This window comes from Cavia porcellus, unplaced genomic scaffold, assembly GCF_034190915.1.
Source record: "Cavia porcellus strain 051 isolate PalLab524CR breed Dunkin Hartley unplaced genomic scaffold, mCavPor4.1 scaffold_15, whole genome shotgun sequence".
In the NCBI taxonomy this organism is placed as follows: domain Eukaryota; kingdom Metazoa; phylum Chordata; class Mammalia; order Rodentia; family Caviidae; genus Cavia; species Cavia porcellus.
The window spans coordinates 46,649,052-46,937,409 of record NW_026947498.1 but is presented as its reverse complement, the minus strand read 5'-3'; the positions used below and the strand labels follow the sequence as shown (position 1 = coordinate 46,937,409).

Below are 288,358 nucleotides of genomic sequence, written 5' to 3'. Positions count from 1 at the left end.
ACATAATAAAGACCATCTATGACAAAACAACAGCCAGTATCATACTAAATGGCCAAAAATTGGAGGCCTTTACTTTAAAATCACACACAAGACAAGGATGTCCCCTGTCACTGCTCCTATTTAATATAGTACTGGAAATACTAGCCAGAGCAATTAGACATGAAAGAAAAATAAAAGGCGTAAAGATAGGAAAAGAAGAAGTTAAATTATCACTATTTGCAGATGATATGATACTCTACATAGAAGACCCCCAACACTCCATTGAAAGACTCCTAGATATAATAAATAAATTCAGCAATGTGGCTGGATACAAAATCAATACTCAACAATCAATAGCATTCTTATATACTAACAACAAAATCACAGAGAGAGAAATAAGAGAAGCCACACCCTTCACACTAGCAACCAAGAAAATGAAATATTTAGGAATTACTCTCATGAAAGAAGTGAAATATCTATACAGGGAAAATTATAATACATTGAAAAATTAAATTGAAGATGATCTCAGAAAATGGAAAGACATCCCTTGCTCATGGATCTGAAGAATAAATATTGTGAAAATGGCCATTCTCCCAAAACTGTTATACAGATTCAATGCAATCTCGATAAATATACCATCAACATACCTCATAGATCTCAAGAAATCAATCCTAAAATTCATCTGGAACCAGAAGAGACCTCGAATAGCAAGGACAGTCCTAAGCAGCAAAGGCAAGGCCGGGGGCATCACAATCCCTGACTTCAAGTTATAGTACAAAGCAACTGTAGTAAAATCAACATGGTACTGGAATCAAAACAGAGCCGAAGATCAATGGAATAGATTAGAAGATACAACCACAACTACAAACACACTCAACCACCTCATCTTTGATAAAGGGGACAAACAGGTTCACTGGAAGAATGACAGTCTCTTTAATAAATGGGGTTGGAAAAACTGGCTCTCCATATGCCCAAAACTAAAACTAGACCCATGCCTGTCACCATATACTAAAATAAAATCTAAATGGATCAAAGATCTAAATATTAAAACAGAAACAGTTAATCTATTGGAAGACAAATTGGGTAAAAGCCTTGAAGACATAGGGGTAGGTAGAGAATTCATGAACAAGACTCAAATCGCATGGGAAATACTTCCCAAAGTCAATAACTGGGATCACATCTTATTAAAAAGTTTCTGCACATCGAAAAAAATCTCTAACATAGTGAAAAGAAAACCCACAAAGTGGGAAAAAATCCTAGTGTCCGTCAGACAAAGGACTTCTGTCTAAAACATACAAAGAATTAAAAAAAATCAGACCCCCAAAATTCAAAGACCCCAATCCAAAAATGGGCATTGGAGATGAATAAACAATTTTCAGATGAAGAAATACAAACGGCAAATAAATATATGAAAAAATGTTCAGCATCACTAGTCATTAGAGAAATGCAAATAAAACCACATTGAGATACCATCTCACTCCTGAAAGAATGGCCAAGATCCAGAAAATCAACAACAACAGATGCTGGAGAGGCTATGGGGAAAAAGAAACTCTCCTGCACAGTTGTTTGAGAGTGTAGACTGGTGCAACCATTGTGCAGGTCAGTCTGGAGATTTCTCAGAAAGCTGGGACTGGAAGCACCATTTGACCCAGCTATTCCACTCCTAGGCATATTCCCAGAAGAACTAAAAGCATCATACCACAGTGATATACGTGCACCCATGTTTATAGCAGCACAATTTGTAGTAGCCAGATCTTGGAAACAACCTAAGTGTCCATCAACTGAGGAATGGATAAAAAAGTTGTGGTATTTTTATACAATGGAGTACTACTCAGCTATAAAAAATGATCACATTGAGACATTTATAAATAAATGGACGCAGCTCGAGACCATACTCGTAAGTGAAATAAATCAAACTCACCTGTATAAATACCGAATAGTTTCCCTAGTATAAGAAATGATAAGAATACATGAAAGTACGTGGTAATCATGATTCCCAGTCACACTGGTTTGAAGCCATATAATGTTTTCACTCATTAATTGGAATGGTTTTAATTTGAGTGATTTTATTTTATTGTCTGTAATACTACAAATAACTATTTTGAAGAAAATAGCGTAATAGCTAGCGCTGACTTAATATCATCCTGTTTTGAAGCCCCATCAAGTTGTTGTTCATTTGTTTCCATTGGTTCTAACATGTGGTACCTTATTATATCTTAATGTATGCAATAGTACAAGCAAATATTTTATAGACAAAGAGATAATATAGAAATTGATATTTGGTTTCTGCTAGCTGGTTCTAAATACCCTGCAATAATTTCATTCTCTTGAATGGTCTCACACTGTCTTGATAAATTTCATGCTATAGTATACAAAGTTAGACTCAAATATTTCAAGGAAAGAGTCACTATGGTAACTACTATTAATGTCAAGCTATCTTGACATTCATGATGAAACACAATGATGACAATGTGAAACACAATGATGGTTAAATTTTTTTATTCTGACTGGTGTTGTTCTATTGATATGTTCTTTTTTATCTCAGTCTCCCCCCCCTTTTCTTTCCTTTTTTTAAAAAATTAATTTATTTCTTATTATCTTTTAACTAAGGGAAAACTAAATTAAAAATAGTGTCATAGATTATAGTAATTTTTTTGTTTCCCTATTAACCTGATTTGAACCCCTGTAGTGTTCTCCACATCTTGTCCTGACTGATTTTATTATATTCTGTTTCGCTTAATAGTATCAAGTTTGAGGGTATAGGCAACCATTTGGAACGCAACCAGATATTCTATGATGCCCATTATTATTTGACTATTATCTTCTTTGGAATCCTGTAAGCTCTCCAATGTGGTTTTATTGGTCTTATGTACAGTTTTGTTCAATTCTTTTATACTAGCTGATATAGGCTACTCTTTTTAGGATAATAAGAGACATAATGGTAACCATTGTTGATCACCTAGTAATCCCCCCACTTTTTTTTTCATTTTATGCTATGTCCATCCTCCTGATCTAACTGACTCTGTTTTGCTTTGTCACATTGCGTTTTTCTTTGGTCCATCTTGTTTTGTTTTTTGTTTTTTGGCCTTTTTTTAAATCTTTTTTCTTTTCCTCTTCAAAGAAAAAGTTAAAAAAAAAACTGTGGAAGTAATGGAAACTAAAATGGTGATCGTTAGTATAAAAAAGAGAGGAAGGAAAGTGATCTAAAGGATATAACTGCAAGTTTATTTAAATGTGTAGGATAGAGAACCATATTGCTGAGTTTCTCTTGGATCATTGAACAGAACTGACTGCAATCTCACTGTATTAATCTCCACTTTGTATGCTTTAATTTTGTAATCTGGACAGCTGTTTGTAAGATGACAGTGTGTGATCTATTAACTGGTGAACTCTTACTGTATGTTTTTTCTCTTGAAATTCTGTGTTGCTTCTAGCCTTTTACTATCTTGCTTCGTTTAGTTTTGTTTTTCTCTTTAAATAAAAAAAAGAGCCAGTATTATGGAGCTGTGCCTTCAAAGTCAACAAGGACCCAGGAAATGAGGGAACCTTTCTACAAAATCTTATAGCTTTGATGAGTCACCAACCTCCTGAGCAAGACTGTTGGACCTCAGAGCACAGTGGTCAAACAGTGTGCATTGCCAAAGGATGGTCACTAAAGAGGAATGTTCCCATGCTTCCAAAGACATCCATGTGGTCCAGTACAGACTGTGACTCATCTGACAGATGACACATCTGACAGAGGAAACACTAAAAGAATTAAGAGAGATTGTTCATGACCCCAAAAGTAATGCCTGGGGGTCCTGAACTGGTCTTGATATACCAAAGAAATTAAGATTAATTTTGATTAACACAGATCTCCATTTGATTTGGTCTTTACCTCTCAAAAGAAAAGTATAGACAAAATTATAAATAGTATTAAATCAAAAGATTGGCTAAATACAAGATGGAGGAAAACCCACCAACTAGCATCCCTTTGTTGGGAACAAATAAACTATACTTAATGATATGTAGAGCAATTCCATCTGAGTTTTTTGAGATAGTGTTTTGCTGTGCATTTCAGGCTGGCCTGGAACTCACTTTGTAGCCCTGGCTGGCCTCAAACTTGCACCAATCCTCCCATATTAGCCTCCCAAGTGTTGGGATTACAGGCATGCCCCACCGTGCCCAGCACCATTATTGTGTTAAGAGATATTGACTTCTTTGTTACTGACTGGAGAACAAGAACTGAAATAAGATGATCAATCCCATATGGCACCCAGTTGCTCTGTGGTAGAAACCTATGGCTTTGGTCTATCTTCAAGGTAAATAAGAAGATTCCTATTAGGATATTCATGAGTCCAACTGTTATAGGACTGTATCAGACCTCCCAATGACATAGGGAAAATATTATAACACCAAACCTGCTAGATGTCTAAAACAATAAGTTCATGTTCCCCAAAATCAAAGAATAATTTCTGAGGAACTATGGAGGTTAAGTGTAAGAAATTTTATTAAAGGAAAGATAGTCTCTGCCTAAGAGAGACAAGAAGGAACACATAAAGTAGGTTGCCATGGACTCTACTTACAGGGAAGCTTTATAGTGCAAAATCATGGGGTGTATATAAAATTCAGTGGTAACAGGTGGTGAGTTTCTGCATTGCAAACATCCCAGGACATAACTCCACAGTGAAGGTGCAGGCTGGGAAGACATTGTGAGAAATGTTTGGAGTTTTAATTTGAATCCCAGAGCATCCCATGGCAGTTACATACTGCCAAGATCCCAGAGTTGCCGCGGGAAAGATAGTCACTAGGGACTGTCAGCAGTTAGAGAGCACACTGGTGTTATTCCTGCTGAAAGGCAGGGATTGGTGGTCATAGACCCAGGAACTGTGGTCAAACACCAGATTCAACCTGAATTACCTTGATTGGAGGCTTACATTTGCACTGTATTCTCATTGCTAAAAGGATACTCAAAACGAGAACTTGTGGTATGTTATTTCTCAACTAACCCTGATAAACACCATTGAAATGGATTGATTTTGTTGAATTGATTACGTAGGAATAATCCTGACTCCTTGGATAATTTGAGGTCAGCAGACTCATCTGCTGAATTCATCATCATGCTTAGGGAGAAAGACAGCAAGAGTTCCTAATCTAGCCAGCTAGTTTGGGACCCTCACAGCTTACAGGAGCACCGGAACAGCTTGGTGGGTCTGGGGCACCTGCATCTGTCTCCCCGTTCCTGGCTGTGCTTGGAGGACTGTGGAGTTCTGAGCAAGCAAGCTAGTGCCACCAGTTCCAGAGGTCCTGTGGCCTGGGGTAAGTGCCCCGCACACTATCCCCTGAATCCAGCTTGTTTGAGACCCTCCTGCCTTCCAAGTGCACTGGAACAGCTTGGAGGGGTCTGGAGCACCTGCATCCACCTCCCTGTTTCCAGCTGTGCTTGAAGGACTGTGGAGTTCTAAGCAAGTGGGCGGGCACACACTTTCCCTTGAATCCAGCTTGTATGGGACCCTGTATGGGACCCTTGCACCTTCCAGGTGCACTTGGCGAGTCTGGGGTGCCTGCATCCACCTCCCCATCCCCAGCTGTGCTTGGAGGACTGTGGAGTTCTAAGCAAGCAGGCGGGCACCACCAGTTGCAGAGGCCTGGCGGCCTGGTGTAAGTGCCCTGCACACTTTTCCCCAAGCCCAGCTAGTTTGGGAACCTCTCTCAGTCAGACCAGGGAACCTCGCAGATTCCACGTGCACTGGAGCAGGTCCCGGGAGCAGGCATAAGCCTTCCTGTTGGGAGCCGCAGCCCCGAGCCCGGTCGCCTCACTTGGCGGACGTGAGGCCTGTAGTAAAGAGTAAAGCCTGAGGTAGATTACCCCTCCCATCGAGCACGTTAGTTTCCTGCTTACCGCGTAAGCAACCCGCTCAACAATATAGTCTGCCTGGCAACTGATGATGTTAGCCAATCAGCTTGCCTTGCTTACTTTAACATGATTGGACACTGTATCCGTATATATACTGGTGCCACCCCTGGGGGGGAAGAAGAAGCCCGGAAGTAGAAGCCTAGAAGGAGCCGCGGGGAGCGGACCAAAGGAGGCTTCGGCTGGGAGCGATCCCAGGGCAGGCTGTACGGAGAAGGAAAATAAAAGAAAAGGTTGTCCACTGCCAGACTTTGTCGTGTGTCCTTCCTGCCGGCCGGGAGCGACATCGACACCTTCCCTCTCCGGGTTGAGCTTGGCGAACTGTGGAGTGCTAAGCAAGCAGGTGGGTGCCATCCATTCAAGAGGCTGGGCTTCAGCCAGCCTGCTCCACCCCCAGTGACCCTCTATCAAATGAGGCAACTGGATACCAGAGTCCCAGGAGCTGAGGGCATAGAAGAGGATTTCCAACAGACCCTGAGGAAGTCTTAGAATAACACTCGAAATACTTGAAACACAGAAATATAGGAAAATGACGAAATGAAAAACCAAATTACAATCTCAAGCCTCCTGCCTATCCAAAGAAACCTTAGGAGTGATGTATATAGAAAAAAATATATGCCACATACCTCAAATATCAGACATACTAGCAACTGAAATAAACAAGCGACTCCGGGAAGCTTTAAAGGAATTCAAACTAGAGATAATCTCCCAGGTTAAAAAAAAATGATAAAAGAAATGAAAGAGATGCTGAATATATTTCAAGAAAACACAGTTTAAAAATTGGAGGACCTAAACAAAAAGATAGAATTCCTAAATGAGCAATATAAGGAACAAACAGAATATATAACATGTACTACAATACATAATACATACAAACAGAATACAGAATACATTTCCTGTATATCTCTGTGCATTTGAAAATTTGAAAATGCACAGAGATATACAGGAAATAAAAATTCCACTGAAAGCTCTAAAAACTGCATCAATTAAAGTGAAGCCAGAATTTCAGGCCTTGAAGACAAGATTGCAGCTAGTGAACAGAAAAGGAAAGATCTTTTAAAAAGAACAAAGAATTGCAACTTCTGGAATAACATGGAGGGTGGATAGCAGGAGCTATGGAGGTCTCTCTGAGATATCCCACTTAGAATCCAGGAATGGTGTACTACGAGGAGTCCTAAGCAAGAGGAGATACACCCTGCTGACCTAGGAATGAACTAAGATAAGAGAAACCAACTGTAAATCCAATCCTGGTGCTATAACAGGAACAGATAAAATCTCAGCGTGGAAGCTAGAACCCGTGGCACTGGAAGCCATGATTTAAATTTTTTGCTGCCGCTGCTGCATCCAAATCTGCAGGGCAGGGAGAGAGACGCACAAAAGCTCTGAGTGGGAATCTCTGAACGGAGCAGAGAGTGGGACTAGCAGGAAGCCCTACATTGACTTGCGGTGAGTGAGCAGAATGGGGACCCTTTCACAGAGTAGGAGGCTCCAGCAAAGGACATACTGGAACCAGGCAGACTTGCTGGAACAGGGCACTTCAGTGACATGAGTGGTATATTCCCCTCGCAAGCGGCATTGGTGGGGAATGCCTGGCCTGCATGATGCCACCAACTAAGACCCAGTAGGCTAGCCCAAACCAGGTCCCAGTGCTTGGAGGTGCACCCTAGCAGTGAAGCTTTTGGTAGGTTGACCTGGAGGGGCGGGCCCAGCAGAGGCTGCACAGGTCTGTGTCTCTCCAGTACACTGCAGTGGGCGGGAACACCTAGCTGGTGCAATTCAAACAAACTATAACGGAAAAAGAGAAAAAAATTGGGCCTCCTACATTCACTTGTATGGAAAGAACAAAAAGTATGGGAAGAGGAAGCAACAAGAAAGGGTCCTCAGTCCCCAATCCTGAGAAAACTAATCCAGGAAAGGGACAGACAGAAAACAATGGAAGACAGAAAACATGCAATATAAAACACGGCACCCATAGACATAAAGCGATATCTCCAGAGGTTCATAGACAAGTTTAAAAATGAAGTATTTAATGAAATAAAGCAAGATATAAGTAGAATAGTTAGAGAAATGCTAAGCACCACCCAAGAAAAAACAGATGGTGGAATGGAAGAACACAAAAAAAGTGGAGAAATGTTTGATGGAGAAAATAGTGAAAAATAGAATATGTGAAGCAGGTTCAAAGAGATTACCAGGAAACTAAAAACTTTATTTAAAGCTGGCATGACAGCTTGAAAGAAACTAAGGATAGATTATCTGAATTGGAGGGCAGATTTGTAATATGGGAGCATGAAACGAAAAACTTTTTAAAAATAACAAGAAAACAAACAGCAATAATACAAAGGCTTGAAGATAATAAGAGGATCTATAACTTAAGAATTAAGAACATAAAAGAAGAAGTAGGGATACAAACAAATGGACTACAAAAGCTATTCACAGAAATGGACTACAAAAGCTATTCACAGAAATAATCCAGGAGAATTTCCCTAATTTAGAAAAAGGTAAAGATACTCAGGTGTATGAGGCATACAGGACCCGAGCCACCTACAACCCAAACAGAGCTACATCCAGGCATATAATAATCAAAATTCCAGAAATCTAATATAGGAAGAGAATACTAAAAGCCATCAGAGACAAGAAACAGATCACTTACAAGGAAACACCCATCAGAATTACAGCAGACTTCTTGGTACAAACCATCAAATCACAAAGAGCATGGGGGGAAATAATTCAAGCTTTGAAAGATAACAACCTCCAGCCAAGATTGATATATCCTGCACAACTTTCCCTAAAAATTGATGGAAAAACAAGATGCTTCCAGGATAAAGAGAAATTAGGGGAATTTGCAACCACCAATTCAACTCTACAGAGAATACTGCAGGATATTCTAAAAAAGGAAAATAACAAGACATCAGAAACAGTGGCAGAGAGGCTACAATGAATGGAGCAGAAAGCCAAATAAAGAAGACAAACTGACAACTAATGACAGAAAAAAAGCTCAACAGAAATGAGGCAGAAAAGGTTGGATGGTAGGAACAGCTATTTGGAGAAAACAAGACATCATAATAGCTAGTGCTGATTTAGTATCATCTTACTTTGAAGTCCTATCAAGCTTTTATTATTCTGTCTCCATTGGTCTTAACAGGTTGTATCTTATTGGATTTTATTATATGTGATAATATAAGCAAAAACTTTTATAGACAAGGAGATTATACAGAAACCATTGTTCATTTTCTGATAGTTCTAAATACCCTGTAATACTATCATTCTCTTGAATGGTTTTACATTGTCTTGATATGTTTGGTGCTACAGTATACAAAGTTGTACTCAAAGATTCAAGGAAAGAGACACTATGGTAACTACTTTTATGTCAGGATATCTTGTGGTGAAAACTATTTTGCTTAAAAGGTTATACTTTGACCTGCGCTGTTTTGTTGTTATGCACTCTTTTATCTCAGTCTCCTTTAATTATTTACTTTTTTATTTTTATCTTTTTAATTAAGGGAAAGTTTTTAAAAATAGCAGGATACATCATAGTAACCCACTTTGATTTCCTATTAACTTGATTTGAAACCCTGTATAGCCCTCACCATCTTGCTTTGACTGATTTTCCTCTATTCTGCTTTGCTTGATAGTACCAAGTTTGAAAGTATAGGCAAAACTGTAAAGACAATAAGATTCATTATGATGCCCATTCTGGTTGACTATTATCCTCTTTTAAAGTCCTGTAATGTCTCCAATGTTTTGGTTTTATTCTTTATTGTTTTGTTTAATTTTATCATAACTGATGATATAGGCAATTCTTTTTAAGATAGCAAGAGGCAGTATGGTAACCATTGTTGATCACCTTATATTTTGTTTTTACATTATCTATTATGTCCGTCCTTTTGATTTGACTGACTGTGCTCTGTTATGTCACATTTGACTTTACTCTCTTCAAAAAAAACGTAATAAGAACTGTGGGAGTAACAAAACCCAAAATGTGTAATTGTCATTGTAGAAAAGAAAGGTAAAGAAAGTGCTCTAAAGAATATAACTGCATATATATTTAAGTGTATAAGATAGATAACCATATTACTGAGCTTTGTTGGATCATTGAACAAAACTGTTTCCTGCCTCACTGTTTGAAAGTCCACTTTATATACTTTAATTTTGTAACTTGAACAACAATTTCTAAGATAACAATATGTAATCTGTTAACTAGTGATTTTGTACTGTTTATTTTTTCTGAAATTCTGTACAACGTACTCTTTTTCTGTTTTTTTTTTCTTTTTATCCTTTAATAGAAAAAAATTACAAAGAATCAGGAAATAACAATTCAACCACTGCAAGATGACACACAAAAAACATAAGATTCATAGGGATTAATGAAAAAGAAGGGGACAACATAAAGGATGTCAAGAGGATATTTAGAGAAGTAATAGCTGAAAATTTCCCAAACAGGAGATTGGAAACTGACTTCAGGATCAGTAAAGTATATAGAACTCCAAATAGTCATAAACAAAATAAAACTACACCCAGACATATAATAATCACCATCCCAGAAATCCAACACAAAAATAGATTATTAAAAATGTCAGAGAGAAAAGACAGATCATTTATAAAAGAAAACCTATCAGAATCACAGCAGACTTCTCAGCACAAACAATAAAGTCAAGAAGAGAATAGAGCAAAGTATTTCAGATCCTAAAGTAAAATGATTTCCAACCTAGACTGATGTGCCCTCAAAAACTATCCTTCAAAATTGATGGTGAAATAAAATACTTCCATGACAAAGAACAGCTAAACAACTTCATGGGCACCAAGCCAACACACAAAAAATATTGAAAGACAGTTTAGATGCACTTAGGAAAAAACCACTAAGCAAAGCAGATAATTAAACTGAACAGAAAGATAAAGATGCAACAGCAGAAAGATAACATGTCAACAATAAACCAACATATAACAGTTATAACCATTAATGTAAATGGTCTCAATGCACCAGTTAAAACAAACATAATGGCAGAATGGATCAAGAAACAAAATCCAACCATATGCTGTCTACAAGAAACCCATCTAACCCAAAAGGATACTAACAGACTTAAAGTCAAAGGATAGAAAACAATCTTCATGCAACAGGAACCCAGAAAAAAGGAGTACCCATCCTGTTTGCAGACAATGTGAACTTTAAACCAATAATGACCAGAAGAGACAAAGAAGGTCACTACATACTTATTAGGGGAAAACTTCAAGAGGAAGAGATAACTATCTTAAATATATATGCACCAAATTCCAGAGCACCCAGTTATATAAAACAAGCGTTAACAGAAAAGAAAAATCAAATTATCAGTAACACAATTGTAATAGGAGACCTTAACGCACCATTGACACCAAGGGACAGATCAACCACATGGAAAATCAGCAAAGAAATAATAGAAGTGAATCACACCTGTGAACAAATGAACTTGTATACAGAGTGTTCCATCCAACAACATCAGAATACACATTCTTCCCAGCAGTACATGGGTCATTCTCTAAAATAGACCATATATAAGTTCAGAGAACATATTTAAATAAATGCAAAAGAGTTGAAATTATCCATTGCATGTTATCAGATCATAGCACTTTGAAATTAGAAATTAATAAAAAAAAAGATATTGCAAAAATCCCACAAACACATGGAAACTGAATAACACACTCTTGAGTAATCACTGGGTCATAGGGGAAGTTAAAGAAGAAATTAAACAATACCTAAAAGAAAATGAAAATACAAACACAACTTACCGGAATCTGTGGGATGCAATGAAAGCCGTCCTCAGAGAAAAATTTATTGCACTGAGTTCCCACATCAGGAAAACAGAATGAATGCAAATAAGTAACCTGATGTTACACCTCAAACATCTAGAAAAAGAAGAACAAGTCAAGCCCAAAGCCAAAAGAATAGAGGAAGTTATAAAAATCAGAGCAGAAATTAATGCAATAGAGACGAAGAAAACAATCCAAAAACCAATGAATCAAAGAGTTGGTTCTTGGAAAAAATAAATAAAATTGATAAGCCTCTAGCCAACCTTCTTTTAAAAGGGATGAAAAAGCTCAAGTTCACGCAATAAGAAATAATAAAGGTGAAATCACTACAGACACTATAGAAATACAGAAGATCATCAACACCTATTTTGAAAACCTCTACTCTCATAGTTTCCATAACACAGAAGAAATATACAGATTCCTAGAAACATATGAAGTACCAAAGCTAGGTCAAGAGGATGTAAAACTGCTGAATAACCCAATTTTTATTAATGAAATTGAAAATGTAATTAAGTCCTTACCTACAAAATAGAGCCAGGCCCAGACGGATACACTGCAGAATTCTACAAGAAATACAAAGAAGACCTAATACCGACACTCCTCAAACTCTTCAATGAAATTGAAAGGGAAGCAATCCTTCCTAAGTCATTCCTGGATGCAAATATTACTCTAGTACCAAACCCTGAGAAAGCCCCAGCTAAAAAAGAGAACTATAGACCAATACCCCTAATTAACACAGATGCAAAATCCTCAATAATATATTGGCAAATACGATGCAGCAAATCATCAAGAAGATTATACACCATGACCAAGTAGAATTCATCCCAGGCATGCAGGGATGGTTCAACATACATAAATCAAGAAATGTAATCCACCATATCAATAAAGCCAAAAGCAATAATCACAAGATTACTTCTATAGATGCAGAAAAAGCTTTTGATAAGTTCCAACATTCATTCATGATAAGAATTTTACAGAAAATTGGAATAGATGGTCTTTACCTCAATGTAATAAAGGCCATCTATGACAAAAAAACAGCCAGTATCATATGAAATGGCCAAAAAGGCATTTACTTTAAAATCAGACACAAGACAAGGATGTCCTTTATCATCACTCCTATTTAGTATGGTACTGGAGTACTAGCCAGAGCAATTAGACAAGGGAGAGAAATAAAAGGGGTAAAGATAGGAAAAGAAGAAGTTATATTATCATTGTTTGTAGATGACATGATACTCTACATAGAAGATCCCCTAAACTCCATTGAAAGACTCTTACATATAATAAATAAATTCAGTAATGTAGCTGGGTACAAAATCAATAGCCAAAAATCAATAGCATTCCTATACACTAACAACAAAATCACAGAGAGAGAAATAAGAGAAGCCACTCTCTTCACATTAGCAGTCAAAAAAAAGAAATATTTAGGAATTACTCTTATGAAAGAAGTGAAAAACCTACACAGGGAAAATTATAATACAGTGAAAAAAGAAATTGAAGATGATCTCAGAAAATGGAAAGATATCCCTTGCTCATGGATAGGAAGAATAAGTATTGTGAAAATGGCCATTCTCCCAAAACTGTTATACAGATTCAATGCAATCCCAATAAAAATACCATCAATATACCTCATAGATCTAGAGAAATCACTCCTAAAATTCATCTGGATCAAGAAGAAACCTAGAATAGCAAAGACAGTTCTAAGCAACAAAGGCAAGGTAGGAGGCATCACAATCCCTGACTTCAAGTTATACTACAAAGCAATTGTAATAAAATCAACAGAGTACTGGAATTGAAACAGAGCCAAAGATCAATGGAATAGATTAGAAAACACAACCACAACTGCAAACACACTCAACCACGTTATTTTTGATAAAGGAGCCAAGCAGGTTCACTGGAAAAACAACAGTCTTTTTAATAAATTTTGTTGGGAAAACTGGTTCTCAATATGCCAAAAACTAAAACTAGACCCATGCCTATTACCATGTACTAAATTAAAATCTAAATGGATCAAAGATCTGAATATTAAAACAGTAACACTAAATCTACTGGGAGACAAATTGAGTAGAAACCTCGAAGACATAGGGTTAGGTAGAGAATTCATGAACAGGACTCAAACCGCACAGAAAATACTTCCCAGAATCAAAAACTGGGACCACCTCTTATTAAAAAGTTTCTGCATGTCAAAAGAAATCTCCAGCATAGTGAAAAGAAAACTCACAAACTGGGAAAAAATCTTAGTGAACTCTCCTTCAGACAAAGGACTTCTGCCTAAAACATATAAAGAATTTTTTAAAAATCAGACCCCCAAAATTCAAAATCCAATCCAAAAATGGGCATCTGTGATGAATACACACTTCTCAGATGAAGAAATACAAATGACAAATAAATACATGAAAAAATGTTCATCATCATTAGTCATTAGAGAAATACAAATTAAAACCACACTGAGATTCCATCTCACTCCTGAAAGAATGGCCAGGATTAAGAAAACTATCAACAACAAATGCTGGAGAGGCTGTGGAAAAAAGAAACTCTCCTGCACTCTTGGTGGAAGTGTAGACTGGTGTAACCATTATGGAAGTCAGTCTGGAGATTTCTCAGAAAGCTGGGATTGGAAGTCCCATTTGTTCCAGCTATCCCACTTCTAGGCATATTCCCAAAAGAACTGAAAGCATCATACCACAGTGATATATGTGCACCCCTGTTTATAGCAGCATAATTTGGTTTTTTTTGTTTTTTTTTTAATTTTATTTAAGGAGAAAAGAATAAAAAAAAGCAGGGAAAGGGTACAAGTTATACAGATTTACAGAAAAAAAATGAACAGTAGGAAATCACTAGTTAATGGATTACATATTGTCATCTTAGAAATAATTGTTCAAGTCACAAAATTAAAGCTTGTAGAGTGGACATTCCATCAATGATACTGCAAACAGTTCTGTTCATTGATCCAATAAAACTCTGTGATATCATTTTCTATCTTATACACTTAAATATACATGCAGTTATATAGTTTGGAGCACTTTCTTTTCCTCTCTTTTGTACCATGACTATTACACATTTTGGGTTTCATTGCTCCCACGGTTCTTATTACTTTTTTGGAAGAGAGTAAAACCAAATGTGACATAACAGAACAGAATCGGTCAAGTCAAAAGGGTGGACATAATAGATAATGTAAAAACATAATACAAGGTGATCAACAATGGTTACCATAATGTCTCCCGCTATCTCTAATAGAATTGCCTATATCGTTAGTTATAATACAATTGAACATAACAGTAAAGAATAAAACCGACAAAACCAAAACATTGGAGACATTGTAGGTCTTCAAAAGTAGATAAAAGTCAACAAGAATGGGCGTCATAATGAGTCTCATTATCTTCACAGCTGATGCCTAAACTTTCGAACCTGACACTATCCAGCAAAACAGAATAGGGGAACATCAGTTAAAAACCAGATGGTGAGAGTAATACAGGGCTTTAAATCAAGGTAATGAAAAGTCAAAGTGGGTTACTATAATATATCCTGCTATTTTTTTCCTTTAATTAAAAGGATAAAGATAAAAAAGTAAATAATGGAGTGGAGATTGAGATAAAAGAGGGCATAACAACGAAACAGCGCAGATCAAAACATAACCATTTAAGCAGAATAGTGTTTCACCACCAGATAATCCTAACCTAAAAGTAGTTACCATATTGTCTCTTTCTTTGAAATCCTTGAGTACAACTTCGTATACTGTAGCATTAAGTATATCAAAACAATGTAAAACCATTCAAGAGGATGACAGCATTACAGAGTATTTAGAATCGACTAACAGAAAATGAACAATGGTTTCTGTATAATCTCCTTGTCTTTAAAAGGTTTTTGCTTATACTATCGTACATAATAAAATCCAATAAGATACAGCCTATTTAGACCATTGGAGACAGAAGGACAAAAGCTAGATGAGACTTCAAAACAAGATGATATACTAAATCAGTATTACCTATTAAGATGTCATTTTCTCCAAAATAGCTGTTCCTATCATCCAATCTTCTCTGCCTCATTTCTGTTGAGCTCTTTTTCTGTCAGTAGCTGTCAGTTTGTCTTCTTCATTTTGTTCTCTGCTCCATTCATTGTGGCCTCTCTGCCATTATTTCTGGATTCTTTGTATTTTTCTTTTTTTAGAATATCCTGCAATACTCTCTGTAGAGTTGAATTGGTGGTTGCAAATTCCCCCAGTTCCTCTTTATCCTGGAAGCACCTTGTTTTTCCATCAATTTCCAGGGACAGTTGTGCAGGATATCTCAATCTTGGCTGGAGATTATTATCTTTCAAAGCTTGAATTATTTCCCCCCACGCTCTTCGTGATTTGATGGTTTGTACAGAGAAATCTGCTGTAATTCTGATGGGCGTTCCCTTGTAAGTGGTCTGTTTCTTGTCTCTTACAGCTTTTAATATTCTGTTCTTGTATTGAATTTCTGGAATTTTTATTATTATATGCCTGGGTGTTGCTCTGTTTGGGTTGTAGGTAGCTGGGGTCCTGTATGCCTCATACATCTGAGTATCTTTACCTTTTGCTAAATTAGGAAAATTCTCCTGGATTATTTCTGTGAGTAGCTTTTGTTGTTCACTTGTTGGTGTCCCTACTTCTTCTTTTATGTTCTTAATCCTTAAGTTATGGATCCTCTTATCATCTTCTTGTCTTTGTATTATTGCTGTTTGTTTCTTTGTTATTTTTAAGAAGTTTTTCATTTCATTCTCCCATATTACAAGTCTGCCCTCCAGTTCAGATAGTCTGTCCTTAGTTTCTTTCAAGCTGTTATGCCAGTCTTCTATAGACTTCTTAGTATCTCGGTAGTCCCTTTGAACCTGCTTCACGTATTCTATGCTTTCTCTGTTTTCTCCATCACACAATTCTCCCCTTTTTTTCTGTTCTTCCATTCCACCACCTGTTTTTTCTTGGGTGGTACTTAGCATTTCTCTAACTATTCTGCATACTTCTAGCTTCAGGTCGTTGATAACTTCATTCCTGAATTGGTCTATGAGGCTCTCTATATGGCGCCTTATGTGTATTGGTGCGGTGTCTGCTATTGCCTGTTTCTCAGAATTGGGGGCCGAGGAGCCTTTCTTGTTGCTGCCTCTTCCCATGCTGCCTCTTCTTCTCTGTTCCTTATATATGCAAGCTTATATAAGAGGCCCAGCTTCTCTCCCAGTCAGCCACAGCCTGATTGAATTGCGCCAGTTAGGTGTTCCCGCTCACGGCTGCGCACCAGGCAGTTATGGACCAGGCAGCCTATGCGTCTCCCCTCCCGGCCACCGTCAGGCTCTGGGATCTGGGTTGGGACAGCCTACCAGGTCCGCCGGCAGCGTCACGCAGGCCAGGCACTTTTCACCAATCCCGCCCGAGAGGGGGATGTGTGGCTGGAGTCACCACCGCGCCCTGCTCCCGCAGGACTGCTCGGGCCCAGAAAGTCCTCTGCTGGAGTCAAACTGTGGTAGAGTGTCAGTTTCTCTCACTCACCTCACTACAAGTCAGTGCACGCCTCCCTGCCATTCGCAGATTGCCGTTCTCAAAGCTTCTGCGCGTCTCTCTCCTTGCCGAGCCACTGTAAAGGCAGTGAGCCACTGTAGAGGCAGCCAGTTGCCGCGCGGCGGGAAACCCAAATCTCGGCTTACAATAGCGCGGGGTCTAGCCTCCACACCGAGGCTTTTCTGTTCCTGTTTTAGCACCAGGACTGCATTCCAAGTTGGTTTCTCTCAGCCCAGTTCGTTCCTGAGTCAGCAGAGCATATCTCCACCTGCTTATGTCTCCTTAGTCCGCACCATTCCTGGCTTCTGAGCCGAGTCTTTCAGAGAGCCTCCGGTAGTTGCTGTTATCTGTCCGCCATGTTCTCCCGGAACTTATAGCAGCATAATTTGTAATAGCCAGATCTTGGAAACAACCCAAGTATCCATCAACTGAGGAATGGATAAAAAAGTTGTGGTATTTTTAGGACTGAATGAAAATGGCGGCTTGCTAGCGGATCGGGCGGAGAGTCTCTCCAGAGAAGTCATATTAGAAGCTAGACTATGACAACATGGAGAGGGCCAGACAAATGGATAACATTCTTATTAACCAAGACAGTGCAGCTGGAGGATTTAAAGTCGTGCTGAGACTATGAAGGCTGATAACAGGAGGCTGCAAATCCCGTGCCTTTAAGTCAACAAACTGACCCATGGACCCAACAGGAAAAGCTGTGTTGGCTTTTGGTGACTGCTGAAAACTGAGACCTGAGATCCCAAGAAGCAGCCAGGACTGCCCTGCTGCACCAGAGGAGATCGTGAAAGGCTCTGGAGCTCCAAAGCCGAACCCGGAGCACATTTCTGACCATTCCACACTGTGCTGGGAGTGCACGCTGCAGGGTTTTCTGACCATTCCATGCTGTGCCGGGAGTGCACGCTGCGCAGATTTCTGACCATTCCGTGCTGTGCCGGGAGCATGGGAAAGATGGGCGGCATGGACCCTGGTGAGTACTGGGGACCCCGCAGCTGCTGGGGTTGGCCAGAGAACATCTTGGAACTGGGCAGTGCCCGCCACCACGGGCATATCAATAACACAGAGTCTGGTTGGGCAGAACCTACAGCTTGGTGGCATCACTGAGTCCCCCTGTAGGGAGGGCTGGTGGAAGGCATCTTGAAATTGGCAGAGCCTGAGTACATGTTGGCTTCGGCGTCATACAGAGAACTAGTGGGAGACATCTTGGATTTGGGCAGATCTGCTGTTCTGGTGCTCCTGTCACAGAGAGGTCTGGAAGAGAACAGCTGGGAACAGTTGGGCAGGACCTTGTGCCATAGTGACATTAGTCAGCTGCTTCTGGTACAAAGAGAACTGGCAGGAGCTACTGAGGCTAAACCAAGTCTCTGCTTGGGGCCCAATAAGCAGATACAAAATTGTCACAACTCAGTGACATCCAGAAAGTACAGCCTAATTTACGGATTGACTGGCGCAGAGGCTGGAGACTAGCCTGTACCGCCCCTGCATCCCAGCCTACCCCAGATAACAGCAAATTGGGGAGGACAGCAAAAACTCAAGTCAGCACGCTTCTGAAAGACCCTAAGCAATTTGGAGAGGACCAGAGAACCCCAGGACAGTCTGAAAGAAACCAGAAACATGACAAGAGATAAAAATTTTAAAAAATCTCCAGCTGCCCAACATGAGAAAATAAGCCCAGGAGAAGTAAACACCGAAGAGAACAAGCACAGTAACCATCCATTGCTCGACACAGCATCAGCCGAAATTAAAAAGTACCTTCATGATCTCATAGAAGAATTTAAAGCTGTACTCCTGATCCAAGTGAGGCAAGATATAAAGGGATTAATTAAAGAAATGACAAGCCCCGCCCAAGAGAACACAGAGGGAAGAACTGAGGAAATCAGAAAAGAAAGAGAAACTTCTGAAGAAGAATTTAAACTTAGAATGCATGAAACAGATCCAAAGAGAATACCAAGAAACTAAAAACTCCATTGAACACTGGCAAAATGCCTTGACAGAAACTAAAGACAGCCTTCTGAAACTTGAAGAGAGATTTATGCCATATGATCATGAAAGAAAAAGCCTCTTAAAAATAACAAGGAACCAGAAAGAAGCAATTCAAAAACTAGAAGATGACAAAAAGATACATAACTTAAGAATAAAGAATGTGAGTGAGGAAGCAGGAATATCCAAAAATGAAATACAAAAAATATTCACAGATATATTAAAGCAAAATTTTCCATATATAGCAAAAAGAAATGATATCAAGATAAAAGAGGCATACAGAACACCAGTTACCTATAACCAAAACAGATCTATGACTAGACTTATAATAAGATTCCAGACATCCACCAAAAGAACAGAATATTAAAAGCAGCCAGAGAAAAGATGCAGATTACCTACAACGGGAAAACTATCAAAATAACAGCAGACTTATCAACACAAACTCTTAAGTCAAGAAGGGAGTGGGGAGAAATATTCCAAGTCCTGAAAGAAAATAATATGCAACCAAAGCTCATATACCCGTCAAAACTCTCTCTCAAAATCAATGGAGAAATAAGATATTTTCAAGACAAGGAGGAACTGTGGGAGTTCATGGCCACCAATCTAACCCTGCAGAGAGTGCTGAAGGACATTACAGAGAAAGAGAGGAAGAGATACCAGGATTCCAGCAACAGTGGCAGAGAGGCCTCAGTGAACGGGGCAGACAGTGGAATGAGGGAATAAGGTGGACAAATTATAGCAGAAAAGTGGAGTAGCAGACATGAGGCAGAGACGGTAAGCTATAGTCTTTAGTATAGATAGCTCTGAAACTCTATAAAAAAAAGAAAAAGGCAGAGGTCATTGTTAATGGTGTATAAGGATTTAAAAGACATAGTAGTCTTATTGACATATTTAGTTTGAATTTAATTTATACTGGTCTGTCCACTCATGTCAGATTTGAGAGCACAGACATCTTGACCCAAAAATAGCGGGTTATACCATGGTAACTATCCTTACTTTCCTATTAACTTAAACTGAAATCCTACAATATTTACATTGTCTTACTATGACTGATCTTAACTGAATCTGAATCATAAGACTATGGGTTGGCCTTGGCTGATTTTATTTGAAATTGGTATGCTTGTTAGTATCAACCCTAAAAGTAGAGGCAACTACTCTGAGGATGACAAGATGTAAAGGATATACATACTGGTATTAATTAGTAACAGCTCTCAAATCCTACAATGCTGTCAAAGTTAAGTTTTTATAAAAATAGGTGATACTATATTTAACTATAAAAAGCCAGTGTTGTGGTCAAATCTATTGAAAATAACAAGAGAAAACATAGTAACTACGGAAGATCATCTATATTGTGGTCTTATATGTCTTATCCATTACATGTTTTTCTAGGAAATTGTTTTGCTGTCTTGCTATGACTTGGTATTCCCTATAATACAGAGAGGATAGATATATATGTAGAAATTCACACATGAGTTTTTTTTCTTTTTAATTATTTACAGGAACAGATTATATAATGCAAGATGAAATGAACAAATACTCTGAGGAAGAGACGCTAAGAAACCCAAGGCTAATTTTGTAGCATTATGATAGAAATTCTAGCAATACTATTGTTCGCTGATTAGAATGACACTGGACTGGTTTCCTGAGTCCAATTTCAGCATATGTAGAGATGGGGACAGCTATCACAAAGAGAATGAGAGATGCAATGGTAGTTACTATTGTCTTCCCTAATTTGGAACTTGAGGACCTAAAAAGCCTCCAATGATTTGATTAGTTCTACAATGTGCAATAAGTATATAAAGTGGGTGAAGATGGGGACAACTATTTGTAAGAAACTAGAGACAATTAGATAGACAGTGAAGATCTCCAGTGGGCTTGCTGCGAAATCTGTATTTCTTTAAATTGTTTTTTTAACTGCTTTGTTCTGTTTTGATACGTTTAATCTTACCCTCTTTGAGATGTAAAACAAATGTGTAGGACTGATAACCATATTACTGAGCTTTTGTTTGATCATAGAGCAGAACAGTTTGTAGTGTCACTTTATGAATGTCATTCTAAATACTTTAATTCTATTACATGAACAGCTATTTCTAAGATGACAATGTGTAACTTATCAACCAGCAATTTCTTACTGTTTGTTTTTCTATAATTTTGTATTATTTCTACCCTTTTTTTATCTCCATGTATTCTTTTGTTTCCTTTTCTTTAAATAAAAAAAAATTTTTTTAAAGTTGTGGTATTTTTATACAATGGAGTACAACTATAAAGCAGCATCACATTGAGATATTTATAAATAAATGGGTGCAGTTTGAGACCATACTCATAAGTGAAATAAATCAAACTCACATGTATGAATACCTAATAGTTTCTCTATTGTAAAAATGATTCAAATATATAAAGGTATGTGGTACTCATGATCCCCCACTATGTGGCTTTGAAGCCTTATAAAGGGTTCACTCATTAATTGGGATGGCTTTATTCTAGGTTGTTTGATATTATTGCCTGTGATGATATGAACAGCTATGTTGAAGAAAACAAGACATCATAATAGCTAGTGCTGATTTAATACCATCTTGTTTTGATGTCCCACCAAACTGTTGTTCTTCTGTCTCCATTGCTTTTATCATGTTGTATTTCACTGTGTTTTATTATATGTGATAATAAAAACAAAAATTTTTATAGGCAAAGAGATAATATAGAAACCATTGTTCATTTTTCTGTTAGCTGGTTCTAAATACCCTGTAATACTTTCATCCACTTGAATGGTTTCACAGTGCCTTGATATGTTTGAAGCCATAGTATACAAAGTTATATTCAAATATTTCAAGAAAAAAGACCTTATGGTAACTACTATTAAGTCAGGTTATCTCGTGATGAAACACTAGGCTGCTGAAATTGTTATGCTTTGACCTGTATTGTTATGTCGTTATGTCCTCTTTTATCTCAATCTCCCCCTTTTTAAAAAAATATTTATTTATTTTGTATTAATATTTTAAGGGAAAAATCAAAAAAATAGCAGGATATATTTTAGTAACTTTTTTGATTTCTTATTAACTTGATTTGAAGCCCTGTATTGCTCCCACTATGTTGTTTTGACTGATTTTACTCTGTTCTGTTCTGTTTGATAGTATCAAGTTTGAGGGTATAGGCAACTATTTTGAAGGCAATAAGATTCACTATGATAACCATTCTGATTTGACTATTACCTTCTTTTGAAGTCCTATAATGTTTCCAATGTTTAGGTTTTATTGGTCTTGTTTTGTACTGTTTTAAAAAAACAGTACAATTTTATTTTATTAATTTTATTATACCTTTTATTTTATCAATTTTATTATACCTAATGATATAGGCAATTCTTTTTAAAGTAGTAAAAGGCATTACGGTAACCATTGTTGATTACTTTGTATTCTGTTTTTACATCATGTGCTATATCTATCCTTTGTTTTGACTGCTTTGTTTTGTCATATTTGGTTTTATTCTCTTCCAAAAAAAAGTAATAAGAACTATGGGAGTCATAAAACCCAAAATGTGTAAATTTTGTTGTAAAAAGGAGAGGAAAAAAAGCACTCTAAAGGATACAACTGCAAGTGTGTTTAGGTGTGTTAAGATAGATGAACATATTACTAAGTTTTTGTTGGATCATTGAACACAACTGTTTGCAGTCTCACTGTTTGAATGTCCACTTTGTATTCTTTAATCCTGTAACTTGAACAACTATTTCTAAGATGACAATATGTAATCTATTAACTAGTGATTTCTTACTGTTTTTTTTTTTTAATTCTGTATTACTTGTACCCCTTATATGGTTTTGGGTTTTTTTTTTTTCCTTTAAATAAAAAAGAGTTCCTAACCTAAGAACTTGGGCTGAGTCAAACTCCAAAAATGCCTTCAAATTGGCAAAAAGAGGTCCTGAATCTGAATTTATTGCAGTTTTGCAGTGAAAGGATCATAGCAGTAATTGGACTGGGAACACTCAGACTATACAGCAAAGAAGCTACTTGAGAATCACTAATGCATTGTTTCATTGGACTAACTAATCTGTGTTTCCATCAGAAATCTTATTGATTTATGTTGTCATGTTTCTGGAATTATGTAGTAATGTGGCATTATGTTCTTTTATGATTTAATGTGTATGTTAGGTGGTTACTCTGGTATATTTGTGCTTTCATGGTCTCTGATTTAATAGGTGTCTCACTGAGAGGATAGACAAACAGGAGGAGAAAAGAAAATATAAGAGACTATAAGAAAATATAAATATAGAAAACACCCATATAATTATATAGATATGTTGTAAGATTGTGGATGCAGTTACTAATTGAACCCATCCTAGTGACAAAACACAGGGACAGAATCAAAACCAATTAAAGTAAATAATAGAAGGATTAAATACTGAAGCTGATCATACAAAAGGTGAAAATTATTTTAGCCAACTGTACCTTGGACAAAGGACTTATATCTAGAACATATAAAGAATTGAAGAACTCAATACCTTACTATCTCAAATTGACAAATCAAGTGGACAAAAAAATCAGCAAAGAAATATCAGAGTTGAACTAAATTTTCAAGCAATAAATGTAATATACCATATTAACAAAACAAATCACGAAAATCATATGATCATCTCGATGAAGAAAAAGCTGTTTACAAAGTCCAGCAGCCATTTATGATTTTTTAAAAACTCTACAGAAAATTGAAATAGACAGTCTTTATCTTAACCTGATAAAAGCCATCTGTGATAAACCAACAACAAGCATCATATGGACATCAAATGGACAAAAACTAAACACTTTCCCTCTAAAATCAGGAATAAGGCAATGATGTCCATTGTTGCTATTAATATTCAGTACAGTTCTGAAAACTTTAGCCAGAGCAATTAGAGAAGAAAAATTTTTAAAAAGTAATAATAGGAAAGGAAGAAGTTGAATTATCATTATCTATGGATTATATGATACTATACGTAAGAAGGCACAAAAACGCCACCAAAAGACTTCTAGACTTAATAAGCAAATTAAGAAGCATAGCTGGATACAAAGTCAATGCTTAAAAATAAACACTGTTCCTGTACATGAATAACAAACTTACTGAAAAGGAAATCAGAGAAGCAACACCTTTCACAATAGTGCCCAAAAAGTGAAATGCCTAGGAATCAATCCAAAATGGAAGTATAATTTCTATATGCTGAAAACGACAGAACTCTGAAAAAGAGATTAAATAGGATATCAGAAAATGGAAAAGTATCCTTCACTCTTTAATAGAAATTCCACTATATTGGAAATGGCCATACTTCCAAAATTGTTATACAGATTTCATACAAGACTCATCAAAAATCCAATAGCATACAGAACTAAACAAAACAATTCTAAAATACATCTGGAACCAGAAGACCCCCATAATAGCAAAGGCAATTCTGGGAAATGAAGGTAAAGCAACATAGACTTGAAAATACTACAAAGCTCCTGCAATTTTCAAAAAAAAAAAGGCATGGTACTAGCAAAAAAAACCTCATACAATGATCAATAGAACAAATTAGATGTTGCAGAAAAAGCCCCAGGTACTCAGCCACCTTATCTTTAGCAAAGGTGCCAAACATTTTAACTGGGGAAAAAAGCCCTCTTTACTAAACGGTGCTAGAAAAACTGACTTTACACATGCCAAATATTAAAACTGAACTCATATCTTTCACCATGCACTAAAGTTCAAATGAATCAAAGATCTAAATACTAAACAGAAATCTTAAATCTCCTGAAAGATATAATAGGTCAAACTCTTGATAATGAGGTAGGTGGAGACTTCATGAACAAATCCTGATTGCACAAGAACTATCACAAAGAATCAACAACTAGGATTTCATCTTATTAAAAAATTTTTGTACAACAAAAGAAATAATCAACAGAGTTAAGAAACAATGTTTGCAGTCATTCCTCAGACAAAAGACTACAACTGAGAATATATTATTAACAAAAACTCAGACCCCCCAAATTTAAAGACTCAATCAAAAAATGGGCATCTGAAATGAATGCACATCTTAAATGAAGAAATGCAAACATCATATAAATATATGAAAAATATTCAACATCACTGATCATTTGAGAGATGCAAATTAAAAGGACACTGAGATTCCAGCTCACTCTCAGTTATTATTAAGAAAACAAACAATAACAAATGCTGGTGGGGCTGTGAGGAAAAAGGAACACTTCTCCACTGCTACTGAGAATGTAGACTGGTGCAACTATGCTGGAAATCAATGTGGAGATTCCTCAAAAACTAGGATTAAAGAGGATCATGAGAATATGTCAGATTGATGGCTAGGTAAAGAGCCTTTCTGAGAGAAACAGCTCAGATGCTAGAATTTAACATCATGGAGAAGACCAAACAAAAGGAGAGGGATTCTCATGACCCAGGAAGAAATAGGAAAAAGAAAAAGAAAAAAGAAATATGGACAGAAGTCTGTAGCCAGACACACTTTCACTAGAGCCATCCCATGGTGTTCTAGGCATCCTGAAGTCCGAAGACTTGCAGTTGGTGAACTTGAAGACCTCAGTGAGAGGATATATCACAATGGAGAATGGAGCTGGTGTGGAGATCTTCACTGGCCTACAGTGAGTGCTCAGAATTTGGTCTTTTCATTGGAGGGGGTGACCAGCTGGATGACATTTTGGAATCGGGCAGGATGGGCCTGAACCTGGAACTGTAGCAACTTCAGTTGACTGATCCTGGTGCACAGCAGATTGGTGGGAACATCTTGGACTGGGTTCCACACCTGTGCAGGACCCAAGAGCCAGGAGTAAAGTTGCCCCTGAAGCTGTCCTGAACCAGTTCTACTCACATGGCACACACTAACATGGTGAAAATCCCCAGTGGTTAACAGGCTCAGAGGGGAGGAAGCAGCATGCACCACCCCCGCTTGTACCTCAGTGAACAACAGCAAACTGGAGAGGGCAGCAATTCTTAGCCAGCATGCTCCAGAGTAATCATAACCAATACAGAAAGGGACTGGGACCTCCACTATACACTTGTCTGGAAGAAACCAGAAACATGACAAGAGAAAGAAACAAAAAAGTCTTCAGCTTCCGACCCAAACAATATCAGTCCAGGAGAGGTAAACACAGAAGAGACTGGGGGCAGCATACCTCCAGGATCAAAAGCAGCATCAGCTGACATAAAGAAATATCTTCATGACATTACAGAAAAACTCAAACAGAAATACTAATATAACTAAAGCAAGATATAAGAAGATTAATAAAAGAAATGTTAAGCACCTCTCAAGAAGACACAGATGGAAGAATGGAGGAACATAGAAAAAGAAGGAAAAATCTCTGATGAAGAATATTTTAAAAATCTAGAACACATGGAACAAATTCAAAGAGATTAACATGAAATTAAACACTCCACTGAAATCTGGAAAAACTGCTTGAAAGAAACTAAAAATAGACTATCAAACCTTGAAGACAGGTTTGCAATGTGTGATCATGAAAGATCTCTTTAAAGTAACAAGGAACCAGGCAGTAACAATACAAAGGCTAGAAGATGACAAGAGGATCTATAACTTAAGAATAAAAAATGTGAGTGAAGAAGCAGGCATAAACACAAATGAAATACAAAGGCAATATTCACAGAAATAATCAAGGAAAACTTCCCAAGCATAAGAAAAGGAAATGATATTGAGATATATGAGGCATACATAACTCCAGCCAGCTACAACCAAAATAGATCTACACCCAGAAATTCAACACAAGAACAGAATACTAGAAGCTGTCTGAGAAAAGAAATAGATCATTTATAAAGGAAAAATCCCTCAAAATCACAACAGACTTCTCGACATAAACCATCAAATCAAGAAGATCTTGGAGAGAATAATTCCAAGCTCTGAAAGAAAATAACCTCCAACCCAGATTGATGTACCCTGAAAAACAATCTCTCAAAATTAATGGATAACAAGATGCTTCTATGACAAAGAGGAACTGGGGGAGTTCATGACCATTAATCCAAACCTACAAAAAATACTGAAGGACATTCTAGAGAGAGAGAGAGAGAGAAAGCACCATGGTTTCAGGAACAGTGGCAAAGAGGCCTCAGTGAACAGGGCAGACAGTGGAATGAAGGGGAAAAGTAGACAACCAATGACAGAGATAACATAGCAGAGATGAGGCAGAGAAGGTTGGCTGTAATCTCTAATATAGATGGCCTTGATAAACTAACAAAAAGAAACACAGCAGAGTAGATCAGGAGATAGAGTCCATTGAGATGCTCTGTGTAGGAAATATAATCAACCTAAAAGAAGGTTTATGGACTGAAAGTCAAAAATGAGAAAATAATGCTCTGTGTGACAAGGAACCAGCAAGAAATAGGGGTAGCTCATCCAGCAGCTGCAGATAGATTTGAAAGACATGACACTTTTGTGCAGTGGAGAACTACTCAGCTATAAGGAAGGAAAACCTTGAGGCTTTTGTAGGTAAAGGAATACAACTTAAGATCAAACTCGGGGCTAAAAAGGTTCAGAACCACTTAGGTAAATAGTGGGTTGCCTCCCTAATCTAAAAACTAAAGGAGTTACTGGGATCCAAAATGTACAATGCACCCTCTGAAAGTGAAAGGGGAAGAATTTTCTTTAAAAAAAGGAAGGCAGAGGGCATTGTTAATAGTGTATCATGATTTAAAACCTACACTGTTCTGTTTAGTTGGAATATATTCTGTTCCAGTCTGTCTACTTGTACTAGATTTGAGGGCATAGACAGCTATTTTTAAAATAGCAGTATATACTATAGCAACCATCTTTAATTTCCTATTTACTTAATCTGAAGCTCTATATTACTTATATTGTCTTATTATGACTGATCTTATTTGAATCTGGTTTGTTAGATCACTGTCTTATCTTGACTGATTTTATTCAAATATCTTATGTTTGATAGTATCAAGTCTGAGAGTATAGGCAACTACTCTGAAAATGACAAGCTTCACTAGGATACTCATTCTAGTTTAACTATTACCTACTTTTGAAGTCCTATAATGTCTCCAGTGTTTTGGGTTTTTTTATATTGTTCTGTACCTCTATGTTCAATTTTACTATGCTTGATGATATAGACAATTCTGTTGAAAATAATGAAGCATCATAGTAGCAAATGTAGATCACCTTGTATTGTGGTTTTAATCACTTGCCATGTCCATCCTTCTGTTTCAAATGACCCTATTTTGTTTTTTTCTCACTTGGTTTTGTTCTTTTCAAAAATTAAAAAAAACTAGGACTAGAGGTCCCCATTTGACCCAGCCTTCCCCCTCTGTGATCTTGCCAAAAGAATTAAAAGCATCCTGCCACAGTGAAACATGCACAGTTTGTAATAGCCAAATCTTGGATCAGGCCAGATACACATCAATTAGTATTTTTGTACAATGGAGCACTACTTTGCCGTAAAGAAAAATAAACTTGAAACATTTGTAGGCAAATAGTTGCACCTTGAGACTATGCTCTTAAGTGAAATAAATTGGACACATATGTTCAAGTATCACATGAATGATCATGAAAGATCTCTTAAACGTAACAAGGAACCAGGCAGTAACAAACCAGGCAGGTGTGAGAAACCAAATGTGTAAATAAGAACCAAAGTGTATATTAGGTATTGTGAAATAAGAAGAAAATTTTCAGATGGACAGAGCATTAAGGAAGAGTGAGGGGAAACAAGGAGATTTTTTAAAAAGTGATAAAAGAAGAAAAAATGGAAACAAAGGTTTTGTAAATGGGGAGGAGACGGGGTTGAAGAGAGTGTAAGAGAATGAGAACAAAAGAATCAAGTTATATTGTGTACAAATTCTCTATGTAATCATTATGTGTATCTAAAATGTACCATTGAAATCTGATTGAATAAAAGATCATTAAAACATTCTACATATGAATAAAAAGTATTTTGTGACCTTAGGTTAGAGAAACATTTCTGAAATACATCAAAATTATATCCATAAAGTGATCACAATAAAAAACAAAATTATTAACCAGACAGTATGAAATATACCACTAATACCTTAATAAACTGTTTTTGCTGTGATCTTTTAAAATAAATAACTATTTCAAACAAAGTTGCTACATAAAAATTTATGAGCTCACAATTACTAGTGCTTATGGGCAGACTCCTTTAAGGAAACGTAGTGGGTGAAATCATAAAAGTATTTTTAATGTTTTTTGAGACACAAATGGGTTTCAAGAAGGTTGAATGAATGTGTACTCTCTATATTTCACATCACCCTTCTGAGCTGACAATTATTTTTTAAGTACTCACCAATTAAATTGTCCTAAATGGGCTCTCTCTCTCTTTTTTACATATATATTACTGTTGATGTCATATTTTTTAAGAGAAAACTGATAAGAGAACCAAGTGAAGTCATTTAGGATGATGTAACTATTGAATACAAGTTTTGTGAGGACTGATGGATGACACAGAAACATTCACCTAAGACCTATAGGACGGGTGAAGCAGAGAATGACATGAACCATCTCCTGAAGACAGTATAGCACATTATTTGGGAGAGAAACTAGATCTTTGATTTGGGGTGTCAAGAAAAAAAAGGAATGGGTGGAATTCTTAAATGAGACAGATTTAAACTTAGGATGAAAAAGAAACTCTTTCTTAGAATGTGACTATCTTCCCTAGGATAGTAACAATGTCAGCTACTAGAATTTTAATACAAGCAATCCAAAAACAAAAAAACGAAAGCACACCTAATAGACACATTGCAAAGGATATACCTAACTTGATTAGTATCTTTAATAGACAGTCTTGAGTCAGTTACTTTCAAATGTCTTTTGACTATCTTATTCATGCTCCTTCCTCCACATTACTTTTTCTAGTTTCTTTCTCTGGGAATAGAGACTTATCACTCTACCTCATTTATAAATCAAGGGATGAGAAGAAAAGACATTTGTTTTAGTAACACACTGAGCAGTAAATTATACATGAGAGAAGCATTTCAGAGATGATGAGAGGCTTCTGGAATAGTACTTGGCCATCTTGTACATCATATTAAAAGTTTCAGGACCAGAATGCAATTATTATAAACTGTTTTAGAAATAACTATTCAGTGACAATCCTAACTGAAAAGTCTAAACACATAGATGCACCTGTCATGTTGGGGACTTCATTTGTTTGTATCTATACCTCCACTAAAGTACCTGAAGTCAGTTTATACAATAGCAATGAAAACATGTCTATGAAGACATACTGTACACTGCAAAGAAAACTGATAAGGGAAGAAAGGGTGGAGAGGAAATGAGCTGTTTGAAACAATCTATGCATGCAATACTTTAAGTACTTTAATACAGGTTTAAAAGCCACTTAGGTGGGGTTTTGATGCTATGATAAAAGATGTTTGTTTAATTTGTAATAAGAAGCATGTCAAGGTCTCCAAACTTGTCAGTGACATAATTGGTGGGGGGATGAGTTTTCTTTGGAGACGTGATGTCTAAAGTAGAACAGAGCATAAAAAACCTAATGATTGCTAGATGAATGAAAAGACTTTTGCAATAATTAAAATAATAATAATAACTCATATGCTTGCAACACTCACCAGAATTCTGTGAAATAGCAAGCTTAAACCATTTCACAATTGTTCTTGTAGGTTCTTGAAATCTGTCCCTCCCACATCACTTAGTCAATTCTCCTCCTTTCTCAATTAATGTTTGTATTCAAAAACAGAATAAGTTTCATTTCAAAATTTCTATCATGGAATAAAATCTGTTGGACTAGAAAAATGTTTTAGTAAAGTACTGATGCAAAGAATAAGATCTCAAAGGATGTAAGAACTAATTTTTCTGTTCTAGTCCTCATTCCATACCTAAAGACTTGTTGACAGCTAACTGCCAGACATTGGGAACATATCTTTGTTAATTCATAATTTAAGTTAACAAAATTTAATAGACTTCTGAGGAGAATTTTATGTGGTCATCAAAAACAAAACAGTCAAATGACCTTAACAGTCCTATTTCTGGGTACATATCTGAAGGGAATTAAATCAGTATGGTGCAAAAATCCATACTTCCCCATGTTCGTTGCAATGTATTTTGCAATAGGTAAGAAGTTCATGAACTGATACTTTTTAAAAATGGACACATCTGATTCCAGCAAAGATGGTGGATAGATAACAGCTGGCTACAGAGGCTCCCTGAGAGATTCAACTTAGAATTCAACATAACACAGCATGGGGAGTGCCAAACAGAGGGAGATAAATTCTCTCATCCCCAGAAGAGACTAAGGTAAGAAGAACCAATCAAACATACAGTCCTGGTGCTATTATTGGAACAGCTAAAGGATCAGTGCTACGGCCACAGTGGGCGACTTGCTGAGCTGTCCAAGATCCCGCTGCTTCGACTCACTGGAGGTGCACTCACATTGAGGTCAGTGGTCGGCCAGCCAAACGGACAGCAGAGCTGGCAGGGAGCCTGCATTGACCTGTGGTGAGTGATGGGAGTATAGCCATTCCACAGAAAGGAGGGCTCTAGCAGACGACATTCTAATACCAAGAAGGACTGGCAAGTACAAGGGGCAGCAGTGACTTCAGTCAATTGTTCCCTTCCCAAACGGGATTGGTGGAGTGAGCTAGGCCTGGATCATGCAACCTGGCTAAGACCCAGTAAGTTATCTGAGCTCAATTCCCTGCAGCAGTGGTGCATACTAGCATGCCTCAAAAGTTTGACTGACTCAGAGGGGAGACAGGGCATACTAATACAGTGAAGGCCTAAGAGCTTGACTGATCCAGAGGATAAGGGCCAGCATATGCTGCCCCTGTTTGTGACTCACTAGCACACTGCAGTGGGAAGGATCACCTAGCCAGCATGCTTCAGAAGAATTGTAATCAACAAAGAAAGAAACTGGGGCTTCCTGGAAGAAACAAAACAGATGGGAAGAGGAAGCAACAACAAAAAGTTCCTAGATCCCAACCCTGAGAACATTGACCCAGGACAGGTAAATACAAAGGAGAATGAGGACAGCAAACATGCAATATCAGGCACAGAACCAGTGGACAAAAGAGATATTTTTGGGACCATATAGATGAGTTCAAAAGTGAAATATTTAGCCAAGTAAAACAACATATAAGAAGATTAATAAAAGAGATGCTAAGTACCCCTCAAGAAGACACAGATGGAAGAAGGGAGGAACTCAAATAAAGGAGAGAACCATTTGATGAAGAATATAAATAAAATTTAGAATACATGAAGCAGATTCAAAGAGATTACCAGGAAATTAAAAACTCTATGGAAAGATGGCAAATCTGCATGAAAAAAATTAAGGATAGATTATCCAAACTGGAGGATAGTTTTGCAATGTGGGATTATGAAAGCAAGCAGTAACAATACAAAGGCTAGAAGATGACAAGAGGATCTATAACTTGAGAATAAAGAATGTGAATGAAGAAGCTGGGATACAAACAAAGGAGCCACAAAGGCTATTCACAAAAATAATTAAGGAAAACTTCCCAAACATAGGAAAAGGAAATGATATTCAGATGTATGAGGCATACAAAACTACAGCCATCTACAACCAAAACAGAGCTACACACAGGCATATAATAATCAAGATCTCAGAAATTCAATATAAGAGCAGAATATTAAAAGCTATTAGAGACAAGATCACCTATAAAGGAAGGCCCATCAGAATAATGGCAGACTTCTTGACAGAAGCCATCAAGTCAAGAAGAGCCTGGAGCAAAATGTTTCAAGCCCTCAAAGAAAATAACCTCCAGCCTAGATTGATATACCCCACTAAACTTTCTCTAGAAATTAATGGAGAATCAAGATGCTTCCAAGACAAAGAATAACTTGGGAAATTCACAACCACCAATTCAACTCTAAAGAGAATACTGCAGGGCATTCTAGAGAGAGAGAAAAGTACTAGCATCTAGGAACAGTGGCAGAGAGGCCTCAATGAAAAGAGCAGAAAACAGAATGAAGAAGATAAGTAGACAACTGGTGGCAAAAAAAAGAGCATAAATGATGTGAGACAGAGAAGATTTTATTCAAAACTGATGTGATGGATAGCATCAAATCGGAGAGTATAGGCAACTACACTGAAGATGATAAGACTCTATGATACACAGTCTGGTTTGATAACTGCTTTTGGAGTTTTATACTATATGCAAAGCTGTGTTTTTATTAATAATGTTATGTACTGATATATTCAATTATACTATGTCTGATGATATGGCCAATTCTATTGAAGATAACAAGAGACAACACAGGAATTGTGGCAGAACTCCTTGTGCAGTGGTCTTTTATGTCTTTTTCACTTCACGTGTTTATAGGAATATGTTTTGTTTTGTCTTGCTTTGTTTTGTTTCTCCCTCTAATATAGAAAGGATAGAAATACATGTTAAGACTCATGCATGAGTAGAATCTATAAACAGTTTATGAGAACTGATCTTATCACATGTGATGAACAAATATTTTGAAGAAAAAGGGACACTAAAGTACCCAATAATGATCCTGGAGTGTCATAATGTGAAACCTAGCAATACTATTATTCTTTGTTCAGAGTGATATTAGCCTGCTTGGGTTTATTCAATCTCAACATAATTGAGGATATGGATAACTGCATGTATGGTTAAGTGCATAGGATTGATAACCATATTTCTAAGTTTTTGTTGGATAGTTGAACAGAACTGGTTGCAGTCTTACTATTTGAATCTCTACTTTATATGTTCCACTTTAGTATCTTGAAAAACTATTTATAAGAGGACAGTATGTAATCATCAACTAGTGATTTCTTACTGTTTATTTTTTCTTTGAAATTATGTATTATTTCTACCCATTTTCTGTTTTGTTTAATTTTTCTTTAATTAAAATTTTTTTTGTCTTTTTCCTTTTTATCAGTACCGGGGATCGAACTCACGACTGCCTGCTTGCAAGGCAGGCACTTATGCCTCTGAGCTAAATCCTCAGCCCCTAAATAAAATTTTTTAAAAAGACACTACAGTACCAAGTGCTGATCCTGGAGTGTCATGATGTGAAATCCAGCAATACTATTATTCTTTGTTCAGAATGATTTTAGCCCACTTTAGTTTGTTTAATCCCAACATAAATGAAGATATGGATAACTGCATGTATGTTTAAGTCTATAGGATTAACAACCATATTACTAAGTTTTTGTTGAGTAGTTGAACAGAACTGTTTGCAGTCTCACTGTTTGAATTCCCACTTTATATGTTCCACTTTTGTATCTTGAACAACTATTTGTAAGAGGACAGTATGTAAACACCAACTAGTGATTTCTTACTGTTTATTTTTTTCTTTGAACATATGTATTATTTCTACCCATTTTCTGGTTTGTTTAATCTTTCTTTAAATAAATTTTTTTTAAATGGACACATCTACACCATGGAAATGCTATTCAGACACACAAATTTTGTCATTTTCAACCAAATGGGTGAAAGTAGAAATCATTAAGAAATAAACCAGGAAAAGAAAGACAAATTTCACATGATCTCCTTTGTATGTGAAATTTTTGAAAGTTGAATTCATAGAAGCAGAAAGCAAAATGGTAGTTACCATGGACTGAGGGTAGAGTGGGGAGGATGCATAATGATAGAAACAATAATTTCAAGAGATCGATTTTTATGGTAAAGATAGTTAATAATGTATTGCCTTCTTGAAAATTATTGAAAGTAGATTTTGTTTTCTCACCACATAAAAATGATAAGCACCTGAGGTAATGCATATGATAATTAACTTGTTAGCCACTCCTCACTGTATACAAATTGTGTAATGTCAGATTGTGTGTGATAAACACATCATTTTATTAGCCTATTGTCTTCAAAAAATGTAATATAAAGTTCCTGTTGACCTGAAGCATATACTACAATCTTTTTAGCTTCAGAATCTTTTGTTTTATTGAGTACTAACTTCAATGGAGCTGGCAAGAGTAAAGATTCATAAAAATTGCTTTAAACAATATAGGAAGGGGCTGGGGTTTTAGCTCAGTGGCATAAGTGCCTGTCTTGCAAGCAGGCAGTGATGAGTTCGATCCCCAGTACCGATAAAAAGGAAAAAGACAAAAAAAAAAAAAAAAAAAAAAAAAAATATATATATATATATATATATATATATATATATGAAAAGAAATTCAAAGTGGTAGGTTATTACATTAAGAAAGACTTTTCCAAAGGGTATCTGGTGAATTGGGAACCTAATGACTATGTTGGAAAATAGACTTGAAAGGAACCCTTAACCTGTAAAGAAAAGAGACTTATTCAAGTTACAGTTTTGAAGGCTGAGAGTCCAAACAGTATGACATTGGCTCTGGTAAGAGACTCATTACAAATGTCATGAGCACAAGTGAAGGAAGAGATCATATAACCAAGCAAGAAACCAGAGAGAATTTCAGGACTTGCTCATTTGTCTTTTATTAAAGGGATAAAACAGAATAAAGCCAATCAAAGCAAATCAGTGTGATACAGGACTTCAGATCATTACAGAATCAACAATAGTTACCATAATGCCTTTTGATGTCTTCAAAATAGCTGCAGATAACTTGAGACATAGTAAAAATCAAGCATAACAGAATAGAAGCAATAAAACAAGACAATGAATGTAATAGAAAACCTTAAAATAAGTCTGTAGTAAGTGTAAAATTGCTACCATAATATATCGTGCTATCTTTGAAATAGCTGCTTCTGCCATCAGATTTAACATAAACAAACAAAAAAAAGAGAGTAAAACCAAACCCAGCAAAACAATGAAATGATATAGGACCTCAAAACAAGACCATAGGGAATCAACAATGGCTACAACCCTCAGACGGAGATTCCCCTTAGATGCCACACAGTGTACTGCTATCCTCTGAAACTATGATCAAGACCACTGGCCCTACACCTGCAGCGTTAGTGAAACACCAAAGCACCTCAGACATCCAAAAGCTATCATCACAACCTGTATTTCTCTGGATAATCCAATAGCTTACAGGGCGGGGATGGAGGGTTGGTACTTCTTGTTTGCCAGCCCACATGAAAGGGTATTCACAGTCCAGTGATGGCCTACAATTAGATGGTGCTATTCCTAGGTGGGGCTTGCTTCCTGGTGTGGCCTTTTCTCTCCCCACAGTCCACAAATGGCCTCATTTGTCTTTTTTAAGCTGTTTTCCTTAACATAGTGTTTACATTTCTTTCTTTGTGGCATGTTGGTACACACATAAAATTCACTTTAATTCTTTTTTATCCTATTCCCTCAGGTAGAGTTGGTACATATAGATCACATACCTTAAGTTTTTTACTCCCCCTTTCCTCCCCTCTCTACCCCTTTTTTCAATCTCATAACTGTTTTCCCCTTTGAAAAAGATCTATCCCCCTACATCCTATTATCTATCTTTTCCTTTGCTCTCTATTTATAGTTATGATTTCTCATATAAGAGAAACCAGGCAATATTTAAACTGGTATATCTGACTTATTTCACTTAACATATGGTCTCAAGACACAAACATCATCAGGCATTTAGCTCAGTGGTATAAGTGCCTGCCTGGCAAACACAAGGTCATGAATTTGATTCCCTGATACCAAAAAAAAGGACAAAAACATTTTTCTAGAAATGACTCAAGTTTGTCTTTATTTATTGCAAAGTAATACTCTATGTATATAAATACTATCTTTCCCTTATTAATTCATACATTTGTGAACATATAGGCTGCTTCAAAGATTTAGCTATTATGAAATGTGCTACTATAAAACACGGGCATGCATACATACAGTTACATGATGTCTTTAATTCCTTCGGAAAATACCTAGAAAATGAATATCTGAATCAAATAGAATTTCTATTTTCTATTTTTGAGGATATTCCCTACTGATTTCTACACTGATTGTACTTGTTGACATTCTCACAAACAATGGAGACATATTTCTTTTTCCACTCTGCCTCACCGGTATTTGTTATTATTTGATTACGTGACAATCACCATTCTTTTTGACCTAAAAAGGAATCTCAGTTTTGTTTTAATTTGCATTTTCTTATAGCCAGAAACATTGAATGTTTCTTCATTTCACTATTCACCATTTATACTTCTTCTGTAAAGTGTTTATCCATTTCACTTGTATATCTTTTTATTGGACTTATATTTTCAAAGGACAATTTTTTGAGTTTGTTATACATTCTAGATATTAGTCCTTTATCTGAGGAATAACTGGAAATTTTTTTCATAGTCTATAATTTATCTCTCATTCTATGGGTTTGTTTCTTTTGCTGTAAAGAAACCTTTTTAAAATTATGTGATCCCTCTTGTTGATTCTCAGTACTATTTCCTGTGCAACCAGGGTTATAGTTAGAAAAACCTCATGTGCACATGAATTCAAGAATTTTAGATTTTTGTTTTCCAGTAGGTTAAATGTTTCTGTTCATATTCATGGAAATATTGCCATGTCATTTCAGACAAATTAGTGCACTGCTTCTCCAAAATCTCATTATTAGCTACTAGTAGCCCTCTCTCCCTGTGGACTATGGAAAAGTTTCTTGAAGAGTGAAAAAAAGATGGGAGAGATAGAGAGAACATGGCGGACAGACAACAGCAACTACTGAACGCTCTCTAAAGGCTCGGCTCAGAGGCCAGGAATGATGCGGACTAAGGAGATACGAACCAGTAGAGATATGCTCTGCTGACTCAGGAACGAACTGGGCTGAGAGAATCCAACTTGGAATACAGTACTGGCGCTAAAATAGGAACAGAAAAATCTCGGTGTGGAGGCTCGACTCCGCGCCATTGGAAACCGCGGTTTGGATTTCCCGCCGCCCGGCGGCCGGCGGCTCGGCAAGGAGAGACGCGACCGCCGAGCTCTGGGAACGGGAGTAGTTCCCGCGCCATCGGAAACCACGGTTTGGATCTCCCGCCGCCCGGCGGCCGGCGCCTCCACAGCGGCTCGGCAAGGAGAGACGCGACCGCCGAGCTCTGGGAACGGGAGACTGGGAACGGAGTCGGAAACGCGACGGACAGGGAGGAAGGCTGACTGGTGGCCAGGTGAGCGAGGAACTAACTCCCTACCGCAGTTTGACTCCAGCGGAGGTTTTTTCTGGGCACGGGCAGTCCTGTAAGAGCAGGGCGCAGTGGCAACTGCAGCCGCACGTTTCCCTCTCGGACGGGATTGGTGAAAGGTGCCTGGCCGGAGGGACGCTGCTGGCGGACTCCCTAGGCTGGCCTAACCCAGATCCCAGGGCCTGACGGTGGCCCGGAGGAGCGACCGACTCCCGCGTAGGCTGCCTCCTCCGCAACTCCCTGGGGCGCAGCAGTGAGCGGGAACAACTAACCAGTGCAATTTGATCAAGCTGTGGCTGACAGGCAGGGAAGCCGGGCCTCCTGTGTAAGATTACATTTTATAAGGAACAGAAAATATGGGGAAGGGAAGCAACAAAAAAGGCTCCTTGACCCCCAATCCTGAGAATCAGGCAATAGTGGACACTGAACCAATATACATTAAGTGCCATTTAGAGAGCCTCATAGACCAATTCAGGAATGAAGTTATCAATGACCTGAAGCTAGAAGTATGCAGAATAGTTAGAGAAATGCTAAGCACCACCCAGGAAAAAGCAGATGGTGGAATGGAAGAACAGAAAAAGAGGGGAGAATTGCTTGATGGAGAAAACAGAGAAATCATTGAGTATGTGAAGCAGGTGCAAAGGGACTATCAAGAAATCAAGAAGTCTACCCAAGACTGGCATAACAGCTTGAAAGAAACTAAGGACAGACTATCTGAATTGGAGGGCAGACTTGAAACATGGGAGAATGAAATGAAAAACTTCTTAAAAATAACAAAGAAACACACAGCAATAATACAAAGACAAGAAGATGATAAGAGGAGCCATAACTTAAGGATTAAGAACATAAAAGAAGAAGTAGGGACACAAACAAGTGAACTACAAAAGCTACTCACAGAAATAATCCAGGAGAATTTTCCTAATTTAGCAAAAGGTAAAGATACTCAAATGTATGAGGCATACAGGACCCCAGCTACCTACAACCCTAACAGAGAAACACCCAGGCATATAATAATAAAAATTCCAGAAATTCAATACAAGAACAGAATATTAAAAGCTGTAAGAGACAAGAAACAGATCACTTACAAGGGAAGACCCATCAGAATTACAGCAGATTTCTCTTCACAAACCATCAAATCACGAAGAGCATGGGGAGAAATAATTCAAGCTTTGAAAGATAATAATCTACAGCCAAGATTGAGATATCCTGCACAACTGTCCCTGGAAATTGATGGAAAAACGAGGTGCTTCCAAGATAAAGAGGAACTGGGGGAATTTGCAACCACCAATTCAACCCTACAGAAAGTATTGCAGGATATTCTAAAAAAAAGAAAAATACAAAGAACCCAGAAATAGGGGCGGGGAGGCCACAACGAATGGAGCAGAGAACAAAATGAAGAAGACAAACTGACAGCTACTGACAGAAAAAGAGCTCAACAGAAATGAGACAGAGAAGATTGGATGATAGGAACAGCTTTTTTTGGAGAAAATGACATCTTAATAGGTAATGCTGATTTAGTACCATCTTGTTTTGAAGTCTCATCTAGCTTTTGTTCTTCTGTCTCCAATGGTCTAAACAGGTTGTATCTTATTGGATTTTGCTATGTACGATAGTATAAGAAAAAACCTTTTAAAGGCAAGGAGATTATACAGAGACCATTGTTCATTTTCTGTTAGTCGATTCTAAATACTCTATAATGCTGTCATTCTCTTAAATGGATTTGCATTGTTTTGATATACTTAATGCTACAGTATATGAAGTTGTACTCAAGGACTTCAGGGAGGGAGTCAATATGGTAACTATTTTTGGGTCAGGATTAGCTGGTGGGGAAACACTATTCTGCTTAAATGGTTATGTTTTGATCTGCCCTGTTTCGCTGTTATGCCCTCTTTTTTCTCAATCTCCACTCCATTATTTACTTTTTTATTTTTATCCATTTAATTAAAGGGAAAAATATAGCAGGATATAATATAGTAACCCACTTTGACTTTCTATTATCTCGATTTGAAGCCCTGTATTACTCTCACCATCTTGTTTTTGACTGAGGTTCCTCTATTCTGTTTTGCTGGATAGTATCAGGTTCGAAAGTTTAGGCATCAGCTGAGAAGATAATGAGATTCATTATAACGCCCATTCTCGTTGACTTTTATCTACTTTTGAAGACCTACAATGTCTCCAATGTTTTGGTTTTGTCGGTTTTATTCTTTACGGTTTTGTTCAATTGTATTACAACTAATGATATAGGCAATTCTATTAGAAATAGCGGGAGGCATTATGGTAACCATTGTTGATCACCTTGTATTATGTTTTTATATTATCTATTATGTCCACCCTTTTGACTTGACCGATTCTGTTCTGTTATGTCACATTTGGTTTTACTCTCTTCCAAAAAAGCAACAAGAACCGTGGGAGCAATGAAACCCAAAATGTGTAATAGTCACTGTACAAAAGAGAGGAAAAGAAAGTGCTCTAAACTATATAACTGCATGTATATTTAAATGTATAAGATAGAAAATGATATCACAGAGTTTTATTGGATCATTGAACAGAACTGTTTGCAGTATCATTGTTGGAATGTCCACTCTACAAGCTTTAATTTTGTGACTTGAACAATTATTTCTAAGATGGCAATATGTAATCCATTAACTAGTGATTTCCTACTGCGCATTTTTTATTCTGTAAATCTGTATAACTTGTACCCCTTCACTGTTTTTTTTTTCTTTCTTTTCTTTTCTCCTTAAATAAAAATTTAAAAAAAAAAAAAAGATGGTTGTTATCTTCCTTCATGTGTATCTTTAAATGCATTAAACACATGAAAAAACATTTAATTTGCTTAATTAAACCTCAGATGGCTTGGTCATGTTGGAACTTAGGACCCTGGGAAACCAAGAAAGCAGCTCCCCTCCCTGGTAAGTGGCGGTGGTGTAGCTGGCTGCGGCCCTTCCAGTTGCAGAATCACCAGTGTCTCCTGAGATCCACGCCATGTTGGAACTTAGGACACTGGGAAGCCAAGCAACCAGCCTGCCTGTCTGCTAAGCAATAGTGAACCTACTGGTGCACGGCCTAGAGTCATACATCCCACTTCCCTTACCCCCTTCTCCTGTCCCCCCCCCCATTAGCAAATGGGAACCAGAAATCTGAGCATCTCTTGGGGCATTGACCATAGCAAGTAAGGGTGCTTTCCTTCTACCATCTCTTTGAAGGCAAATATTTTTATTACTGTTTTGCTTTACTCAGATTAATAGTACTGCTCTATTCAGTATTCTGTTTTGATAAGTTCTATGACAGAACAGCTATTGTAAAGATAATGAAGTATACTGTGATACCTATTACTGTTATCCCAGTAACCTGCTGTGAAGTTCTGTACCAATTTCACTCAGTTGGCTTTATTATGCCTTGTTCTGTTGTATTTTTCTACCTTCAAAATAAAAAATAAAAAAATAAAATAAACCTCAAAGGGCTTTAATAGAAATGATACAATTCCTTCTTTTTTATTTTAAAGAGAAAAAAATAAAGCAGAATTTCAAAATTTGATAAAAAGAGGGTAATAATGGTTCACACATTGTGCACTGTTATCTTTAAATTAGTTACTAGGGTATAAGATATCAGCATTTAACTGTACTGTCTCCCTAGTGTAAGACATTGAAAAATTATATATGTTCCAAAATTTATAATAAATACTGTGTAAAAGTAAGAAACAGTTCAAAGAGGAAAAGTAACTGAAATAAGGGGAATGAGGAAAGAAGAAAGAGAAAAGGAAAAAGAAATAAATTTGTGTGTGTGTGTGATAGCTAAAATGACTATACTACTAATTATGTTAGTTATTGGAAAAGAACAATTAATACTCATATATTTAGATCAGTTCTCCATTCCTATATCTGTAATCTCAGCAATTCTCTTGAAGGCAACAATATGAAATATTAAAATCATTGTCAAATTCCTATCATCTTGTTTTATAAACCCATACTGTTATTGTATTTGTTTTCTTGTTGTTGTCTGTGTTGCTTTTTGTTTTTCTTTTCTGTGTCTTTTTAATCCTAAATTTTAAAAAGATATTAGCATTTAATTGTCCAAATAATATTAGCACAAACTGTTCATTTCAATGAACTAAAATAAATTAGTAGTATTATTATCTTAACTGTCATGTATGGGTGTCTGAGTGTGTGTGTGTGTGTGTGTGTGTGTGTGTGTGTGTGCACGCATGCGCCCTTTTCCCTTTCTTTTCTCCTGGTTTCTCTTTCCTTTTGCACATTTTGGACTTTATTTTCTTTTTTTAGCTTCTCATACTAGGGAGGCAACATGATGTTTACACGTATTCATCTGGCTTATTTCACTTACAAGTATGGTCTTTGAGTGGCATCCATTTACCATTTACCTATAAAAGTCCTCAGTTTATCCTTCTTTATAGTTAAGTAGTACTCCATTGTATAAAAATACCACATCTTTTTTATCCATTCCTTGGTTGATGGACATTTGGGTTGTTTCCAAGATTTAGTTATTATAATTTGTGCTATTATAAACATAGTGAACATATATCCCTGTGGTACAATGTTTTCAGTTCTTCTGGGAAGATACACAGTGAGTCAAATAGGCTTCCAATCCTAGTTTTTTGAGAAATCTCCACACTGATTTCCAGAGTGATTGCACCAATCTCCACTCCCACCAACAACAGAGAAGAGTTCCTTTTTCATGCTTAACATCCCCTCCAGCATTTGTTATTGTTTGATTTCTTGAAAAAAGTCATTCTTAAATACAAAAAAAAAAAAATACAGAAAGAAAAAAAAAAAGAAAACAGTAAGTCTTTGCAGGGTGAGCTGAAATCTCAGTGTTGTTTTAATTTGCATTTCTTGAATAACCAGGGAAGTCAAACATTTTTTCATATATTTATTTGCTGTTTGTAACTTCATCTGAGAAGTGTGTATTCGTCTCAGATGTCCATTTTTGGATTGGGTCCTTAAATTGGGGGGCCTGATTTTTTTTTCTTTTAGTTCTTCATACCTTCTCTATTGTAACCCTTTGTCTGTGGAACAGCTGGAAATTTTTTTCCTACATAGTAGGTTTTCTCTTCACTCTGTTGATGGTTTCTCTTGCTATGTGCAACAGCTTTTTAATAAGACCTCAGTTATTGATTCTTTGTGATAGTTCCTATGCAACTGGGGTTTTATTCATAAAGTCTTTGCCTACAATGTCTCAATGGTTTATTCCAGCAGATTTAAGGTTTCTTTTTCAACATTAAATCTTTGATCCATTTTGCAATTCTCTTCTATTTGAAAATGATAATGATTTTGTCACTGACTAAACTGAGGTTCCTGCACTTAAAGGCCAGCTCAAGCCTGCCCTCTAGTGTATCTGAAGTGCCTTGATAGCAATGCTAAATTACAAAGTTCATAATTCTAATGCTCAACTTTTCCAAGAGGCTCTGAATTTTACATGCTTCTGCATTATTTTAAAGTACAAAAAAATTTCTAAAATGTGAAAAATAATAATATGTGTCAAATGAGTCTTCAAAAAAGTAAAATAGATTTTGTCATAAGAGGAAGTATTAGCTAGTAAAACAATTTCTCATTCTTAGAGACTAATATATACATATGATGCTGTCTTGCCTAAAATTGGCAAAATTAATTCAAGTTTTAAGACTCTGGTTACTAGGTCACACCCTGTGAGCAAATACATTAAGCCACTACTATCACCTAGGCAACTCTTGGCTTTGGGGAATGCAAACATGATTATGATTTCATTCTTTAAAGAATAACAAAGAAAGAATGAAAAAGAAAAAACATTTCATTCTTGCCACTTAGGGTTCACAGTCTAGATGAAATGTCAGACTAAGAAAATCCTGACATTTGATGATAAAACTTAGATGATCTATATTGTAGCACAGGAAAGAAGGTGAACATCAAGACTATTTATTTGGAGATAAGATTGGAAAAAGGAAGGAAGAAAAGAAAGGGAGAATGAAGGAAGAAAAGGGAGAGGGAAAGAGGATACGTTAAAGTATAATAAACCTTGCTAAATCAATAGCATTCCTATACACTAACAACAAAACCACTGAGAGAGAAATAACCCTTTACAACAGCATCCAACAAAATGAAATACTTAAGGATTAATCTAACAAAAGAAGCAAAAGATCTATTCAGGGAAAATTATAAATACTCTGAAAAAAAGAAATCAAAGAGGATCTCAGAAAATGGAAAGGCGTCCTTTGTTCATGGATAGGAAGAACATTGTGAAACAATGTGAAACATTGTGAAAATGGCCATTCTCCCAAAATTGTTATACATATTTAATGCAATTCCAATCAAAATTCCACTAGCATACCTCACAGACCTAGAGAAATCACTTCTAAAATTCATCTGGAAACAGAAGAGACCTAGGATAGCAAGGCAATTCCGAGCAGCAAAGGCAAGGCAGGAGGCATCACAATCATTGACTTGAAGTTAGACTACAAAGATACTGTAATAAACTCAACATGGTACTGGAATGAAAACAGACCTGAAGACCAATGGAACAGATTAGAAGATACAACTACAACTACAAACACGCTCAGCCACCTTATCTTTGATAAAGGGGCCAAACACATCCACTGGAAGAAAGATAGTCTCCTCAATAAATGGTGCTGGAAAAATTGGCTCTCCATATGCCAAAAACTAAAACTAGACCCATGCCTATCACCATGTACTAAACTAAAGTCTAAATGCATTAAAGATCTGAATATTAAAACAGATTCACTAAATCTGTTGGAAGACAAAGTCTGTAGAAATCTTGAAGACATAGGGGTAGGTAGAGAATTCATGAACAAGAATCAAACCACACTCAAAATACTTCACAGAATCAATAACTGGCATTGTGCCCTATTAAAGAGTTTTTGCAAGTCAAAAGAAATCTCCAGTACAGTGAAAAGAAAACTCACAAACTGGGAAAAAAAATCTTAGTGACTATTTCCTCAGACAAAGGACTTCTGTACAGAACATATAAAGAATTTAAAAAATCAGATCAACAAAATTCAAAGACCCATTCCAAAAATGGGCATCTGAGATGAATATACAGTTCTCAGATGAAGAAATACAAATAGCAAGTAAATACATGAAAAATGTTCAGCATAATTGGTTAATAGATAAATGCAAAATTAAAACAACACTGAAATTCCATCTCACTCCACAAAGAATGGCTAGGATAAAGAAAACTACCAACAACAAATGCAGGAGAGGCAACAGAGGAAAAGAAACTCTTCTGCACCATTGGTGAGAGTATGTTAGGCCAATTAAATAAAAAACACCTAGGATTAATTAAATTCCAACACATTTAAGCTCAATAAAATTTTAAAATAAATTTCTTTATTTTTTATTTTAAAGAGATTAAGACCAAAGAGGACATAACAAAGCAGATCAGATCAGAACAATGCAAGCAACACAGCATTTTACCACAAGACAACTCATAATTAACAGTGACTACCATAATGTCTCTTTCTCTGAAATAGTTGAGCATAACTTCATATATGATAGTATCAAACATAACAGAACAGTATAAAACCATTCAAAAGAATGAAAGCATTACAGGGTTTTCAGAACCAAATAACAGAACACGAACAATGACAACTATATTATCTCATTTTCCATAAAAAATTTATTTATACTATCACACATAATAATATCCAATAAGATGTAATATGATAGAACCAAAGGAAATAGAAGAACAAAAGTATAGTAGGACTTCAGAGGAAGATGATATTAAATCAGCACTGGCTATTCTAATGTTTTGTTTTCTTCAAAATAGCTTTTCGGGGCTGGGGATTTAGCTCAGCGGCATAAGCACCTGCCTTGCAAGCAGGCAGTCGTGAGTTCGATCCCTGGTACCGATAAAAAACAAAAAAGGCAAAAAAAAAAAAAAAATAGCTTTTCATACTATCACAGATAATAAAATCAAACAAACCAGGGCAAAACCATTCCAACTAATGAATGTAAACATTATAAGTCTTCAAAGTAGTGTAAAGGGGAATCATGATTATCATAAACTCTTATGTACTCTTACCATTTCTTACACTAGGGAAACTATATGGTACACATGCATGTGAGTTTGATTTATTTCACTTATGAGTATAGTCTCAAGTTGCATCCATTTATTTATAAATATATCAATGTGATCATTCTTTATAGCTGAGTAGTACTGCACTGTATAAAAATACCACAATTTTTTATGCTTTTTTTCTTTTTTTATTTTGAAAGAAATAAAATACAAAGACAGAATAAAGCCAACTGAGACTATGTAGTGAAAGTGGTACAGAACTTCACAGTAGGTTACCGGAATAACAGTAATAGGTATCACAGTATATTTCATTGTCTTTACAATAATTGTTCTATTGAAATAGTTCATATATTGAAATAAAATGAAATACAGAACATTATAGAAATTATCAAAACAGAATATTGGATAGAGCAGTACAATTAATGAGAACAGGAGCAAAACAGTAATACAAATATTTGCCTTCAAAGAGATGGTAGAAGGAAAACCCCCTTATTTGCTATGGTCAATGTCCCAGGAGATGCTCAGATATCTGGTTCCCATTTGTTAACAGGGGAACAGGGGAAGGGGGGAGGGGAAGTGGGATGTATGACTCTAGGCCGTGCACCAGTAGGTTCACTATTCCTTAGCAGGGAGGCAGGCTAGTTGCTTGGTTTCCCAGCGTCCTAAGTTCCACCAGGGTGTGGATCACAGAAGATGGTGGCTCTCCCCCTAGAGGGGCCGTAGTCTGCCACACCACAGCCACATAGCAGGGAGGGGAGTTGCTTGTTTGGTTGCCCACTATCCTAAGTTCCAACATGGCATGGATCTCAGGAGACACTGGTGGTTCTCCCCTGGAAGGTCACAGTCTGCCACACTACAGCTGCTTACCAGGGAGGGGAGCTACTTGCTTGGTTTCCAGGTGTCCTAAGTTCCAACATGGCGGGGATCTCAGAAGACACTGGTAACCCTAACCCACACTGCAGGCACTTACCTGGGAAGTGAGCTGCTTGCTTGGTTTCCCCAATACCACAACATTTTTAACCATTCCTCAGTTGATGGACACTTAGGTTGTTTCCAAGATCTGGCTATTATAAATTGTGCTGCTATATACATGGGTGCACATATATCACTGTGGTATGATGCTTTCAGTTCTTCTGGGAATATACCTAGAAGTGTAATAGCTGGGTAGAATGGGACTTCAAAGCCTAGCTTTTTGAGGTGTTTCTAGACTGATCCACAGTGGTTACATCAGCCTATACTCCTACCAATAGTGCAGGAGTGTTCCTTTTTCCCCACAGCCTCTCCAGCATTTGTTGTTGATAGTTTTCTTGATCCTGGCCACTCTTTCTGGAGTGAGATGGAATCTCAGTGTTGCTTTAATTTGCATTTCTATAATGACCAAGGATGATGAACATTTTGTTCATGTATTTATTTGCCATTTATATTTCTTCATCTGAGAACTGTGTATTCATCTTAGATGCCCATTTTTGAATAGGGTCTTTGAATTTGGGGGGTCTAATTTCTTTTAATTCTTTATAGGCTTTAGACAGAAGTCCTTTATCTGAGGGACAGCTAACTAAGATGTTTTGCCAGTTTGTAGGTTTTCTTTTCACTATGCTGGAGATATCTTTTGACATGCAGAAACATTTTAATATGATGTGATCCCAGCTATTGATTCTGAGAAGTATTTCCCATGTGCTTTGATTCCTGTTCATGAATTCTCTACCTTCCCCTATGTCTTCAAAATTTTTACCTGTCTTCCAACATATTTAGTGTTTCTGTTTTAATACTCATATCTTTGATCCACTTAGATTTTAGTTTAGTGTATGGTGATAGGCAAGAGTCTAGCTTTAGTTTTCGGCATGTGGAGAGCCAGTTTTTCCAGCACCATTTGTTAAAGAGACTGTCATTCTTCCAGTGAACCTGTTTGGCCCCTTTATCAAAGAAGAGTTGGTTGAGTGTGTTGCTAGTTGTGGTTGTATCTTCTAATCTATTCCATTGATCTTCAGGCCTGTTTTTATTCCATGTTGATTTTGTTACAATTGCTTCGTAGTATAAGTTCACGTCAGGGATTGTGATGCCTCCTGCCTTGCCTTTCCTGCTTAGAATTGCCTTGCTATTCTAGGTCTCTTCTGGTTCCAGATGAATTTTAGGAGTGATTTCTGTAGATCTATGAGGTATGTTGATGATATTGTCATTGGGATTGCATTGAATCTGTATAACAGTTTTTGGGAGAATGGCCATTTTTACACTATTTATTCTTCCTATCCATGAACAAGAGATGTCTTTCCATTTTCTGAGATCTTCAATTTCTTTTCTTAAGGTACCATAATTTTCCCTGTATAGATTTTTACTTCTTTTGTGAGATTAATTCCTAAATATTTCACTTTTTTTAGATGTCCGTGTGAAGGGTGTGGCTTCTGCTGAATTTGTTATATCTAGGAGTCTTTCAATGGTGTTTTGGGGATCTTCTATGTAGAGTATCATGTCATCTGCAAATAATGATAATTTAACTTCCTCTTTTCCTATCTTTGCCACTTTTATTTCTCTCTCTTGTATTATTGCTCCGGCTAGTATTTCCAGTACTATATTAAACAGGAGTGGTGTTAAGGGACATTCTTGTCTTGTGTCTGATTTTAAGGTAAAGGCCTTCAGTTTTGGCCATTTAATATGATGCTGGCTGCTGGTTTGTAATAGATCGCCTTTATCATATTGAGGTAAGGACCATCTATTCCAGTTTTCTGTAAGGTTCTTATCATGAATGAGTGTTGGGCCTTATCAAAAGCTTTTTCTGCATCTATAGGAATGATTATGTGATTCTTACTTTTGGCTTTTTTGATATGGTGGATTACATTTATTGATTTATATATGTTGAATCATCCCTGCATGCTGGGATGAATTCCACTTGGTCACAGGGTATAATCTTCTTGATGATTTGCTGCATCCTGTGTGCCAATATTTTATTGAGGATTTTTGCATCTGTGTTCATTAGGGAGATTGGTCTATAGTTCTGTTTTTTAGTTGGGGCTTCCTCAGGCTTTGGTACTAGAGTAATATTTGCTTCCGGGAATGACTTAGGAAGAATTGCTTCCCTTTCAATTTCATTGAAGAGTTTGACGAGTGTTGGCATTAAGTCTTCTTTGTATTTCTAGTAGAATTCCACAGTGAACCAATCTGGGCTTGGGCTCTTCGTTGTAGGTAGGGACTTAGTTACATTTTCAATTTCATTAATAGAAATTGGGTCATTTGGCAGCTTACATAGTTGACCCAGCTTTGGTAGTTCATATGTTTCTAGGAATCTGTCCATTTCTTCTGTGTTATGGAACCTATGAGAGTAGAGGTTTTTGAAATAAGTGTTGATGATCTTCTGTATTTCCACAGAGTCTGTAGTGATTTCACCTTTTTCATTCCCTATTGCATGAATTTGAACTTCCTTTCCTTTTTTTAACAAGGTTGGCTAGTAGTTTATCAATTTTATTTATTCTTTCAAAGAAACAACTCTTTGATTCATTGATTTTTTTGGATTGTTTTCTTAGTCTCTATTGTATTAATTTCTGCTCTGATTTTTATAATTTCCTCCCTTCTTTTAGCTTTGAGCTTGACTTGCTTTTCTTCTTCTAGATGTTTGCAGTGTAGCATCAGGTTGTTTATTTGTATTCATCCTGTTTTCCTGATGTGGGAACTCAGTGCAATAAATTTTCCTCTGAGGACAGCTTTCATTGCATCCCACAGATTCCAGTAAGTTATATTTGTATTTTCATTTGCTTGTAGGTATTGTTTAATTTCTTCTTTAATTTCCCCTGTGACCCACTGATTGCTCAAGAGTGTATTATTCAATTTCCATGTGTTTGTGGGGGTTTTACAGTTTCTTTTACCATTAATTTCTAATTTCGTGGAACTATGATCTGATAACATGCATTGGATAATTTCAATTATTTTGCATTTATTTCAATATGTTCTGTGAACTAGTATATGGTTTATTTTAGAGAATGTCCCATGTGCTGCTGAGGTGAATGTATATTCTCATGTCGTTGGATGGAACACTCTGTATATGTCTATCAAGTCCATTTGTTCACAGATGTGATTCAGTTCTGTTATTTCTTTGCTGATTTTCTGTCTGGTTGATCTGTCCCTCAGTGTCAATGGTGTGTTAAGGTCTCCTGAAATAATTATATTATTGACAATTTGATTTTTCATTTCTATTAATACTTGCTTTGTATAACTGTTTGCTCTGGAATTTGGTGCATATATGTTTGAGATAGTTATCTCTTCCTCTCGAATTTTTCCCCTAACCAGTGTGTAGTGACCTTCTTTATCTCTTAGAATCATTCTTGGTGTGAAGTTCAGATTATCTGAATAGCTACCCCTACTTTATTTTTCGGTTCCTGTTGCATGAAGTATTGTTTTCCATCCTTTGACTTTCAGTCTGTGAGTATCCTTTTGGGTTAGATGGGTTTCTTGCAGATAGCATGTGGTTGGGTGTTGTTTCTTGATCCATTCTGCCAGTCTGTTTTGTTTAATTGGTGAATTGAGACCATTTACATTAATGGTTATGACTGTTATATATTAATTTATTGTTGACATGTTATCTTTCTGCTGTTGCATTTTTATCTTTCCATTCTATTTAATTGTCTGCCTTGCTTAGTGGTTTTTTCCTATGTGTATCTAGATTGTCTTTCAGTATTCTTTGCAGGGTTGGCTTGGTGTTCATGAAGTCCTTTAGCTGTTCTTTGTCATGGAAGTATCTTATTTCTCCATCAGTTTTGAAGGACAGTTTTTCAGGGTACATCAGTCTAGGTAGGAAATAATTTTCCTTAGGATCTGAAATACTTCACTCCATGCTCTTCTTGACTTCATTGTTTGTGTTGAGAAGTCTGGTGTGATTCTGATAGGCTTTCCTTTATAGGCGATCTGTCTTTTCTCTCTGACAGCTTTTAGTATTCTATTCTTATGTTGGATTTCTGGGATGGTGATTATTATATGTCTGGGGGTAGTTTTATTTTCATTATGGCTAGTTGGAATTCTATATGCTTCACTAATCCTAAAATCAGTTTTAATTCTCATGTTTGGGAAATTTTCAGCTATTATTTCTCTAAATAGCTTCTTGATATCATTTGTGTTGTCCCCTTCTTTTTCATGTATTCCTATCAATCTTATGTTGTTTTTCTTTGCATCATCTTGCAGCTGTTGAATTGTTATTTCCCAATTCCTTGTTATTTTTAGAAGATCTTTCCTTTCCTTTTTATTAGCTGCAATCTTGTCTTCGAGGTCTGAAATTCTATCTTCACTCTCATTGAGTTAGTTTTGACAACTTTAATGGAATTTTTGATTTCCTGCATATCTCCTTGAATCTGCTTCATGTATTCTGTTTGTTTCTTAAATTGTTCATCCAGGGATTCTATCTTTCTGTTTAGTTCCACTAATTTTTAACTGTGTCTTCTTTAGATGTGTTCAGCATGTCTTTCATTACTTTTATCATTAATTCTTTTACCTGGGAGATTATTTCTAGTTTGAATTCCTTTACAGCTTCCTGGAGTTGCTTCTTTATTTCAGTTGCTATCATTACAGGTATTTCAGGTGTATGGCATATATTTTCTTCTATGTGCATGGCTCCTAGGCTTTCTTGGGTTGGGCTGGAGGTTTGAGATTGCATTTTGGTCTTTCATTTTGTCATTTTTCTATATTTCTGTGTTTCAAATGTTGTTCTAAGGCATCCCCTGGGTGTATTGAAAATTGTCTCCTATGCCCTGGCTCCTGGACTGAGTGAATGTTGCTGAGCATGGTCCATTCAGGCCCTAAGACCCTCCTGTGCCACCTTCAGTGTTCTAGGTAGCTGGGCAGGTACCTACCCACTGTGGATGATGGGCTAAAGCTCTCCCTGGGCAAAGACCAATGCCCTGGAACTCACTTCACCTGCTCTCAACTCTCCTAATTGAAGAAGGTCACTGGGCATAATGTAGTCAGTCCACAAAACCTCCAAAGGCTAGTCTAGGGTGGCTGGGAGCTTGGCGGGTCCTTGAACACTGGGAGTGATGATCTTAAACACTCCAGGGGATCAGGATCACCTGCAGGACTCACCCCAGTTGCCAGTTGAGTTTTCTGGTTTGAAAGAAGGTCACTGGGTATGGCCTGGGCAGGCCTGAAACCTGCTGAGTGCAGCCTAGTGTGGCTGGGATCTACGTAGGTCCTTGAGCACTGGTAGCAATGATCTTAAAGTCTCCCAGGGCTTGGGATGGTGCAGAACTCACCCCAGTTGCCAGCTAAGTTTCCTGGTTTGAAAGAAGATTGCTGGGTGTGGCCCTGGCAGGCCTAAAATCTGCTGAGTGCAGCCTGGTGTGGCTGGGATCTGGGCAGAGCCTTGAGCACTGGGAGTGATGATCTTAAAGTATCCCAGGGCTCAGGATGGCTTGCAGGACTCACCCAAGCCACTAGCTGAGTTTCCCTAAAAATAAATTTCAAGTAATATATAAAGAGATTTAAGACAAAGCCATGGTATAAGTCAGTGCTGTCTAATAGAAATATAATGAAAGATACATATGTAATTGTTAATTTTAGCAAGTTGTGGTGGCATAATCTTGTAATCTGTACTCTGGAGGCTGAACAGCAGGATTCCAAGTTCCATGTTAGCCTGACAACAAGACTCTTCAGTGCTTCCTGGGATCAGTCCTCATTACAATCAGCACAGTAACACACATACTTTTTTCTTTATAAAAAGAAAAAAGATGAGGGCCAGGGATTTAGGTCAGTGGCATAACCACCTGCCTGGCAAGCACAAAGTCATGAGTTCATGAGTTCAATCCCTGGTACAAAAAAAAGAAAGGGCTGGGGATTTAGCTCAGCGGCATAAGCATCTGCCTTGCAAGCAGGCAGTCATGAGTTCAATTCCCGGTACAGGCAGGCAGTCGTGAGTTCGATTCCCGGTACCGATAAAAAAGAAAAAGACAAAACAAAAAAAAAGAAAGAAAAGGAATGAAATTAATTTTAATAATATATTTTATTTAACCAAATTCATCTGAAATAAATATCATTGTTTCTTTCATAAGTATGTCTCTTAAGATACACTAGATTGTATATAGTGACTATGAAAGATTGAATATAGTGGCTATGAAAATGAAAGGAACTAGGCAAATTCAAGTGATCTTTAGAGACAAAATAGGCAGACTGTTTAAGGATGACATTTGTACATGTGCTTCTAAACTCAGACAGGTGCTTCCTTGGGCAACTGGTATATGATGCTTCCTACCCACTGAGACAAAGGACACAGCATGTAAGAGTAAATAGAGATTCCAGGAACAATATTTTGCCCTTGAAAGATGTCATGAAACATGCAGCTAATTATATCTCCAAGAGATATTTAAGTATGAGTCTGATATGCAGGAGTCTGTACCATAGGGATACATTGGAAGCCATCAGCACATATGTCATGCAAATGTTTGAGATTACCCATAGAGAATAAAGAGAGTGAAATTAGCACTGAGGCAGAAACCAGAGGGAAAACTCCTCATCAAAAAATCTGCCAGGAGTGATCAGGAAGGCACAAGTAACCCCACGAGAATATATGATTTAACAGCAAAGAAAAAGAGCTTCAAAAGGGATAGAGTGGTTAACTACATCAGAAGCTTCCAGAAAGTCATACAAAGTGCAGCAATATCTTCACAGTATTTGACAGTAAGGAATTCATGAGTGACTTTGACAATAACAGTTTCTACAGAGGATAAGAGAGAAGTCATATTACTACTGGCTGAAAATCAAAGGGGTAATATAAATAATTCCTCAAGAAGTTTTCTGCAGACTTCCAGAAGAACATGGCAGACAAATAACAGGAGCCATGGAGGCTCTCTGAGATTACCAGTTTAGAATCCAGGAGCAGTGCCCTGTGAGGAGTCCTACACAAGGGGAGATGTACCCTACTGACCCAGGAATGAACTAAGCTGAGAGAAACCAACTGGAAATGCAGTCCTGATGCTATAACAGGAACAGATAAAATCTCAGTGAGGAAGCTGGATCCCGCGCCATTGGAAGCCCTGATTTGAATTTCCTGCTGCCACTACTGCGTCCCAATCCACACAGCAGGGAGAGAGACACACAAAAGCTCTGAGAGCTGGAATAGGCAAACCAAACGGCATTGAGAGCAGGACTGGCAGGGAGCCCTGCATCGACCTGCGGTGAGTGAGAGAAATGGGGACCCTTTCATAGACTAAGCGGCTCCAACAGAGGACATTCTGGGAACGAGCAGACTAGCCAGAAAAGGACCCTGCAGTGACTTTAGTCGCATATTCCCCTCTCAAGCGGGAATGGTGGGGAGCACTTGGCCTGGTGATGCTACAGACTAAGATCCAGTAGGCTAGCCCAAATCAGGTCCCTGCACTTGGCAGTGCACCCTAGCAGTGAAGCATTCAGCAGGCTGACCTGGAAGAGTGGGCCTAGCAGAGGCTGCCCAGGTCTGTGTCTCCCTCCCTAGTACACTGCAGTGGGCGGGAACACCTAGCCAGCACAATTCAAACAAACTATAACAGACAAAGAGAAAAAAAAAAACTGGGCCTCCTACATACACTTGTATGGAAGGAACAAAAAGTATGGGAAAAGGGAGCAACAAGAAAAGGTCCTCAGTCCCCAATCCTGAGAACACCGATCCAGGAAAGGTAAATGCAAAAGAGAATGAAGACAGAAAACATGCAATATCTGACACAGCACCTATAGACATAAAGTGGTATCTCTGGAGCATCATAAATGACTTCAAACATGAAGTATTTAATGAAATAAAACAAGAAATAAGTAGAATAGTTAGAGAAATGCTAAGCACCGCCCAAGAAAAAACAGATGGTGGAATGGAAGAACAGAAAAAAAAGGGAGAATTGTTTGATGGAGAAAATAGAGAAAACATAGAATACATGAAGCAGGTTCAAAGAGATTACCAGGAAACTAACAACTCTATTGAAAACTGGCATAACAGCTTGAAAGAAACTAAGGATAGATTATCTGAACTGGAGGGCAGCTTTGTAATATGGGAGCATGAAATGAAAAACTTCTTAAAAATAACAAGAAAACAAACAGCAATAATACAAAGGCTAGAAGATGATAAGAGGATCTATAACTTAGAATTAAGAACATAAAAGAAGAAGTAGGGACTCAAACAAATGAACTACAAAAGCTATTCACAGAAATAATCCAGGAGAATTTCCCTAATTTAGCAAAAGGTAAAGATACTCAGATGTATGAGGCATACAGGACCCCAGCCACCTACAACCCAAACAGAGCTACACCCAGGCATATAGTAATCAAATTTCCAGAAATCCAATATAAGAACAGAATATCAAAAGCCGTCAGAGACAAGAAACAGATCACTTACAAGGGAACACCCATCAGAATTACAGCAGACTTCTCGGCACAAACCATCAAATCACGAAGAGCATGGGGGGAAATAATTCAAGCTTTGAAAGATAATAACCTCCAGCCAACATTGATATATCCTGCACAACTGTCCCTAGAAATTGATGGAAAAACAAGGTGCTTCCAGGATAAAGAGGAACTAGGGGAATTTGCAACCACCAATTCAACTCTACAGAGATTACTGCAGGATATTCTTAAAATGAAAAATACCAAGATTCCAGAAACAGTGGCAGAGCGGCCACAATGAATGGAGCAGAAAGTGAAATGAAGAGGACAAACTGACAACTAATGACAGAAAAAGAGCTTAACAGAAATGAGGCAGAGAAGGTTGGATGGTAGGAACAGCCATTTTGGAGAAAACAAGACACCATAATAGGTAGTGCTGATTTAATATCCTCTTGTTTTGAAGTACCATCAAGCTTTTGTTCTTGTCTCCATTGGTTTTAACGTGCTGTATCTTATTGAATTTTATTATATGTGATAATATAAACAAAAACTTTTATAGACAAGGAGATTATACAGAAACCATTGTTCATTTCCTGTTAGTTGATTCTAAATACCCTGTAATACTGTCATTCTCTTGAACGGTTTTACATTGTCTTGATATATTTGATACTACAGTATACGAAGTTATACCCAAAGATTTTAAGGGAAGAGACACTATGGTAACTACTTTTATGTTGAGATTATCTTGTGGTGAAACACTATTTTGCTTAAATGCCTATGTTTTGACCTGTGCTATTTTGTTTTTATGCCCCCTTTTTTATCTCAATCTCCTTTTTTATTATCTACTTCTTCATTTTTATCCTTTTAATTAAGGGAAAAATAAATAAAAATAGCAGGATATATTACAGTAACCTACTTTGATTTCCTATTAACTTGATTTGAAACCCTCTATTGCTTTCACCATCTTGTTTTGACTGATTTTCCTCTATTCTGTTATGCTTGATAGTAACAAGTTTGAAAGTATAGGCAACAACTATGAAGACAATAAGATTCATTGTGGCACTCATTATGATTGACTATTATCTTCTTTTGAAGTCCTCTAATGTCTCCAATGTTTGGTTTTATTGGTCTTATTCTTTACTGTTTTGTTCAATTTTATTATAACTGATGATATAGGCAATTCTTTTTAAGATAACAAGAGACATTATGGCAACCATTGTTGATCACCTTGTATTTTGTTTTTACATTATGTATTATGTCCATCCTTTTGATTTGACTGACTCTGTCCTGGTATGTCACATTTGGTTTTACTTTTTTGGAAAAAAAAAGTAGTAAGAACTGTGGGAGTAATAAAAATCTAAAATGTGTAATTGTCATTGTACAAAAGAAAGGAAAAGAAAGTTCTCTAAAAGATATAACTGCATATATATTTAAGTGTATAAGATAGATAACCATATTACTGAGTTTTGTTGGATCATTGAACAAAACTGTTTGCAGTCTCACTGTTTGAAAGTCCCCTCTATATGCTTTAATTTTGTAACTTCAACAGCTATTTCTAAGATGACAATATAGTGATTTCCTATTGTTTATTTTTTCTGAAATTCTGTATAACTTGTACCCTTTTTCTGTTTTTTTTTTCTTTTTTCTCCTTAAATAAAATTAAGAAAAAAATTTTTCTGCAAAAGGGAAGATAGCTTATACAGTATCTACTGAATATCAAGAATGGGTATGTATTGTTATATCATTAGGAGAGGTTTTTATGATTATAGAGACTTAATCCATTGAAAGACTACTGGGAAAAAAATCACCAAAATTATGATTTTAAAAAATGCTGGTCATATATTGTTAACTGACAAAAGATTATGTTTTTTAAAATTAGTTTTTGTGTATGTAAATGCATATATATATAGGTAACATTCTACAAGGACATACACCAGCTTATTAACAATGTATATCTCTGAGTGGATAGACTAACAGAATTTTAATGTTTATTCTTTTCCTTAATTTATATTTTTATCCTAAAAAGTTTTATAAGGAAATCAAAACCTAGGGATTTCATTTTCAGGGAATACTATATCCCACATACTATGGTTCTAAAATTACATTAAAAATTACTTCATTCCACTTTAATGGAATGTATTATAAAACTTTTTAATCATGGTTATTCCATATACTGCCATCATGAGTCTACAAATGGAAAAAATTCACAGATATACTGGCTGGAGGAGGGAGCTACTTATTTGCCAACTGAGACAAGAACAGTCCATCTATATTTCCCCTTTCCCTAATGATAAACCACTTTTAACAGCAAATGAACAAACAGTGCCCAAATCTGAAACATTATGGCAAAACTAAAAAGTAGTCAAATCCAAACTTAACCATGCCTGCAGCACAAAGCAAATTGATGACAGGTCAGACCTCATCCTCCACGTCAGTGGTGACAATGAATAATCAAAAGCCACCAAATGATAGGTTAGTATTATTTTTCCTTATATGCATGACAAAGCATAATACTGTAAAAGGCCACATGAAAGTATCAAGCCAGAATGGATCAAACTACTTTATGAAAATTAAAATAATAGCAATCAAGATAATAATTTACATTTCTTACACTTCTATTTTTTGTAGTTTCCTTTTACTTTTTGTTTTATGGAAAAAATAAAATAAAATTTCAAAACAAAATAATAGAATAATTACAATAGTTAATAAACTGTGTTATCTATAAAATATTTACTCAGAGTACAAGATATAGACATAAAAATTCTCCAAATGATAATACCACAAACATTTCCCTTCAATGAAGAGAAATTAGTAGTATAACTGTCTTGTATTTTTTCCTTTTCCCTTCTTTCTTTCCCTCTCCCCCTACTCCAGTTCCTTTATCCTTTGAAAATTTCTTCCCATTTCCCAATATATATTGTACATTCTGATTCATATTTACTCTTTAAGTTTTTCATGCCAGGGAGATAATGTAATGTTTATACATGTGCACCTGATTTATTTCACTTGTGAGTATGGTCTTGAATTGCATCCATTTACCTATAAAGGCCTCAAATTTATCCTTATTTATGACTGTGTATAAAGACTGTGTATAAAAAGATCCATTGTATAAAAAGATCATATCTTTTTGTTCATTTCTATGTTGATGGGCATTTGGGTTGCTACCAGAATTTAACAATTACAAATTGTGCTGCTATAAACATGGGTGCACACATATCACTGTTGTATGATATTTTTCATTCTTCCAGGTACATACTAATGAGGACAATAACTAAGTCAAATGAGACATCTAATCCTCATTATCTGAGGATTTTCTGCACTGATTTCCACAGTGGTTGTATCTGTCTGCACTCCCACTAACAGTGAAAAACAGTTTCTCTTTCCCCAAAGCCCCACAAATGTTTAATATTGGTTGATTTCTTGATGATTGTCATTCTTTCTGGAATGAGATGATATCTCAATGCTGTATTAATTTGCATATCTCAAATGACCAGTGATGTTAAACTTTTTTAATATATTTATTTGCCATTTGTATTTCATCTGAGAAGTGAGTATTCATATCAGATGCCCATTTTAGATTGGGCCTTTGAATTTGGGGAGTCTGATGTGTCTTATTTTAAAATAGAAAAAAAGCACAGAAAAATCAAAAAGCAATCAAACAAACAAAAAAACAACAAAACCATATGACAACAATAACACAAAGAAAATAATATAGGATTTTGAACAATGATTGTTACATTGCATAGTTATCTTCAAAATTGTTACTCAGGTTACAAGATAATGTATACAAAACTGATCAAAAAAATTGATTTCACTTTGAGCAATTTCTTTTCCTTTCACTATATCTATTGTAACTTTTGGATCTTATTTACTTTTGGTTTCTTAACCCAATAAAACTATACGTTGTTTACACATGTGAGTCTGATTTATTTTATTTAGGACTATGGTCTCTAGTTGCATCAATTTACCTATAAAAGCCTCTAGTTTATCTTTCTTTATAGCTGTGTAGTACTCTGTTGCATAAAAATACTGCATCTTTTTTTATCCATTCCTCAGTTGATGGGCATTTGGGCTGTTTCTAAGATCTGGCTATTACAAACATGCTGCTATAAAGATGGGTGCACATATATCACAGTGGTATGATGATTTTAATTCTTCTGGGGAAATACCCAGAAGATAAATAACTGGATCAAATGGAACCTCTAATCCTAGCTTTTTGAGGAATCTCCACATTGATTTTCCCAGTGGTTGCCCCAGTCTACACTCGCACCAACAGTAAAGAAAAGTTCTTTTTCCCCCACAGCCCCTCCAGCATTTGTTATTCGTTGATTTCTTGATGACAGCCATTCTTCTAGAATGACATGGTATCTCAGTGATGTTTTGATTGGCATTTCTTGAATGACCAGTGATGTCAAACTTTTTTCATATATTTATTTTCCATTTGTATTTCTTCACCTGAAAACTGTATTCATGTCAGATCCCCAATTTTTGGATTGAGTCTTTGAATTTGGGGGGCCTCATTTTTTCAATTCTTTCTATATTCTAGATAGAAGTCTTTTGTCAGAGTGGCAGTTGGCAAAAATCTTTTCCCAGTCTGTGGGTGTTCTTTTTACTCTGTTGGTGATTTCTTTGGATGTGCAAAAACTTTTTAATAAGATGAGATACCAGTTGGTGATTCTTTTTAGTACTTCCTGGGAAGTTGGTTTTTGTTTATGAATTTTTTGTCTACCCCTATGTTCTCGACGTTTCTACCTACTGTATCTTGCAGTAAATTTAGTGCTTCTGTCTTAATATTTACATCTTTGATCCATTTTAGACTTTAGATTAGTTCGTGGTGATGGTCATTGGCATGTGGAAAGCCAATTTTTCCAGCACCACTTATTAAAGAGTCTGTCTTTCTTCCAGTAAACATGTTTTGCACCTTTGTCAAAGATAAGGTGGCTGGGTGCATTTGTAGTTGTACCCATATCCTGTATTCGTTTGCACTGAACCTCAGGTTTGTTTATTTACCAGTACCATGCCAATTTTATTATAGCTGCTTTGTAGTATAATTTAAGATCAGGGATTGTGAAGACTCCTCTTGCCTTTGTTACCCAGGATTGTCTTTGCTATTCTAGATACCTTCTACTTCCAGATGAATTTTTGAAATGTTTTTGTAGATCTTTAAAGTCTGTTAATGGTATTTTGATGAAGATTGCATTAAATTGGGAATATGGCCATCCTTCACAGTGCTGGTTCTTCCTATCCATAAATGTTTTGGTTGCTTTTCTGTCATTGCTGGAACAAAATACCCAACACTCAAAATGGAGGAAAGTTTGTGAAGCTGGCTACAGTGCAGGGTGGCATGGCACAGGAACGGCCATTCATGGTTGCAGCAGGTGCCAAAGGTGACAAGACCAAAAGGGCAAAACAGGAGGAAGCTGCTGTCTCTCCCTTATATTGTATTCCAGTCAGCCACCCCCAGGTGGGTGCAGTACTCGCACCACCAATCCGAGTGCTACACAACAAACCAATCACAAACACTAAATTCAGCTACCTTCAAAAGGCTTGCCCCCCAAGCACAAGAGGCTTTAGGGGGACATTTAAATACTAACCATACAAATGAACAAGGATGTCTTTCCAAATTCTGAATTCATCTTCAATTTCTTTCTTCAGAGTACTTTAATTTTCAATGTATAGATAGTTTTACTGTCTTTGTTAGATTGATTCCCAAGTATTTCAGGTTTTTTAATCTTATTGTGAATGGTGGTTTTCCTAATTTCTCTCTCAGTGAGTTTGTTGTTTGTGTAAAGAAATGCTAATGACTTTTGAGTGTTGATTTTGTTCTGAGCTATGTTGGTTCATTTGCTTAAGTCTAAAAGTCTGTTGGAGTTTTTGGGATCTTCTATGTAAAACATCATGTCATCTGAAAATGATGGATAATTTAACTTCTTCCCTTCCTATCTTTGTTTTATTTCTCTCTCTTGTCTACTGCACTGAATAATGTTTCCAGAACCATACTGAATATGAGTGGTGATAGTGGACATCTTTGTTTCTGATTTTACAGTAAAAGCTTTCCAGGTTTTTTTTTTTTAATTTTTAAAATTTTTAAAATTTTATTTAAAAAAAGACTAAACAAAACAGAAAATAGGCAGACATAATACATAAATTCAGAGAAAAAAATGAACAATAAGAAATCACTAGTTGATGTTTATATATTGTTGTTTTACAAATAGTTGTTCAAGATACAAAAATGGGACATGTAAAGTGGGAATTCAAACAACGAGACCACAAACAGTTCTGTTCAACTGTCCAACAAAAACTTAGTAACATGGTTGTCAATCCTATACACTTAAACATACATGCAGTTATCCATATCTTCATTTATGTTGAGATTAAACAAACTAAAGCTGGCTAAAATCATTCTGAACAAAGAATAATAGTATTGCTGAATTATACATCATGACACCCTGGGATCAGCACTGGGCACTGTAGTGTCTTTTTCTTAAAATTTTATTTAAAGAAAGACTAAACAAAACAGAAAACAGGTAGAAACAATACATAATTTCAAAGAAAAATTAAACAGTAAGAAATCACTAGTTGATGATTACAGATTGTCTTCTTACAAATAGTTTTTCTAAAGTGGAGCTTATAAAGTAGGTATTCAAACAGTGAGATTGCAACCAGTTCTGTTCAACTGTCGATGTCCGCTCCCGGCCGGCAGGAAGGACACACGACAAAGTCTGGCAGTGGACAACCTTTTTTTTTATTTTTCTTCTCCGTACAGCCTGCCCTGGGATCGCTCCCAGCCGAAGCCTCCTCTGGTCCGCTCCCCGCGGCTCCTTCCGGGCTTCGCTCCGAAGCCTCTACCGGTCCGCTCTCCGCGGCTCCTTCTGGGCTTCTACTTCCGGGCTTCTTCTTCCCCCCCAGGGGTGGCACCAGTATATATACGGATACAGTGTCCAATCATGTTAAAGTGAGCAAGGCAAGCTGATTGGCTAACATCATCAGTTGCCAGGCAGACTATATTGTTGAGCGGGTTGCTTACGCGGTAAGCAGGAAACTAACGTGCTCGATGGGAGGGGTAATCTACCTCAGGCTTTACTCTTTACTACAGGCCTCACGTCCGCCAAGTGAGGCGACTGGGCTCGGGGCTGCGGCTCCCAACATTCAACTATCCAACAAAAACTTAGAAATATGGTTATCAATCCTATACACTTAGTTATCCATCTTTTCAATTATGTTGAGATTGAATAAACACAAGCAGGCTAATAGCATTCTTAAAGAATAATACTACTGCTGGGTTTCACATTATGACACTCCAGGATCAGCACTGAGTATTTTAGTATCTCTTTTCTTCAGAGTATCTGTTCATTTCATCATGTGTCATATGATCAGTTCTTATAAACTGTTTATAAATTCTACACATGCATGAGTCTTAACATGTATTTTTATCCTTTCTATATTAGAGGGAGAAACAAAACAAAGTAAGGCAAAACAAAACATGTTCCTATAAACACATGAAAAGAAATAAACATATAAGACTGTTGTACAAATCATTCTACCATAGTTCCTGTGTTGTCTCTTGTTATCCCCAATAGAATTTTCTATATCATCAGACATAGTATAATTGAATGTCAGTACATAACAGTATTAATAAAGACACAACTTTGTATATAGTATAGAACTTCAAAAACCAGCAGTTATCAAGCCAGAATGTGTATCTTTGACTCGTGTCATCTTCAATGTAGTTGCCTATTGTCTTACTTTACGCTCATCGCTGAAACAAAATACCTAAAGCCCAAAGTTGGGAAAGGAAATGTTTTTGAAGGTGTCAGTCCACACTCAGTTGGCTCCAAGACAGGCGGGCATGGCTGGGCTGCCGTTCATGGCAGCTGCAAACAGCAAGCCGGAACCAGCAAAGAGCAAGACACCCTTCTTTCTGCCATTACATCACATCCTGGCTCCACCCCTATGTAGGTGGAGCAATGACACCATCAATCCAAGCACTAGACAATGAACGAACAACAAATGCACAATGCAAACTCATGAGGCCTGGGGGACACAGACACAAACCATGACACCTATACTCTCAGACTTGATACTATCAATCATATCAGTTTGAATAAAACCTTCTCTGCCTCATTTCTGTTATGCTCTTTTTTTGCCATCAGTTGTCTGCTTATCTTCTTCATGCTGTTTTCTGCTCCATTCATTGAGGTCTCTCTGCCACTGTTCCTGGAATCCTAGTACTTTTCTCTCTCTCCTGAATGCCCTGGAGTATTCTCTGTAGAGTTGGATTAGTGGTTGCAAATTTCCCAAGTTCCTTTTTGTCTTGGAAGCATCTTGATTCTCCATTAATTTCTAGAGACAGTTTATCAGGGTATATCAATCTGGGATGGAGGTTATTTTCTTTCAGGGCTTGGAATATTTCACTCCAGGCTCTTCTTGACTTGATGGTTTGTGTCGAGAAGTCTGCCATTATTCTGATGGGCCTTCCTCTATAGGTTATCTGTTTCTTGTCTCTAATGGCTTTTAATATTCTGTTCCTATATTGAATTTCTGGAATCTTGGTTATTATATGCCTGTATGTAGCTCTTTTTTGGTTGTAGGTGGCTGGAGTTCTGTATGCCTCATATATTGGAATATCATTTCCTTTTCCTATGTTTGGGAAGTTTTCCTTAATTATTTCTATGAATTATTATTAATTATACCTTAACTATTAATTATTTCTATGAATTATTATTAATTATTCCTTTGTAGTTCCTTTGTTTGTATCCCCGGTTCTTCATTTACATTCTTTATTCTCAAGTTATAGATCCTTTTGTCATCTTCTAGCCTTTGTATTGTTACTGCTTGTCTCTTTGTTTTTAAAAAGTTTTCCCTTTCATACTCTCACAAAATTGTCCTCCAGTTTGGATAATCTATCCTTAGTTTCTTTCAAGCTGATTTGCCATCTTTCTATAGAGTTTTTAATTTCCTGGTGATCTCTTTGAATCTGCCTCATATATTCTATATTTTTTTATATTCTTCACCAAATGGTTCTCTCTTGTGTTTGAGTTCCTCCCTTCTTCCGTCTGTGTCTGCTTGAGGGGTGCTTAGTATCTTTTATTAATCTTCTTATATCTTACTTTATTTGTTTTAATATCTCACTTTTGAACTCATCTATGAGGCCCCAAATATATCTCTCTACGTCCCCTGCCACTGTGCCTGATATTGCATGTTTGCTGTCCCCATTCTCCTTTGTATTTACCTGTCCTGGGTCAATGTTCTCAGGGTTGGGGCCTGGGGACTTTTTGTTGCTGCTTCCTCCTCCCATCTTTTTTTGCTTCTTCCAAAAGGCCCCAGTTTCTTTCTTTGTTGGTTACAATTCTTCTGAAGCATGCTGGTTAGATGACCCTTCACACCGAACTGTGTTAGTGAGTTTCAGACAGGGACAGTATATGCTGGCCCCTCTCCTCCAGATTAGTCAAGCTGCTGTGGCCTGCACTGCTGTATTACTTTGTGCTGCCTCCTTCCGGACCAGCCAAACCTCCGAGGCCCCACTGGGCCAATGTGGTTAGTGTGTGACACCACTGCAGGGACTTGACCTGGGATAACCTATTGGGTTTCAGCCAGGTCACATGACCCAGGTCTAGCTCACTCCACCAATCCCATTTAGGAAGGGAACAACTGACTGAAGTCACTGCTGCCCCTTGTACTTGCCAGTTCTGCCTGATCCCAGAATGTTGTCTTTTGGGGCCCCCGATTTATGGAATAGCTCCACTCCCATCACTCACCACAGGTCAATGTAGGCTCCCCACCAACTCAGCTCTCCATTTAGCTTGCTGACCCCTGAACTCAATGTAACTGCTTCTCCAGTGAGTCTAAGCAGCGAGACCTCCGACAGCTTGGCAAGTCACGGCAGGACTCTGGCAAGTCATGACAGTACCCTGACCAGTCGTGGCGGGACCCCCGGCAAGTTGCAGCAAGACCCTGACCAGTCATGGTGGGACCCCTGGCAAGTTGCAGCAGGACCCCAGCCAGTCACGGTGGAACCTCTCGGCAAGTCGTGGCAGGATCCCAGCAAGTCACAGCATCAACCAGTCACAGCGGGACCTCTGATGGTCAGCAAGTTGCCTTAATTTCTTCTCGGGATGAGAGAATTCATCTCCCTTTGTTTGGAGCTCCCCATTCTGTATTATGTTGAATTCTAAGTTGACTATCTCAGGGAGCTTCTGTAGCCAGTTGTTATCTATCTGCCATCTTTGCCTCAGAGCCAAGCTTTCCAGTTTTATCCTTTTAGTAACATGTTGGCTTTTGATTTGTCATAATGGCTTTTATGAGATTGAGATAAATACCATGTATTCTGATTTTCTCTGGGGTTTTTACCACGAATGAATGTTGCACTTTATCAAAAGCTTTCTCTGCATCTATTGAGATGATGATGTGATTTTTGTCTTTGGTTCTGTTAAGATGGTGGCTTCATTTATTGATTTGTGTATGTTAAACCATTCCTGCATTCCTGGGATGAATCCCACTTGGTCAAAGTGTGTAGTCCTCTTTATTTACTGCATTTTGTTTGCCAGTATTTTATTGAAGAGTTTTGCATCTATGTTCATTAGGGAGATTTGCCTGTAGTTCTCTTTTGTGTGTGATATTTCTCTAGTTTTGATATCAATATAATGCTTGCCTTCAGGAATATGTTAGAATTGCTTTGCTTTCAATTTCATTGAAGAGTTTGAGGTGTCTTGATGTTAAATATTCTCTAAATTTCTTATGGAATTCAGCTATAAATTCATTGGGATCTGGACTTTTCTTTGTTGATGTTTTTCATTATGTTATTAATTTCAGTAATTGATAAGTGGGTATTCAAAAGTTTTGTACCTTCTTGATTCATTTTTGATAATTCCTACATTTCTAGGAATATGCCCATTTCTTCTGTGTTTTCCAGACTTTCTGAATAAATATTTTCAACATAGGTATTGATGATCTTCTGAATTTCCAGAGTATCTGTAGTAATTTCATCCTTTTTATTCCTCATTGTATGAGTTTTTTTCTTTTCTTGATAAGGTTGACTAGAGATTTATTGATTTTATTTATTCTTTCAAAGAACCAACTCTTTGATTCATCAATTCTTTGCACTGTTTTCTTAGTCTCAATTGCATTAATTTCTGCTCTAATCTTTACAACTTTCTGCCTTCTTTGGGTTTTAGGTTTGACTTGCTCTTCTTTTTCTAAAATTTTGGGATGTAGCATTAGGTTGTTTATTTTTGTTCCTTTCATTTTCCTGATATAAGAATTCATCACCAAATTTGCCTCTGATGACTGATTTTGCTGTGTCCCACATGTTCTGGTAAGTTACATTTGCATTTTATTCAGTTGTAGATATTGTATAATTTCTTAATTTCTTCTGTGACCTATTGGTTGTTTAGGAGAGTGTTATTTAATTCCCAAATGTTTATGGAGTTTTTCTGTTTTCTTTTGTCATTAATTCCCAATTTTATTTCACTATAATCAGATAATATGCATGGGATAATTTTGATCACTTTGCATTTACTTAAGCATATTCTGTGGGCTAGTATATGGCCCATTTACAGAATTACCCATGTGCAGCTATGAAAGCTGTGTATTCTGATGTTACTGGTTGGAACACTGTACACATCTGTTAAGTCCATTTTTTCACAAGTTTGATTCACTTCTGTTATTTCTTTATTTTTTGTCTCATTGATCTATCTCTTTTTGACAATGGAGTATTGAGATCCCTGTTATAGTTATGTTATTGCTTATTTTATTTTTCATGTCCAATATTTGTCTCATATAATTAGGTGCTCCTCTATTTGGTCTATACATATTTATGATTGTTATCTTTTCCTCTTGAAGTTTCTCTCTGAATGTTGTGACTTTATCTCTTTTGGTCATTCTTGGTTTGAAGCTCACATCATCTACAAATAGAATAACTATCCCTGCTTTTTACTGGATTTCCATCATACAGAGTCTTCTTTTCCATCCTTTGACTTTTGTTCTATAAATTTTCTTTTTGAGTGAAATGTGTTTCTTGTGTATAGCATATTGTTGGAAGGGTTTTGTTCTATAAATTTTCTTTTGAGTTAAATGTGTTTCTTGTGTATAGCATATTGTGGGAAGGGGTTTCTTAATCCACCCTGCTAGTTGTTTCTTTTGATCAGTGAATAGTGACCATTTACATTGATGGTTCTGATACATATTGACTTATTTTTGTCATGTTATCTTCCTGATGTTTGTTTTCTACTTTTTCTCTCTAAGTACTTGCTATGCTTGGTGGTTTTCTACTTTTGCTGTTCTTGGAATTGTGGTCATTTTTACCTCTTTCTAGACTATTGTTTAGTACTCTTTGTAGTGTTGGTTTGGTAGTCATAAAATTTTTCAGTTGTTCTTTGTCATGGAAGTGTCATTTCTCCATAAATTTTGAAAGATAGCTTTTCAGGGTACATCAATCTGGGTTGCAAATTGTTTCCTTTCAGGACTTGAGATACTTCATTCCAAGCTCTTCTTGACTTCATGGTTTGTGTTGAGAAGTCTGCCATGATTCTGATGGGCTTTCTTTGTAGGTGATCTATTTCTTTTCTCTGACAGCTTTTAGTATTCTGTTCTTATGCTGAATTTCTGAGATATTTCTTATATGCCTGGGTGTAGATTTCTTTTGGTTATGACTAATTGGAGTTCTATATGCTTCACTTATCTGCATATTGGATTCTTTTCCAATGCTTAGAAAATTTTCTACTGTTACTTCTGCAAATAGTCTTCTTACATCATTTTTGTTGACTCCTGCTTTTTCATTGGCATCTTTTGACACTTTTTTTTTTGTCTTTTTCCTTTTTATCAGTACTGGGGATCGAACTCATGACTGCTTGTTTGCAAGGCAGGCACTTATGCCATTGAGCTAAATCCCCAGCCCCTCATTGGCATCTTTCAAACATACTGTTTTTCTTTGCATCATCTTGTGGCTGTTGAATTGTTTTGTGATTACTTGCTATTTTTAAGAGATCTTGTCTTTCATGATCATTAGCTTCCATCCTGTCTTCAAGGTCTGAGAGTCTATCTTCAGCTTCATTCAAGTGGTTCTGCCAACTTTCAATGGAATTTTTAATTTTCTGAGTATCTCTTTGAATGTTTCATGTATTCTAATTCTTTTCTATATTGTTCATTTAATGTTTCCATCATTTTCTCATGTTCTATTTTTATCTACATCTTCTTTAGATATGCTCAACATTTCTTTCATAATGTTTGTCATTTCTTTTTCTTACCTGAGAGATTATTTCTGATCTGATTTCCTCCATTGCTACATGGGAGTTGTTTACCTTTGTTACTATCATTTCAGATGTTCAATCTATAGGTTCACAGGCTGAACATCATTACATCATTTGCTTCTAAAGAGAAATGGAGCCAGGCATGGCAGCACACTTCTCTAATCCCATCACTTGGGATGCTGAGGCAGGAGGATCACTGTTAGTTTGAGGACAATCTGGGCTACACAGTAAGTTCTAGGCAGAAGGAACACTGTTATTTTGAGGCCAGTGTTGGCAACACAGTAAATTTTAGGCCACCCTGAATTGTGAAACCCTGTCTAAATAAATAAAGGCAGACGTGACCACATGAGAAAAATGAGCACTAGGATCAGAATGGGTAGGTTCTAGTCCCTAACTCTGCCACCATACTGAAAAGTTACAGATCTTTTCTAGACTTGTTTCTTCAACCAGAATGTAGAGAAGAACAAAACTGTGACACCTAGTATTTGTGGTCAACTTTGTTAGATTAAAGGATACCCAAATGTCTCAGTTCCTTTTTTCATTGCTGAGACAAAATATCCAACACCCAAAGTTAAAGGAGGAAAAGTTTATTTTAGTCCAGAGTTTGTAGAGGTTTCAGTCCATAGTCACCTGGCTCAAAGGTAGGGCAACATGACAAAGGGACATGACAGAGGAGAACTAGTTCACAGTACTGCCATCATAGAACATCAAACATTCTCTTCTCTTGTACCACATTCAGACTACAAGCTTATTGGATGGTGCCACCCACACTCAGGGTAAACCTTCCAATTATCAACACCAAGAACTGTGGTAAAATATTCAGTGGACTAACTTAATCATCATATCCTTAATTCATATTTACACACCCTTAATCAACATACATACTCTACATCTAGCCACCTCCAAAAAGCCTTACCTACAAGTTCATGAGGCTTTGGGTGGACATCTAGATACAACACTGAATAACAGGTAAAGCAATACTGAATAACACTGAATAACAGGTAACGCAATATTACTGAGTATACTTATGCAGATGTTTCAGGAAAAGATTGACATTTGAGTCACTGGGTTAAGTAGAGAAGATCTGTCCCAGTCAATCAATGTGAGTGATTACCATTCAACTGACTGAAGCCCAGGTAGAACAAAAAGCAAAAGAAAAGAAAACCTAATTCTCTCTCTCTTCTCTCTCTCTTTTCTCTCTCTCTCTCTCTCTCTCTCTCTCTCTCTCTCTCTCTCTCTCTCTCTCTCTCTCTCTCCTACGTACCTTGCTTCTGTCTCTCTGGAGAACCCTGAGTAACACAGAATCCCACATCCAAGTAATAAGAATTTCCTTAGGTAATGCTTAAAGCATTCAGTCTACTATTTGGCTTGTGAATTACCAGTTCCCACTAAAGGATGGCCATTAGACATACTTACATAGTTGTTTCTAATAAGGAAGTAACAAAAAGTCACACCAAAGACTTTTATTTAAGATTTGTAAAGTTCATATGGAAGAAGAGTTGGTAAAGACATGAAGGTAGCTCTTTAAAAAGAATCATTCTACATTTTCAGAAATTACTTTATTTTATAAAAATGCTTTTTATTCTTCTTATCCCCATAAAAAGGTCATAAAGCAGATTACACTCTCAAACAAGATGCCAAAAGTAGCTGGACTATCACACAAATTGTCTCAAAAAGCAATCATTCCTACCTCCCACTTGAGTCAGTCAGTATCTGTAAATGCCCTTATACAGCTGTCACCCTGACATCCTGAAATGATGAACTGGAATGCAAATGAATAAGTCAAATGTGTCATCATTATATAGAAACAAAGTACAATTCAGGTCCTTTTCTTAGCCACAGGAGCAATGTATGTTTCTCAGTGGTTTTCATTCATAGAGCTCCTTCCTTCCCTCAATTTCTTGTTTGATCTTATCTCCATACTCAGGCATTCTCTCTCATTTTTGTCCTTTTTGCTTTTAGGTCCCTGAAAGAGACAAGACACAAAAAGATAAAAATGAACCAGCTTCAAGTTTCTCTGAACAATGCTACACAAGGAAAGCCCTGATCATGTAGCACACTTCCACATCTTAGTCTCCAGTAATAATTAGCACGAACCCAATTTCTAAGTTACTTTTCCCATTGTTAAGAAAAAATATTCATCTTGTAAAGTTAAATTAGGAAAGGTTCATTTTTGTTCACAGTTTGTAGAAGTTTCAGTCCATAATTGGCTGACTCCAAGGCACTGTGGCATGGCAGAGGAGCATTACAGAGAAGAAAAACAGTTCATGGCAATGAAAGCAGGGGGCAGGAGGCAGCAAAAACAGCAAGCAGCAAGTGATGGCAGCAGCCCTCTTCTCTCTTACATTCTACCCAGACTGCACACCCTTAAGGCAGGTGTCACTCACACCTCTGGTGCAAATTTCTATTCACACCTAGCACAATGCCACACCAATCAATGGACTAATTTAGTAATTACACATTCTTAATCCTAGTATCACACACTAAACCTTAGACTCACACACTCTAAATCCAACCACCTCTAAAAATCCCCATCTATGACTTCAAGAGGCTTTGGGGGAACATCTAGACACAAGCCATAATACCCAATATATTATACTACTAAATGTTTTACTCATAGGAGAGAGACAGAGACAGAGAGAGAAAGAGAACCTTAACATCACAATGGATCCAAGAAGGTTGTTCAGTCTGTATACAACTGTGACTGTTGCCCTCTGATGTACTTACAGATGTGACTTCACAGTAATATCTCCTGGAGTTTTTTGACAATGAAAATGGAATCATACACAGAATGAATTCTAACCTACCCATATTCATTCCATTAAATTACATTAAGATGAGGGTTTGCACTAAAGTTTAATGTAAATACTAGAAAAGGAAATGTTAAGAAATAATATCCAACCAAATTTGCATTACCTAATAGTTTGCCCAGGATACTGAACAGAGTGTTATTCTAGGATTAGGAGATATAGCACTAAATACAGATTCTACCTGCCAGCTAGTCTTAGAAGGAGGGAGATGAACCATCAGTAAGTACAGGTGCTGATTAAAATATACAATGAATGTTCAAGTTTTTGAAAATTTATTACAGTGGAAGACATATTGCTATAATCCCCCCTCAAAATACTTCCTTCACTTTGAACACATTCATCTCATCATGTTAGCCACTTTCTGAAACAGTTCTGAAGGTCACCTTTCATATCTTTTCCAGGAATGATTAAAAATATGGTACATTCTACTGCCAAATGCCCAACAGAAAAGCAAGCTCATAAAACCCATTACAAAGTTTTCTCAACTGCCTTATACACCAGATATGGTACTGTGAGACTTCTCCTCCCCAAAGTCAGAATGACCACAAAAGATAAATGTTTTGAACTGATTTAGGGCATTGATGTAGCCACAACAATACAACTAAATGGACTGGGGATTCATCTCAGTAGTAGAATACCTTCCTAGCATGCACAAGGCCCTGACTTCAATCCCAGTACCACAAAAAAAGTACAACGAAAGACTTACAAAAAATTTCCCAAAATTGCTTCAGAAAACAATGATGGAATACGTATGCTCACAATGAGGGAGACCATTACATGATAGATTAATAGTAGTGAGACTTTTACTGTAATAACTTATTTACCTTGAACATTCATCATAGTTTTGAATCATACCTTGTAAGTCTAAAAGTAAATAAGAAAATAATTGGTGGTGGTAAGTGCAATGGTAACTACAACAAGGTGACATGATGGGAAACTACTGGGGGCAGGAAGCCCTCTTATATTTGATGACCAGGGAATGCCTTTTCATAGAAATCACTGAGCAAAAAGTGGCATTGATAAGTTTGGGGACAATATTTATATATATTTCCATGTTTCAAAAATAAACAGGGGATGGGAATTTAGCTCAGCAGCATAAGTACCTGCCTTGCAAGCAGGAGGTCGTGAGTTAGATCCCTGGTACCGATAAAAATGAAAAAGACAAAAAAATAAAAATTAAAAAATAAACAGATAAAGTTCTTACTCCTCCCCCTCATTTGAATTGGAAATGTTGAAGAGCTTTGGGAAGCCTATGTAAACACATGTAGTAGTGAGTGGAATTCATAGAATATGACACAGCCTTGGAAATTGAGAATTGTAAAGATGTCTGGTTACTATGATGGTGTTGCTACAGTGTAAAGATATACCTGTTTTTATACCCAGACTATTTGTATACAGAATGGTTAACTGATTGCAATCAGAAAACCAAATAAACAATGAAGCTTAGATACAAATTAACAGAAACTTTAAAATTGTCATGTTTAGTGGTGTATGTTAACAATCCCAGCATTCTGGGAGGCTGGAGCAGAAAGATCTAAAGTTTGAGCCCAACCTGGGTAATTCAGCAACTTAGAGAGAAAATTAAAAATTAACATTTTCAGGTAAACATGTTGCATGATGATTTCCTTAGATATATCACTATATTCATCTGATCAAAAATCATATATTGCAATCATAATATCTCCAACACATTAGACTCTGTATAAAAATACAGTGATTATTATTTCCAATTTTGTTTTTCCTTTATTGATGAAAATATACAAGAATTATCAACAAATAATGATCTGAAATATGTTTTCTTATTTTATCAGTTGGAAACAAAATATGAAAATCATCAACATAAGCCAGCTGAGTTTTTCAGTAACAAAATGAAAATTTTAATATTGCCAATAATGACCAAGCCACAAAAAGAGCTTCTTACTCTTGTTTATGCTCAAAGGAGAGAAATTGATGGTCCCAAAGCAAAAATAATATAGTCAACCCTTCCTCCATGGGTTTGCATCTGTGGATTCAGCCAACAGAAAATCAAAATATTCAAAAGAACATTAATGTTTGTACTGGAAATACACAGACTTCTTCCTTTTATTACCTAAGTATATAGTGTAGTGATTATTTACATTGTATTTATATTGTATTAAGTATTAACAGTATCCACAGATTATGTAAATCATATAGGAGAATATATAAATATATCTTATATGCAAATTTTATAATATTTTACATAAGAGATTTGAGCATCCTAGGATTTGGGTATTCAAAGATGGGGGTGTTGGAATCAATACCTCAGGAATATGGTATATACATTTTTAACTTTCCTGTCAGATTGCAATTTTCAATATAATTAGTTTTAGAAAGTTGTATAGATTATTAAATAGGAAAAGGTGTAAAAGAATCTGTATATGTTCTAAATTTTTAATTTTGGAGTAAGATAAATTTCATAGTGTACATTTTAAAATTAATTTAATACATATAATTTTAAATTTATCATAATAAATTGAGTGTCACTTTCAAAGATCTCATTACCAAGCAATAAATGAAATTAAATTTGCACTTCTCAAGCTTAAAGAAGAAAAGCTTTTTAATTTCTCTCAGAAAGTGGCTCAATTATTCAATAGCTCTGTTACATACCAAAGAGTCAGAACTTTTGGTTTTAATGCACAGTTGCTGTTCAAAGGACTCTGAAAATTCCTGAATTTTATGGTGATATTGTCCTTTTGGTTCCACTGGCTCCTTGAATGACCCATTCACTGAGCATTTTCTGTAGTACAGCATGTGAGTTTGGCGTTGGAACTGTTGGTCCTGAGAATGCCTTCTGGGTTGGCAATCAGGTAATGTAGATCTGGAAAGCACAGGAAACTAAAATATAAAATTAAAAATTAACAATATAAAGAGACTGTACAATATTAGCACAGAGACAGAATGGCTACAAACTATCAACTAAACAAATCATCCTCTTGAAGGTAAGAACATTCTTCTACAATTAGGAAGCATAATCAATTAGTCAAAGTAAAAGTAGATCATTCCAGCTTACCTTTATTGCTAGCTATTTCATCAGTAGCAGGATAAATTCCAAAAATTTTTTTAATTTTAATGAAACCACAACTTTAATGAAATCACAATTTTTTTTAAATATTATAAAATTTAAATATTACTTTAATATTCTATATCTAAACCTCTCGGCATGCACTAAACTAAAATCAAAATGGATCAAGAACCAAATGTTAAACAGAAACACTTAACCTACGCCAAGTCAAAATAGGTAAAACTCTTGAAGTCACAGACATAAGAAAGGACTTTCTGAACAGAATCCCAGATGCACAGTAAATAGTTCTGAGAATGAACAAATGGGATTATATTAAATTAAAAACTTTCTACAGAGAAAAAAGAAACAGCCAACAGAGTGAAAAGAGAACCTATAGAATGGGAAAAAATGTCCAGTGATTCTTCTGACAGAGAACTAATATCTAGAATATGTGAAGAACTCCAAAAAAAAATCAGACTCCCAAATGCAAGACCCAATTAAAAATGGACAAGCAAAATGAACAAACACTTTAAAGAAGTACAAATGGTCAATAAACACATGAAGAAATGCTCAACATCACTGGCCATTAGAGAAATACAAATTAAAACAACACTGAGATTCCATCTGACCTCAGAAAAAATGGCCATCATCAAGAAATGAAGTAATAGACTTCCGGGAGAACATGGCGGACAGATAACAGCAACTACCGGAGGCTCTCTGAAAAACTAGGCTCAGAAGCCAGGTATGGTGCGGACTAAAGAGACATAAGCAGGTGGAGTTATGCTCTGCTGACTCAGGAACAAACTCGGCTGAGAGAAACCAACTTGGAATGCAGTCCTGGTGCTAAAACAGGAACAGAAAAGTCTCGCTGCTGAGGCTGGACCCTGCGCCATTGGAAGCCGCGATTTGGGTTTCCCGCCGCGCGGTAGCTGGCTGCCTCTACATCGGCTCGGCAAGGAGAGAGACGCGCGGAAACTCTGAGAACGGGAGTCTGCGAACGGAGTCGAAAACAGGACGGGCAGGGAGGCATGTTCTGACTTGTGGCGAGGTGAGTGAGAGAAACTGACACTCCACCACAGTTTGACTCCAGCGGACTTTCTGGGCCGGAGCAGTCCTGCGGGAGCAGGGCGCGGTGGCGACTCCAGCCACACATTCTCCTCTCGGGCGGGATTGGTGAAAAGTGCCTGGCCTGCGTGACGCTGCCGGCGGACCCCGTAGGCTGGCCCAACCCAGATCCCAGAGCCTGACGGAGGCCGGGAGGGGTGGGCCCCCGAGTAGGCTGCCTGGTGCGCATCAGTGAGTGGGAACACCTAACCTGCACAATTCGATCAGGCTGTGGCTGACAGGGAGAGAAGCTGGGCCTCTCATATAAGCTTGCATATATAAGGAACAGAGAATATGGGAAGAGGCAGCAACAAGAAAGGCTCCTCAGCCCCCAATTCTGAGAAACAGGCAATAGCGGACACCGCACCAATACACATAAAGCACCATATAGAGAGCCTCATAGACCAATTCAGGAATGAAGTTATCAACGACCTGAAGCTAGAAGTATGCAAAATAGTTAGAGAAATGCTAAGCCCCACCCAAGAAAAAACAGATGGTGGAATGGAAGAACAGAAAAAGAGGGGAGAATTGTTTGATGGAGAAAACAGGGAAAGCATAGAATACGTGAAGCAGGTTCAAAGGGACTACCAAGAAACTAAGAAGTCTATCGAAGACTGGCATAACAGCTTGAAAGAAACTAAGGACAGACTATCTGAACTGGAGGGCAGAATTGTAATATGGGAGAAGGAAATGAAAATCTTCTTAAAAATAACAAAGAAACAAACAGCAATAATACAAAGACAAGAAGATGATAAGAGGATCCATAACTTAAGGATTAAGAACATAAAAGAAGAAGTAGGGACACAAACAAATGAACTACAAAAGCTACTCACAGAAATAATCCAGGAGAATTTTCCTAATTTAGCAAAAGGTAAAGATACTCAGATGTATGAGGCATACAGGACCCCAGCCACCTACAACCCAAACAGAGCAACACCCAGGCATATAATAATAAAAATTCCAGAAATTCAATACAAGAACAGAATATTAAAAGCTGTCAGAGACAAGAAGCAGACCACTTACAAGGGAGCACCCATCAGAATTACAGCAGATTTCTCTGCACAAACCATCAAATCACGAAGAGCATGGGGGGAAATAATTCAAGCTTTGAAAGATAATAATCTCCAGCCAAGATTGAGATATCCTGCACAACTGTCCCTGGAAATTGATGGAAAAACAAGGTGCTTCCAGGATAAAGAGGAACTGGGGGAATTTGCAACCACCAATTCAACTCTACAGAGAGTATTGCAGGATATTCTAAAAAAAGAAAAATACAAAGAATCCAGAAATAGTGGAGGCCACAACTAATGGAGCAGAGAACAAAGTGAAGAAGACAAACTGACAGCTACTGACAGAATAAGAGCTCAACAGAAATGAGGCAGAGAAGATTGGATGATAGGAACAACTATTTTAGAGAAAATGACATCTTAATAGGTAATACTGATTTAGTATCATCTTGTTTTGAAGTCTCATCTAGCTTTTGTCCTTCTGTCTCCAATGGTCTAAATAGGTTGTATCTTACTGGATTTTATTATGTATGATAGTATAAGCAAAAACCTTTTAAAGACAAGGAGATTATACAGAAACCATTATTCATTTTCTGTTAGTCGATTCTAAATACTCTGTAATGCTGTCATTCTCTTGAATGGTTTTACATTGTTTTGATATACTTAATGCTACAGTATACGAAGTTGTACTCAAGGATTTCAAGGAAAGAGACAATATGGTAACTACTTTTAGGTCAGGATTATCTGGTGGTGAAACACTATTCTGCTTAAATGGTTATGTTTTGATCTGTGCTGTTTCATTGTTATGCCCTCTTTTATCTCAATCTCCACTCCATTATTTACTTTTTTAATACTTTTTTTTAAAATTTTTATCCTTTTAATTAAAGGAAAAATAATAGCAGGATATATTATAGTAACCCACTTTGACTTTCCATTACCTCGATTTAAAGCCCTGTATTACTCTCACCATCTGGTTTTTAACTGATGTTCCCCTATTCTGTTTTGCTGGATAGTATCAGGTTCAAAAATTTAGGCATCAGCTGTGAAGATAATGAGATTCATTATAACACCCATTCTCGTTGACTTTTATCTACTTTTGAAGACCTACAATGTCTCCAATGGTTTGGCTTTGTCGGTTTTGTTCTTTACTGTTTTGTTCAATTGTATTATAACTAATGGTATAGGCAATTCTATTAGAGATAGCGGGAGGCATTATGGTAACCATTGTTGATCACCTTGTATTATGTTTTCACATTATCTATTATGTCCACCCTTTTGCCTTGACCGATTCTGTTCTGTTATGTCTCATTTGGTTTTACTCTCTTCCAAAAAAGCAATAAGAACCGTGGGAGCAATGAAACCCAAAATGTGTAATAGTCATTGTACAAAGGAGAGGAAAAGAAAGTGCTCTAAACTATATAACTGCATGTATATTTAAGTGTATAAGATAGAATATGATATCACAGAGTTTTATTGGATCATTGAACAGAACTGTTTGCAGTATCATTGATGGAATGTCCACTTTACAAGCTTTAATTTTGTGACTTGAACAATTATTTCTAAGATGACAGTATGTAATCCATTAACTAGTGATTTCCTACTGTTCATTTTTTTTCTGCAAATCTGTATAACTTGTACCCTTTCTCTGCTTTTTTTTTCTTTTCTCCTTAAATAAAAAAAAAAAAGAAATGAAGTAATAACAAATGATATAGAGGTTGTAGAGGAAAAGGAACCCTCTTACATTGTTTGTAGGAACATGAAGTAGTACAACCACTATGGAAATCAACACAAGGATTTCTCAAAAACTTAAATCTAGAAATTCAGATAGCCCCAGGTATCTTTCCAAAAGAGTTAAAGGCACCATGTTACCGTGATACATGAACACTCATGCTTACAGATAATAGGAACATAGATAGATAATAGGAAGTAGGGAGATACATTGTTCTCATAGGGGAAAGAAATCAAAAAATGGAGCCAAAAAAGGGAGAGAAGGTACAAGGAATAAAAGAAAGGAATTGGGATGTATTATGCACAGGTACCAACCCCATGCAAGTAATATAAATATATGTACTACAAACATCTACCAAAAAAAGTAGGAAGGGTAAAGTTCAGGGTTGAAGGTGAAAGAAGGAGAAAGAGTATAAAAACAGGAATTGAAATGTGCTATGTACATGTATCAATTTTCCACAAAAAATGAACATTATATACCACACATATATACTAATAAACTAAAAATAAATAAGTCACTAGGGTGAGTCATAATCCAATCTCACTGTCAAATAATCCATATCCAATAATCCATAATCCAATCACTGAAGAGGAAATCTCGATGCATTGAAAGACACTAGGTGCTTTCTCACAAAGGAAAAATATATGAAGACCCAGCCAGAAGGAAACCATCTGCAAGCAAACTAAAGGGGCCTCAGAAGAAACCTTGGTTTTCTACTTATAAGACTCCAGAATATTAAAAACAAATTAGTATCTGTTGTTTCAGCCACCCATTCTACAGTACTTGGTTACATCTTGCTAATTCACATAATAAGAATCTTATGCTCAAACAATTAGAAATATGGTTAAGATTTACAAATATGCTAAATGCATGAGGTGAATCACCACATATCTATCCATTTGCTGTCAGTTACGGCAGTAAGTGCTGTGGATAGTGTTGGAGCAAAACAGGGTTGTGATCTTCTTCTTGAAGCTGGCATTCACATGGAAGATAGTAAATAAAAAAGCATGTGCCTATGTCCTTGGTTAATTTCTCTAAAGTGGAGACTTCCAGGAAGATGGTGGAGTAGTAAGCAGCAGAGAAAACAGCCTCTCTGAACACACCATCTAGATGGGTGAATGTACCACTGTGAGGAAGACAAGAAGGAAGGAAGTGAGTCTCCTGGATTCAGGAAGAGTCTAAAGTCTGAATTGAAGCCCATGGAGAGTAAAACAGAAAAATTTCAATGAAGAGGAAGGTGGTAACTGTCGGCATCTTCACCCAGAGCCAGACTCTCTGCATAAGGGTGCTACAGGCAGCTGAGTTAGTTAGAAATATTATAGGCAGTCAGACAGAGATAGACCTTTGAAGAAGCTGGCACAGAGGAACAAATGTCTTGTAACCTTGGAGGAGACATAAACTCTTGCGGTGGGCCAGTTCTCAAAACAGAAGGCAAAACAAATGCAACCACACCCTAAGTATAAACATTAAAGATTAGATATGGATCACCTTGAGGAGCCAGGAGTCACCATCCCAGCCCCCTACAGGAAGAGTCACTGACCTTTAAGAATGGTTGTTTGATACATGACTTCACTCCCTATTTTTCCCTGATTTGGTCACTTTTAACTAAACAAACTTATTGGTTGATCATAGTTCTGTCCTGAAAGAGTTTTGCCCTAGAATAAATTACAGGACATTATGGCAATGGTATAACATGGTGGAAGGCCAAATTGGGAATGCTTGTCCTGACAGTCACTTCCTCCTTCTTCTCTGATTACAACTTCCTCCTCCCTTTCTCCATGTGTGTGAAGAAAATTCCAGTCAGTCATCAATGTCTGCCCCATGTGCCACTTCCTATCAGAGGCCATCTAACCTTCCATCTCTCTATATCTGGTTGAAGGAGAGAGCCCAAATGCCGTGGGTTGTATGTTCCTTTTCAGGTCCTCAATAAACCTGTTCTTTTCTTTTTCTACTTTTTGCTTCTCTATTGTGCCAGGAAACTCTAATATTTTGGTGCCTTGTGATTCAGATTGGCAGAGTGCATTGGGTCCTGGAAATGAGTCCCAGTCTTAGCTCCCCTGCCTATGAAAAACTTTTCCTTCCTCCAGGACCTGTTTATTTGCCACTGCTAGCTTGCATCCAACACTGACCCTCCTCATTCATCATAGGTGAGCTGCTGTACAAAGGTTTCTGTTTCAGTTTCTCAGTGGATAACAGCTTTCACGTTCTTTGCCAAGGCAAAGCTGTTTTCAACCTTAGAAATTTGCAAGCTTGCATCAGAGAACCTATCCATTGCCATTCTTGGACAAAGAGCAGTTTTCATGTTCCTTAGGCAGGACAGTCCAAGGCAAAACTGTTAGCATCTTGTTCTCTGGGATCCCACCCTGCACTCTCAGTAATGGCTAATAAAAATGAGTATTGGGGTGCCCACTCTTCAGATCCCACACCTCCACCTCGGAGGTTAGGCTGCTTCCATGCCCAACTTGCCACCTTTCAGACCCCAGACCCCCACTTCAGAGGGCAGACCACTCCTGCACCTGCCCTCCCACCCTTTGGATCCCAAACCTTCAACTCAAAGGACAGGCTGCTTCCACACCCACCCACCCCTACCTTTCAGAAGACCCACACACACACCTCCTGGACCTAGTATTGCTGTTGATCTTTGGTTGTACCTTCTCCTCCCAGAACATTGAACTGCAGTGGATTAACCTTGCTGGGTTGATGGGAGATTCAATAACCCCTCATCCAAACAGAGGACCTCAGCAGGTTTCTGTCAGTGTGGTGAGTTTGTCCCTAAAACAAAGGTCTTCAGCAGGCAAACAGGAGCAGTAGCAAAGTTCCCTCTAGCTGTAGGACTTTGGCAAGCTTGGCAAGAATGTGGGTGAGTCCTCCCTCCATACAGAGAACATCAAGTGGGTTTAGGAGTGCCAATCAGGCCTCCCCAACCTGAAGAAAATTAAATGCTTATGGGACACCAGTGACACAATAGGGTCCCAGCCAAGATAAACACTATAGTCAGGGAAATCTGGAACAACCTGAAGACATAGTAACAGCAGGAACAAGGGGTTGACTTACATCAATACTCCTAGGCTAGTCAGCCTGGAAGAATATAGGACTCACACAACAGGCCCTGCAGGAGGAATGCAGAGGGTGACTGACCCTCTCTTCATTATGGTACCCACCAATTGAACAAACATCAACCACACAGTAGGACCCTAAGATACACGCTACCAACAGTTGAGACTAATGGGAGTGAAAGACCAAATATTAGCCCAAAGGTGAAAATGACAAAACATAAAACAAAATGCAATCTCAAACATCGAGTCCACAAGGAGCAAGTACAGGAGACATTGAAATAGAGGACTTTAAAAGTCATACACCTGAAATCTCTGAAATGATAACAAGTGAAATAAAGAAACAAATCCATGAGGCTACAGAGGAAATCAAATTAGAAATAGTTTCTCATGTACAGACAGAAATGACAACCTTAGTAAAGGAGTAGCTCAGCATAGCTAGAGAAGAAATAGATTTTTTTAAAAATACAGAAGCATGGGAAACTGATTGAAACCTTGAATGAACAATATAGAAAACAAACAGAATGCATGAAACAAATTCAAAGAGATATTCAAGAAATAAAAAATTCTATGGAAACCTGGCAAAACAAAGCTGAGGATAGAATTTTGGATCTTGAGAACAGGATCACATCTAGCAATCATGAAAGCCCTGAAGGAAAACAACTTTCAACCCAGATTCATGTATCCTGCAAAATGCTCTTTGAAATTTAATGGAGAAATAAGATACTTCTATGACAAAGAACAACTAAAGAAATTCACATCCACCACGCCAACCCTAGAAAGAATACTGAAAGACATATTACATAGAGATAAAAATGACTACAATTTCCAGAACAGAAAGAAATCACCAGATAGGGCAGGCAATTATATAAGGAGAAAAACAGAAAACTAACAGCAGGAAAATAACATGATAATGTTGAATCAGTATGCATCAGTTATACCCATCAATGTAAGTAGCCTTAATTCACCTATTAAAAGAAATAGTTTGACAGAAGGGATCAAGAAACAGTATCCCACAATATGCTGTATACAAGAGACAAAGCTGACTCAAAAGGAAACTCATAGACTCAAAGTCAAAGAATGGAAAACAAGATTACATGTGACAGGAACCCAGAAAAAAGTAGGGGTAGCTATTCTATTTGCAGGCAATGTGAACTTCAAACCAAGAATGATCAAAAGAGATAAAGACTGTCACTACATACTTGTCAAGGGAATAATTCAAGAAGAACAACTAACCATCATAAACACATATGCACCAAATACAGGAGCACCCAACTATATAAGACAAATACTAATAAATATGAAAAACCAAATAAGCAACCACACAATTGTAATAGGGGACCTGAATACCCCACTGTCACAAAGAGACAGATCAACTAGACAAAAAGGCAGCAAACAAATTATAGAACTGAATCAAACCTGTGAGCAAATGGACTTAGTAGATGTTTACAGAGTGTTTCACGCAACCACATCTGAATACATATTCTTTTCAGCTGCACATGGAATATTCTCCAAAACAGACCATATATTAGCCCATAAAACGTTCTTAAGTAAATATAAAGGGATTGAAATTGTCCCATGCATGTTATCAGACCATAGTGCACTTAAATTTGAAATTAATGGCAAAAGAGATTGCAAAACCTGCATAAGTACATGGAAATTAATAACAGCCTCCTGAATAATCTAATTAAAGAAGAAATTAAGCAATACCTACAATTCAATGAAAATTGATACAACATACTGCAATCTGTGGGATGTGATGAAAGCAGCCCTAAGTGGAAAATATATAGCAATAAATTATCATATCAAGAAAACAGAATGAGCACAAATAAACAACCTAATGTTACATCTCAAGCTTTTAGAAAAAGAAGAGCAAGTTAAACCCAAAGCTCATAGAATAAAGTATAAAGATCAGAGCAGAAATTAATGCAATTGAGACTAAAAAATATAAAGAATTAATGAATCAAAGAACTGATTTTTTTGAGAGAATAAACAAATTTGATAAACCTCCAGCCAACCTTATCAAGTAAAAAAAAAAAAAAAAACTCAAAGTCATGCAATATGGACTGAAAAGAGAAATTACTACAGATGAAAATTCAAAAGATCATGAATACCTACTTTGAGGATCTCTACTCACATAGGGTGTAAAACACAGAGGAAATGAACAGATTTCTATAAATGTATGAACTATCAAAGCTCAATCAACAAGATACAACAACAATTTTTTTGGTACCAGGGATCAAACTCATGATCTTCTGCTCACCAGGCAGGTGTCTATACCACTGAACAATCCCCAGCCCTTTTTTTGATATAACCATTTGAATAACCCAATATCAACTATTGAAACCAAAAACATGATTAAAAACTTACTAACAAAAAAAGCCCATGTCCTGATGGATTCATAGCTGAATTCTACAAGAAATTTAGAGAAGATTTAATGCCAATACTCCTCAAACTCTTCAATGAAATTGAAAGGGAAGCAATCCTTCCTAACTCATACTTGTGAAAGGGTTTTGGCCCAGACAGCACACTGTAGCCAGGAAAGCCTCAACGGGAAAAGGGAAGCCCCTATCTCCCCCGCCCCTAGGAATTTACCTGTGACGCCATCTTCCTACCCCTGGGAATTTACCTATGGTGCGAAATCTAGGACCAATGGGCTACCTGTGCATCCCTAATGCCTGCCTTAGGTTCCACCCCAAACTGAGGCTACTTACATACCCCTACGCCACATGTCTGCTGGAGAGATCGCCCAGACGCCAGCGGTGGGGGGTGCCAGTCATCTCTCTCTGTGTTCTCAGAATAAAGGCCACTTTTTGTTTTATACTTCTCATCTTTTGGAAATAGTTTTCATCTTTTGGAAATAATCCTATCACTTGAAGCCAAGTATTACTCTGATACCAAAAACAAGGAAAGACCCAACCAAAATGGAGAACTATAGGCCAATCTCACAAATAAACATTGATGCAGATTCTCAATAAAATACTGACAAATAGAATGCAGCAATTCATAAAGACCAAGTGGAATTTATCCCAGGAATGGAAGGGTGCTTTAACATATGCAAATCAATAAATGTAATACACCACATAAACAAAGTGAAAAACATCACATGATCATCTCAATAGACACAGAAAAAACTTTTAATAAAGTCCAACACTTATTCATGATAAAAGACACCCATTTTTAGAGAGGGTCTTTGAATTTGGGAGGCTTGATGTTTTTCAATTCTTTATATGTTCTGGATATAAGTCCAGAATTGAAAAACATCAAGCCTCCCAAATTCAAAGACCCTATCTAAAAATAGGTGTCTTAGTTACTTTTTACTCATCGCTGAGACAGAATTTGGTACTGAGGAGGGCAGTCGTTTGCTGTGACTACACTTGACCATGTTTTTCGAGAGGGTTTGGAAATGGCTTGTGGGCAGAGTTTGGAAAGGTTAGGACATGTTGCCTGGTTGCAATGAGCTACAGCAGCCTAGTGTGTTCTGTAGTGGAGATTCTGGTCAGAGCTCAGGAGACCAGGACACTGATAGAAAGCCTCATGGTAAAGACCAGGCTTGGAAGGTTTTTGCAGGGAAGAAGGATGGCAATGGTTGTTGGACTCCCCATGATGTATGTATGGCTTGGAAGAAAGTTTGTCTGCATTTTGCTCATGCCCAGAGACTTTGCCTAAGACTGAAACAAAGGGCAATGGACTGATTAATCTAGAAAAGGAAATTTCAAAGCAATCGAATATTGAGGTTGTGGCATGGCTATTGTTGGGAGCTTTTAGCCAGCTTTATGTTGCAAATCAAGAGCAAAGAGCCCAGCAGGATAATTTGTAATACTGTAAGTTTGGCCAGAAGGAAAATTCCAGGAGTGCTGTGGATTGTAAAGACAGAGTTGAGACTTTGATTGCTGAGGAGAAACAGAGAGATAAAAGAATTTGCTCAGAGGAGAAAGCTGCAGAGCACTATGCTCCAGAATGGCGACGGAGGCCTCATGAGGTTCCAGAATGGTGGCAACATAGAGAAACTTTTCCTCACAATCAGGTAAACAAAGCCCTGTGATCCTGGCAACTGACTCCTACACCCAAGAGAGAGAAAAGCTTGGCTACTGCTTCAGCTGGCAGCAGATCTTGGTGGGATCCACAAGGTGCTGATTTTAGGTGCAAGGAAAATGCAAGACTTCTGAGGATAAGATGGCTTCCACCTTGATTGCAAATGGCCTGGGAGGCCAAGCAGTGTGCCCCTGAGAGGGCAATTTGTGAAGTTGTAAAGGTGAAGTCGAAGGTGCAGTGGAGACCCCAGAAGTTTGGAAAAGCCAGGAATGTGGATGATCCAAGGAAAGCTGCAAAAAGTGAGCAGAGAGGATTTAAGAGAAAAGCTGTGGGAGCTTAAATCCCTGGAAGTGCCATGCAGGTGGAATCACCCAAGCCTTTTGGAGCTTGTAACCAGATTGCTTCAGATGCTGAGCATGAAACTCTAGGACTTAATGCTCATCCTGCTGGATACTGGACTTGCTTTGCTTCCAATGCTGTTTGTAACTTTTGGAATGGTAATGTTTATCTTGTGCCTTTGCATTTCAGAAATGTTTAACCTTGTTTCATTTGTACAGAGAGTTATAGTTAAGAGTTTGCCATCAATCTTGGAAGAGACTTGGGACTTGGACTGTTCAGCAATGCTGAAATTATTAGACTTTGGTAACTCTTGGAGGTGGACTAAATGTCTTTCGTATAAAGGATGTACATGAGTCCTGGGGGCCAAGGATGGAATGCCATGGTTTATGTCTGTGGCCCCCAGGCCTCATGTATTTGCATTATGCATTTGTGATTGGTTCACTGTATAGTGCTTGGATCAATGGGGTCAGTGCTACACCCACATAGGGGTGGAGCCAGGACGTAATGTAATGGCAGGAAGAAGGTGTGTCTTGCTCTTTTGCTGGTTTCAGCCTTGCTGTTTGCAGCTACCATGAACTGCGGCCCCACCATGCCAACATGCCTTGAAGCCAACTGAGTATGGACTAAAACCTCCAAAAACTGTAAGAAATAAACCTTTCCTTTCCCAACTCTGGGCTTCAGGTATTTTGTCTCAGCAATGAGTAAAAAGTAACTAAGACAATGGGCATGAGATGAACACACACTTTTCAGATGAAGATATACAAATTGCAAGAAAATACATGAAGAAATGTTCACTATCACTGGTCATTCAAGAAATGCAAATTAAAACAGCATTGAGATTTCATCTCACTTCAAAGAGAATGGCTGCCATCAAGAAATCAGACAATAACAAATGTTGGCAAGGCTGTGGGGAAAAAGGAACACTTCTACACTGTTGGTGTGAGTGCAGACTTGTGCAGCCACTGTGGAAATCAGTAGGGAGATTCCTTACAAAGCTAGGATTGGAAGTTCCATTCAATCCAGCTACTCCACTCCCAGGTATTTTCCCAAAAAACTGAAAAGATAATGTCACAATGATAAATGCACACCCATGTTCATAGCAGGACAATTTGTAATAGCTAAATCTTGGAAACAACCAAAATGCCCATCAACCACAGAAGGGATGAAAACAATGTGGTATTTTTATACAATAGAATATTACTCAGCTATAATAAAGCATGATCTTGAGGTCTTTATAGAAAAATGGAGGCAATTTGAAACTATCCCCACAAGTGAAATAAATCAGACTCACACTTATAAATATTGTAGTCTCTCTAGTATTAAAAACAATAATAAAAAACTGAAAAGTAAGATCCAAAATGTATAATGATACTGTGATAATGAAAGAGAAAGAATGTGCTCTAAAGAATGTAACTGTATATGTGTTTAAGTGTGCAAGACAGATAACCGTACTACTAAGTTTTTTTAATTCATCAAATAAAATTGTTTGTACTGTCACTGATTGTCCAATTTTTAATGCTTTGATTTTGTGACTTGAGCAACTACTTCTAAGATAACAATATGTAATTTTTTAACTAGTGATTTCTTACCAGGTTTTTTTTTAATTCTGTATTACTTTTACCCTTTTTTATATTTTGCCTTTTTTCTCTAAGTAAAAAAATGGGTGTTGGGACCTTCCTTGTCACACTCTCAAAACAGATGACAACTTCTTTTGATAAGTGTGACCCAGGACAGTTTTACATCCTTGGAGGGTAGCTAAAGCTCTTATGTTCCAAGGCAAAGTTGTTCTCTTGGCTCACCCTCTAATTCAGTCATGAGGAATACCATTTACTGTCCCTCAAAAAACACACCTCTGGAGTAACTTGTTCATAACCCTGGTGCTCTTGGCCTAAAGAAGTCTATAAAAACAAACAAAAAAAAAACCCTGATCTTTCATTGCCAGATGGTTGGCTGACCTACCAGCTTAACAGCAGCCCATGACCTAAGGGAAGAACATGTGACTCTTCTATCCTTCAAAATTTATATAACTTTTGTCCCAACAGCAAAAAGTTGGCAAAAATCCCTCACATACAGGCCTTTCTCACTTTGAAGATATGTTCTTCTCTCATTCATTCTCCCCTTTCCTCACCCAGATCAGTTTCTAACTCTTCCTTTACTTCTTCTCTCCAATCTCAGGCTCTTTAACCAGCCCATTTATCGCATCAGAAAGTCTCTCTTCTTTCTCTTCTACTCCTCCACTCAGTCTCATGTGTTTCAGACACCTAGAAGGCCACATGGTACTCCAAAGCCATCTTGCAGTTCCATACCATGTTGTCCTCAGCATTCAACTTGCTTCAGTTCACATGGAGGACAATTGCCATCTTGTGAAAGGTCACAGGGTAGACTTCTGGGAGAACATGGTGGACAAATAACAGCAGCCACGAAGGCTCTTTGAGATTACCAGTTTAGAATCCAGGCGCGGTGCTGTGTGAGGAGTCCTATGCCAGGGGAGATGTACCCTGCCGACCCAGGAACAAACTAAGCTGAGAGAAACCAACTGGAAATGCAATCCTGATGCTATAACAGGAACAGATAAAATTTCAGTGTGGAAGCTGGATCCTGCACCATTGGAAGCGTTGTGAATTTCCTGCTGCCGCTACTGCATACCAATCTGCACGGCAGGGAGAGATATGTGTGAAAGCTCTGAGAGCTGGAATCGGCGAACCAAATGGTGTTGAGAGCAGGACTGGCAGGGAGCCCGGCATCGACCTGAGGTGAGTGAAATGGGGACCCTTTCATAGACTGGGAGGCTCCAACAGAGGACATTCTGGGAACGAGCAGACTAGCCAGAACAGGGCCCTGCAGTGAATTTAGTCGCATATTCCCCTTTCAAGTGGGAGTGGTGGGGAGCACTTGGCCTGGTGACGCTGCAGACTAAGATCCAGTAGGCTAGCCCAAATCAGGTCCCTGCACCTGGTGGTGCACCCTAGCAGTGAAGCATTCAGTAGGTTGACCTGGAGGGGCAGGCCCAGCAGAGGCTGCCCAGGTCTGTGTCTCCCTAGTACACTGCAGTGGGTGGGAACACCTAGCTGGTGTGATTCAAACAAACTGTAACAGACAAAGAGAAAAAAAAACTGGGCCTCCTATATACGCTTGTATAGAAGGAACAAAAAGTATGGGAAAAGGGAGCAACAAGAAAGGGTCCTCAGTCCTCAATCCTGAGAACCCTGATCCAGGAAAGGTAAATACAAAAGAGAATGAAGACAGAAAACATGCAATATCAAACATGGCACCTATAGACATAAAGCGGTATCTCCAGAGCCTCATAGACGAGTTCAAAAATGAAGTATTTAATGAAATAAAGCAAGAAATAAGTAGAATAGTTAGAGAAATGCTAAGCACCGCCCAAGAAAAACAGATGGTGGAATGGAAGAACACAAAAAAAGGGGAGAATTGTTTGATGGAGAAAATGAAGAAAACATAGAATACGTGAAGCAAAAAACTCTATTGAAAGCTGGCATAACAGCTTGAAAGAAACTAAGGATAGATTATCAGAACTGGAGGACAGATTTGTAAGGTGGGAGCATGAAATGAAAAACTTCTTAAAAATAACAAGAAAACAAACAGCAATAATACAAAGACTAGAAGATGATAAGAGGATCCATAACTTAAGAATTAAGAATGTAAAAGAAGAAGTAGGGACTCAAACAAATGAACTACAAAAGCTATTCACAGAAATAATCCAGGAGAATTTCCCTAATTTAGCAAAAGGTAAAGATACTCAGATGTATGAGGCATACAGGACCCCAGCCACCTACAACCCAAACAGAGCTACACCCAGGCATATAATAATCAAAATTCCTGACATCCAATATAAGAACAGAATATTAAAAGCCGTCAAAGACAAGAAACAGATCACTTACAAGGGAACACCCATCAGAATTACAGCAGACTTCTCGGCACAAACCATCAAATCACGAAGAGCATGGGGGGAAATAATTCAAGCTTTGAAAGATAATAACCTCCAGCCAAGATTGATATATCCTGCACAACTGTCCCTAGAAATTGATGGAAAAACAAGGTGCTTCCAGGATAAAGAGGAACTAGGAGAATTTGCAACCACCAATTCAACTCTACAGAGATTACTGCAGGATATTCTAAAAATGAAAAATACCAAGATTCCAGAAACAGTGGCAGAGTGGCCACAATGAATGCAGCAGAAAGCGAAATGAAGAGGACAAACTGACAACTAATGACAGAAAAAGAGCTCAACAGAAATGAGGCAGAGAAGGTTGGATGGTAGGAACAGCCATTTTGGAGAAAACAAGACATCATAATAGGTAGTGCTGATTTAATATCTTCTTGTTTTGAAGTCCCATCAAGCTTTTGTTCTTCTGTCTCCATTGGTTTTAACGTGTTTTATCTTATTGGATTTTATTATATGTGATAATATAAACAAAAACTTTTACAGACAAGGAGATTATACAGAAACCATTGTTCATTTTCTGTTAGTTGATTCTAAATACCCTGTAATACTGTCATTCTCTTGAATGGTTTTACATTGTCTTGATATGTTTGATGCTACAGTATACAAAGTTAAACCCAAAGACTTTAAGGGAAGAGATGCTATGGTAACTACTATTATGTTGAGATTATCTTGTGGTAAAACACTATTTTGCTTAAATGGCTATGTTTTGACCTGCACTGTTTTGTTGTTATGCCCTCTTTTTTATCTCAATCTCCTTTTTATTATCTACTTTTTCATTTTTATCCTTTTAATTAAGGGAAAAATAAATAAAAAATAGCAGGATATATTATAGTAACCCACTTTGATTTCCTATTAACTTGATTTGAAACTCTGTATTGCTCTCACCATCTTGTTTTGACTGATTTTTCTCTATTCTGTTATGCTTGATAGTACCAAGTTTGAAAGTATAGGCAACAACTATGAAGACAATAAGATTCATTGTGATGCCCATTCTGATTGACTATTATCTTTTTTTGAAGTCCTCTAATGTCTCCAATGTTTTGGTTTTATTGATCCTATTCTTTACTGTTTTGTTCAATTTTATTATAACTGATGATATAGGCAATTCTTTTTAAGATAACAAGAGGCATTATGGTAACCATTGTTGATCACCTTGTATTTTGTTTTTACATTATGTATTATGTCCATCCTTTTGATTTGACTGACTCTGTCCTGGTATGTCACATTTGGTTTTACTTTATTCAAAAAAAAAAAGTAATAAGAACTGTGGGATCAATAAAACCCAAAATGTATAATTGTCATTGTACAAAAGAAAGGAAAAGAAAGTTCTCTAAAAGATATAACTGCATATATATTTAAGTGTATAAGATAGATAACCATATTACTGAGTTTTGTTGGATCATTGAACAAAACTGTTTGCAGTCTCACTGTTTGAAAGTCCCCTCTATATGCTTTAATTTTGTAACTTCAACAACTATTTCTAAGATGACAATATGTAATTAACTAGTGATTTCCTGTTTATTTTTTCTGAAATTCTGTATAACTTGTACCCTTTTTCTGTTTTTTTTTCTTTTTTCTCCTTAAATAAAATAAAAAATAAAAAATATAAAAAAGAAAGGTCACAGGGTAAATGGCCACCATCTTGCAGTCCCTCATCATGGGATCAGCAGCAGCCATCTTGTTGCAGGTCACATGATGACCAGTTGCCATCTTGTGCTCCCTCACCATGTAACCGGCAGCAGTCATCTTGTTGTGGCTCTTATGGTAACCAGTCACCATCCTGTGCTTTCCTGTCACATGGTGATGAGTGGCCATTTTGTGGTTGATTACCCTGTAAGTGCCCACAGATGCCTGCTGGGTGATTGGCTGCTGGGTGGCCATCTACACCTCCCACTCCATAGCCTTCTGAGCCTCAATCCCTATTCCCCCTTAGGGAACAGGCTTGTCCCAAGGGATTAGTTTATATTCATATTTCTTTCTCTCTTATTAACCTATCTCAGATTAAATATAAATGAGATTCCTTTCTGCTATTCTTATTTCAAGAGAGCTCTGCTAATTGATCTACAAAAAGGATCACACCAGTCTATCTATTATAGTTCAAATTGGCCAAATATATTTGAGTGCATTCTGATTTTATGCTTGTCAGTCTGTCTGTGTAACTGTTGCCTGTTTGTTTAGTCTGTTTGTACTGTATAGATCATCTGTCCATGTTTGTCCATTTGTCTGCTCTGTTAACAGCTGTTCCTTTTTATTTGAGCTCAACAATATTTCCTCTTTCTTTTTTTTTTATTTTTTTACATTTTCAGATCATTTAATTAAGGTTTACTTGGGTTGCAGATTTAAAAAGCATGCTTCACCTGGCTTGCCAGCTGGTCAAAATGATGATAAAATTCGTTTTTAAAAAGTCCCTTGGGGTGAAGAGATTAGAAAAGATTTCAATTGATAAATAAGAAAGTGGCCACCTGGTAAACTGAACCAATTCTTATTCATTAATTGGAGGCCCTAATCACCTCCATAGCCATAAGGGAGACATCCAGCTAAAGTTATAAAAATATTAAGGTTCTTATTGCTAATATAAAGGTTTCATATGGCTAGGGCAATTTATTATTGCTGATCTTATAGTATCTTATGGTACATTCATGCCTTCAAGTATAAAATTGGAATTGGTTATGAAGATAAGCATCTTCTTTCAGATCCAGACATCTGCCTTTTCCTTGTACTCCAGCCAAAAAATTCAAGCCAAACCGACATAAGGTCACCAGTCAAATGATAATTTTTAAACACAAGTTTATGTAATATCCATCAAAAAAAAGGACGTAAGAGCCAATGGGTTATAATTGCTATAACCTAAAAACAGTTTCTGAACTTAACTGTCATCCCTACTGTTCATGCTTTGATTATATGTGCTTTCATTATTTGTTCTTGCCTAGAAGGTGCCAAACTCCAAGGCATCCTATGGATAAAAACAATAATAAATATGCTAAATTCCTTTTACTGAGATCCACCAGATCTTTTTAAAAAAGACTGTATGACACATATTGAAGCCATAATTAACTATACCCAACAGGCCTTAAATTACACCATAGCTGACCTCTCTCCTAAACAAAAAAAGGTATAAAACAGGCCATCCTCCAAAATCAGATGTCATTAGACATGCTAACATCACAGAAGGTATTATGTAATTGTAAAAACTAAATGTGTATATGACAAATCAATGTCAGTTTCTAAAATTCCCTGGATCTTATCCTTTCCTTCTCATGGGAAGCCATTACTGAAACTGTACTCATAATTATCCTGTTGATTCTATTATTTGGCCCATGCATACTTAATTGATTCTTTGCCTTTTTCTCCTCTAGAATTAAACCTTTACACCTACCCAACATGAAAATGCCTGCTATCTTCCGAAGCACTAGTTAAAAACTGCAGAGTATCCTTAATGGCCATTTGACAACTTCAACCCCCCTCAGCCTGAAGAAGCCAGATTGGTCATTGCCCATTACCCCTCATGGAAATTTGTGTTACTTCTTCAAAGGGGTAAAAGTTATAGGCAGCTGAGTCAGTTAAAAATATTATAGGCAGTCAGACAGGGTTAGGGCCTCATAGGAGCCAGCACAGAGGACCAAATGTCTTGTGACCTTGGATGAGACAGATACTTCCTGCTGTGGGCCAGATCCCAAAACAAAAGGATAAACTTGGCCCTCAAACTACACAGCTGAGACCTTCTTGATATGGCTTTTCATGTTTTCAATAGAGATAAAACTCAAAAGAAAAAAAATAAAAATCTGATCATTTAGCAGTGGCACATGGAACTCCTAAGACAGGTAAACAAAAACAAGGTGGAGCTGCCCAAGCCCCTCCTGGATCATGAGTCAAGTGCAACAAGAAAGGACACTGAGCAAGAGAATGCCCCTGTCTATAAGTTCCTTTGGGACCCTGTCCCCTCTATAATCTCAAGGCCCATAGGAAGAGTGACTATCCTAGCCACCAGAGAAGGGATAAAGCATCTTCACAGATCTCATCACCACTGGATTTGTAACTAGCTGATCTACTTGGACATGCTGCTGACAATTTATGGGGTTTGGGGCCCACAGCCCCCATTAAAGTATCCATCTCAAAGCCTCAATTCTTTTTTTTTTTTTTTTTTTTTTTTTTTGTACCAGGGATTGAACTCATGACTTTGTACTTACCAGGCAAGCACTTACACTACTGAGCTACATTTCTGCTGAGCCCCTAAGACTTACTAGAGGTCTCAGGTAAGACACTCTCTGCACTTGTAGACACAGAGGCCACATATAGTGTTCTTCCTGAGTTTCCAGGCCTTTATACTAAATCTTCAGTCTCTGTAGTAGATGCTGATGGCAAGCCAACACAGCCTTTTCAAACAGGGCCCATTCTATGCAGATTCAAAATCTCTTCTTCACCCATAGCTTTCTGGTAATACCAACATCTCCCACATCACTTTTAGGTAAAAATCCCCTCCAAAAGTTTACTTCATAGACCAGGTTACACATAAAACACTCAGGGATATATTTTCCAGTGATCAAAACTTGTTCCCTCAGATTAGCAGGCCTTAGACATCATCACTGACTTACACAATTGTTTCCATGTGGGATAACAGGCCCTATACAGACTCTTAGCCCTAATAGTTACACATCCTTCTCTGAAGGCTCTCATCCTTCAGGTTCCTCAGGTTACTACCCACCTATCATCTCTGTGTTAAAAATCTCTCCTTAAGGACACATTCCACCCTTTCCTTTTCTACTCATCAATTTCATGAACATACCTCTAGTCAGGACTGACAGGTGAAATTTACACACATGCCCTACCACAAAACACTTCTTAGTTTTATCTGTAATTTTTCAGGATAGATAAAAGCCTTTCCCACAATCAGGGAAACTATTGGCATAGTTACTAAATTCCTGTCACAAGGTTTGGCCTACCTCAGAGTATTCAGTTAGATAATGGGCCAGCCTTTATTTCTCAACTCATTCAACAGGACTGCAACCAATGCGGAGTGGCCCCTACCTGGTCTTTCTTGCAACTCCAATGGCAGTCAAGGTCACTACACTGCCATCCTGGTTTCATGTCACTCAAACTAAGTGATTCCCTCCTACCCCTAACTGTCCTCACTCTAAACACCCTGAATGGTCATCACACCACCCATTTCCCATTCATCTCCATCTCACCAAGGGCCCACAGCCACAACTTTCAGATTAAGTCATATTTCATTATCCTATTTAGTTCCTGATCCCTTGCATTCTATTAGGTTTTTTTTTTTTTCACTATAGGATTCTGGTCAGTCTTTTCTAAAGACTCCCACATTATATATAAGATCGTTGTCACACTGTTCTACCTAACAACAATCTTAGTTCTCTCCACCTTCAGCTGTCTAGTTAAACATGAGATGCCTGTGGGTCTGAGTTCTTATCTCACTTATAATAACACAGCCACAGCCCTCCCCACCCCTATCCTATAATTTCCCAAACATGATTCAGCTGTCAGGCCTTACATTTCTCTTGTTTCCCATTCTCTCCAGCTCCAGCCCTGTACCAAGGACAAGTGCTACCTACACTTTTTACTTTTACTCTTTCACAGGGGGGGCATACTGCCTCCTGTAACTTCCCACTTCCCAATGCCATGCTTATTTTTCAGATTCTTCCTCATCATGGCCTTAGTGAAATATCACACTTGGATCTAGGGCACCTTTCCTTCTACCTCTCCTGGGTCCTTTAATTATGATAGTGACCTGCCTCATCATAGCATCTTGTCTTTTTATTTCTCCAATCTAGGATGTAAAGTTCACCAATGATACACCCCTTGTCCTGGCTGAAATACCTGGTAGCCACTTCTACATGGGCATCCACTGTCATCCTGTCAACTCTCCTATACCCCAACACAATGCCCCCATCCAGCAGGAGGTAGTAAAAAAGAGTCTTCACCCTTCTCCAAACAATAGAAAGATGGGAATGAAAGAGTTTTGCCCTAGAATAAATTACAGGACATTGTGGCAGTGGTCTAACATGGTGGAAGGCCAAATCAGAAATGCCTACCCTGATGGCCACTTCCTCCTTCTTCCCTGATTACAACTTCCTCCTTCTTTTCCCCATATGTGCAAATAAAATTCCAATAAGCTCCTCACACATCTTCAGTGACTGCTCCATGCACCACTTCTGATCAAAGGTCATATAACCCTCTGCCTCTCTATCTCTGGTCAAAGGTAATAGCCAAGCCACCATGGGTTGGGCTCCTTTCCACCTATTCTTTTCTTTTTTTACTTTTTGCTTCTCTATTGCACCAGAAAACTCTAACATATTCCCACCTCATACCCATCTGCCTTGCAAATTCCCATTTTTTCCCAACTTAGAACCACCTCACCCCATGGTTTTACTCTATAAAAATCCCTAGAAAAGACAGAATCTTTGGCAACACGCTTGAGACCCTTTTTTCTCTCTCTCTCTCTCTCTCTCTCAAGTAGAAGCTTTTTTCTCTCAATAAATATTTCTGCTCTTAACCTTTGTGGTTCCTAAAATTCATTCACAGATTTTAGAGAATAACAATTCATACCAGACATAGTAAGTCAGGAATTTCATTCCCCTATATCAAAGGAAGCTGTTGGAATCTGGAGATACGTGATCACAGTGGCAATGGTGGCTAGCATTCCTGGAGACTCCGTGGAAAGACTCAGTGTTGAGGAGTGGAGCAGCAGACATGGAACACTGTGCTGGGTGATGATGAGTGCAAGACTCGATCTTCCCGCAAGAGGGAGCACTTGGCCAGCAGCCATTTTGGAGTCTGGACAGATAAGCCTGGAAGCATAAGCCTGAAGTATGTTGCCAGTTTCCTCCAGCAGATCCTAGCTGGGCTTAGAACTATGGAAATTGCTTGGACTGCGGTGAGCCCAATGAATCTGGTCTCAGGGCAGGCATGCTAAGGTTGTCCAGTACTCCATCATAAAGAAACTCCTGGCTTGCAGAGGGTTACAGTGGCATGATTGGGGACACTGTCTCCACAGGCTGTCTACTAGTGAACCAAAAGAGAATCCTGGAAGTGGACTGTTTTGTTTTGTTATTGTTTTTCTTTTCTTCATTTCTTCTTTGTTTGTTTTATTTAGTTTTTATCTCTCTTTCTCTTTTTTGTTTTGGTTTTTTGTTTGTTTGTTTTTTCTAGTGTGAGAAAGATTCCTAACCTCCTTGTGGGTGTGGTTTTGCACTGTTCTGTATCACTTCCAGCACTCTCTCTTCAGTCTTCTCATCAGTTTTCCCAAGTTGGATCCATCTTTGGCCTCCAACCTACTTGTAATCTCTTTCTTTTCCCACTTTTCTGTTTCCTCTTTAATCTACTTTGACTCTTAACCCTTGGGGACACAACTGATACATTATAGACTTATATATTGTATATAGTTGTTTGGCATTCTGTTGAAAGTATATGAGAAGACACTTAAACAAAACACACCCTCAGACTTCCAGGGCACCAAAGGCAAAGCTACAGGGCAATGAGGCTGAAAACTTTTCTTGTAGAGAAAAAGAATTGCATATACAAATAAGTGAGGCATACAGAACTCCAATTAGCAATGATCAAAAAATAGCTACATCCCAGGCATATCATAGTCAAGATTCCCGAAATTCAACACAAGAATAAAATCTTAAAAGCTGTTAAGGAAAAGAAACAAATCATTTATAAAGGGAAGCCCATCAGAATTACAGCTGACTTCTCAGCACAAACTCTCAAATCATGGAGAGCTTGGAAAAACAACTTTCAACCAAAATTGAAGTATCCTGCAAAACTATTTTTCAAAATTGATGGGTAAATAAGACACTTCCATGGTAAAGAATATCTGGGGAAATTTATGACCACCAAACCAGCACTCCAAAATGTTCTGAAGGATACTCTAGAAAAAGATAATAATAACTGCAATTCCATGGATTCCAACATAAGGGATCTACCAGGAGAGGCAAATAATTAGAAGGAAGGGGGGAAAAAAAGGAGGAGCCAGCATTATATGACAAGATAAGTCAATACATATCAGTTTTAATCATTAATGTTAATGGTCTCATTTCGCCAGTCAAAAGACACAGACTGGCACAACATATCAAGAAGCAAGATCCAATAATATGCTGTATGCAAGAAACCCATTTAATTCAAAAAGAAATTCATAGACTGAAAGTCTAAGGATGAAAAACAATATTCCATGCAATAGGAATTCAGAAAAAAGGAGGGGTTGTTTTTCTATTTGCAGATAAAGTGAATTTCAAGCCAAGACTGATTTAGAGAGATAAAGAAGGTCACAAATCCCAGGAAAGGTAACAATACAAGAGGAATGACTAACAATCATAAATATACATTAGGGCACCCAGTTATATAAAAAAATTATTAATTGGCATGAAAAAATCAAATAAGCCTTAACACAATTGTATTGGAAGATCTTAATACCCTACTGTCACAAAAAGACAGATAACTTAGACAAAAAAATCAATAATGAAATATTGGAACTAAATCAAACTTTTGATCAAATGGACTTAGTAGATGTCTATATAATGTTCCACCCCACAACATCAGAATACACATTCTTCTCAGCTGCACATGGAACATTCTCTAAAATAGACCATGTACTGGCTCATAGAGCGTGCTTAAGTAAATGTAAAGGGATTGAAATTATCCCACAGATATTATCGGACCACAATGCAATGAAATTGGAAATACTGCCACAGGAAACCAAAGAACTCCATCAATACACGGAACCCTACTAAAGAATCAGTGAGTGACAGATAAAGTTAAAGAAAAAATTAGACAGTTTTTACAGTTGAATGACAATGACAATACAACATACAGGAACTTGTGGGATGGAATGAAAGCAGTCATAGAGGGAAAGTAAATAGTAAATAACCCACATCAGGAAAACAAAGCAAGCATATATAAACAACTTAACGCTGAATCTCAAACTTCTAGAAAAAGAAGAGTAGGTTAAACCAAAAGCTGTACAAGGAAAGAAATTATAAGGATCAAAGCAGAAACTAACACACTGAAGACCACAAAAAATCAATGAATTGAAGAGTTGGTTCTTTGAAAGATTAAATAAGATTGACAAATCCTTGGCCAACATTTTCCAAAAAAAAGGAAAGAAAAGACTCAAATCCATGCAATTAGGAATGAAAAAGGTGAAATCACAACAGACCCTGTAAAAATTCAGAAAATCATCTATACCTACTTTAAAAACATGTATTCTAATAAGATAGAAAATACAGAAGAAATGGACAGATTCCTAGATACATGTGAATTACCAAAGCCGATCAAGAAGATATATATCCAAGTACTATATATATCTTCTTGATCGGCTTTGGTAATTCATATATACCAAATGGTAAATCCTAAATAACCCAATATCAATAAATGAAATTAAAGATGTAATTAAAAACATATCAACAAAGAAAGGCCCAGGTCCTGATGGATTCACTGCTGAATTCTACAAGAAATTTAGTGGAGATCTAACACCACTACTTCTCAAACTCTTTAATGAAATTCAAAGGGAAGCAATACCCCCAAATTCGTTCCAGGAAGCAAGCATTACTCTGATTCCAAAGCCAAAGAAGGACCCAACTAGGAAAGAGAATTACAGACCAATCTACCTAATGAACATTGATGCAAAATTCCTCAATAAGATACTGACAAACAGAATGTAGCAAATCATCAAGAAGATTATACACCATGACCAGATTGTATTGATCCCATAGATGAAGGGATGGTTCACTATATGTCACTATATGTTACTTTTTACTTGTTGCTGAGACAAAACATCTGATGCCCAAAGTGGGAAAGGAAAGTTTTGTTTCTTACAGCTTTTGGAGGTTTCATTCCATACTCAGTTGGTTCCAAGGCAGGGTAGCACGGTGGGGCCGCAGTTTATTGTGGCTGAAAACAGCAAAGCAGAAACCAGCAAGACAGCAAGACACACCTTCTTCCTGCCATTACATCACATCCTGGCTCCACCCCTATGTGAGTGTAGCACTGACACTATCAATCTAAGTACTATAAAACCAATCACAGATGCATAATGTAAATGCATGAGGCCTGGGGACCATCGACATAAACCATGACTCTATACATAAATCCATAAATATAATATACCATATTAACAGAGCCAAGAACAAAAATCACATGATCATCTCAACAGATGCAGAAAAAGCTTTTGACAAAGTGCAGGATCCACTCATGATAAAAAAAATGATATAGAAAATTGGTCTTTATCTCAATCTGATAAAAAACATCTATACTAATTAATAGCCAACATCACATTAAATGGACAAAAACTGAAAGCTTTCACTCTAAAATCAGGAACAAGACAGGGACATCCATTGTGTCCACACTTATTCAACATAGTCTTGGAAACTTTAGCCAGAGCAATTAGACAAGAGAAAGAAATAAAAGTAATAAAGGTAGAGAAGGAAGAAGTTAAGCTATCATTATCTGCAGATGACATGATACTGTACTTAGAAGACCTCAAAAACTCCACCAAAATCTTCTAGACTTAATAAGCAAATTCAGTAATGTAGCTGGTTACAAAGTCAACACTCAATAGCCTTCTGGTACACTCGTAACAAATTCACTGAGAGAGAAATCATGGAAACAATACCCTTTATGATAGCATCCAAAAAAATGAAATACCTAGGAATCAATCTAATGGAAAGCATAAAAGACTTCTACATTAAAAACTATAGTACTCTAATGAAGGAGATTCAAGAGGATATTTTAAAATGCAGAGTTATCCCGTGCTCTGGGGTAGAAAGAATAAATACAGTGAAAATGGCCATACTTTCAAAACTGTCATACAGATTCAATGCAATCCCAATCAAAATTCCAAGAGCATATCTTATAGAATTAGAGAAAACAATCCTAAAATTCATCTGCAATCAGAAGAGATCTAGAATAGCAAAGGTGATACTGAGCAACAAAGTAAGCAGAGAGCATCACAATCCCTGACTTGAAATAATACTATAAAGCTACTTTTATTTAAAAAAAAATAGTATGTTACTGACAAAAAAAACAGACCAGAAGATCAATGGAATACATTAGAAGATGTAGAAATAACTGCAGACATACTAAGCTACATTATCTTTGACATAGGTGCCAAACACATTCACTGGAAGAAAGATAGCCTCCTCTATAAATGGCATTGCAACAACTAGCTTTCCATATGCCAAAAATTAAAACTGGACCTATGTCTTTACCATGTACTAAGCTAAAATCAAAATGGATTAAAGATCTTAATATTAAAACAGAAACATTAAAGCTTCTGAAAAATAGAGTAGGTAAAACTCTTGAAGACATTGGTGTAGGCAAAGACTTTATAAATAAAACCCAAATTGAATAGAACTTATTGCAAAGAATCAACAAAGTGGATCTCATCCTACTGAAAAGCTTTTGCATAGCAAGTGAAACCCCCAACAGAGTGAAGAGACAACCCACAATGTGAGAGCCAATGTTTGCCAGCTGATCCTCAGATAAAGGTTTACTATGGAGAACATAAAAAGAACTAAAAAACAAAATCAGTCACCCTAGATTTAAAGACTCAATCCAAAAATTGGCAGCTGAGATGAACACACACTTCTCAGATGACGAGGTACAAACAGCAAATACATGAAAAAATATCCAACAGCATTCATCATTTGAGCAATGCAAATTAAAACAACACTGAGATTCCACCTCACTCCAGAAAGAATGATTAGTATTAAGAAATCAACCAATAACAAATGCTGGAGGGCCTGTGGAGGAAAAGGAACCCTTCTCCACTGTTGGTGGGAATGCAGACTGGTGCAACCACCATAGAAATCAATGTGGAGACTCCTCAAAAAAACAGGATTGGAGATCCATTCGACCCAGCTATTCCCCTTCTGGGTATCTTCCCAAAACAATTCAAAACAGCATGCCATAACAATATATGTGCACCTGTGTTTATAGAAGCACAGTTTATAGTATCTGTATCATGGAAACAACCTAAATGCCCATTGACTGAGGAATGAATAAAAAAGATGTGATGTTTCTGTACAGTGGAATACTACCAGCCATTAAGAATGATAAACTGGACACTTTAATAGGTAAATGGATGCACCTTCAGAATACACTTATTAGTGAAATAAATAAGACATGCATGTTTAAACACTGTATGCTTTCATTAGTGTGACAAGATGAAAGAAAAAACATGTATATGTGTATGGATATATATGTATATCTTAAAAGTTAAGATAGTTTTGAAAAAAAGAAGCAGTGACCTCTTTTGTCATCAATATGGCCTGTTCAGAAGCAAATTCAATGCCTCCCTTCACTGAACACCTCTGTAGGTTCTGCCTTCCCTTCTGTACCTTGTCCCAGTCTTTTCATACCTAAGGGAATGACCTCAGCCAAAGCAACAACTCAGGTCATACCTCCCTCTACTTGAGGTAACCCACTGTGAACCATTTTGAGTTGACTTTTTGATGTCTTAAGAAATTTTTGATGTGCTATAAGGTTTGAGTTTTTTGCATGTGGATATGCAGTTGTTCCAGTATATTTATTGAAGGTCCAATCCTTTTTCCATGCAATTGCTTTTGCATCTTTGCCAGAAATTAATCATAATTAATCAGTATGTAGGTATCTATTTTGGGACTTCATATTGGTACCTTGGTGGTTTGTGTATCTTGATATCAATGCCATTTTGTCATGATCAATGTAACTTTGTGATAAGTCATGGGACTGGGGGAGGTTTGAGCTCTAATTTTGTTCCTTTATCAACATTGTTTAGAGTTAAAAAAATAATAAATTAATGCTATCAATGCAAAGTTCAAGATGTAAGATGAGAGTACAAATGCATTGGGAAAGTGTTGGGGATTGGGAGACAAGGAAGATTTCTGTGAATGTGTGATGACTGATTATAGTCTGAAGGACAATGGAGGACTGCTTTTCTACCTGAAGGTGAGTACCATGTGGGCACAGGCACTGTTGCAAAAGGAGCTTGCTGGTATGGAGAAAGCCCTGATGAAGCCACGGAGGGCAGAGCATCACGAGGCAGAGACAGGGCTGTAATGGGGAGACATTGAGTGATTTCAAGTGGGCAATAACACAATATTGGAAACATTAAAGGAGACCAAACCATTTGTGATCTCCTCTGTGATATGAGTAGCTTTCTTCTTTCTCCGTATTAATATTTTCCTAGTTTTCTACATTGGTCTCCCATTTGGTTATCAGAAAAAATAATAAAACCTCAATTCTTTAAGACTGGGCATGAAAACCATTAAGGAGCCTCCAAAATATGGAGTTTTGATTATAGTATCAAGCATACATTTAATATATTCTTACAGAAGAAAGACTCTTCAATCTGTCTCCTAGCTTTGATGTGTGACTTTATGAGAAAAGTGAGCTTCAAAGAGAACTCTAGGTGACAGGGAAAAGCTTTCCCTTAAAAATATGTTTACTTCTATGCAACCAATATCTTCAGAACTTTTTATGTCTTTCAAACATAATTTCCCTCAAAAAGACATGAACAGTATCCTAAATAGTTTCAAATAGGTTTATCTGGGTCTGTATATTTATAATTCAAGTGGTAGAATGCTTAATTAGCATGCACCAGGCCCTGGGTTCAATCTCCAGTAACACACACACACACACACACACACATACATGTTACCCATCTTTCTTGGATCAAGACATTGCCACACTCTGAGCTTGCCCTGATCTCCCAGGCTGTGGTAATGCCTGTAGGTACTCTGAATAGCAGCCTGCTATTCTCACCTGGCTCGCAGAACAATGGTCTCTTGTCAAAAAAGGAAAAAAAAACAAACCACCCTATAGCCTCTCTCACTCTGGGTCACTGGTTCTCATTTAAACAGAAATTGGTTTTAATTGCAAAGAAACTGTTCTGTATCCTACTATAAGGTTGGATATATGTCACTATTTGTCCAAGCCCATAAACCATAAACGCAACAATGAAGCCTAATGTAAAATATCAATTCTGAGTGCTAATGACATTTAGATATCAGTTCATCAGTGGTAACACATTGTTCCCCTCTGATAGGCACTGTCAATAATGGGGAATGCTTGTAGGGGTGGTGAGTAAAATGGGAAGTTTCTGTATTGCCTGCTCAGTATTTTGATGAAACTAAAACTGCTTTTTAAAAGTCATTTTTAAAAGGCTAGAGGGAAGTTTGGTTATATAATATCTTTAGCTCAAGAATCTAATTTCATGATGCACTTTATTTTAGCTTTAATTGCAGTCGTCCTTCAGTTGCATCCCTCCTGACCTAGATGGAACACTTAACAGCAGCATGAGACACAATGAAGGAAAGAGCCAATGCTGAGATCCTGAACAATAAGAGCTCGGCTGAGTCTGGGTGTACAGTGCATACAGACATTCTGGGGATAATGTCCTTGACCTCTACCCTCAGAACAAATTCTACAAGGGAGTCATTCTTCCCATTTAAAGATGAAAAAAATGAGTCTTAGGGAGGCTGAGGAACTTACGTGACTAATGACTTTATCAAAGAGATAAAGTGACAGGCCTAAGCATTTTCCTAGATTAGCAATTCTAAATCTTTTATCTTCCAACAGAAGCAACAATTTTGTTCTATATTTAGGTAGAACTGCCTTGAATGTGGTTTAACAAGGTGCTAATTTTACCAGAATCTTATTATGAAAGTAAAATAATTTTAGATGTTTAGGAATTAGTCTAAACTTATATGAGAAATATTTTATAAAATAATTTAATGCTACTGTCAGAGGCAGGAATATAAATGAGTTAACTAGCTATATTTAGAAACATCAAGAAAAATACATTTAGTGTTCAAATAATGAATTGATAATTACACATTTTATACATGTATTAAAATGTCATGCTGCACTCCATAAATATATATATTTTTTTGCATGTCTGTGGTGCTAATGATTGAACCCAGGACCTCATAGAGCAAAGCTTTTTCACTAACACTGAGCTACCCTCCCAATCTGTACAATTGTTATATCAAATAAAAACAATAGCTAGATCGTAGAAGTAGCCTATATGTCCATCAACAGATGAACAGACAAAGGAAGTGTGGTACTTATATACAATACAGTACTACTTTGCCAAAATGAAAGATAAATTTGAATCATTTGTAGGAAAATGAATGCACATTGCAACTATATTAATAAAATATACCAGAAACACAGACTTAAATATTGTCTGGTTTCTCTTATAAGAGAAACCCAAAATATAAACAAATTAAAAAAGGAGATATAAGACATGTAACAGGAAAGAGAGAGAGAAAGAGAGATGATTTGCAAAAGAAAAGGGGACCAAGAGTTAGTGGAGAGAGGAAGACAAGGACAACAAAACAATTAAGTGATGTTGTGTACACATACCAACTCTTCACAAAGAATGTGATCATCATGTACTGCAAACATGTACTATATTAATAAAAAGGTGGGGGTTTTAACTAAAAATATGCTTCCCAATCAGCAAAACAAACCACATGGAAACTTATTTACTTCAGGTTTATAGTCATGTGATGATGGAGAGGGAAAGCAGACATATTCAATAACAAGAAAGACAACATATGACTTCACTTTTTTCACTAAGGTCAACACAACAATAAAATTAGAATTTTTTATTCAGTTTAAACAGAAATTTTGGTTAAACTGAGCCATGTCAAAAAGCAGTGCTTAACAAGAAAGATTAAGCTTTACCCTTGTCACACCCCATTCTTTCTGTCAATTTGTGTTTGCCACTTGACTCCACTCGGGGATCCTGTATGTCTCTTGTAACTCCACTGTGTGCTGCATAAGGTCTGGCATGTAGTAGGGGTCCATCACTTTAGTTTTTTACGAATCATGAGATTGATAAAGCCATACTAGAAAGCACATTCAAAATGGGAAAAGGGGAAGCTCTTGTCTTCTTAGGCATGTAATATTAAGGGTGTGCATTATTAGTAAGTTGAGAGAAGGAAACATTGAAGCAGTTGAGAAAGAAAAATGACAAAAGGAATTTCCTTTTATTTTGGTTAAGTCCTAAGCAAAACACAGAAAATGTAAACCAAATTGTCCCCAGATCTCTAAAGTCAGAAAAATTTGAGCTCATGTCAGAGATAGAAGTGTCCAAATACAGATTCACTATATAAATATATAGCATCATGTAAAAAGACAGGGAATAAGGGTCCCTGTTTTCCAAGACTGCCCATATTGCCTCTGAGTCCTCTGATTTGTACGCTATGCTTCTACTTGCTCTTCTCTATTCAGTCAGATTGCAATTTTTATTCCATATTTTGCTTTCCTAAATAAGCATATACATATCAGTCTGATCAAATTCAATATTGATTCAGTGAATCTAAACAGGTTAACTCAAGCAAATGCCCAAAGAAAGTATAAGCAGAAAAAGATGTTATATTGAAACATCTAAACACATTATAAAGTCTGCTGTTCCCCAAGAGCACACGGAAAACTATAGTGCAAGCTGAAAAAGAATTTCTAATAGGGAATATCATCTGAGTTTTAAAAGTCTGATAGAACCTAAACTTCATTCCAGAAGTTATAGTTTGCAAATTATGTTTCTTCATTTTCATATGCCCTGTGGCTCCAAAGGCTTATTTCGATTAACAATAAAACACAGATTTTTCCTTTTGCTTCTAATTGGTTCTCACATCTAGAATCTGGAAAGTGATCACTGTTCTGGTTTGTACATGATGGATACTGTACTAGGAGTGAAACATTTAATTATATGGAGCTTGAACAGGAATGCCATACGCAACAGAATCATGGAAAGTTAGAGCCAGAAAGTGTTTCAGAGATCATCCAGTCTGACCTTCCTTTTTTCATTTATGGAAATAGAAGAAGTGTTGACACTTGCTGCTTGTCCTAGAGTGTGCATTTTATAAAAGGCCTATGTTTCAGAGACATCTCATTACTCAAGCTTGCTGACTGGTTCTAGTAAGAGGTTTCTTTGCATACTTTACCTCACAGGCATTTCCATTCCTTTGGAAACTCTGGAGCTAAAAGTCAGATCAATTTATCCCTAGAGTTAGTTGGCTCTGGAAATGGCAGAAACAAGGATTGGGGAAGCAGTCTCTAAATATGAAGTAACTTGTGAAAACCAAAGTCACATCACTGCCACATAACTGTGAAGCAGAGGACATAGATGTCTACAGTGAGGCTTTCCAGCACCTCAGTTAAGCACCATGATCTGGCCCCTGCTTTTGGTGCTGACTCCACACCTGGTCAGATAACCTATTACCCTCTCAAGAATTGTCCTGTCAAAATCTTATTCTCCACCTGGTGCTCAGCCTGGTCATGGGCAAATGGTGCTGAAAACAGAATTTTGGCTCCTTTTCTCCTCAGAAAACCATATTAGAAAAAAAAGAAAAAGCATATCAGTTTATCAAAGGGTGTAATTTGCTTTGCAGAATCCCTAATTTCTTAGCAGTCCACCAACCAATAGAGCTATTTTTTGTATTTCAAAAAGACAGGGGAGCCAGCATGGTGGCTTACACCTGCAATCCCAGCACTCAGGAGGCTGAGGAAGGAGAATCTTTACAAGTTTGAGACCAGCCTAGGCTACAAAGTATGCTCAAGGCCAGCCTGAACTGCATAGTGAGACTCTGTCTCAAAAAGACAAAACAAACACAGAAAAAAGACAAGAGAAATGATATATTGATCTACTGGGTCACATGGACTATAACACCAATTCTCTTTCCTTTAATTTAAATTCTGTCATTCAGTAGGATTATTCCAGGCTTATCAAAAAAAACCCTAAATAGTAAAAATATCTGATTACTAAAAATGAAGAAATTGTTATCTAACAGATTAAAAATCAGACCCCTTAAAGCACGAGATATAAAGATAAAATGAGTTATTGTGGGTATGAAAAGAGGTTTAGAAGTACTATTTTCAAACCAAAAGACTTCAAAAACATTCTAAGAGAAACCCCCTCCCTTAGTCTAGCTCTCTCATAGTTCTCTGATAATGACTCACTGAGCAGGGCAGAGAGGTTTTCCTGTAATTGGCATCTTGTGGTCGGTGTCGTCCCCGAAGTCCTCTCTCATCCTCCTCTCGCCAGCTGTGGCCCCAGAAGCTGCTCATCCATTTGGCAAAAGATACATCATCATCATCATCATCTTTGTGCTCCATGTAAAGGTAATTCAAAATACTGACAGCCTGTCCCTAAACCTGACAGAAATATCAACCAACAAGCCTGATTTGATTAAGCCCAGAATGCTCCCAAAAGACAAAATGAAACTGACACTTTTAAATAGTCTCTGTCAATGGCATCCTTGGAGAAGGATTTACTAAACAACAGCTTCATCATTAGGCAGCCTTGGGCACTGTCTATTTATAAACTGTGCAGCCCACACTCCCCTCCCCCTTGTCTTTTTAAATCAAGAGGCTTTTTAATCTTCCCATTGCTAGGGCTTATGCCTCACAGACCAAACACAGGAAGCACAGTCCATTGCCTGCATTTTCCTGAGCTGTGCTGCCAGTGGCATGTGATGGCATCTCCAGCTGTCAACCATGATGGAGCATGACCCTCATAAATATGCCTGTCAGCTAGCTCCAGGCTGGCAGTAAGATGGAAGCCACCTACAAAGGAAAGACTGCAACTTTCAAGGTGCCAGCAGTTGAAATGTCATATTAAACACTTTCCTAAAAAATAAAATTGATATTGACAGAAAACCCAGCTCTAGGTCAAAGTGAATAGTTTTTATCAAAGTATTACTTATACACATACAAATACAAATTATACACTTGTAAATGTAGAATGCACAAAACTTAAGAAACAGCTTGATGAATTTGTACATACGTGTACTCCTCTATCACCCTCCACTGTGTAGATGAAGACATAGGACACTTCCAGCATGCCAACAAGTTCATTCTATCCCCCTTTCAATCTGTACTCCCTTCAAAAGACGACTGTTTCTTACCTGTCCCATTAGATCGATTTTACTTTACTTGAATTATCTTTCAATATACCTATAGTCTTGTTTGTATAGCACCAATCTCATTGTATCTATGAGATTTATGCAGATTTATGTACTAATACTAGTTCATTTATATATATATATATATATATATATATATATATGCACACAGAGAGAGAATCCATCCTAATATACATATATAACTTTTAAAATCCTGTACATGGTCATATTGGGATATTATTTGGGGTTGTTTGCAGTTGGAGCTATTATTATTATTTGAGGGGGTGGTACTGGGGATTGAACTCACGACCTTATACTTACCAGGCAAGTGCTTAAGCCACTGAACTAAATCCCCAGCCTGGGGCTATTATTTTTTTAAAATCCTCTGTGAATTTACAGTCCCTATCTTTTTTCATTGTTTTCAAAGTAAAGAACATATAACTTTTGTAAAGCTTGTACTTTGTATCAACTAGGGAAGCAAGTATTTTATGCTATTTTTATTATAACAGCCCTGTGATTAGGAGATTTGTATAACATTTTATGGATGAGGAAATTGAGATTTGAACACATCATCACTTGCCCAAAATGAAATTACTGAGTATCACAGACAGTTTTGAAGCAAAACTCTTTAAACCTTTCTGCCAATATTCTGAAACACTTTTGGTACATCTTGTGTTTTCAAACAGGAAGATTTTTCATTATTTGAATATGAAAACCCTTCCTTAAAGATAAAAACAATGATAGACCTGATGGCCATGCTAATATTCCTACAGCATGAGTAACATCCATTTGTCAAATCTGTTTAGGTCTCAATTCTCAGTGATTAGCCCCCTCTGGAGGGCCAGTGCCCCCTCCACTCCTCCATCTGGAATAAGGAACTCTTTTTTAACATTTTGGTGCAAAAGTTCATGAGAGAGACAAAGCTTCATCAAAAGCAGAAAATATAACCAACACATCAGCTGCTTCATACCCTTTAGAAATGGGTCCAGGGAGTCCAGAATAAGAATGGAGATGGGCTTCCGGGAGAACATGGCGGACAGATAACAGCAACTACCAGAGGCTCTCTGAAAAACTAGGCTCAGAAGCCAGGTATGGTGCGGACTAAAGAGACATAAGCAGGTGGAGTTATGCTCTGCTGACTCAGGAACGAACTCGGCTGAGAAAAACCAACTTGAATGCAGTCCTGGTGCTAAAGCAGGAACAGAAAAGTCTCGCTGCTGAGGCTGGACCCTGCGCCATTGGAAGCCGCGATTTGGGTTTCCCGCCGCGCGGTGGCTGGCTGCCTCTACATCGGCTCGGCAAGGAGAGAGACGCGTGGAAACTCTGAGAACGGGAGTCTGCGAACGGAGTCAAAAACAGGACGGGCAGGGAGGCATGTTCTGACTTGTGGCGAGGTGAGTGAGAGAAACTGACACTCCACCACAGTTTGACTCCAGCGGACTTTCTGGGCCCGAGCAGTCCTGCAGGAGCAGGGCGCGGTGGCGACTCCAGCGACACATTCCCCTCTCGGGTGGGATTGGTGAAAAGTGCCTGGCCTGCGTGACGCTGCCGGCGGACCCTGTAGGCTGGCCCAACCCAGATCCCAGAGCCTGACGGAGACCGGGAGGGGCGGGCCCCCGCATAGGCTGCCTGGTGCGCAGCGGTGAGTGGGAACACCTAACCGGCGCAATTCGATCAGGCTGTGGCTGACAGGGAGAGAAGCTGGGCCTCTCATATAAGCTTGCATATATAAGGAACAGAGAATATGGGAAGAGGCAGCAACAAGAAAGGCTCCTCGGCCCCCAATTCTGAGAAACAGGCAATAGCGGACACCGCACCAATACACATAAAGCACCATATAGAGAGCCTCATAGACCAATTCAGGAATGAAGTTATCAACGACCTGAAGCTAGAAGTATGCAAAATAGTTAGAGAAATGCTAAGCCCCACCCAAGAAAAAACAGATGGTGGAATGGAAGAACAGAAAAAGAGGGGAGAATTGTTTGATGGAGAAAACAGGGAAAGCATAGAATACGTGAAGCAGGTTCAAAGAGACTACCAGGAAACTAAGAAGTCTATCGAAGACTGGCATAACAGCTTGAAAGAAACTAAGGACAGACTATCTGAACTGGAGGGCAGAATTGTAATATGGGAGAATGAAATGAAAAACTTCTTAAAAATAACAAAGAAACAAACAGCAATAATACAAAGACAAGAAGATGATAAGAGGATCCATAACTTAAGGATTAAGAACATAAAAGAAGAAGTAGGGACACAAACAAATGAACTACAAAAGCTACTCACAGAAATAATCCAGGAGAATTTTCCTAATTTAGCAAAAGGTAAAGATACTCAGATGTATGAGGCATACAGGACCCCAGCTACCTACAACCCAAACAGAGCAACACCCAGGCATATAATAATAAAAATTCCAGAAATTCAATACAAGAACAGAATATTAAAAGCTGTCAGAGACAAGAAACAGACCACTTACAAGGGAGCACCCATCAGAATTACAGCAGATTTCTCTGCACAAACCATCAAATCACGAAGAGCGTGGGGGGAAATAATTCAAGCTTTGAAAGATAATAATCTCCAGCCAAGATTGAGATATCCTGCACAACTGTCCCTGGAAATTGATGGAAAAACAAGATGCTTCCAGGATAAAGAGGAACTGGGGGAATTTGCAACCACCAATTCAACTCTACAGAGAGTATTGCAGGATATTCTAAAAAAAGAAAAATACAAAGAATCCAGAAATAGTGGAGGCCACAACTAATGGAGCAGAGAACAAAGTGAAGAAGACAAACTGACAGCTACTGACAGAATAAGAGCTCAACAGAAATGAGACAGAGAAGATTGGATGATAGGAAAAGCTATTTTGGAGAAAATGACATCTTAATAGGTAATACTGATTTAGTATCATCTTGTTGTGAAGTCTCATCTAGCTTTTGTCCTTCTGTCTCCAATGGTCTAAATAGGTGGTATCTTACTGGATTTTATTATGTACGATAGTATAAGCAAAAACCTTTTAAAGATAAGGAGATTATACAGAAACCATTATTCATTTTCTGTTAGTCGATTCTAAATACTCTGTAATGCTGTCATTCTCTTAAATGGTTTTACATTGTTTTGATATACTTAATGCTACAGTATACGAAGTTGTACTCAAGGATTTCAAGGAAAGAGACAATATGGCAACTACTTTTAGGTCAGGATTATCTGGTGGTGAAACACTATTCTGCTTAAATGGTTATGTTTTGATCTGTGCTGTTTCGTTGTTATGCCCTCTTTTATCTCAATCTCCACTCCATTATTTACTTTTTTAATACTTTTTAAAAAATTTTTATCCTTTTAATTAAAGGAAAAAAATAGCAGGATATATTATAGTAACCCACTTTGACTTTCTATTACCTCAATTTAAAGCCCTGTATTACTCTCACCATCTGGTTTTTAACTGATGTTCCCCTATTCTGTTTTGCTGGATAGTATCAGGTTTGAAAATTTAGGCATCAGCTTAGAAGATAATGAGATTCATTATAACGCCCATTCTCGTTGACTTTTATCTACTTTTGAAGACCTACAATGTCTCCAATGGTTTGGTTTTGTCGGTTTTGTTCTTTACAGTTTTGTTCAATTGTATTATAACTAAGGATATAGGCAATTCTATTAGAGATAGCAGGAGGCATTATGGTAACCATTGTTGATCACCTTGTATTATGTTTTTACATTATCTATTATGTCCACCCTTTTGACTTGACCGATTCTGTTCTGTTATGTCTCATTTGGTTTTACTCTCTTCCAAAAAAGCAATAAGAACCGTGGGAGCAATGAAACCCAAAATGTATAATAGTCATTGTACAAAAGAGAGGAAAAGAAAGTGCTCTAAACTATATAACTGCATGTATATTTAAGTGTATAAGATAGAATATCATATCACAGAGTTTTATTGGATCATTGAACAGAACTGTTTGCAGTATCATTGATAGAATGTCCACTTTACAAGCTTTAATTTTGTGACTTGAACAATTATTTCTAAGATGACAATATGTAATCCATTAACTAGTGATTTCCTACTGTTCATTTTTTTTCTGCAAATCTGTATAACTTGTACCCTTTCTCTGCTTTTTTTTCTTTTCTCCTTAAATAAAATTTAAAAAAAAAAAAAAAAAAAGAATGGAGATGGGTAATTCAATAAGGATGAAAGTATGTCTGTACTAACTTCTGTAACTGTATAAAAAGAACTGACACAATAGAGGTTTAGACCTGGGCAGGCTCAACATTTTGTACATAATACACAGCATACTGAGAATCAGAGACTAGATTTAAAGGTTCCTGAGGGAAAGCTTGTAAAGCAAGTATGATAGCACCTAATTTTCTCTCCTGGATGAAATTTGCCCCTAGTTAATTTTAGAGAACCAGATACTATACATGCCTTCTTAGTGTGACTGAAACCATTGGTGAATACAGCGCATGCCTATGGAATGGGTTCAAAATGGACAACCTTAGAAAGGATGAAAGGAGTAGCACTTAAAAAGTGTAAGAGCTTATCAGCAGGTCAGGATCCAAGGATTTCACCTGCAAAATCAGTGCTGCACACTGTAGCAACAGATTGTTGAAGTAAGTTTCAAATTCCCCATGAGGAATGGGAGCCTGAATAACCTGAGGATCATAGCCAGATAATTAACCCTTTCTGCCCATGACAATGAGAAGCTATAAGATTGCATGAGTTTATGATCTTCATGACTCAAAAGGAATCATTCTAAACTTTTAAATATGGGGATCTATTGTCTAGTAAATCTAGTAGGTAAATAGGGAGTGGGGAAAATAGTTGAATAGGAAATTGTGGATCTATTCAATCCAGTTGACACTATTGAATAGCTTGTTCCACTAGCTATAACTCCATTTCGGTTTCTGGGGTTACAAGGGAAGGAAAGATCAGGATCACCATGAAGAATATTAAAAAGATGTGACAATCAATGAATTCCCAAACTGAGACAGAGCCAATTAGTATCACCTAGCATTTTGAAAATTATTTAAAGTAGTTAATTGATTCTTCTTAATAGAGGGCTTTGGGGGCTTGATAGTATGCTTTGTTAACATGTAACTCAAGTAATTCCAGGGGGAAGTTTTTTGTAGCTTATTAGCTGTTACAACCAGCCCAAAACTTTGGACTTGTTCTAACAATTGATTTAGCTTTAAAGCTCCAGGGGGTCTGCAATACTTAATAAATATAACCCACAAAATGAAAAATAATTACTTGAAGCCACTGTTGTCTGATTGGTGTTAGTGCCTGAGCTACAAAAGTGTGACCTGTAGTAGGACCATTAAGCATACTCTGGGGCAGCACTTTTCAGTGAAAGCTCTACGCGGGAGCTGAGTTGTTGATAGAAAATTGAAAGCAAACCTTTCACAATCTTGAGGGACCAAAGGATCTTTTAGATCTATCACTATCTGTGGACAATCTTGAGTAATCATAAATGGGGAAAGAAGCCCAGGTTGCAAAGCCCCCTTAGGTCAAATCATGGCATTGATCATAAGGAGGTCACAGAATAGTCTCCATTTGCCTGGTTCTGTTATGGCAAAAATAGGGGAATCCCAAGGACTTCAGAAAGGTTCTACATGTCCCTGTTGTAACTGCTCATGCACTAAGAGGTTAGCTGGTTATAATATTTCCCCTTTTAGTGGTAACTTCTCAAGCCAGATCAGCTTCAGTGTGAGCCAAATGAGAGTAAAGGGAATGACAACAGTGGTACCTATGAAAATGGTTGCTTATTTAATGAAAACCCCAAAGATTAATAGGTATATCAGTAATATAGGATTGAATGAGTGCTGTCTTCCCTCTGAGCCAGTCATAGAAAGAGCAGCTCTACTCTGGAGCACAAAAGACTGGGTACTAATGCCTACCATTTCCAGAGGGTGTTCTTCGGCAAGGCCAAATTTGAGGCTATTGTTTTCTTGCAGTAACAATAACATCTGGTCCTGTGTCCAGCAGTCCTAGCAAGGTTCTATTTTTTTTATCTGAACAGTCAGTGTATGTCAAGAGGCTGTGACGGACTAGGCCCAATGCATCACCTGATCTCTGGGGCTACCCCCCACTACTCCTCCTCCTTCTTGTTCTTTCTCTTTTTCTCCTTCTTCTTCTTCCTCTTCCTCCTCCTCTTCATCATTGTCATCTTCTTCTTTTCTTCTTCTCCTTGTAAGACAAAAGAGCACAATATGGAAAGCAGAAGAGTTGTATGATTTTCATCCCAGGAGTAAAAATTTGGATTCCCTTTCCCAGTATTAATACTTAATTTGCCCTTGATAACCTGCATCTACAATGCCTGGAATCATTGTTGTCCCTCTCAAGCATTTAATACAGATCTTCTCAAAATGAGTCCTATAGTCTTTGTTGGATCTGAAAACTCCTATGGGATCCTTTTGAGGGGTCTCTTCTTCTAACAGCTTAACTTCTCTTCTAGTAAGCACATCCAATTCTGCACTTCCCTGAGTGTCAGCGCAGAAGGAAAGATGGTTGTTTTCCCATCTGATTCAAGGCTAACACTCCTATTATTTTGCGGGCCTGGGGAGGGTTCCAGTGCGAGTTTTCAAGAGACAAGGTTGCCATCCTTATAACATTGAGAACAGCACTGATTAGCCCAATGGTTCCCCTTTTTACATTGAGGACAAAGTCCTGGGCCTGAGAAGTATTAATTAGCCCAACAGGGGATTCCCCTCAGTTTTGTCCACAATCCCTTTTTTAAGGTGGCCAGGTTTTCTACACTGAAAGCAAGTACCATTTTCTCCTCTATTAGAATGAGGCCAACTGGCAGCAGCAAAAATTCTAGCTTTATATGTTTCTGTGTTCACTAACTGACATACCTTTATGAGATCGCCCACAGCCTAAGCTTGGGCATTAATAGCTTTTATAACATCCTGGCAGTCATTCGTATTTTCACAGGCAATTTTAAGCAAAAAAAAATTAAAAAAATAAAAAGGTCTGTGTCCTGTAGATGGCTAATCTGCCTCCTGATAGTCTGCTGTAGTGGGTCAATGAATTGTACAAACGGCTCCCCTGGGCCCTGCCCAACCAGCACAAATAATCCTGAGGGAGGAGGCAAAAGTACATGCTGTGACATGAGCGTATTGTTTAAAAAATAAATATAAATAAATAAATCAATGTGCATTGTTTAAGAACCTGTTGTAGAAAGAGAGCTGGGCCTTAGCCCTCCTGGAGGCAAAGGAGCCAGACCTTCGGTGTATACTACACCAGCACCCCAGATTCACCCCCATAAGGGTCTCCTTGAGAGGACATCTCTGTGGGGGTGTGCCAGGGCATCTGGGGACATGACCACTCTTCCATTCCCACCACTCCTCCAAGCAGCAAAGAGGCAGGGAGTGAAGGCAATCATTAGATTTGTTTTGTTTTGAGCTCAGGGCTTGGGGAATCAGAGGACTCACAAAAGGCTTATTAACTTTCTGTTTAAACATTCCCAGTTAAGAGGGACCAGGGTAGTGCAAACCAGTCACCAAGCTGGCAAATGAAAACATCTTTTCATATTCCTGAGCTCTCCTCAAATTGTCTTTAACTCTATCCCATATTTCTAGGTTAAGGTATTGAGGTCAGAAAACCACAGCTGATGTTGAAGCACAAACTCTAACAGGTTAACAAGCTGCTCTTCTGTGACTGAAGGATAAGGCAGCAGCCTTCAACAGTGATGCAAAACCTTGATGTAACACCTCTGCTCTGTTATTAATGACTGCCCCACTGCTACCCTGACTGAAAGACTTCCAAAGGTGTGGAAAGCCCCTAATCAATGATCTGCTTATGATCACTGCTTCCAGTTTCACATTCCTTTGGCTTTGTCACCACTGCAGCAGATTCAGGTCCTCATTTAGGAGCCATTTGCTGGTTTGGGCCAACAAACCTTGTTAGAGAGACTAAGATGCAAAAGCCAGAGAATCTCTTTGTTGGGGCCAGACGACTTCATCAGAATGGAGTAAAACTTCACACTGACTCAAACTCCCAGATTTATTGAGGAACAACAAAGGCACAATTTTACTGGGCACAGATGTTTGTTTTAGGTAGCAAGACAGTCAAAAAAGGATGATGATACTTTGGTTGAAGAATTAACTTTTGTCTGATTATCCCCTAAGGAGCTTCCTGTTTTCCGCTTAAGGCCCATTTCTGCTCAGATTGGCAAACATTCCATCTTCAAGACATTTCAGCTCCTCAGGGTGAGCAGTCTGCCCATTACCACCACCACCACTCACTAACCCAGCGGACATTACCCACTGGATGTCACAAGGAACTCTACCTAGGCTCGACTGGATTTTTTAAAAGGTAAAACAACAGGGGGCTGGGGATTTAGCTCAGCGGCATAAACGCCTGCCTTGCAAGCAGGCAGTCGTGAGTTCGATCCCTGGTACCGATAAAAACGAAAAAGCCAAAAAAAAAAAAAAAAAAAAAGGTAAAACAACAGTCAATGGAAGAAAATGTTTTCAATAAATGGTTCTGGAGCAACTGGACATTCAGCGTTTAAAAATGAAATTTGGCCTATATGTCATTCTTTATATAAAAAATTAACTGAGGGGGCTGGGGATATAGCTCAGCAGCATAAGTGCCTGCCTGGAAAGTGCAAGGTCCTGAATTACTGGTACAAAAATAAAAAATAAAAAAAGTAAAATGCTAAAAAATTTTTAACTGAAATGGATTATAGACTTCCATGTAAATTATAAAACTTTGAGGGGGTAAACGCAGAGGAAAAATCGCTGGGATTAAAAAAATATATATTAGGCAGAGTTCTTAGGCTTCACACCAAAGCAAAATCCAAAATAGGAAAAAAATGATAAATTAACTCTTACTGAAATAAAAACCTTTGCTCTGTAAAATTAAATCACAAGATAAAATATTGGGAAAATACTTCTAAACTATATATCCAACAAAGGACTATTGTCTTGAATACATAAAGAATGTTCAAATTTGACATTATAAGAAAAAATACAATTAGAAAATGAGGAAAAGATATGAAAAACATTTCACTAAAAATGATATATAGATAGAAATAAGTACATGAAAAGATCATTAGCTATAAGGAAAAGGCAAATCAAAACCATAATGTATTATCACTTACAAAGCTGTCAATAAGCTAAGATGAAAGAAACTTTTTGCAAGTGTTAATATCTTATGGCCAGCCCTCTCCTGGGTTCTTGTACTGAGGGCTATGAAGAAAAAAAATGTGACAGGACAGCAAGCAGGAGTGAACAATACCAGGTATGGATTCTTTTAGAAAGAACAAAGAAAAGCTGTTGCTGGAAGAGGGGTGCAAGGTAGCACCTAAATCTGGAAACTTACATACAACTTTTGAATGTGGAGGGCAGATAAAGGGGCACGGGACTTGTGAAAACACAAGTTTGCTGTGCTTTTCTGGGCTTCTTGTCTTCAGAAGATTTTATTAGCCCTTTGTCTTCTGCACTCTAATTTCCCTGAAAGATTATCACACTTTACATATAGTTTACTTGTCCCTTTATCTACTGTCTCAATGGGAATAGGAAGCAAGTAAGCTGGAACACACATACTTTTTTAAAAAATGAAAAGTAGTAACAGTAACTTTGGGAAATGGTTTGCCAATTTCTTCTACAACTAAAAATGTATCTGTCGTATGTAGCAATTGAACAATTAGGTATTTGAGCAACTGAACAATTAGGCATTTATCTCAGATAGATAAATACTTATATTCATGAAAAACATCTTTACATAAATGTATAGACTTGATACATTCAATCAACCTGAGTTGATTACAAGAAATTAAACAAATTGAGAAGGGTCTCAAAAGTAACTTTATAATAATATAAATGAAAATACAATTCTATAATTATGTAAGTAAAATACTGTATAACCTTCTTTATCACAATACTAGAGATTTAAGATCATATTAGTGGTTCCCATATGTTAAGGATCAGAGAAAAGGGATTATGACAATTTACAATTTAACTTGAGAGAAATTTTAGTTATATATCAGCTCTGTACTTTAATTATGGCAGTAGATACTGCAAGGAACTACACACACAAAAAGGGTAACTAATTTAATTTTACATAACTAGTGAAATCTGAAAAAGTTTTATGGACTAAATAGATATCAAATTCCTAATTTTGATATAGAACATAGTTGTGCAAGTCACCAACACTGGGACAGGTGTGTTAAAAGGTGCATGAAAATTTCACATACATTTATGTGCAACTTCTCGTTGATTGATCATTTAATAATAGAAATGAAAAAATAAGCTAGATGACAAAAACAATAACATTAATTGCAATTAGTGAAAAATCAGAAAATAACACAAATGGCATACAAACCTATTTACAGAATTAATCACACAAAACTATGTAAATCTAGGAAAAGAATTAACCAAGCAGATATAACACTCCAAATAGCCATAATCAGAAAAGAACTTCACAACACATCACAATCAAAATTCCAAAAGGCCAACACAAGGAAGGAATCTTAAATGCTGTTGGAAAAAAGAAAACCAACAAACCTCTTATACAGGTAAATCTATTATAAGTATAGTAGACTTCTCTACACAAACCCAAAGACTAGAAAAGCTCACAGTAAGGTGTTCCAATGCCCCCTCCAAAAATTTTCCAACCCAAACAGGCACAGCCTACAAAATTCTCAAAACTGATGAAGAAGTTCTTCCTATAACAAACAGCAAAGTAGGAAATTCATGACCACCCAACAGCACTCAAAAAAATTCATAATTAGCCAGGCATGGTAGGCATGTCTATAATCCCAGCACTAGAGAGGCTGAGATAGGAGAATCACCACATGTCTGAGGCCAGCCTGGGCTACACAGTGAGTTCAAGGCCAGCCTAGGCAACATAACAAGACTCTGCCTCAAAATAAAAAATTGACAAAGATATCCTAGAGACAATGAAACCACAATGCCATACAGTCTAATAGAATGAATATATCAGCACAGTGAACAGTTAAGCAGAAGGGAAATCAAAAGGAAGTCAGCAACAAGAAAATAATACAAAGACAGAAATAAGTCAGTATCTTTCTGTAATAACTTTCAATGTGAATGAAAAGACACAGATTTGCGGAATGGACTAAGAAACAAAAATATTATGCTGTATAGAAGAAATATATTTAATCCAAAAATATCTCACAGACTAAAAATCAAAGGATGGAAACCAATCACAATATTTCATGTAACAAGAACCCCAAAGTAAGCAGGCGCAGATATCCTATCTTCAGACAATGTGGACTTCAAGCCAAAACTGATCAGAAGAGGCAAAGAAGGTCACTATATATTGGTTAAAGGAACTGAACAAGAGAAAACATTTATAAACACACATGCGACAAGTATCAGCACACTTGACCTTATAAATCAAACACTAATGCATAAGAGATCAGATATACAATGGTAACATCATCAGAGAAAGAGCCTCTCTGAGACGTGCTATCCAGACATTGGAATATAGCAACATGAGGAAGACAAGAAGGAGGGAAATGGGTTCCTTAGACCAAGGAAGGATCTGAAGTGAGAACTGAAGTGTAAAAGGAGAGTGAAGAGAGGACCTTCAGTGAAGGAGGCAGCAGGCAGCACTTTCTCTGAGTCAGGACTCACTTCATGGGAGTAGTTCACACCGCTAGACACACAGTGAACACTCGCAATGCTAGATGTCTCCACAGAGAGATGCAATAGTGCAACAGAGGAGTGGATGCCATGGGCTGCACTGGCTGGTGAGACCAGATTTGGCTGTCCCATGGGAAACGGTGACTGGCCAGGAACCATCTTGGAGGGTGAAAATTAAGCTCAGACTTTAGAACAAATGATGGGCCCAATTAGCAGCACAAATCTGAGGTCAACGCTGCAGAAGGTATGCTGACTGCTACAGGACAAATAGGTCTGGTGCCAACCTAACAGCCAAAAACCAGCCTGAACTTCAGGGGAAATAAAGGTGCAGCTTCTGAGATTATCCACTACCCAGCTATAAAACTACTGCTGGGGGGCTGGGATAAATCAACATGGATCAGGATTCTGTCTACACACACTGTCCACCAGTGACAATAGAAACAAACCTTGAAATGGACATTTCTCTCTCTCTCTCTCTCTCTCTCTCTCTCTCTCTCTCTCTCTCTGTGTGTGTGTGTGTGTGTGTGTGTGTGTGTCTGTCTCTCTCTCTTGCTTTCTTGTTTGATCTTGTTTTTATATGAGTGTTATAGTGGTTTCCAGGGGTTTGTTGTGATTATTCTGTTCTGTTCCTCCCATGATTTCTTCCTTCTGTTTTTCCCTCCTGTCTTTTGTGCCAGTTTCCCAAAGTTTGTGGGGTACTTTCTCTTCCAGCCTTACTTCTAATTCCTTCCTCTTTTCATATTTTCTCTATTTTCTTCCCCTAACTCCCACTGAATTTTCTCCCCACAGGATAAAATTGGCACAATGAGAACTTATTTACTGCATGCAACTTACAAGCCTAGTTCTTATGGTTAAAGGTGGCAAATTAATTGTTGTGTCAGTTTGTCATTTTTGAAGCTGTGTTTGATGCTATTTTCATTGCTCATTGTACCACTTTACCCAAAGTGACATAATTATTCTAACCAGCTGTTCTTCCTGGTATGGTAAGACTGAGATTGCCTAAGGGTCAAAGAAAATACTGTGGGCTAGTTCCAAACAACCAGTGGCTAGGCCAAGAAGGCAGCAACTTCTCATCCCAGACAAAGTGAAGAGGTAGGATCTGGCAGCAGAGTCAATGAAAAACCCAAAATCCAGCTACACCTGGAAGACACCTCAGAGAAGTAGTCATTTCCTAAGGATTCTAATTACCAGCAAGAAAGCAACTCATTATAAGCAATTTACAAGCACCAACCCAGAAAACAGACTTTAAAAAAACCTAAAATTCAATAGAAAATAAGAAGAAACTTTAACAAGATGCAAACCCAGACATCTAGTTCACCAAAGGCACACCCAGAAGACAGTGAGAGGGGACAACATGAAAACAAATCAGCTGGCCTCTCTGAAATGGTAACAGCAAAGCAAATTAATGAGGCTTTAGGAAAAAAATCTCATCTGAATAATTTGTGAAATAACTACAGCAATGTTGACCACAACAACAACAACAAAAAATCCTCAGTAACCCTAGTGCAGACACAGATTTTTAAAAATTCCTATTTTTAAAAAAAATTCCATCATTTTCCTAAATGATGGAAACCATGAATGCCTAACAAAGGAAAGAAATGGAGTCCATAAAACACATTCAAGCAGATTTATCTAAACACCTAAAAATTCCACTGAAAGTATCTAGAGCAGAATAAACCAATGAAGGAACAGCATCTCAGACATAGAAGACACACTTGTAATTAGCGACCATGAAAAGAAAGATTTCTAAAAATAGTAAAGGACCATAAGAAATAAATCCAGGAGGTCCTAGATGATGGAAAGAAGAATAACATAGGATTGGGTGGAGTCAATGAAAAAGCAGATGATAGTGCAAATGAGATTTTAAAAAGAAACCTATACACAGATGCATGGCAAAAAACTTCCCTGGCATAAAAAAGATTTGACATTCAGATAAGTGAGGCAACAGAACTCCAATTAGCAATCAAATATATAATCAGGCATATCACAGTCAAGTTTTAAGAAATTCAACTCAAGCATACAATATTAAAAACTGTTAGAGAAAAGAAACAAATCACTTATAAAGGAAAGCCAAATCAGAATTACAGCTCACTTCTCAATACAAACCGTCAAGTCAATGAGACTTGACCACAGAAAGAAAACAACCTCCAACTTAGATTGAAGTGCCTTGCAAAGCTATCTTTCAATTGGTGGAGAAATAAGATAGTTCTATGCAAAAAGTCCATGAGGAAATTCATGAACATTAAACCAGCACTTCAAAATGTTTTGAAGACCATTCTAGAAAGAAGTAACAAGGACTACAGCTCCATAAACCCAAACAAAAGGAATCCATAAGGCAAGGCAAACACAGGGATAAAAAATAGGAAGCCAACAACAAGAAAATAATAAGACAAGAATAACTCAATACATATTAGCTATAACTATCAAAGTTAGTGGTCTCAATTTACAATCAAAATAAACAGACTGGCATTGTGGATGAACAAGGAGATCCAACAATAAGCTGCAACAAGAAACATACTTAATTCAAAAAGAAATTTATAGACTGAAAGTCAAAAGATGGAAAACAATATTCCATGGGACAGGAATCCAGAAAAAGTAGCTATTCTATTTGCAGACAAAGTGAATTTCAAGCCAAGACTGATTAAGGGAGATAAAGAAGGTCACTACATCATTGTAAAGGGAACAATCCAAGAGGAAGAGATAACAATCATAAATATATATGCAATAAATACCAGTGAACCCAACTAATATAAAACATATTAACAGGTATGAAAAATCAAATAAGCACTAATACGATTGTGTTGGGGGATCTCAATACCCCACTGTCACAAAAAGACAGATGAACTAGACAAAAAATCAATCATTTATTGCTGGCTGCTGGCTAGGTCCGTTCTCAGTTCCTAGAGTTCCTTTCCCTGTGTAGTTTGCTACTGCACAAACAGTATAAAAAATCTTTTTTAACCTCTTTTTAAGCATTCACTTGATTAGTTCAAGTATACTCAGGATAATGTTTTGATCCTGAATGCTATACAAATCCATTCACAAGCTGAATGCTACTAAGTAACCTCTGTTGGTATGAGCAGAGAATACCCTGTCAAGCACAGACAACAGCAGCTAGCTATAAAATCTTCTTTGGCAACAAAATATCAGATAGATAGGCAGAGATTTGTCATCTGTATCTATATCATATATATATAAACTTTTAACTTACCATATTTTGGAGTGTTTGTGAAGCAGAAATAAACAACCAGAACACAGAGACAGACACTTTTTTGGCTTTATGGTTTTTTGTAATTTAACAAAATTGGGTCTCCATCTCTTTGTTGTAATTGGAGCTATTTTCCATTTCTTGGGGGGAAAAAACAGCAAAAAGCAAAGATAGAAAAGCAAATCCTAGAAGTTCTCATGGTCAAATCTAGACTAACCTACAGACCAGGAGTATATAACTAGGACTACCAGCCAGAGATGGAAAATGGTGTCCTTTTTGGACAGATGCTTGGCCCATCACTTAGTGATGGAATAGCAAGTATTTTTATGCAAGAAAAGAAAAAGAAGTACGTTTTTTTCCAGGCAGACACCATTAGACTATAATGAGCAAAGTGCAGATTGGATCTTAGTCCACACTTTTCCCAACATTCTTGTGCAGAGCACAATAAGCATATATCTTTATGCATGTAATATCTTCAGAAATTAAAATGCAAGGTGACATTTCTACATTTGAAAATGACACAAATCTTGTGGGTAGCAAGTTGATGAGAATGGAAAAAGCTTATAAATTTATGTGAGTGGGCAGAAAGGTAGCAAAAGGGTGCATAAAATATATGTATGAGCTATCAATCACAGTGAAAAAATGAACTAGAGTTATTATATATTGTTCCCTGAAGATAAATGCAGAAGCTTCTTGTGACAGCAAAAAGAATAGTCATTAGATTGAATCATGACATGACATTCCCCCAAGGAGCAAAGCAATAGCACCCACTCAACCGATGCTTTAAGAGAAGTTGAATAAGAAAGCATCAGAATTGGGGGAAAAATTAACAGCATGAAGGCTCAGAGAATAACAGAGCTTCCATATTAAAAAAAAAAAAAGGTGAGATACAAAGCATAAACAAGGTAGATCCATTAGAAGCAAATGCAATTGTACATGTAAGGAGCAGTGATTACAGCATACTAGCGACTGGACATTGTACAAATAAAATACTTCTATCACAAGAAGTCCTATTGGATAGCACCAATCTAGAGACATGTTAGGCATAAATGAATCAAGACAGTCTAACCTCCTGAAAGTCAGGAAAACAAGATTTTTAGGAAAATAGTATCACATAAAAGTATATGGAAGGGTCTTCCCATGAGCCAGGCTCCTCTATGGAGATCAGGAAGAGACTCAGCAAGAAGACTGAACCACACCTTCCTGTGAGCCAGCCAGTGCTCAGGCTGGGATACCAGAAGAGCATATACTTCCTTCCCCCATAAGCAACTGGCTGATTTAGAGGACTCAGGTTGAGATCATAGCAATTGAGGTGAAAGGAATAGCTTGAAACTTGTATTGTTTGATTGACTTTGCAGAGCTGGGGCTGATGGTCTTGGCATCTATTTGGAAGATGGCAGTGTATACCGTGGCACCTGTGGGGGACTTCTTTTGCCTTATTTCTGAAATCCAATGTTTTGTTCCATTTTACAGTTTTGGTTTATTCCGGTATCTGGTAGCCAGAACAACAATTTTGAGGATAACAATATTCAGGATAACAACCATTATTAATTTTCTATCACTTTGTTTCGAAAACCTATACAACTATTGTTGTTTTCTGTTATTGTTTTCTGTTTTGTTTTGTTGTTGTCTTTTTAGGTTTGCTGCTTGATTTTTTTCCTTAAAATAAAATAAAAAGGGTATGAAAGAACAAAACAACAAAGAATTTAGTGCCTGCTCGGACAATTTCAAACTAATTATAATAGGTTACAATAGATTATAGATGTAAATGCATGATGCATTAGTAGAGGTAACAGATATAGATAATTCATCCCAGTAATTTTTCAAGTACAAGAAACAGAATGAAAACCTAAAACAGAATTGACCTAAAGCTGTGTATGTAAGTCCTTCATAACAGCATGTTTGTAGATTGGAAAGTCTAGACAGTAGAAATGAACTATCTAACAACTCTATCAATCTGAAAGCCTCATGCAGCAATCGGGATTAAGGAGGTACAATCATACAATTTAAAAGTCAGAAAACAGAGTTGCCCTCAGTGACATCGCAGCTCAGTGATTAAAATCTAGAATAAGAACTCAAGTCTTCTTAATCTCAGTCCAAAGACTTTTTAGCTTACTGAAATGCCTCCTTAAATACACAGCAAACAAGAGGTGAAGTTGCTTCTTTTGATTTCCATTAATCTATTTTAAAAAAATTCATATTACCATATTTTACCTTCCTCCTTTAATATTTAGAAAAATAAAGAACTAAGTATTGTCTATTATCTTGTAACAAACAACAAAGAACTTTGAGTATTATCTCATTAAATCTTTACTACAACATGAGAGATGTGTGTTTTCACCACTTCATAAGTATGCATCAAGTCAGTAAAATCATAAAACTGGGAAATGACTTTCTTATTTCTGCGCTACAATACAATAAAAATTGGCAAATGAAAAAGAGAATAGAAGAAAAGAGACAAACAAACTAAGAAATGGCATTTTAGGGTCTGGGGATTTAGCTCAGCGGCATAAGCAAGTACCGTTAAAAAAAAAGAGAAAGAAATGGCATTTTAAAAAAATACAAAAGTAACAAAATTGATTTTTTTTTTTTTTTGTTTTTTCATTTTTATCGGTACCAGGGATCGAACTCACGACTGCCTGCTTTCAAGGCAGGTGCTTATGCCGCTGAGCTAAACCTCCAGCCCCAACAAAATTGATTTATAAATATAAATCCTAAAAAAAACCAAACAAAATAAAACCTTTAAATAAATATTTGTTAGTATAACAAATGTTTCAAGAAACTAACAAACTTCCATTGTCATTGGAGAGGGGAACCATGCGACTGGAAGAAAACATTTCACAGAAAAAATCCTGTTACTTTTAGATTTGAACCATAACAATCTATTGGCTATTTCCAATAAATAAGCAATACTTCTTTTTAAACGTTTTAGATCCTTCCAGTAGTTTAGAATTACCACCATATGGTCCTCCATAATGCCACAGATAAAATGAAATTTCAGGAAAGAAAAATCCTAATTTCCTATTCTGAAAAGGGAAAGTCAAGATTATAAGGAACAGGAGAATTATTTAGGGTTTAAGGTACAGAGGAAAGTGACTGGCTGCAACAATCACTATTTCATCAGTTCAATTTCACAGCTATTATCCATTTTTCTTACTTTGTTACTAAGCAATCCTATTGCTTGAAAGCAATTTACTAGTAGAAACCTGTGTAAAGTAAGAGAAAATCGTGAAACTTGTTCAAATTACCCCATTCTGTTTTAATCAGTCCATTTTGTTGCAACGTAATAAATTAACTTCTTTCTACGTCCATGCAGTGTTACTATGATTTTGAAAATCCTCATTGAATTTAAAAGACAAACTTCTATAGAATTGTAATGAGTCTGCAAACCAATATATGTGAAATAAGGAGTTACATTTTGTATTCTCACTTATTATTTCTTGTCCTTTCGTGAACATATTGTGAATTCCAAATATTTCACAAGGGTAATTTTCATATTTTAAGCGACCTGATACAGGCACAGAGATTTAGCTCAGCGGCACAAGCGCCTGCTTGGCAAGCGTGAGATGATGAGTTCAATCCCCAGAATCCGCCCCCTAAAAAGATATCTGGTACAAAGCATGGGGCAAAGACTTGATTGACAAGCTATTAGAAATATAAAACCTATAAATTGAAATTATATAGTTTCAGATTACAATGAAACCAGCTGAAGACAAATGCTACAAAGCAAGCATTGTGTTGGCATAGCAGGACGCTGAAACAAGAATTCTGACAGGGTCGGATAGGCTGGAGTATCAGGTGGAATCCAGCTCCACTTACAAATACGTAAAGGAAAGTTGGAAGCAGGCAGGAACGCTGAAGCTTCATATTTCGGACCACTAAGTTCCAAAACATCCTAATGACACATACTTTCAAAACTGATGCAGATGGAGACTGCACATATCCGGGTTCATCTCTTTCCTCCGAAATCAATACAGCTTCACACTTTTCCACTGAGTCAACACTCTCCTCCTGCCCTCCTAACCTCAAATCCGTCCAGAGTAAATTCTGACTACGGGCCAGACAGGAAGATAATTGATAAAGCAGGCTATATTCAATATTCAGTTCTTTTTCTGACATATAAAACGCAGAAAGATAAGGGCACCGAGGTCCAAGCTGAACAACGTAACGGGAACTGGAAAATGTAGTCTCCAATCTACCTAGGCGGGTCACCATCCCCGCCAGCCAACAACCTACGCAGTTCCTCTGCCACTCCCGCCGATTCTCAGCGCGCGTTTTCCCTCTATTCTGATCCACTGCGCAAACATGCTGCATACGCGCCTATCCTGCTTCCCCCGAATGGCAATACAGCCACCTGTCCGTTCCTCCTAAAAGGGAAACGACGACAACTGGTACCGTGGGAAGCGCAAGACCCCGCAAGCGATTATCACAAACAGCCCCAAGAAAAAAGCCAAGGGAAAGGGGTTGCCACCAAGCCACTGTCACCAGGTCCCTTAACCCGGAAGTGACTCTCCCTACAGTTGAGAGGGGAGGAGTCTGACGTCCAGATCTGTCCCGTCATGCCCTGGGCTTCCGGTGACCTCTGGCCTTTTTCTGCAGTCCTCTTCCTTTGCCTAACGTGCTCTCTCCTTGCTTGCTTTCCTTCTTTCCGTACGGTGTGTGTCTTTACACGCTACCTGCTGACTGTGGCGCCTGTGACTGGTAAAGAGGAGGTAGCAGAGGACATTCGTCATGGCCGCCTCTAAGCCAGTGGAGGCGGCCGCGGTCGTAGCGGCTGCGCCCAGCTCCGGGAGTGGAGTGGGCGGAGGCGGCGGGACTGCGGGACCCGGGACTGGGGGCCTACCGCGATGGCAGCTGGCGCTGGCTGTCGGGGCGCCCCTGCTGCTGGGCGCGGGAGCGGTGTACCTGTGGAGCCGCCAGCGGCGGCGCCGGGAGGCCGGAGGCAGGGGCGACGCCACCGGTTTGAAGCGCAACAGCGAGCGGAAGACCCCGGAGGGCAGGGCCAGCCCAGCCCTGGGCAGCGGACATCCAGAAGGCTCCGGCGCCCACCTGGAAATGGTGAGAAGTGGCCCCGGGCCAAAGAAGTGAAACTGAGTGGATGCAGCTTTTCCTTGATGGGTTGTGCTGGTGAGGGGTCTTCCCATCTGTCCATAACTGCCAAATGGCCGCGCACAAGTTTAAGGAGACTAATTTCTGTGTGCCTCAGTAGGAGATGGAGTAGCTGGCGGGGACGGGTTAGCAGTGTTGTTTGACAGTTTCTTCTAGGTTTTAGGAAAACCTTTTGCTTCTCTTTTAAGTGACACAGCATTTATATCTAGAGTAACAAGTACAGGAACGTTTGCACATGTAATGGTCATTTAATTAGCAAGCGAAGAATCTATGGGAGTAAATTTTGAAAATTTTTGGCCAAAACCAGGAAATATGGCTAACAAAAGTTGTCTGATGTTAGACAAGATTGGAGTCTGGTGAACTGTTTTGTATGATTTTGTCGAACTATTAAATCCTTTTGATATCTGACAGCTGTACAGGTAATTGTTTTAGCTGGTTAACACTACTGCGATTGAGGTGGAGTATTTTATTGAGTCTATAATTATAGTGATAGTATCCGAATAAAGTTTGGAAAAAACTTGATTCCCGGTCGCGTATACATGTAATTAGTATTAGTACATATGCAAGCTTACATACACACATTCATTTCTACACGTTTTTGCAAAGTTTAGTGTTAGAGGTTAGTGCCCACCAGTGTGTGAGGCATGTGCTCGACCATTGTAAAGCAGTATGACTTTATCTGTGGGAAAGTAAAACATGGCCTGTTTTCAATCAGAAAAGATGTATGTATCACAATAACGTAAAGAACCCATGGGCCATGAAAACTAGGGAGGTGTCATTTTATATTGGACTCTCCAACTTTGTTACTTTGGGAACGTGATTATTACTCCGCGCTTTACTGCCATCCCTGTTGAATAAGAGGATTAAAATGTTAGACCTCTTCTATTTCATTCAGGACTAAAAACTGATGACTCTGAGTGCTGTTAGTGAAGGTGGTTATCAGGAGAGTTACCACAAGTCTTTCATATATGAAATTCACTACTCAATTCCTATGTTACTTTTAATTTTACTCATAAAATGAAAAGTACATAAAAGTATTCAGTTCTGCAACAATCATTAAAAACAGATTGTGTGTATAAAAATATTTTTAACATTTCATTGATGTTTCAACCATTCTAACTTATCCTAGAAGATCTGTACCATTAGTATTTGATAGAATTTAGCAAATTGCTTTTATTCACTTGATTGCTAAAACTCAGACCTTTAAGAGTGAATTCTTTGGGCTGGGGATTTAGCTCCGAGGCATAAGCAACTGCCTGGCGAGCTCGAGGTCATGAGTACCTCTATATTCTTACAAAAAAAAAAAAAAAGAGTGAATCCTTTGTGTAACTGCAGTGCCTCTAAAGTGATGTTTATATAATCTGAAATAAAACTGAGCAAAGCATATTCTTATCGCATTGTTCACCCTGTGGAATCCTTGGGTTTGCACTGAAAACTTTCTAGATTATTTTTTAATGAAATGTCTTGGTTATTTTTAATGGAAATACTTTAACTTTGATATCCAGTATATATATTTAAATGCCTATTTTTGTATTTTAAAGTCTAGTGCTTAGAGTTATTAGACTGTCTAAATATAACTGCCACTAATTGTAATTTAGTATCCGTGGTTAGAAAACTTGCTTTGTGTTTGAGCAGTAGCCTTTAAATTGGCAACTTTGTTGGGCTTCTGCTAAATAACAAAGCATTTGTTTCAACTGATGGAAAACTGGCTGAATTCTATTGCCCTAACAGTTATTTCTCCGCCTGAGCAATAGCTGTAATTTTTAAGTAAATGAAAGAGTAGACTAATATTATCAGTAAGTGTCCAGTAGGAGCAAGAGAAAATTTGTGGATTTTGTGTGCTGGCTTATGTTTGCATCTAATATGTTTGCATCATCTAGTCTAATATGAACTAGTGAAATTTCTGGACTCTTGTCTAATGGATTTGAAATTTTCATGACCAATATAAAATTTATTCAGTTACCTTTTTTCTGGAATAGCAAAAACTTACAAAGCAAATATAAAGACTATTAATATATTTTAATTAACAGGAATGTCAGCTTATTAAAGAAAAGCATCTAATTACAGTTAGTAGTGTATGACACTGAAGTATTAAATCATGTTTCATTTTAGGTCATTGACATATGGTGTGCAATTTTTCTTCAGTAATTTTTTAACTTGAATAATAGTTTTTCAAAATTATAAGTTATTTGAAGATAATTTTATATGTAGTAATTCTTAATCTGTGGATTTCAGTTGTATAATAAGGGGTTACCAAATATTCCAGCTATGTATCCTAGTTCTGCAGATGTCTTAAATATTTTCCCCCAATAATTTGTGATTTTGAGTGTTATCAAATTTTTTTTTTGAACAGCCTTGGTATTCGAGAGTGTTATCAAATTTATGATAACTTTTATTCAGTTTTTTTTCATGTGGTGATAAAAAATATAATGATTTTTATGTTTGGGGTTTTTACCATTACATAAGTGTTGTCACACATAAAACGGTTAAGAACCACCAATCTAAGCCAGTTCTCTAGACTAGGAAAGATGTACCTAAACATTTTATAAAGGGATCAAGAAATGAGTAACTTGCTGTTTGTCTTTTTCCTGGAAATAAACCCATTCTCTTTCCCCCACATAAATGTTTCTAGTTAGTCTGGGTCACCAGGGACATTTTTATGTAATTAAATTTAGTGAATACTTTTTAATCTTTATCCTATGCCATTATTTCACATTTTCCTGCTAATATTTTAAGTTCTCCTCTTCCTAAGATGGGTATGTTTTCCTTATTTAAACATAGACACACACACACACACACACACACACACACAAACACACACACACAGTCGATTGATCAATCGATCGATAGATAGATCCTGAATCCTCCCTCATTGATGTGTAGTTTTCTTTCTAATGTGTTTCTCTGCTTTTTCCTTTTAGTGACTATCACAGTTCTATCAAAAGTTTTTTCTTTTTCCTTTTTCTTCTTGATACTGGAGTTTGAACCCAAGGAGTAACTGAGCTATATCTTTCATTTGTTTGGTTGTTTTTGTTTTGTCCTGTTTTACTGGCACAGGATCTTACTAAGTTGCCCAGGCAAGCCTCAAACTTCTGATCCTCCTGCCTCAGCCTTGAAAGTAGCTGGGATTACATGAACCACCAGACCCAAATATATGTAAGCATTCTTTTATGTTGCATACATTTCCTGGATATTGTTTCCCCACTAGCAACTTCATTTACATATATAAATTGATGGCACCCTAATTTTGTATCTCTAGCCTAGACCTCTCATGAGGCCTAGGAAATTAAAGGGAGTTTAAAGGAAATTTTCATTACTTCATAAATATTTCAGTTTCTTCTTTTTTCCTAAAAACACCTTTTGTTAATTAATAGACTCATTAACTTTTAAGGCCAACACCTTTGGTGTTATCCCTATGTCTTTGTTATTTCATGTTTTCTTCCATCCAATCTAGATTATCTGTGTCTAGATTATATAACGAACATGTTAAATAGCTAACTGTTTCATTTCCAGTGCTATCATTTGTCAACTGAATAACAGCAGTTGTCTTTTTTGCAGTCTAGCCATGGGTTCTCCATCTATAGATTCAATCAGAACTAAAAATATTCAGAAAAACATTGCAGATGTAATGAACATAAGCAGATTTTTTCCTGTCATTGTTTCCTAAACAATACAGTAAAACAGTGATTAATATAGCACTTTCATTGTATTAAGTATTATAAGTAATCATGTAGAGATGATTTAAAATACACTGGAGGAGCATAGTGGCATATACCTGTAGTTCCAGCTACTTGGTAGGCCAAGGCAGTAGAATCTCTTCAGCACATTAATTTGAGCATCATAGACCCTGTTTCAAATATCTCTCTCTTTTTTTTTTTTTTTTTTTTTTTTTTTAGTGCCAGGGATCAAATTCAGGACCTCATGTTTGCCAAGCAGACACTTACACCGCTGAGATAAACCCCTGACTTGTTTCAAATATCTTACATATCTATGTATGAATACGCCTACATTATGTGCAAATATTATATCATTTTAATAAAGGTCTGGAGCATCCCATATTTGGATATGGAAGGAGAAAGTCCTGAAACTAGTGAATACTTAACTGTTTTCTTTCAATTTAGATTGTTACTACTAGAGTAAATTCCATCAGTCCTATGCTTAAAATAAGTAATTTTCCTACCAAGATAAACTTCTAATTCCTTATGATTTATGACCTTCCTTGATGTTGATTCTGTATACCTTTCCAACTTTATTTCTTGATACTCCATTTTGGCCTTTGGGTATTCTAGGAACACTGTCCTAAAGTTCTCATTCTTTAGGTTACAAGATTGAGGTCATTTCACCTTTTCTAAAATCCCTCTGTAAGCTTACTAGTGTGATTTCTTAACACTTTGGACTTTTCCTTTCCATAGTGCTTGTTACTTGATGGTAGATTTGCTTATTCCTGTCTTTACTGCTATTCTCTTGACTCTTTGAAGAGTTGAACTGGCTCTGTCTTGTTTTTCTCAGAACCTGTTGTATTTCTCAGAACCTAAGTATGATGCCTGACACAAAGCAGTTGTTAAATGAATAAATAAAACTTAATTCATTGACTAGTAATTAGGAGCTTTTTGACACCTGTAAGTTTATAGTATATGCACACACGTATCCATATAAAAAGGTTTCCTAACTTATGATGAATCACTTAGAATTTTTTGACTTCACAATGTTATAAAGTCAATAAACATTTAATGAGAATCATATTTTGAATTTTAATTTATTTTCCTCAGGCTGATGATGTGCTCTTTGGTCCTCATGATGCTGGGTGAGGTAGCCAGCAGCAGCTCCCAGGGGCCACAGGATTGAGAAGGGTGAGCATCCAGTACACATTTGTACTGTGTTGCTAAACAGTGATATTTTGTAGGTGAGGTTTATTGAATACATCTCCAATTTAATAATAGTTTCAGTTTATTATGGGTTTATTAATCACCTTTATTGAATCTACAACTATAATCCTGCAGAAGAAGCATTGTTTAGTACTTTCCAAATAATAGTGCTATGTATTATGATTTAGTAGGTGGGTTTGATTATAGATTGTCTAAATTTCAAAACATGAATGGGAAAGGAATTGATTAAATTAGGATTAATTCCTTCTTAGCCATTTTGTTATGACCCAAAGTTGATTATATAAAAGTGTAAGGATTGGTTGCCTGGCAGGTTTTATGCCATTGAGCTGTATCCCCAGCCCTCAAAGTCTTACAAGTTAAACATTTTTCAAAAGCATAAATAAGACTTGAAGCAAACTGTGAGCTGTAAACCTATATAAATATAAAAACAAATTACCTCATAGTACAGTGGCACAGGGTAAACATTTCCATTCTCAAAGGAATAAATGGAGATAGAAATGCACTGAGCTGAAACAAGACTGAGACCCATCAGGGCAGCCATTAAGTCCTATAGTTATATTTCCAGTATCTGGGGCACACAGTGGTAAAGCGTGTTAGGAGGTGTGGAGAGCCCCACTTTTTGACTGTGCCCGATGCAACCCACATAGCCTCTTTCTTGAGGGGGCTCCACTCCAACTTTCCTTAGCAGACATTCCACGTACCTGGCATCTCCAAATTCCTAGTGTGTTGTGGCATCCTTGGCTTAGTCCCGTAGCTTCATACACAGCTTTTCTAAGGCTCCTTGGAAACTTCCATGACTCCATTCTTACATTCTGCATGGTGATAAACCCAGCATCACACAGATGACACCCAAGCCAGCTGTCAGCCAGCGCACTAGCCTAACCTTCTTGGATCATGGCAGCAGCAGCCTCTGAGTGCCTGGATGACTGATTACAGTGAAGCAAACTTTTGAAGAACCAGTTCCCTAAGGGGCCTTTCTGGAGCACAGGACCCAGGGACTCTCTTCTCAGATGAAAGGCTGATACTTTTGCCTCCTTGTTCCTGTGGTGAATGGGGTCTTGCTGGCTTCTGAGATGCCCTCAAGGCTTTTTTTTTTTTTTTTTTTTTTGGGACAGGGTCTTGCCATACATTTCAAGCTAGGTTTGAACACACAATCTTCATGCCTCAGCCTCCCAAGTGTTGGGATTAAAGTTATGTGCCACCATGCCCAGCTATCAAGGCATTTTCTTATACCTGTACAAAGTACTATACTTAGCTTATTTTTAATAGTGCCAATCTCTTCAGCAGCCACACTTTGGCTTCAATTTTACACGATTCTTGTGGCCCAAAATTTAAGTTTTTCAAAATGTTTTGCTCTGCCTTCTGCTCCAGTTTTCACTATAGATCTGATTAAAAGCACTCAACAGTACTTATGCCACAGACTGAATTTTGGGCTGCCTTTGAATTTCCTCTGATCAGTTAGTCTACTGCCTTTAATCTTGGGCTACTACACAGTCTTAAAGACATGTGCAAAATGTTTACATATTTTCTGTCATAGCATAACATTTGGCCTCTAGTCCAACTACCAGTAAAGTCCTCATTTCCAACTGATACCTCCTGATTCTGGCCTTTACTGTCCACATTCCTATCAGCATTCTTATAAACTTTCACTAGAATCACCCAGTGAGCTCTGTACTCTAAGATTTTTGTAGCTCTCATCTCTGTTTCTTTCAAACTCCTCACACAAACCGGTTCCAAAAGCTTTTACACATGGTCAGGTACAGTCACAGCTGTCTCCACTGGCAGTACTAATTTGTTTTTGTATTCATCAGTTTTTTTGTTGCTGAGACACAATACCCAACATGCCCAACTTAAAGAAGGAAAGGTTTAATTTAGCTCACAGTTTTAGGAGATGTGATTAGCAGGCTCCAAAACAGGAATATTGTGGTAGAAGAACATGGCAAGGGAAATCTGCTCTTGTTTATGGCAGCTGGGAAGCAGAGCAGGGAATAGCATCAGAGAGGAAAACCAAATGACTCCATATAGTACCCGAGGTCATGCCTCTATGACCCGCTTAGACATATGCCCCAAAGAATGTTCTACCTTTCCCTTAGGTAACTCCCAACAAATCAGGTTGACACAGTATTTACCATCACAGTATTCCAAAGCTGCTTGCTATTTTTCTAACGCTAGGATTTAAAAATAATACGCGTTATGAATTTAGGAAATTTAAGGAAATAAAACCATTTATAGCACATACATATTTTAATAATACAAACATACCATAGTAACAAGTTCGTATCTATTTTATGTTTCAACACTTGGATTGATGTACTGAATTCTAGATCACTTTCACAGTGACTATATGTTGTCATTAAGATAACATTTTATAAACATTTGCTAAGAATTAATAATAGTTCCATAATTACCAAATGTACATCATTGAAAGCTTTGTGTGATACAGTTATATCTCAGAATTTCTTTTTTAGAGTAGTCCTTTTCTGATCTCCTGACCTTTCATAAGTAAGTAGATCCTTTTAGGCTTGTTTTTCCTACCTGGAGTACAGTACTCCTGTTTTTGTTGAACATTTTAACTTCAGTGCCAATTCTTGTGACTCACTGATTTCGATTGCTTTTTATTCCACTATATTTATGTGAGTTACACCTTAGTAACTGTTGCTTTCATTTCTAAATGTAATTTGTTTTCCAGAGATTTTCCTCTTCAAAAAGTATGGTCAGAGTTTGTCCTTTGTTTAACAAATTTTGACACATAAATGTTTGCTGACGAGAGGAAAGGCATATTTAATGTTTTTCGGTGTTTCCTTAGATATATGTTTTAACTCACTTTCATGTGTTTTACTCAGGTAACTTTGTATTTATGTGCATGTACTTGGCTATATGTCATTGGACCAATAATTTTATGCTTGTCACCTATACAATTTACTTATTACCTAGTATATATTTTCTTGATGTGGATTGGGATTTCAGCATTTTGATCAGTGATAGTTCATTTGAGAGGCTGCCAGTCTAGACTACTTGATTGTTTCTGTGCTGATGTCTAGCATGTTCAGGATAAAGGCTACCCACTTGGTTGTCCTGTAGTTGTGCCTCCATATCTGCAAGTGATTGACTCTAGTACTCTGGGGATAACAAACTATGGTGATTCTCAATGCTTTATTGTAGTATTTTGCATATAACCAATAGAAATCCAATCATATACTTGAAGTCATCTGTTGATTAATATCTAATACTATGTAATAGTTGTTACACAGTATTATTTAGGAAATAATGATCAGAAGAAAGAAATCTGGGCATATTATAGTACCAACTCAGCAACCACCCGTCTTGTGTCTAAGTACATAGTATCCATTAGCAACAATTTTAACTTTTTTTTTCCTAAGTATTTTCAGTCCACAATTGGTTTAATCCTTAGATATGGAGGGCCAACCCTATAGTAGAGTCACATCAAACAAAAATGAGTTTTGTGTAAAAGAATACACAGAACTTTAAAATATTTTGGTAGTCTTGAAAAGACTACCAAAATCAAGTTCTTTCTAGTCAGATTAAATGGGATTATTGTCTGTAATATCCCCTTCGTAGCTTTTGGATAGAAAGATAGATCCCATGAAAAGGTACTAGCATTTCAGGATGATTTTTTTGAGATCTTTGTATCTTCATTTTTAGGGAAGCAATTGAAGGAAGTAAAGAGGATGAGGGCAAGCAGAAGATGACAGTTAATGTTAGTGCTTATCTGCAACTGTTATTTGGTAAACTTTCTGGAGGAAGAGTAGAGGAAAATGTGCAGTGTAGTGATTTGCATATGTGATTTGGTCCTCTTCCAACTCAGTGACTTTCAGAACACTGATTCTCAATAGTACAATAAAGAAGTTAAGCCGTCTCTGAATTTGACCTTTGAAATAAAAGAATTTGTAATGTTAGAAAGGAAGTAGTTGTAAAAACTAATTAGAGCTGGGCATGGCGGTACACACCTGTAATCCGAGCACTCAGGAGCCTGAGATAGGAGGATCCCTGCAAGTTCAAGGCAATCTCGGTTATAAAGTGAACCTAAGGTCAGCCTGCACTGCACAGGGAAACCTTGTCTCAAAAAAAAATCCAACCCTAATTGTAGGTAAATAGCTAACTGAAAGAATCAGTTAGATGGTTTCATATTTAGACTTTACTAAATAAAAATATGTGGTATCTGTCTTTTTAGGGAAGAGATATCCTTCTCTCTAGATTTTTCTCCATTCCTTCCATTTGTCTGCCTTTCCTTCTATTCTTACAATAATCTTTTACACTTAGACTTCAGTAGACAAGGAAGAGCCTGTTTGTGCTAATAAAATGAGGTTATTTATTCCTTCAGAGAGTATTTTTACTTAATTTACATATTCTTGTTAAAATATTGATTAACTCTGAAGTTATATTCAAAGCTGTTCTTCACAGGGCAACTCACCTGGGACCCCTTCTGTGTCTCTCCCAGACAGCTTTCTTTCTCTCAATAAATCCATTCTGCTTTTAACCTCCATTGTTCCTAAAATTCATTCTTTGATTTTAGAGAACGTGAATTTGTACCAGACATCTAGTAGGTTGGGAGTTTCTTTCCCTATATCACTTGGAGGTGTTCCACAGAGATCACTGGATGGAGACTTAAAGCTGTACACCTGCCCAAGATAAAAGGCCTTTAGATAGACCCTCTGTAGCATATCTCTGCTGATCAACAACTATGACCCCCTTCAGTATGAAGAAGCCAGATTGATCATTTCTCCCTCACAGCAGTTTGGGGTACTTCTTCAGAGGAGAGAATGTTACAAACAACTGAGTTAGATAGAAATTCAGGCAGTCAGACAGGGCTAGGTCCTTAAAGGAGCCAGTGCCGAAAACCAGGTATCTTGCAACCTTTGAGGAAACAGACACCTCTGCTGCTGAGGAGATATCAAGACAAAAGGCAAAATAAATGCAACCACACCCTAAGTATAAACATTAGCGCTTGATATTCTCAATAGGTCACCTCAGTGGGTCACCTTGAGGAAAAGAGATAGCCATTAACCCAACCCTTTACCAGCAAAGACCCTATTTCGTATTCTTGCCCACTTGCTATGTGACTCAACTCTCCATTTGATCCCAGTTTAATCAATTTTACCTGAGCAATTACATTCATAATCTTACTGGTTGACCATAGTTCTATCCCACTTCATGCCTTCCTCTCTTGCCCTTCCCATTTTTTCCTACCTTGGACCCGCCTTACTTCATGGTTTTGCTCTATAAAAACCCTTATAAAAGAAAGTCTTTGGCAATCCACTCAGAACCCCTTCTATCTCTCTCTCAGATAGAAACTTTCTTTCTCTCAATGTATTCTGCTCTTAAAAGAAATACTCCTCACATGCATTTAATACGTCGTATTATTTTCTTCATAAACAGTGCTTAGACAATGTTTTAGGGTATATATTAGAAAAGTTTTGGGTGACTAAGATGCACTGAAAATATACTGTAAGGTATTTTTTTTCTAACTAGTCAATTTATTTTTTATTTTTTTATTTTCAAGAGGGTAAAATTAAACAGAACAAAACAGATTCAAAGCAAGACCACTGGAGATCTTCACTGTTTATCATATTTTCTCTTGTTTTCTTCCAAATAGTTGTCCACATCTTCACACATAGTGAATACATACTGAACATTATACTACTAAACTAATCAGAACAGGATGATGACATTTTAGATCTTCAAGACCAGACATTAGGGAAGTCAACAATGGCTGCCATAATGAGTCTCATTCTCTTCGAAGTAACTGTCCATATCTTTACGTATAATGAAATTAAACATAAGAGACTAGACTAATGTCACTGTGAACAATGAATAGGGCGGCTGGGGATTTAGCTCAGCGGCATAAGCGCCTGCCTTGCAAGCAGGCAGTTGTGAGTTAGATCCCTGGTACCTAAAAAACAAAACAAAACAAAACAAAAAACAGTGAATAATAGTATTGCTAGATTTTATATCATAATGCTACATAATTAGCACTGGGTATCTTAGTGTCTCTTCAGAGTATCTGTTCATTACATTGTGCATTATGTAATCTATTCCCATAAACTGTTTAGAAATTCTTCACACATGTGAATCTCTACATGTATACCTATCCTTTCTGTACTATAGGGAAAAACAGATCAAAACAAGACAACAAAACATTCCTAGAAAAACATGAAATGAAAAAGACATATAAAACCACAATATTAGGTGATCTACAATGGTTACTATGCTGTCTCTTGTTATTTCAATAGAATTGTCTACATCATCAGACATAATATAATTGAAGATAGCATTATATAGCAATTTTAATAAAAACACAATATTGGAGACATTGTAGGACTTCAAAAGCAGTTAATAATCAAACCGGAATGGGTATCTTATTATATCTTATCATTTTCAGTGTAGTTGCCTCTATTCTTAGACATGATGCTATCAAGCATACTAAATTCAAATAAAATCAGTCAAGACAAAACAGCAGTGTAACAAACCAGATTCAAATAAGATCAGTCATAGTAAGACAATGTAAGTACCGTAGGGCTTCAGTTTAAGTTAATAGAGAATTAAGGATATTTACCCTAGTATATCCTGCTATTTTTGAGATAGCTGTCTGTGACCTCAAATCTAGTATGAGTAGACAGACTGGAACAAAATAAAATCAAACTAAACAGAGCAATAAGACTAATGTGGCTTTTAAATCTGATACACTATTAGCAATGTCCTCTGCCTTCCTTTTTTAGACAATTCCTCCCCTTTCCCTTTCTCAGGGTGCTTTGTATATTAGGGATTGATATTCTCCCACTAGCTCCTTTAGTTTTTACATTAGGGGGGCAACCCACTATCTGTCTAAGTGGTGGTGAACCTTTTTACCCCTGAGCTTGCTCTTGAGCTGTATTCCTTTTATTTACTAAAGCCTCAAGGCTTTCCTTCCTTAAAGCTGAGTAGTTCTCCACTGCACAAAAGTGTCATGACTTTCTAACCTGTCTGCAGCTGCTGGACAAGTTGTCCTTATTTCTCTCTGGTTCCCTGTCACATAGAGCATTGTTTTCTTATCTTTGACTTTCAGGTTATTAACCCTCTTTCAGGTTAAGTGTATTTCCTATTCAGAGCATGTCAATGGATCGTGCCTCCTGATCTACTCTGCCTGTGTTTCTTTTTGTTAGTGTATCAAGGCTATCTATATTAGAGATTATAGCCCACCTTCTCTGCCTCATCTCTGCTAGTCTATTTTTCTGCTATTATTTGTCCAGTCTTCTCCTTCATTCCACTGTCTGCCCCGTTCATTGAGGCCTCTCTGCTACTGTTGCTGGAATCCTGGTATTTTTTTTTTTTTTTCTATCTCTCTCCAGAATGTCTTTCAGTATTTTTTGTAGGGTTGGATTGGTGGCCACGAACTCCCACAGTTCTCCACATCTTGTTTCTCCATTAATTTTGAGAGAGAGTTTTTCAGGGTACATCAATCTGGGTTGGAGGTTATTTTCTTTCAGGGCTTGGACTGCTTCACTCCAGGCTCTTCTTGATTTGATAGTTTGTGTTGAGAAGTCTGTCGTTATTGATGGATTTTCCTTTATAGGTAATTTGCTTCTTTTCTCTGACCAGTTTTAATATTCTGTTCTTGTGGTGAATTTCTTGATTATTATATGTCTGGATGTAGCTTTGTTTTGGTTGGAGTTGGTTGGAGTTCTGTATGCCTCATTTATCTGGATTTCATTTCTTTTTCCTGTACTTGAGAAGTTTTCCTTAATTATTTCTATGAATAGCCTTTGTAATTCATTTGTGGTTACTCCTGCTCCTTCACTCACATTTTTTATTCTTAAATTATAGATCCTCTTGTCATCTTCTAGCCTTTGTATTGTTACTTTCTGATTCCTTGTTACTTTTAAGAGGTCTTTCACGATCCCACATTGCACGTCTGTCTTCAAATTTTGAAAGGCTAACTAGTTTCTGTCAGGGCATTTTGCCAGCTTTCAATGGAGCTTTTAATTTCCTGGTAATCTCTTTGGATCTGTTTCATGTATTCTAGATTTTGTTTATATTCTTCACCAAAGGTTTCTCTTCTTTTTCTGGGTTCCTCCATTCTTCCATCTGTCTTCTTGAGAGGGGCTTAGCATTTCTTTTATTAATCTTTTTATATCTTGCCTCACTTGAATTAGAATTTCAGTTTTAAGTTCGTCTATGAGGTCATGAAGGTATTTATTTATGTCTGCTGATGTTGTGGCCAATATTGCATGATTGCTGCCCTGGACCCCTTCTGTATTTATCTCTCCTGGACTTATTTTTCCAGGATCAGCGGCTAGAGGCTTTTTCTTATTTTTTCTCTTGTCATGTTTCTGGTTTCTTTCAGACAAGTATATGGTGGAGGTCTCAGGCCCTCTCTGTATTGCTTACAGTTTTTCTAAAGTGTGCTGGCTGGGGGCTTCCTGCTTTCTCCAGTTTGCTGTTACCTGAGGTACATGCAGGGATGATGCAGGCTAGCCCCACTTCTCTGAGCCAGTCAACCCAGAGTGCCTTCAGTACCTTAGTCTGTGCTGTGCGGAGGTCACAGGTTCAGGACAGTTTTGTCCCTGACTATTGGGTCCCAACCAGGGGCATGACTCAGCCCAAGAAGGTCCCGCCAATCCTCTTTGGGCCAGGGGCAGCTGACTGACACCACTGCAGTTCTGGGTTCAGGCCTATCCTGCCCAAATCCAATATGTCCACCAGCTGACCCCACCCGCTGTGGGACCCAATTTCCAGCACTCACTGCGATTTAATGCAGTTCTCCACCTTGGCTCCACTCTATGCTGTGCCGCATCCTCCCACCAAAGGCCCCGGACTCACCAACTCCCAGTTTCAGAGGTTGTGGCTTCAGTGCAACCGTAAATCGTCAGACTCCATGGCACACCCAGCATGACACGCCCAGCACAGCGCGGGATAGGTCCCAGTGAGCGTGTGTGGTTCCAGTCTTTCATCCAGGTTTTTCCTTCCTTTCTTTCTTTTCCTTTTTCCTCAGTTTCTTCCTGGGTCGTGAGAATCCCTCTCCTTTCACCTGATCTTCTCCACATTGTTAAATTTTAGCATCTGAGTTGTTTTTCTCAGAGAGGCTCTCTACCCAGTTATCAAGCCACCGTCTTCCTTTCTAGCCCCACTGTAAGGTATTTAAATGATGCAGTTTTTTTCATTTTCATTCAGTATCAAAGACGGTTGGATATATTTTAAAGCTTTATTGAGGTTTCACGATTATATAATTTTGTCAGGTCGGGCCTTTTATCAGTAAAATTTTGCTTTTTATATGATGCTTTTGGATGCTGTCTTGACTGATACTTTGTTGTTAGTATTTGTCTTCTGTAACTTTTTCCTTAATTGTTTTATATTAATTTGTCTTGTCATACTTTCTGGCAGTACTTAGTAAGTTTTGGTTTTAAACAATTTGAAAATCTGCCTTTTTGATTTTTTTGAGACAGAGTCTCCTTATGTAATTCAAACTGACTTCAAACTCATGGTGGTTCTCCTGCCTGAACCTTCCAAGTGCTGGGATTACAGGCATGTACCACCATGTTTGGCAAAATTGTTCTTAATATGAAGATCTAATTTATTTTATTGTTGTTACTGACATGGTTGATTACTGCCTACCCAAGTTTTGCTTTCTATTGAAATAAGAGGATTGTTGAGATTGTCTCAAATGCAAGTTTTCCAACTGTCATCTTGATAGTTTCACCCACAAGGCCTACTCTACATAAAGGATTCTCAGCTGTATTATCTCTATTAGTTTAGTTCTGGCATACTTTCATAGTCCTAAAATATCTTGAAATATGTTTCAGAGTTGCTATTTAAGTTGTATTTCAAAGCTTTTAGCACCTGATTAAGTCTTTTTGACAAATGGACGATTTTGCATTCATTTATTCATTTGTGCTTATTTTGGTTCCTTTATCTTCCCTCGTGTTAGTTTTAAAGTACATATATTTCTTGTTGATACTAGTTTAAGTTGTCTGTATAATTCACTGAATTTGCATTCTTTGTTTCCTGCAAATCCTTATTTACACTATACTTTTTAAAAAGAAGTATAACTATAGTGATACTATAACAGAAAAGCAAAAGGTAAGTGTAATGGGAAAACCAAAAAAGAAAAATGAATTAAGTGGAGAAAAGAGTAGGTATAAGAAGATATCTTACTTGGCATCTCATCTTCTCTTTATAAGTAAGAGATACCTCGAGCATCGAACAACTTGGCCTTTCACAGATTATTTAAATTATCTTAGAGCCAGAGTTATAGTTCTGGGCACAGCACCTGCCTGGCAAACACAATGTCCTGGTACCAAAAATAAATAAATAAACTAACTATAATGGTAACTGCTTTTGCTTTTATTTTGTCAGTATTTACCTGTTCGAGGTATATGGAGTCTTGTTTACTACTACATTTTTAAAGTTGGGTGGTATTGGCAGAGAATAACCAAGTTTTATTTGAGGATGTACCACAAAGCTCAAGGAGCTGGTGGCTGGAAGCTGGGTAAGAGGCTTCATTCATTTACAGAGATGCTTCTCAAACATTTTCACAGCTTTCCTCAGTAGTTAATTCTTCAGGTATTAACTACTACCTGTTAAATACTATCCACGTGAATCTGTATGTGTGTGTGCATGTGTGTGTATATGTGTATTGAGTCTTCCAGAAAGCAGACTCTGGGGACAAAGATAGGAGTGTATACAAGAGATCTGTTGATGGGCAAATAACACATTTGGAATAACAATCATAATGAAGATGTTGAAGTGTTTATGCTGTATTTGGGATCTTTGTTGTGGTGGACTGGCCATTGCATTATAGAAAGTTACTAGTAACATCCTTAGTCTTTTTACCTGATGCTCATAACATCTTCTTTCTCCCATTCTATGACAGTCAAAACTTTTCAGGGGTAGGGATCCAGGTAATGGTAAAGTGTTTAGCATGTGTGAGGCCCTAGATTCTGTCACCAAACAGGAGGCGACATATTTCCAATGGCTTGGTATAACCACAGCCATCTTGGTCCCAACCACCATTTTGCCTGCCACATGACCCTGAAACACATCACAATCCCTTTAAAACAAAAGTATAGTGTTAGATGACCAGCCAAGAGTATTGTGCCAGCCATTACAGGCTTTTTCTTAACTGATGTTGGACATATTAACAGTGTGTGCTCGTGTGTGGGTCTAGGGAAGAAAAACAAGACATGAAAGTAGAAAGGGGACTGTTAGAGGAAGGTGAGAGGGCAGCTAAATACCATCAGAAAGTACATTATATGTGTGTAAAAAATGTTACAGTGAAACCCCATTATTTTGCAGAGTTAAGAAAAGGAAAGGATAAAAGTTTGGGAAAGGATAGGTACATTCCGGTTGCCTATAGCCAATCTTTATCTAGCTTAGCATATAATTCTCTTCCTCTTCCCTTTGGGTGTCGGGATCCTCTTGACTTGCTGCTCACCCAAGACCCCCTTCTGTTTGTAAGCCCCTAATACATTGTGTTATGTAGAGTCCCGGGTCTGCTTGCCTCTTTCTTTAGTCTCACAGCATCTTCCACCTTTGGCAGCCAGTTCTTATATGCTAGGACTGGGTATTTCTACAACCAGTAAAATTATTTTTGGCTGAGAACCATTTGGCTTATACCCATTACACTAGTTTTATCAATTTAGCATTTAATTAGGGTACCCTGAGTCTACTGTCAAATGTTGATTATGGTTGGTACTTGTTTTTCTCTTGTTTCAGAACTCTCTTGATAGAGCCCAGGCAGCCAAAAACAAAGGCAATAAGTATTTTAAAGCAGGAAAGTATGAACAAGCTATTCAGTGCTATACAGAAGCTATCAGTTTGTGCCCTACAGAGAAGAACGTTGACCTTTCCACATTTTATCAGAATAGAGCTGCTGCCTTTGAACAGTTGGTATGTACACTAGATTGTTTTATCTTTTCCGTTTTGTTTCTGTTTTCTTAAAGTTTCGGTTAATGCTGCTTAAATATAATGTGCTTTTATTTTGTTGTTGTTGTTTGTTTTTTTGAGACAAGGTCTTGCTGTGCAGTTCAGGCTGGCTTTGAGCTCACTCTGTAGCCCAGGCTGGTCTCAAATTGCAGTGATCCTCCTGCCTCAGCCTCCCAAGTGCTGGGATTACAGTCCTGTGCCACCCACGCCTGGCTCTAATTTATTTTCGACAGTGTTTTGAAATTAGTAAGATTTTTGTTTTTCTTTCCTTGAAAAACATTTTAAGAACAAATATTACTTTTACTGGTTACAAATAATAGCCCATTTATAAATATTTTAGCTTTTATAAAGTTAGGTAGTATAGAAAATTAAAGTTCTCTAGTAGCTCTTCAACCAGTTAAGGCTATTCTCCAACTTTTTTCTTTCCATTTTTGTAATAGTTACATATGGGGTAGAGGGGAAAAAAAGATGATTTCCTTTTAAATCTTGTTGGTGATACATTTTTTCAGGTCATCATATGCCAGTCAGTTTCACTTTTTAAAGACCATCTATAGAACCATTGTATGTTTATATAGTGGAGTAATGGACAGAACAGCAGAGAAGAGAATCCTATAGAAGAAATAGTATGTATTAAACTTCTGACTGAAAGAAAGAGTTTGGCATGTTCAAACAGTAGAAGAAAGATGAAATTGGATTTGATTCTGAGTATACTAGAAATCCTGGAGAGTTTTAAGCAGGGCAAGAACATCATTTAAGATGATCAAATGGTTTTGTTGAAAATATATTGGCAAGGGCGAGAGTAGGGACAGAACAAATAAGGATTTTGGGGTAACTTAAGTAAGACACAAAGAAAAACTGAAAATCAGCAGAACTTGCTGTTGCATGGATGTGAAAACAGAAGTGATGAAAGATTTTACTACCAGAAGGTAGAAACTGAAGTAGGCAGTTATAATGAGAAATGTCTATTTTAGGAGAGTGGTCTTGTGCTTCAGATAAATGTCAAAATCATCTATAATTTTAGCTGATATATGAAAATCAGTGTATGTAATTACCTAGGGAGAGACAAGAGATGAGATCTTAAGGATTTCATGATGTAGAAATCAAGGAAAGGAAGAGAATTCAGCAAAGAAAATTGAGAAAGATAGTAAAGTACATGGAAATGAGATAAAGCTGCAAATCTAGAGAATTAGTAATAAAGAGGTGCTGACATGTGGGGTAGTTCTAGGAAGTTACAGAATTAAAGGAGAGTTTTAAAACATGGAATATACAAGAGCAAGTGTTTTTATATTTGTGAGAATGGCTCAAAACAGAAACAGATTATTGCCAAGAAGGAAGAGCTGAAAGAATGCAGTCCATGGGCAGAGAGGACACAAAATTAAGATCACCAGTAGAAGGTTGACATTTGATGAAGATGGATGCAGCCTTAGTTTTAACAGGAGCAAAGAAAGAAATGGTATGAGCACAAATTACAGGTAGGTTTGGAGGCAGAAAAATGTCCAGAGTATGTTCATTGCCTGTTTTTAAAAATCTGGTTTTGTCTTCCTTAAACTTACTTATGTGATGTTTTATATACATATATTATAAATAGTAACTCATTGTATTTGGAATACTTTTTCTATTGTGGGGCTCTTAATACTTGGTCTGTCAAGTTTGGAAATCTGTTTTCTGTTGAGCAGTACTTTTATTATTGTGACTCTTAAAATTTTTCATTTACAGCAAAAATGGAAGGAGGTGGTACAAGATTGTACAAAGGCTGTTGAACTTAATCCCAAATATGTGAAAGCTCTCTTTAGACGTGCAAAAGCCCACGAGAAGCTAGACAATAAGAAGGAGTGTTTAGAAGGTGAGGGTATTTTTGTGTTTGTAGATAAAAATACATAAAGGTTTTCTGGTCATTATAAATTTATATGAAATTCTCTGCCTTATGAGTACAGAAATCATATGTCTTTAAAAGTTGTACTTTTTTCTAGCTGAGATTGTTTGCTAGTTTCAAATGAAACTTGATTTTAAAGATTTGGAATTTATATATCACACATTTTAAACATGGCTATAACACCATGAATAAGGGAATCAGAAAAACAGGCTTAGCAAGTGATAGTGTTTCTACTTACAGCCAATATATATTTTAAGAAATAAAATAACTTTGAGAGGAATCATTTTTAAAAAGTTGCTTTTTGCCCTTAATATATTCGAAATTCATTTTTATACACGATTGTAAATTATGCAGTTGGTACAAAACATCAAAGTGAATTTGTCATTCTCAGTAGATGCTATAAATATTTGTTTGGCATACTCTAATGACTGTGTCTGTCTCCAAAACTGCAATTAGAGTATAACCCATGGGCTTTTAAAGTACATTTTTCTAGAAGACGTGAAGCTACAATCAGTGTGGCATTTCTGCAAGCTAAAACTGCTTTTCACTACATTTGTAAGTAACTTTTTCGGTACGAGAGATCACACTCCAGAGTCTTGTGAATGCAAGCTCACCTCTTTCATTGAATTACATCCCTAGCACAATATACCATTTTTTAAAAGGCAAAAGCTCTAATAAGGCCCTGGGTCCAATCTCCAGCACTGTTTCCCTCAAAAAAATTTGTTTTTCATTTCAAAGCCCCTTTTGAGAAAAAAAAAATCTTGGATTATCAAATGATAAGATTCAGAGAACATTTTAGCAAAATTTGAAGTTTTGTGGTGTCACACAGAGAATCCTAAGTTTGGACGAGACCTTGAAGTACTAACAGATAGTAATTGGCAGGAAGGAAGTTGATTGGGGTTTCAGAGAAAAATGGGACGAGAAAAAGGCATTGACATTGGTACTAGCTAAAGTTACCAGCCCTGGACATACGAGTTTGGAGGTGCAAGATGTGAAGGGGGAAATTGAGTTCAAAAAGAGAAGGAACAGTGATTAAATACTTATTTGAAGAAAAGTTAAGAAATTAAGGAAGCATATCTTTTAAATTTCAAATCACTAAACTATGCGTGGTGGTGCGCGCCTCAGAAGGCTGAGGCAGGAGGATACTTGCAAGTTCTAGACCAGTCTGAGCTACAAAGTGAGCTCAGGGCCAGCCTGAACTACACAGTGAGACCCTGTCTCAAAAAGAAAATTAATTAATTAATTGATTAATTAATTTTAAGTCACTGTTTCTTGAGCTGTGGCAAAACTAAATGGAAATGGTTACTGATCAGAAGAGTATTTCAATATGCCTTGTTTTATTTGCTATTTATAAAATGTGAGAGCAATGTCAGAAATTACATAGCACCAACCTTTTCATAGGTGAAGGAAATTAATCTCAGAAAGGGAGAGACTTGAAGTATTGATAATCAGTTTTATTCAAAATGAAATAGCACCACCAGGCTATGAATTTAGTGACTTTCTGTATTACCTTGTACCTGTTTGTTACTTCTAATCATCTCTGCACTAATTTCATCCTTATTTTTCCATCATTTCTAGATGTCACTGCTGTGTGTATATTAGAAGGGTTCCAAAATCAACAAAGCATGCTGTTAGCTGATAAAGTTCTTAAACTTCTTGGGAAAGAGAAAGCCAAAGAAAAATACAAGGTAAATTAATTAGGATTGTGAAATAGTGTATATATTTGAATTTGAGAATAATGGCTGTGGTAACAACTGAAATTGAATGGAGGCATACTTTTGTGGCATATTCTTTTTCAGTAAGGGTGTAGGCTGTGTCCATTACTGTACTTGGGGAGATTAGAATTCATCCATGTTAAGGGTGGCCTCACTGTGACTTATAAGCCATCTGTTTTTGCAAACAATATTCAGCCACGCATATATTATTTTTGGCTGCATTTGACTAAATAAAGCTACATGGTTGTTACAGCAGACAGAGACTTTATCACTGGGAAAGCCTAAATTATTTATTACCTGACCTTTTATAGGAAAATATTTGCTAACCCCTGTTGTGTATTACTAGTTTTTAAATTTATATTGTGTAAGTGGACATTTGTTTTAAGGTATTAGTAGTGGGTAGTTTAATTCAACAGACTATTATTAAAGCTCCATGCAGAAAGGAATGGGTACAAAAACATGTTCCCTTCATATAAAATTAAAATTTAGCGAAAGAGGCTATTACTCTGTATAAAAGACCTAATATGGCCAATGTCCAGTGAGAGATGTAAATACAGAGAATCACTGTCTTCATCACTGAAGATTCACTGCTGAATGTCAGTAATATCAAGGCTGTTCTTTTTTCTTTCTAATGACTTTTCTCTTAAATGGATTTTAAGTTCCTATCTATGACTGTTAACACAGTTAAACTGTTAAAACAGGCTTCTTCACTGTGGAAATTTAATGTGCTGGTTGGGTTGTGAATCTCCAAGAGCAGTGATGACAAACCTTTTCAAGACCAAGTGCCCAAACTGTAGCCAAAATCCTATTTATCACAGAGTGCCAACAGAGTGCATCACTGCCCAAATTAGAAAAGCAACTCATACATTAACATCTTTTGTCTTAAATGGGAGACACAATAGCACACGTACTATAGGTTTGCCACCACTGTTGAAGAGAAATATCACCCTAGTAGCTCAGAGGGCCAGGGATTCAGCTCAGTGACTGGTAAGTGCCTGCCTGACAAGTGCAAGGTTGTGAGTTCGATCCCCTGTACCAAAAAACAAAACAAAACAAAAAAGTAGTAGCTCAGAGTCTCTGTAACTGTGGATGGGATGCTGGGAGCGCTGAGATTAGAGGTTTAATAACATTTCACATGCAAGGGATAATCAAAAGATGCCGTGAATGTTTAAAAATTTTTTTCAAAACTTACAGTAGACAGTACCAATAGGAATGACAAGTTGTGTTCTGAGTGAAGAGTATTTTGAGTATTGTGAGGAGCATCAATGGCAGTGTGCCTTTCACTATAATCAGTTTTTAAATTTAAACATTCATCTTATTTTGTGACCACACAGCCCTTTGATCAAATGTTTATGGTAGTTTCTGTCAAGTAAAAATGTACAGCTTGTCTTCATCCACCTTATTCAACAGATCTGGCACCATGTGACTCATGGCTGTTTTTCCCCAAAAGTCAAATGATCATGAAAGGTAAATGTTTTGAATTAGTTCAGGTATTGAAACAGCTACAAGAACGCAGTTAGACACTCATGAAGATGAACTTCCCCAGTTGCTTCAGAAAATGGCAGGACTATCAAGGTCCTGAGTTTGATTACTGATACCATTTAAAAAAAAAAAGGAAAAGAAAAAAAAGTGGTAGGAACAGTTAGGTAAATGTGTTCAAAGTGAAGAAAGTAATTCAAACATTAGTGTCACTAAAGTTGGTATACCACAACCCCCCCCCCACTGCTAAATTTGACTGGCTTTAAAAAAAAAAAGTAATTCAAGGGGGATGAATTGCAACTGTTTTTTGTCATACCTCACTGAATAAGTGTCACAACTAGAAAGTAACCTTTTCATTTGTTACATAAGTCCATTACCGGAAACATCATTTTAAACTATAAATTTATAACCCCGTGTGGAAGATAGAGAGGCAATAGCTTTGTTTCTAAGCTAAAATAAGTAACTAAAAGACTTCCATGATTTACTCACTTTCAAGTAAATACTGTTTAAATTTCTATGTAAGCTTTTCCCATTAAATGATATAAAGGAATGAAATTTTTTCTTACAGTTCTGGACATGAAAAGTCCAATATCAAGTTAGTAACACCTGGGGATGGCCCTCCTGCTGTACTATCCCATGACAGAAAGGCAAGAGATCATAAGAGCAAGAGTTTATTTTTATAATGAATCTATTGTCTTGATTTGATAACTAAACCACTCCTGGGTATTGATACTAATCCATTCATGTAAAGAGAGCCCTCATGACTTCATCCTACACATACAAGACATTACATCTCTGCCAAATAGTAATGCTATTTGTTATATATAATATTTTAAATATCCTGTTTTCAGCCAGAGATGGTAAAATTCCAGCACTCTAGGAGACTGAGGTGGAAGAACTGTAAATTCACTCCCAGCATGAGCAACTTAGTAAAACTCTTGTTTTGAATAAAAAATTGTAAAAAGGTAGCTATGTAGCTCAGTGCAAAGGTCCTGGGTTCAATCCTTGATGCTGTGTAGTATTTTATTTTTTATTTTAAGCTCTTTATGTATTGAATTTTGTAAATTAAAGACCCAAAGATGACTATTATTCCCTCTTTGTTTAAAACTTTTTAAAAATGCTACTTTACAAACAGGAAAACACTCTTGTAATCATGAGTGACGTAGCCATGTCAAAAAGAGGAAATTAAAACAGGAAGTATGATTAAGGTATGACTTGTAATGGCACTTCCCTATAATGCTGATCTTCACATGCAAGCCTAGAGCAAATGGATGTAACATTTTTTTTAGCATCTGTTTAAGAGCTGTTTTGAACTGTTGAAACTAGCCATTTCTACTGTCTTTGTCCTGTGGGGTAGAGTTTAACATTCTTCAGTTATTTGAAAATGAAATTTCAGTTTTTACAGTAGCTATTCTTACTGTTCTTTAGCATACCTACTTCTGAGATTGTTTTTCATTTTGATAAATATAAATATTAAATTTCAGAATCGTGAACCTTTGATGCCATCTCCACAGTTTATCAAATCTTACTTCAGTTCCTTCACTGATGATATCATTTCTCAGCCCATGCTGAAAGGAGAGAAATCTGATGAAGATAAGGACAAGGAAGGAGAAGCTCTGGAAGTAAAAGAAAAGTAAGTATCCAGGCATGTTATCTCCTGAATGTTTTTGTTTTTTATTTTGTTGTTGTTTGTTTCTTTTGTTTTTGTTTTTTGCTGCTGCCATGAATCTCCCCTAAGGTTCAGAGTCACCAAAAAAAAAAACAAAAAACCTCATCTCCAGGTAGATATAAATATAATAAATTATATAATAATAACTAATTATTGCTAGGCATGGTGGGACACACCTGTAGTCCCATCAGTTTTGAAGCTGAGGCAGGAGGATTGCTGTGAGTTTGAGGCCAGCCTGCACCTCATAAGAGAGTTTAAGGCTAGCCTGCAATACATAGTGAAACCCTGTCTCAAAAAATAAATAATAGTTATAATACTTTAATTGTTTTAATTATGTAATAAAATAAAAATACTTTCAAGCATATGTCTGTTATTCAGTGGGTGTTCAAAAATCTACCCTGCTTTCGCAGTCCTGCATTGTGATTCTCAAGAGAGTCAGTTGCTTAACTATTTGAATAAAGGCAATAACTTAAAAATTAATTATGTAGCTTAACATTTAAACGTTTTAGTGCACGGAAGATTTTAACAATTATGAGACACTTAGAAGTACTTAAAGTTTAAATTTCTTCATGGTTCTGCTTCCCTACCAAAATGCCATTCTTGAACTTCTTCTGTTTAATATGTGGAAATGTTTTTGTTTGTTTGTTTTGTTTTTTGTCTTTTTCATTTTTATCAGTACCGGGGATCGAACTCACAACCGCCTGCTTGCAAGGCAGGTGCTTATGCCGTTGAGCTAAGTCCCAAGCCCGAGATGTGGAAATGTTTTTAATACCTACCATTTGTGTTCTAAGTAGGAACTTTTTACTTCCAGTTTGATTTGATAGCTGTTTCTATTTTCTTAGCTTGGTAACCTAAAGAACAAATAAGGAATATTATAATGTAATTACAGGAACACTTAGTGCATAGTTGTAAGATTTTGGTTGACAGAACTTTTCTTTTAAGCCCTTTACTAGCCAGTTTCTTTACACAGAATATAACAACTAAAATGAGAATTTGTACTTTAATTTCATGTCTTCTTCCTTAACTTATATCCTGATATATCACTGAGAATACATAGGTTAAAAATATATTTATTCTGACCCACGCATCAAAATACTTGCTACTTGAGCATCTAAATTTAGCAACATATAGAGTACACTGTGATTGTTCACCTCCTTCTCGCGTGGCTGACTAGGAGCCATGACTTGCTGCCACTGCCCAGTATCACACAAGGGCATCATACCACATATTGCCAGCCCAGGGCAAAATCAAAATTCAAAGTATAGTTTCTACTGAAACATACCATTTTCATGCCATTTTGAAATCCAGCCATTACAATTAGGAACTATATATATTAGAAGATGGCTCAAAGATCATCTAGTATAAGTTTTTGTTTTGTTTTTATTTTCAGTTAAAAATTCCTTCTATGAGCATCTCCAGTGAGTTACTATCTTAAAAGAATAAAATTGTACTCATATTTTAAAAATAGAGTTGTTTTTTAAAGATCTATTTAATACAAGAGTTTTGTTTTAAATTTACTTTTTTGATTCACATATGTATGAATTCTAGGTCTATTTAGGCAAAACAGTAAATCTGTGAGAACTCTTCTGTATTTCCCTGTCTCCAGTCATACTCTTTATTCCATTCTCTACAAAAGAATCTTTACAAAGCACAGTTCTGATTACACCTCATTTGGCTTATATTGCACTAAGCTCATTTATTTCGTATTCTTCTGTTCTTGTGTTATTAAGTGCTATTATTAATGTGCCACAGATGGGGAGATGAATGAGACAGGATCCTTTATCCATGATGTCTCTCTTTCACTAGCTTACTTTTTCACATATTTGTCTAAGCCAAGGTGTTAAGCCAGGTTTTGGCCATGGGTTCTGTTTCATTTTAAAACTTTCCCTACACTGCATCAAAAACTTCCCAACCAGCTTCAGAAATCCTGATAGTTTTTTTAACCTTTCTCCCAACTAGTTCCACACTGGCTGATTAGCTTTATTAAAGGAAAATGGACAATTGCCTAACTTGGGCATGCTAAATGTGACAAGTTTTAACATTTGATTTTTTTCTTAGTAAATAATTTCCTGTTGTTTTCATTTTCAGTTCTGGATATTTAAAAGCCAAACAGTACATGGAAGAAGAAAACTATGATAAAATCATAAGTGAATGCTCAAAAGAAATAGATGCTCAAGGAAAATACATGGCAGAAGCATTATTACTCCGAGCTACCTTCTACTTACTTATTGGCAATGCCAATGCTGCCAAACCTGATTTAGATAAGGTCATAAGTTTGAAAGAAGCTAATGTGAAGGTACATTTTGAAATGTTCGCGCATGTGAAAAAAATCAATAAGTAGATCTTTTGCCAGATATGTTAGCATTTCATGTGCCATTTTCCAAAATTTTGTTTTGGAAGAAACCTAAAGATGAATGTGTTGGTGCTATGAATCTGAAATATAAATGTTAATATTTATCTTCAGCCAAGAAAGTAAAATATTTTTCCAGAAGTTTCAGCTTCCCCTTGTAGCCACTACCTACTGCACTGGACTGTTTGGATTATACTAAGGGCAATAATGCTATAAGTAGTATATAAAAAGTAGTTCCAGATTTTAAAATATACTTACAAAGAATAAATACATTGGCAGTATATTCAGAAAGATCTTACTACATGAAGAAAGAAACAGGCTCTAAAAATATGCTATGTAAAAATACTAAAGTTTTTGCAGTTGTGTGGTTGAAATAGCTTTTCATTTTTCAAGTGTTTTTAATGTGTATGTAATGATTTCCATAATGAAGATTCAGTGGGATCTATTGAGTTCTGTGATTTATCTTCACAAGTTTGTCAGCATTTCTGTAGCCTGCTGCCTTCTTAAGTGAACTCTAGCTTTTTTCTCTTTTAAGATGAGCCATCTATGTGTTTGGGGCCTAATCTTTGTTAAAAGTTCATCTCAAAATTATATTTTCAAATTGAAAATGCCTCATAATATTAATTTTGTTTCTTCTGATTTTCCTGATGACTATAATTACTGTATTTTGTTGTGGGTTTTTGTTATAATTGTGGAAACCACTGCCATATGTGTTGACATGTATAATCAATGTTGATATATGTATACACACAGTCTGCCAAAAATATGTGTCCATACTTCTGGAAAATAAAACTTTTGTAACTATTTTAATACTAAATTTATTGAGACATCATGAAATTAGGACAAGCTCCCTTTTGCCCCTTCATTTACCACAGGTGCTCAGAGTGATGGCCATTAGCTTCCAGGTGTTTATTAGCACAGCAACTGCTGCTTGGGTAACCTTGATCACTGAGGCTGCTGTACGTGCATTTGAAATTTCTTCCCTAGAGACCAGCAGTATCGTGGGTTTTTTGTGATACACGAAATCCTTTAGGCTCCCTGTATGAGAATATTTATTGAAAAACATCATACAAATTTTCTTTTCCTGAAGTAGTATATATACATTTTTGGTGGAATGTATGTATGTATGTGTGGTACTGCTCTGAACAAAATTTACAAGTAGTAATGATGTCTCTGATGTGTAAAAGTTAACACAAAATGGATTGAAAACCTAAATGTAAGAGCTAAAAATGTATAAAACTCACAGAAGACAACAGAGTACATATTTATTACTTTGTATTAGGCAAGGGGTTCTGAGATAAGATAACCAAAAGCATAATTGCTCCTCCCAAAAGTTCAAAATAAAATTGAACTTTGTCAGAATTTAAACTGTTTATGATTGAAAGGACACCATAAAGAAAAAACACCTTTCACAGAATAGGAGAAAATATTCATAAATCACTTATCTGATAAGGAGATTATAATACAGAATTCAGCAATAAAAAGGCCTTAATTTTAAGTAGGCAAAGGGTCTGAATAGGTGTCTTCTCATAATATATACAAATGACCAATAATAACATGAAATGATGCTTAGCATCATTAGCCATTAGAAAGTTATAAATGAAACCACTGCAAGATACAACTTTAAAAAGAACAATTCCAAGTGAGGACATGAAAAAGAAAAACATCCTGCACATACCCTATTACTGGTGGAAGTGTAAAATGTTAAAACCTCTTTAAAAATTATATGAACGGTTTCTCAAAAAGTTAAATATACATTGTAACCCAGCAGTTCTTCTCCTAGGTATATACCCAAGAGTATTGAATATGTATGTAAAGGCAAAAATTTGTACATTTATGTTCATAGCAGCATTATTCACAATAGCTAAAAGGTAGAAGAAACCTAAATGTCCATCACTAATAAATGTATAAAACATGGTATATTTATAAAATGGAATATTCAGATTTAAAGAATTTAGTACTGGGTTGGGGATTTAGCTCAGTGGCGTAAGCACCTGCCTTGCAAGCAGGCCGTCGTGAGTTCGATCCCTGGTACCGATAAAAAGGAAAAAGACCAAAAAAAAAAAAAAAAAAAAAGAATTTAGTACTAATACACATGCCATAACATGGGTGAACTTTGGGGAAATAATGAAAGAAGCCAGATAAAAAGGCTATATCCTATATGTAACGTTCAAAATGTTAAAATCTATAGAAACGGAAAGAAGATTGGTTGTTTCTGTGGTCAAGGGAATGAGGAGATTTCTTTTGGGGATAATGAAAATATTCTGGAATTAGTGGTTATTGTAGTCAGAGTTTGTAAGGAAAACAATTTAATACAGGACACATAATTTATAGAATTATTTTATAATAGTCACCCAAAGAGTCAAATACCAAAAAGTACAGGAAACTTGCCCATACACTGAGACCCAAAGAATCCAACTGAAGGCCTAGATGCTGTGGAAGTATCCTGCATGACTCCAGCTGAAGACCGAGAGCCCATGATAATGCCTCATGAAAGTCTGTGCCAGCGGGATAAAGGATCTGTGCCAGTAGGCAGAGCAATCTGTACTACAGCCAGGAGGCCATGCTCAAAATAAGGACCAGAGCTCCCTGAAATACCATAGCCATCCTCAGTGGAGAGGTCCTGAGCTCCGATGATGAGAACAGCCAAGATTGCATCAGGAAGCCAGTGTGACAAGCTTCTCCAGCAGACTGAAGAGCACACTATCTTCCCTCCAGAGCCAGGAATCCGTGCTCCAAGTGACGACCAATGTGCCCCCAAAGTGAACTGCAGCCATTCACGGCAACAACAAGGTCCTGAGCTCCTCTGTCAGTGAAAACAGCCAAGTTCATATCAGGAAAAAAGCTTAACCAGCTCCTCCAGGAAAACTTAACAGCAACAGAAGAACCAACACTACCACTTCCTCCAGTTCTTTTTAGTTGGCAACAATCCTCAGGTGGGCCATCCACAGCCAGCACCATGCTGATTCAGTTCAGCTGGGTGGTACAAGTTGACCACCTGTTGTCATTCCACCATCATGGTGATCACGTGGAAAAATCAGGACCAAGTCAGGTGGAAGACACACAGGCACCAAGGAGTTGGAAGGCAACTTTGCATGATAGGAGCAGGCTGGGGGAAACTGAGTTCCAAATCATTAGCCCCGCCTGGAGATTAAACAGACACACTTACGTTTTAGGCAAGAAGTACAGAAAGCTGATAGCAGGTTATTTTATAATTAGTTACATAGGCTGGGTCACATGTTTTTAGGCAGACTTGTTCTGGGCTGAAGGGGATTTCTTAAGGTCCGGGGCTTGCATGAACAGGAAGAATCATAGTCTTTAATTGATCCAGTTTGTCCTTGAAGCAAGTTAGCACAACAAGATGTACCTTCTGGTGGAGCTCTGTCTTATCTTGCAAGTTACAGCTGGCATGGGAGATTCCCAGGCTGAGTCTAAACAGTCTGGGCCTGCCTTTCCTGCTCTTAATATACTATCAGGTTATAAGCTTTAAAATTTCCTTTACAACTGCTTTTAGCATATTGACCTTACTAAACATACTAAAGGCAGTTAGCATGTACATTTTAAAAGATGAACTTTATAGTATGCAAATTATATCAGTTTATTCAAAAAACTAAATATTCAACAAAAGTAATGCTGACTCCTTTCTCATTTGGGGCTCTAGCTTCGAGCAAATGCTCTCATCAAAAGAGGCAGTATGTACATGCAGCAGCAGCAGCCTTTACTGTCTACTCAGGACTTCAACATGGCAGCAGACATCGATCCTCAGAACGCTGATGTGTATCACCACCGAGGGCAGGTCAGTCGGTTTTTAGACCTAACGTTCTGATATCGGGTTCAAGCTGTTTAATGGCATTTTCTTGTTATTTCACATATTGTAGTTTATAGTGCTTATTAGCCTTTATTTCTGCCTTAAATATTTGTCTGCATAATTTTGTTACCTGTGGAAAAAAGAAGCAAAACATTGATTGCCAGTATTTTGGATTTATGCCAAAATCAAAAGGATGATGATACTTCTGCGCTTTTTTATTTTGAGCACGATCTTCTATATAGCCTGTCTTGGCCTCAGACTGGTGATAATCCTCTGCGCTCAGCCTCCTAAGTACTAGGATTAGTCACATATCATATTACCTGGCTGGATTTTTTACTGTAAGAAAATACTAGCCTAGACTCAAAGTAGTACCAAAGGGGGAAAAAAACCCTCTGAATGGAGTTTTATCAGACATAGTATCTTTTTGTAGGAAAAATATATAATGAAGAAGACATTTCCCAATTATAGCATTACATGGAAAAAATGTGACTATAATTTGCTTAACCTGGTTTCTTAGAATGCCGTATAAGGGAAAGTATGGGCTATCTGTATAACAGTAAAGCTTAAGTTCTAGTAGAATTTTATCTACTGTTACTTCCTAGAGGGGGTAAAGGGCCGAGATAACCTCTCAAAATTCTTGACATTTTCATCTTTACTGGTAATGTCTTAAAATTAATTTGATTCAGGCATGATAGCACAGAGCTATAATCCCAGCTCTCAGGAGGCTGAGGCAGGTGGATCACTTCAAGTTCAAGGCCAACGTGAACTATATAACTAGACTCTGTCTCAAAAAAGATTAATTTGTAAAGCAATTATTTTTATCTGATCTACTTTGAAATTAAGTAGGATAGAAATGTTTAACTTCCTTAATAAAAAATCAATAATAATGATCAAAATTACAGAGACAAAGTGTCAAGTTTACATTGCCCTTTTTAAAGAAATGGATACCAGTTTCATACTTGAGACTATTTCCTTTAAAATTAAAAAATTTTTAAAAAGGAAAAAAATGCTGGCCGTGGTGGTGCACTCCTGTAATTCCAGCAATTGGGAGGCAAAAGAATTATTGTAACTTTGAGACCAGCCTGGGCTACAAAGTGACTCAAGGCCAGCCTGAACTGCATAGTGAGACCCTGTCTCAAAAAAACAAAAACATTTTTAAAAAATAAATAAAAGTATCCACCCCTAATGTTCTAGTTCCTTGTTTCAAAACTATATTGAATAATTATTACATACTGATCATTAGCTGTAGCAAAAGAAATACAGAATATACTTAACTAGTGAATTTATTTTCAGTTACATTTACTTACATGGTTTGTTGTTTTCTTTTGTCTTTTCTTAGCTGAAAATACTTCTTGATCAAGTTGAAGAAGCAGTGACAGATTTTGATGAATGTATTAGGTTGAGGCCTGAGTCTGCCCTGGCACAAGCTCAGAAATGTTTTGCATTGGTAGGTATTTCTTTTGTAATTTCTAAACATCATTTTTATTTCCCAGTATCAGCAACGATGAGTATTACGATCATCTGTTTTTCACCCAAAACAGAACTACAGGGAGGAAAACATGTTAGCCTATATGTTAATCGATGCTAGTTCTTGTATTTCTCTCGATATTTGAGTTTGTCCTAATAAATGTTTGTCCTGACATTTATACTGAACAGAGCTAGTCTCCCTGCTTCTCTATAGTAAATCTGAACAAAAAGTCAAATAGTGTATAATCATGACACCAATATAACTGCTCTTTTATCCCTCCTTTATAAGTTGTTTCTTAGTACTCAAAAACACAAAGCTAAGAAAGTAAAGTAAGTCCATTTCAAATAAAATTAAATATTTCCAGTTTCCCTATACCCAGATTCCTAAAAAAAAAAGAGTTTCCTGTTTTTCTTTTCTACTTAGGAGACTGAGGCAGGAGAATCACAAGTTAACAAAACCCTGCCTCAAAATTAAAAAATAAAAAAGACTGATGATACAGCTCAGTGATAGAGCATCCCTGGGTTTGATTCCCATTACTGCCCAAAAGTCAATGTTTAATTTCCCATCTTGTTTTTTTGGCTTTTTGAGACAGGGTCTTACTGTGCTGATGAGGGTGGCCTTGAGCTCACTTTATGGCCCAGGCTGGTCTTGAGCTTGCAACAGTTCCCCTGCCTCAGTCTCATACTGAGATTACAGGTGTGCTCTACCACACCCTGCTCAAAAAAAATATTCTTTTAAAGAAACTGTGACATAAACATTATAGTTGGAAAAAATTATAAAAGTTTTTTATTGTAGAAGTTCCCTTTTTATTTGTAAAGTTAACTTACTAGAAGGATGTATTCATGGTTTTCTCATATTTTGGCTCGCCTAAGCCACACTGAGTGAAGAGGAAGTCTTAGACCACATATAAAATACATAACATAGTTAATATATGTAAGTAGCAAAATTTTCTTTTTTGATGTTTTTCATTACAACATTTCTAATATTAGTAATGCTATATATAGTGATATCATAAGCAAAAAAGTATACTTTTTTGTACTTTCTACACCATAGCTGATCAAAAACTGTTTCAACTTGTGTATATACATGTATTTTTTTTAGTACATAGTTGCCATGCATAATGATTATATTCGTTGTGGAGAATTACTATCTATATATAACACCTCTTAATTTTTTTTCATCATTTCTCCCTCTTATTTTAACTGGATATTTTACAAAGTAGCACAAGCCCAAGTCTAATAAATAAGGAAACTTCTATGTCTGCTTAGTAACAATAAGCACCTATCTTCACAGGTACACATACTTTTAGGTAGGTTGAAATTCTGTGAAGTTTTACTCGCCAGTTTTCAGTAGCATGTCTAACGTCTGACACACCAGCCGTGTGGCAAGTGCAGAGACAGTAAGGACTGCACTGCTTTCAGTGATTACCAGTGCATTCCACACTAGAGAGCAGCAGCACATCAAATCATGAAAAATACTGCCAAGAAAGTCACATAATAATGTTAAAGTTACAGTGTTTTGGGTCACTACTAACCATCCCAGGCTGCATGTACCTTGCAGGTTGGACACATTTATAGATTATTGAGCACCTTAAAATTATGTAGTGGTTGAGGTTCTAGTTTAACAGGCTTTGGGTCCCTGCTCCTGAAGTCTTTTTCCTAGAATTCTTTTGGATGCACTCCATATAAGATTTATGTAATTTTGTATGTCTTTTACAATGTGTTAATACTCTAGAAGTTTTAAATTCTTGATTTGACAGGCCTATTTTAATTTTTTAAATAGTATCGCCAGGCATATACAGGAAACAATTCTTCACAAATCCAAGCAGCAATGAAAGGTTTTGAAGAGGTCATAAAGAAATTTCCAAGATGCGCTGAAGGCTATGCACTGTATGCCCAGGTATCTGTGACTTTTTAAATTGTTTGAAGAGATACATTGTATGCTGAAGCTCAGTATGGAAAGCAGGAAACAGTGCTCTCCTGGCTCGAACTAATGTGGAAGCAATTGGCTTTCTCCTTGCTTTGCTGATCTTGGCCCCCTGGACGATCCTAAATCTCACATCACGTTAGGAGAACCTCCCGTGTTATATAACTTGGAAACCATGACCTTAATCTCTTAAGGATTGGAAGATTAAGGCAAGCATTTGTCTTGTTTTGATTTGGATTGGATTTGTGAAAAACATAATTACTTTAGAAAAAATGTACTGTGTATAGTTGGTAGCAAACATATCTATCCATGAAAAGGTTTACTTCTGTTGGATCATCATCCTTTTAATGGTAAACTAGACTATAACTGCTTCTCTAAAGTTTTTAGAGTTTTCTTCATTTAGGATTGAAATTATGAAAAGTAGAATTTAAATTATAAACTTTTATTGTGGTCTGAAATTCTTAAAGACTTACTTCTAAATTTAAAATCTTCTGTTTCATTGAAAACGATTTATGTCTTACTTTGTTCCCTCAAATAAATGATCTCTAAATGAGCGTTTTCTTCATTTTTAAGTTGGAAATTGTTTTGGTACCTGTATAAACCCAGCCATCTCAATATTTTTTAGCTTGTTCCTTTTATTCCAAAAGAAATGTTGGAGCTTTTCCCCGTCAAACATCACAGAAATAAGAAACATTGAACAGTTTTCCTAGTAAACTTCTAAGCCATTCTTTGCTTTTTAATTTGCTTCATGCTATCTTTAGGCAAGTTCTAAGAAAAATTTATGGAGGAGGTTGAGGATTTATTGAGGGAGACTGCATTGCATCTAATCATCATGGAATTCAGACAAATTTTGGTGTCGATTTCTATGAGGATATAAGACAACAAAGGGCACTGAATAGCTTTTTAAAAAGTAAATGCTAGTAAGTGTGAGGTCACGAGTTTGATCCCTGGTACCAAAAAAACAAACAAACACTACAAAACTTTTCTGTAGGATGTTCCTCAGTTGTACATTTTCCTGTTTTACTCTGAAATGTTGACTTTTGTGAGCAGCTTACCTCATCAGCACTTGCATTATTGTAGCCATTTACACTTTCTATTTTAGCCATGAAATTAGTCTTAAAAGTAGTTGATTGTTGCTTTTATTTTGCTGCTTTTATTTTTAATCAATCGTTTTTAAGGAATGATTCTGATGATAGTTAACACATACATCTTAAGTTACCCTTTCAAATGAATATTGCCCTTAAAATAATTGCCTTAAAATATATAAGGCATATATATAAATGAGTTTATTTAAACATGAGTATACTTGTGTGAATGTGATACTGAAGTGAGATTTTCTGTCACTAAGTGGGATTTTCTATATTCTGCCGCTTTATTAGATTATCTGATTCCATATAACTGCTTGGAGAAAAAAGATTTTATGTTTGCAAGAATGCCTTCATAGACCCAATAAAAAGCAGTTTAAATAATTATTTTAAACCTCATAATTTGGTAACAAATGAAGTCAACTTTAATAATTAAAAGCAGTGTACTTTTGATTGTTTAGGTTAACACTTACCTTAATTAAAATATCTCCTCACAGGCCTTAACAGATCAACAACAATTTGGTAAAGCTGATGAAATGTATGATAAATGCATTGATTTAGAGCCAGATAATGCCACAACATATGTTCATAAAGGGTATGTATTTTGTGGTTCTGTTTGTTCCAATAATATACTAAATTCCCTACGGTGATAATAAAATGACTTTCTTTTGACCTTTGAGGAAACAGGATTGTAATAGAGAAATATCACTACTTAAGTGACCAGTGTCTTGTTTCTTTCTTTCTTTCTTTCTTTCTTTCTTTTTTTTCTTTTTTTTTTTTTTTTTTTAATTTTGAGACAGGATCTCACTATACAGTTCAGGCTGGTCTTGAACTCACTTTGTAGCCCAGGCTGGCCTCCAGCTCACAATGATCCTCCTGCCTCAGCCTCCTGGGTGCTGGAATTACACTTGCACAATTTCTTAATACTTGTGGATGTTATTTTATTCTTATATAGAAATTAGTAGATGTAGTATTTTCACTCTAGAGTAAGGATTTTTGGTTCTGAACATCCTGTCAAATGTTGCTTGTATCAAAATAGAAAATATAGATGTTTTTCCTGTTCATGTACTGGAATATAAGAATTCTCACTTTATAGAAAGGAAAAATGAGGGATATGAGCTGTCAATAGAAGAATAGTGCTGGGGATTTAGCTCAGTGGCATAAGCACCTGCCTAGCAAGTGCAAGGTCTTGAGTTCAATCCCCGGTACGACAAAAAAATAGTAGAACCTAGCCAGTGGTGCATAAGCTGCAGCAGGCACAAGAGCCCTCTCTGTTGGCAGAAGAAGAACCAAGTCACCTCAGCATGGCCCTGCAGCCGAGCACCAGATAAATAGCAATCACAGGGCAGTGATGGCACTTCATGATAAATGAGAGGGTTTGGGGCTGCAGTTTGGGCACTGAGTCTCTAAAAAATTTTCCATCACTGACTTAGCCATATATATATATATATATATATATATATATATATATATATTTTCCCCTTTCTTTGTTTCGGTGGTGATCAAACCCAAGGCCTTGAACATACTAATCCTCCACACTACTGCAAGTTCCATCCCCAGCTCAACTGCTTTTCATAATAAGGAACTTCTTACATGTTTACTGAGGATATAAAATGAAATCATAGGCATTTATTTTCCTTTTGATACTGTACCATGATCATATCTGACTATTTCTTTGCATTTGCAGCTTGCTTCAGCTTCAGTGGAAGCAAGATTTGGATAGAGGTTTGGAGCTTATCAGCAAAGCTATTGAAATCGATAATAAATGTGATTTTGCATATGAAACCATGGGAACTATTGAAGTGCAAAGGTAACTTCTAGAATCTGTCCCTACACATTATGCCAGCTCCATGTATGTCATTCTTATTAACGTATGTTATTGTCAGTATCCATTAAATTTTTAAAGTTTGTTCTACCTTTGGATATAAGATTCCCTCAAAACCATGCAACTTGGCAGGGATTTAGCTCAGCAGCATAGGTGTTCACCTGGCAAGTGCGAGGTTGTGAGTTGGGTTCCCGGTACAAAAAAAAACAAAAAACTATGCAACTGATTTGCCTTATTGTGTTATTCTTCTGAACTAAAAGTTACACTTACAAAAGCTGTTTTAAGTCAGACTTACACATAGGAAGAGAAACTGGATATTTCTCTAATATATGTGTGTTCTTTCTTTTTCACCTAAATTATTCCTATTGGAAGGGGAAAAAAATCTTGTAATGTGTTTTCTAGGCAGAACAGAATTAACAGCATTGGCAGCTAGGGTACCTCAGGTTTGAATCTGTCTATAAAGAAGCAGCCAGCCTAGTGACTGGGCAAGTTCAACATTTTCTCTGAGCCTCTGAGTTTTCTTTAAAATTTGGTGTAGGCCAGGCATAGAAGCACATGCCTATAATTCCAGCACTTGGGAGGCTGACGTAAGAGGATCACTGCCAAGTCAAGGCCAGCCTAAACTACATGGCAAGACCCTCTCTCAAAAATAAAGAAAAAAATTGGGTTTGGCCAAGTACTGAACTTCAGGTGTCCTCCAGATGTTCAGTTGATCTATCCCCTCACCTTTGTAATGGTGGAGATCATATGATCCCTAGTTTACTTGACAAATGCAGACATAATGCCCAGATGGACAGGACTGCATAGTAAGCCAGCAGTCAAGACAAGATTTGATTCATATTTCATCGATACCAGTCTCTCTGATCTTGCCATCTTATCTTGTCAGGAACCAGCATGAATTATTTTATTTTTTATCATTCTTTCTTTCCTGAATTCTTCTCTCCTGTAGAGTAACCAGAAAAGATAGGTGGGTGCATGGGTGAAAGGAAAAGATGGTGTGGTTCTTTGAGAGGAAGAGGGTTGTTTTGGGGTTTTTTGAGACAGGGTCTCACTACGTAGTCCAGACTGGCCTTGAACTCATATATAGTTCAGGCTGACCTCGAATTCACAGTGATCGTCTTACCTCAGCCTCCTGAGTACTGGGATTACAGGCATGCGCCATCATGCCTATGTGGTTCTTTTGACAATTCTATACTGACAGTTGCATGTAAATACCAAATTATTTCTTAATTGCCTTGTGCAAATATATAAAAATATTCTCTTAACAGAGTAGGATAGGACAGTGTTTCCAAACCTTTGAGCCAAACTCATTTCCTAGAATAGTGTACATATAAAAACAATTTGCATTAGTGGGACATGGTGGCACACACCTGTAATCCCAGAATTTGGCAGGCTGAGGCAGGAGGATCATTGCAAATTTAAGAACAGCCTGGACCACACAGTGAGTTCAAGGCCATCCTGAACTGCATAAGACCCTGTGTCAAAAAGACAAAAAAATATTTTTTGCATTTAATTTGAAGCATTTATAGAACCTGGATTAAAGACCTGATTTACAGCGTATGATTGAATTTTGTGTTGTTTTAAGAAGTCTGTTGTAAATCTTACCTTACAATTAAATAAATGGGAATGAAGGAGAAAGTAGCTGTGAATTGCTTAATCTGAGAATGTTTGAAATTTTGTTCTTTCAGAGGAAACATGGAGAAAGCCATTGACATGTTCAACAAAGCCATTAATCTGGCCAAATCAGAAATGGAGATGGCACACCTGTATTCCCTTTGTGATGCTGCCCATGCCCAGACAGAAGTTGCAAAGAAATACGGGTTAAAACCGCCAACATTATAAAACAAGGGGAAAGGAGACTGACCGACCTTCTTTTTAAAAGAAGTTTACTCCCTCTTCAACTGAACCATAAACACAGTCATGAACATGTTGAATGGTGGAATTGAGTATTCCCCTTTGTGGTGTCAATCATTACATCTGTTTCATGTTTAAGTGTTGTGGGCGTGGCTGTCAAAGGAAGTTTTTGGTCTTGCAGCTTTTATTCCCTGTGCAACAAAAGCTTAGAACCTGTTAAAGGGATATTAAAATACAGTTGCAGAGTTCAAAAAATAATTGGCCATGCAAATAAAAACTTTGATTTATTGATTTGTTTTTGGTTTTATTTAATGGGATTGGGGATTGTTATATTCTGGATGATTTTGACTTTATGTGTACAATATATGAGTATTTACATAATGTTTTTAAATTAACACAGTAAGTGTTGTAAAATAGATTCCTATATTCAAATAATCCTTTTTAGTTGATTTTTTTTAAGGATGCAGAACTTAAATATAGATTACAGTAAAACTGAGACCCTTTAAATCATTGTCAGCATGGAGAATGCCTCTGATCCTGCAGAACTTTAAAAACTGAAAATCTGTAGCAGTTGGTTTCCATACAGTAAATTATTCAGAAATAAAATATTCTGATTGCTATATACAAATATATGAAGACTCCTAGTGAGAAATGGACCAGAAAAAGAGGTAAGAGGAAAGCAAGTGTGTTTGTAATTATCCATAGCTATTTTGTGTAATGAGTACTGCTACTTAATGTATGTTTAAATAAAGTATGAATTGTTTATGTGTACAGTCGGAACAAAGATGAAATAAGTGGGATATGTGGGAGTATTTATCATAAATTTTCTAGTGAACAAAAGGTGGCTAAAGGTTCAAAAAGAATATAAATCTTGTACCCAAAGCAGAGTATTTTTTGAAAATGACAGATTTAATGCGTTAAACTACCTGTGCTTAAATAAAATTTTGAGCCAGTATTTTTAAGCATGCTAATAAGTACATGTAAAGTGTGTTCTGTTGAACCTTAACCTAGGACTAATGGCCGCAGCCCAGGTCTTCACTGCAGATAGTGACAGCAGATTTTTGTTTCATGGAGTTCTGCTCCTTATTTCGGGAACCACTTTAAGGTGTATTTCTAGTTGTCACTTTTATAGACCATCCTTTTACTCATATGCTGGATTTTTCTGATGAGGAAGTGACTGTTTTCATAAAAAGTATTTTGAGGTGTCTGGGACATGGAGAGATTTAAGATGTGAGTATAATAAAAGAGCAAGCTTTCTGTTACACTTGTCAAGAAATGAAGTCTAGTTGTTGACAATAAAGAAGCATTTTGCCCTCTTTAACAGGGTGCTTTATTCTATTAAAAATGATTTTGTTTACAAATGCTGTCATGGTAGAAATTATTCACCTTTCAAGATCAGGCTTTGAAAAGATTGAGGAGGCCTCTGGCTGATTTCAGTAGGGGCAAATGAGTTGACTGAGACAATGGGAAGTTGGAAAGCTCTGTATTTTGTTTCTAAATTATGGCAGTCCTTAAATGCAGACATGTTCTACATCTCTGATCTGACTTTAAAAAAAGTTTTTATTTGCATGGCTGTAATTACATTAATACTGATGTGTCCTTCCCATCTTCCTTTTTTCCCCTTGGGGTTGGATAGGAAAAAAACCCTGAAGCATGTGCCATTCTTTACAGTCATTCCAGATTCTCACAGACCGTTGCCTGTTGTGAAAATATTTGAAACTGCACTGAAAGCTGCATCTGTCTGTATCTTTTCTTTTGTAAATGACCTCACATGTAAATTCACCAAATAAATATTACCTTCAAGCTTTCTATCTATTCTTTGAACAGAAAGATAGGTAGTTTGTTCATTTATGATAGTATTGGGTAAACTCGGTCACTCTCTTGTGGCTTCAGATTTAAACGGTAGTTTCCTTGGAGAACCAGCTGACTTAACTCATTACCTGCATCTGCACTGTACTTGCACAGCAGCATAGAAGGTTGCAGATCAGACCTGGGATTTAGGCTAGCTAAGTTCTCCTTCAGGTCCCATTGGTGAGATCATAGTCCTCCATCACCTGGAGTCTTTGTTTTTTTTTTTTTTTTTTTTTACCATAAAAAATTTAAGCCTTTTTATTTATTTTTTTGATTTTTTTTTAAATTTTATTTAAGGAGAAAAGAAAAAAAAAGCAGAGAAAGGGTACAAGTTATACAGATTTGCAGAAAAAAAATGAACAGTAGGAAATTACTAGTTAATGGATTACATATTGTCATCTTAGAAATAATTGTTCAAGTCACAAAATTAAAGCTTGTAAAGTGGACATTCCATCAATGATACTGCAAACAGTTCTGTTCAATGATCCAATAAAACTGTGATATCATATTCTATCTTATACACTTAAATATACATGCAGTTATATAGTTTAGAGTACTTTCTTTTCCTCTCCTTTGTACAATGACTATTACACATTTTGGGTTTCATTGCTCCCACGGTTCTTATTGCTTTTTTGGAAGAGAGTAAAACCAAATGAGACATAACAGAACAGAATCGGTCAAGTCAAAAGGGTGGACATAATAGATAATGTGAAAACATAATACAAGGTGATCAACAATGGTTACCATAATGCCTCCCGCTATCTCTAATAGAATTGCCTATACCATTAGTTATAATACAATTGAACAAAACAGTAAAGAACAAAACCCACAAAGCCAAACCGTTGGAGACATTGTAGGTCTTCAAAAGTAGATAAAAGTCAACGAGAATGGGCGTTATAATGAATCTCATTATCTTCACAGCTGATGCCTAAATTTTCGAACCTGATACTATCCAGCAAAACAGAATAGAGGAACCTCAGTCAAAAACAAGATGGTGAGAGTAATACAGGGCTTTAAATCGAGGTAATGGAAAGTCAAAGTGGGTTACTATAATATATCCTGCTATTTTTTTTCCTTTAATTAAAAGGATAAAAATTTTTTAAAAAAGTATTAAAAAAGTAAATAATGGAGTGGAGATTGAGATAAAAGAGGGCATAACAACGAAACAGCACAGATCAAAACATAACCATTTAAGCAGAATAGTGTTTCACCACCAGATAATCCTGACCTAAAAGTAGTTACCATATTGTCTCTTTCCTTGAAATCCTTGAGTACAACTTCGTATACTGTAGCATTAAGTATATCAAAACAATGTAAAACCATTTAAGAGAATGACAGCATTACAGAGTATTTAGAATCGACTAACAGAAAATGAATAATGGTTTCTGTATAATCTCCTTGTCTTTAAAAGGTTTTTGCTTATACTATCATACATAATAAAATCCAGTAAGATACAACCTATTTAGACCATTGGAGACAGAAGGACAAAAGCTAGATGAGACTTCAAAACTAGATGATCTAAATCAGTATTACCTATTAAGATGTCATTTTCTCCAAAATAGCTGTTCCTATCATCCAATCTTCTCTGCCTCATTTCTGTTGAGCTCTTATTCTGTCAATAGCTGTCAGTTTGTCTTCACTTTGTTCTCTGCTCCATTAGTTGTGGCCTCCACTATTTCTGGATTCTTTGTATTTTTCTTTTTTTAAAATATCCTGCAATACTCTCTGTAGAGTTGAACTGGTGGTTGCAAATTCCCCCAGTTCCTCTTTATCCTGGAAGCACCTTGTTTTTCCATCAATTTCCAGGGACAGTTGTGCAGGATATCTCAATCTTGGCTGGAGATTATTATCTTTCAAAGCTTGAATTATTTCCCCCCATGCTCTTCGTGATTTGATGGTTTGTGCAGAGAAATCTGCTGTAATTCTGATGGGTGTTCCCTTGTAAGTGATCTGTTTCTTGTCTCTGACAGCTTTTAATATTCTGTTCTTGTATTGAATTTCTGGAATTTTTATTATGATATGCCTGGGTGTTGCTCTGTTAGGGTTGTAGGTAGCTGGGGTCCTGTATGCCTCATACATCTGAGTATCTTTACCTTTTGCTAAATTAGGAAAATTCTCCTGGATTATTTCTGTGAGTAGCTTTTGTAGTTCATTTGTTTGTGTCCCTACTTCTTCTTTTATGTTCTTAATCCTTAAGTTATGGATCCTCTTATCATCTTCTTGTCTTTGTATTATTGCTGTTTGTTTCTTTGTTATTTTTAAGAAGTTTTTCATTTCATTCTCCCATATTACGAATCTGCCCTCCAGTTCAGATAGTCTGTCATTAGTTTCTTTCAAGCTGTTATGCCAGTCTTCGATAGACTTCTTAGTTTCTTGGTAGTCCCTTTGAACCTGCTTCACGTATTCTATGCTTTCCCTGTTTTCTCCATCAAACAATTCTCCCCTCTTTTTCTGTTCTTCCATTCCACCATCTGTTTTTTCTTGGGTGGGGCTTAGCATTTCTCTAACTATTTTGCATACTTCTAGCTTCAGGTCGTTGATAACTTCATTCCTGAATTGGTCTATGAGGCTCTCTATATGGCGCCTTATGTGTAATGGTGCGGTGTCTGCTATTGCCTGTTTCTCAGAATTAGGGGCCGAGGAGCCTTTCTTGTTGCTGCCTCTTCCCATATTCTCTGTTCCTTATATATGCAAGCTTATATGAGAGGCCCAGCTTCTCTCCCTGTCAGCCACAGCCTGATCGAATTGCCCCGGTTAGGTGTTCCCACTCACCGCTGTGCACCAGGCAGCCTACGCGGGGGCCTGCCCCTCCCGGCCTCCGTCAGTCTCTGGGATCTGGTTTGGGCCAGCCTACTGGGTCTGCCGGCAGCGTCACGCAGGCCAGGCACTTTTCACCAATCCCGCCCGAGAGGGGGATGTGTGGCTGGAGTCTCCACTGCACCCTGCTCCTGCAGGACTGCTCGGGCCCAGAAAGTCCGCTGGAGTCAAACTGTGGTGGAGTGTCAGTTTCTCTCACTCACCTTGCCACAAGTCAGAACATGCCTCCCTGCCCGTCCTGTTTTCGACTCCGTTCACAGACTCCCGTTCTCAGAGTTTCCGCGCGTCTCTCTCCTTGCCGAGCCGATGTAGAGGCAGCCAGCCACTGCGTGGCGGGAAACCCAAATCGCGGCTTCCAATGGCGCAGGGTCCAGCCTCAGCAGCGAGACTTTTCTGTTCCTGTTTTAGCACCAGGACTGCATTCCAAGTTGGTTTCTCTCAGCCCATTTCGTTCCTGAGTCAGCAGAGCATAACTCCACCTGCTTATGTCTCTTTAGTCTGCACCATATCTGGCTTCTGAGCCTAGTTTTTCAGAGAGCCTCCGGTAGTTGCTGTTATCTGTCCGCCATGTTCTCCCGGAAGTCCACCTGGAGTCTTTGGAAAGCATACTTCCCTACCCTTGATGATGTGATAAAATCTTAAGAAGCTTTCATTTTAAAATACAATTTAAGCAGAAGATCCGTAGAACAAATTGAAGTCTATTTAAATTGCAGTTTAAATAGTACTTTGTATCTATAGAAGTCAACAGATTATAATCTTAATGTTATTTGTACTCAAGAAGACTGTATAATTCAAACCAGAAAATAGTGTAAAAGTAATAATTAGCCAGGATACAGCACAGCAGCACAGTACCCATCTGGCAAGTGCAAGATTCTGCGTTCAACTTCCGGTACCCCACCTCCTCCAAAAGAGTGATTAAGTCCAAATTGGGCATAGTGATTCACACCTATAATCCCATCTACTCAGGAGGCTGAAGCAGAAATAATCACAAATTCAATATCCACTTGGGCAGTAAATCAAAATAGGGTACCAGTAGATGGGTTTGTTTGCTTGCTTGCTTTTTTTTTTTTTTTTTTTTTTTTTTAAGAAAAGAACTCACGATGACTATGTATTTCATACTGGCAATCCTCCTGCTTCAGCCTCCCAAGTGCAGGATTACAAGCATGTACCACCATGCCCCACAAATGGGTTTTTATGGTTTTTGTATTTGTTGTTCTTTGAGTCAGAGTTTTCACTGTGTAGTGCAAGCTTGTCTCCAACTCATTACATAACCTGAACTGGCCTCAAATTACAGCAGTCCTACCTCAGCCTCCAAAGTGCTAGGATTATAGGTATGCACCACCATGCCTGGCTTTGGTCTTAACTTACAAGTGTTTGGGGAAAGAAATGGATAGCAATTCTACCTCTAGTTCTCTGCTAAATTGATTTTTTTTTTTTTTTTTTGCTAAATCAACAATAAGATGACAATTTTAGTATGTTTGTAAGCTTTAACACACTAATTGAATGAATAATGGTCCTCCAAAAGAACTACATCCTTATCTTTGGAACTTGAGAATATTACTTTATAGGACACAAAGTGAATTTACCTCTTTCACAACACAGAAACTAATACTTTGGCTATTTTATATAAGGTTTATAGTCTTAAAAAGTCTTGCTGGAAATGATGGCATCTACCTGTAATCTCAGCACTTGGAATGAGGCTACCATGAGTTTAAGACCGCCATGGGTTACACAGTTCAAGACAAGTATGCGAGAGCCTGTCTCAAATAAATCTGAGTATCCCAAAGTAGAGTCCATATGGACTTAAATTTTGGCCAAAGGTGGTTTAGGCAGTGAGTTCACACAAGAGTTTTAGTCAAGAGTCAGGATATTTGTGATGTAAAATAAGTTTGATCATGGTATAATCATCAGGCCAAAAGGCTGCCTTTCATGTGTGAAATAAAAGTTAAGATCAGTATCTCTGAAGATACTATATTCAAGTGTTTTAAAATTTAGAATTAGGCATGAAAATAGAGTGATTTAAGGTGAGGTAACACAAATTATACTTGGTATTTTAATCTGTTATCTCAGACCCTTTTAGATGGTTTTCTTGCCTAGGAACCTGTTGAGTGTTAGGACGAGAGTAGCTGTGGTACTGACCCATCCAAAGGAGAAGAAGGAAGTTAAAACAGGAGGTAGGCAGAGGACCAGCAAGAACACCCAGAGCCCAGAGACACCTGACTTGAGTTCTCCAGTTCTTTATGTATTGTATTTTTGGTGTTGAGAATTGAAAGCAGGCCCTTTCCGTTGAGCTATGTTCCTGGCCCTTTTTAGTTGTGAGATGGGGTCTTACTAAATCACTAAATTGCCCCGGTAGGCTCAAACTTGGAATCCTGCCTCAGCCTCCCAAAGAGGTGGAGATTGCAGGCATACCCCACTACATGTGGCTTCTCCAGTTCTTTTGTTTGTGAATATGACTTCAAGTGTTTCCTAAAAGCTGCCAGAAGGTTTACCTAGAGGGGTGGTGGATTTCCTTTGAAGACAAAAGATATTAACATATGGTGAGTTTAGACCAAACCTCAGTGTTCTAGTTTAATTGCAGTGTTGGCACTTTGTGATAAATAAGTGCTTTTTGGTTACAGTTTGACACTTAAGTCTCCAAAAGATTTGCCTCACTGACTTAGAACAAGATAAAGTTTCTTGTTTTCCAAAGCTGTTCATTATACATAAATTCTCAAAGTTTATCTCAAAACTGTCAATGCTTTCTGCTCACAAGATGTACAAAAAAAATCATAGCATATTGACACTCACCCCTAGTCTCCACGGTTCTTACCTTTTATTTATCTCAAGCTTCATCTTTAACCAGTTTAAAGGATTACATTTCTAGCTTGGATAAAAGCACACAACAGGAAAAGGTATGATTGCCCTGAGCAGCAGGTGACCTTAGTTCTAACTAAACACTGCTTCCCACCAGCTTGATTCTACATAAATGAAGGTTCTGTCCAGTTATAGGAATATAAAGTTACATTGTATCACAGAATCTTCCTAGATCAGATTCTCTTAGGGTAAAAGTCTTCCTAGAATTATTTAGCCAGAAAATTTGCAGGTGAACAAGTGTAACCTGCAGAAATAAATACCTCCAACTCTGCACTTTTCAAGGAGGACTGGCCATAGAAAGATGAACACAAAGGTTTCAAATGTAGCCAGACCAGGAAGCATTCATAGGCTGAGGCAGCAGGTTTATGAGCTTGAGGCCATCCTGAGCTGTAACCCAGATCCTGTCCCCAAACAGACGAACAAAAAGAACTAAAAGGAACTCAGCACTACATGACAAGTTTGGTGCCATAATCAAAGTTAGGTACAATATCACATGGACAGACAAAAGGAATAAATTCTGGTAGGCTTTAAGGAATAAATGAGTTAGGCGAGGACCTTTCTAAAAGGGGAAACAATCACAGCTAAAAGCTTAAGTGAAGGGACATTATGAATATGGACTGAAAATGATGTTTTTAAAGCAGTGAAAATCAACAGTGGAGCTACATGTATGAAAATTAGCTACATGTATGAAAAAAATATTTAGGACCATGTGTGTATATGGGATTATTTTGGGACTAAAGGTAAAATACATAAAGAGGCTAAAATTTGGAAACATCAGTGGTGCTAGGTTCCAGACAGGCTAAACAGACTGTCATTCATAACTTCTGCCAAAGAAGTGTCTTTGGAAGGGTCAGGGCAGTATGTGGCTGCAGGGGCCTGAATAGCAACTGAAAGACAAATATTTAGTAAGCAGAAGGGACTTTTTAAAGAAATTAAAGGAAAAAAGTTTCCAGGATGGTAGGGTTTTTATTTTGTTTTGAGGGAGAAGTTCAGAGTTGAAGGACAAGCACAAAGGGTTATACGTTTGGAACGCTTGACTATCTCGGGAAGAGCTAGCTGTTGCGGTGCTTATGCCCCATGTTGCCCACCAGTTCTCGGAGATTCTTGTTAACTTAGAGGAACATGAATCAGCTAAGTTATGGATCAAGAAGTGGCATCATTGTACGTGTGTGTTTGTTACTTGTACATTAGCAACTTCACTTTTTAATTTCTGAGGATTTTCGTTTTGGTTTTTGAGGCAGACTCTCACCAGCCCGGGCTGGCCTCCAACTCACAGTGATCCCCATGCCTCCAGCTCCTGAGTGCAGGTATGTGCCACATCAGGTAGTAATTTCTGACTTTGACAAGACTAGATTATCCTAAATTACATTCTCTTCCAATAGCTTCCTTTTTCTTATTCTCTCATCTTCATTCAAGGAGAAACGAAATCTGACAAGGAAAATGAAACCATAACATAAAAGTGGTTAGGGGGCCATAAGTCAGAGAGGAGCCCATGTTGACTCTTGAACTGTACCGGCAATATGTAGGTTTTTGAAGATGCCACAGAACCCATCCTTTCTGTTTCCATCATCTATCATACCTACTCACCACCCATGTTAACTTTTTGTCAGTATGATAAAATATGAGAGAGAGGACTGCCACCTTGGGCTACACAGTGAGTTTGAGACCAGCCTGAACTGCAAAGCAAAATCTTATCTCAAAAAAAAAAAAATAAAGTATACACGGTAGTTTTTTTTTTAATTAGAATTTTTTTAAAAAATTGAAAAATGGGGCTGGAGATGTAGCTCAGTGGCATAAGCGCCTGCCTTGCAAGCAGGCAGTCATGAGTTCGATCCCCGGTACCGATAAAAAGGAAAAAGACAAAAAAAAAAAAAAATTGAAAAATTTCCAATTATTTAGGAACACTGTAACCCTTGGATCAGATTAAATAAACAGAAAGTCAACATTTTGAACTGAAAATGAAAACATACCAAAGGTTAAGTACACAGAGCAATAACCAATAATATTAAATTACTAAATACCTATGTTCTAAATGAGAAAAGGTGTCCAATTACTAACCTGTTTCCAAACCCAGGCCTTTTCACAGGCTAATTAAATGATCTGCCACTGAACTATACCCATGTCCCTCAGTATCCACTTTATAAACTAGAAAACAGATACCCAGTAAAACCCAGAATAAGAGGGAAATAAATTAGATCTGTAAGACCAAAAATATTTTTTAAAATTTCAATGGAACCAAAACTTGGTTTCATGAAAAAAAATCAGTCATACTGGTAAACCTTAGCCAGAGTAACTAACAGTGATGAGATACAAGTTACCATGCAATTTTTTTTAGATTACTGAGGAGTAAACAGTTCTCAAGTCATTTCAAAAGGCCAGTAGATCCAAATTAGTCAGATAGTAAAAAATACAGACTAATCCTTCTTAAACATGGATGCAAAAATATTCTTTCAATGTTAACAAACCAAATCAAACAATGTGCGTGTGCATATATGTATATTTTTTGTTGTTGCTTGAGGCAGGGTCACATTCTATATAGTTCAGGCTGGCCTTGAACTCAACTGATCCTGCCTCAGCCTCCCAAGTGCTGGGGTTACATGTGTGCACCAACACACCTGGGTCTCCAACAGTGTATTTTTAAAGGACCTTGTTATATTACTGTCTAGTGAATAGAAGGTTGATTTGCACTAAACAATTTACAATAGTGTCCCAACTTGAGTTTTAAAAATTTAGTACTTAACAGTTACACAAAAATCAAAGATTTGTGGTTTTCTTTTTTCTTTCTTTCTTTTTATTTTTTATACCGGGATTGAACTCACGACCTTAAGTTTGCCAAGCAGACACTTACACTGCTGAGCTAAAGCCCCAGCTCATTGTGGTATTTTCATATACACATATAACATACTTTGCTCATAGATCATATCTACCCATTGTCTCCCCTTCCTTTCTCCAGTAATTTCTATTCTGCCATGTTTTTTTTTTTTTTTCTGCTAGATTATACCACACACACACACACACACACACACACACACACACACACACACACGATATGTGTTTTCCTGAACCTGGCTTGTTTTGCTTAACATATTGATCTTCAGCTCCATTTTCTTGTAAATCACATTTCATTCTTCATGGCCAGTGTATTGTATACATGTTCATTTCCTTACCCATTCACCCATAGTCAGGCACTCAGGTTGATTCTTCGACTTGGTAATTGTGCCTTGGTAAAGATGGTGATGCAAGTATCTCTACAGTATGCCAACTTTTAATTTCAACTATATACTGAGGAAGTGTATAGCTGGATCATATGGTAATCCAATTACTTGTTTTGTTTCTGGAGGATCTACTATACTGTTTTCCACAGCAACTGTACTAGTGAACATTCCCACCAATGGTGTATGAAAATTCCTTTTCCCCTACATGCTTAGCAGCATTTATTGTTTTTTGTATTCTTAATGATAATAGCCACTTTGACTGTGATGAGATGGACTCCCAATGTAGTTTTTTTTAATTTCCCTGATGGCTAAAAAAGAAATGTTTTCATGTAATTATTAACAATTTGTACTTGAGAAGTGCCGGTTCAGTGTGCTCACTTCTTGACTGGATTGCTTTTTGTTGTTTTTTATGAGTTTATGTAGACTGGATATTAATCCTGTCAGAATAACTGGCAAAGACATTCTCCCTTCAGTCTGTTTGTTATCTTCTTTTCACTCTATTCTTCCCCTTGCTGTAAACTTTTAAATTTGATATCTCATTTGTTGACGGGGTGGATGGGTAATGGGGATTGAAATCAGGGCTTTTGTTCTGAGTTACATTCTAACCCTATTTTTGCAGACTAGGTCTCACTAAATTGCTACGTAGCCCAGGTCAAACTCAAACTTGCAACCCTCCTGGATCAGGCTGCCAGAGTACTGGTATTACACACATATATCACCATCCCAGCTTATTCGTTGAGTCTTACTATTATTTTGGAGCTATTGGTTTTGATATTATGATGGTATAAAATATGCACTCATTAGAAGCTAAATTTCAGATTCTGAATTTTGGTCTATTCCTGCACTAAGGTGTTTGGTACAGCACTCTTGTGATTCTGGGAGCCACAGTTCTCAGTCAGATATATGACCACAAGGATAAACGATCAATATTTTACACTGTACTGTGTTAAGCTATGATGTTCAGTGATGTATTAAATGTATTTTTGCAATGATTTTTCAACTTAACATGGTTTATCAGAAAATAACAGAAAAGAAAAAAATCGTCTCAATAAAGGCAGGAAAGTCATCTGTAAAAATTTAGCTCAGCAGTTCAAGTGCCTGCCTGATAAGCTTAACATCCCGAGTCTGATCCCCAGTATCAAAAAAAAAAAAAAAAAAAAGCATTATCTGTTTTTTATAAAAATTCTCAACAACCTAGCAATACAAGGAAATTCCCCTAACCTGATAAGAGGGCCTCTATGAAAGACTAAACAGTAAATCACAGAATGCTTTCCCTTAGAACAGGACCAACACAAACACATTTACTCATTACTTTTACTTAGCATTATAGTGAGGATTCTAGTCAATGCCATAGTAAGGAAAAAATGAGATAAAAGGAAACCAGGCTGGAAAAGGAAATTGTATTTTATAAATTATCTTTATTTGTGGGCATGATTATCTATATAAAAATTGCATGGACTCTATCAAAAAAGAAAAAAACCTGAGTATATGAATTTAGGAAAGTTGTAGAATATAGTTCAAAATACATAAAATACATTAGCAATTTTTAGTGTATAAATATAGCATATGAACGTAAGTGTAGTTCTAAGGAGTATGATGGATTTACTTTCCTTTATACCAAGCACTGCTAAGCTAATTAAAGAAGACCTAAATAGCAGAAGATACGTATCACTCCTGGATCAGAGGTTCACAGTAAAATGTCAATTTTCTGCCAAACTGCTGTATAGATTCCATACAATCCCAAAGCTCCAATGAACCAGTAGTGTACGCGTTCTTGCAAAAATGTATAACCGGATTCTGAAATTTATATGGAAATACAAAGGCCTCAGTCAAAACAATTTTGAAAGAAAGTTGGAGGACACTGACTCCAAGGAACTTATAGTTGCACTAAACACAGCAAGATACATATTGATCAATGCAATATACAAAGAACCAGAATAGAGCCCAGAGACTGATTTTTTATATACATACATACATACATACATATATATGTTGGATGTATATATATATATATATATATATATATATATATCTCCAATTCTTTTTTGGGGGATGGTACCAGGAATCAAATGCACGATCTCACACTTGCCAAGAGGCTTGTGCCACTGACCTAAATCCCCAGCCAATTCATTTTTTATAACGTGTCAGGGTAATTTAACCAGGACAGCATATACTCTTCGATAACGCTAGAACTGGGTCGCAATATCAAAGTAACATCATCATCATCTTGCTTTTACCTATACAAAGTTATACAAAACTTAATTCCAAATGGATTACAAACGTAAATGTGGGCTAAAACTATAAACCTCCTAAAAGAAAATATAAAGTCTCAGTAACCTTGATTTTGGCAATTTTCTTAAATACAATATAAAAAGTATGAACTTTTCTTTGAAAAGGAGTAAGTCCTCCTTTGTGAAAAGTAAAAACTTGCTCTTTCAAACACTGCTTTTGAAAAATGAAGGGCCAGGAATGTAGCCCAATGGTAACAGTTTTTAACTAGCACACATGATGTCTGATGTTCAATGCCAACCACAAAAAGTCAGTGTGGTCTGGAGGGAGCAGCTAAGTGGCAGAGCACATACAAGGCCCTGGACTCAATGTCCAGCACCAAAAACACCTAAAACAAAATGGCTTTTATCTCTCAGATTGGAAAAGTATGTTTGCAAAACATATTTCTTGACAAAGAACTTTTATCTAGAGAATATAAAGAATCCTTATTACTCAAAATAAAAATCTATTTAAAATGTAGGCAAGATAACACTATACCAAGAAAGATAAAGCAGCACATAAAATGTTCAGTATCATTAGTCTTTAAAGAAATACAAACATGCTTGTTAAAATGGCCAAATTGGAAAATTAACCAACCGTTCTGAATGTTGGCAATGATGTGAAACAACAGGGACTCTACTGGAAGCAATATATAAAACCGCAAAATCATTTTGGAAAAGTTTCGTAGTGAGATGTGAGTATGAACCCACCATAGGAAATGAAGAATTTGTAAAAATATTTCCAGCTTCTTCATTTGTAATGGCCAAAAAACAGAAATAATCCAAATCTCTAACAAGTAAACAAATGTGATATATATGCATATGTGGTCCACATACGGTGGACTTGTACTCCTCCAGATAAATCTCCAAATAATACATCAAAGAAGATAACACCAAAAAGCACACACAGAAGGATTCCATTTTTATATAATTCTAGAAAACACCAACTAATCTACAGTGACAGTACTGGTGACTGCCTTGGAAAAGAGTAGGCAGAAAGGTAAATGAGCACAAGGAAAATCTGGAAAGTGGCAGACATGTTCACTATCTCGATCAGAGTTGTTTTATGGTTATACATATGTGTCACAGTGTGCCAAACCATACTCCTACTTTTTAACAAGTCACTTGTTTTTCATTCTGTTCTGAGGATAAAGGTTAAATGATGTCTTCATTCTATGCAGTATTAATAGAATGTATGCACATGTATCTTTCTTTTAAAAATTTTATGACTATGGCGTCTACCTACTGTATTTAAACAGTGGTGTGCCAGGTCCATCATTACAATGGGTCACCAGAGCTGACTGTGCATCTATTCCCAACTCTGTTAGAGGTGTCATGTTGATACTTTCAACACTGTGAAAATTGGCAAATATTACTACAAAATCAGGACTTTTTCTCAGAAAGCTGGCTGCTAAACAATTACTAGCTCACCACTAGCTATAAGACACATAAGCAAAAACACATTCAAGTTCTTAATTTTTATTTGTGCAAAAACATTTTAAAACCAGGGGGCTAGGGATTTAGCTCAGTGGCATAAGCACCTGCCTTGCAAGTGTTTGGTTGTGAGTTCGATCCCTGGTACCGATAAAAACAAAAAAGACAAAAAAAAAACAAAAAACATTTTAAGACCAAAAAGTCTGAGAACCATTAGGCTCTGCAGTTATTTACAGAATAATAAAGTGTTAAAAAGCAGAAAGACCTGAAATCTTCAGACACAACCCTACCAGAAAAAATCTTTTGTGGGTTCATACTGAGTTGCTTTCACCAATACCATCCACAGGAGCTCGTTGCTGACCCAGCTTGTCTTCTAAAGCCAAGAAGGCCTGGGTTTCAATCACTGGCTCCTTCTTGAGTGTGAAGAGCCGAAAGGGTGCTAGAAGGGGAGAGGCTGCCACTTCATCTGGCAAACAAAAAGAATCACTGTGCTCCCCGTGCTCCCCACAGCTATAGATTCCAAAACATTAACTTTAAGGCACTTCTTGGAAAAGACTAGGACCAGACCAAATTATCCAGATAATGGATTCCAAATCCAGCAAGTGGGATAAGAGGTTCATTACATAAACATATTTGCATTAGGTCAGTCAAACACCAGGGTACTAATACCCGTCACTTCTACCAGCTGCTCTGAGGTGACTTAAGAATGGCAGACACTGCAGAGCCAGCCCCCCATTTTTCTGCTCTTTAACACTGGCCTGTGTCCTATTTAATATGACGTGAAGAACGACAGCATGCTGAGGCTCTGTCATCTCCAGAGTTCTCTGGGTAGGAAAAGGCTAAAATTTAGCCAGGCATGGTGGGGTACACTTATAACCCCAACATTTGGGAGGCTGAGGCAGGATGAGTGCTGCAAGTTCAAAGCCAAAGTACACTATATAGCTAGACCCCACCTCAGAAAAAAAAAAGAAAAAAAAGTTAAAATTTGAAGAAAAATAAAAAGTATACATTTAATGGAGAATAGGGGCATAATTCAGAGATAGAAGCACGTGCTCAGCAGGTATGAGGTCTGGATTCACAACCCTCCTACTCCCAAAAAGGACTCAATAGGGAGTTTATTATTCTTTGTAGCTTCCTGTTTCATGAATGTTGGAAACATAATCATTGGGGCTTTTTTAGCTCCACTGCATAGAGATCTGATCGCTTTTGTCTTAAAACTGGGATTTGCTGACGTATTTCAGCCAACTTCTTCAGATCTGTAAAAACAGGAAAGTGGATGATGAATAATTTGCAACTTCTTCCTAGCCAAGAAAATTGCTCCTCCAAACTATAAAAACAACCAGAATATCAGCAAATGACTCAACAACATTGCCTATTAACATACAAATGACCAGGCACAGGTCCCGAGAACTTTTAAAACAACCAAGAAAGTGCAAGCTGAGTTACACCTTGAATATCCTCAAGATAAATAAGGAGTGGCAGAAAGGAGCCCTTCCAAGCAACCACAGCTCTACAGCTATGAAATCTGGCCTCAGAAAGTGGAGATACCAGGGACCTAAACTGTACCAGGGCAAATCTTACCTATATCTGAATACAGGACCATTTCTTCAGTGCCAGCTCTGGCTATGACTTCGCCCCTAAAATAGATTCAGAGCAGAATGAGCAGAGTCACTGATGTCTGGTGATACTCAAGATCTCTACATTTTCCCCCTACCATCTCATAAGACAAAACCAAAATGATTCTGAGATCTAAAACAAAAAGATAACAGGGTATAGTGTTGCACTCCTATAATCCTAGTGACACAGCAGGTTGAGGGAGAAGGGTTACAAGTTCAAGGCTATTTTGGACAAAAATCAAGAAGGAAAGTATATAAATTTGTGTTTTGTTTAGCTATATATATATAACTGTGGCAAGTCATCAAGAATCTCCATTTCCTACTCTATCCAGTGAAATTAAGACCTCCATGTGGCTTAATGAGGATAATCATGGAGTATGTTTTATAAACTGCAAATTGCTAGGAAGTGGTAACTATTCCACAGTTATAAACAGTCGGAAACAGAGCCTCTAACTTCTTTAAAGAGGCCCTTTTCCCATCCTACCCTGGTCTGGGAAGTTTATATTTGAAATGGAAACATCGGCTCCAGTGTGATCCATGGCAAGAATAAAGACACTAAGACTTATTTATAGTTACAGGCAGCCACGGGGGCCCTGAGTCTGATCCAGATAAGGGTTCATGGAACAGAGCCTCAACCCTGGGCCTAACACAGATTTTATTAACTCATGAAGAAGGGAGTTGCCAGAAGGTAAGTGACTGTGAGGATGGTGGGAATTACATGAGCATGGTGAACTGGGCTAGCTAGGAAGCTAGAAAGCACCTCTGCAATATGCAGAGACAAGGACATTTAACGTTTAGAAGGCCGGTGCTTCAGTTGGGATGTGCAAACCTTTTCTGTCCTGGGAAGTCACACCCTCTTATCTTGAGGCTCAAACCCAGTTGACAGCCCTGGAGCCAAAGCTGACTCTGCACTCTGAGGGGCTTAACCATATAGGGAGAAACTAAGGTAGGGAACAGCAACTGTCTTCTGGTTTCAAAGGTTACACACTGTACTTTAGCTAGCCCTATTTGCATTGCCTAGAGCCAATTGAAGGGGAAAGGAAATAGCTTAGCCAGTTCTGTACATATCAATACATGGAGACAGGGTGAGGTTTACCCCAAGTGGAGGTAACTGCTCTGTGTTCAAGGACAGCCATCCAGGTGGTCTTTTATACTTGCTAATTGATAAAGCCCACAGCCCTTTTCCGAGGGCTGTCTCGTCTGCTCCTCATATCTATTCAGCCTGCTACCGAACTTCAGGGTGGTAAGGCTGGGCCTGCCAGTCCCCTCCTACCTAGATCTCTTTGTACCTGGGATCCCCAGATCTCTATGATGGGTTTTAGTTTAAGATTTGAGTTAAAGATTTCAACCTATAGGGTATGGGTAGAAGTGGTAGGGGATCTACATGCTGGCAGAAATAACTCTCCTACAAAATTCTAGGGGAAAGCCTATTTGGGAAACTGTTTCTATGCTTAGTCTCTTGGCCCAGAGCAAAGGTTCAAAAGCATTGCTAGTAAAATGAATAATAACAACATGATATAAGAAATGGTTCCCCTTTCCAGATAGTTACAAACATTTCTGGCAAAGATGAGCTACAAATACTAACACCATTAAACTAAATCCTTTTTTGTTTTTTTCTAATTGTTGTTCATCTGTCAATTCAAAGACCCTTCTCTGCACAGCCCTAGATACCCACAACACATCAGAGTCCCCAAATCCTGCAGAGGAAGAAATAATGCCGATCACAAACAATTACATCATGTCAGAGCAGCAAGCTCAATCTGCAGCAGCCCATCAGAACTAGCTGTGCAGCAGAGCTATACAAGAGCCAGAGCCAGGAGGCCTATTACTAATAACAAGACAGAACTGGATGCAAGTTCACAAGCTAGCTCACCCCTCCAAACCCTAACGTGTAAAAGGGTCACTGAGGATCCTTCATCAGTTACATCTCTCAAGGTCTCACCAGCACACACATGGAACTTTGAGAACTTTAATGTCACAAGAGTGAACCTTCTGGGGCTCCACAGTGTTGTTTAACCTTTCTAATCTTGTTACTAGTCCATTTACTCAGAAATCATAGAAATATATATCAGTCTGTATGTGTATATTCATTCATTAACAGGATTAGTACAGATTAAAGCAAAGTTCTAAAGTCCAAAGTTATAGACCCAAACACAAGTTCTAGTCACTTTAACTCTGTAAGCTCCAAATCTACCATCTATAAACTAAGCTTAGTGAGGCTAAGTCCCTCAGTTCAAGTTGAGTTACTATTGGAAGTACAAGGTACATTACAAACACGGATTGACGGGTATGCATAATAAGGGATCCCCATATGCTCCTCTGGAAAGACTTTCACGCTGCTTTCACTGAGTAATAATATGCTGGACCCAAGAGACATAATCAGTCTCTCTCACTGAACCCATCCTGTCTTTTCCTCTTATCATTATGCTGGGAACAAAGTTCTCACCCTAACTTATTCCTGCCCTAGAAAATAGGCTAAATTTTAACCAAAAGCCAAGAGTTCAGGAACTTCTCTAACTAAAACCACCCAGCCATCACAGGTGTCTTGATTTCCCTAAAAGAGCCAAGTATGACTGATAAAGCAGGTTACCTGGGCAGGCAGAAGAGCATTTAGCACTCATCTCGGTAAACAGGAAAAGTTTCCTTCCACATGGTTTTCAAGTAGAAGCTTTTTAAAAGTATCTGTCAGGTTGTTTAGGGAACGGGAGTGGGAGATAAAAGGGGCTGCCCGTGTGTCATCTCCCAAGCTCCACTGAGCCCACCTTCATTCAGACACACTTACCAAGGATTCACAATGGTGCTGTGTCCCCAGGCCACATATGAGGCTTTGTCATCCCGGGCAGGAGAGGCTGTGGCCACGTACACCTGATTGTCAACAGCACTGTGGACAATGGATAGAAAAGAAATAACCCATTTATTAAATTTATGCAACAGTTTTCTATCCCTTACAGATCTTTTAAAAACATAGAACAGAAACAATAAAAACAGTAGTAGAAGAAAACATAAGGTAAACACTTCAGGATACTGGTGTGGGCAAGACTTCAAAACTACAGGAAATAAACACAAAAAATAGATAAATGAGATTATAACAAACCTAAAAGCTCCTGCACAGCAAAGGAAATACTGTAATCAGCAGAGTGAAGAAACTTCCTACAGAATAGCGGAATATATTTACAAACTATATACACTATTTGACAAGGACTTAATTACCAGAATATGTAGTTGACTGTAAAAACTCAAGAGAAAACAAACAAACAAACAAAACAAAAACCGATTTAAATGGGCAGCAGGGGCTGGGGATGCAACACCTGATAGAGCACTTGCCCAGCATGCACAAGGCCCTGGATTCCAGTTCCTGCTACCAGCAAAAGAAAACTCTAGATAAACACTTCTCAAAGAAGACACAAATAATACTAGTTTGGATCGTGAATGCCCCTGCAACAGCCAGTGGCCATGGTACAACTTGGAGGTGGAGGAAACTGTAAGAAGTGGAGCCTAGTGGGAGGAAAGTTAGTGGGAGGGGGTGCCCTCAAAGGAGATATTGGGACCCCAATCCCTCTTCTTTCTTTTTGCTTTTCAGCCACCATGTGAATAAGCTCTTCTTCCACAAACTCCAGGTATGATGAACTGCAATATCACAGGACCAAAGCAACAAGGCAAAGCAACCACTCACTGAAACTATTTGCCGAAACAAACTTTTCCTCCTTATAAGCTGCCTATAGCAAGTATTTTGTCATGCCGACAGAGGTTGACTAACATAAATGGCCAACAGTAAAAGATGTCCAACATCACTAATCACCTGGGAAATGAAAATGAAAGCCACAAAGATGAGATATCTCCTCATCTCAGTAAGAACAGCTAGTACCAAAAAGAAAAAAGATCACACATCCTGGTCACAATGTGGAGAAAAGGAAATGATCCAATAATTCCACTCCTGGGTATTTATCGAAAGGAAATGAAAGCTGTCCATTGAAGAGACACATACTCCCATGCTCACCCGAATTGCCAAGAAATGGAAACAAGCTAATGTCATGGATGAATAAAGAAAATATGGCACATATATACAAAGAAATGCTATTCAGCCATAAAATATAATGAAGTCCTGTCATTTGCAGCAATGTGGACGAAACTAGAGATCATTATGTTAAATAAAGTGAGATATAGAAGGCCAAGTATTACATATATGTGTAATCGGCAAAAGCTGATGTCAGAACTTGAGAACAGAATGTTAGTTATCTTAGGGCAGGGGCTGTGAAGAGCGCAACAAGATGGGAAAGGTTTGATCAGTGCAAGACAGGAGCAAAAAGTTCTGCTGTGCTATTACACAGTATGGTGACTGTGGATAATGGTAATATACCGTTCATTTTGAAAAGCTACAGAAAAGGATTTTAAAAGTTGCACCATGATCCCCGGCACCATCAAAAACACAACAAAACAAAACAACGGGCCGAGGGTTTAGCTCTGTGGCTTAAGTGCCTGCTTGGCAAACAAGAGGTCGTAAGTTCAATGCCAAAAAAAAAAAAAAGTTGCACCATGAAGAAATGATAAAATGTTTCAATGTTTCAGGAGATATGGTTTTTTTCTTTGTTTTGAGACAAAGTGTCACTTTGTTGTCCAAGTTTATCTCATAATCCTGGGCTCAGGTAATCTTGCTTTGGTCTCCCAAGTGCTGTGACTAGGCCATGTGTCACTTTCCCTGGTGAGAGGAGTTAAACATATCTAACCCCATTTGAATATTGCTCAATATAAACATGCATGAGGGCATTGCATGGTATCCCACTAATATGTATGCTTTTAATTTTTATGTATTTTAAAATATGTACGATTTTTGGGTTATATATTTTTAAATAAATTTTTAAAAAATTTAATGCTGTGGTATTTGCACATAACCTATGCATATTCTCTTTTGTACTGTAAATCATTTCTAAATTACTTAATAAAATAATATAAGTCCTGTCTAAATAGTTGTATTGCTTAGAGGAAAATAATAAAGTATTAATCAGTACAGATACAATTTTTCTCTGAAAAAAGACTAAGATGTGGAAGCTGAAGTCATGAAATCTCTTTAAAAAATAATGCATGGTGATACATGCCTGTGATCCCAGCTACTTGAGTAGCTCAGGCAAAAAGATCACTTGAGGGGCTGGGGATTTAGCTCAGCGGCATAAGCGCCTGCCTTGCAAGCAGGCAGTCATGAGTTCGATCCCTGGTACTGATAAAAAAGAAAAAGACCAAAGAAAAAAAAAAAGACAAAAAGATCACTTGAGCCTTGAAGTCCAAAGAACAGCCTGAGCAGGACAGCAAGACTCTGTCTTAAAAAAAAAAGGTCTAGTTGCATAACTCACTGATTCTTAACTCAAGGTAACTTTGTCCACCAAAAAGTCTGGGGACTTTTTGATTAACACAGCTAGGGAGTTGCTACTAACATCAGCAGTAGAGGCCAGAGACACTGGTAAATATCCTACACTGCAAAAGGACATCATCCCCTGTACAAACACACAATTATCCAGTCTAGTGTTTTAGTAGGACAACTGGGAACTCTAGCATAAGCCAACCTATATGACAAAAGAGCTTCTCCTGTTAAAAAAAGTCAAGAAGGTTAGAGAAGAATAGAGTGGCCTTGCTGGGACAACACACCTCAGGGAGTTGCATCATGTTCCCATGCCCATGATGGCAGTCCTACCATCTCAAGTCAGACAGGAATTTTGGGTGGCAGCCCAGGTACCGACACATCTCTCTTGGGAGTGCTCTGGACTTAACAGATAAACTTTTGCCATGTTATCTTGGTATCTCCCAAGCTTTTCTTATTTTTGATAAGACTGCACACTTATTAATATTCATGGCACTATATTTCCCTATTCCATCCTCCACCCTGAAAACCTCTTTCTTTTCATTAAAAGCTACCATCATCTTTACAAAGGAGAATAGTGGCCACCTCTAGGCAAAGACAGCACAGTACTGACTGGGAAGGGGCAGAAAAGAAAGTATTTTAGAGGGCTGGAAATTACTGTTGATCTCAGTGGGAAGTGGATATGTATGATAAAAATTCACTGACTTATGTGTTTAAAATTGGCATATTTGGGGCTAGGGATTTAGCTCAGTGGCATAAGCACCTGCCTGAAAAGCATAGGGTTATGAGTTTGATCCCCGGTACAAAAAAAAAAAAAAATTGGTATACTTTTAAGTACACTATGCCCGAATTTTAAGAGTATCATGAAGAAAATTGCATTGCAGAGCACTTTACACACACACACACACACACTCTTTTTTTTCGGTACCAGGGATCGAACTCACGACTACCTGCTTGCAAGGCAGGCGCTTATGCCGCTGAGCTAAATCCCCAGGCCCTACACACATACACACTCTTTATCTCCTATTCTACCCACCTCTGTCTTTCACCGCCCCTCAGCTAGAGAACTAAGCAAAAAGCAACTGTGATATATACCCAAGACACTTTTGCAAGGCCTTGGATTTAGAAAGGATTGGTGAGAAGAAAAAGACATTCAAACAGTAAATTTCATGGTGGAGTATCCTCAGAACTAGTAGGATGTGTGGAAGATGGAGCAACATAAGCTCACCAGTCTGCATGGTTGGACTAACTACATGAAGACCACGAATTTCTCCCCAGGGCTCTCAAGCTAAAATAGCATCTGCCTTTTCCTTGGCTTGTGAGGCTCTGAACACACTAGATCTGCGGATTCTCTGTAAAAGTTGCTAGTGACTGTCCTAAGAGAGGCCAATCCACAGCTAATTACAGAAAAATGATATCACTGCCAAAGTAACACACTGAATGCATTTTAAAATGCAAAAAATACAGTCCTCAAAATCCTGACATTGGTACTTTGTTTTCCGAAGTCTTGGGAACAGATCTGTTCCAATTGTACCTGACTCATCCTTTCCAACTGCATTTGGATGCCAGGATGTGCTAGGTAAGGAGGATTTACTTCAGGAAAGCAGCTACTTCCACAAAACTGCAAATCTTTCCATAAAGAACAATTGAAATGTTTGATTTCTTTCTTACCGGCCTCGTTGAAGCAACTCCCAGTGAGCTGGTCCAGTGGTCAAATTGAAAGCTCCAGGATACACCAAGAGCTGGCATCCTGAGGAGTGAAAAGCCAAAGAACACGGGGTGCAGATGAACACTCAGTGACACCAGTCCTTCCCTTTAATCTTTATCTAGTAAGGACAAAATTCAAGCCTTTTCAAGCACAAACAATCAGCCTTATCAATGTCACCAGCACTAAGACATTGCTCTGAATTGGTTGAGACATAGCCGAAAGAAAAGCATGACTGATGCCTGAAGTCAGAACATGTACCTTCACTTTAAAAAAGTGGAAAACTCTCATTCAAATTTCTCTTAATGCCTGGTAAGCACAAGTTGTCAGTTCAATTCCCAGTACCAAAAGGAAACTCCTCAACCCCTAAAAAAATTTCTCAGCATGATAAGGTCAGTTGTACAGTCAAGAATCACATTTTGGGCGGGGGGGGGGGGAATCAAACTCACAACCTTGCGCTTGCCAGGCAGGTGCTTATGCCACTGAGCTACATCCCCAGCTCAAGAATCATACTTTTCTTTTCAACTAAAAGTAAGGGCACAGCAGTTGCTGCAGTGCTTATTGATAAGGCTCAACAAAGACTACTAAACTCAAAACTCAGAAACTCTACCTTCAGCTGAGAGGCAGTCAAGTCAGAAGTGACACAACAGTGAAGTCAGAAGTAGCTTCCACAGTCCAGTAAAGATACTATTTGATGAGTGACCCAGAAAAGGCTCTGCAAGTTCTCTTTCATTAATCCTTATACCACTTCTACAAGGAGCTAAAAACTACACTGCTGTAAAGGTGAAATGATTTTCCCAAAGTATTATGCCAATTGCTGGGAAAAGTTAGGACCTGAAACCAGGCCTGACTTGGCTCAGAGTATTTTCAACACACTAACACACGTCTCTTTATCTGAATTAAAGTTATCACAGAGTGATACCCAAGTGCTGAAATCTACAAGAGGGCAGGACATACCATCATTCCTATTAGGCTGCAATGGACTCCAGACACAGTTAATAGAAGGGGCTCAAAAGATAGACGGGCATTTGAAAGCATGGCTTCTGCTTAGCAACACAGCATGTGTTAAATTAGAAGCCTCCCAAAACCTTAACAGCCACAGCCACATGCAGCACAAGTCTAAGAAGCCAGATGGGGTAGAAGAGCTACACTTTGAGAGAGTGTAACTCCACGCAAAACTTTTTTGTGTATTTGCGCAAAATTTAGGTTGAGTTCTTTCCAGCCTCACAATAACCAGCCCAGAACCAAACTTCCAAACAAATATGTATTAGAAATGTCTCACCTCTCTGTGCGTAGATTTGTGCAACCTCTGCAAAGCGCATGTCGTAGCAGATGCCCAGGCCCACTCTGCAGTAAGCTGTTTCCAAACAGAAAAGCACAAATAAAAAGTTAAACTCTGTAGCATGGTGTGGTAGTATAAATCTTCCATAACTTAATAATCACAAAACACTAACATATAAATTAACACAGAATCCACAGATGGAGACAATCTATACATACTAAGACTTCATCTGACATAGATATCATTTACATCATCAGATGAGAGATGAGAAATTCATTTCAACTGAATGCTCCTTATGCTGGTACAAGGTTCAGTCATGATTAAACAGGAAAGCTCTGGAAGCTATCATAGGAGATTATGACCAAGGGGAAGAGTAAAATCATGTTAAACTCTTAATTCTCCATTTGGACCTAACTTTCCACATCTTTGACTGTTCTCTGGCTTCTTCATTTCAAACAGGTTATGTGAAAAAGGTGGAGAAAAACATAAAAGAAAAAAGAATATCTGCTCCTTTTCATTGGGATTACTAGAAGAAGCAAACTTATCTTGTACATACGGGTGTCAAATGTGGAGAAAGTATCACCAGGACTCAGTGTTTTAGATTCTTGAAATGTAATTTTTCCAGGAACATCAATGTCAAACAGATGGATCTGCATCACAAATAATTTATTTGGTTATTATCTTTTTGCCCAGTACAATTCTTGGCAGTAATCGCAGACTGTCCATGGGTAGCTACAGAAATGCCCTATGATCAGTTGTACAAACATTATTTCCATCCTGCCCATAGTTCACCCACAAGCTAGCAAACACCTGATCACAGAAATTCTACCACAGGATACTGGGGAAATGATGCTACAGGTTTCATAATACTTTTTCAATAGTGTGCAAATCAATGTCCAGTTTATTATGGGAAGTAATGCACTGTTTTTAATGCACTATAAATCCTAAGTAAAGATTTCTCTGAATTAGAACCAAACTGACAAACTGGCAGAAGAAGTTGAGAATAAACAATATTTAAAAACTGATGAAGAGGCCAGCATGGTTGGGTGGCTGAGGCAGGATAGTTGCAAATTCAAAGCCAGCCTAGACTACATAGCAAGACCCCGTCTCAAAAAAAGAAAAAAAAAAAAAAAAAAACCTGTAAAAACCAGTAAAATTTTGCAAGTCAAATTCATTATTGTATAAAAATAATGCATCACTTCCTGATTTGATTTATTCAAGGAAAGCAAATGTGGTTTAACATTAGAAAAGCAATATAATTCATCATAAAGTAAAAACAATCACACAATTATCTCAAGAAATGTACATGAAGTATTTGGTAAATAACTGTGTGCATGAGCCAGGTGTGGTGGCACATGCCTGCAATCCCAACAGATGGGAGATTGAGGCAGGAGGATCAGTGGGAGTGCAATGTCAGCCTGGGCCACAAGGTGAATTCAAGGTCAGCCTGAACTGCATAGTGAAACCCTCTCTCAAAACAGACAACCCTCTCCCCAGCCAAAACAAAAAAACATTGCATGTGTGTGTTCTTAGTGTGTGTTGCTGAAGACTGAATTGAGAACTTTACACATACAAGCAGAGTATTCTATTACTGGGCTACATTTCCAGCCTACATGTAGTAAACTTCTAAAACCACTCATGATTTTAAAACAGCACAAGTCAGAGCCAGGCATAGTGGCACACTGCTATAATCCCAGCACTCGCAAGGTTGAGGCAGGAGCATCATTGCAAGTTCGAGACCAGCCTGGGCTACAAAGTGAGCCCAAGGTCAGCCTGAACTGCATAGCAAGACCCTGTCTCAAAAACAAAACAAAATCACCACAAGTCAGGCATCATTGATGGCACATTGCTATAATCCTCAACACTGGGGGGCTCAGGAGGAGCAGGCGGAGGAACTGAGGCAGAAGGATCACAAGTTCAGCCTCAGCTTGGGCAAGTTAGTTAGTAAGAACCTGTTTCAAAAATAAAACATGTTTAAAAAAAAAAAAGACACCTAAAATTTTTTTTTAAAAATCAGTCAACTCAATTCTATACCATCAAAAGTATCTTGCAACAATGAAGACAAAATAAAAATATATTTCTAAGCAAAAACAATTCAGAGCTAGCAGATCCTCACTACAAAACTGTTGCTGGTAATCCTGAAAGAAAAGATATCAGAATAGGATCTTTAGGAAATAAAGGAAAATACTTACAATGGTAAGTATCTGGGTAAGTAAAGTTTTTCTGCTCTTACTTTAATGACTAATTAAAATAATAAGCTACTGTTTTGAGAGATTTGTACCAGATGTATATGGAATCCATATGGCAACTACAGCATAAAGAACAAGAGTTACGGGGCTGGGGATTTAGTTCAGCAGCATAAGCGCCTGCCTTGCAAGCAGGCAGTCGTGAGTTCAATCCCTGGTACCAATAAAAAGGAAAAACACACACACAAAAAAAAAAAAATGTAAAAAAAAAAAAAAAAAGAACAAGGGTTACCACAGGCATATGCAAGGACTTTCTAAACAGAACCCCAACAATAGAATAAATAGTACCAGGAATCAACAAGCCAGACAATATCAATTTAAAAAGCTTCTGCACAGCAAAAGAAACAACCAGCAGATGGAGGAGACTACATATAGAATGGGAACAAATTTTTGCCAGCTCTTCCTTAGACAGAGGACTAATATCTAGAATATACAAAAACTCCAAAGAATTACACCACTCCCCCAAAAAAAGACAAATCCAAAAAATGGGCAATTAAAACAAATGGACACTTTTCAAAAGAAGTACAAATGGCCAATAATACATGAAAAAATGTTCGATGTTGCTGGCTATTAGAAAAATGCAGATTAAAACAACACTGAGATTCCATCTTACTCCAGAAAGAATGGCTATTATCAAGAAATCAACCAGCCAGGTGTGATGGCACATGCCTATAATCCCAGCACTCAGGAGGCTGAGGCAGGGAGACTGCTGTGAGTTCAACACCAGCCAAAGCTACAAAGTAAGTTGAAAGGCGACCCTGACATGCCATAGCAAGACCGTGTCTCAAAAAGAAAGAGAGAAAGAAAGAGACAAAGAAAGAATGAAAATCAACCAATAACAAACACTGGCAAGACTGCAGAGAAAAAGAAACCCCTTTCTATTGTGAGTGGGTGTACAAACTGGTACAACCAATTTGGAAATCAATATGGAGACTCTTCAAAAAACTAAAACTAGAAATTATATTTGACCAACCTATTCTCCTTCTAGGTATCTTCCAAAAAGAGTTAAAGGTACCATATTACAGTGATACATGTGTACTCATGTTTATAGCAGTGTAATTTATAATAGCTAAATCTTGGAAATGGCCTATATGTCCATCAACAGATGAATGTATAAAGATACGGTATTTCTATGCAACTTTATAGATTTTATCCTTTATATAAAAGGATAAACTTCAGTCATTTCTAGGGAAATGGATGCACCCTGAGACTATAATGTGAAGCGCAATAAATCAGACATATAAGCTTAGATGTTACCCCAAAATATAAATAAAAGACAGATAATAGGAGGTAGGGAGATCAATCTTTTCAAATGGGAAGCGGATCAAGAGATAGAGGGACAGGGGACTGGGGATTTAGCTCAGCGGCATAAGCACCTGCCTTGCAAGCAGGCGGTCGTGAGTTCAATCCCCGGTACCGATAAAAAGAAAAAAAAAAAGTGTAAAGAGATGGAGGGAGAGAGATTAGAGGGGAAAAGTATATAAAAGGAATTGAGATGTGCTATGTACATGGACCAACTCTCCATGAGGAACACATGCATTACACACTACACATACATGCTAGTAAAAAATAAAAATAGAAAAACCCCACAAACAATAGGGGAGAGGAAACAGACCTGTATTATTTCAAGTTTTTAAAATTTCACATGAAGTGATAAGGATGAAAAGATATATATCATAATTCCTAGGACAACAAATGAATAAAAAAAGAAAGGTAAAAAGCATGGCTGGGAGTATAGCTCAGTGGTAGAGGTGTAGTCAGCATGCATGAGGCCCTGGTTTCAATATTCAGCACCCAAATAAAAACAGAAAAGAGGAACAAAGGGAAAAATAAAACATCTACACATCTAAATCTAACCACATCAATATCAATAGATGAACCACTCCAGTTAAAAGGCAGAAACTGTCAATATGAATAAAAATGACCCAACTCTGTGCTGTCAGCCTTTAAAATGCAGATATATAAGTTGAAAATAAATGCTGTAACATGTACACGGCAAACAATAACAAGAAACAAAAAAGCAGCTACAGTATTGGCAGAAATAAAATTAAAATGAAGCAAAACAAAGATAAGAAAAAAGAGACATCTCATGATAAAAAGATTGATTCACCAGGAAATTTTAACAATCCTAAATGTATATGTATTTAATGCTGCAAAGATGTGCCCTCAGCCCATTCAATGAGCTCCTTTTAAAAAATTCCTGCAGCTTGTTCCTTTGCAGAAAATGACATGAAGAGTCATCTGTGTTTACATAAAAATGCAATCACAGGTAGCCAAGAACAGCTACTTGTGCCCATCAAACACATGATCCCTGTGCAATACTGTAAAAGAGGGGGTAGGAAACATTGAAACAAATTCTTATGAGGAAATGAACCTACACATTCCCTACTTACTTTTCTGTGTTTTACTAGTAAAGTTCCATCAGGCCCAAACACAGGACAGGTGTTATATAATTTCCCGGCATCCTCCTCAGGAATGGAGCCTTTCATTGCAAAAAGAAATGGGCGCATGAAACAGTATTAATAACAAATAATAATTATTTAGAGACAACTGAATAAAAGACTGATAAATTGTCCTTTAGGTCTAATAAATTGTATTCTTTCACGTATCATGTAAGTCTTGTTCTTCCTGAATCTGATCTTTCTAGGCAAACACTAAAGTACAAATGAAATACATTAGTCAGACACCAAAGACAGATTTAAAAAATAACCAAACTATTCCTGAAATTCAGACATTATCTTGCGCAACACTTAAGTATTGAGTAACATTAGACAAAAATAATGTCTTGTTGCTTAAGTTAAATTTAAAAGGCCCTGAAACAAGACTGTATTCCAAAAGGCCTCAAGATGAGACTTAAGTCACAGGCTCTCTATTTTTTAATGTAGTTTAGCTATCTGTTTCTTATTTTGTTATCTTTTATTACTTTCTAATCCTTAACATATCATAATATAAAGATTAATTTTGTTTGCTGTATATATTGAACAGTTTTAGACTCTTTTTTCTTTTGAGACAGGGTCCTTCTATGTAGTTAACGCTGGCCTGGAACTCACTTTGCAGCCCAGGGATGTCTCGAACTCATGGCAATCCTCTCTCCTCAGCCTTCCAAGTGCTGGGATTACAAGTGTGCAACCCCTCCCCACACACACTAGTATGCTTATATTTATTTTAGCAAATAGATGTGCTCACTTTGGCGGCACATATATTAAAACATTTTAGCAAGTAGAATATTTTAAAATGTATTTCAAAAACACACAAAAAAGCTATTTGTATGTATGTGGTTGTCGTGAAAAATTTTTTCTCGGGGCTGGGGATTTACCTCAGCAGCGTAAGTGTCTGCCTGGTGAGCCTGAGGTGGTGAGTTCCATTCCCGGTACCAAAAAAAATTTTCTCAATATTATATTACATAATAAAAGACACGATTTCTCTTTCCCCATTTCTACTCGATTTTGTACTCCTAATCCTCCAGAAAAAAAAATCATCATTGTCATTTGGTGTCATTCTACTATCTTTTGTGTAGGGGATGAGTTTGAATGAGTTTTTTTCCCATTTATTCAGTATGCCTTAGGGTTTTCCCATATTACTAGATATGAATATTTTCTCCTTTCAAGGGCTAAATTGTGTTCCACAGTTTAAATGTAACAAACATTATTCAAATGTTTTTAAGGCTGAGAATGTTATACCACATGGAAGGAAGTTACCTCCAATGAGATACAGGCCGCATTCTTTCGCTACTTCAGAAAGCTTCTGTGTGGATTCACCAGGAATTTTCTCCGCATATTCAGGAAAATATTTTGTGCCATATGGAGAATTAAAACATTCCTAGAACAATGTTAGCAGAGAAAAAGGAGGGAAAAAAAGCACCGAAACATTCACCCCATTTAAAGTTCTGCTGAAAAAGACAGAGCTGTTATTTTTAGTTCTGCTTTCATAGGAACTAAAACACAGCAAAGAAAAACCCTAAAACTAAAGCTACAGAGCCTGTGGCCAAAGGCAGAACAGGCAACTTCCTCAGGCGGGTCTAGGGGTGGAGTTCATGCGAGCGCCACCAAATCCTGGGTGCCCTGGCAAAAGGCTACACTTTCCTCTGACTCATGTTTGCAGAATGAGCCCCCAACCTTGGGCACCCAAACCACACTACAAATCGGCTTACCCCATGACTTTGGGAACTGGGATGAAATCTTCTTAAGTACAAAAATGATACTGTTATCTATGCAAATCTATAAAACTTGTCTATAAAAAATATAAAAGCTTTGAAAGCCATAACGATTAAGATGTTTCTTCACATAAAAACAAGCTATTTACGTTTCCCTCTGGCACTATCATTCTAATCTCAAAGTCTCTTATTCATTGTTGGTAAGGCTGTGCTGAAAGTTCTCTGACATATCACAAAACTATAGAAAAGGCCAGTGATTTAGCTCAGTGGCATAAGCACCTGCCTGGCAAGTGCAAGGCTGTAAGTTTGATTCCCAGTACCAAAACAAAACCAAAAAAAAACAAAACAAACCCTACAGAAAAAAAACAGTAGCTTCTAACTTTTTTTTTTTAAGATTCCAATTCTTATTTACTCATTTTGATTCAATGTCACCCATGTACCACACACTGTGCTGGGAAACTCAGGGTCAAAGATCACCAGCTTGTACAAGATGTACCTCTGTAGTCAAAGTGTGCAGCATTCAAATACTTTAATTCCTAGGCTTTTTGCTTTCACCCACAGTAACATAAGCCAACAATGGACCATGATTAGGCAAGCACAAGTTGAGTCCCGTAACCAGCATCAAAAGACTGGATTAGTAGTAGGTTCTTGAATTTCTTGTTAAAGAGTCCTATTCACTAGCCATATCCACAGCAGGCTGAGTACTAACTAAAAAAAAAAAAAAAAAAAAAAGTTGGTCCTGAAAATTCTCCATTCAAGCTGGACAACATTAGCAGACAACTGCCAACCCTGCCTCCTCACAGCTGGAGATGGCATTGCCTGGAATAGTCCCAGCTACTGACTCCCAAAAGGCTTTTGAAGAAGATGGGAAAAAACACCCATCCTGACACTTGGGGAGCCCTCTCTGCGGCTAAATTTTCCTTTGCTGACAAAAAACATAGGCCAATCTTCAGCTGGTTTCACTGCTCAAGAAACAACTGACAAAAGAGACAGAATTCTACTCACTTTGAGAAGCCACCGGCTTCCTAAGGGTCTCTACACAATTTTTTGGTCATTTAAAAAGCCTAAAATTCTGTTTAGTGCTAACGCCAGCATGTTCTCATCTTACAAGGACTAAATTATACAAAGAATTAGGTGAGTATCCAAGCAGAGCATTTTATCTTGAGGTAAGTTCCTCAATATGCAAGGAATTCTTATCTGAACCGAATGATCTTAAAAACTTGTAACCATATTCATACAGCCTATAGCAAAGAATTCTGCTAAGGTTTCTGTGGTAGACAGAGATAAGACAAACATAAACAATCCTGGGGCTCCAAAAGAAACTGCTGGACCTACAACACAAGACAACTAGAAGTAACAAACATGATTCTGCTAGGTATAAAGGACCTAGAAAGCGATGAATACTGTACTTACAGGCAGAGAAACTATTTTAGCTCCCTGCTTTGCTGCCTCCCGAATAAAACTACAAGCCCGAGTGACATTATCTGCTTTGATCGAAGAAACCTGAAGCTGGATGAGGGCCAAGCGGAAGGCTAAGAACAAAGACAAAAGAAAACAGTTGTTAGAAGACCTCATCACTAAATTTGGATGGACCCATGTTCTCCAATAGACCAGCATCTGGCAATGTCTGGAGATATTTATGATTGCCACAACTACCCATGATCTAATGGACAGATTATCAACACTAAGAAAACATGGGCTCTTGATGAAAGGCTCTGGTTCAAGGTTACACGTGTTAAGTATTAAGATATAAATAGCCTGTTTCTCAGTTATCCTAAATACTGGGGGAAAAGCTAATTGTAGGTCTTTTTCTGAATTTAGTTTGTCTGTTATTTTTGTATTTGGGATTGAATGAAGGGCCTTCCACTGATCTACAATCCTAACAATTTTTATGTTTTTACTTTGAGACAAAGTACCACAAAGTTGCTAGATTGTCCAGGCTGAGCTTGAACTTGCAACCTGTCTGCCAAGCTTCCCATAGTGCTGCAGGTAAACAAGAAGCAAAAGCTGACATTATCTAGGGACAAATGGATACTTTGAGCTGGCATCAGAACATCGTACAAATGCACTAAAGATCTTCCCTGTCCCTGAGAAATTGGGCTTCCTATGCTTATGAGAAGGGACACATACCATAGCTAAATTGGTGGTTTCTCCTCACCCTAACCAGGTTTGGAACTTGGGGACATTCTGCAAATCACCCACTCCGCATGGTGCCGCAGCAGGGAAATCCTGCTACTAAGGAGATCCACGCTGAGGATGAGACAATAGTCTCTTTATCTCACCTGTAAAATGAAAGTCTCAATGGATTTTGCCATCCCTGGCTGCCCTGATAATCATTATTGAAATGATTATCAATGAGTTTAATCATTATTGAAAATGAAACAGGAGGAAAAGATGTGACACCTTCAGATAAGGGACCGACACGGGGACACATTTAAAGGAATATACCAGATCCTTCAAACAAACACATAAACATTACAGATAAGGAAAGAAGACTTGCGGAGGGGGGGAGGACACAAAATTTCCAAACAAATACACAGCAAAAGTCAAGCCAAACTCCGGACCTGTGAAGTGAGACAGGTAGAATCACATGTGCACTGTTGTGTGGGGGTCGATGGAAATGTGTGTCACGAAACTTGAAAACCCCACATACAACCCACAACACCGCCCCAGCCGGTCAGCTTCTGTGAGGCCTGCTGCGCTCGCCGCGGCTCCGTCTCCGAGGAACTCGGAGACCCAGGAGCGCGCCGAGCTGCCCTTCACCACCACGGCCCACCGCCCGACGGGACACCTGGGACCCGCAGACCGCGGGCCACAGGCGCTAGGCGCGCCGACCCGCCGGCGGCGCAGCACAGTTCCCTCCGGCCGCTTGCAGCGTGCAGCGTAGGGCGCGCCAACCAGCCCCGCCACTTACACGCCATGGCCTCCCAGGCAGAGTAATCCGCAGGCCGCCGGCGCGCAGGGGCGGGGCCGCGACGCCGCCGCGCGAGAGGCGGGGTTTGGTGCGCCAGGGGGCGGGGCTGCTGCATCGAAGGCTCCGCCCTCTCCAGCAGCCCCAGGGCCAGCGAAGATTGGATGTGCCTTCTTGCCTGGGCAGACTTCTTGTTTTACAGTGAATGACAGTATTTTTGCATCGTTCTGGATAGCCCAGGGCCTTGCACATTCTATGCGCTCCACTACTGAGTTACATCCTTGCCTCAAACACCCATTAAAGACCAGTTGTTCGTGACAGGGCATAAGGCAAAAGGATTAGTTAAAAAGTAGCAGAAAGAGAAGATTGCCTCTCAAGAGAAAGGAGCAAGGGCCGAGCTGCCTAAATGGTGGCCTTCTGTTGGTAAATGTTTAAAGGGCCTCTTGGGGTGGAAGGGTCCTGATGCTTAGTGTTGGCCGATTTTTGACTTCTTGTTGGTTGGATCACCTCTCTGGGCAGGATAACCCTGCAGGTTGACTGATTTGAGCCTTGTGAACAAAATCTCTGTGGCAGGAATGGAAGGGTTAATTTAGGCATGATATAAGTCGGTAGGATCTACATAAAGGGGAAGAGATGCAGAAGGTTCAAATACAGTATTCTCAAGAAATCACTGTGAAAATACTGCAATCTACTTGCTAGGGTTTTTTTTTTTTTTTTTTTTTTTTTCCTTTTTTATCGGTACCGGGGATCAAACTCACGACCTCCTGCTTGCAAGGCAGGTACTTGTGCTGCTGAGCTAAATCCCCAGCCCTACTTGCTAGTTTTGTATTTTAGGATTTTGGCACTTCACTATCCCAAAACAATCCAAACTGTTATCTGAAACTAAATGTGGGGCTGGGGATTTAGCTCAGCGGCACAAGTACCTGCCTTGCAAGCAGGCAGTCGTGAGTTCGATCCCTGGTACCGATAAAAAGGAAAAAAGACCAAAAAAAAAAAAAAAAAAGAAACTAAATGTACCATCTCCAAAACAGCCTTTCCTCAAAGCCCTTTTGCTCGTTCTATTTATGCCTATTTTTCCAATTTCTCCTACTCCCATACCCTCCAAAAAAAGGAAATAGAAAACTACTTCTGTATCTTTCAAATCTCACCCCTCCCCCCACCTATGGTTAGGGAAAAGGCCCTTCTCACTCTCTCCCATGAAACATCCCTACAGCTAGACCTTGGGGAGATTGCTACACACACTTCATAGAAACTGTCAGCATTCCTCCAAATCACTCCTTCATAGAATTAGGTAAATCAGTTTTGGGGAATATGAGTTTTGATTTCTGGGATGAGGTGGACGTGCAAATAAGGTAGCTGAAAATCAGAAGAAATAATTGCAGTCATTTGCACAGAAACAAATGATAAAATTCAAGGAAAAAATATACCACTGAAAGCAAAGGATTGAACTTGGAAATTATTGCATTGGGTTATAGCTTTTTTTCCCCTTCTGTACTGGGGATCAAACTTAAAACCTTGCACTTGCCAGGCAGGTGCTTATGCCACTGAGCTAAATCCCTGGCCTTAGAGCTTTTTACAAGGAACAAGGAGCCTACATGTGTGTCTTCTTAAGGATACACATACCTGCATACAGTTGTATTTAAAGTTCTAGTGCAATTATCCATAAATCAGAGTACCTGAGTTCAGCACTTTGCTGACAGTGTGACTTTGGACAAGTCATTTAGTGTAGACAGAACAGATCACGTAATATTCCCACTAGACAGGAACCTATAAAGTAAAGCTGCCAGTTCAAGAGAAAACAAACAAAAACCAAGGACTATGGGAGAAGAGAACAAAAAGTCACCAAGAAGGAGGGCCTCCCTGCAAATCAGTACCATGTGTGGGCCACTCGGGGGAGAGCCAGATGCCAGTCCCTTCCAGCACTCACGCTGGGAAACAAGAAAAGCCAACTCCCCCTCCATAGAAAGTGATCAGCTGATCCAGAAAAAAATAGACTGCAATGATAACTATTGAGGTAAAATACAATTTCATGCTTGTAGTGTTTAGTGTTTCACTGACTTTGCAGCTCTAAACTGGTGGTCTGATCATTTATTCAGATGGCAATACTCAGTGTAGCATCTATGGGGATCTCCTTCTGAGGGTGATGGCCACTGTTGATTTCCTATTGTCTTGAAGTCCTGTATCATCTTCATTGTTGAGCTGGGTTTTGTTGTTTTGTTTTGATTTTGTTGGATCTGATGGCATGGGCAACTATTTCAAAGATAACAAGATATATTATGCTTTCCATTTTGGATTTACTATAATCTTGTTTTAAAGTCCTTTACTGCATTCATTGTTTCATTTTTATTGGTTGTATTCTATTGTTTTGGTTTTTTTACTGTGTCTGAAGATATCTGCAGCTATTTTGAAGACAATAGGAGGAATTACGGTAACCGCCGTTGATTTCCTATTGAAGTCCTGTATCTTTTACACTGATGTTTTGATTGGCTTTGTTCTATTTTGTTTTATTCTCTTTAAAAATAAAAAAAAAGTGAACTGCAGGTTACTAGCTCTGACCTAGTTTCCAAGAAAACACAGTACAAAGAGGGTTAGAGCAGCAGCTCTAACAGTGAACTGTGGTAGTAGTAGTACTACTACTACTCACCAGCTGCGTGATTCTGTCAGTCACTGTGCCTTTGTTGATCTATAAACTAGAGATAATAATAGCACACACAGTGTAAGATTCTTCTGATGATTATAAAACAATATAGATGTTAGGGGTTGGGGATTTAGCTCAGCGGCATAAGCGCCTGCCTTGCAAGCAGGCAGTCGTGAGTTCGATCCCTGGTACCAATAAAAACGAAAAAGACAAAAAAAAAAAAAAAAAAAAAAACCAATATAGATGTTAAAAAAAAGTAATTGGGGCTGGGATTATAGTTAGTGGTAGAGTACTTGCTTACCTCACATGCTCAAGGTTCTGTTTGATTACCACCACCTCCACAAGAAACCAACCAAACAAAACGCACTTCACAGAGTGAAACTGATGTTATTAGAAGGCAAGTTATCTAAATTATAAAAAAAAAAAAAAAGAAAACCTCATTTTTAAATGGTGCCTTTCAACTGCAAAACTTGCATGGCCACATGGAATGTCATTGTCAGCTATAAATCACCAGTTTACAATCTCTGTTGTCCTGATTTTCATTCCTCTGTTCTGCAAGTGAAGGATGAGCTCTACTCCATGGTAGGCACTGCCATAAGCACTAAGGATGCAGCAGAAATACCTGGTACTCATCAGGAAAAAGGACAATATGAAATTTTTAACTGTTCTGCCTCTTCACACATTAGTCGAATCAAATTACAAATGTGAAAACACCTCGTATGAGAATCTGACAGGGTAAAGACCAAAATAGATGATAGATATTGGACAATAGGCAGAAAATATTCAAATAGGAAGGAGAACAAGGGAGGGGAGGGCAGAAGGGAATGAAGGGAAAAGGAAAAATGAGCACAAGAAAAAATGAAAACAAGTCTTTTGTAAATGGAAAGAAAGGTTGAAGGGATGGATGGGAAATGGGGAATGAAAGAATCAAAGTATAGGGGCTGGGGATTTAGCTCAGTGGCATAAGTGCCTGACTTGCAAGCAGGCGGTCGTGAGTTTCATCCCCAGTACCGATAAAAAGGAAAAAGACAAAAAAAAAAAAAAAAATCAAAGTATATTCTGTACAACTTTCCTGTGCATGTGATCATTATGTATGTCAAAAATGTACCAATAACTTTCTAAAAATTCTAAACCAGGGCCTGGATATTTAGCTCAGCGGCATAAGCGCCTGCCTTGCAAGTGTGTGGATATGAGTTCGATCCCCGGTACCGATAAAAAAAAAAAAAAAAATTCTAAACCAGACACAGTGGTGCATGCCTATAATTCCAGCACTCAGGGTGCTGAGGTATGAGGACTGCCAGGAGTTTGAGATTAACTTGGGCTATCTAATAAGTGTAAGATCCGTCAGAACTTAGTTAGAACCTCTCAAAAAAAAAAAAAAAAAAAACCCACGAAAAAAATACACATTGTGAATCCATTTAATGTCATCAAGTTGCACACTTCAAAATTGTTGATATGAGTCAAGCACATACCTTTAACTCCAACATTCTGGGAGGCTGAGGCAGGAGGACCACAAATTCATGTTTAGCTTGGGCAGTTTACCAACTTAGACCCTGGTTTAAAAACTTTAAAAAGAGGGGCTGGAGGTTTAGGTCAGCGGCACAAGCGCCTGCCTTGCAAGCAGGCAGGCATGAGTTTGATCCCCAGTACCGATAAAAAGGAAAAAGACAAAATAAAAAGTTTTTTTAGAAAGAAAAATTCCAATAGGATGCTAACATCCATATGCAAAATTCAATTATATTTCTATGTATATATGTTGGTGTTATGGTTCAGGTCTAAAATGCAGAGGTGGGTTCTGGAGAAAGGAGATGAGGTCATGGAAACGTGACCAGGTATAGAGAATATTCTCTCTTCTCTTTGAACTTCCTGGCTGCTACAGGTTGAACAACTTTTATTTTGCTATGCCCCTGCACCACAGTGTTTCTGACTGGGTCCTAGTACTCTATAGGTTGAGGCATGAGGATTGTTTTAAGTTTGAGACCAGCCTGTGTTACAAAGTAAGGTCAAGTCCAGCCTCAACTACACAGTAAGACCCTGTTTCAAAACGATAATCAGTCAATCAATAGCAGATGTCAGATGTTTTTTTCCAGATACAGGAAATTGAACACTGACTACCAAAAAAAGTGACAGATCACGTGATTTGGAAGCTTTTGGAACTGGTTTGTGGAAGGAGCTTGAAAAAGTTTGGATATACAGCACAGAGAAACCCTAAAATGCAAGCAGAACTTGATGTGCAATTTTGTTTATCTGGCTAGAGTGATGATTCTAGCCAGAATGGTGATAGGAAAGTGCACAGTAAAGGCCAGGCTTATGAGGTTCCAGTGGGAATAAGGACTCTACTGGAAACTGGATTGCAGGCCACCCATATTACATTCTGGCAAAGAACTTACCTATATTTTGCTCACATCCTAAGACTTTGTGTGAGGCTGAATTTAAACGTGGCAGACAGGAAATTTCAAGGCAGCCCAATATTCAGACTGTGGCATGGATACTGATGGCTGATTTCTTTTTATTTATTTGTCTTTTTCTTTTTTATCGGTACCAGGGATCAAACTCACAACCACTCACTTGCAAGGCAGACGCTTATGCCGCTGAGCTAAATCCCCAGCCTCTGACGGCTGATTTCTATCACACTTACAGTGAGAATCAGGAGCAAAAGAAGACCCAAATGTTGTGAGCTTGGTTAGAAAACAAGTGCTTGTAAAGTTGGAGCAAAGGAGACTATGGTTGTCTGAAAACATTAGCACTAAAAAGAAGCCTAATACTTTGGATCAAGACAATATAAAACAGGCCAGTGGCAAAAAATGTTTGTTGTATCAGTATAAATTTATCATCCTACCAGGAAACATGTTATCAGTGGTAAGCAAGTAGAATCATTCTACGGAGATAGTTAATATTATACCTGAATGAGCAATTACAATTCTAAAGTGTACTGAGTAAAGAAGGAACACTTACTCCTTTTTACTCAGTTGAAATAATCTTCTAACTTTGGTGCTATTTCAGATGAGGAAAAATAAAGTTCACAGAGGCTAAGTAGTTCAAGGTAATAACTTACCAAGTGTGGACTTTAATATCATTTGGGTTGTTTGTTTTTAAAGAAATATCTATGTTACCCAGGCTGCCCTTCAACTACTAGGCTCAAGCAATCCCCCTGCCTCAGTCTCCTGTGTAGCTGGAACTATGGGTGTGTGCTACCTTGCCCGGTTTGTATCATTAATTTTTAGTTTTAAACTATCTCTTTTCTTCACTTCTTAATGAACAGAAACAAGAATCTAATAGAAATGTGAAATCTAAATATCTCAATTTGAAAAAGAATAGACTTCAACTTTTTAATTTTGTATCATCTAGACATTTACAAACAGGGGGAAAAAAGACACACTGTCTTTAAGAACAACATTTTGAGCAAACTGTATCAGTTTATTTACAACTGTAATATATAAACAGTAACACAAACATCTTTACATTAATATTATGAAAAGTCCCATGGCTGAAATGGGCAAAAAATGAGACTTCAAGACATTTCTAAAGGGGATGCCAAGAAAAAGGGAAAATTGCAATACAAGAGTTTTGGGAAAGTTATAGATATCAAGTATTGCACTAGGTGCAATTTCATGCAAATGTCTCCAACCACTCAAACTGCTTTTATTTAGATAGCAGAATAAAATTTCTTAGACTATGCTCCTTTTATTCATTTGATTTCTGTTAAACAAATTAAAGCACCTGGCTATTCACAGGGTACATCTAAGTATTTCTATAAATCTCTCAGATATAACCTGTTGCATTTTAGGACCTGGCAGACTGTATTTGCTATCTCTCCAAAAGATATTTAAAATATCACATAGCCCCCAAGATGCTTTTGGGTGTCTTACTACTTAATATGAACCACAGTAAATTAAGCTTAGAAAGCTGTAAAATAAAGCAGATCACATCCGTTTTGTCACATGAAGAAAATAAAAAGTCTTGAAGTGATGAAACTTTAATGGAAGACAAATAAAAAGAGTAGAATGATATTTCAGAACATGGTGTAAAAACAGTTGAAATTCATACAGCCCCCTGCTGTGTGGCTTTTATTTAACTGGATATTAGTGTGGTCACAGATCATCTCAGGTAAATCAATGTGAGCTCAATGTCTGTGCTGAAATAAGCTAAAGTAAATAACCTACTTGTAATAAAAGTAGTATCATACAATTTTGTCCACAAAATGCTAATTTTAATCTTAACATGCCTGCCTACTCATTTTAATGCTTTCAATTCCTTCTTAGAAACCATTGAGATGAAATTTAGTGTTCCTGAAGCACTTAATATTCAAGTAATTACCTAGTGGAGCAAAGATGACTTAGTAACTGATGGCTGAATATTTCACTAGTTGAACTGTATTCTGAGTTGGCTGGAATCTTCACTTCATTAAAAAGATTGCATTTATTTTAACAACAAAACAATGAAGTAATTATTAACATTAACACATGTCTTTTTGTTTCTGGTATTGCTCAGAGGGTAAAATTAAATTAGCAATTAAGGAAGTCTCTTCAACCAACTCTATCTCTAATTTTCAGTGAAGACATTGCAAATATATTGTACAGTTTCTTTAAAACCTGAAAGTGACGCAGGTTCCCTTAGAACAGCTCTTCAAAACAGAACTGCATTCTGTACCCTTTGTCCGTAAGGGCACAAGGACAATTTCTTCAAAGTTTCTTAGTAACTGATTCTTTGTAATAAATCATTTTATAAAACTGAAAATGCAAAAGAAGTTTTAAAAAAAGTTTAACCATCCAGAAATTGATTGTAATAATTTACACTCAGACCCACCACTCAAGCACCCCCATAAGCAAATGAAAGGTCTCTGGTTAGTATTCAGTCAGTAAATATATGTTCATGTTTCTCTTGGTTGGGTTAATTTCACGTATGTAATTTTCTTTTGTATTAACTTTCCAACGCATCCAAAACTTTCATGATCTGTTGTTTTATGGCTCTGGTAGCATCCCCTGCATTTGGAATCAAATACCTATGGAAGAGAAAAAAATTAATGTAATACTTTTCCTTCAGAACTCAGCTGAGATATCACCTTGGATGGAAAGCTTTCCCTGACTTGTAAAGCCAGGAGACATCTCTTCCTGTGTACTTCCCATAACTTATTTCAAAAGATACACCAAAATTTATTTTATTTTTATTTTTTTTGGTTCTGGGGATCAAACTCACAACCTCGTGTTTGCCAAGCAGGCACTTATACCGCTGAGCTAAATCCCCAGCTCCCCAAAACTTATTTTAAAAGAAAATATAAACATAAAAGCAATGTGATTTTGCAAAGCAAAATTCTCTTTTCTATTATTAAATATATATAATAACTAGATAATAAAAACACATGGCAACTGAATAGAATAATTAGTGCCCACCAGATATAACTTAATCAGCTATGAAATCATGTTTTGATGATTTCTAATTCCAAATGATAGTTCTATACTTAACAGTTTGATCTTAAGTAACTTAAATTCCCTAAAAACAGATTCATGTATGTATAGTAACTACAGTTACCCCAATTTTACAGTTACACACATTAAAAACATTGTATGATCCAAAATATTTCTAAAAGTGCCTAATTACTACTATACATGAGTCACAATTCAAATATATTTTTTAGGATTAACTGATAGATACTAAAATTATTTACTCTTTGGCTACAGAGAAAAATTAGACAAGTTTGTAAATATGGATTTTTTGGACACAGGGACTCACTATGTAGTTCTGGGTTGCTTTGGACTCACTGTGTAGCCCAGGCTGGCCTTGAACTTACATCAATCCCCTTGCCTCTGCCTCCACCACCATGCCCAGCATAGATTTTTAAAAAGGTCTATTGAAAGTATATTAACAATGAAACTGGAAGAAATCTAAATGCCAATCAACAAGAGACTGCTCAAATCAATCCTGAGAATACCCATATAAGACAATATCAGGGGCTGGGGATTTAGCTCAGTGGCATAAGTGCCTGCCTTGTAAGCAGACAGTCGTGAGTTCGATCCCTGGTACCGATAAAAAAACGAAAAACACACACACACAAAAAAGAGACTATCAACCACCACAAAGGATTTGTTACAATGTAAATATATATAAATTATATATAAAATATATATAAAATCCTATTTTTATAGGATGAATGTATTATCTATTATATTAAAGCTATCTTTAAATAAGATTATACAATTTACTATAGTCAAGAAATTTTTTTTTTTAAAAAATACTTCCTTTGAATGAGATACATCTAACAGTGTAGAATCATGACATTTGCTACTTACTGCCTGTCAGTACTAAGAAGGAGTTGAATTAATTATCTCTTCCAAATGAGGCTAATTAAACTGCTCAGACATTACTCCCATGAATAAACAAGTATAATCTCAAAACTCACTATGACAGCAACCTTAACTGACACAAGGTAGAATGAACCACACATCAGGAATGATGAATGCTATATTTGGTTCTATCATAAGTCATGTGTCAAAATCTGAGAAATCAACCTCTCTGGGCTTCACAATTTTATCTACAGACTAATGATGGCTTAGTTTCAAGATCAGTGTGGTTTATAGTGTTTTGACAATCTATGGAGTTTTTATTATTGATACTCAGTAAGAAGGGGGTACTTGTTTGTAGCAGACTATAAGTTTACACATTGAATATCCATTATCTAAAATATTTGAAACAATAAGTGTTTTAAGATTTTTTTGATTCTGCAATATCGGTATATACATTAATAAAACATCTTTATGATGGGACCCAAATCTGAGTATAAAATTCATCTGTTTTTTATATAGGCCTTAGACATGCTGACTGAAAAGTAATTTTATATGTTTAAAATACTTTAGTGCATAAAATAAAATTTCATGACCAAAAATTTCCACTTGTGGAAAAACATCAGCTTTCACAATATTTGGATTTTGGAGCATTTTGCATTTGAAATGTTCACAACAGGGATGCTCAATCTGTATTATATCACCTACTCCATTACTTAGATCATGGGATAATATTTCTTTTTTTGGGTCTTTTTCCTTTTTACCAGTACCAGGGATCGAACTCATGACTGCCTGCTTGCAAGGCAGGTGCTTATGCCGCTGAGCTAAATCCCCAGCCCCGATCATGGCATAATATTTCAAAATAATAGTTTAATAATATTTCAAAATAATTTGTTTTTCTCAGGACTGGGCACTGAACCTAGGCCTTCAATATGCTAGGGAAGTTCTTTACTCCTGAGTTACATGCCCAATTCCAAAAGAATTTTTTGATGAACAAAAAATAAGAACACTGATTTACATTCTAGACAAATTTCTTATTTACTGCAAACCAATATGCAGTGCAGCACTGGAACAGATTCTCTTGCGTTAAAAAGTCTATGAAATTAAAGGTGGGCATGGTAGTACATGCCTGTAATTCTAGTTGCTCAAAGGAGGCTGAGGCAGAAAGATCAAAAGCTTAAGCCTAGTCTTTGCAAGTTAGTGAGACCTCATCAAAAAGAATAGATGAATGGAAGGGAAGTAGGGAAATACGGTTGGGGATGTAGCACAGTGCCAAGTTTCATTTTCCAGTACTGCGTAGGCTAGGAGAGGGAGTTATGAAACTAGCTATTGCACTTACTGAAACTAGGTACTAATGGCTAACCCACATATGACTACGTATTGGGGAGAAGAGGATAACAAGAATACTATAGAAGTGCTTCAAGTATCCTTTTCCACCATCCATTCCCTAAAACAGAGAAACAAAATGTGCTTAATAATGACCTGCAATAATTCAGATAATATTACCCTAAGAAACACCTTACCTTTCAATAGCCAAGATTTCTATTCCTGAAGCACTGCTATTTCCATATTTGAAGGTAATTAGCTCAGGATGCTTTTTCTTGGATGTAATTTTCACTACAGAATTTAGTGCTTGTCGAGACTGTATATAAGCCAATCCTTTCCGTGAAAGAATTTCCCTTAAACAGTACATATGTGTTGCAGTAACCAACAGATGACTTAAGAGAGAGAAAACAGCAATAAGAAAAAAAAATACTGTATTAAGTATATTTCCAGAGGTATTTCTTCAATAACTCCAATTATAAAAACTATTCATCTCTAAATGAAATTATTTTTGAGCTAAATACAAAGGCGCAATACTCTGTAAATGCAACATATAAATTATTAAAACAGTAATTTTATCTATATTCAAAACTTCTGAGTTAACATACCACAGTCTTTATCTAACATCAAAGACCATGAGGCAATAGTTAGGCTTCCTTACATACTTTATATTCTGTTACTTGATCTAAACACAAAATGACAAGAGAATTATTAACATATTCCTTGTATCTTGGCTCATTTCAATATAATTATAATGGGCTTGTAATACAATAAGACAATATCAATAAGACAGGAATGATACAAATCCAGAATATGGAACAATCTGTAGCACAATTTGGATGGACTCAAGGATTTATTCATCATGAATAGAAAGAGCAAGTAAGAGGGAAGGGTATACAGTACAGTGAGTAAGAACAGAGAGACAAACAAATGCACCACATTTGAACTGGATTCTAGATTCAGGAGCAAACAGGATATAAAAGATATCCGTAACCCCCAAGTTACGGGTATCTGGGGATACCCGTAACCTCTGAGTATGATCTTTATGTTGTGTGGTACTAGTTTTTGTTTCCTGTTTTTGATACCAGGAATCAAACTCAGGGCACCTTGCGCTTGCCAGGCAGATGCTATGCCACTGAGCTGCATCCCTGGCAGCACTAGTTTTTTAAACACTTTAGTTGGGGTAATGGTACTGCAGCTGTGAAGAATGTTCTTATTTTTGGGATATTTATGCTAAAGAATTTAGGTGTCAAGAGTCACATACATAAATGTTTTTGGGATAGTTCAACAACTATAGGTGTATATGTGTACAAATGTACATGTACAAATGGAATGGTGGAATGGTATTAATAGTGAGTGAACCTAGATTATTTTAGAGGTGTTCAATGTACTGTTTTCAAGATAAAAATTACACAAATATTTTAAAAATCAAGATGTAATACAAGTTGACAGAAGAAAATCATATATTTGTATACTTAAATAAATAAAAGGTCTTTTGAAATTCAGTTTTACATTATTAACATCCACAAATTCAATTATACTTCTAAAGACATTTTTAAAAGTACCTAGGAAACATGTGTCCACTTTCTTTCACTTCTTTACAAGGAAAATGATGTTTGATGTCTGGCTTGTTTATCCAAGTCTGAATGTTTACAACCTCTTTTCTATCATCATCTGACATTGAAGAACTGTCAATTTCATCTACAAAAAATTTAAAGTATTAAATGTGTATATTGCCAACTTTTAAAATGGCACATTTCCTAACAACCTAATAAATAATTTCAGTAGTACTTTGAATCAAGGGGTTTGAGGGACAAAAAAAAAAAAAAAAAAATCAATTACAATTCCACTACTACATTTCCTTACAGCATGAAATATTACTATGAAGCATCTCTTTATATGGTAAGAAAGCAGGTAAAAATACTAAAAATGCACTTTAAAAAGGAAAAAAAATTGATGCTGGAATAAATCAGAAAAATCTTTTTTATGAGAAAAACATAAAACATTTGTTTTTCAAACTTAAGGAAGAATAACAGTCTCTAGAGTTAATACTTAGAAGTGTTCTTATCTTGGCTTTTTAAAAACGAACATTTCGAAATATAGAGGCATAATGATAAAAGAAATCTCACGTATCCAACAAAGTAACAGTGAAGCCTGTATGTATCTCTCATTGCCCACATCCTTTTTCCTTCTCTACAAAGAAGTAATAGCTGTTGGTGTTATTAGTTCTAGAGTTCTTGTCTTTAACCACATATTAATATTCCTAAATTACATACAATAGCATTTTGCAGTTTCAATAAATATTTATAAAAATGAGTCCACTTAATTTTATTCATCTATTTTCCTCTCCCCTTTTTAAATGGTGGAAGTTGAAATAAAGAGACAGAGACCAATAATAGATATATGGCAACAAAGGGAAAAAAAGGAAATAATTAGAAGTACAAGTTAGAATTGAGAAAGAGGAGAGGTTCTGTATTATCTTAAGACCATCTAACGTGCTTCCTTCTAATCTAATACTCTGGATATACTTTCAAAAGGTCATCTATCTGAAACAGAAAAACAGTGACAACCACTAATGTAAATCAGAGAAAGACTGATTAAATAAATTATGGTATATGATACAAAGACAGTGAGGAGATTCATGGCTAGAAAGGAAAATCTGAAACATTACTGAGTGGAAAGATGACTTATGGAACACAAGATAAAACTTAGGAGTGTTTAGTATTAATCAGGTCATTCTTGTATGGAATTATAAATAAAAGTAGTAAATTATTCTTTTCATATAAACAAAGACAACCACGCAAGATAAACTTCCCTGCCACAATATCACCATCTTGTGGCCCTTTAGAATATTGCTTCCAGTTTCAAAAGGCTCTTTTCAGATGTTTCAATTTTGGCATACTGTAAACTCCTACCCCACAAGTCTTAATTTCATAGTGGGTGATTAAAGGAATTTAAATTCAAACATATGGATTTAAGTACAGCTTCTATACTGATAGCCCTCATATTATTATCAGCTTAGACCTCTCCTCAGCTGAATTTCCCTAAAGTCAAAAGCCTCCTTTTGGATTTCTAATAAGCACAACTTAAGATATCTAAAACTGAAGTTTTAACAGAAACCCACAAACTCTCCAATTCTCTCTACAGAAGTTTATATAAAGAAGTTGTATGCTATTCCAGAGATGATTCTATAATCACTCCTGAGGACTGAGGAAGCAGTCTGTAGAAAAGCGTATTACTACACCTGTGTCATACTCTTCTTCATCCCCAATGCTGAACACCGGCTTTACACCTCGGTAAGGCTTGCCCACTCTGTCACTGCTGCTCACATGCCTATATTCAAAGAATTTCAGGGGAAATCATCATTTAAGGAGTTATCAAAAATTTCCACCAAGCATCACTGGATATTCACACACATGTAAATATTCTCTGTACCACCCACTTTAGGCATAGCTATGTTAAAGAAACTGAAAGAAGATACATTATGTCAGCACAGGTGTTGTAATGATGTGCTAGGCTGCTCTTAACTTGTAAAATTTAATTGTAAACAATTTCAATATTCATTTAAAACTGATGCTTAAGATCTGTCTGGTTAAAGAAGTTATGTAATCTCTCTGTGCTGCTATTCCTCACCTGTAAAATGGTGATAACAGTATCTATTCTTCAGGGTTATTGTGAGAATTAAATCAGTGAATTATTTCAAAAAGCTCTAGAACAATGCTTAGTATATAGCAAGTGTTACATGTATGTTTACTATACCAAACAGGTTATGTCACTAAATATTCAAATTCCAGCAGAAGTGCTGAAGGTTTCTCTTATACATCTATGTGTCTTCTTCCCATTCATATTACTAACACTTTTATTTTAATCAAAACCAAGATAGTAATTCTGCCGCATAAATATAAACCATGAAAATGAATCTATCCATTTTTTAAATGACAGAAAAAGAAATAACATGTAGATTCAAATCTGTTTTGGTTCTGCAGAAAATTTGACCTCTTTAAAACAAAACTATCTCATTACTTTTCAATCAAAAAACAAACGGTGAAATTAAAATATTTGAAGAAAATACCACACCTTTCTTGGGGGCAAAGTATTGTTTTATTTGTAGGGTAAGATTCAGTTAAGATTAGTCACTGTTAAAGGAAGACTACAGTTTTTTTCTTTGTTATATACGAAGACAGAATATTCTATTTTCAAGAGATATTCCAACATGCAAAAGAATCAAGTTACAAATCTTTAAGAATTGTTTTCCCAGAAAATAGATCAAATCTATATATTAAATAATTTTAATATAGATCATGAATGAAAGTCGTATCACCTAATTATGTCTTTACTTCTAAAACAATAGTCAAAAAATGAATACATTTTGGGAATTTCAGATTAAGTAAATTAGCACAAAATTTTGATTAAGTTAGAATTGAGTTAGAACACAATTTTATGTTATCTTATCCAGAATTTCTTATAAACTGTTAAACTATGTTCATTAATGTTTTAGTTCAAATCTATGGGTATTATTTCCCCCAACTTGGTGCGATAGGAAAATAGTAGAATCTTTTTCAGAAGCAGAGGCTACTGCAAGATCTTTGGTCACTGGAAGTGTGCTTTTGAAGAAAATAATGGAACAACAGCCCTTCTCCCTCTTTCACCCCAGCCATTTAATTAACAGGTTGTTGGGGGGAATATGCACGCATGCGATTTGTGTTGTATGCATGCATATATGCACATGCTGCTAGATACTAAGGGCCTCATGCATTTTAAATAAGCACTCTACCACTAAGCTACATATGTCCATCCTTTTCAAAATACACAGACACTAAATTTCCCAGGCTAAGGTGCAATTTGTGGTCCTCCTTCCTCAGGCATCTGGGTAGCTGGGATTTTAGGCATGGTCCACTGTGCAGAGCTGAGGTAAACTTGGCTCCTTTCTGTTCTCCCCACCTTGATATGTTCCCTGTCACAAGAAATGACCTCAATTCTCCATAACAGTGAGCAAATACAAATTTTTCTCTTAAATTTTTTATTTCAGATGTTTTGTTACAATGGAAACCTGAGGAACAGGCAGAGTTTGATAATGATAGAAATAAATAGTTCAAACAACATTCAAACTCAGATTCAGCTTTTCCTCACAAAAGGAAGAAAAAGGTAACAGCTTTATGTAAAAATGTTTTAGTGCCACCTAGATTACGAATTTCTATGAGACTAAACTACAAGTTGTCTCCTATTAAAGCATAAACTGCTAGAATACAAAAAAATAATAATAAATAATAAAGATCATGCTTACGATAAATGCTTGAATCCCATACCAGAAAGTAAGTATGGTAAAGACAATCCTAAAAAGCAAGCTGTTCATTTTTGATCTAGATTTATAATACAATTTAAAACCTTTATGAATAAGAATGCTAGTGATTACTGAGATGTTTCTTAAAATTGGCTGAAGGTTAATGAAATCCAACAGTTTTACTTTCTTTGAATGCTGGTTGGACTATTTCTAAAAATTATTTGCAATTTTTTATTTTGTTTTTTGACAGAGTCTTACTATGTACGTTAAGCTAGTTTTGAACTCACTATGTAGTCCAAGCTGGCCTTGAACTCATGGTGATCCTCCTGTCTCAGCCTCCAAAGTGCTGAGATTACAGGCTTGCACCACCACTCCAGGCTACTTATAATTTTTTTTGACAAATAACAGAAATACCTACAAAATAATTTGGACAGGCTCTTACTTAAATTTACTGAGTTCAGAAACTTGATTCATTCTTTAAATTATACTTTCAAGACAAATATATCTGGCATGTGAATAACAGAAGATAAGCTAAAAAATTAAGAATCCAGGAGAAAATCTGGGTGTTAAATAAAATTAGACTACCTTAATGGCCTTTGAACAAAAGAAAACAGTTAATTCAAAAACAGATTAAAACTTTAACAGGAGCAATTTCCTTTGATATAATAGATGTTTTATAATTAGCACTGTGTAGTGACAACAGTAACAATAAATAAAAATTGAAATATCTGAAAATACAAACTTACTGTAAACAAATTTAACTTTGAGGTTGGGAGTATAAACTGTAAACAAATTTAACTTTGAGGTTGGGGGTATAATTCAGTGACAGAATGGATACTTAGCATGCACAGGGTTCTTGGGTTCAGTCACTGGCAAAAAAATTGTTCTGAACCATGAACTGTTCATTATTTTGGAACTGTAATTTTCTGATAAGGCAAGAGAGTACTGTAGTAAATTACCCTCAAAGCTAAGACCCTGCCAAATCTTGACTGCATATATACTTTCTGTTTTACTCTCCCCTGCCTCAGAATAAAAACTTCAGGACTTATGACGTTCTTAGGTATGAAGGAATTTGATTTATATTTTAGGAATGTGAGATAGAAACATGCAAGAAAAAAAAATTAAAATGGTCAAACAACCACACCAGATTCATCAGCATGATACATCCTATAAGCAGAATGAGAAAGTTCAGCTTTTGAAACAGCTACATGAAATTTTAGCCGAGACAGCACAAAGCATTTGTAGATAGCAAGAGGGATGCTAAAAGAAAAGATGATTCAATAAAGCTGCTCTATTCATTAGCTTACCGCTCTGTACATGATCTGTCTGGCCAAGGAAGATTGAAAGACATTCTATAGCAAATCAAGGTAGAGGACAGAACAAAATGATTATAAAAAAATACAACAGTATATCAGTTTTCTAACCCAGATTGTACACAAAGAAAATATTTTAATTACCCCAAGTACAAAGAAAAATTAAGAAAAGCCACTTTTCAGTGATATTTTAATTGACGACATCTTCAAAGAATTACAGTTATTGCTAGCCTATTCTAAAATAAAATTTTAAATGTTCAAAGCCACAAAATGTAGCAGTAACATTGTAATTCAGAAGGACTAAAGAGGCTTTTAAGAACAGGTATTACTGAGCAAAAAAAAATTTTTCAAATTTGAGAAAATGCTTTAATAATTATTAGTAGATTATTTTAAAGTACAAATTTCTGGATTAATGAAAATCACCTTTTTTTTTTTTTTGAGACAGGGTCTTGGACTGACCTTCCTGCCTCCGCCTCCTGAGTGCTAGGGTTATTAGCATGCACTACCATGCCCAGCTTCCATTATTTTGTTATTTATTTAATGGGAACACATGTACATGTATGTAAATGTACTATACTAAAGATAAAGAACAAATTCCTAACATTCAGTTCTTAAACTCAATATTTTAACTTTCCAAGACATTACAATAGGACATGAAAATGAAATCAAATGCTTTAACCCATTTCAAAGAGTAGGCTTACTTAAAAGCGAATTCTATGATACAATTATAAGATAAGGTTGGAACTCTAGAAACAAGAAAGATCAGTTAAACTAATACATGAAAAAAAACATACATGCACAGTTAAAATCAGAATCACTATATAACAGATAATTCTCAAATTTGTTTATCAATTGTTCATTGAACCTCTGGTTTATAATTCACAAAGAAAATGGAATTTTCTCATATTTGTAAAAAATCTGTATGAAGATCTAAACTTGAAAAAGTTGGATCCTGCCATATTTAGCATGATCAAGTTGCCAGGTTTTAAATTTCTGGGACAGAGAAAGAAGTTCTCTAAGATCACTACATCTAGTAGATGACTCCCCATCCATTTGACATTTGGGAAGCAAGTACCAAATATAATACATACTGAGCTATTTAATGATTTTTTTTGGTAGGACAGAGGGATGAAACCCAGAGCCTTATACATATTAAGTAAGCACTCTACCAATAAGCCATGCCCATGGCCTTTCTAATTTCATTTTATTTTGACAAGGTCTTGCTAAATTGTCTGAATTGGACTCAAACTAAAGAGTCACCTGCCTCAGTTTCCTATGAAGCTGGGATTGCAGGTTTGCACCACCATGCAAAACTGACAGTTGAGTATTTGTTTTTAAATGAATGACATGAAGGAGCAGATTCATTATTTGCAAATCACTCTGAGTGGCACAATATATGCATATATGGAAATGTGACAGTGAAATCTGCTGATCTGCACAATTAATATGCATTAATACTAATAACAAATTGAAATTATGTAAGAATACTCACCGGTCCACAGGAGTTGATGTATTCTCAATAAAACTGATAACTTTTTCCCTGACATTAACGGATTTTGTTTTCAAAGCCACAGTCATTTTATTCATCAGTGATTTCATTCCTCTGTCATTTGAACCATTAGAAGATTCACCCTGAAAAATAAGAATATAGATGGAACAGCTCTTCAAATAATTAGCAGACACAACTGCTAAAAATTATCCTCATATTATGAACTAAATTCATGTGAAGTCTTGACTTTGAGTGCATCACAGAATGTGACTGTACTTGCAGACAGGGCCTTTAAAGAAGCAATTACATAAAATTAAGTCAGAATAGGTTCTAATCTAATTCTCCTAAGAAGAAGAGTCAAGTGTATAGGTACAGAGTAAAGGCCCTGTGAGGACAGGGGGAGAAGGTAGCCATCTGCAAGCAGAGGAGAAAGGACTTAGGATAACCCAAATATATCAAAACTTTGATCTCAGATTTATAGTTTCTAAAATTGTAACAAAATAAATTTCTGTTGCTTAAGCCACCCAGTCTGTGGTTATTTTGTTACAGTGACACTAGCAAACTAATTAGTTTCTAAAAAAGTAACAAAATAAATTCCTCTTACGTAAGCTACCCAGTCTGTGGTTATTTTTTTATGGTGACACTAGCAAACTAGGTGAAGCTATTTTGAAAATGTACAGAAAGAAAATGAAGGTATATCTGTACATAAATGTGTACATAGTCTGAAATGACCTTTTGTATTCAGTAAGAAAGTAATTTTTCTGAACTCATACTAATCTACAAAAATAAGTAAAAGCATAATTAAACTATGTTCATACTCCTGAATTTTTAAACATTCAGTCCTTGAATGTTTTTGCTTTTTAAATATTTCCAAGTAAGCCTTTAATTTTATCCTGACGTAAGTGCGAGTGTAATTCTTATATTGCTTTACAGGATGGCTAACACATACCCTAGAACTCAAAATGATGATAGGTGTCAAACATTTTACCCACTAATTCCTCTCTAGAACTTATGTAAAGAAAATCATCAGGAAGCAGGACAGAAAAAAATTAGGAAGTTCCTAAAGACTCAGGTATTTTATGGTTTTTGAAAATACCTTAAAATGCCAGAAAATGCTACATTTAGTAAAAAAAAAAAAAAAGAAAATAGAACTAAATTATCATTACTACTTTTAAAATAAAATACTAAAATATACATACAATAAACTATTTGATGCAAATATTTCCAAATAGGAAATTATTATCTCTGGTACTTAGTAGTGATTTTGTTTCCTTTATGCTTACTGACATATGATGCTACAGTGAATATACATTACTTTTATTTTTGAAGAAATACGTCATTAACTACACAAAAATTTTCTAATTCTATATCTAAATTCGAAACCAAATTAAATTGCGGAAATTCTTTGCACTTTTGAATGAAACACATCTTTATAATGGTTTCTGTGATGGGCTCCATGTTTTTCAAATCTGAAAACAAAAGCTTCAACAGTCCAAAGACTGTGATTAGAAATATAAATTAAATAATATTTTTTGGAGAGCTGTTTGACAATAAAGCACAATTCTAAAGATTCTGATAAGTAATCTTTTGATCAAGTTATTCAACTTCTAGGACTAAATAGTGACAGCAGACACAAATATATCACTACAAAAATTACCTGCAGCAGTGTTTGTAATAGTAAACGACTAAAAACTATATATTCAATAACAGAATCTAGTTGAAAAAACTGTAACATGCACAATGGAGTACTTATTTAGTTTCTCATAAAAAGATGTCAAGAGATAAATGAAATTTTTAGAGAAGCCTTATCTATTGATGACGTTTTAACAATAACCTGCTTTTGTTTCTAAGGTTGAAGACAAACCTCTCTCTCTCTAGTAAGTTATAATTTTATAAATCTTATTAAATGTTCAGTGAAAGATACTATATGTGCACTTTCATGTTTAAGCCTCAACCCTCCTCATAAGGAAGATTCTATTACTATCAACTATTGCATAGGTGAAGAAACTATAGCTGAAAGATGTTGCTGGAGATGACAAAGGAGCTGGAGATGAAACTGGAAGCCAGGCAGAGCAAAGCACAAGCCCAGATTAGTAACCATGAACCTGCACTGCAGCTATTTGTTTTAAAGAATAAAAATTAGGTAGATAACTATTATTTATTAAGAAAAATATTCAGTGACATCCAATTAAACAAGAAATATTAGGAAACAATGAAGGACTTATTACCCAAATATTTCCAAAGCAGAAAAATGGATTTATCCACTATAGCAAACATCTGCAGCAATGTACATCTCAATAACTAAAAATCAAATATAACAGGACTAGCAATTGTTTCCTGTCTTCCTTTTGCTGAACCACTCTTGTGTGAATTTAAACCGAAGCCCTAATCATGTAAGTTTGAAATGGGGGAGAACTATAAACACAGCGTGTAGTATTCTCTGGGTCCAAAAGGTTCCTGGAATCAGCTCACATAACAGTTTCAGTTAGTTCAACAGTACACCCATCATTTTAATTAGTTCAACAGTGCATACTATCTGCATCAACATCACAAAATTGGACTCTTCACTATGTCTGAAATACTTTGACTCCATTTCTCTCATGGTGGGAATTTAGTAGCTAATTACTTTTCTGAGAATTGATCAAAGTCTGGGGACATATTAACCAATACACTTACATCAACAGAAGAACTGATACTGCTCCTTGAGCCGGAGGTGCTAGCAATCCAATGACCATAACCATTTTCTGGTCCATCCACATTGATGTCTGCTAGGTGCTGCTGCAGTGCTTAAGGTAAGGAAAACAACCAAACCTGAGCTATGAGCCTTTGTAGAAGATTCATTATCAGAAAAGCATAATAAACATAACACCTGAATGAAAAAGAATCCAATAACATAATAAAAGTATTTCTGTACCCTATAAAGAAATAAAGATCTCTGGACCACAGCAAAACTCTTCTCCTTTCTCTACAGCCCTTAATACAGAAGTAACTTTTTAAATTTTAACTGAACCTAAGATTAACAATAACTGTATAGACTTTCTGTTTTCCTCTTTGAAAGACTATCTTTCAAATATTAACAGATAATCTCTGCTACATTTTTATGATATTAAGGAGTAATGGAAAACCTATGGATTCTTTGTTATATCATGAGGAGATAGCAATCAATTTTTCCCATAATAAAGAAGCAATGTTTCTTAACAGTTATGGGAAGGGCTTGGAAATCAAACAATTTACTTTAAAAAAGTTTCTAAAATCTAGAATACACTATAAAATCCTTTTTGAACATTTTTGAAAATTATATGCTTAATTCTATATTATATTATGAAGATTAGTAATAAATAACATTAGGCAAAAAGGTCAACTCATTAATTAAAATAATCCCTTTTGTACACTGGTGTGAGCTGCAAAGGTAGTTAGTTATAAGGTTATGATGCATAGGTGATACTCATAATCTCTGCTAGCATCAACAAAGACCAAGAGGAAATAGATCCTAACTTACCAAATATTCTAACTTGCAGCATAAAATTACATTACCTAAGAAGTTAACTCCTTCCTGTTAGGACTCCCATATTTTACACTCAAGATTTTATTATTTTCAACGTACACTGATTTGATTGTTATACTTCAGCATATTTAGTTCCATACTTCCATATACCTTTTTTTCTAGTGCCAAGGTAAGTTCTTTTCTATCTTATACTGATTTAATACTTTATAAATTCTCAAATATTTGTCAAAATTAGCCAATTATTTTACTATCTTGGATTACCAGATATTAGTATGCAGATTTGAAAAGTCAGATTATTTCTTTTATTCCATATAGCCAATTATTCGTTTATCCTAGCTAAAATCTTCAAATACTTTAAAAGTAAAATAATAATACATTTAAAGAATACAAAAGATATACTGTGTAACGTTCCCTCCAACTCCTAGTTTACTTCTCTTGTCAAATCCTTCTCCCTAGGGGTAAATAATATAGGCAATTTCACTATTTTTAAAAAAATACTTCTGAGCCGGGTGTGGTGGCTCACACCTGTAATCCCAGCATGCGGAAGGCTGAGGCAGGAGGATTGTTGTGAGTTCGAGACCAACCTAGGCTACAAAGTGAGCTCAAGGTCAGCCTGAACCACACAGCGAGACCCTGTCTCAAAAAGACCAAAAAAAAAAAAAAAAAGAGAGAGAGAGAAAAAAAAATACTTCTGGAGAAGCTGGTGATGTAGTTCAGCAGTGAAGTGGCTGCACAGTATGTGTACAGTAAAAGTAAAAGTAAAATAAAAATTTAAAAACATTTTTTGGAAACACAAGCTAATTGAACACTAACAGTCTTTTACCAAACAGTCACTTGTTTCAATTGCCTGTGGTGTTTGCTATCTATATGTCTTTTCTAAAAACGCTGAATGACTGAATAGAAAGACTACTCAACTAATTTGGTTACTCCAAATAAGCTTTGATGCTAAACATAATTAAAGAGTAAAGGCAAAGAAATTAGTAAAGTAAAATCTTACCCATAAATCCTCCACTGGCAATACTCACATATTCTTTGTTTTTCTGCAATGAAAAATAAAATTTAAATTATTTCAAAGTATGATTTAATTAAAACTGGTAATTCTAGAAAATTGACAAATGCAATACAGTTATATATTAAATGTTTGCACTTTGTTTCCTTAACATTTTAGAGTTTGGCACAGAGAGCCATACACATCTATCACATAGACACAAACACACACACACACACACACACACACACACACACACACACACACACATTTATGTTTTGTAATGTGATCTGTTGCTTGGGCAGGAACAAAGGAACAATTTCATGACTAATAACAGGACTATCTGTATCAATGTCCCAATAGTGTAGGAGATGAAAAACATTTAAAGGATATCAAATATAATCAGAGATTTTAAAAAATATTTTGTATCTTTTATAAAAAGGTAATATAAAAAGAAATACAACTAATCATGAAAAAGCGTTGCATCTTGATGTCTAGATGGGGGCTTTTCAGAAATGACTAGATCTAGGATCTAGTCATGCTAATAGGATCAAGGATGTGATGCTGGGATTGATTCATGGTGTGAAGCTAGAATTAAAGGTGACCCACCCTGGGTGTCACGGTTACCTGCTCTAAGGGTAGGTAGCCTGGATAAGATACAAGGGACAAAAAGAGGGCTATTGCTCACTGTTTTCAACTTTATTGCCTCACTGCCTTCTGCCTGCCATGAACTGTTTCTCCTCTGCAATGCAGCTCTGCTGTGCCAATCTGCCTTGGAGCCAGTCAACTATGACCTGAACTATAAACTATAAACTGTGAGCTTGCTTTCTTCCTTTAACTTTGGGAGTTGAATATTTTGTTTCAGCAACAAGAATAGTAACTAAGACATATCCTAAGAGCCTTTCCTTCCTAAAAGGGTAATGTGACCACATCTCTAGCTCTAACTAGCTTATAGGAATGTAGCTAGCTACGTGAATGTAGTCAAAATTCCAAATGTGGGAAACTCTATATAAAATTATCAACTGGATTATTTTCAACAAATATATGCAAGGAAAAAATTAGAAATGGGAAACCCACAAAATAAAACAGATTTTTTAAGAAAAATCAATTAAAAATGCTTTGTTTTAGATCCTAAGGAAATCAGGAAAATTTAAACACTACGCTCCTTTTTTATTTTAAAAAGTATGAAATATGATTATGTTATAAAAAATTCAATTATAGCATTCAATTATACTACTTTTCAATTTCTTTTAACTTTTCATGACAAAAATTTCTAAAAAATTCTGTAAATAATCTGAATAATACTATTGACAATATCTCAATCTTTTATAATATAAGAACCCTTAAAATATAGCTTATACTAAAGCATTTTTAAAATAGGCTAATTAAATTTATAAGTAAAATAAATTTGGGCTGGGTGTGGTGGTACATGCCCATATCCCAGCACTTGACAGGCTGAGACAGGAAGATCAGTGGGTTTGAGATGAGCCTGGACTACACAAAGTTCAAGACCAGTCTGAACTTCATAGTGAGATCCTGTCTTGAAATACACACACATACATACACATACATACACATACATTTGGGGCCCTATTTTTATTATTCTGAATAAATTTCTAAATTCTTTCCTTTAAGGTTTAAAATTACCTGATAATAATCTTTCCTTCAAATATCTTATTTCTTGTGATTTTATCTGTTTGTTTTTGTAAGCTATTTTGCAGTACTGAAAATTGAACTCAGGGCCTCAGGGCATGCTAGGGAAGCACTCAAGTGAATTACTGGAATTTTCTCTCTTTTTGTTGAAAACCTTGCTGAGTTCCTAGAGAGCTCACACTGTGATCTTCCTGAGCTCCTGACATTACAAATATGTACTACCACCTGGCTTTGATTCCGTCTTTGAGAAATTTTGCCTTTACAGAAAGTTTCTCAAACCAAATTCCTAGTGAAAAATAGAGAAACGAACCCAAACAGAATGCCTTGTTTAACACCAAGTCTATAAACTCCCTGATTCCATAGTTGTGAATCATACAAACTAAAGACCTTAATGTGTAAACTACAAAAAAACCCCATTTTATAAAGAGTCATTACTGAGGGTTTGAAAGAAAGCAAAATGACCATTTGAATTATATCACTAATATAATTAGTTGTACTGAAAAATAGAAGGAAAAATGGCTAAATGTTATAAATAAACATAAATGAACATTTATTCAAATAAAAATGAAAATATTAAAATGAATTATATAACTACTATACAAAGTAACACAGCACAAATAAGCAGAAAGATCACTCTAACAGAATAATCCAGAAACAGAACCTGATGCTCGGAAATGCACTATTAAAAACATGGTATTTCAAATTGATAGCATAATTGCTTCACTGTCTAGAAATTTTCTTAAATTTCTACCTTTTTATACAAAAATAAATTCCAAATGCTTCAAAACTTAAAACAAAATACACACCAGATAACCATGTGAGAAAAATCTATACAAAAAGTCAGCTTTTCTTGGCAAGATATAAAACAAATCAGCTGAAAAGAAAAATACAGATAAATCTAACAGTGTATGTAAAAGTAAAAAGCCATGCAAATGTCTTCAACTTGAACACAACAGTCAAGCAGAATGAAATAATCTATGTCAGCGTACCTGTAAAAAGTGTGCCAGGACCATGTTCATATACATGTCTTCTTCCTCCCTGCCACTACCCATAAAACAGAGATGCTCCCCACCAGCTATGGAGCCAGATTCAATGGACTGCTTTTGTGCTTCCAGCAAGGATTTTACTGACTGTGCAAACTCAGAAGGATTCTGGAGCATCTAGACAATTTTAGAAAATGTAAAAGTTTAAGTTTGTGTTCCATATACATTTATAAAACCTGAAGTATTTTTCTAGGAAAGACAACACCGAAAGAGCCACCATGAAAACAAAGAGAAAAGGTTTCTGTAAATAAAATCCCTAAGACAAAAGAAATGTGCATAAATATACCTATATACTTTAGAATGAAACTTGAAAATCACAGGAAGGTTAAATTATACAAAAAAATATTGCTCTACTAACATTTTCTGCTTTTGTTTTGTCTCCTGGGTGTGTGTGTGTGTGTACATGTGGTACTAAGGTCTAAGCCAGGGCTTTGCGCTGAGCTACATCTCCAGTCCTCTTTTCACTTTTTATTCTAAGATAGAGTCTCCTTAAATTGCTAAATAGGCCAGGCTGGGGTTGAACTAGTGCTCCTTCTGCCTCACCCTCCTAAACAGCTGGAATTACAGCATGTGCCACCACGCTCAGCTGCTTGATTCCCTATTTAACAATTAACTAGCTACAGAGTCCTTAAATATCACGGAAAAAAGTATTCAACACAAAGGAAGGATTCATTACTAAAATAAAAAAGAGTAGTGTCTAAGTGTTCTATTTTTCAGTTTCCATTTATGGGGGAAGTATGTCTTAGAGGAGAACAGTTTGAAACAGAAGCCTGTCTCAACACTACTTTAGATATTAGAGCCACAAGGATGAAAAATTTATCTCTCACTCTCAAAGGAACAAGTAGGCAGTAACAATGAAAAAATTTTAAAAATTGTTATATTGGAACTATGTAAAAAGTACAGTGAAATTCCAACAGAAAAAATGAATGTATTATACACAAGACCAATTTGTTAGACAAAAATTTTAAAAAGGTGCTTAGTCTCAAAAATAATTACCAGTATTTTCCTCTTCTCATTCTGGTAACATTCTGGTAAAAAAGAGACAGACCAATAATGTCCCACAATGCTGATGATATGAAATAGTCATTCACATTTACAGCCGTGGAACTTATAAGATATTCTGGCCTTCTCAAAAAGTAATAAAGCAGAGCATGTTGACACACACCTGTAATCCCATACCTTGCTGAGGCAGTGGCATTGCCATGAGTTGGAGGCCAGCCTGGACTACGTGGCAAGACCCTGTTCTCAAAAAACTTAAAAAAAAAAAAAAAAAAAAAGGCAATAAAATGGTTGTTAATACAATTTATATGCTTGTATCCCTCAACCCAACAATTCTACTTTTTAAAGGATCTAGTTTAGAGAAATAGCTGCCTAAGTTCACAAAATACAAATGTAGCATTTTGTAAAAAAAAAAAAAAAAATGAAAATAAGTGAAATGTATACTAACCACACAAAAATCTGTATCTGTATCATGGATCACTATGTAGCATTAAAAATAAAAGTACTTAAATGGAAAAATCTCCAAGAAACTCTTAAAAGGCAAGTGATCAAACAAGAAATATATACATATATATTAAATGTTCGGAAGATTAAACAAATTGGCAGTGCTTGCTAATGATGCTGGAGATAGTTTCTGAAAAAAACTTTTAATTCATATATTCATGAATCAATTGAATAAATTTTTAAAATAAGCTTAAGAATCGAAGAGGAAGAGTTCACCTACACAATATAAACAGACCATGATGACCTTTCCTACCTACAATGTGCAAAACCTGAGTGAAAGCACTTCCTGTAGATTCCTATCACCACCACCTAGACCTTTATACACATCTTTTTAGCCTCAGCACCACACTGCCAGAAAAGTTAGGAAAAAACGACAGAAACAGAGGTTAGTACCCAACTTCTGTTTTCCCCACTCCTAGAGCTCTAATGCGACAAGAACTGCTTAAATGATGTCAGTCTCCAGTTTAATCATCTCTGACAAAATTTATTTACTTTACCCCTTCAACCAAAATGATCCTAGGATAGTAATTTTAAGAACTGAGCACTTACATGCAGACACTACTCTAATTTTAAACATTAGCTTGTTGTATGCTCACATATTCTTGATTACAAAAATGACTTAAGGCAAAAGCTTTTAAAATTTTTACTCAATTGTAGTAAGAAATAATATTTATAGATTACTTACTAAGTGCAAGGCACTATACTCACTGGCCTACTAGGTAGCTCACTGTAAGTTCGGAATTTACTGACATAATAATGGCAAAGTAAGTGATGGTTAGCCAGTTGTCATTTACCCTCTATGATGCCAGAAAGATGTCCTGGGCAAAAAGAAAACCCAACAGCAACATGTCGTTTGAGGCAAAGACTCATTCTTTATGCAAAGAGAAAAACATCTTGAACATGTATATTTATAAGCTAAAGGAAAAAATTAATTTTATTTCCAAAATATTCAATGAGGATTTATACTAACCAGATCTGAATCTAAGTGGAAAGCAGTTGATAAATGCCCAGCATTATACTGTTCTGCAGGACGGCAATCTACAACAAAGAACCGGACTCCTTCCTAGAGGGAAACATTGACATACTAGAATTTGCCATGAGCCTCACATTCCACAGTACAATAGTAACAACCATTGCTTAACAAACAATAGTTAACCAAAGGACAGAGAACAAGTTCATCAGAAAAATAGGTATCACATAGAATTAGGATCAAACTTGTATAGACACAAGAAAATAACCTCAAGGTCCTGAATATTTTTATTAATTTTAAATAGTTAACACATTTTTTATACATTCTTCTTGACTTGAAAGTCTGAAAATATGTAACAAGAGAATGCCAATTTGTACAATAAATCTAATTATATAATCTAACAATTTTTCAGAGTGCATCATATAAACACTATATAGTTATAAAATACAACTCTAGATATTTTTATAGCAAACCCACAAACTTATCAATGATTAAATTCATATAAAAAACAAATCTTCTTGGGGGAGAGTGGCTACAATTTGAACCAAAGAAGTTCACATGGATCACTTTAATGTGAATTACATATTTTCTTTTTAATATTAGTTCTAATAAGAAATGAATGAGGAAGGGTGTACTTTGAAAATTCTGACCAATCAGCAGAAATATAGTAAGAACTCCAACAGGGATTATTGTAAAAGGTCTATCATTCCATATCTATCCTTTTTCCCTGCTCAACTTTGAAAATACACCCAACCTTCCAAATATATATGCCCAAAGTTAACTGTGATAAAACAAATTAATTAACAGCATATGCTGAAAAAAATATCAGTGGTCAAAATGTCTTATGAAATTTTCATGGAGATCAAATAGATAACGGTATAGCTTTTTGCAATTGGTCTCAGTAGTTTTATGGCATTAAACCATGTCATTTAATTTGGGTGTAACTACACAGAATTTAAATGTTAAACGTAAATTCACCCTTTTAGTACTTTATACAATTGCACATTTGACTGTTTTGCTGAACAATGAAAAAACAGTAACACACAAGCTGGCAGCTTAAAAATTGATTTAACACCCTTTTACAAAAGTAAAATAGCCACAATGCTACAATGAATTAATTTTGTGGGACTCAATGAACAAGAAAAAACATTTTTTTCTTTTTTTTCTGGTGCTGGAGGCTGATTTGCTAAGCACGAGCTTTATTGCTGAGGTACATGCCCAACCCAATTCCTTATACTTAACAGGCAGAGTTCCCTGATGAATGATCTTCCTTTACTTACCCCTTGTAGCTGATTTGCTTGAAGGATTTCTGACACAGAGATGGCTAGACAAAGAGCCTGACTCAGATCTGCATCATCATCTTTAATTCCCAACAGAGTACTACCAAAGAGATGGTGATTATCCTATTCAAAAAGAAATTTTTTAACATTATGGAAAAAATCAAAATCAAACTTTTTCCCTAAATATATTCATATAACCATGATAAAGGGTGAAATAATTTAGTACCCTTATTGGGTCCTGTGATTCTTTTAAAACAATGAAAAAGAAAAAAAGACATTTTTCATCCAACATGCTAAACCACTGTTTCCACCATCTGATTCACCCAACTGTTGGAAACTGAAATAATTTCTTTTGTAAATTTCCTATTTTTGAGGAAAATGTTCTTGCAGGAAAATTACTTGTCTTCTGAGATACCTATACAGAACATATTGTAACCTTGACATTTCAGTGGCATGCTACCAACTAGGACCACTTCTTATAGACCACTGAGGTCACAGACAAATCTGTATGCTTTGTAAATTAAAACACTTCACCTCTTAACTATCATCTGTGCTTCTTGAGGTGCTATTTCCTAGAAGTTCGTACCACTCATGCTTTAATCTGGTACCATCCATTGAAAGCACTGAGTCTAAGGATCTTGGTCTCGAAGGGGACATGAGACCCATTTTTTGTCCGTTTACAACACAGTTTTGCACTACTAAGACTGTCCAAGACTGAATTCAGAAAAGGAGACATAGTAACTGTCAGAGAGCAGCTGAGCTGGAGACTGTTCACACTTGAGGAGCCCTGAGCAAGGAACACAAGAGGACCACCATGAGGGCATGGAGCACCCCAGGGGAACAAGTGTTTCAGCTCCCAAAACACAAGGAAAATATATGGGGCATGAGAGTCAAGCTAGTTAAGCAAAGGGTGTCATGTGACATCAACCTGCTGAATGTGTAAATAAAAACACACTGTGGTGGTTGAGCAGTTCCTTTCCTCCTACCCAAAGAGAGGGCTCCACTTGACCTCAGCTTTCTGTATATTCATTGTCTCTTTATTTCTCCATCCCCTTGTCCCCCCACTGTGAATTCTGAGAGCTGCACTGGACACAGTAAATACTATGTAACCTCCACTAGATCTATGAAATACAATTTTTGAAGTTACAAAAGCATTCATTTAGATTTGCACACTGCAGGGAAAGAGAACAAGAAGTCATCAAGAAGCAAGCCCTCCCTGCAAATGCCACTCGGGGTAAAGCCAGATGCCAGCCACTTTCAGCACTCAGGCTGGGAAACAATAAGAGCCAAGTGACCAGCTGATCTGGAGAAACACAGACTGCAATGATAGCTACTGAGGTATAATATAATTACATGCTTGCAGTGTTTAGTGTTTCACTGACTTTGTAGTTCTAAAGCTGGTGATCTGATCATTTATTCAGAGGATGGCAATACTCCGTGTAGCATCTATGGAGGATCTCCTTTTGAGGGTGGTGGCCACTATTGATTTCCTATTGTCTTGATGTCCTGTATCATATTCATTATTGAGTTGAGTTTTGTTGCTCTGTTTTGATTTTGTTGGATCTGATGGCATGGGCAACTATTTCACAGATAACAAGATATATTATGCTATCCATTTTGAATTTACTCTTATCTTGTTTTGAAGTCTTTTACTGAATTCGTTGTTTTGTTTTTATTGATTTTATTCTGTTGTTTTGTTTGATTTTTAGTATGTCTGAAGGTACCTGCAGCTATTTTGAAGATGAGAGCCAAGGTAACCATTGTTCTGAAGTTGTGTCACTTACACTGGTTTGTTCTGATTGGCTTATGTTTTATTTTGCTTGGTTTTATTCTCCTTAAAATAAAAGTTTTAAAAAAGTACTCATACCTTACAGTCAATTTTCTCAGGATTAGTAATAACTAATAATCAGAATGAAGGTTAAGATGATTTTCAGTATCTTTTTAAAACTTTCTCTACTAAGGAGAACATTCACGGTGAAAAAAATCACACAGAACATAAAAAGACAGTAAGGAAGAGTAACCTAGGAATATTCTGACTGAACTTGACACAAAGTATACAACAATGTACGAAATGTGAAATGCAGATGAGCTTTCACTTCTTGTCTTTTACCTTCCTAAAAGAAGCTGGTGTTTTACTGCAATAATACTGAGCCAGAGTAAAAAGGTCTTCTATATCTTCAAGATTTAAACTGGATGGGGTATTTTCCAAAAACTCTGAAATACAATTGCAGATACAATAATGTTTAACAAACTGTGAAAAATTTATACTATTTATGTTCAAAACTGAAAATACATTCAGCATAATAAATATTACACCAATGGAATCTCAAGGGTGATGCTTTTAAAAAGCTGCTTGTAGAGAAAAGCTGATACTGTCAATGCAATTTTCCTGTTAATAATGCATGATCAGATAATAAAATCAAGTTCAACAGCTTTAATCAGAATTCATTAAATAGAATTTATTCTATTTAATGCCCTAGAAATAAAAAAAGAATAATAGTTTCTGAGGAACTTATCTTACATTTAAAAAGTCACAATAATATAAGAAAACAATATTATACAAGTAATACAAAGTGTAAGGTAAGATAGAGAGAACATAATGATCTGTATCGAGGAACTAGTGAGAAGATTCCAAAAGAGAGAACCAAAGCTTCCAAATGGAGATGGTCAACTGAGTACAAAAAGGAACACTGAGGGTGGTGAAGGAGGAAGGAAGATCCACTTGAGTGTTAAAATCAGAGAAACAGTACAGACAAGAATAAAAAAGTGAAAATACATGAAGGAAAGAATGAGGATGGCAAAATGAGAGAAAACAATCTTTAAGGTGTCTGTACCTAGAGTGTTTGAAGAATACAGGAGTTAAATGGAACCTCAGAGCAACTGCAGCCTAATCTCCTAAATTTATGGATGAGAATATGGAGTTCTGGAAGTATTAACTGACCTGAAATCTTTTCTCCACCTTAGATAATACTTACGGATAATTTCTTCTTTGCTGTCTGACTCTTGTGCCAAAATAACTTCTCTGTAAAAGGGAATTAAATTGAATGAGTTAAATATTAACAGACCACCCTGAGAGAAGAAAAAAAATCTAATCAACTTAATACTTACTTTGCATTAACAAGGATAATTAACATTAAGAAATAAATAAAAAATGGATCTGCTTGTTGGAGATATCCATCCCATATTGCCTGAGTGACTTCCATGGAACAGTAACAAGCAAAAAGGCTTCCAAGCTGCAATTAGGAAATGAAATGAAAAGCATGAACCACTAGAACTGGTTTGTAATACTTTTTAAAAGCATTAAACAAATGAAAAATACTACAACAAATTATACGCACTGATGCTTAATGTAACTTAAACTTTAGTATATGGAATCCAGAGGCAAAACATATGTCATAAAAGTGACACAAAGTCACTTACTAGCTGTATGACTTAGGCCAAGTTACTACCTTCCTAAGGTTCCATTTCTACCACTATTGTTTTGGAAAGAGATAATTAATCAAGAATATCTAAAGTAATTAACATATCTCTGTTGTAGTATAATAACTAGTAAATTACCTACAGAGTTTTATAAGAGCAATTAGCATAGTTACTATTAATTACAGCATAGTATTTAACTTACAAAGCAATTATGAGGATCAAATATAGAAACGTAAGAGCACCCAATGGAATTTTAATGCCAAATGTAAACTTGTTCCAAAGCTTAGTTGTAAATCATTTGACACAGATGAACAAAATTCACAGTTCAACAGATTGTAGACCTCTAGACTTATATGAGGTCTACAATAAGAGCTGTTAATTTACAATTTTTTCTATACCCCAACTGTGTTATTTATTTTTATTGTGATTAGGATGTTTTTTTTTGAGACAGGGTCTCGCTATGCAGTTCAGGCTGGCTTTGAACTCACAGGCTGGCTTCAAACTTACAGCAGTGCTGGACTCCCAGACCTGCACAACTATGCCCAACTTGTTTTTGTTTTTTTGAGACAGGGTTTTGCTGTATTGTTCAGGCTGGTCTTCAACTTGCTGTGATCCTCCTTCCTCAGCCTCCCAAGTGTTAGAACTATAGGAATGCATCACTATACAGTTATTCAACTGTGTCGTTTTTTTGATACCAAAGATCGAACTCATGACCTCACACTTGCCAGGCAAGTGCATATGCTGATGAACTAACCCCTCAGCCTACAACTGTGTTTTTAAACCGTATGAATTCAGTCATATTTGTAAGTTGCTGAATTTTTATAAGATCAGAAAACAATTCCACCTAAAGGATTATATTTAAGACATTTTTAATACAAGGGAGCTAATAAGAAACAGACATTCGATATATACTTCATGTCAGATACTAAACTGTCATATTTATTAACTTTCCCGAACTTACTGGGAGTGAGTATTGGTGTTGGGAGTAGGAATACCACAGCCCATGTAGCTGCTGTTTTACTCAATCAGGGCTTTTTAAATTGAAAATACTATTTAAGTTTTTTGTTGTTTAAAAAATTACTATCAGAAATTCAGATTAGAAGATGTAAATTCAAATTGAATAGTAATATACAGCAACCCTTAATCTAGCTCAACTAAAACTACTACTCTATTGCTCACAGTTGTGTTAAGGTTTATAAGTGTTTTATTTCATCTTATGATTAAAAAAAAAGGAAATATAACTATTTCATCCAATGAAGGAAGAATAAACTACCTACCACTTCAAGTAAAGAGTAACCAGTTATTTTAGTACTTAGATTAAACTCCTGAAATAACAGACTATAATTCAGAGTTCTGGCAACAGAAATGTATTCAGACCAAGCATAGGGGTGCACACCTGCAATCCCACCTACTAAGAAGGTAGAAGAAATACCATCAGAAGTTCAAGGCCAGCCTGGGAAACTCATGAGACCCTGGTCCCAAATAAAATTTAAAAGTGATAGGGATGTAGCTCCGTGGTAGAACACTTGCCTAGCATTCACAAAGCCCTGTGTTCAGTTCCCAGTATGCTGAATAATTTCTACCTTAACATAAATAAGTAGATTTAATGGCAACATATGAATCATAGAAATCAAAATTTTATAGGTATTTTATTATTTTTAGCCCAAACTGAAAAGCCTGTGGGCATGAGAAAACTAGGAACAGACTACTTAAGGTTTAGGATTTATTGAGTCCAATTACAATTCTCAAATTACCATGAACAGATGCTAACTCACCCCATCATTCTTTTAGATATTATTATTATTCCCAATTTACAAGTGATGAATTTCAACCTTATAAACTCTGTGTGTTGTATCAAACACTTATAAAGTGACAGAAACAGGATTTTTCCTAAAGAGAAGTTAGGCAAGATATACACAAAGTATATGTTCAAATTGGGCGTGATGGTGCATGCCTGCTATCCCAGCATTCTGGGAAGCTGACACTGGAGCCCAAAGCAACTCAGCAACTTAACAAGACCTGTCTCAAAATAAAAAATAAAAGGATGGGTGGCACCGAGGCTGTAACTCAGTGTGAAGCCCTAGGTTCAATCCTGATTATCTAAAACAAAATAAATGTTTAGTTTCTTAATGGTCTTCTAGCATCCAATCATTGTTTTGTTTTTGTTGTTGTTTTTTTGAGACAGTTTCACTTTGCAGTCCAAAATGGCCTTGAACTCACTATATATCTTAGGTTGCCCCAAAATTCCCAGAAACTTGTACTTCAGCCTCCCAACTGTTGGTATTACAGGAGTATGCCACAATGTGCAGCTCTAATCATTGTTTTAAAAACATCTTCAAATTACCTTAGAAGAGCAGCTCTCAAAGAGTAATCTGACAATCCTAAAAATTTTGAAAGCTCTACTGGGAGTCTGTGAGGTTAAGACTATTTTCATAATAATACTTGGATTTTTACTTGCTCATTTCACATTCATTCTTCCACAAATAAACAGAATTCTCTGAAGGGTACATGATAACCCAGATTGAATAAAGAAGCAGTTATGTGAATCTATCTGTCTCTGATTAATAAGACTTAGAAAAAGCAGAGCTTTTCATTTTAAAAAAGGCCAATTATGTTACCTGTAATGGCTTTTGCATGGCTTTTGAATGAATAAATGAGTATTTAAAATTCTTTAGTTTTATTTTCTAATAAACATAATCCATGCAACTCATAAATAAATTTTAAGTGTAAGGGGTTCTAAAACTAAAAGATAACTCAGAATAAGACATTCCATCAAAAATACACATATAGAAGAACGCAGCGCTGAGTTGTACATTATTTGCCTTTATATCAGCCATTTAATAACCTTAAGTAAACTTTGCATGATCATTTACCAATTCTTACATGCATCATCAACAGTTTGAAGGGGCTGGGGATTTAGCTCAGTGGCATAACCACCTGCCTTGCAAGCAGGCAGTCATGAGTTCAATCCCCGGTACCGATAAAAAGGAAAAAGACAAAAAAAAAAAAAAAAAAAGTTTGAGCATGTAAAAGTTTTAAATTGAATTGATATATATTTACATATTTTATACTCATATATTTGCAGAAATACATTAAGTGCTACTATAGTGAATACTGCATTTATATACATAAATACACAATACATATTAAGCATAAATTTCTACGTGTAATACAAAAACTTGATTTTTTTTTTGTCTTTTTCGTTTTTATCGGTACCGGGGATCGAACTCACTACTGCCTGCTTGTAAGGCAGGTGCTTATGCCACTGAGCTAAATCCCCAGCCCCCAAAAACTTAATTTTTATATAAAAGAGTCTGAGCTAACGTAAGTGAAGAGCAAAAAAAAAAATTTTTTTTAAAACAAGTAACTGTATTCCTCTAGTTTAAATATCAATAGTTTATGATTTATTTACTCACTCACTTTGTTTCCTTGTTTGAGATGGGGGGTTTTGCTATGTAGTTCATTCTGACTTTCACTTCGCACTGATCCTTCTGCCATAGTCTCCTGATTGGGATTAAAGGTGTGCGCCAGCATGCTGGGCCTGGTCTGTAACTCAGAACTCTATTTTCCTTTAAAACACACTACCTAGCCAGGCAGTGCCACCTGCCTGTAATCCCAGCACAAAGGAGGCTGAGACAACAGGATCGCTATCAGTTTAAGGCCAGCCTGGGCTCTGAAGTGGTTTGAAGGTCAGCCTGAACTGCATAGCAAGTTCCTGTCTAAACCAAACAAAAACAATACCTAACTACAGTTTTATATGAACTATTTTCCATTAAGTGTTCCTACTTTCACTTTATTACCCAGTTGAGTGCATAGGCGTCTGGAGTAATTTTCTTTGTATCAAGAAAAGAACAAAGCTCAGGCTCATGGTACTGGATGAGTAATCGGAAGAGATGAAATGGTCTCCCCTTCAGGGAACAATCCCTAGAAGAGAAACAAAGTTGTTTTTATATTAATAGGCCAGAAATTGTCACATCAGTAATCAATCCTTCTGCAACGACCTCTTATACTTTCTGCAATCCTCCTCTTCTCACCTGCAGATCACCTGACCACGACATATTTGAGGCAAGTCTATTTGACAAAACCAAGCAAAGTTCTATTGCTAACACTTTCTACTACAAGACTTGACAAAAGTTGACAGCAGGTTTATAACCACTTTAAGGAGATTCTCACAAGATGAACCCAGGCAGCACTCGAGGGAAACACAGGAATCATTGAAAATACTGCATAAATTATTGTGATAATGTTGGGGTCCCAAAACATTTAGAAAGTCCTGAAGAAGTCAAACTTACTCTTCCCTTGTCAAGTGCAAAAGTATTTTTTATTAAACTCCTAAAGAAGGCACCACATAGTCTTTATACTCAACTAGGAATGTCCCTTAGCAAAGTACAAGACTGAAATGAGCACAGATAAACATTTCACAACAGTAAGCTCTACCTCAGAAACCACTGAAGTGGCCTGGGTAGTATGTGCTCAGACTGAATTCCAAATACTAATCCTAGTAAATCACTGGACTTCAAAAGTAAAGACCCTCTCCAAAAATGGGCATCTGAGATGAACACATAGTTCTCAGATGAAGATATACAAATGGCAAAGAAATACATAAAGAAATGTTCACCATCACTGGTCATTCAAGAAATGCAAATTAAAACAGCATTGAGATTTCATCTCACTCCAGAAACAATAGCTGCCATCAAGAAATCAACTGATAACAAATGTTGGCGAGGCTGGGGGGGGGGGGCCTGCTCCATTGTTGGAGGGAGTATAGATTGGTGCAGCCACTATGGAAATCAGTATGGAGATTTCTTAGAAGTCTAGGATTGGAAGTTTCATTCAACCCAGCTATTCCCCTCCAGGGTATTTTTCCCAGAAAAACTAAAAAGGTCATGTCACAGTGATATATGTGCATCCATGTTCATAGCAGCACAATTTGTGGTAGCTAAATCTTGGAAACAACTAAAATGCTCATCAACCACAGAGTGAATGAAAAAGATGTGTTACTTTTATACAATGGAATATTACTCAGCTATAAAAAGGATGATCTTGAGGCCTTAGGCAAATGGAGACAACTTGAGACTAGCTTCATTAGTGAAATAAGTAAGAATCATATTAAATATCACATTGTGTCTCTAGTGTAAAAAGCAATAAGAACTGTAGGAGTAACATAACCCTAAATGTGTAATTGCTATTGTAAAAAAGAGAAGAAAAGAAAGTGCTCTAAAAGATTTAACTGCATATATGTTTAAGTGTGTAGGATTGATAACCATATCACTAAGTTTTTGTTGGATCATTAAACAGAACTGTTTGCAGTCTCACTGTTTGAATGTCCACTTTGTATGATTTACTTTTGTAACTTGAACAACTATTTCTAAGAGGACAATATGTAATTTATCTTATTGTTTTGTTTTTTTTTGAAATTCTGTATTGTTTCTACCCTTTTTGCTGTTCTGCTTTTTTTCTCTTTAATTTTTTAAAAAAGTTACGAGTAAAAGGGCCAGGTATGGTGGGGCATGCCTGTAATCCCAGCACTTAGAAGGCTGAGGCAGGATATGGAGTTTAAGGCCAGCCTGGGCTACATAGTGAGTTCATGGCTAGCCTGAACTACATAGAGAAACACTGTCTCAAAAAGCACCCCCTCTCAAAAAAAAAAAATAAAAAATGGGAAAGTTAATTGTTTTAAAGTAAAAAGCTAGGCATGATGGTTCATGCCTATAATCCCATCACTTATGAGGCTGAGGCAAGAAGATTCCTGTGAGTTTAAGGCCAGCCTGGGCTATGAAAGTGAGTTCAAAGGCAGCCTGCACTACACAGTGAGATCCTGCCTCAAAAAAAAAAAAAATAAAAATAAAAAAAAATCAAAGGCACCACATATATATTACCATTCTTACTCCCACAATGCCTTTATTTTTTCAAGCAAACACTACATTCTATTGCAAGATATTTCAAAAGTAAAAATAAATGCAAAAGGCCTAGAGATGCAGTCTCTACTACAGATTCCCTGCAGTTTCTAGCTATTATTTCAGGACACTTACCAAGTATATTCAGCTACAGGCTCCTCTTTACAAGGCTGGTAGCTACTCACAACCCTAATCTGGACTGTCTCCCCACACTCTTTTCTTTCCTGTGTGCTGGGGTGGGGGACAGTGGCCTGGTGAGTGATGGAGATCATGCCCAGGGCTTCACGTGTGTAAGAAAAATACTCTCACTGAGCTAAAAACTCAGGTCTTATCATCCTGTTGTGCATGGTACCATCCTGACCTCAGAAATCCAAGTATCTAAGCCCAAAGGAGACAATCCGTTGGAGCAGATTCAGACCGGTTTACATCCTAGGTTCACCCCTCAAGAAACACAGTTGCTTCTTCATTCCTACATGCAGTCACCGACTTTGCACTCAGAAATCTTGTCTTCTATAAGAAGCACTCTTAGAAAATTTTCTTGTGCCTAGAAGATTTACTAGACATTATTATTTTCCTATTAACTCATTTTACTATTTATGTTTTTAATACCTCAACTTATCTGAGTTACTTCATGGAAAAGGAATCTCTTGTCTAAGAATAGTGGTGCATGCCTATATGCCTAGCACCGTGGGAGGCTGAGCAGGAGGACCACATGTAAGCCCAAGTACACCCGGGCAGCTTACTAACTTAGAAAAACTCCATCTCAAGGTAAAAAATAAAAAGGGCTAAGAATATAGCTCAAAGAAAAGGTTCAGTTCAATCTTCAAAACTTAGGGAAAAAGGATGTGAGGGCGATCTGGCTGCGACATCTGTCACCCCATTGATCGCCAGGGTTGATTCGGCTGATCTGGCTGGCTAGGCGGGTGTCCCCTTCCTCCCTCAACGATCCATGTGCGTCCCTCCCGAAGCTGCGCGCTCGGTCGAAGAGGACGACCACCCCCGATAGAGGAGGACCGTTCCTCGGTCAAGGGTATACGAGTAGCTGCGCTCCCCTGCTAGAACCTCCAAACAAGCTCTCAAAACTTAGGGAAAAAAAAGAATCTCTCAAAAGATAAGAGACTTCTTCTGATAGTATGCTCTTACTGAAGAGTAGAGATGGCTACTCTTTTAACTACTATAGCTAAAAACAAAAAGCACTACACACATAGTTATCTCTGGACAGTTGGCTGGTTAAAGTATGATATTGCTGGACTAAATCTTCACTTAGACTAGTAGCTTTCATTAACTCCTCAGGCAATAATTATAAACTTTACTCCATTTATCTTTGTTCTGAAATGCATTCTACTAGTCACAGGCAAGAATGTTTACAGTTTAAAGCACAGGTCATCAAAATACATGTCAGAATTCATTGATATGCCAAATACCATAATATCTTTTTACAAAGTTATTTCATTTTATCGTCAAAAAACCGCTATGCAATATATATTCAATTTATATATGTGCTACCAAAGTAAGCACAATATATATTCATTTTATAAAAAAGAAAACTGAGGCTTATTTGAAGTCAAATAATTCACCAAAGGCCACAAAGCTTAGAAGTGATGGAGTCAAGACTTAAACATAGAAACTGGGCATTGAATCATTATGCCACACTGTTCTGTTTCATGCTTATAATTTGATATTTCAGCAAGTGATACTTTGACAAGGGTACAGTTTCTTAAAAAGTCAACTGTAAAGAAAATGAAACAAGGTAAAAAGCTTCATGTACAAAAGTTAATTTAATGACTGCCACAGTTTTAACATTAAAACACTGATAAAGAATTCTTAACCTAGCATGTTTTGAAACTGCAGATGGTGTGAAGTTTTACAGAAAAGACACCAGGTTGACAATTCAGGTACCCAGAGATAGAAATGGATTCATACATGGCAAGATTACTGCCTTCCTAGATTGAATACTTTCCCTACCATAAAAATGCAAGACAACAGAATGCTAAGACAAAACACAAAAACAAAAATAAGGGCATAAACTATAAGAATAATGGCCTATATCTTGGTCTCATCTTCAGAAAAAGTGTCAGTACCTATTATTTAGCAGTTGCATATTACAAAGTTACTGTGAAACATAAGGCTCTGTGTTTAATAACATTCTACCCATCTTATATCTGAATCTGCAGTAGAAAGACATGTTACAACAGAGTTCTTCTAAAAGCAATCTGTGGAACTCCGTGTTCTTTCTGCAGACTTTAATGCTCACAATGGCTGGAGTGTTATATGTGAAACTCAGGGGGAAAGGAACTGAAAGAACATGGCAAGATACATTCAGCTCAATGTAAAAGCATCTCTCTACTCCTAAGTACCACTGTTGTCTAAAGAGAAAGCTGGATGAAGTCCATGAGAAATACTAAAATGCAAGCAGTCAAGACCTAGAATATCAGAATTCCTAAATAAGAATCCAAAGGTTGGCCCTATCTTTTGGCATCTTCAGGTTCGATTTCCTTCTATACAGCAGTTTGGCTTCAAGGCAACATGAGGGTCTCTACCCTTATACACATATAATCATGGAGTTTGCTTTTAAAATATACCTATGTGTAGACTATACCCAGTCCACTTATATTGAAAATGATAGGCATCTGTAGCTAAATAGATTTTTAAAAATTTCTCAATACATGTTTTTCATTCAATAAATTTATTCTTTGGCTTGACAGTTCCCCAAAGAAAATACAGAAATTATCAATAAACACATGAAAAAAAACACTCCACATCAGTAGCCAAGAGAGAAATGTAAGTAGCTCAGTGGTTGCTTTATAATGCATAAAGCCTTGGGCTCAATCTCTAGCACCATGGAAAAAATTAAAATAAAACCAAAACAGTGAGATACCACTTCACGCTAGGATGGTGCTATGGCTTGCAACTAGATACTTCGTCCAAAGCCTCATGCAGTCATAGGTGGGGCTTTTCAGAGGCGGCTGGTCTATAGCGTGTAATGATTGACTCATGGTGCAATGCCAGGATTAAGGGCAGGTAGCCTGGGTACTATATAAGGCACAGAAAAAGGTTTGCTGCTAGTTACCTGTAGCAGGTCACTTGCGTGCTCTGCTATCTTCTGCGTTATTATGAATGTTTCTCTTTTGCGATGCCCCTCTGCCCTCTCACCCTGCACTGGAGTCAGCCAATTATGCACTGAAACCTCTAAAAACTGTGAGCTAAACAAAGCTTTTCTTCTTTAACTTTGGGTGTCAAGTATTTTAGCAACAAGAAAAAGTAACTAAGATAGATGGCTATAATTAAAAAAATAAATGTTGACAGGCATGCAGAAACTGGGATTTCCATTCACTGTTGAGGGGGAAATGATGCAGCTGCTATGGAAAACTGGTAATTCTTCAAAAATTAAACAGACTTATCATATGATACAGCAATTCCATTCCTGGGTACATATGGCAGTGAAACAAGTATTCATAGTGGCATATTCATACACCCCAAAACGGAAAACAATGCAAACGTCTATCAATTGATGAATGAGTAAGTAATATGTTATGTGCATATAATGAAATATTATTTGGCAAAAAAAAGAAAATAAATGAAAGAATGATATGTGCAATACAGCTGAACCCAGAAAACTATGCTAAGGGAAAGAAGGCAGAAAAGACACATAATTGTGTGATTCCCTCTATATGAAATGCCAACAACAAATCCACAGAAACAAAAGGTTGATTAAGGGTTGCCTTGGGCTAAGTACGGGGTGAAATGGAGAGCTGACTACTAAATGGGAAGCGTTTTTTTTCCTGTGTTCAAAGTGTTTTAAAAGTGTGATTATGTCTGCACAACTCTGTATCAAAAATTAGTGAACTGTACATATTAAAAAGGTAAATCTGTAAATAATATTTGATAAAAGTATTATTAAAAGAAGGAAACATTCTTTCACTGATTCTAGCAAGTAACCAAGGTGGAGAACCACATCAGTAAAGAACACAATGTCTATTCAAACTTAGGTTCAAATTTTGACTCAGTCGCACACCAGAAGTGTAAATGTGAAAAAGCAATTTAATCTCTCTCACTTTACTTTAATTTCTGCAGTTGTAAATCAACCTTGTATTAGTTGCTGTTTAAATTAGGAAAAAGAAAATACATAACACTCCCAACGTGCTATTGTGTAGGAAGTAAAAAATGATAGTCAGTCAACTTTCTAGGTCCAGCAGTTCTCCACCTTAACAGTGCAAGAGAATTAACTGGAAAGTTCTAAACAAACACTGATGCCAAAGTCCCAACACCGAGATTTTAATGTAATTAATTAGATTTGCAAATAGGCAGTAAGATTTTTAAAAGCCTCCATGATTCTAATATGCACCCAAGTTGTACAGTCAAGTCACTGGTCTAATAGTGTCTAAAGTTTCTTTTCATTCTAAAACTTGACTATCTGATCCATAGCACTAGAAACTGAAACAATTTTCTATGGCTTCATCAGTGAGTGGCCTACCACAACTCCCACCTCAACCACCTACACATCTGCCTGGTCTCAACGTAAGTATCACTTGCCCAGGAAATTATTCCTGATCATACTAAGGCAGTACTCCAAAACCTTAGTTTTCAGTAGACAATATAACAGATATTGCACTTAACAACAACAAACTATATAAGGACACTAAAACAGAGACAACACCTAACTAACTTGAAGAGTTATGCTCCATAAACTCCAGAAGTAAAAATTTTTAACTGAAGAATCTTCTGTTTAAAAATCACAAAAATGAAGTAAAAAAACTACTTGTACAGAACTAATAACCTTAAAAATTATTTGAACTTTTTACTTTATCATCCAGTAATTCTAACAACGTAAGCCCAAAGCAAACTAGATCTGTATTTAAAACTTTTTAAAACTATAACTAAATCATATTTTACCTGGGAATGTACTTATTCATGATAGCATAAAAGCAATTGTATAAATCGCTTCGTGGCAGTTGAAGGTGCACCAGCGGTTTCAGTAGATGAATCCAGCTAAGTAATGCACTGTATTTAATGTTACGTGATTTACAATAGAAGGTAATTACAGATTCAATATCCAGAAGTAACTCTGCTGCCTTCTCTTCTGGTACTGAAAGCTGGCCTAGAAAATAAACATCAAAATAAAGTCACCAAAAAATGTTAAAGGCCCAGTAATTATGTGAGCATTTAGAACCTGACAAAGGCAAAAGTAAAATTACCTGAGGGCATTTTTCCTCCTACTTATTGAGTAACTATTGTTTCACATGTCTAAAACCCAAGAAAAAAACCAGAACTCTTTAACATTTTTCTTTTTCCCTTAAATGCATACTGCTAGAAAGCAAAAGTGTTTTCTAAACAACAGATTATTATCTACATCAGAAACAGCAGCTGTCACTAACTTGTCATGCCTATTAGGTGTTTCATTAGTTTTATATCTTTTTTTGGGGGGGGATACTGGAAATTGAACTCACAACCTCATGATGGCCAGGCAGGCACTGTGCCGCTAAGCTATGTCCCTGACCTCCCACTCTAACTTTCAAAGGGGAAGGAAAGGGATTCATTCCAACCACCAAGTTCCCTTTTTTTTTTTTTTTTTTTAATTTTATTTGTTGGTTTTTTGTCTTTTTGAGACAGGGCTTCACTATGTAGGTCAGGATGGCCTCAAACTTTCAACAATTCTCTTGCCTCAGCCTCCTGAGTGTTGGGAATACACCACACCTAGTCTTTTTCTTTTTTGTTTTCAATAATTTTTATTTTTAATAAAGCTTTTGAAATATGCCTAACATAAAATTACCTATGACCTTACACTGTATTGATAGTTCTCAAACAGGATAAACAAAAGTAAAAATTCAAATTAAATGTGAACAATCTATAAACATAAACAATAAAACAAAGTAACGTCATAAATAGGTAATACTTTCAAATCCCTCTTGTATCCTCATGTACTACCCTAAAATCCCCAGTACAAATTACTAGAGTTTTTTTGCCCACACTAGCAATAATGTTCCTAGGTTAATTAGTACATAAAAGCCTATTTAACCAATAAGTTAGTTAAAATATGATACAAAGAGAAACAAAAGATTCCAATGGAATAGAAGAATTACAAAAAAATACAACTAAATTAACAGTCTAATTTATGAGTTAAAATAGACTTCATGCGGTGACTGGAAACTATTAAGCCATGATTTGTAGCAGTTTTTCTATAGTGGGTCAGACTTTTAGAACATAATCCCTTTAATTTCAAGGCTGTATATAAACAAATAGAACTTAATTATACAAAAACCAAATTTAAGACAAACAAAACTATAAATATATTTGAAATTGGACATATAATACAAATTGGTAAAAACTAGCGTCTCTAAATTACTAACAATATTGCATGAGAATTTCAGAAGAAAAGGTCTAAAACTATTTACAAGCTGTCATGGTTTATCCCAGAAGTACCCATTCCACCTCATGTACTCAAAGGTGGGGTGGGAAGTTTGGAAGAGGATAGATTCCTGGGTGCTACTACTGACTTGCTATTAGGAGGCAGAGCATGATCAGAGAAGTCAGATCAGAGGGCGGAACCTGGATAGGTCACTCTGCCTCCAAGGCTCTCCCCTTCTCTCTCTGCTTCCTGGCTGCACATGCACAACTCTCCCCCACAGATCTTTCCTTGAGGCAGCTTTGGAGCTGAAGTCTGCTGAACCTGTAACTTCTGAAACGTCAGCCAAAATCACCTCTCCTCCTTTAAAGTCCTCTCATCTAAAATGTAAACCCTTTACAAATTCAACATATTTTAAATTAACAAGAGAGAAAGGCTTGGCTGTTTCAAAATGATTACTAAACTTACCAATCAGCCCTAAGCAATCTTTATGAATAGTGGTCTGTTCTGGCAGGTCTAAAATACCATCCCATGATGCCAAACTATCTCCTTTTCCTGCAACATTCAGAGCAATCTGGAAGAAAGATTTTAAAAAGCAATTAGCTCCGTGTTATTTCTCAGTCTTGGAAAGATGTTATAATAATGAAAGGCCTCAAAGGAAAAATAACAAAGATTACAAAGTAACCAAAGTATAGGTCACCAAATGCTGAACCTCATGTAACAATGAAGCACAGAATTACTTTAAATCTCCCTATATTAGATTTTACTGCTTCATGGTTATTCACTGAATAGAGTACACAAAATATTTATCTGTTTAGGTAACTTTATTTCAAATAATCATTTTTGTTGCTGTTTCAAAAATTAAATGTGAGGGGCTGGAGATTTAGCTCAGCAGCAAAGCGCCTGCCTAGCAAGTGAGAGATCATAAGTTTGATTCCTGGTACTAAAAGAAAAAAAAAATTAAATGTGATTTTGGCAAAGACAAAGCACTACAGCTATGCCATATACAATTAAAACTTATACAGAATACTTAACAAAGAAACATGTTCTTATTACTTTGCAAAGTTTTATAAAAGGATGTACAAAGCCACTGTATTGAAATAATCCTAAGAGACATATCAACTAAATGCAACAAATGGGCCTTCTAGAAGTCAATTTAAAGCAAATTACCCATAAGAAAAAATACCTTTTAACTGTTTAATGTGTTACTTTAAAAGTCTTTTATCTTTCAGGCTTTCATAATAAAGTATTTTAGTATACAGGCAAGTATTTGCATTAAAAATAATAAAATAATTCAGTGAGTGGGGTAGTAGGGAAAGGATGAGGGTACTAATTAAACAAGATTTGCCACACTAATAACAGTGAAAATTGCATTATGGGTATACCAGAGTTCATTGTACAAGTCTCCACACTTTCATATGCATTTAAATTTCTTTTTTTTTTCTTTTGGTACTGGGGATTGGAACTTATGACCTTGCGCTTGCCAGGAAGGCACTTGTGCCATTGAGCTAAACTCCCAGCCCTTAAATTTCTATAATAAAACATTCACAATGCTATGTAGAGTTACAGTTACATTTCTTTAAGTATATATGTGCATAGAAGAAAAAAAATCTAAACTTATTTTGTCTTACCTATAATTGGTAACATTTGTTTTATTTAACATTTTATTTAACATTATTTTATTTCTTCTTTTGTGCTTATATTTCCACAAATAAATAGCAAAATCTTGGCTAGTAAAATTTTAAAAGTAATATTACATATGCATTAGAAAACAGAAAAATCTATAACACCCAGAATATACTTCATTTTTTAAAAACACAGCTAAGATTATTCCTATGTGCCAGTGCATATCCTATTTTACTAGTTGTACTTCCCTACTTCATCAGCTTTCATAAAAAACATTTCAAATGTCTACAAAAAAACTACCTTCCAAAATCTAAACTACAACTACTAAATGCAGTATACACTGTTGAGACAGACATTTAGGAAGCTGCTCTGCTTATCAAATTTTCTATAGACACAGCATATTCATAAATCTTCTCAGAGGGCTAAAAATTAAAAGAAAAACCCTTAACATTATTTTTAAGCTATTACATTTTAGTCATTTCAGTTTTCAGTTACCTTCCAAACTTTGGCCCTCAGTTCAGCAGGCAGTGCTCTCCCCTGAATTATATTTCTCAAAGTTTCAAGATCACAACCTCCTGCTTCCAGAGCTTCTTCAAGATCTTTTTCCCTAAAAAACAAATCCTATCAGGATAAATTTTAATTTTATATTTTTTCTTATTCAAGATTTATTTATAAGTATGGTCTATTACATAAGAAAGAGTTCTAGTAGTCAAAATTCAACATCAAGGAACAAAGAGCATTCATATAATCCTTTTTCTTAGAGATGAATTCAGGTCACATACAAACAATATATTTTCATTTTGTACTTGGCAGTAACAAGTTTAGTTATTTTACATTAGACAAATTTTAATAGAAGAGAGTGCAAGGAAGGTGAAAGTATTGTGAAATCACAATGATAATAGTAACTGTAAGAGTACAATAACTTACATTTTCTACAGCATTCACCATATACCAGGGTTCTAAACATTATAGCTGTGTTTTTCCTGACTACAATGAAATATGATACATCATTAGACTCAGTTACAGAAACAAAAGGTAAAAATTATGAAACAGGGGCTGGGGATTTAGCTCAGCAGCATAAGCGCCTGCCTTGCAAGCAGGCAGTCGTGAGTTCGATCCCTGGTACCGATAAAAATGAAAAGACCAAAAAAAAAAAAAATTATGAAACAACTGAAGTAATCATCCTATAATACCACAGTCACTATTCTTTTAGGTGTTTAATGTATTACTATCATACTCGCATATACAATAGTGCTAGAGCCAAGATTCAAATTTGAGTTAATGCTCTCGACATTATGCTAAATAGCAGCAAGAAAGGGAAATCGCAAAATTTAGCCAAGAATCAAAGAACTGCCGTCTGCTACTATTTAGTACATAACTATATTGATATCCCTAGAGCAGTGTCTGGCTCACAAATAGTAGTTAATAAATGTTGGAAGAACAACAACAACAAAAAAAACTACTTGTATTGTACATTAAATTAAAATAACACCACATCACCAACTAAATTATGAATAATTGAGTAGTGGGTTATATTCAGTCTATTATAAAAAAAAGAATAAGCATGAAATCAATTTTCTTTTCATTTGCACACGGGTAAGGTAATAATTTGAAGGGAGAGAGTATGTGAGCTGCTTCCCTTCAGTACTCTTAGGGTCGCTTGGTTACTTGTTTGGTGCAGACCTGCTGTCTCTTTTGTGAAGGTGGGACTGCAGAGACTTGAATATTCACCATGGTGATGAAAAGCCCAAAGGAATCAACATGGAGAGTAACAATCATATTAATTTTACGATGGGGATGCAGGATGGTTTTGTGATGCACAGTAACAGGCATATCCCGTAGTAATTAATGCAAGCATATAGTGAACAGCAGGAATTCACAACAAGGCAGATTAGATTCCTATCTGACCAGCGGTCAATGAAGCACACCCACCTGCACAGCTGGAAATGGAGGATGAAAATACAACTAGTGTTCTAGCAGCAGAGAGATTTCACTAAAATGGGAACTTGAGTAACTGGTGGAAGTGCAAAAGTATACAACCCTTAAATTTTTTTTATGGCCAATGATATATTTAGATGGATATCAAACAGAGATGGAGTGAGGAAAATACTGGTTCTGTGAAAACATTCCTTTTCTCCACTAGTGGTGAGCATCTTTATGTTCCAGCAAGTTATTCTGCTTTAACAAAAATAAAAACTCTTTGCAAACCTTGTTCAATTGGAGAACTTTAATGTTTTTACTGATCACTGTAAAACTAATTTGGTAACTGTTTATATACAGTTATTATATATGCATACTGATCTGTCTGTAGGTAAGAATAATTACTCTAAAAAGAAATAATGAAGTGTCTTGCTGTTTAAATAAAATTGTTTAAAATGGGAAAAAATTTTTTGAAAAAAACTCTCACAAAGGTATGAATTGCTTTTTATTTAAAAAGCTTACTCCCTAGAAATTTTCAAAATCTGGTTTTTTTCATTGTTTATAAATTCAGTGTACACTAAAAATCTGTAGAAAAAAAATACTTGAATGTCATAAATTAGCCAGATGATTTTTATCATTCTCTAAAGCAGCCTAAAAAGTAAAGCATCTTTCCAGAGTCCAGATTCTGTATCATTTTTGTGGCTTTTCCAGAAAAAAAATTACTCCCATTATTCTTCTCTCAATAATTTAACCCTCTCCTATTGGTAAGATTCTAAGACTATTTGATTAAATGTATGAAGTTCATTAGTGTTGCCCATTTAAGAGAAAGGAATCAAATGAAGATATCATCTCTTGGGATCATAATCTATAGAAGAGCACAAAGTCAAACGTAAAAGTGTTCCTTAAAAAAGCATCTATTTTCGGGGCTGGGGATTTAGCTCAGCGGCATAAGCGCCTGCCTTGCAACTTGCAAGCAGGCGGTCGTGAGTTCGATCCCTGGTACCGATAAAAATGAAAAAGACAAAAAAAAAAACACAAAACAAAAAAAAAAAAAGCATCTATTTTCCTACAACTGACATTTATTCTTCTTTATCCTGCAAAAATGGATGCACCTTGAGGTCATAATGTTAAGTGAAATAAATTATACACACAAATTTCTCTTAGATGATAAAACCAAAATATAAATGAAGAGCAAATTACAAGATAGATCTTTTGCAAAAGGGAAAGGGACCATGAGATGAAATGGGGGGAGAGAAGAGGAATGAGGTAAAAGAAAAAAAAATACAGATGTATTATGTCCATGTACCAACTCTCCATGAGGAACGTACTCACTGTATACAGCAAACATGTATTAATACAAAATAAAAAACAGGAAAAAAAGATCCCCCAAAAATACAGCTGGGAGAGGTGCGCATGGGTGGGTCTAGGCGTGGGCCTCTCCTGCGACTCTGCCTTCTACGCAGACCACCTCTAACCGCCCGGGGAACTCCAGCTAGAGGCGCGCACCAGGCCACTCCTGTGACTCCCACATTTCTGCAGACGATCTTATGGGACCAGGGAACTCCAGCCAGAGCGCCCACTCTTTCTCCCAGACCCTTGAACTACAGCAGATTAACTGTGCTAGTTTGAGGGGAGATTCAGTGACGGCCTCACCCAAATGGAAGATCTCAGCAGACTCCAGTCAGTGTGGTGAGTTCACCCATAAAATACAGGTGTACAGTGAGTAAATAGGGCCAGTAGTAAAGCTCCCTCCAACTAACTGTCAAACCTTGGTGAGTCTGACAACGGTGTGGGTAATTCCTTTCTGCACACAGAAAGCATCAGGCTGAGTGAGGAGTGTGCAATAAGGACTTCCCCAACTTGGAGAAAATCAAAAGGGCTTACAAGACACACAGGCACACAATAGGGACACAGCAGCGTCTGAGCCAACACAAATAATATAGAGAGGGAGATCTGGGGCCTGAAAAAAGCTGAAGATACAGTAATAGCAGGAACTAAAAGGTGACCTACATCACCACTATTAGGCTTGACAGCCCAGGAAGAATACAGGACTCACCCAACAGGCCCTGCAGTGGGAAGTCAGGTGACTGGCCCACCTCTTCATTGTAGGACCCAGCAATTGGACAAACATCAACTTTAGGACCTCAAGATACACAGTACCAACAGTTGTCACTAGTGGGATTGAATGAACAAATATTAACTCGAGAAGGGAAAATGGCAAAAGTAAAATGCAATCTCAAACATCTAGTCCACCAGGAGCAAGTACAGGAGACATTGAAATAGAGGAATTCAAAAGTAACACACCGGAAATCTCTGAGAAAATAGTGAGTGAAATAAAAAACAACTCCATGAGGCTATAGAGGAAATCAAATCAGAAGCACTCTCCCATGTAAAGATAGAAATAACAACCTTAGTAAAAGAATTGCGGAGCGCAGCTAAAGAAGAAACAGGGGAAAAAGTACAGGAGCACGGGAAATTGATTGAAACCTTGAATGAACAATACAGAAAACATGCAGAATTCATGAAACAAACTCAAAGTTTCATCTCAAGCTTCTAGAAAAAGAAGAGTAAGTTAAACTGAAAGCTCATAGAAGAAATTATAAAGATCACAGCAGAAATCAATGCAACTGAAACAAAAAAAACAATATGAAGAATTAATGAATCAAAAAAATGGTTTTTTGGGACAATAAACAAAATTGACAAACCTCTAACTAACCTCATAAAGAAAAAGAAAGGAAAAAAACCCCAAATCATGCAATAAGTACTGAAAAGGGGGAAATTACTGCAGATCCCATGGAAATTCAAAAGATCATGAATACCTACTTTGAAAATTTCTACTCACACAGAGTGCAAAACACAGAGGAAATGGACAGATTTCTACAAATATATGAACTACCAAAGCTCAACCAAGAAGATATAGCAATTTTAAATAACCCAGTATCAGCTATAGAAATGGAAAACATAATTAAAAACTTACCAACAAAGAAAAGCCTGATGGATTCATGGCTGAATTCTACAAGAAATTTAGAGAAGATTTGATGTCAATACTACTTAAACTCTTCAATGAAATTGAAAAGGAAGCAATCCTCCATAAATCAATCCTGGAAGCAAGTATCACTCCCATACCAAAACCAGAGAAAGACCCAACTAAAAAGGAGAAATATAGGCCAATCTCACTAATGAACATTGATTCAAAGATTCTCAATAAAATAGTGGCAAATACAATGCAGCAAATCATCAAGAAGATTATACATCATGACCAAGTGGGATTCATTCCAGGAATGCGGGGATGGTTTACCATATGCAAATCAATAAATGTAATACCCCACATCAACAGGGCCAAGACCAAAAACCACATTATCATCTCAATAGATGCAGAAAAAGCTTTTGATAAAGTCCAACACATGTTCATGATAAAAATCCTTCAGAAACTCGGAATACACGGTGTCTACCTTAATCTTATAAAGCAGACAAACCAATAGCCAGCATCACACTAAATGGACAAAAACTGAAAGCTTTCACTTTAAAATCAGGAACAACACAAGAGGTCCACTATTACCACTCCTATTCAATACAGTTCTGGAAACTGTAGCTAGGACAATAAGACAAGAGAGAGAAATAAAAGGAATAAAGATAGGAAAGAAAGAAGTTAAATTATCACTATCAGATGACATGATATTCTATATAGAAGACCCAAAAAACTCCATTAAAAGACTACTAGAGGGAATAAATTCAGCAGTGTAGCTAGATACAAAGTCAATGCTAAAAAATCAATAGCATTCCTGTACAAAAACAAAAAACTCACTGAGAGAGAAATGATGGAAATATTGCCCTTCACAAGTAGCATCTGAAAAAATGAAATAGTTAAGAATCAACCTAAATAAGAATGTAAAAGACCCAGGGGCTGGGGATTTAGCTCAGCAGCATAAGCGCCAGCCTTGAAAGCAGGTAGTTATGAGTTCGATCGCTGGCACTGATAAAAACGAAAAAGACAAAAACAAAACAAAACAAAAAAGAATGTAAAAGACCTATATGCTGAAAATTATGCTACACTAAAAAAGGAGATTGAAGAGGATATTAGAAAATGGAAGGATATTCCTTGCTCTTGGCTAGGAAGAACCAACATTGTGAAAATGGCTATACTCCCAAAACTGTTATACAGATTTAAAGCAATCCTAATCAAAATACCATTAACATACTTCACATATCTAGAGAAAACACTCCTAAAATTTATTTGGAAACAGAAGAAACCTAGAATAGCAAAGGCAATTCTGGGCAACAAAGGCAAGGCAGAAGGCATCTCACTTCCTAACTTGAAACTATACTACAAAGCCACAGTGATAAAATCAGCATGGTACTGGCAAAATATAGACCTGAGGATTAATGGAACAGATTAGAAGATACAAGCACAACTACAAAGACACTCAGCCACCTGATTTTTGACAAAGGGGCTAAACATGTTCACTGGAAGAAGGATAGCCTCTTTAATAAATGGTGCTGGAAAAATTGGCTCTCTACATGCTGAAGACTGAAACTAGATCCATGCATATCACCATGCACAAAACTAAAGTCTAAATGGATCAAAGATCTAAATATTAAAACTGAAACACTAAATCTACTGGAAGACAAGTTAGGTAGACGTCTTGGGGACATAGGGATAGGCAGAGAATTCATGAACAAAATGCAAACTGCACGGGAAATAATTCAGAGAACAACTGGGATCTCATATTACTGAAAAGTTTGTGCACTTCGAAAGAAATCACCAACAGAGTGAAAAGAAAACCCACAGAATGGGAAAGAATTTTAGCCAGCAACCCCTCAGACAAAAGACTTATATCCAGAATACATAAAGAACTGAAAACCATCAAGCCCCCCAAATTCAAAGACCCTCTCCAAAAATGAGCATCTCAGATGAATACACAGTTCTCAGATGAAGATATACAAATGGCAAATAAATACATGAAGAAATGTTCACCATCACTGGTCATTTGAGAAATGCAAATTAAAACAGCATTGAGATTTCATCTCACCCCTAAAAGAATGGCTGCCATCAAGTAAACAATTGATAACAAATGTTGGCGAGACTGCAGGGAAAAAGGAACACTTCTTTGTTGGTGGGAATGCAGACTGGTGCAACCACTATGGAAATCAGTATGGAGATTTCTCAGATGACTAGGACTGGAAGTTCCATTCAATCCAGCTATTCCCCTTCAGGGTATTTTCCCAGAAAAAGTGAAATGAGCATATCACAGTGATATATGTGCAGCCATGTTCATAGCAGCACAATTTGTCATAGCTAAATCTGGGAAACAACCAACATGCCCATCAATTGCAGAGTGGATGAAAAAGATGTGGTAAAAGACATGGTATTTTTATACAATGGAATATTACTTAGCTATAAAAAAGGATGATCTTGAGGCCATCATAAGCAAATGGAGACAACTTGAGACTGTCCTCACTAGTGAAACAAATAAGAATCATATTTATAAATATCACATTGTGTTTCTAGTGTAAAAAGCAATAAAAAATGTAGGAGCAACATAGCCCTAAATGTGTAATTGCTATTGTAAAAAAGAGAGGAAAAGAAAATGTTCTAAAAGATATAACTGCATGTATGTTTAAGTGTGTAGAATTGATAACCATATTACTAAGTTTTTGTTGGATCACTGAACAGAACTGTTTGCAGTCTCACTGTTTGTTTTGTTTTGTTTTTAGGTACCAGGGATTGAACTCACGACTGCCTGCTTGCAAGGCAGGTGCTTATGCCACTTAGCTAAATCCCCAGCCTGAGTCTCACTGTTTGAATGTCCACTTTTGTAACTTGAACAACTATTTCTAAGAAGACAATATGTAATTTATCAACTAGTAATTTCTTACTGTTAACTGTTTTGAAATTCTGTATCATTTCTATCCTTTTTCTGTTGTTGTTTTCAATAAGATTATATCCAAAAGATGAGAAGTATAAAACAAAAGAGGCCTTTATTCTGAGAATACAGAGAGAGAAAACCAAAACACCCCCGACTGCTGGAGTCCGGCTTTCTCTATGGCAGACACGTGGTGTGGGGAGTACGTAAGTAGCCTCCATTTGGGGTGGAACCTAAAGGGGCATCAGGGATGCACGGGTAGCCCATTGGTCTTGGTTTGGCACCATAGGTAAATTCCTAGGGGGCGCAGAAGATGGAGTCACAGGTAAATTCCTAGGGGTGGGGGAGATAGGAGCTCCTTGGTTCCACGTCTAAGGCTTCACCGGCTACAGTGTCCTGTCTAGGCCAAAACCCTTTCAGTTTTTTTATCTTTTTAAATAAAAAAAAAAAAAGAAAAGAAAGCTGGTATTCACATGTGGGGAGTCACTCAGATTGCTTCAAAGCTCAGGGGCATCTAAGGACACCTGAGAAGATGACCCTGTTGTCTGGTGCAGGCTCACAAGGGGACACAGCTATGTAACCAAGACTTAGCACAGGTAAACACACATTCACTGGTTATGACACTATGTAAGAATGTAAATATAGATAACAACCTGTATAAGAATTATACAATAAAGATGCGGGCAGTTCTTCCATTCTGCTCCTGATGCCTGCTGTTGTTGCTGACCTCTTGCACATGGGTGTTCTTTAACCTGGGAACTTCACCCACAAAAGTCTCTCTAGGATCCCCCGAGCAGCCAGCACCACACAAGAAACATTTTGGTCTTTTGCTGTATGATCACCAAAATGTAAGAAGGAAAGAGATTTCAAGTATACTGCTGAGAGTACAGGCCTACGGTTTGTAAAGACTGATGTTTATTTCCATGATAAGCAAAAATATTTAAGACAACCTAAGAGAATTTTTTTGTTTTGAGACAAGGTCTCACTATGCAGTTCAAGCTGATCTTGGGCTTACTTTGTAGCCCAGGCTGGTCTCGAATTTGCAATGATCCTCCTGCCTCAGCCTCCCTACTGCTAGGATTACAAGAGTGCACCACCATACCTCGTGACAACCTATGAGAATTTGAAGGACAGTTTGTAACAATAAAGTGAAAAAAAATTTAATGACATTTTTGGTGCATGAATACCACATATTGAAATGGTAAAATATGTAAGTGAAATGACAAATTGAAAGAACGATTTAATAAAACATTTTTAAACCAAAGAAATGAATCAGAGTGTTTTCATTTTATAATATAAAAACCTTGTTTGCTTTTTAAAGTATCTTTTCCAAATCCCTTCCTCTTCCAGACAACAAAGTTAGTATCTGGGGACAAAATGCCAGTCCTCAAAGTACTTTTTAAATCACAGTAATACAAGAACATCTGTTTATACAGCTGTTATTGAATTCTTTGACACTGTCCCCACGGAATGATGAACTATGGTTTCCAGAAATACAACCATGAACAAGAACTCCTGTGGAGACCAGAAAATTCTACACCCTAAATAATAAGACACTTCTCACAAACCTAAATAAATCAAACCTAAATAATTAAAAACATTATCTTCTGAGCAAGGCTTACATTTGGTTTTCAGATCTTCAACACTACAAATGTGTTTGAAAAGTAGCAAACAGTTGAAAATTATTCAGTTAAATAATTCAGAGAAGGGTTAGGCAGAGAAACTCTTAACATTTAGCTATCAAATAGAATGTTCCTTCCCTAAAATCAAAATTTGGCTTTTGAACAAGCAGTACATATAATTCCAATGAACAGAATACAACACATGTCTGATGGGTTATGAGGGTAACTGAGTTTTTTTCAGTTGTCTTTGATTATAAGCTGCTACTTACTGACCTTAGAAACTAAAGATTGGTATAAATATACTAGACAGACAAAGGCTTAGGAAAGTACTTGCCTTGTCTATTGATTCTAGTAAGAAAAATGAGCAACAGTTTCCTTTGCTCAGTAGGTTCAGGAAAGAGCAAATCTTGCAGTTGGAAAGAAGGATAAACCCACCTCCTAAATCTGTGACTTTGAAATAACATGTTAGCTAAAACTATAGTTATTTAAGTGATCTAGCAATGACATGTTTTTAAAACATAAGCTATTTCTTCTCATCTGATATTTCATAGCACAAATTTAATCACAGAACTATAACCTAAACTAGCAAATAATATGACTAGATTTATATGGAATTAGTTCATGTTTATACTCAAACTGGTGTGTAAATTACATTTTCCTCAAATGGTGGTAACATCTAACAGATAAAGCATTTGTAATGTTAAGGGGGGGAGCAGGAATTTTTAAGTACTATCAAGTTTAATACGCACTTTCAACTGCTTTTAGGAGTACATCCACTCAGAAATCTGTAATTATATTATGAATAACCCATATGGTGAATCACATTAAAAATTATGATTCTTAAAAACTAGATTATGTTGTGTTCCTAAAACTAAAAAGTTACAGAAAAAAAAATACTAGAAAGAAAAACTTACTATTGAACTTTTTCCCCTAAATTTTCTTCTCAATCATCTTCTAAAAACTTTTCCAAAATTTCAAACTATATTAAAACCCTTTATTATATACTCTCCAAATAAGAAAAGAGACTTTGGTAAATTTTTTCACAGGTATCTTTCTGCTTGTAAGGAGAACAAATACCTATTAGTAGTGACTCACTATTCCTACCCATCAATTGCATTCTCTGGCAACCATTTATTTTTCTTTCTGTCTCTACATATTTACCTAGTCTGGACATTTTATGTAAGTGGAATCATATAACACATGGTTTTTGGTCTGGTTTCTTTCATTTTGTATACCTTTTCAAGATCTACCCTTGATACAACATGGATCAGTACATGTTTTCATGCTTTCTACTGTAAAACATTCCACTCTGTGAACACATCATCTTATTTATCCACCCATCCTTTTTTTTTTTTCCTTCCTCTTTCTTGAATGCTCTGGCTAATGTTTCAGGTACCATGTTGAACAGGAGTAGTGATAGTGGATATTCTTGTCTTGTTACTGATTTTATTGGGAAAGCTTATAGGTTTTCCCCATTTAATATGATGCTGGCAATAGGTTTGTCCTAAATAGCTTTTATCAGAGATTATTATTATTATCTATTTTTAGGGTATTTATCATGAATGGTTGTTGGGTTCTGTTAAAGGCTTTTTCTATGCCTGAGATTATGTGATTTTTGTACTTGCTTTTGTTTTGTGATATATTACATTTATTGATTTGCATATACTGAACCATCTCTGCATCCCTAAATCTATTTGGTCATGAGGTTAACATCTTTTTGATGACTTGTGCATTTTGTCTCCAGTATCTTGTTGAGGATTTTTGCAACTATGTTCATTAAAGAGTTCTGCTTTGATGAATCTTTGTCTGGTTTTGGAATCAGGGTAATGGTAGTTTCCAGGAATGACTCTGGAGATATGCCTTTCCCTTCAATTTCATTAAAGAGTTTGAGGGGTACTGGCATCAGATCTTCCCTGAAGTTTTGTAGAATTCAGCAGTGAACCTATCAGGATAAGGGCTTTTCTTAGTTAATAGGTTTTTTTTAAAAAATAATTATTATTGCTTCAATCTTCTTGCTGGTTAATGATTTATTCAGAGGTTTTTTTTTTTTTTAATCTTCTTGGTTCAGAAATCAAATAATTATGACTCAAAAATTCCAGAGACTCCTAGAATAACCAAATTCAGCAATATAGCAGGGTAAAAATCAACATACAAAAATCAACAATGGTCCTATACACTAATAATGAACTCACTGAAAAAGAAAATTAGAAAAATATCACCATTCGCCATAGCATCAGGAAAAATTAAATATTTAACCTAACCTACGGTATTCTGAAGGAGATTAAAAAGGACATCAGAAAATGAAAACATAGTCCGCTTCTGGTTATAGTAGGCAGAACCAATATATACAAAAGGGCCATACTTTCAGATTTAATGCAAACTCAATCAAAATATGATAGCTTTCCTCATAGAACTCAGAAAAACAATCCTAAAATTCACATAGAACAAGGAGAGACCAAGAATAACAAAAGTATTTCTGAATAATAAGCACAAAGCAAGAGATATCACAATCCCAGACTTTAACTTGCTCTGCTACAAAGCTACAGTCATAAAAAGAGCACAGTGCTGGCACAAAAACAGACGTGTGGGTCAATGAAACACAATAAAGGATACAGAAACAACCCCAGGCACATTCAGCTATTTGATCTGTGACAAAGAGGCCAAAAATATACAATGGTGGTGAAGGGGGAAAATTAAAATTTTAAATAAAATCCTGCCCAGGATGCCCACTAAGACCAAGTGAACATGCCAGGCAAGCCTGAGAACTGAACACTTCTTCCTTTGTATAAACCCCTGTGTTGTATAAACCCGAGTTTGCTGCCCTTGTGTAACTGATGGCCTTACAACGTAACAGGACATTTCTTCCTTTGTATAACCCATGCTTTGCATAACTTACAGCCTTATGATGTAACTTGAAATGTTTAAACTCCTTCAATAAACCAAGAAGTCGCCCAATTTCCAGTCATATCCACCAAATCTGCCTTTGTACCTCCAGGCTCACATTCTCTTTAAAAGCTCCCAAACCCCGTCTAGCAGGACTTTGGTTCTCTGTGAAGAGATCCTAGTTAGAAGCCCACCGGTATAAAAAACTGCCTCCTAAACCTCCTCAGTGCTGTTTCTTACTGTATTTGGTCTGCTTTCCTTCACAGCATAAGATAGCCTGTTCAATAAATGGTGCTGGGGAAACTGTGTAAGACTACTCTAGATCCATGTAACTCTGCATGTACTAAACTAAAATCAAAATGAATCAAAGATCTAAATGCTAAACAGAAACACTTAACCTGCTTAAAATGGGTAAAACACTTGAAGACAGCTGTAGGCAAAGACTTTCTGCACAAAATTCCAGTGACACAAGAAATCAAACCGAATCATATCAAATTTAAAAACTTCTTTACAGCAAAAGAAACGAACAGAATGAAGAGACAACATAAAGAACAGGGAAAACTTTATGCCAGCTATTCCTTGAACAGAAGACTAATATGTAGAATATATAAAGAACTCAAAAAAGAAACCCTTCCATAAAAGACCCAATCAAAAATGGGTAACTGAAAAAACAGACACTTGTCAGAAGTAAAAATGGTAATAAATAACATGAAAAAATATTTGACCTCACTAGTCACTAGATATGCAAATTAAAATTCCACTGAGATTCCACCTTTCTCTAGAAAAATGGTTCATCAAGAAATCAAATAATAAGGGGCTGGGGATTTAGCTCAGCGGCATAAGCACCTGCCTTGTAAGCAGGCGGTCGTGAGTTTGATCCCCGGTACCGATAAAAAGGAAAAAGACAAAAAAAAAAACAAGCATGAAGAAATCAAATAATAACAAAGATGAAAAGATGAAAAAATAATTGAAAGATTTGAGATGTACTATGTACATGAACTATGCTGCTGAGCCTGTGGGGAAAAAGGAATCTTACTGTAGTAAGATTGGTGTAAATATAAACTATCACAACTACTATGGAAATCAGTATGGAGATTGCACAAAAAACTAAAACCAAAAATTCCATTTGACCCAGCACTTCTAAGTGTCTTCCCAAAAGAGTTAAGACATCATATTACAGCAATACATGCATACCCACATTCACAGCAGCACAATTCAAAATATCTAAATCTTTGAAATGGACTATATGTCCATCAACAGATAAATGGATGAAAATGTGGTATTTTTACACAGTGGAGTACTACTTTGCCATAAAGAAGCATAAACAAGTCATCATTAGGAAAATGGATGCAAATCAAGAAAATAATGGTAAGTGAAATAAAGTAGACACATGAGGTTAAATATTCCATGGTTTGTTTTATATCAGAAACCCAAAATATAAATAAAGAGCAAATTAAAAGATAATGGGAGGTAGGGAGATACATTATTATGTGTCTAGATGTCTCCCCAGAGCTTCATGCAGTCATAGGGGTGCTTTTCAGAGGTGGCTGGATCTACAGTGTACTGAGCCTTGGATCAAAGATGGGTGGTTACTAAATCAGTCCACTGAGTGGTCTGGCATAGTTCAGGCTAGGACTAAGCATGTGAATGTTATACCCACGCTAGAGCAGATAGCCTGCATAAAATAAAAGGAACAGAAAGAGTGTTAATGTGTTCGCGCCTACCTGTTCGCCATGGAGTATTTCTCCTCTGCAGTGCTCCTCTACCATGCCAACCTGCCTTGAAGCCAGCCTGCTATGAACTCTACAAACTGTGAGTCAAAAAAACCTTCCCTCCTTTAATTTTGAGTGTTGGATATTTTGTCTCAGCAATGAGAAAAGTAACTAAAACATACATCTTTTTCAAATGGGAAGAGGATCAAGAGATGGATGGAAGCCAGAAGAAACAGACGAAAAGATGAAAAAATAATTGAAAGATTTGAGATGTACTATGTACATGAACTAACTACCCACAGGGAATGTAATCATTAATGCAAACATGTACTAAGAAAAAAATAAAAGCTAAAAAGTAATTCAATAATCTATAAGTACTGTTAAACCAAATAATGAAGACAATGAGTATTATTTAGGATTATAACAGTATCCATCAGAACAACAACAAAATCAAGAAAGGTACTACTTTAAAAAAGTAAGTTGGCAAAGAGACTTTCACTTCTCACATACCCTCAGTGGGTACAGCTTGTGCATATTATATATTTGAATGTATTGGTTGACTAAATTTAAATGTTAAATTTTTAAACATTTATACCCTTTCACCCAGCAATAACTGAGAATAAGAAAATGATTCAAAGCAGCACTTATTTTAACCACGAAAAACTACAACATAACAATCCTAAATTAGGAATTAATTTATATCAACAGATGGAGTTCTAAGTAGTAAGTTGGAAATCCTGAGGAACAATGACATGGAAAGAAGTTTATGCTATTCAGGACACATATGCAGTTGGAAAGAGTTAATATTAATGTACGATGGAGTATGGTGCCAGTCTACACCAAGCAGATGTGCTGCTGATGGATGAACACAGGTCTCTCTCCATCTCCAGACCCCACATGCAAACCCTCCCACCCAGGATGGAAAGTGACTGTGAGTGTTTTCACCTATTCAATGTACTTGCATCCCCAACACGAGTGATGGTTGCTTAACAGCACTCCTAAGGACATTAAGGCTCAGAAGAAACCTTGCTTGCTGCTTAGATTTGCTATCAATGTTATTTCCCATTACTTTTTGCCAGGGATCATGTCCCGGTCCTTGCCATCCAGCCCCCAGAGTGATGCATGCAATCAAGCTTTCTGAAGCCCAGAAGTGGTTATTCTGCATTCTGCTCTCCATCTCAGGGCTCTGCCAGCTTCATGCAACTCCTTCAAAGTACTGTCCAGACCATAGCAACTCTGACCACAGAAGGCTCATCTTCCCTAATGAAATAACTTCTACAAATGAGAAGGCAACTAAGAAATGGAGGGACTGGAGCAGGAGAAGGGAAGGAGAAGTAAAAAAATGAAGATATGTTGTGTGCACACACCAACTCCCCACAATGAGTGTAAACAGGGTGTACTACAAACATGTACTAATAAAAAAACTAAGTAAATTAATGTACAAACATGTCTCAAAGAAATAGTACACTCTCCCCAGTTACCCTTTCCTATACAAAGTAGGAAAGATACTTTAAAATCATATATTCCTCATGGCATATTTATAGCAGAGTTTTGTCTTTTGGAGAAAACAGGGTTATCTTTATTTTCTTAAATAAGCAAACAGAGTAAATCTGCAAGGAGAAAAAAGTGATTAAGAATTTTTACCTCAAACATGTATTTCTTAGAGTATTAAGTAATGTATGTAAAAAAACGAACACTACCCAATCACTAAGAAAGAAAAAATTTGGAATATGTGCTACTTTATATATTTCACTTCAGTTCTTTACTAATGAATACTGGAACTAAAAAAAGGATAAACAAGTTCAATCCATGCCTGACAACAGTCTTCTGAAGGTCTGCATACATGATAAACTTAGAAAGGCACGTTTTCAGCTCTTACCCTCAGTGAAACAAGCAGTCAGTTGCTACATAAGCAGCACTTCCCTGCCACTTCCTGGGTTAGTCTAGTGGGCTCCTCCTGTATACGTTCTGGCTGTGCTGCCTCGCTAAAATAAACATTCACTCTGATGTTCCTGCATTAAAGAAAAAGTATTTGGCTCAGTGTTTGAGTATGGAAACAGTTAGTTCCGGAGCAAAGGTGTCCACCCACACTCCCTTGGTGAGGCTAAGGGTGAGATGGAAGGATGGTGTGGACGCTTAGAAAATCCTTCAGGAGGCTTCACTTCGCCAGTCTCGATTCCATGGCCTAAAACGGTAAGCACATCTGGGCAAGCTCTCGGCTTCTTTACTCTCTGCTCTTTTGCCACAGAGGAAACTAAACTCCCACCAGAGAGTTAGTCTAGCAAGTTTGCCTTCTTTGGTCCTGTACTCTGAGCACTGCAAATTTCTTGGGAAAATAAGACAGTTTTATGATGCTACCAGAAATTCATCAATTTCTATATCTGCTAGGCATCAATACTGCCTAAGAATCTCCTACATTCATTACTTTCTTCACAACCTTCTCCCTCCTCAGAAAATTTACCTGAGGTGACTTTGTTTCTGATTCTGAAGAGAAAATATAGGCCAACAGGTTCCTCTTTCCTTTAATCGCAACCCATGCAAATACCAAACAGTAACTATTTTCCAAGTATCATTTCCTTCTTTGCTACAGTCACAGGCATCAGCATGCTTTTTCTAGTCTAAGACTGGTTATTTCACTTGGTTGTTATCTTCCCATTTGCCAGCAACTGTCACATCCTTATTTGCATTTTGCTTACTTTGCTCTTTCCTCTAAGTCAATATGCTCAAGGATTGCCCATTAACAACAGTATCAACGATGGTATCCAGGAAATTCTTCCACATTTATCCTTTCCAGGGCTATCAATCTCTTGACACTTCCTTTCACAGCCGTTCTGTTTAAAGAATTCTGAATGGTCTCTATTTCTCCTTCATCTTGCCTCATCATTTCTCATCCCTTTTCTGACTCCCACCATTCCACTGGGACCACTCCTGTCAAATTCATTCATTCTTCCTAATAATCAAACCTAATACGCTTAAGGTATAATATTTGGGGGTTGGAAAAAATGTTAAGTTCATAAAGCCTGAGACTACCAACCAAGGCAAATTTATTTGTCAAAATTCTTAATACTTAACTTTTCGGTAATTATAAATATCAATGAAAGATTAAAATAATTCAGAAAAACCATTTCCATGTCATCATTCCTCAGTACTTCAGCCTACTCTGTAATTACTCTAAACTTATGCAGAGCACAGGGAGACTCAATGACCAATTTTTTAAAACCTCAATTTTGGTTTCTTAAAGTGATCAGAGTATAAGATACACAATATTGTTTTATTTTTAAAAAGTTTCACTACTGGGAAATCAATAAAAGTCCAAACATACTATGTAAACCTCCTGAATATGTTTTTTCTGCTGCATGGGGTATGATTCAAAACTTTTAGTCTGTTAATAGTATTAAACAGAATCAAAAAACAATAGACTCAAATTGTCAATGTATTTTTAATGCTCAAAAATATAACAAATACAATCTGTGATTATTATTCTCCTTACCTCAAATATTTCTGCATTTATATATTCAAAAGCTCTATTCATGACCCTTCAGAAAGTTTGTCCTTCTCTCCCTTTAAAGTTTAACTAAATAAAAATTAAGTTTCTATACCTATTTACTTTCTCTCCATTCATTCAAAGTTTCCATCATTCTATTAAAACTGCTCCATCAAGTGATTACTTAGCTTTTCATCTTTACTCTCTACACAATCCTGCAGGGTTAGACACCCTTCTTTTTTTTTTTTTTTTTTTTTTTTGTCTTTTTCATTTTTATCGGTACCAAGGATCGAACTCACGACCACCTGCTTGCAAGGCAGGTGCTTATGCCGCTGAGCTAAATCCTCAGCCCCTAGACACCCTTCTTAAATCATTCTTCAGATTCTCCTTTACCTTCCTAACTAATGCTCAAAATTTTTTTCCCAACATATTTTTCATTTAATAAATATATATTGAACATATCCTACAGATTAACCACCACCATACTTGCGGCTCCACGTATGTGGCAGTGGACAAAAGGGCCATCCTCCTGCTAGTTGGCTCTTTCAAAGCTTTAGCCAAAGTCTTATTATCTAAATGCTGTTCAACAGAAGAGGGAGCAACTCTTCTTAGATTGCAGTTCATTTGGATTTGTTTAACACGCAAATTGTAAACACACATTAAACAAAAACAGCCCTACTTGCCCAAGGATATAGCCGGGCACAGATCTCTGACCAATTAAGATTCTCTCTTTTTTTTTTTCTTTTGGTCTTTTTCCTTTTTATCAGTACCAAACTCAGAACTGCCTGCTTGCACGGCGGGCGCTTATGCCGCTGAGCTAAATCTCCAGCCCCGACCAATTAAGATTCTAAAGCAGCAGCTATCAGCTGTCTAGGAAACAGCGTGACAGTGAGTAAGCACTAGCAAGCTGCATGTGTTGAGTCGTGGTTTCACGGCTTAATTTATACTCCCATATTTCTAGGTATTTTTTTAATGCTCCAGTCATGAGACATCAACATTAAAACTTTGTCTGAATTTAGTCTGCTACTGTTGTTAACAAACCGGTTACAAATTACGGCCATACCCAAAGTCTCATTAGTTGCTGATATTTTCTAAGATAGTTCGCCAGCTTTAAATGAAAAAAAGAGGACGAGAAAGAGAATGACAAGGAGGAGGACGACAAGGAGGGGGAGGAAAATGAAGCTTTGTCTAGGATCAGGTCTACAAAAACAGCTTTGGGAGACTCCCATATCAAATAACACAATTCTCTTTAGAATTTGTCTTTTAACCAGGATTTCTATGCCAAGTAAAGAAGGTGCTAAATCTAGTCTTTCTGGCTTAGGAAGCCAATCAAACATGGGAGCTACAATATTTCACTACTGTGCCATAGGCAAAGGAGGTGCCTATTGTCTTTCCGTAACTACAGTAAATAGATGCTTTAAGTCTTTTCGTACTTATTTTTGATCTGCAAGTCATATAGATCAAATGTACCAATAGCGGCCCTTTCTACTGATAAGAAAAAGTCAAGTTATTACTTAAATTTAAAAAGTTAAAAATAAGCAAAACAAAGTTTTCGTAACTACATATGTTGCAATGTATTTGCTATAGGATTTGGCCTACAGTATTGAATAATTTATCCACTAATGAGCAGTTGACCTCAGAGTACTCTACACTCTCCTTTTCCATGTTCTCTCAAGATAAAAGTCCTCATCATTGTTCCTTTCCACAATATGAGGCAACTTTCTACCACTTTTAAGAAATGTATGTACGGGGCTGGGGATTTAGCTCAACGGCATAAATGCCTGCCTTGCAAGCAGACAGTCGTGAGTTCGATCCCTGGTACCGGTAAAAACGAAAAAGACAAAAAAAAAAAAAAAGAAATGTATGTACTTTTGGGTTTTTTTTCCCCCCCTCAAAGCAATTCATTTGGAAACTAAAAACAAAGCATATTCCTTGCCCAAAACAAAGAATGGAGGGGAAAGAAAAAACCAAAGGTCAGACATATTATCTATATACTACAAATTTTTATTTATCCAAACTACAAATGATAAAAAAGAATCACCAATATTTCTCTTCGTGAAATCATCATTTGGAAGAAAAGGAACTACTGCAGATGAAATGACAACACTTTATAACATTTGGGCAATTCTTTCCACAGGTACCTTCCCAATGGAAATTATACGTTAGCAAAAGAAAACATACTGGATTCACATTTTTAACCTGAATGCCAATCTCAATGGAGATTTACTCGACAAAAGTGAATCTCATTTATTTTTACATTGCTAGTTAAATCTAAATGGAATTTACAAAATAAATCTGAAGAATTTCTGATATTCAATTGATGAAGACCACTCTGAAGCAGCTCGAGCAGGATTTAAAATTAATCAACTGGCTTTGTATGTTTACTTGCGAGTCTGTCCAAGGCCAAGACCCCTGTCTAGAGACAGACAGTAGACTCACAGTGAGTGAAACTTTTATGGGTCACTGGTCCTGGCTGAGCCCAGTAATGGACTGTGATGCTGTGACACTGCAAAGGACAGGATAAGGTCACAACTGAGGATGCCTGACTCCTATCCCAATTAACCAAAGACAGTAGCTAGCTGGGCATGGTGGCATATACCTGTAATCCCAGTACATGGGAAGCTGAGGCAAGAGGATCATTGTGAGCTCAAGGCCAGCTTGGGCTACAAAGTGAGTCCAAGGTCAGTCTAAACTGCATAGTGAAACCCTATCTCAAAAAGAAAAAAAAAGGATTGTAGCTGCAGGCATCTCACTCCTGTAGTTAAAGTCAATCTGGAGACTCTCCTAAAATAGTTCTCCTAAATGAACATAGTCTTGTTACTTGGAGAGGTTCTTGAACCATTCCCAAAGTCCTGCTCAGTTTCCCATATTTTCTACTCTAATCTCTTCTCTTGTTTGAAAACCAAATAAATATGGGTGGCCCAGAGAAGTTGTTTGTCTCAGCCCTCCAGAGATGTCAAGAGAATCTTGAATTCTGCTAGAGGTTTCTAAACCTCCTCAAGCCCAAAAATCATATCACTTGTCTCTTTTATTCAAGCCTTAGCCACCTACTTGTTTGGGAGGTTGTGGTAGGCTTGATCAGTCTTCAATATTCAATCATACATCTATATGAGAAGGATACAACTTTCTGTAAATCACTTTTATACTTCAAAGGAAAAGTTAGAAACTCCTTAAAGGAAAAAATAATACAAGGGGATTATTTTAAAAACAAGGCTTTTATTTCTCCAATATCGCTCAATAAAAACAACAAAAAATTACTGAGTTGGAAAGGCTATTAAGACAGTACAACTGTGATTGGTATGGGTGGCATTCAACTGCAATCCCAGCACTCAGGAAGCTGAGGCAAGAGGATCACTGTGAGTTGGAGACCAGCCTGGGCTACAAAGGGAGTTCAAGGTCAGTTCAAACTGTATAATGAGACCCTGTCTCAAAAACAAAAACAAAAAAATATAATTGTTTAAATGTTCTAAGTATTACGCAATCAGAATAAATGAATTCCTTTTTAATATATAACAGACTATGATTATATTACTTTATAGAGTAACAGTTATATAATTTATAAAATGATACGTAAATATATATTAATATGTAATATGCCACATAATTCTATTTTCTGAATGATATATAGAACTATAAATTAAGGTAAAAATTACTTGATTTATCTGGTAAGGATATGAGAACATTAGTATAATAAAAACAAAAGGCACTATTATCAATCTTGAGTTGACTTTTCTGATGGATGCAAGAGTCAACATGGTACAACAGTTCACACATATCTTTACAGCCTTACAGGCACCACAAATAACCAACGCACAGATATGCTCAAAAACACGTATTTTTGGGGCTGGGGATTTAGCTCAGCGGCATAAGCACCTGCCTTGCAAGTAGGCCGTCGTGAGTTTGATCCCCGGTACTGATGAAAATGAAAATGAAAAAGACAAAAAAAAAAAAAAAAACACACACACACATATTTTTGAATACTGTATTTTCCAAAACACATGGCTGGTTAAACATATGATTAACGTATTTTTATATGGGTTCTCTGGGTGTCAAAGTACAAAGGTGCCTTGGTTCAGGAACGCTTTTGTCTGCAAACAATTTGGTTCACATACAGAAGCTTTTGGCAGAATTTCACTTTAGTCTGTAATCTCTGCATCATGTTACAAACTCAACCTTGGCCATCTTTCCCACACAACCAGAGCCATCTTATCCAATGTCATAGAACAAATTAAGTGTGTGAATTGAGGTACCACTGCATATTTAAATATGCAACATATATGCAACTGAGTTTAGAAAGAATACAAAGTTTAACGTGAAGAGACATGAATTTAAGAATTGAATCTTCCACTAACTGGATTGTCATCTAACTTCTCTAAACTTCTGCTCTCACCTCTAACAAGGCATTTACAATAATTCCCAAGGTCCCAGTCTCAATGCTGCTGTAACAAATGAGGTGGTATGTATAAGTATTACATGTAAATGGTAAAGTTTTATACAAATGTACAGTGTTTTCTTATATTCCATCATTATCAACCACATATTTTCCTTTCTCTTACATTCTCTTTCTAAAATTAAATACCACAATAACTTTTTAGGTAACAAGTTTAAAATAAACAAGCACACACTGCAACTGTCACAGTATGAAATGCTCTTATCTGCCAGATATGAAAAAAAAAAATTTAACCTTTGAGAAAATGAAGGAGGACTTAAAACAAATGATTTAACTAGTCATCATTTTCTTGGTTGGGTTAAACAGTTAGACAGACCCTAAAAATACCGTATTTCAGGAAATAGTTTTTTTAAGGTGGCTCTTAATTTATTGCCATTTTTATTTCTACTGGAAACAATCTGACCTTACAAATCTAATGTAAGAGACTCATTTGCCTTCCACTTGTAATTCTCAATATCTAAATAAGTCACTCAAAGCACTGCCACTTTTCAAACTGTCTGCTACAATCTTATTCTACTCTGCTTCATCATCTAATTTCCAAAACAATGGTAGACATCTTTACAGTATCTTTACACACTTCAAATACCTACAGTGCCCAAACAAAGCACAGTTCTAAGTTTAAAACTTTCAAGTTTTTATAGAACTTTACACAGCACTATGAATATAATCAGTATTCAATGAATGTTGAACTTCGAATGCTTTTCTAAACTATTTTAGAGGGAGGTCTATGTCTTTATACCTGGTAGAATCCATATTTTAGCTTTATGCAGCAGAACCATTCTAACATATTTATCAATTCTGTTCTGAAATCCTACTCATAAATTGATTGTATGTCACAATACATTTTACTGGGTGTTCAGAATAACCTAAGCCTCAGGAAATTTATACAGGAAATTTGTCACCCCTCCCACTGAAGTGAGTATATTTATATGGAAATAAATTCTTTAACATGCAAAAACAAATAACCCTAAACTCTGGATATTAAGATATCTATCTGAAAAAAATTTGAAAAGTGAATTATTATTTAGGATTTACTTTTAAAAACTATAAAATTTTCATTGTAATAGACATTATGTAAATAGTATAAACAAATAAGTCATCCTTAATTTTCATCCTTGTTTGCCCCCTAGTTACAGCATACAAAATCAAACCACTGTCACTGAATAACCTACCACTCCCAGGCTTGCTATGCTGTCCAAGCTGTCCTTGAACTTCCAGATTCAAGTGGCTCTCCAGCCTCAGCCTCCAGAGTAACTAGAACTAAAGCCCTACACAATGGTTCCTCTTTTTTTTTCTCTTTTTGAGACACAGTCTCAGGTAGTTTAGGCTGGCCTAATTTACTGTGTAGCTCAGGCTGGCCTTGAAATCACTGCAATACTCCTGCCTCAGCCTCTGAGTGCTGGGATGACAGCTGTGTACCACCATGCCTGGCTCTCCCCATTTTTTCTAAGGTAATATCTAGCCCTTCCAATCTCGTAAACTGTCAATAAACAGAAAATTTCTTCTATTTGCATATGAAACATATTTCTTTATTGACTATACCATGCCTAAAATGGCAATCTTAGTATGTATGTGATATTTTAAATCTTTCCTCATATTTTAATGCTTATGAAGCAGAAAACATTTAGAATACCATTTATGGAGTGCACAAAACTTTGAAAAAAGAACCAGTTATTCTCAAAACAGTTCCTATTCATATCTCACATCAACAATAGAAGCTTTTTTGTAGAACTGATCCTTTTACAATTTTAAGTAAAGTTTAGCAAAAATTTAAGGCCCATAAATTAAAAACTTGAATTAAAAGTGAATATTTTCAAAGAAAGAGACACAATAGTTACTGTTAATTATGGGTTGTCTTGTGGTAAAATGCTGTGTTGCTTGCATTGTTTTGATCTGATCTGCTTTGTTATGTCCTCTTTTATCTTAATCTGTTTTTAAAAAATAAAAAATAAAAAAAACAATGGAGAGGAAAAAAGTGAATATTGAGTTAAAATGTTAAAGAAATTCATAACACGAATACATATATCATTAAAGCCTATACTCAATTTTTTAAAATTATGAATTTAGATATTTAGGAATTATTTCAGGAAAATCAGAAAATAATCCAGCTAGTTTCACCAATACCATGAAGAGGATTGCAAATCTCTGAATTGTAACAATTTACTAATGCTTGCTTTTACAAATCCTGATTTTTACAATATAATTTTTATTTATTTATTTATTTATTTTTTTATTTAAGAGGAAAAAGAGAAAAACACAAAACAAAACAAAGCAGTGTAAGGTTACACATAATACAGAACTACAAAAAAAAACATAACAGTAAGAAATCACCTGTTAATAGATTACATATTATCATCTTGGAGATAGTTGCTCAAATCACAGTATCAAAGAATACAAAGTAGACATTCAAATAGAGAGACTGCAAACAGCTGTGTTCAATGATCCAAAAACATTAATATAGTCAGCTATTTAACATCCCTAAACACACTTGCTGTTATATCCGTTAGAGCTCTTTTTTTTTTTTTTCCCTCCCTCTCTTTTTTACAACAAAATTTACACATTTTGGATTTTATTACTCCTTAGTTCTTATTACTTTTTTGGGGGGGAGAGAATAAAGTCAAATATGGCAAAACAAAGCTGTAAGTCAAAACCAAGGATAGACATAGCACATGATGTAGAACAGAGTACAAGGTCATCAACAATGGTTATCAACATTGTCTCTTGTTTCCTTAAAAGGAATTGTCCATCTCATTAGATATTATAAAGCCGGACAAAACAGTGGAGAACAAGACCAATAAAACTTAGGCATTGTGAACATTACAGGACTTCCAAAGGAGACAATAGTCAAACCAGAATGGGCATCTTTGTGAATCTTATTGCCTTCAAATTAGTTGCCTATACCTTCAGACTTGCTACTATCGCACAGAATGGAACAGAGTCTAATCAGTCAAAACAAGATCTTGGGAGTATTACAGGACTTCAAAACAAGTTAATAGGAGATCAAAAAGAGTTACTACTATATATCCTAATTTTTTAAATTTTTCCCTTAATTAAAATAAACATAAGAAATAGCTAAATAATTTTTTTAAAGAATAGTAGTTACCATAGTGTCTGTCTTTTTCCTTAAAATATTTGGATAAAACTTCATATACTATAGCTTCAAATATTTCCATATCAAAAAGCCCAGAATAAAGCCTTCTTTCTAATTAATAAGTGAAAATTTTATAAGGCTTCAAGGCCACATAATGGGGAATCATGATTATCACATATTTTTATATATTTGAATCATTACTTACATTAGGGAAACTATTCGGTATTCATACATGCGAGATTGATTTATTTCACTTATGAGTATGGTCTCAAGCTGCGCCCATTTATTGATAAATATCTCAATGCGATCCTTCTTTATAGCTGAATAATACTCCATTGTATAGAAATACCACAACTTTTTTATCCATTCCTCAGTTGATGGACACTTGGGTTGTTTCCAAGATCTGGCGATTACAAATTGTGCTGCTATAAACATAGGTGCACATATATCCCTGTGGTATGATGCTTTCAGTTCTTCTGGGAATATGCCTAGAAGTGGAATAGCTGGAATAAATGGGATTTCCAATCCCAACTTTTTGAGAAACCTCCAGACAGACCTCCACAAAGGCTGTACCAGTCTACACTCCCACCAACAGTGCAGGAGAGTTCCTTTTTCCCCACAGCCTCTACAGCATTTGTTGTTGTTGGTTTTCTTGATCCTGGCCATTCTTTCAGGAGTGAGATGGTATCTCAGTGTGGTTTTAATTTGCATTTCTCTAATGACCAATGATGATGAGCATTTTTTCATGTATTTATTTGCCATTTGCATTTCTTCATCTGAGAATTGCGTATTCATCTCAGATGCCCATTTTTGGATTGGATCTTTGAATTTTGGAGGTCTGAGTTTTTTTAATTCTTTATATGTTTTAGACAAGAGTCCCTTGTCTGAGAGAGAGTTCACTAAAATCTTTTCCCAGTTTGTGGGTTTTCTTTTCACTATGCTGGAGATTTCTTTTGACATGCAAAAACTTTTTAATAAGAAGTGGTCCCAGTTATTGATTCTGGGAAGTATTTCCGGTGCAGTTTGAGTCCTATTCATGAATTCTCTACCTACTCCTATGTCTCCAAGGTTTCTACCCAATCTGTCTTCCAACAGATTTAGCGTTTCTGTTTTAATATTCAGATCTTTGACCCATTTAGATTTTAATTTAGTACATGGTGATAGACATGGGTCTAGCTTTAGTTTTCCGCAAATGGAGAGCCAGTTTTTCCAGCACCATTTATACAATATAATTTTTAAATTTAAATTATTCTAAACTATAAACATTTTTAAAATGCTTTCACCATGCTCTCTGTGCTTACGTGACTGAAGTTCAAGAACGCTAATGCGCTTAGGCAGTTTCTGACTACTGTGGCTTTCTATTAGGAATAAGCATTATACCAGCTAACAATTAGCTCACTGGCGTCAGGAAATTTATATGAAATGGCAAGTTTGGTATCCTACTGCACATGATTCAACAAAAGCCTGCTTTCAGCCAGGCAGTCGCACAAGCCTATAATTCTTGTACTAAAGAAGGCTGAGCCAGGAGGATCACAAATTTGTGCTCTGCCTAGGCAACCTCAAGAGATCCTGTTCCAAAATTTAAAAGGAGGGTAGAGATAGGGTTAGCTCAATTGTCGAGCAGTCCTAGGTTTGACCCCCTAGTACCATACACACACACCAAAAAAACCCCTCTGCATTCATTCATGCATACATTCATTCAATGTTTACCAAATCTCCTATCAGCCACTGTACTTGAGGAGTCTGCTCTCTAAAGAGCAATGGTTAGATAAATCATGAAATAATACCTTGTATGATACAGTATAACAAATAATATATAAAGATACCTAAGACCTACTTAGTCTGAGATTTACATCATTCAGCACCTTGTTTATTGAAGGATGGTCCATGAACCAGTGGAATTGATACCATCTAGAGGATAAAACAGAATCTCAAGTCCCACCCCAAATCTACTGAATCAGAATCTGCATTTCAACAAGCTCCCCAGGTAATCCCAATGTATATGCAAACCTGGAGAAGCACTAATTTAGAACATAACTAAAAACTAGTAAATAAGTAAAAGTTGTATTAGAGATTTCATGTACTTTTAAGATATTCAGGCCCTGTGTTGAGACTTTCTAAGAATATACACACAAATTTTAACAGGTCACCTAGTTTCACAGGTTAGGAGTAAACTGGAAAACACTCTGACAAGAAACAAACAGTAAAATTTGATCAAAAGCAATTTCAATGGCTGTGTGGGACCACAATCATTTACATCTCCCCAGAAAGAGACCTCACTGCATTATACTAGTAAAAAATTAACTGATGCTCCTAAATGTACCTCCTGTAACTAAACCAAAAATTCCTGGAGGATAGAAATCTAGTTTTATTCTTACACAGTTTTACATTTGTAAACTGATGATCCTTAGTCATTAAGATAAGTTTAGGTCAGATGGTAAGACATACAATATAATACATTTTAGAAAACATTTCACCTGACGAAGTTAAAATAAAAACATTTACTCCCCAGTCAATAACAATCCCTTCACCAGTCGTTGTAGAAGAAAGGGCTTTAATGAACCTTTGGCTCCCAATGTCTTTTCTGACTTTATTCACACTCATGGTGGGGGAGGGGGATATATTGTATCAAAAAACAAAGGAGAGAGAAATGTCAGGGAATGGAGAGAGAACAGAAATCACAACAGGTGATTTCAGGGTTCCTATATTCATGAATATAAAACAAAACTAAGAAGCCTCACTGAAACACAGTAAGCCTAGACAAGAATAAATGCCATCTCTAGCAACCATTCATTCCAGGTTGCTTTCCTGGAACCAGACCCACACGCACAATCTTAAAATCTTAACAGCTGGATGTGATGGCCCACGACTGTAATCACAGCACCCAAGAGGCTGAGGCAAGAGGATCTTTGTGAGTTCAAGCCCGGCTTGGTAAGTATTTCCTCCCGAGGCCCTCAGTTAGCTGACTACCTCCATTTATAATACAATGCACTCTTACAAAATAGCAAACTTCATTTTGTAACCAGCTAGGTCATTTTCTAAAGTTTTGCCTTATTACTGAGTGTACTTGTCACAGTTCCCCAATTCCAATATAAACAAAATTAATATAAAGAAATTACAACTAAGTCATCATAAGTTTTTCTTTTATACGTTCAAGACTATAAGTACTAAAATAACGTATAATGTTAGCTATATTAGCTATTTCTTTCAACAGTTTCCATTTTTTTCCTCAGAGATTAAAATCAAAGTCAGCCGGTGTGATAGTGCCTGCCTGTAATTCCAGCACTGGGGAAGTTGAGGCTGGACGGTCACCGTTTTGAGTTCTAGGCCAGCCTGAGCTACATACTGACTTCAAGGCCAGCCTGAAGCCACTGTCACAAATCAAAACAAAATAAAATAACAAAACAATGCAACAATAAAGTAGAAGCCTACCAATATCTCCTATTGTATTTAAACAGAGTGCCAGGGAGTTATTTATACACATATAATGCAAGCCATCCAAAAGTATCTAATACGTGTGGTCAATACACTTCGGATAAACCATGAAAATTACACAAGCTTCTCAAGGTTCATTTACAAAAAGAAAAGAAAAGAGAAAAAGAACAGTGTGCTATGAATATCAACTACCTCAACAAGTATCAGCGGTTCCAAAGGTTGACGACACCGGGTGAGTAATGAAAAAAAAAAAAAATTACTGGAAGTCTACCTTGCAACCCAGGTATAAACAGGTAAGCATACAAAGACCGGAGCAGCAAGAACACAGTCCCACAATGTATCGACAGCTATGAAATTAAGTAGTGAAAAAAGTGATAAGGAAAAAGATAATTTGTATGGCAGAGGCGAATGCTGGAAACTGTTGGAAGACAAAATGAAACAAAAGATAAATAAGATTAAAAAATAATAACTATGGAATAGAAGTCCTCTCCGGATGTATCTCTTTGCCCTAAACCTCCGGCAAAGGTTGGATGGTGATTTTAAAGTCATTCCAGTGCCTCCAATTTACACCCCAGGAACTTCCTCCTTAAACAGCCTACTCCTGCTCCTCTGGCCACGGACTCTGGCGAACCCCACCACTGAAGCCACTCTCTCCAGCACTTTTCGGAGACTAGAGGACGAAGCAGGGAACTAGAGTGAGGCCCAGCAGCTGGACGCCACCCCTCTCCAAGTGGAGCCCCAGCCCTTGGATCAGGACCTGGCAAGCAGAGGGGGCGGGGCAGACCACCGACTTCTCCGGCAACCGGCCTTGCCGCTCCATCCCGGCGCCAGCCCGCCCACCAGGTGCAGGCAGGATGATGAGAAGGAAGAAAATAGGGGCCGGGAGAATTAATCCTGGGCTTTCACTCACCAGCCGTCGCCGCTGAAGGCTGGCAGCGGCAAGACCTCTTCTCCTTCCGCCATTGCTGTTGACGTCCACGTCACTTTGCCGAAAAGTGGACCTGGTGCCGAGACAGACTCTGAGAGCCAGCGTCGTAAAAGGTCTTTGGAAGTCCGGGACTGAGCTTCTCCACAAGGAAAGAGGGTGGAGGCAAGGGAGGGGAAGAACACAACGTCACGGCGTCCTGAGGGCAAAAGACGTTTGAGGGAGGAGACTTGGTGGCGTCCGCTGCCCCGACAAAGACTACAATTCCCAGAATGCCGCGGGCACAGTGGGCGGGCCTTGGCAGACTCACGTCCCAGTGGGAGGCTTGGAGAGTGTGAAGCGTCAGTGCTTGGCGTGCTCTGAGCGTCTTAGTTCCAAATTGGTGTGGAATTTAAATAACCTGGGTGCTAACCTGTGGAATGATACAGTTCCTATTTACACCCCAGGAACTTCCTCCTTAGCCAGCCTACTCCTGCTCCTATATACATTCTATACATTTATAGAAAATGTATAATACATTGTCTAAATTGTATTATACTGTATGTCTTACCATCTAACCTAAACTTATCTGAATGATTAAGGATCATCAGTTTACAAATGTTAAAATGTGAGGTGAGGTAAGAATTTACATGAGGAAGGAGTAAAAGGAGACCCTTTACAATTAATTTCTTACTGTAACATTTGAAGAAAGAAGATGTAAGGAAAATGTAGACTGTCCCTGTTTGTGGGGTCCAACCAAAACTACAAATGGAGGTCGACATTCTTTTTTTTTTTTTCCTGAGTACTTATAAGTTACGAATCAAGCTGAGTAGTAAATAAAATGTGTTCTAGCCTCCTACATTAAGTGTCATGTTCAAATTTAAAGTTTTGGAAATGGAATTCCAAATAGGGACAGCCCCCCAAGCTTCTTGCTTTATCATCACATGTCCCTTTACCCCTCACAAACTCCTCGGACTCCCCAAATAAGCTCCATCCACATCACCTGCACGATCAAAATACCTACCTTCCAACCGCCCTTGAGCGCCCCAGGAACACGAGTGAGCACACAGTAGGGAAATGGACCTAAGGAGATACTTGTGTGAGTCCTGGAAACTATGGTGAAGTAGAACTATACATAACAATGTGGATATATCTGAAAATTTGGGGTGTTCATTGCTGATCACCTTGTATTATGCTTTTACATTATCTATTATGTCCACCCTTTTGATTTGACTGACTCTGTTCTGTTATGTCACATTTGGTTTTACTCTCTTCCAAAAAAGTAATAAGAATTGTGGGAGCAACAAAACCCAAAATGTATAATTGTCATTGTACAAAAGAGAGGAAAAGAAAGTGTTCTAAACGATATAACTGCATGTATATTTAAGTGTATAAGATAGATAATGATATTACTGAGTTTTGTTGGCTCATTGAACACAACTGTTTGCTGTCTCTTTTGGAATGTTCACTTTATAAGCTTTAATTTTGTAACTTGAACAACTATTTCTAAGATGACAATATGTGATCCATTAACTAGTGATTTCCTACTGTTTATTTTTTTTCTGTAAATCTGTATAACTTGTACCCTTTCTCTGCTTTTTTTTTTCTTTTTCTCCTTAAATAAAATTTAAAAAAAAGAAAATTTGGGGTGTTAAATGAGCAAAATAACACACCAAGAGTATCATTTATATTTGTTGTTAAAAAGAAAACAATGCATTATAAATAGATGCATGTGTACTAAAATTTGTATGGAAAATAAGAATGACAGTGCATTTAGGATGACAAGAAATTGCTTTAAGTAAAAATGAAATTTTTCTTCTTAGGGAATTAAGTCTCCCATTGTTGCCCAGAATGTGCATGACTCCAGGCTGGTGTAAACCTGGGATTGTTTGGTGAACTCAAACAATCCTACAATCTTCCTGCCTGGCTCATCTGAGTGATTTGGATTACAGGCACTTGGCACTATACTTGCCTTACGTTTTTAATGTTTGTTTTTAAGAACAAGAAATAGCTACCAAGTTATATGGTATTCTTTATAAAGTCTGTTCTTTGCTATATAAAATGTTTAGCAATTTTTAAAACTTTGGTTAAAATACAATACAGAACAGTTGAGGTATCTCATTGATCACCGTAAATACGGTCACTCTTTTTCTAAAAGGGACATAATCCATAAAGCTGCCTGCATATTGCTGCACTCTAAGCTCCAGATCACTGTGTGATGTTCAGTTCTTCCTTGGGGAAAATTCCTTTTCATATGGAATGAAGCTCTGGATGCGCTATCAAGTAGACCAACAGGTATGAATTCCAGCTCAAATTATTGTAATGTGCAGGACCTTTGTTGGGTCCCTTTAGTTGTTGCCAGTGGTTTTCAGAAGCTTTTCTGAAATTATTTTAATACTATTCAGTCAATCACATGACATGTAATTGTTCACTGGCTAAGGTGATTCTCACCCTAAATTGTGACTCATTTAAGGATAATCAAATTAGTGACTCCTTTGCTGTTTGTTTGAAAAAAGTATTACTGTATTTTTCTTAGTTACTTTTTTCATTTGGTGAGAACGAAATACCCAATACCCAAAGTTAAAGAAGGAGAGGTTTATTTCAGCACCCAGTTTGTAGAGGTTTCAGTCCATAATCATCTGGCTCCAAGGCAGGGTGGCATAGAAGAGGGGTATCACAGAGAAGAAACAGTCCATGGCAAAGCAGGGCAAGCAGGAGGCAGAAAGCAGTGAAGTAGCAAAGAACCCGCTGCCAGCAGCAAGCAGTAACAAGAAACCTCTGTCTCTCCCTTAAATTCCATCCAGACTATCCACGTTAGGGTGCATAGCACACACACCCAGGGTGGGGCCTGTTAATCCCAGCATCACAAAATCTCAGAATCATGCACCCTAGATCCAGGCACCTCCAAAAACCCACCTATGACCTACAAATCTTTGGGGGGGAACATCTAGACACAAGCCATAACAGTATTAAATGTATGTCATTTGAAATTTTTATGCAATTCTTCATTCTGTAAAAGTAAATGCAAAACTGTCTTCCATTTTCTTCAGTAGGGTGAGAACCAGCTAAATAAATGTATGCCCGAGCAATATTGTAAGACCTCATTCTTAGGCAAGTCCTGAGCTTGGTTTAATGCTCTGCTGTTGTCATCTTAAAACTTTAAAAACTTGTTAGGAAAAGGAGCCCCTTACTTTCATTTTGCACTGGGGCTTACAAATTAAATAGCAATTCCAGATAGGGTCAGTAGCATATTGATCTATAATAGTACACAATTTCAGTGACAATCGTTTGGTAATGATATCTTCAAGATATTTGTATCATTGGCTCTTTACTCATCAACTTGTCTATTTGATACTCACTTTGAGATAATGATATTGACATAACCAATCATAGTCAATTATGACATAATTGACATAATGATAATGATATTGAGGTAATGATTTGAGATAATGATATTGAGATAATGATAATGACCATGGTGATGTCCTCTCTCCTCCAGTGATGATCCTGGGAATCTCTCTGTGAAGTCAAATCCTTGAAACCTAGTATACCATTCTTCTTCTTTGAACAGATTCCATTGATTAATTCTCTATAGTGTTGGCTGGATTTAGGTTGTTAAAATCCAGTCTGCTGCATGACTACAAATCGCAACAATAGGTAAATCTGATCATAAGACTTTCTCATCTTTCTTTTTCTTTTTTTTTTTTTTTATTTAAAGAAAAGGAAACGAAAAAAAAAATACATGGAGATTAAAGAAAAAAAGGGTAGAAAAATAATACTAAATTACAGACAAACAAAAGGTAAGAAATTGCCAGTTGATAAGTTACAAATTGTCTTCTTCGAAATGGCTGTTTAGGTTATAGAATTAAAGTATTTAGAATGACATTCAAAAAAGTGACCCTACAAACCATTCTGCTCTATGGCCGAACAAAAGCTCCGTAATATGATTATCAGTCCCACCTATTTGTTTTACATCTCTAAGAGGATAAGGTTAATCATATCAAAACAGAACAGAACATTTAAAAAAAAAATAAAAAACAATTTAAAGAAACACAGATTTCAAAGCAAGTCCACCGGAGATCTACCTTATCCAACTGTCTCTAGCCTCTTACAAATAGTTGTCCCTAACTTCACCCACTTTCTATACTTATTGCATATTATAGAACTAATCAAATCATTACAGGATGATGGAGTCTCTTTAGGTCCTCAAGTTCCAAATTAGGGAAGACATTTCCAACTACCATCGCATCTCTCATTCTCTTTGTGATAGCCGTCCCCATCTCTGCATATGCTGAAGTTGAACTGAAGAAACCAGTCCAGAGTCATTTTAATCAGCAAGCAATAGGTTGCTAGAATTTATATTATAATGCTACAAAATAAGCCTCGGGTTTTTCAGGTCTCTTCCTCAGAGTATTTGTTCCTATCCTCTCTGTATTATAGGGAAAACCAAGTCATAACAAGACAGCGAAACAATTTCCTAGATAAACATGCAATGGATAAGACTTACAAAACTATAATATAAATGATCTTCCGTAGCTACTATGTTTTCTCTTGTTATTTTCAATAGATTTGTCGACAACACTGGCTTATTATAGTTAAATATACTATCACCTATTTTTATAAAAACTTATCTTTGACTGCATTGTAGTATTTGAGAGCTGTTACTGATTCATACCAGTATGGATATCCTTTACATCCTGTCATGCTCAGAGTAGTTTCCTCTACTTTTAGGGTTGATTCTAACACGCATACGGATTTCAAATAGGATCAGTCAAGGCCAACCAATAGTCTTATGATTCAGATACAATTAAGATCAGTCATAGTAAGACAATGTAAGTAATACAGGATTTCAGCTTAAGTCAATAGGAAAGTAAGGATGGTTACCATGGTATAACCTGCTATTTTTGGTTCTAGAGGTCTGTGTCCTCAAATCTGATATGAGTGGACAGACCAGAACAAATTTAATTCAATCTAAATATGGCACTAGGACTACTGTGTCTTTTAAATCGTTATACACCATTAGCAATGACCTCTGCTTTTTTTTTTTTAAATATAGTTTCAGAGCTGTCTCTACCAAAGACTAGCTTACCGTCTCTGCCTCATGTCTGCTACTCCACTTTTCTGCTATAATTTGTCCACCTTATTCCCTTATTCCATGGTCTGCCCCGTACACTGAGGCCTCTCTGCCACGTAGCTGTAATCCTGATATCTCTTCCTCTCTTTCTCTGTAATGTCCTTCAGCGCTCTCTGTAGGGTTGGATTGGTGGCCACGAACTCCCACAGTTCCTCCTTGTCTTGAAAGTATCTTATTTCTTCATTAATTTTTAGAGAGAGTTTTGATGGATATATGAACTTAGGTTGCATATTTTTTTCCTTCAGGACTTGGAATATTTCTCCCCACTCCCTTCTTGACTTAAGAGTTTGTGTTGATAAGTCTGCCGTTATTTTGATAGATTTCCCGTTATAGGTAACCTGCATCTTTTCTCTGGCTGCTTTTAGTATTCTGTTTTTTTGGTGGATTTCTGGGATCTCGATTATTATATGCCTAGGCATAGATCTGTTTTGGTTGTAGGTAGCTGGCGTTCTGTATGCTTCTTTTATCTGGATATCATTTCTTTTTGCTATACATGGGAAATTTTGCTTTAATATCTCTGTGAATATTTTTTGTATTTCATTTTTGGATGTTCCTGCTTCCTCACTCACATTCTTTATTCTTAGGTTATGCATCTTTTTATCATCTTCCAGTTTTAGAATTGCTTCTTTCTGGTTCCTTGTTATTTTTAAGAGGCTTTTTCTTTCACGTTCATAAGCCCTAAATCTCTCTTCAAGTTTCAGAAGGTTGTCTTTAGTTTCTGTCAAGGCATTTTGCCAATATTCAATGGAGTTTTTAATTTCCTGATTTTCTCTTTGGATCTGTTTCATGTATTCTAAGTTATGCTTAAATTCTTCAGATGCTTCTCTTTCTTTTCTGATTTCCTCAGTTCTTCCATCTGTGTTCTCTTGGGCAGGGCTTGTCATTTCTTTAATTAATCTCTTTATATCTTGCCTCACTTGGATCAGGAGTACATCTTTAAATTCCTCTATGAGATCATGTAAATACTTTTTAATTTCGGCTGATGCTGAGTCGAGCAATGGATGGTTACTGTGCTTGTTCTCTTCAGTGTTTAGTTCTCTTGGGTTTAATTTCTCCTGTTGAACAGCTGGAGTTTTTTTTTATTTTTATCTCTTGTCATGTTTCTGGTTTCTTTCAGACTGTCCTGGAGTTCTCTGGCCCTCTCCGAATTGCTTAGGGCCTTTCAGAAGCGTGCTGGCTTGAGTTTTTGCTGTCCTCCCCAATTTGCTGTTATCTGGGGTAGGCTGGGATGCAGGGGCGGTACAGTCTAGTCTCTAGCCTCTGTGTCAGTTAGTTCATAAATTAGGCTGTACTTTCTGGTTGTCACTGAGTTGTGACCATTCTGCATCCGCCCATTGGGCCCCAAGCAGAGGCCTGATCTAGCCCCAACAGCTCTTGCCAGTTCTCCCTGAATCAGAAGCAGCTGGGTAATGGCACAGGATTCTGCCCAGGTCCCAGCGGTTCTCTTCCAAACCTCTCTGTGATAGGAGCTCTAGAAAAGCAGATCTGCCCAAAACCAAGATGGCTCCCACTAAGTTCTCCGTGCGGAGCTGAAGCCAGCAAGCAATCAGACTCTGCCAGGACTCAAGATGTCTTCCACCAGCCCTCCCTACAGGGGGTCCTGGTGATGTCACCAAGCTGCGGTTTCAGCCGCCAGGCTAATATGTCTGCACCAGATTCTGTGTTATTGATTTCCCCGTGGTGGCGGGCCAGCTGTTCTCTGGCCAAACCCAGCCGCCGTGGGGTTTTCTATACTCACCAGAGTCCGGTGCAAGTCCCCGCTCCGGGACCGCCACACACCAAGCCGTCCACTTTTCCCCACCTCGCGGCTCAGCGCTGACTGGTCAGATTTCTGTGCACCGTTTAGATTCGAAACGCCAGAGCTCTGTACATCTGCTCTGGTGCAGCGGTGCAGAACTGGCTGCCGCCTGGAGTCTCGATCTGGGTCTCAGTTTCCGCAGTCCCCAAAAGCAACTCAGCTTTTCGTGTTGGGTCCACGAGTCTGTTCGTTGATTTAAGGGCGCGGGATTTGCAGCCTCCGGTCTCAGCACGACTTTAAATCCTCCAGCTGTACTGTCTTGGTTGATAAGAATCGCTATGGATTTGTCTGGTCCTCTCCATGCTGTCTTTTTTTTTTTTTTTTTTAGCTTTGAGTTTGAATTCTCTGGAGAGATTCTTCGCTCGATCCCCTAGCACGCCGCCATTTTCTCTCCCATCTTTCTTTTTCTAGTTTCTCAATGTCATCTACACCTTCATCTAACCTTGCCTGGTAGACACAAAACAGTGAGTAGTTGAATTAGTGCAGATCCTGCTGATTGTTGAGTTTTAGGATCATAAGCCCTTACTTTTGTTCTGGACTTGGTATGTCCACATTTCCCCCCAGTGTCTGATTTACTGAGATGATAAGAATTGTGTAATGTCCAAAGAACATATTCTAACAAGTTTTTCTGGGTGCAGCTTCTCTACAGAACATATTCTAGCTGGCTTCAAGGTTTTATGCAGTTAACTGATAGGCAAAGTGGCATATGCTTGTAAACCCAGCACTAGGGAGCCTGAGGCAGGAGGATTGGTGGTGAGTTTGAGACCAGTCTGGGCTTCATAGTGAGTTAAAGGCCAGCTTGGACCTCATAGTGAGAACTTGTCTCAAAAAAAAAAAGGACTATGGAGGTAACTTTCTGAGGTGCATGTCTGTGTGTGTGCACACTTGCATGCCTGTGTATATGCACATTTATGCTTTCAAGAACTCTCGAATTGCTACCATTTACCTGGATTGCTGTAAACCTAAAAATAATCAGCTTGGAATTACAAGTAGAATTTGTTAATTCCCAGGAGTAGACCTCTACTTAAAATAAAACCAAACCACTTTATAAAAGCTACTGAAGATTTCATTATGAAATATACCTAATGTATTTCATATATTCTCATACATTCTTCCCTCAATTATAAGATTTCATCAATGATGCTAACTACTTACTCTTTCTGCTTTTGTATTTCATTATATCCTTCTGTGTTAGAAGGGTTTAGAACTTTTTTCCCCATAAACCTGGAACTATGCTACAGTGATGTCAATAGTAGCAGTCACTGGATCTGTGCCCAATGCCACTGTTCCAAGTATGTTTCCAAGGAAGGGCTATTCTGTCACATGATCAACATGGACTGTATCCATTGCTTTTGTGCATATAACTGCAGTTCTCACATCCAAATGGAAAGCTATAGCATTTTTTCATAAAATCAAATTTCATTTTTATGAAGAAAAAATTAAAAGTGTACTGCTTTGATTGAAATTGTGAAAAAAATTCCCCAAAATCTTGTTTATCACTTGTTTGATGCCATATAATTATGTAATTTATGTTGTTTTATATGTATTTACTTCATACTATGCCTGTGACACATAGTAGAGATCCGTGATAAATGTTTGTTAAATGAACAAAATGGCTACCTTCCCCCAGAGTAAGAATTCAACAGAAACCATCAAACTTGCCCCTGAGACACTTGCTCACGTCATCTCTGCCCTGTTTACTTCTATAAATTTATAACTGATTATTAGCAAGCCTTCTCATCTGGGCACTGAGTCATATAGCATTAATAATCGTTAACTCCAAGACTGGCAACCATTTTTAAGCTCTTTTGTAGACTCCACCAAATGTAGGGCTAAGAAAATAAATGGTGTCCCGAAATTTTTGTTGAAAAACAAAATATTCATTTTGTTTCTATAAGAATGTGTTTCAGAATTCTAAACTTTCCCAAAGATTTTCCTTTTTATCTTACAAAGGAAATGTTTTCACAACCATCAAAATTATTTCAGTTGTTTGTAACTTTAAATAGCCATCATTCCCAAGTTCTAACTCAGTGTGGGCAACTTAGTTGATTTAGTAAGTCCCTATCTCAAAATTTTAAAAATTATTTAAAAAAATGTCTGAGGATATAGCTCAATGTGAAGCCCTCAGTAACCACACCCCTGCCACTCCCCTCAAAAAAGAGGACAAAAAGACTGTGATACCCTGCATTCCAAAGCCTGGTGTTTAACTTGATGAAAAAGCTAATTAACTTCCATTCACATATAACAAGTAAATAATTGGCACTAATTTCAACATCTGTTTTAAATTCATTTAAAAGTGTTGAGCAGTGATAAAAAGAATTGAAAATCACAATATTTCTCCATTACCCTAGTAGTTGTCTTTATTAATTAAAGTCAATTTTTTATTAGGTTGTGTAAATTGTCCCAGAGTATACATTTGGGTAGACACTGACCCATTATTGAGACTGGAATGTCAGTGCTTTTACTTGGGAGCATATTCTACCCTTTCCTCATTCCAATTTGTCCTCAGATGTTCCAGGTGAAAAGTTTTTTTGAGGGGTTGGGTCACTACTGATTTGAAACAGGGGTAATAAACAATATGTTAACTGGACCTAGATTTAGATTTTAGACCAAAACTTCCTGCTTTTTGTGGGTTAACTTTTCTAAGGACACATACACCCACAATCTGAAAATAACATCTTAGTGGCGGTGCTGTTCTTTTCTCTTTATACATCTATAAATTGTTTCCAATAAATATGTGTTAGGTTTGTTATGAGAATAAAGTACGAGAAAGCTCTATAGTTACAGATTTTAGGAATGTCAGCCAACCACTGATATAACATGAGACAACATGTTAGGACTCATGACAGAGTTGTATGTAATGTATATGTATATGAAGGCATGCTCTGATTTGATTCTCCCTAAACATTTTAGTATTTTGACACCATGTTCCCGTTCCTCTCTGGCCCCCTCTCTGTTCTTTGAAAAAGCCATGCTCTTTCCCAACAGAAGGCCTCTGCACATGCTCTCTTCTCTACCATAAGAAAGCTCCCCACACACAGACCCTAACAAACATACACCTAGCATCTAGTTAGCCTCTATTCTTACTTCAGTTCACAGCTCAACCTTCCAGTCACCTCAGAGAAGTGATAGGGAAGCCTTTTGAACTATTGGTTCCTTTCTTAAATAGGTGTCTCTAGATACGCTACTAATTTGAATAGCGGCATTGAGAAATTTGGGAAAAGAGAAGGCAAGTAGAAAGAAATGTATCCTAAAATGGTATTCATATTTTAAAATGTTTCTTCTTGATATATGTGGGCTTGTCTGTTTCTCTTTTAAATTTACTTATTGTTCTTTGTAGATGTTTCTACTGTGGGGAGGTAAGAAAAATCTTGAAATCTTTTACAGGTCATAAATCTCTTCAGTATCTCCAAATGATCTCATTTGGACAATTTTCTTCCAACAATCATTTGCAGAGCTCTTTAGGATAGACTGTTCTCTTCAAGGCCCTAGTGGGAATGACTTTACCTTCTATATTTACTTCTCTACTCTCTTATTTAGCACAAGTTCAGCTTACCATTGTGTTTTTCAATCTTCTGAGAATCAGAATAATTCAAATAACTTAAAACTCCTAAATCATAGTGTACAATTATCACTCACAGGGACTCCGACTCTGTTGGTCTGTGGCCAAACCTTAGGTATGTCTTAAATTTTCTCTAGGCAATGCTAATATACAAGGAACACTGACTTACTAGCCTAGAATAATCTCAAAAGGGAACATATATCCAGGAAACTGGAGAACTCTTGACTTCTGGGAATCCCAGCTTGGTTGATTCTACTGGAATGTTTCTTACAAGTGGTTTCTGAGACAGCACCAGACCTGCTTATTCACAAAGGCACAGGAAAAAGGCAGAAAGCCCCAAGAAGATGAGATATAGTAGAGATTCTATAGTAGAATCTCTATCTGTAGTAGAGATTCTTCAGAAAACTAAAACTAGAAGTTCCATTTGATCCAGTTATTCCCCTTCTAGGTATCTTCATGAAAGAGTTAAAAATATTGTATCACAGTGATACATGCATGCCCATATTTATAGTAGCACAATTCATCATAGCTAAATGTTAGACTTAGCCTATATGTCCATCAATGGATGAATACATGAACAAAATGTGATATTTATGCACAACAGAGTCCATAAAGAAGTATAAACTTGAGTCACTTGTAGGAAAATGGATGCACCTTGAGACTAAATTGTGAAGTGAAATAAATCAAACACACAAGCTCAAATATCACATGATTTCTCTTATATGAGAAACAGAATAAAAATAAATAGCACAATAATGGATAAATATTAAGAAGTGGGGAGATCTTTCTCAAAGGAGGGAGGAGAGAAGAAAGGAAGGGAAGAGAGAAGTCAAAAGGAATTGTGGTGTGTTATGTGCATGTACCAACTTCACACAAGGAATGTAAGCATTGTGTACTGCAAACGTGCACCCACAAAGTGAAAGGGATCAGCAGATGGGGAGGAGGGGAAAGAAAAGGGATGGAAAAAGGAATTAAGATATGTTGTGTACATGTACCAGCTTTATACGAGGGATTGAACCATTTGTACTACATACATGTATTAATAAGTGAAAATAATAAGAAGAAAGTTGATTAGTGGAGTCATGGCAGTGAATTAAGACTGACGATTTGGGGCTACCAGGTTGTAGAAACTAATTTGATCACTTGTACAACTAATTTAGAAACAGTCATTCATGAAAAGAGGCCAATCAAATGCCCGTGGGAACCTCAACAAATGCTATTATCTGTTCCAGTTTCACAGACTTTAAGAGCAAGCAAATATTATTTCAGGAATTTAGCACAAGGGGAAACTAAGGCCCTGAAAGGCATAGGCTTTAGGTTTTTGGCATAGTCCAGCTGTCAGGACTCCAGGCTCACAAACTCTAGAAGTTATTTCCAGCTGAAGACATTATCCCACCTGAAGAGACTCTGACACAGAATACTTGATCTCTAATCCTGACTTCATAATGAACCAAAGACATATGGCTCTGCTTGAAGCATCTCTGCTCTCTAGGCTTTGGTTTCCTCAGATGAGGTAAATTGAGCTGGATGGTTTATCTAGATTCTCTTTAGCTTTAATAAGTGACGCTAGGTGGCACTCATGTAACTCCAGCGGGAGTGGTTGGCGCTAGTTGGTTCCTTTTATCCATTAAAAGACCAGGGACCTACCAGGGATAATTGCAGATACAATGAACTTTTTAGAAAGATTGCTTGGGTCTCCTTTTATTAAGAAAAGCTTTTGAATCTGTGTTGTATTTTCACCAACTGTTTCCATTAGTTGTATACTTTTG

General features: G+C 36.9%; 4 protein-coding genes across 9 annotated transcripts; 1 reads left to right on the top strand and 3 right to left on the bottom strand.

Moving 5' to 3' along the window:
• Nucleotides 1-69,296: 69,296 nt before the first annotated feature.
• On the bottom strand, nucleotides 69,297-128,011 carry Lnp1 (leukemia NUP98 fusion partner 1). Of its 3 annotated transcripts, none has more exons than XM_063224832.1 (3): nucleotides 127,421-127,993; nucleotides 74,164-74,391; nucleotides 69,297-70,691 (listed from the first exon to the last, which is right to left on the bottom strand). In XM_063224832.1, exons 1-3 carry the CDS (start codon nucleotides 127,823-127,825, stop codon nucleotides 70,584-70,586), a joined length of 741 nt encoding a protein of 246 aa, XP_063080902.1. In that variant the 5' UTR covers nucleotides 127,826-127,993; the 3' UTR covers nucleotides 69,297-70,583. The 3 variants fall into 3 exon arrangements, with proteins under 3 accessions (XP_063080902.1, XP_005003475.2, XP_063080903.1); XM_005003418.4 differs by lacking the exon at nucleotides 127,421-127,993 and adding an exon at nucleotides 107,756-108,787; XM_063224833.1 differs by lacking the exons at nucleotides 69,297-70,691; nucleotides 74,164-74,391 and adding an exon at nucleotides 114,839-114,874 and having other exon boundaries at nucleotides 127,421-128,011.
• Nucleotides 128,012-128,076: 65 nt separating this feature from the next.
• On the top strand, nucleotides 128,077-168,280 carry Tomm70 (translocase of outer mitochondrial membrane 70). Of its 2 annotated transcripts, XM_003469247.5 has the most exons (12): nucleotides 128,079-128,569; nucleotides 145,216-145,389; nucleotides 147,142-147,268; nucleotides 148,877-148,986; nucleotides 151,977-152,125; nucleotides 154,250-154,457; nucleotides 158,173-158,307; nucleotides 159,659-159,766; nucleotides 161,570-161,686; nucleotides 163,296-163,393; nucleotides 164,486-164,608; nucleotides 166,312-168,280. In XM_003469247.5, exons 1-12 carry the CDS (start codon nucleotides 128,243-128,245, stop codon nucleotides 166,463-166,465), a joined length of 1,830 nt encoding a protein of 609 aa, XP_003469295.1. In that variant the 5' UTR covers nucleotides 128,079-128,242; the 3' UTR covers nucleotides 166,466-168,280. The 2 variants fall into 2 exon arrangements, with proteins under 2 accessions (XP_063080901.1, XP_003469295.1); XM_063224831.1 differs by lacking the exon at nucleotides 164,486-164,608 and having other exon boundaries at nucleotides 128,077-128,569.
• Nucleotides 168,281-180,946: 12,666 nt separating this feature from the next.
• On the bottom strand, nucleotides 180,947-200,324 carry Nit2 (nitrilase family member 2). Its single transcript, XM_003469243.5, has 10 exons — nucleotides 200,184-200,324; nucleotides 198,683-198,801; nucleotides 196,815-196,935; nucleotides 195,510-195,598; nucleotides 191,427-191,520; nucleotides 190,871-190,945; nucleotides 189,555-189,633; nucleotides 185,316-185,414; nucleotides 182,499-182,554; nucleotides 180,947-182,173 (listed from the first exon to the last, which is right to left on the bottom strand). The coding sequence occupies exons 1-10, from the start codon at nucleotides 200,296-200,298 to the stop codon at nucleotides 182,079-182,081; spliced, it is 942 nt and encodes a 313-aa protein (XP_003469291.3). The 5' UTR covers nucleotides 200,299-200,324; the 3' UTR covers nucleotides 180,947-182,078.
• Nucleotides 200,325-206,214: 5,890 nt separating this feature from the next.
• Nucleotides 206,215-276,433, bottom strand: Tbc1d23 (TBC1 domain family member 23). 3 transcript variants are annotated; one of them, XM_003469242.5, is made up of 19 exons: nucleotides 276,102-276,433; nucleotides 247,226-247,337; nucleotides 245,573-245,678; nucleotides 243,655-243,859; nucleotides 236,665-236,788; nucleotides 232,553-232,677; nucleotides 232,420-232,466; nucleotides 231,555-231,658; nucleotides 229,445-229,567; nucleotides 228,165-228,257; nucleotides 225,638-225,808; nucleotides 223,005-223,047; nucleotides 221,179-221,288; nucleotides 218,506-218,645; nucleotides 217,008-217,052; nucleotides 213,664-213,752; nucleotides 211,985-212,120; nucleotides 210,620-210,814; nucleotides 206,215-207,820 (listed from the first exon to the last, which is right to left on the bottom strand). In XM_003469242.5, the coding sequence occupies exons 1-19, from the start codon at nucleotides 276,152-276,154 to the stop codon at nucleotides 207,739-207,741; spliced, it is 2,103 nt and encodes a 700-aa protein (XP_003469290.2). In that variant the 5' UTR covers nucleotides 276,155-276,433; the 3' UTR covers nucleotides 206,215-207,738. The 3 variants fall into 3 exon arrangements, with proteins under 3 accessions (XP_003469290.2, XP_013007187.1, XP_063080900.1); XM_013151733.3 differs by lacking the exon at nucleotides 217,008-217,052 and having other exon boundaries at nucleotides 276,102-276,313; XM_063224830.1 differs by lacking the exons at nucleotides 243,655-243,859; nucleotides 245,573-245,678; nucleotides 247,226-247,337; nucleotides 276,102-276,433 and having other exon boundaries at nucleotides 236,651-236,788.
• Between the last annotated feature and the right edge of the window lie 11,925 nt (nucleotides 276,434-288,358).

Excerpts from the sequence above, each read along its gene's own strand:
- Tomm70 (XM_003469247.5), top strand. The coding sequence starts at position 128,243 with ATGGCCGCCTCTAAGCCAGTGGAGGCGGCCGCGGTCGTAGCGGCTGCG. Across the intron at positions 158,308-159,658 it reads TGTATCACCACCGAGGGCAG|CTGAAAATACTTCTTGATCA; the intron begins GTCAGTCGGTTT and ends GTCTTTTCTTAG. Across the intron at positions 163,394-164,485 it reads ACAACATATGTTCATAAAGG|CTTGCTTCAGCTTCAGTGGA; the intron begins GTATGTATTTTG and ends TTGCATTTGCAG.
- Nit2 (XM_003469243.5), bottom strand. The coding sequence starts at position 200,298 with ATGCAGCAGCCCCGCCCCCTGGCGCACCAAACCCCGCCTCTCGCGCGG. Across the intron at positions 195,599-196,814 it reads CGGCCTGTATCTCATTGGAG|GCTCCATTCCTGAGGAGGAT; the intron begins GTAACTTCCTTC and ends TTGCAATGAAAG. Across the intron at positions 190,946-191,426 it reads TTTCTCCACATTTGACACCC|CTTACTGCAGAGTGGGCCTG; the intron begins GTATGTACAAGA and ends GTTTGGAAACAG.
- Tbc1d23 (XM_003469242.5), bottom strand. The coding sequence starts at position 276,154 with ATGGCGGAAGGAGAAGAGGTCTTGCCGCTGCCAGCCTTCAGCGGCGAC. Across the intron at positions 232,467-232,552 it reads ATTATCCTTGTTAATGCAAA|AGAAGTTATTTTGGCACAAG; the intron begins GTAAGTATTAAG and ends TCCCTTTTACAG. Across the intron at positions 218,646-221,178 it reads GTATCAGTTCTTCTGTTGAT|GGTGAATCTTCTAATGGTTC; the intron begins GTAAGTGTATTG and ends CTTATTTTTCAG.
- Lnp1 (XM_063224832.1), bottom strand. The coding sequence starts at position 127,825 with ATGCAGCATGTTTGCGCAGTGGATCAGAATAGAGGGAAAACGCGCGCT. Across the intron at positions 74,392-127,420 it reads CATCTGCATCAGTTTTGAAA|TTTCCTGTGCTTTCCAGATC; the intron begins GTATGTGTCATT and ends TTTATATTTTAG. Across the intron at positions 70,692-74,163 it reads CCAAAAGTTCTGACTCTTTG|GGACCTAAAAGCAAAAAGGA; the intron begins GTATGTAACAGA and ends TGTCTCTTTCAG.